The sequence below is a fragment of the Lissotriton vulgaris genome, unplaced genomic scaffold, assembly GCF_964263255.1.
Source record: "Lissotriton vulgaris unplaced genomic scaffold, aLisVul1.2 SCAFFOLD_1445, whole genome shotgun sequence".
Lineage (NCBI taxonomy): Eukaryota > Metazoa > Chordata > Amphibia > Caudata > Salamandridae > Lissotriton > Lissotriton vulgaris.
In genome coordinates this window covers 226627-514984 of record NW_028241043.1, presented here as the reverse complement: position 1 = coordinate 514984, position 288358 = coordinate 226627, and the positions used below count along the sequence as shown (strand labels likewise).

General features: G+C 43.8%; 1 protein-coding gene and 1 pseudogene across 1 annotated transcript; one reads left to right on the top strand and one right to left on the bottom strand.

Annotated features, from left to right (window-relative positions):
- Positions 1 to 73337: 73337 nt before the first annotated feature.
- On the bottom strand, positions 73338 to 281540 carry SHANK2 (SH3 and multiple ankyrin repeat domains 2). The gene is made up of 10 exons (XM_086948018.1): positions 281514 to 281540; positions 268576 to 268711; positions 237756 to 237836; positions 237412 to 237420; positions 230984 to 231004; positions 188211 to 188341; positions 172230 to 172341; positions 162384 to 162404; positions 146506 to 148975; positions 73338 to 75797 (listed from the first exon to the last, which is right to left on the bottom strand). Exons 1-10 carry the CDS (start codon positions 281538 to 281540, stop codon positions 75236 to 75238), a joined length of 3570 nt encoding a protein of 1189 aa, XP_086804144.1. The 3' UTR covers positions 73338 to 75235.
- On the top strand, positions 260123 to 260293 carry LOC147672126 (small ribosomal subunit protein uS14 pseudogene; annotated as a pseudogene).
- Positions 281541 to 288358: the final 6818 nt, after the last annotated feature.

Genomic DNA, 288358 nt, shown 5'->3' with positions numbered 1-288358 from the left:
CGTTCGTGTACCCATCTGGGCCCGGTGCCTTACCATTCGGTAGTGTTTTTATCACCTCCGATACTTCCTCCACCGTGATGGGTGCCGCCAAATATTCCCTCTGGTGGTCAGACAGCCACGCAATGGCCACCTCCCTAAAGTACTCGTTGATGTCATCCGTTGAGGCTATTGGCTGTGATGCGTATAGTTTGCTATAGGAAGTGACAAAACTTTGCAATATATCCGTCATTTGTGTTAACATAATATCGTTCTCAGTTTTAATGCCAAGGACTGCGGTGTGTTTCTTTCCCTCACAAATTTTTGCCGCCAGTAGCCCGCCCGGTCTGCCTCCCTCCCCAAAGTTTCTAGCCGTGTGTTTTTTATCCATATACTTTATTTCGTCGTCCACTAGATTCTGATGTTCTGTGTGTAATGTGCGTAATCGCCCCAGAACCGCAACATCCTGAGTGGTTTCGTATTCCCTTTCCAAATCCCTCATTTGTGTGTCGCATCTTTTAATCTGCTGTCTGATGTCCCGAAGTATGCCTATAGTGGTGCTCATGCATACTCCCCGAACCGTTGCCTGAAAGGCTTCCCACAGTAGGCATGGGTCATCGACCGCCGGTTCGTTCAGCAGGAAGTAGTCTTTGATCGCAGCATGGATAGTGTCAGCGTATAGTATGTCAGTTAAAGCCCGTGAGTTAAATCTCCATTGAAAAGGAGGTGGGGCGTGATCTGGGATGGATAACTTCAGTAAAATCGGATTGTGGTCCGATAGTGTTCTAGGGAGGACCTGAATGTCAATAGACCAGTGAATTATATCTTCCGTGCCCAGCCAATAGTCTATACGGGACCAACTATTGTGGCATGCAGAGATGTGTGTGGCCCCTGTGTCCGTGGGAAATTTGTGTCTCCATATATCCGTGAGCCCCACGTCCGCTAATATTTGTTGGAGTTTTGTTCTGGCATTTTTGTGTGGTTCGATGGATTGAGCGGAGCGGTCTACCCCATCAGCAAGGGTCACATTACAATCCCCCCCGCAAAAAATCCTAGTATGTGTGAATTGTCGTAAGTGTCCCCACAATTCCTGGAAGAAGTCTGGAGAGTCTAAATTAGGGCCGTATACATTAAGCAAAGTCAGTGTCTTACCCTGAAGTGTTCCCGATACAATAACGTATCTGCCCCCTGGCTCCTGAATTACCCGTAAAACTTTGAAATTTAACCCTTTCCGTAACAGCAACATTACCCCTCTAGAGTAGGATGAATACGTTGCGATATGGACCGACTCGGCCCATTTAAGGCCTATGGATTGATGCGTGTTTGGAGCTATGTGTGTTTCCTGTAAAAAGGCGATGTCTATGTAGTGCCTGTTCAGGTATGCGAACACGCGCCTAATTTTCTTGGGCTGCGTTAAGCCTCGCACATTCCACGTTAGTAGGTTTATGTGCGTGTTAGACGGTTGTGTCGACCTCTGAGTCATCGGTAAGGTGGCGGCGTTTGCATATGTTGCGCATCATAACAACTCTGAGGTGTGTCCAAGGTGAATCACTTGTATGAAAATGTGTACCAGTTCTACGGTACGTAATTGATAGACAAAACCCGACTGTAAAGGCCTCAAAACATCAATAATCATCACTTCCCGCCCTCCCCCTCCCACTCCAGCAGCCCAAACATGCCGAAGCCATTCTCCCCCCCCCAAATGCCCACGACAACAACTCGGGGTTGAACATTAAAACCAATCCTACAGAACTTTTGTGGGGAACTCCCTATCGGAGGTCCGCTGGGGACACAACTCACCACCCAACCAAATGGATGTGGACGGCATTCATGACGTTAGTGAAAATGGTCGTGTAATTACTCTATACCCCTGACCTATCCCAGCCTCTATATCTGCAATAACTCAAGTGACCACTAGGTGATGCCACGCTGTCTCTTACTTCCAGGCCGCACAAGATCGGTGGTGAGTTTGATAATCCGCATCGTGCTTATGTCTGTGGTACTCGTGGGCCTATTACGTGCCATTTCAATTAATAACCCACACATTCCTCCATTCAGTAGATTGACCCATGCCCCCAGCTTCTACGCCGAAACAAATAACAGTGTTATGCATAGGCAGCAAAGCTCAAGAGCGATTATTTTGGGCGGAGAGTGTACATCGTTCACTGGCGTACCCGCCTCTGACTGCGCTCAGAGCCACCTCCCATCCCACATGACTGCACCCTGAAGAGCACGCCATGCAGCTCAGTAACTTACCAAATATGGCAGCTATAATGGGGTCTGTTCCTGGCAATGGAGCATATATATCCAAACATTTTTATTTTTTTAAAATTGTTTTAAGCAGACTCTTGGAGTATTACCACAGTACCCAGAAAGAGCAAGCAGTTCAATGCGCCAAGCACAGTGTCCACCATTCGGCGCCTAAACCACACGTCAGCTCCCAGCCAAACCAGATACCCAGTCCTACTCCCGTTATGTTCCAACCCCCGCATTAGTCAATTCGTAATCAATGCCCAACGTGCCAAGAGACTTTTGAACCAAAGTTAGTGCAAATCAAGCTGTCTGTCTCTGGCCCTTAAAGTGGCCGGGCTTGGCCCATGCTGTTGTCGGGGAACTGAAGAGACCACGTGGCGGCAGAGTTTTATATACTCACATACAGTCTTGTTCAAATGTAGTCCCCTCCAGCAAAATCCGAGTCTATCTGCTGACCATTTCGTGCCTCTGCTTTTTTCTGTGCGATGACCTGCTTCACAATTCCTCCTCCTTTGCCTTTATCACCTCCAACACCTTCTCCATGGCCGTGCATTTGGTAGTGGTAGTATGGGATTCGTCCTCAACCGCCGAGATTCTTGTTTCCGCGGTGTCCAGCCTCTCCCCGTGTTTCTCCAGTTTGGCCGCCATACCATCCATCCTACACGTTAGATTGTCCAATTTACCGTTGATATCCTGTAGGTTCGACTGAATGGCCAAGAGGATCTTCTCCATGTTGCTGCTGGCAGCCGGTTCGTTTGGTGTTCCGCTCATTGCAGGAGACCCTGTGTCTGCAGTTTTCGGCGTCTTTTTGGCCTCAAAAGATATCTTTTGCTGTTGTTTCTCCGGCCTTACCATGGTAGTTGGAGGCGGTGTGGTCAGAGCCCTGATCCGTGGGGTGAATCTCGTTCTTCTGTTGACTGTCGCCGTTTTGGTGCCCTTTATTGCGCTCCTGCTGGATTTTGGGGGTGCACCTCACCTGGGGGACTCCAAACTTGAGCCAGCACTTCCCCCCGTCACCAGAAGTCCCCACAGTACGTAAGAGGTAAGGCCAGTGCTCTGAGTGTGGTGTCTGCAGCCTCCTCAACGCGGGCAACCAGCGCTGCTCTCCGGAGGTTCGTGTATTTGGCTGGGCCCCCACCATGAAATCAAGCCTCTGTATGGTCGTGGGTCATCTGCAGCATTAAATAAATCCCTTCGTAGTGCCAGCATCTATCACCATCTCAGGTGCACGCAATTCGCGGACGGAGAGTGACTGGGTTAAGAACGCGTGTCATACGCGTCTGACTGCCTCCGAAGCCTTCCCTCCGAGCGCCGCCATGTTGCCTACGGCAGTCTGAAGCGGGTCTCAGCTACTTGTACCCTCCGGCACACGCTCCGCTCAGCACTCCAGGATGACCGCACACATGTCGCTGGGCTGACATACCTTGAAGCCTCGTCCGCTACCTCCTGTTCTGCCGTGGTGGTTAGAACGCCGCTATCTATGCGGGCGAGCAGTGGAGAACGACGGCCGCCATCTTGTCCGCTCACGAGTCCCGGAGCTGATATCTTCGATTTATCACCGAAATCGCCTGTATCGGGCCTCAGACCTCAGCGCCCTGCATGCACGCCGCCTTCATATACCCAGTGGTCCGTTTTTATGTGGCGTTTGTGGGCATTAGAACGGCCTCAGGGCACCGCGATTGCAGCCGTCCGGCGGAGCTGTGGTCTTACCCAGCCATTCCGCTGTGCGCCCCCTAGCGCCTCCCATATTTATTATATGTTTTTAGTTGTAAATGCCGGAGGTAGATTCACGAACATTTTGCACCAGGTTAGCATCACAAAGTTTATGCTAAAGGGCACAAAATGATTTTTGCCTAATTTACTTTCTAGTGCAAAACTATTTTGCACTGGAAAGTATTCTCAAAATAACGTAAAGAAGTACGAAGTACTGCTTTCCGCTACTTAGCGCCAAGAGAAATTTACATGGGTGTTCCCATGCCACCTCCAATACCTTTTGATGCAAAACCTATCTGCAAACAATAGTAGACTCTGTGTTGGTCTTGATGCTGCTGCTCTGCTGTGGGGGTGTCTGCTACTTCAAAACTGACCTTTCCTACTGCTCAGGTCTTCAGTGTCTGGCATTACAGATGAACTCTGGGGTCCAGATCCAGAAAGACTTTGAACACATGTATATCCTTTTCAACTCAGAAGCTTATTTTATGCTAGAAAAGTACCCTTTTTCCAGTGCAGATAGGGTTTTGCATCAAGAGGCGACATTTGACTGTAACTTGGATGGACGAGTGCAAGTACCCGTGCTATTTGACACAAAGCTGGAACTACATAGATTTTCAGACCGGGTTTAGCCTCCTTGAAGCAGGCACTTAGTAGGAGAAATGTGTTCATTTTTCCAAATGTTTCTCACATGTTGTGTGCTGTACAGTGCATTCCCAACGCGTGGATTGTTTTTAAAATGTGTGCTAGAAGGATATGCTAGAACACACACACACAAATACAGACACAGACACACACACACACACACAGACACACACACACACACACACACACATATATATATTATATTACCTACTGACAGTCGCCAGTAGGTAGTTATAGTTTTGACCTATTATCCATAGGAAAACCGCAACAATCTATTTGAAATAACTTTGGCGTCGGTTGATGAATCTTCTTGACATTTTCCAAACTTTTGGCCAGCTCAGTTACGCTCCTTCCCTGAAAGTTTGGGGGTGACTGGTGAAGCGGGGGCCAAGAAGAAAGGGGGTCCCAAAATGTGTTTTCCCCATGCAATTTCCCATAGAACCTTTAGACACGGCTACAGCTTGAACGGCTGAACGGAATTACACCAAATTTGGCAGAGCGGTAGTCCTCAGTTCCGACTTGTGCCTTTTGCTTATATGGTGTCAATCTGTTCCGTAGTTTCTGAGAAAATTACGGTTAAAGTAATTTATATATCTATGGGCGCGGTGGATCCACGGATTGTGCTGTTATATAGCATTTAAGGACCCTAGTGTAATTTTCCCGATACATGCCCTTATATAGGTATAAATCACCTTATCCTTATATAGGCATAGAAATCATAACCATATTTAGAGATAGCCCATGCAGTCCAAATACAGGCATAGATACTTCCACTGTTCCGAAAAAGCACAGCGATTTCTCGGAAAACTAGGTTTCAGCAGTTAGGGACTTCCCCTTGCTTGAATATTGATTTGTCCAAGAACTCATAGAGTTTTCAAAGAACTGTGACTCTTTGATGACGTTATAATGTCCACCTTTACATCAAACTCGGCACCTTCAAGGTATAAATATGCCCATACTTGGCCTAGCAAACACACAGTTTGGAGCAGTTCGACTATCTACTTGCCTGACGCATCTCGCTACAGCAAGTGCCGAAGGAAGCCGACCCTCCAGCTAACGCACTGAGAGAGACGCTGTCTTTTCTCTTGCCGAGAAATCTTGCTCCAGTATTTCCGAGCTCCCCTCGCAGGGTGTTGGGAAATCGAGTCCGGAGACAAAGACATACCAGACCTCCTTCATTCTAAACCAAGGTATGGAGCTTATTAGATCCTAAGAGAAATCTTGGATAGATTCTTGGCAAAAGAATACTAAACTTATGCTGCACCACACTTACTCCTTCCCTCGTACTAGACTTAGGTTAGGTACATTGGGGTAGGCGTATTTTAGAAGCACCAGTTGAGTCCTTGTTTTCTTTATTTATTTATGTATGTACTTTATGGCTGAGAAACCATACCATGCTTTTACAGTATTATTTTATAATACTCTTCTTGCTGTATGCATTATACTCTACAGCCAGTATTACGATTGTAGCAGTTAATTTCTTCTGCATGAGAAAGAAGACTGTTCAATAAATACTTTTATTGAAAACGCCCATCTCTCTATTTCTCTGCACCTCTGTAGAACGAAGCATGCACGAATGACTAGGTGAAAATATCTATCTATTGTTTTCACAACTCTGAAGATACGTTTTATCTTGGGGAAAAAAAGTTGTCATGTTTATGCGGTTGTCAGAAACGAAACCCTTCTTGTTTATTCGAGAACGTTTCTAGTGACCTCTGAGCTAGCTGGCACTCAGTATTAAGTCTAATATATTCAATAGAGACCTAGTTGACCTAAGTCCTACGTCACATCTATAGGATATATTATTCCAATGCGCAGAGCCTATTGGGAATATAGGAACTAGACTACAGTGTGAGAATTGGCATCGTAGCATAAACGCACCGTCCCAGTCACACGCTGAATTCTAATTGGCTGTCAAGCGGTTGTAAACATTCAAAACCAGGAACTGTTGGCAGCCATTTTGTGCCTCGGTAGAAGTGAGGCTGAGGAAGTCTGAATTCTAATTGGCTGTCAAACGGTTGTAAACATTCAAAACCAGGAACTGTTGGCAGCCATTTTGTGCCTCGGTAGAAGTGAGGCTGGGGAAGTCAGTGAAATATGTGTGCAAAACGTGAACAGGGGCAGGGTAAACACACCCTGACCCCCTAGACCTGCTCAGGGGGTCTCATAAAGACCCATAGGATAAAAAAAGTAAGAACTTTTTTTTTTACAAAAAAAGTCACGGGATGCGCATAGGATCTGCCCATTTCGACGCTGAAAAAAATGAAGCATGTATTTTTGAGATATATATCAAGCTTTTGAGTTTAGATGTTGGATGGCTCAACAAAGAACCCTTGTGTTTTTTGAGAGATTTTAGTACTTACAAGTAAGTACCGATGCAGAGTCTAACGATCATGAGGAAGACTCTGTTCCCTTCATCTGTAACATGTACACCATCTCTCCTATAGATGCCATCCATATTGAAACGCCGATTGTTGTGGTATATGGACCCCATTCTATAGTCTCGGAGAAAAGCAGAAACATATTTATTCACATGTTTCCTAGCTTTCTCAATTTGTGGACAAAATTGATTGGACTAGTTCCATTTGTGCTTTTGGCATATGTTAGAATGGACAAAGGGAGTTTGGGGGAAAATGTAAATCAATTCTCCAAAGATGTCCAACATAAGCATTTGCAGACCTACCCCAGTTAAAGTGCCTAGGTCATTGCCACCACAGTGCACAATTATGAGGTCAGGGTGTTGGAGATGCAAAAAGGATTTATGCAATGGCATCAATTGGTATCACTTTAATCCTCTCTGTCCAATCCATTTAATGTCTACATTTGGTAAACCTAGGTCTTTGTGAATTCCTTTGTGTTCTGCATTCATTTGGCTCAAGAAAATATAGTTGTGTCCCACAATTCACTCTCTAAGCATCTTGAAAGGAGGTCTCGATGCACTCAGATGGTCTCTGGTAATGAAATGGCAGTTTGGAAACTAAGATATTTCTAAAATGGTAGATTAGATGCAGTGTTGAAAAACAGAAAAGAAATGATTGGTTGTTTGACAACATTCTACACAGAAAACTAGGGAGCATGTTTCTGTTTTTTTAAAAGCATGATTCTTATTGGTTATTAGAATATGATTGAAAATAACATGACGTAGGATAAGGTTGTATATTGAGAAGTCGAGCAAACTTGCTGTTTTATTTAGTAACATTGTGTGATGAACGTTTGCATTCTTCAGGAGCCAGCATTACTTTTTTGCATGGGTAGATGCTAATTCTTATGTGGAAATGCAATCTGCTTCGGATTTTGAAAGTGACAACAGATTTCACTGCTTTATCTTTTAAAATGCGAACTAAGTGTGCTTTGGGAGGGTGGGAGTCGTGAGAGTCCTGCCCTGTCAAAGCAAACAGCAGTATACCGGGGGTAGGCACCCCGGGACACTGCAGGAGCTGGTTGTGGTAGTTCCCAGGGCCCTCGAGGGTACCAGGCGGAGGGCCACTCAGTCTGCCTTCCGTAATACACAGATTCCCAGGGGTGGTGATTCCCGGGTTTTGAGGGGGGTTCTTGAGGCCCACAAATTTGTAATTTTGTAGGGGGGGTTGGACGCGAAAGTGGTGCAAGGGGGTTGTAAATCTGCTACACAGTGTTTTGTTTTACTTTGCTTTCCTTTTTGGTCTTGTACAGGATCCAGGGTAAATATACCGGTTTTTGTACAGCCAGTAACTTTAACCCTACCCCCAAACGCATTCTGCCTGTTACCATACTAACAGTTCATGGAAAAACTTCCGTGAGCACAGAGGTTAGTAGTTCACCACACTATAGGTATAGATTCTGGTAAAGATCTGGTAAAGAGATGGCCTCAGAATTATACTTCAAATTATAAAAATCATTTCTATTGGGGAATGCTACCCCCACAAAAAAAAGACGTATATATTTTTTAAAATTAACTTTTATTAAAACAATAAATAACTGGAAATATAACTAAAAGATCATACAATAAATAACTAGAACCATAACTTTAACAAAACAATATAATAAACTACATGTGATGTGGACTCCAATAGAAGTATGGTAGTTAATCTGGAAAACAAAAAAGAAAATTTGTTTTTAAAAATAGATTGATGTGACTAAATGAGGTCAAACATTACAAGTCAAAATAACACTTGACGATATTTACTATTTTTTATTGTGTGCAGTGTGCCTGATACATTTCACTTATCTTATAGGCTTGCATTCAAGCAATGTCTGTATAGAAGTGCCTACTGCGTCAGATTTATATTTGAGATCAACAGGTCTTTAAAATGATTCAGAGATGAGACAGAATTAGGTGAGAAATCAAGTCCTTATGCAGGACAATATTTTTTAGGGCTTATTTATAAGACTCTTGCGCCACTTTTGTGTTGCTTTTCTCATGTTGAAAGTAACTTAAAAGTGGAGCAAGGGGTTTGTAAATAAGCTCTTTTATTTCTAATACATTTAATCGGAGGTGTTGTATATCTAGGTCGTTCTGCTAACTTTGTGTAAACACTGTGACCAACAGAGTTCACTACTTCAACTGAGCGTTGGTTCTAGATACACTAAAAAGAGATAGCTGGTAACCAGGTTTAGTCATGGTGCACTACCGCAATTCAAGGACAAGTAATACTGAACAATGTACATACAGTGCTCTAAAAGGAAAAAAAGGGGGGTGGCTACCAGACAGCCCCAGAATGCCCATCTAGTGGTTATATAAAATATAAAAGATGTTTTTCTCCCTTAGCACTTATCAAAGTAAAAAAAATATTTGTTAATAGTAATACACTTGAAGTAAACAGTTATAGCAAAATAAACACAGCAAGTAAGAGATATCAATATAAATCCTAAATCCCAAAACAGGTTTCACTTCACAAATCTGTTTTCTATGTTGTCCGGGATGCAAATTCTTCCACTCAAGTTTTTGTCCAAAACGATTATTTCTTTTATTTCCATCAGATAACAGAAAATCCAAAATTAAAGTCTGTTATATCCACAAAACTACTGTTATATCAATTAAAGCAACCGTTATATCCATTAAAGCAGACAACACGTGTTTCGTCAAGCACTAATCCGTGCTAAATGACTTCATCAGGGCTGCAACCCAAAGAAAGCAACATATACATCATTATGACATGCACCAAGTCTTATTAAAGTCATTAAAAACACAGTAATTAAGAAGTTAAGTTGATAGATACAGAACAACACCAGATTGTAATTAGAGAAGTACCGAAAGATACAGCAAGTCACCAGGGTAAGAGGTCCACCACAGTGCACACCTCCACCAAAAGAAAAAGTTATATTAAGTAAAATTATGTTGCACCTTCTAAATTGCGATTTCTGAAGTTCACGATTTTGACTTCCTCCAGTTCATTAAACTAATAAACACTGTAAGACACATATAATCCAATAGTCTTTACCAGAATAATGCTAAAGCAACGGTTATCAATCATAAAAAAGGTAAACGTCAGAGTTGACAGCAGCGTCCATAACTTTAAAAGAGAAAGAGAAACGATGTGAGAGAGTGAGAGAGAGAGAAAGATAGAGAAAACAACATTAAAACTGTGAGAGAGAGAAAGTTATAGATGGTGCAGATTTACAAACCCAGCCTCCACCACCCATGGACCTTTCTCCCCATTGTTGCCACCTCCTTTGCTATGCCTTATCAATCAAATCACTTCACTTGATCATGGGTGTACCCGCTCTCAAAATGCTTCCACTGGCTATTGTACATGCAGACTTTGGTCCACCAAAATGAATGTTTTCAAATTATTTTCCACAAGTCTTAAAAAAGGTGAATGCAAGAAAAGTTACCTGCCGCATATGCAAGACTGCTTTCAAGAGGAGACCCCAATAAAAAGTACTGGTGTGGAACTGCAAGTATGCCGAAGCACTTGCAGACTAAGAATCCGGTCAACTTTGCAAGGGAAGAGTTAAGGAGATTGAGAGAGGATCCTCCTCCTTATTGAGAAGGCCCAAGTAGCACTGGAGCAACACCGTCAACCTTTACTGCGCAGCCTAATATTCGTCACCAATTGGAACCCTTTAAGAGAAAAAGTAAGAAGTTAAATTTAGTAGATTTGCGGGTCATGCTCTAGGGGATGGGGTCCCCAGGGCCCAAAAAAAGTAAAAGGAAGGGGGGCCACACAATGTAATATAATTTAAAAAATAAAATATCTAAAAATAATAGTAAAAAAAAATAGTAAATCAGAATCAAAAAATAAATATAAGATTAAATATATTTAAAAATTGTCATTTACAAAACCTGTAAAATTAATTGAAAAAACCCATAAGTTTCCGACATGTTATAGTTAGGAATTAGCATTTAAAAAACGTTTGAAATTCACTGAAAAAACCATAGGTTTTAGACAAGTTATAGTGAGGAATTAGCATTTAAAAAACCTCAGAAATTCACAGAAAAAAACAACAGGTTTCAGGGGTGTTATTTTTAGTTGGACATTTCACTCGTACAAAACCATTGAAATTCCCCCGTTATAGTTAGTTGTACTAACTATAACTCACGCACCTGCAATCCACTGCTGGTGATGTCACATATTACATCATTCATGACAAGGTCAGTGACATCACTGATGACATCTCAAATGACATCACTGATGACATCATCGGGTGAATGTGGTTTGCTTCGATATTTAAATAAGTATTATAAATATATAGCAATCTGCCTTGAAGTCTGAGTTGATGTATGAGTGTCTGAATGGAGGATTTAGTAATAGAGTGAATGACTATCTAAGTGACTAATTTAAAGTGCAATGGATGTGGCCCATTGCCCGCTGCAACAGGCATTGCAGGCCCCTGTTACGCTAAGTGCTGCGTGAATAGGGGCATTATTTACAAGGTAGCGTTAAGCCATGTTAAGTGGCTTAAAGCTGCCTTGTAAATAAGGCGAAAGACTTACTGCCACAAGAACGTTGGTAAAAGTGAAGTTCTGGTGCAGTTAACTTTATGTAAATATGCCCCAGAGTTTATGAATGAAGTTGCACCCTCACCAGCCGTCTTGTCACCAAAGTTATATCCTTCTTGTAGTCTTTCTTCTGCTCGTCTTTACCATCCACATTGGGGTGAGCCTATGCTTAATAGTAGGCCATATTATTTGTATTCATTATAGCTACATTTCATATTGTGTGCAGGAATACTAGGAATTTGATTTTAAAATAGACATTTTAAATGTATAGGTTGTGTTCTAGTGTTCTTCAGTGTATTACTCGTTAATGAAAGACCGACTGGGGTTCCATCAATTGTCCCTTTAACAACTCACACGATTAAAAATTACCTGGTACACATTGTGTTGCAATACTGCTCAGTGGGTTGTGGAATGGTTGTAGTGCAACTGATTTTCTGATACAGATTGGCACAATGATTATGTTCTTAGTGCCGGAAAACTGACCTCTTTGTCCATAAAAAGCATCTAGAAAGTATCATTTGATGTCCGCCTCTTCTAGATCTTTGAGTAGCTTTGGATGATATACTCAGGAGGCCAACGGGCAGATTTACTAGCATTTATCACCGGGTTTGCCTCACACAAGTGAGTCAAACTAGAGAAAAATGTTTTGCACTGGAAAGTTGCCTGAAAATAACACGGAGCAGCACTTTGCATACCTTGCTTCAGAGCGCTTTTCCAAGGTTGGTACAAAGGCATTCCCTGTGGTTTTTAATACAAAACCCTATCATAAATAAAAGTAGACATGGTTTGCATAAAAAATGACCCACCTTTCAGCAGGCATAAAAAGAAGCAAAAAGGCATTTATTTCTTGACTGAGACACCTGTGCACAATGGTGCAAATGTGAGTGTGTGGTACTAGCTAGCCTTATTGTGCCCGAGCACTATGGAGGAAGCAGTACAGTGCAATATCTTAGTAGATATGGTACTGTCTCCCTCTTGCGCTGTGTTAGGTGACATTTTTTTAAAGCTGAGCCCAAGTATTACAGTTAGTATCGAAATCCAAGGCCATTTTGGTTATCTCCTTCAGCTCTATTAAAAACTTGATATATGCTGTATATGTATATGCTGTAAGTTGTGAGGTGCTTGACCTATAAAAGGTTCTTCCCCATTTTAATTTCTGTTGTTTTTGTATCTGTTCGTTGAAAATGGCACAAATTCCTAGTTTTATAGGTTCTTACTAAAGGGTACCAGTTTCATAGTATCTTCTTGTGAGCATTCACAGCCGGCATGACTCAGGGGGGTTGTGCGGGGGTCACGAAGATTCCCGAGAGGTATTTAATATTTTAATTGCAATTAAAACAACATACCTTACCGGGTCCGGCGCTGACTCAGCTCCTGGCCGGGTCTTGCATTTTCCTGCTGCTCTCCTGCTGAACAGGAAACAGCCACAGGCAGCATCCCTCTCCTTCCTGCAGCGTTGTGATTGGTAGGGGCTGGGCGCCGATGGGGAGGCCATTTTCTCTATGTAGGTTGCTCATGACTGGTTTGGCCGGCCCCAAAAACCTGATCAAACAGTCAGGGCTCACAGCATTGGGCATGCCACTCCTCCCCAACCCACCCACACGCCCACCCCAACCAGGAATTGTAGTATTCTCAGGTCATGTTAATATGTTCCCTTTCATCCTGTACCTAACTGCTCAGCCAGTGTGAGTGTTCCGTGTAGAATGTTAGTGTGAGTTGAATGCTTGGGAGCCTGGTGCTGCTCCTGGTGGGGCATTGTTACTACTATACTTATGGACTCAATAAACTACTAGAAACTCTACTCGGATACATCTACTTTCTCACCTGTACACGTGGGGCAAGCCCACTACAGGCATGCCCTTCTGCTTTCTCACAGTGCGAGAAGGAGACACATAAAATGGTATTTAAAATTCTATTTTATGTTTCTGCTTCTCGCACTGTGAGAAAGCAGTGGGGCGACGCTCCTCTGCACTAATGGAGGAGCCGCCCCTGCTTGTGAGGAGTTTCACTCACACAGGGGTGTAGTAACATTTGTTGTTAATGCATATGATACTTATCTTTTTGAAATAGTTTTCTCATTAGTGGAGTGTGATCATTTGGATGCCAAAGATGGGCATTTTCATACATATAAATATACTGCAAAACCAGTTAAATAGTTAATTCCCTGGGGGCGTGGCCAAGCAACATGGCCGACAGGACGTGAGCTCCACCAGGTCCGTCCCGAAGACCGACTGAATCCTGCCTTATCCTTTTGCCCGGGCGGTCCCGACGCCTGGAACCTGTGTCGGAACTCCCCCTGACCCACCTGGGACCGATGTGCTGCAGACGCGGTCCTGAACCCCTTTGTATCCGGGGTTTTGCACATTGCCGGAGGTGGCGGAGGCGCACTGCGCCACGCAACGCCGTGGATCGGGCCTATACGGCGTGAGGTACGCCTGATGCTGGCGGGCAGGACGGGCCCCTGAAGGGATTCGGCGTTCCCCTGATCTCCTGGAAGCGGCACTATCCGGGACAGACACGGCGGCTTTCCGCCTCGGCGTTTGGAGGTGAGAGGAGGGGCGGAGCGGAGGTGCCGTTCATCTTGGCCGGGCCCCGGAGGCGGAGCCCCGCCCGAGTCGAGGCAGCTGCCGGTGATCGCCTGGGGGGCCGCCTGGAACGAGCGCTTTGAGGCGAGGGCCGTGAGAACTCTCTGTGTGTCGCCCCGCCTGCATTAATCCTTGCCCTCGCCTGGGGGACGGCAGCCGATAGGAGAAGCGCGCCGGCCCCCCTTTGCCCCCCCCCAGATTTTAAAACTGTGTTTGCCTCCTGCTATCACCACCCTGCTGCCCTGGGGGGGGCATGGGAACGGGCGCCCACGTGGACACGATGGTCCTGCGCCCCCTCCCCCACAAGTCCGCCACTTTTGCTGCGCCTGAGAAGAGGCAGTGAAGCAGCGCAACGGGGTGTGCCTGTCTATTGGCCACTACAGACCCCTGTTGAGGGGCGGGCGACCTAGGAGACTGTTGAGAGCTGTCTGCTGGATAGTAGCTGGCGGTGTGTGTCCTCGGGCTGCGAGAGGGGACTCTTAGCCCGCGCTGCCGACTGCCCGGACTCCTGCTCCCGTGAGGGGTGCCAAGCTGTGGTCTCCACTGTGCTAAGGGGTTCGGGGGGAGCTGCACCTACCTTGTCTCTACCCTGTGCTGCCTACTGGTTTGGCTGATCTACGTCAGGGGCTGCTTGAACTGCGTTGCCAGTGACTTTGTGTGCGATTCAGTGCTGCCTATTATCCTTGTCCTGAACCTGATTGGGAAGCTCCCCCAGGACCGGTGAGATCCGGGTGTGGTGCCTTTGGAGTGAGTTGCTGGGGCGCTGCAGGCGCCAATATGACGGGTCGCACGGGCCGATCTGGGAAGACCACCCGACCCAACACAATAGTGCAATACACTACCCCGCGTCTCCAGCCGCAGCGAATCACGCGGCAAACTGGAACGGGCGATGGTGGAGAGGGGGCTGCGGAGCCATCCAGAGCTGAACTCCTTAAGGCTATCCAGGGGTCTCACTCTGCCCTGGAGCGCCAAATAGAGACGGTTTCAGTGGATGTCAATCTCTTGCGAACAGACCTCCGCAAAGTGGCGGATAAAGTTTTGAAGGCAGAGGGCAATATCACTCAACTGCAGGGGGAAGTGGCATCTTTGAAGAAATCGCTTGCCCAAATCACCTCTACTACCCGTGCATTGGAACGACATGCTGAGGATGCAGAAGGGAGGGCTCGCCGAAGTAATATCAGGGTCCTGGGGGTTCCGGAGCGGCTTGAGGCGTGGAACCCTGAACGATTCCTGGAAACGTGGATTCGTGAACGGCTGTGCCCGACTGGATTGTCCAGTGTCTTAATAGTGGAGCGGGCGCACAGAGCCCTTGTGCCCCCTCCGCGACCGGGTGAGGCTCCTAGAGCTCTCATCGCGAAAATCCTGAACTACAAAGACCGGGATTGTATCCTTAAAGCCGCAAGGGAATCAGAGTCCCTCATGATCGAGAACAGCCGAATCTCAATTTATCCTGATTATACCCAACAAGTACAGGAGCAGAGGAAGTCATATCTGGGGGTCAAGCAGAAACTACGCGATATGCAGCTGCAGTACATGCTGTTGTATCCCGCCAAACTGAAGGTTTTGGCCCAGGGCCGTGCACACTTCTTCAAGACGCCAGCGGAGGTGTGGGAGTGGCTTGAGATCAGGGGGGATGATTTGCCCCCAGGGGAACGAGGTGGCCCGTGTGAGACTTGGGGGACCAGACCGCAGAGGAATTGCCGCGGTCGACGAGGACGAAGATCTGGATCCCGGGTCCCCCCTGAGTCTAGACCCACGGTGGGACCTGATGGAGCTATCCACATGGAATCCTCGCCGGAGAGAGCGGGCCCGGGGTCGCCTGGAGCTCGTGACCCCAGTGAGATATTGGTGCCGGACACCTTGCAGAAGACGCCCCCGAGTGCGGACTCGGCGGCTCCGGTGATCCCGGAAACGGCTCTGACTGACACGAGGTTGGAATAATCCTTTCCCTTTCCTTTGCTCTGGTTCATTTTGTTCCTTTGCTTGGCCCCCAGTGTGACCGCTTGTACGGATGTCCTCGGCCTGGGTGGCCGCCTGTTGATGATGCACTGGGCTGCCTTGTCCCCATCTTGCTGTTGGGGCTCCCCTGGATATTGGACCGTGTTCTGGGACTGGCGCTCTGGTGACCTGGGGGCTGGGGAGGGGGGCTGGGGAACTGGCCGGAGTTCAGAATGATGCTATGTCTATCTTGCTGATAATATTGCGGGGACTTGCCCGGGTGTTTCTTTCGTGGGTTACTTGGGTCTTTCGGGGAGCTGGGAGGGAAGGTGGGTGGGTTTGGTTTGGTGTGTGTTGTTGTGGGGTATATGGTTGGCATGGGGTGGCTGTGTACGTCCTGGCACTGGCGGGGGAAGGGCGGGGTGGCGTTTTTGGTTGTTGCTATCCTATTGCTCGTGGGTGGGGGGCGGGAATGGGGTCTTGCGGAAGTTTTGAGTGTTGGGGATGTTGGGGGGTGGGTTGGGATTCACGGCAACGGTCCCATTGGCATCTTGTACACAATGATTCAGAATGGTGGGGGGCTCCTACTCTGGGTTGAGCCTTCAGATTCATATATGGTGGGGGCCGGGAGGTCCTGGTTTGTGATCTTCCTACGATATGGCCCGTGTGGGCACACTACTATGACAGGAGTTTCAAGTTTTTAACGTGGAATGTACGTGGCCTGGGCACCTGCACTAAACGACACAGGGTCTTCACCTTCCTCAAACGTCATGGGGTCTCGGTCGCCTGCTTACAGGAGACCCATCTGGATGATGTTGGTGCACAGCGGCTGTCCAGAAAATGGAGAGGCCAGATTTTTCACTCCTCCTTCTCTACATACGCTAGGGGGGTTCTTATCTGGGTGGCCCCGGGGACACCCTGCACTGTACAGTATATTGATGCGGATATAGAAGGCAGGTACATATTGGCGAGGCTTCGGCTTGATGATAGGGAACTCCTGCTTCTTAACACATATGCCCCGAATACTGATGACCCGTCCTTTTTCTCTCGAGTGCAAGATCTACTGGCTCCTAGCTTAGACACGCCCCTCCTCTGGTGTGGGGATTTTAATTGTATATTGGACCATGAGCTGGACCGCCATCCACCTAGGGCGGGCACTAAGGCCCGTATGACGGCGAGTCTGCGGGAGGTGATGCATAACCTTGGGGTGAGGGACGTGTGGTGCACTTGCCACCCCACCCAGAAGCTGTACACTTGCTACACTCCAACCCACGGTACGCACAGTAGGCTGGACCGCGTACTTGCGGCTAACTTTGACACTTCCGTTACCTTGTCCGTCACTCACCAGGCTCGGTACTTATCGGATCATGCCCCGGTGACGTGTGTGGCGCAGTGGCCTGATCGAGCCGCGCGCCCGCGGTTGTGGAGATTGCCGGCTGACCTGCTGCAGGATCAGGTGGCCAGGGAGCATGTGGCGGACTCACTGACAGGTTATCTGGAGCTCAACTGGGAGGGAGGGGACTTGCCTTACTCCACTAAGTGGGAAGCGTTAAAAGCAGTGGTGCGGGGCGTGTGTATGGGCCTCTCTTAAGGGGTCCGGAAACAGTTGTTGTCTGATCTGCGAGATGCGGAGCTGGTGCTCCAACGAGCCCAGGCTCGTGCGGATCCGTGTACACTGGATCTTCGGACTGAGAGTACGGCCTTGGTGTCGATCCACGACATACTCACACGGCTTGATAAATTTACGCTGGGTCAATATAGGCAACGCCTTCACCGTGAGGGGGACAAGTCCGGCGGTTTACTGGCCTGGATACTGAAGCGGGAATTTGCACCCGATAGGATAGTAGCTCTACGGAACCCTGCTGGGACAATGGTCCACTCTGAAATTGATGTTCTTGAGGTTCTTCGGGGCCATCTGCAAGCTGTCTATGAAGCTGACCCATTACTTTCAGAGGACGGCAGCCAGTCGTATCTCGATGAGGTCCAACTCCAGACCCTACCGGAAGCCGCGATGAAGGAACTGGACGCCCAACTGACGCTGGGTGAGATCACGGCGGCGATGGCTGCCCTCCCCCGCGCTAAGGCCCCTGGCGGGGATGGCTATTTGGTCGAGTTCTACCCCGCATTCGGAGATATTCTGGCCCCCCTCCTTTTGCAGGTTTATAATGAAGCCCTGCATGTCGGTACTCTGCCGCCTACAATGAATCAAGGTGAGGTGTGCATGATCCTGAAGCCAGGAGGTGATAACACTGACCCTGCGGCGTATCGTCCTATCACGCTGCTAAATACTGATGCGAAAATCCTCACTAAATTATTGTCCATGCGCCTCGCCCCGCTCATGACTCGGCTAATCCACCCCGACCAATGTGGCTTTATACCGGGTCGTAACACAGCGATGAATTTACGTCGCCTGAATCATATATTATATGAGGTGAAGGGGAGGGAGGGCCCTCACGTATTGGTCTCGGTCGACTTGGCCAAGGCCTTTGACACGGTACATTGGGGCTATCTGTTGCAGCTGCTACAGAAAATGGGGTTTGGACCTCGCTTTCGAGACTGGATCCGCGTGCTCTACAGGGAGTCCCGTGCCCGGGTGCGCCTGGGATCAGCCCGGTCGGCGGAGTGGTCGCTTGGGAGAGGCACCCGACAGGGCTGCCCTCTCTCCCCTCTCCTATTTGCTCTTGCAATTGAGCCCCTTGCCGTTTCGGCCCGCACTGAACTACAGTCTTGGGGCATAAAAGTGGGGGACACTACCAACATGGTTTCCCTTTATGCGGATGATGCACTTTTCTATCTGACGTCCCCAGCTGAGGCCCTCCCTGCTTTGTTACAAGTCCTTGACAAATTTGGTGCTGCCTCTGGGTTGCGTATAAATGTCGCTAAATCTCTAGTTTTTCCACTGACTGACACTGTCCCAGACCCCGACATGGAGCTTCAACGGTTGGGCCTCCGTTATGAGAGAACGGCGTTCCGCTATTTAGGAATCCAGGTGGCCGCATCCACAGAAACTTTGCTCACCTATAATATCGACAGCATACTCACGGCCCTCCGCAAATCTATTGACTTTTGGAACACACTTCCTTTCTCCCTTATGGGGCGTCTGGCCGTAGCCAAAATGGTGATGCTCCCTAGGGTCCTCTATGTTCTGCAGAACTCTTTGTGTCCGCTACCTCCACGAGTGTTCCGCACATTGAACTCTCTCCTCACCTCCCTGCTCTGGGCGGGTGGGCGCAGTAGAGTTGCTCTGCACACGGTAACAAGGTGTTGGGAGGAGGGTGGCCTCGAGGCCCCGAGGTTTGATCTCTACTACTACGCGGCGCAGCTTCTTCCGGCAGCCAGATGGTTTGCTGATGATGATAACTGGGAAGTGGCATTACTAGCCGGTACGGCAACTGATAGGGCCCTACAGGAAGCCTTGATGCAAGGTCGCGGAGCGAATGACGGTTTACCTTACGTGGTGCGTCACACTGCTAATATCTGGCAGCGCTTTGTCGAAAAGGTGCTGTGTCGTGCGCCGTTCCATAGGGAGCTCCCTATCTGGATACTGGCCCCAGTTGTCCGATTGGAGGAAAGCATGTCTTTTCGGGAGTGGCGATCCGGTGGATGCGAGACCCTAGCGGACCTATACCCGAACGACACCTTTGTGTCCTTTGAATGTGCCAGGGAGTCATTTGAGCTGAGTGAGGGACAGTACCTCCATTATGGTAGTCTCCAAGATATGGCCAAGATCACATGGCCCCAGTTCCCGGAGGCGCCTCCGCTCACCAATACCCTAGACATCATCATGTCCTGTGGAAGGGGTAGACGTCCGATCTCCCTCCTCTACTCAGCTATGCGCCGGAATTCAACCCCCCCGTCTGCTCCGGCCTGGGTGGCCTGGGAAATGGACCTGGGAATGGAATTGGAGCCTGCCCAAAGAAAGCGGATCGGGCTGTTGACCCACAAGGTCTCCTGGAACGCACGCTTCAAACTTATTCACTTTAATTTCGTCCACCGCACCTACATGACACCGATCTCCCTTCACCGCATATCGGCGGATAGGCGCCACAACTGCCCTAGGTGTGGGGTGCGACTGGCGGGCTTCCTGCACTTGGCATGGGAGTGTCCACTTGTCTGGGACTTTTGGCGTAAGGTGGTTAGGTATATAGCCCAGGCCACGCAACTCAGGCTTTCACTGGACCCACTCCAATGTCTGCTTGCACTGGTGCCCAAACCAAAAAATAGTAGATTACCCTATAAGTTCCTGCAACTCCTACTGGTCTTGGCCAGGAGACGAGTGGCTATCACTTGGATGGGTCAAAGGGCGCCGGACATTTCCATATGGTTGAGGGACGCGAGGGAATGGGCGCTAGCTGAAGAGACCCACATGCAGCGCACCCGTAGGGATGGGAGGTTGCAGGACGATCTACTGGCTTCGAGAATGCTGTGCATGGAGGGCCTGGCGGAGGATGACACGGATGCCGCTAGCGCTGAGTTGTTTTCTTCTGATGCTTCGGGGTCTGAATCTGGAGGGGAGAGTGGAGAGGGGGAGGGCCGTGGGACTGTGTAGGTGCCCTCGGTTGCCACGTTACAATACCCTGACTAAGTATGAATGTATATAGCTGAGATTCTCATGAGTCTAAGTAGCCGTGATATTGACTAGGCCTTCGATGGCCCTCACACAAATATCCTGCTCTATTGGATCAGTACGGGGGATGCCATTTTTGGGGGTGAATTGTTGTTGTTTGACTGTTGTGTGTTATATTGTTCTGCTGTGCTAAAAAATGGCGAAGGCATTGCTACATCGCTTATCCTTATTTATTTATTTTATTTATTTATGGGATTTTTAATGCGCAACTAATACCCTAGGGTGTCTAGGCGCAATGAGATGCTCTAGGATACACACAATTCAGGACAGGAACTTATTGATTAAATAGCCAAGTTTTCAGAGCCTTACGGAAGGCAATGAGTGTTGGTGCTGTTTTAATATACAAGGGGAGTGTGTTCCACAGTATGGGGGTCGCTACCAGGAAGCGTCTATCTCCCCATGTGGCCGTTCTTGTTCGGGGAACATGCAATAGGTGGCTTGCTGCTGATCTTAGATTCTTTCCAGGTATGTACACCTGAAAAGCTTCCTTTAAGAACTTTGGTCCAGTCTGATGAATGGCCTTGTAGGCGATGCAGAGAGCCTTGAATTTAATTCTGCTCTCCACTCTTAGCCAATGTAGATGGCGTATGGCTGCTGAAGTAGAGTGTCGCCAAGGAATATTAAGCAGAATCCGTGCTGCCACATTTTGCACGGACTGCAGTTTGTTCAGGATGTATTTGTGAGTGCCAAGGAAGAGGGCGTTTCCATAGTCCAGCTTCGAAAACACTAAGGTGGTGATCAGTGTTTTCCCTGCCGAAGCGGGTAGGTATGGCATGAGTTTTTTTATTTTCTTCAGCACGAAGAATGCAGCAGAGACCACCTTGTTGACATGATAACCAAAAGATAGCCTGTTATCAAAGATCACTCCCAAATTCCTAACCTTGACAGCTGGAATCGGGGGGGAGCCCATCTGACTGGGCCACCAAGTTGGGGACCATTCGGGGGAGATCTTACCGAAAGTCATAACTTCGGTTTTCTCTGCATTAAGTTTCAGGCAGTTACTGTGCATCCATGATTGTACATCCAGTAAACCCTCCTGAAACTTAGCTGCTACCACTGGACCGTTCTTATGCACCGCCAGCACAAGCTGGGTGTCATCCGCGTAGGTAGTTAATCGCATCCCATGTGATTTAATCCTTGGGGCGCGGATGCAGACTCCTCCCTTGTTGGGCATGCCCTGATCCTGCGCCGCCCAGCCTCCGGGATGTGGGCCACACATGGCTGTGTAGTGTCCTTGAAACTGCATATTCTTGTTGCTTGTACGTTAATAGTACTGATGTCGCTGTGCTTTGTGCCCCGCTTTTTCTGAGACTTCGCTACAATAAAAACATGTTTTAAAAAAAAATAGTTAATTCCCTTTAATGACCTAGAAGTACACTTAGGACAGCAGGAATACCTGGCATAGTTTGGTAAAGAACTAACACCTGTAGGGGGACTTTTACTGTACACTTGCGTGATGCAACCTGTCGCGAGGCAATGCTAGTCCTTAAATTGGATTTACAAAGCCACACAAGGGGATATTTGTAGCACCTTGCATCACTTTGTTAAGAAATGTAATGCAACACAATGGCTTGGGCTATGTTGTGTTACATTTCATTATGGTAGGCATTACAGGGGTGGAGCATGGGCATTCCTGGGCAGGCACCTATGGAAATTGATGCAATCCCTGGGATCGTACCAAAACCTGACAGAGGCATAATGAAGGGGAATCCCTTTATTTCTCTTCGCTACCACTGTTTCTAAACGTGATGGATCCTTCATCATGTATCGAAATAAGAAATTGCCTATTAGTATAGTTAATGTGCAGGAAGGTATTCCTACCCTCAAAAAAACAATCCTGCCTGTAATGCAGACAACCTTGTAGAAGGTCGCAATGGTGTTTGGGTTAGCGCTTAGCAGAACACAGTGCACAAGCGCTAGAAGGGAGCAGATGTCCATATCTTAGCAGATGTGGCATATCTCTGCTCCCTTACTTTTACGTGGGGCAACGCGAAATGGCCTCGCTGCATTTGGTTGCGTGACATATATTAGTAAAGCTGCCTCCGAGTGCAAAATGTGAGAATTGATCACGTAGTGTATTTTTATATGTGACTTTGACAGTATGTCCTACAAACGAATGTGGCCAGAGCATCTCCTCCTGGATCATCACGACATTTGCACAACCTTTGCGTGTTGCAGAACAAACAGTGCACAGACTACTAATGCTGTCATTTGTAAAGCGGCCACAAGAAAGAAGTGAAATTCCATTCTGGATTGCTTGCAAGACCAATCATCTGTCTATCTTCATACAACACCACAGGATAGCCATACGATTATTACCATGGGTCTTCCCCTTCGAATTGTATGACCATGTAAAGCACTGTAACACTATGGAAACAGGGATTGCTGTATTTACACTACTACGTATGGCCCCCCACCCCTTATTTGTGTTACTAGAGTTGTGGAAACAAGTACAGAATGAGCATGAGGCTGCATCTGCCCTGGAGTTGCGAATGAAAATATTGGCCAATTTTGAGGCAGTCTCATCGATACTCCTGAGTAATGTTTGTTGAGAAGCCACAGTTCTGTCAGTGTGGATGGTAGCAGTTTCTATTCAAGATTGAGAAAGGGAACGTCTCAAAATAATTTCAGAAGTTTTTGTCTCTGTGGGCCATGATACGTTAGGTTTGTGGGCTCTTGAATTGAGTTTCATAGCAAAAAATTAGATTAAGGGTTGTGGAAGTAAAAAGCTGCTGCAGAGGCTGAAATGAAACAGAGCAAAATCAAAAAACAAGGACTGGATCACTCCTGACGCAGGAGTTCAGCATGGGTGGAAATAATTTGAGGAACGTTTTTTGGACTTACCCCTTTTGCAGGGTCATCCCTGAACTTTTTGCCTTCCTTCTGTATTTTGTCTGACCTATTGTTGGTGGTTTTATGACTCTGGGCACTTTACCACTGCTGATCAGTGCTAAAGTGCATATGCTCTCTATTGTATATTGTTGTAATGGATTAGGGACTCCAAGATTGGCTATTTGATTTATTTGTCAGACCCTAAAACAGTGCACCATGTGTGCCCAGGGCCTGTAAAACAAATACTGCTGGTGGACTAGCAGCACTGGCTGTGCACCCACAGAGTCAGCATATAAAATATGGCTCTGGCCTGCCAGTGCAGAACCTGGGTGCAGTCTGAGACTGCCATGTCGATTTGGCAAGTGCACATACTTGCCAGGCAATAAAACTTCCCTTTTCTACATATTAGTCACGCCGTAGGCAGGCCCAAGGCATCCCCATGGGCAGGGTTGATTGTATGTAAAAGGTAGGACATGCCCTGATGTGTGTGGCAAGTCTTGATAGTGAATTTCAGCCAATTTCGTTTTTCACTTCTGCAAAGCTACTTGTTACCATAGGCCAGAATGGGCAGTTTGATTATAACATCTAATAATCCTAACTGACCCAGTGAACGAGGTAGACATTCCAGTTTAATATGCCTGAACTAAGAATGTAAAAACACATCTTTTAGCAAGGGTGATTTTTACATTCTGTGTTTGAAAATTCCACTTTTAGAAAGCAGGTATTTTCTTGCCTAACCATCCAGTTGTCTTTGCTAAGTTTGCGTATTCCATGTCTGGTTTGTGAGTGACAGAGGGCTGGCTAGGGCCTTGGCTCCAGCAGTCTGATTGGTCTTGGCTGGCTGAATAGGATCTGCAATGAATAGGGAGTAGGGGGCAGAGATTTTCTTTCACTGACCAGAGCCCTCATAGAATAGAGAGTAGGGTGAGGAGATTTCCTCTCAGCTACCTGAGCCAGGTCTGCTCTCAAACAATGGTGTCTCCACCTCCTGCCAGGTAGCAGCACCCAAGAGGACAGAACTGGTTTTGACTAGGTACAGACACTCTCTGCCTTTAGAGGACAAAGGATTTTGCAGTATAAATATTGGGGCCCAGACCCCAGAACTTTAGATCACTTCTGGAAATCAAGACAAATCTTTGCCAAGGAGAAGAACTGGAGAAGCTGAAGGAAGATTACTGCCCCTGTGCTATTTGCTGTTGGAGTTAGCCTGCAGGGGTTACTTTATTGCCAAGGAAAGGAGAAAAGGACTTTGTGGTGTTTACTTTATCATCTTGAGGTAGATCTCCTAGGGCTTGTGACTGAGCTTGCCTCCTGTTCTGAAGTCTCAGGGACACAAAGACTTCACCACCAGCTACCCCTTAATTCCCTTGCTGGGAATTCTACCTGTAGAGAGGTGCCTGCTGTTGTTGGGGCCCTCTGAGATTCCTGCGCGTCGCTGGGAGCTGGAAGCAATTGCAACGAAGAGAAGGGTGTCGCCGCCACAACAGTTGCCGTCGCAACGCCAAAGATGCGTGCCGCCGCAGCTGTTTGCCGTTGCATCGCAGACGAAGCGTGCCGCTTCACTGGTGAAGCGTACCGGCTCCGCAAAGGGCCCCGTCGCATCACAAGAGAAGCGTGTCACAGACCCTGTCGCAGCTCCAAAGTTAATTGATTTTGCCGCACGGCCGTCGGGCGTGCACGCATCACATTTACATTGTCGCATCGCATCCAAGATGCCATTTTGTCGAATAGCACCAGATCATTGCATCACATTTAAGCATGGGCGGAAAATCCGTTTCGCTCGCGGATTTTGCGGACTTTCGGTAAATTCGCAATCCGCGAGATCCGCGAATCTCCCGCAAAATCCGCAAATCCGCGAGCAGCGGATTTTATGGCTTGCTCGCACTGTTCGCGTGAGTTCGCGCTTGCCAGTACAACTTCGCACCCCGCGAGTAAGTGCTAAATTGCAGAAATACGATCTTAGCAAAACTGAAACTACTTACCAGGTTCAAAAGTTCAGGCTCATCATTAGTAGCCATTTCCCGTAGTGCTTCCTGAGGGGCCCCTCCAGAGTTCAGTTGCCAGTTGCAACTATTATGTGACCCTGCTCTGAACCTCAGAATAGTTACACATATGCCACAAAGGTCCTGAATTACAGCTAAGGGAGACAAGCAGGAGCCAGGCTGGAAGTTAAAATCCATTAATCAGCCCCTAATTCATTATTGTCAGTTGGGGCAGGGCAGGTGTTGTAACTAATTTTGCAACAATGAAAGCACTTAGCAAGTGCAAAAGATCACTAATCAGGAAGCACTAAGGAAGCAGGTGCCAGCTAAAAAAATATTCTGTGACACATTAATCAGCCCCAAATTAATTCAGGTCACTTGAGGCAGGGAAGGTGTTCTTTGCTTTGCCGAAAATAATGTACACTGGACAACCAGAGGGTGTGGTGATGAAACAGAGGGTGGCATGGGTGGGCCAGAGGGTGGCATGAGTAGTCAGAGAGTGGCAGTGGTGACAGAGAGTGGCAGTGATGAAGAAGAGTGTCCCAAACAGGCTGGACACGTAGAAACAACAAGTTCGCAAAACTTGCGACCCGACAGGTAAGTTCGCAAATTGCGAAATTGTAAAAACCCTCGCGAACTGGCAGAAACACGCGCGAACACAAAAAAAAACGCAAATTCGCGGGAATTCGCGGATTTTGCGGATTGCGAGTTCGCAAATCCGCAAAATTCGCGAACGCGAGATTCGCAAAATTCGCCCATGCTTAATCACATTGCATCGAGGAGCCATCTTGTCGCATCGCACCAGAACGCAGTAAGAAACAGACGCATCACCTCCTCTCCGGTAAGGAACAGATGCATCACCTCCCCTGCCCTATAGTAAGAAATCGACACATCACCTCCCCCGAAGTAAGGAACCGACGCAATACCTTCCCTGTGACCCTTTTGTTTGTATTGCGTGACGCATCCAAGGTACTATGAGAGTAAAGTGTTGCATTTACCATCTACATTGAACTAAGCTATTTCTACTATTTTAAAGTCTGATTTTGAGGATTTTAGTAGTTTGGGCCTAGATGTAGGTAATAGCAAATTACCGAATGGTAAATACCAAATCTTACCGATTCGGTATTTACTATTCGGTAATTGCTATGTAGGTAAAAAATTCGGTAAAAATACCGAATCGGTAAGATTCGGTATTTACCGATTCGGTAACTGCTGAATCGGTATTTGCTATTGAATCCTATGGGCCTTGCAGCCCATAGGATTCAATAGCAAATACCGATTCGGTATTTACCGAATCTGTAAAAATACCGAATTGCAAAGGGGGACAGGGTGTCACTTTGACACCCTGTTGTACCCCTGTAACTGGCTTGTGCGCCATGTGGCACACAGACATGCCCTTAGGACATGTCTGTGTGCCACATGGCACAGGTGTACATGCACAGATGCGCATGTACACAAGAATTCGGAATTTATCATGCAATTGTATTACATGGTAAATAACGAATTCTAAAGGCCCTGTAGCACTGTTAGAAGTGCTACCTACATAGGAAAATACAGAAAAAATGGATTCTGTAATTTTACAAAATCAGTAATTTTATCGATTTGGTTAAATTACCGAATCTGTATGTTTTCAGTGCCCCTACATACCAATGTCAAAATACCGGTCGGAAACGGCGGAAAATCTGTATTTTCGGCGGATTCCGAACAGTATTTTGACACCTACATGTGGCACTTGGTCTTGAATTAAGTCTAGTAAAGATTACTTATTTTTCTAAACTGGTGTGGTGTCCAATTGTAGTGTTTTCACTGTATTTCTGTATGCGTTCACAAACGCTTAACACACTGCCTCTGAGATAAACCTGTCTGCTCGTGCCAAGCTACCAAGGTGGTGAGCAGGTGATATTCAGGAGTGTATCCCCCTTTCCCTGACTAGAAGCAAAGATCCCTATTTGGACAAAGATATATACCATTGCCAACTAGAGACCCCCATTTCTAACAACGTTGATAAAGTTAAAAAGCTGCATGCCCTAGCAAAGAGCATACTCTGCAAACTACTGATACTTCTGCAGAACGGGACTTGGGCGATAGCACTCCTGGACAGTGCTTCGGAAGTGACGGTAGTTTACCAGGCTCTCGGGGAGCAACTGGTTTTCTGATTACGGTGAGCACTCCGATTAAGTTGCAAAACTGGTTTTCTCATCCGGGTTGACACATTGACTATGTCCTGAGTGCCAGGGTGCCTGGAAAACCAACACTTGTATCTCCAGAAACATCCAGAACACGTAACAGGAACACTGCTGTGTAACGAACAGTGCATGCTGTGTGGGTAATCACTGCTATTGATCCAGCTGAAGCATATGAGTGAGTGAGTGCGGGTGCTTGTAGGTGATTCTCGCTCCTCCCAGCTTCTGCCATGTGGAGCATGAGCCATCAGAGAAGAAGTTGCGAGCAGAATAGTCTAGTAACCAGGTAAGCTGGATCTGTCCTCGGGAGAGCAAAGGTAGTAGGTAACTATAAAGTATTGGTTTTAAGCAGTGAGGAGGGTCACAGGAAGAGTGTTGAGGAAGTTAAGGAGAAGCAATATTGGAGCTTAATATGGTTGACTCCTGAGCAGCAGAGTTCTATGCATGATAAGTATGTTGTTACATCCCTCACATCTTCAAGCACAGCCCTCCCTCTGGGCACAGATAAACCATCCCCAGTACCTGTGCCAGAATAAGCCTTTACCTGTACCCCTTTCTGCTACAAGTCATCTCAAGTACTGGACTGCTTTGCCCTAGGACTATCACTCTCTTGTCATATCTAACATTGCACTACTACTGACCCCGACCAACACCGAGGTTGGAACGTAATGAGGGTGTCTGTACCTTCTGCACTTTTACATTGTTCTCCTGGCTGCTACAGAACCGAAATTGACCAAAGGAACCCACTCTTTGAAATGGGTTGAACAATTCACGCATGGCACGCCTCCCTGCCAAATAGTAACGCAACGCCGTGATTTGCGCGGCCTTGCGTTACCCTAGATTGTTATGTTATGTTAAAAGGGTTTTGTAAAGCGCTCGATTGGTTTTATGGCGCCATCTAGGAAGCCGAGCCGGGAGGTTCATTCGTTGGCCTGGATGAACTGCTTAGTTTTTAGAGACCTTCTGAAACTCTGTAGGTCAGTATTGAACCTGATTTCCAAGGGGATAGAGTTCCACAATTTTGGGGCTAGAGTGGCAAACCTGCATCCCCCTTGACGCTTTAGTTTAAAAGTTAGAACAGACAGGAGTTCAAAATGGGTGGATCGCAGGTTGCGTGAGGGAGTGGAACGCAACAGGAGACAGTCTGTTAATTTAGGGCTCTGGCAATGTAAGGATTTGAACACCAGGCCGCTGACTCTGAAGGCGAAGCGCTGGGGAATAGGAAGCCAGTGCAGCTTCCATAAGAAAGGGGAAACGTGTTGCCACCTGGGTTGTTTGTATATCAGTCTGGCTGCTTGATTTTGTACCCTCTGAAGCTTTTTAGAGAGGTAGAGTGGTATGGCGAGGTAGATAGCATTAGCAAAGTCAAGGCATGATAAGACCATAGCTATCACCACCTGTGTTAAAGCTGCTTGAAAATGCCACGCAGGGCCAAGCGTCTCTTGATAAATCTCATTTAGGTGTTGCATCACGCAAAGATGCCCCTAAATGGCTTCACCCATTGTTCAACCAGCATTCAATTAAATCTTGCACTTAAGCACTAACACTGTGCTAGACCAGAGTGCTAAAATATTTATAAGCCGTGGCAAGTTATACCATGGGACCATGGTAGTCTGCTTTGTGAGAAGATGAGACCCATTTCGAGATGAGTTCAAAGTATAGACCCGTTTCGAGACATTCTGGGACGACATAACGAAGCCACTGGATAGAAAGCTCTATTTCCAACTGAGACTCGGTAGCATACCTGTGAGAGCTTTCACATCCAGATGGTCTAATGGTGGGAGCATCTCTTGTCCATCTTGCCCAGATCCCAAAGAAACAGGTAGTCATCTACTCTTTGTGTGCCCGGCTTACTCTGCCCCGCGCAGAGTCTGGCTGCAACCTATGGCCAAACTGTTGGGTACTTGGAGTGGAATTGTGGCTGCCAGAATCATCTGTACAAACCCAAGCCCTGTAATATATATAGCTGTGGCGAAATTTTTAGGATGGGCCTGGATTATTAGAAACAAAAATGTAAAGGGATAGGCCCTTGATAATGCACTTTCTACTTGAGTACATGATGTATTTTAATATGATGATTTTTAATTAATACTGCAATGAATTTTGAATTCTAAAAACTTCTTTTAAATTCTCGTATAAATTCTAATTCTATTTTTATATAATACATTTTTATCTGTAATACTTTTATGACTATGTCGAATAAAGCGTATTTGACTTGACTTGAGAAGAAGACCACAGATCGCTCCCTCCACGGTCTTTGATGAGTTATATAGTTATATAAAATTTCGGTCTCTCTTTACTATTTCTACATTTTAAATTGATCAACTCTTGTATTAAAAAGTGTATCTTAATATGTTATTTTAACGTGATATTACATATGTATGCTAATAAAAGATTGCGTGATACATACACACTACTCAAACACCACATACAAAGAATCCTGGAATTCCTGATTGAGCTCAGGGTTATAAAGACCACCCCGCTTTTCACTCCTATTAAATGACCTCTAGAGCTTTCAGCAGCATGGAGGTGGTTCCCTGAAAACCCTACCACTAATAATGCCTTCATGATGACTTGCCACGCAGATTTTCTACTGAAAGCTGTAAAGTATCATCTTTTAATACTGACAACATACAGACAGTATAATACCGAGCTGCACAAGGAACAGAAACTTCAGCTGAAACTTATTCAGACAGTGTTTGTTTTGATGCATCAATCTTCATAGCTACTTGAGGGTGGTACTGACTAAGTCTACGCCAACTCCACCACCCTGATCGACAATCTCGCCAACCTCGGACTCAAACAGCACGTAACGACCCCCACCGCCGGACACTCGCTGGACCCCATCTTCTCCGCAAGCCCCCACGTCTCCTTCAACCACACCACCGACCCCCACTGGACCGACCACAGATGCGTCCACTTCACCTTCAAGAAACCCACCACACACCACTGCACCCAACAGTTGCCACGCCGCTGCTGGGGAAAGGTCACCAAGGACCAACTGACAACCAGCCTTGCCCTGAGACCACCCGCTGACCCCATCAACCCCGACACCGCCGCAACCAACCTCAAACAGTGGATCAATGACTGCGCCAACACCCTCGACCCTCTCAAGATCTCCACAACCAACCACACCAACAAGAAAGCCGCCTGGTTCACCGAAGACCTCCGGACATCCAAGCGCACCTGCTGGAAGCTGGAGAAGAAATGGCTCCACGACCGTATACCAGACAGCCACACAGCCCACAAGAACGCAACCTGCAGACACCACCAACTCATCAGGACCACCGAGAGGACTTCCTTCAAGGACCGCCTAGACAACAACGCACACAACAACAAAGAACTCTTCAGCATCGTGAAAGAACTCTCCAACCCCAGCTCCAAAACCAACGACATTCCACCATCACAGGACCTGTGTGACTCCCTGGCAACCTTCTTTCACCGCAAGATCACCGACATCCACGACAGCTTCAACTCCGACACCCCCGCACCCACCACCGAGACCACCACCCCCGCAACCTCCACCCGCACCAGCCGCCTGACCGCCTGGTCCACCGTCAGTGACGAAGACACCATCAAAACCTTGAACTCCATCCACTCCGGATCCCCATCCGACCCCTGCCCTCACCACGTTTTCAACAAAGCCAGCACAACCATCGCCCCCCACCTCCCGAAAGCAATCAACATCTCCTTCGAGACAGCAACCTTCCCGGAAAGCTGGAAGCATGCCGAGATCGACGCCCTAGGGTATACAACTGTTACAACGCAACTTTTACAACGACCTACCATTACAACGCAACTTTTACAACGCAAACTATTACAACGCATTGCGCTGGGGGCGCTCTAGGATAGGGAATAGGTTAATTTACTATCCAATAACCTTCCCTACTATCCACGGGGACTGGAGTTGGAATAGTAAAATTAAACTATTCACTATCCAGCGCCTAAAAGCATTATCCGTTGTAATGGTATGCGTGGTAAAAACCGCGTTGTAAAGGTAGGCGTTGTAAAAGTATGCGTTGTAACGTCATACATCCACGCCCTAGTGAAGAAACTCAAGGCGGACCCCAAGAACCTCAAAAACTTCCGGCCCATCTCCCTGCTACCGTTCCCGGCTAAAGTGACAGAAAAGATTGACAACAAACAGCTAACCCGCTACCTCGAAGACAACAACATCCTGGACCCTTCCCAATCCGGTTTTCACAGCAACCACAGCACCGAAACCGCCCTCATCACCGCCACCGACGACATCAGGATCCTGATGGACAAGGGAGAAACAGCCGCCATCATCCTCCTGGACCTATCAGCAGCCTTCGACACGGTCTGCCACCGCACCTTATCAGCACGCCTCCATGACGCCAGAATCCAAGAGAAGGCCCTGGCCTGGACCACATCCTTCCTCTCCGGCAGAACCTAGAGCATCCGCCTCCCACCCTTCCACTCAAAAACCACCAAGATCATCTGCGGCGTCCCTCAGGGATCCTCCCTCAGCCCGACGCTGTTCAATATCTACATGGCACCGCTCGCCCACGTTGCACGACAACATAGCCTCAACATCATCTCCTACGCAGACGACACCCAGCTGATCATCTACCTCACCGAAGACGCCCACACCGCCAAAGCCAATCTCCACAGAGGAATGTAGGCCATCGGCGACTGGATGAAGAACAGCAGACTGAAGCTGAATTCAGACAAGACGGAGGTCCTCATCCTCGGACCCACCCCATCAGCCTGGGATGACTCCTGGTGGCCCACATCGCTAGGTACCGCCCCAGAAGCCACCGACCACGCACGCAACCTGGGGGTCATCCTCGACTCCGCCCTCTCCATGACCAAGCAAGTCAACGCCGTCTCCGCGTCCTGCTTCAACACCCTCGGAATGCTCCACAGGATCTTTAAATGGATCCCCCCGACAAGAGAAAAACCATCACCCAGACCCTTGTCACCAGCAGACTCGACTACGGGAACGCCCTCTACTCTGGAACAACAATTAAGCTCCTGAGACGACTACAACGAATCCAGAACGCCTCGGCATGACTGATCCTTGACGTCCCCTAAGGCTGCCATATCATACCCCATCTGGGAGGCCCACACTGGCTCCCATCAACAAGAGGATCACCTCCAGACACCTCATCCAGGCACACAAAGCGCTACACAACACCGGACCTACATACCTCAAAGACCGACTCAGCTTCCATACCCCCACCCGCAGCCTCCGCTCTGCCAGCCTCGCCCTCGCCTCAGTTCCTCGTATCCGGAAAACCACCCCCGGCGGCAGTTCCTTCTCCTACCTCGCCGTTAAGACCTGGAACACTCTCCCTACCAGCCTATGACAGACCCAGGACCTGCTGACCTTCAGAATACTTCTCAAGACATGGCTCTTCGATCAGTAGCAGCCCCCCACCCCCACGACTTGAGACCCTCACGGGTATGTAGCGCGCTTTAGAAATACAGTGATTGATTGATTGATAGATAGGTGCATTTTGCCAAAAATGTGAAATCTGCATTTTATTTTTTAAAGCAACACATAGGTTTTGAAAAGAAGAATCCATCTTTTTTTCTTAAATCAGGATTAGAAGTGTTGTGGCAATTCCCCTTATGGACATATTTCAGCTGGCCACATGGGATGATATGTACATCAGATAAACTGATTTGAATGGTAGGGAAAAAATGGAAATTGGTCGCAAATATTGATTATTATGGTAATTTCTCATTCCAAGATTAAAATTGCTAATGATGATGTCATACCGCACCAGGATGTTGCTACCCGGGATATTACTCACCTGCCTTCCGGAATGTCCTCATAGTATCATGTACACCATTGTATCTATGCCTCTATACTCGCTATGGTTTAGGAAGCTTGCCTTCATTCTCATAATGCACACATTTCCTCCCTAAACTATCTACTCCACCTCCTCCAGCGGATCTTTTACTCTCCTCTTTAGGTGCTCACATCTTTCCTTCTTTCATAAGCTTTAAAGTATTTACTAGTGGTGCTTTTTCCCCCCTAAAACCTTAAAACCTGAATCCAGCTAGTCACAGCTGCATTTCCCATATCCCCCCTTCAAGCTCCTTCCTTATCTAGGTATCTCCCCCCGCAGTATATTTTAACCCTGTTTATCTGCCGTCCAGGGGTGAGATCTTATGATCTCTGATTCGTGCTCACCTATAGCTTCTCCTCCCTGATCAGCTCTGCATTACCACATATTCATGATCTCCCAGTATTACTGAGCACTTGACTCACATCATCTGTGGTTCCTATCTCCAAATAATCTGGTACATGTGTTTTTTTTAGCATTATCCTCTTTTCCCTACTCTTATTATCTTCTACTTGATCAGGCTACTTTACTAAAGGTGTGCTAACATCTGTCTCTATCTCTCTCTTTTTTCCTAGCCTTTTACAAAAAGCTGTCTTTCTCTCTAGGATTCAGAGATCTTTCTGCAGATACTGACGACGTGAAAAACCCTACTCTTCTATCTTCTCTCTTGCTGTAGGTATCGGTGGCTCTGTTTAGGAATAGTTTCAATATTAACTCTGAAAACACCACCTCTTTATCTTGGAGTGTGTTGTGGATTTGACCCGCTAGAAATGGCATACTTCCATGTAATTTTGTATACTGCCTTTATAATAACACATACTAATCAAACTTTAGGTTAGAGACCCATTGAACCTAAAAATAAAGGTCTCTCTACATGCTGTGATAATGATATGATAGTGCTAACTCAGCATATCTATACTAACAATAGGCCTGATTCACAAAGATAAATAAACATGTGCAGATTTACTAATGCGTAGATCTACTGCTACACCTAGGTGTAACTGTTTGCTTTTGCCGTTCACCAATTCTGGGTGGAGATTTACATCCAGGTGTAGACTTAAATACCTCCACCACCTCTAGTGAAGGGGTGGAGCCTTTTACAATATAATTAATGAGTGCAAATGCACTACACTTTTCACTTGTTGCTGGGACTCTCCATCCCTGGAGTGGAGATCTCTGTCTGAGAAAGTATAGGGAAATTAAATAAAAATACATTAAATATATCATACTCTATAATATAAATGTAAAATCATTTAAAATAATTAATTTTAACTGGGAACTAATAAAATAAAAATGTACACCACATTAAGACAGCAAAACTAATTTTAAAAAAATCATAAAATAATTTAAACTATTAATTTAATTGATAAATAATAATTCTAAAACAATAAAATAGAAATGTAATTCCACCACACTAACATTGTAATCTTTATTCAATTTGTAGCAAACCTGGTGACACGTTTTGTATTTAATTTACTTAAATACTTTTATCATTTTTAAACAGGCCTACAAGTAACTTTAAAAATAAAATATTTTTGCAGATTAAAATAAATTAAAACAATTGTCACTAACTATATACATTTATCACTAAAATATCTTAAGTATTGAATTGATTTAGCATTAATTTCTATGGGTACTATTTAAATTCCCTGCATTCACTGATTTCTATGGGGGTGTGTTGCTCTACTAGTGCTGGCCATGTTTGGTACCTGACTTACTCCAAGGCCTTCCTGAGTATATTGAAGCTTGTTTTGACAATTTTAGGGCTGCAGTAATTTTAGAAGTATATTCTGGGTATTGCAATATTCATTCTCTTTTATGGGCATGTGCTTTTCTATTAGCATGCACCGTCCATACCCTTCAAAAGTACAACAAACCCCACAGATTTGGAGTAATTTACCACATTCCCACTACTAAAATAGTATACTTACATGTGGTGAGATCTCTTCCACTATCGTGGATATCTCTGCGCAGAAAAGATAGGAGAGGTGGTTTTCTCTGGCTAGTGATTTGTGAATTGCCTTATGTGGTAGTAGAGTAGTATACTGTAGTATTACTTTATGTATCACAAAATGTAGTTTGTCATCTGAGCCCTTAATAAATTGTGCCCGATCATAAAAATTTGTCTCTAGTGTCTTTTACATGGAGTACCATAATGAACTTTCTAAGAAACTCCCGCCCATATTTATCAAGGTTTTGCGTTGTTCTTGCGCTACACAAGTGGGCACAACGGCGACACAAACCTAAGTGAGACACCTTGCATGGCCCTGCATGGCATGATAAATCTAGTATAACGCATTGCAGCGGAAATCGCTTCCTTGCACTATTCTGTGGCAGGGAGGCGTACCATGGGTGGAACGTGGGCGTTCCATGCAACCAACAATGGATTTTAGTACATTCCCAGATTTACCTTTACTGGTAGACCTGGGTATGCGTTAAAATGCTATACCTCTCCAGACGAGGTGTAACAAGGAGAAATCTCTTTATTTCTCCATTTTTTTCCTCTTTCGACGTGTGCTGCAAACGGTGGAAGGAGGAAAATGCCTCTCATGATTGTTGTGCATTATTCTGATTCTTACTTTGATTTATTGCCAGAGCTTGTTTGGCTGGGCAGAGAAAGATCTTCTGCCAGTTCAAGGCATTTATGCACAGGTACGGTCAAGAGAGTGGCCATTCTAGAGCGTCTTGTTCTAGTGTGGTAGTCGGTGGGGTGGTTTGGTTGAAGGAAGAGGTCCAGTAGGGTGGATGAATTGATGGCTGATAAGCTAATTGCTTTGATACATGAAAGACACATTGTTATAAGGATTGAGATTCCCATAACAGCCTTCAGAGAGGAAGTGTGTTGTATGTAAGTGGTATGATAATTGATCCTGTGTACCTCAACTCCATCCAAGTGTTCTACCCATGTATTCTACTCCACAGTGCCTTCGACATCACAGTTCGTGCCCATGCATGTTGAGGTTGTTCTTATGATTTCCTTAGATAGTAACCCGATATCTATGTTATCAGCATTGTTAATAGTCTGTGTTATCAAATTCTTGCAGTGGAAGCGACTGCTACATGTGTTGTCCATGTAAATTCTGTTGAATCATAGAATGACTCTACAAAGCAGTTCCATAATAATGGTTGCTAAACATTTTACCAAAGAATATTAGCTTACCATCCCAGTGTCAGCGGGCTATCATCCCAGTGACATCGGCTATCATCCCAGGGACAGCGGGTTAGTGTAGATGTTAAATGCTGTTATGGATGCAATGATTACGTGACATACTTGAAAGTCAGTTATTTATTTATGATGAACAGCAGGGTGGACATTAATATATATAGACAGGATGCTGGGTTTAAAGACTCTTCTGGATAATTGCTATATTCCATTTCTTTCAGGTACCTATTGCTCATGGCATTGGATTGATGAATCTTGACAACCTTCCACAGGTGTTAAATTGGCTATAACTCCTTAAGATTATATACATTCATAACACTGACTATCTAGGACCAACAGTGAAAATCATTATTAGACACAAATAAAGGGTGAATGTGACCCCATTAGCTGTGTGTAAAGGATTATCTACTCAAGATATGGTGTGCAGCTCTACCGTCAAACATTTCAGTTGTTGCACTCTATGGGGGTATATTTACAAGGCCCCTGTACCACAAGTGCGTCACTTTTTTTAACACTGTGGTAGCTCCCAATCCTGAGCCACCCTGCATGGCTTTTCATGGCCTTGTAGATATGGCCCCCTTTCACACATTCCTCTGCGTGAAAGGGGCATTCCATGGGTGTTCCCACACAAAACCAATGGATTCTGCTGCATTCCCACATTTATAAGGTTACGTAAACCTGGACATGTGTCAGATTCTAATGCCTCCCCAGGGAGAGAGTAGAAAAATTACAGGAGTGTGACCCATATACCAAATCGGGATTGGGTAAGGAAGGTGCAACAAAAGAACAATGTCCCAACAGGTAATAGTATTAAGTCAGACTATTATGCATGCATACAGCATTACTGGCACGGAAATAAGGAGAACACTCTTTGAATTGATTTGAGATTGTCAATCATCTTATATTGTAAAATACAAGTTCATGGTTGGGTATATGAAATGAAATGAAATGAAATGAAAATGTGACTTGTAGAGCGCTGCAGCTGCCCTGAGGCGTCCAGGCGCTGAAACAGAGAAAGCCCTCATGAGGTTACTTTATTAGGCGTTAAACAGTAGGGTTTTTAGCTGTTTGCGAAAAGTAGTCAGGTTGGGGTTGTTCCTCAGCTGCAGAGGGAGGGAGTTCCAGAGTTTGGAAACATTATACGAAAAGGAGCGTCCTCCTGCTCTGGCTCTGCGGATTCTGGGGATCTCGGCCAGGAATGCTGTTGAGGAGCGGAGGGATTTGTTGGGCCTGTAGGGAGAAATCAGGGAGCGGTTGATGTCTGGGCCCGTTTCCCAGAATGTCTGGTGGGCGATGCAGAGCGATTTAAATTTTACTCTGTCCCTGACAGGTAACCAGTGCAGGGTCTTTAGGCCGGTTTTTACTGAGGTCCTCTGGGGGATACCCAGCAGCGCTCTGGCAGCACAGTTTAAGGCAGCACTGCATATAACAAATTTGTGACAACCATAATGTACTTGGTGCTCAAAAATGTGTTCAGTGGGTGGCTCAAGTATTGTGACAAAGTGATATCACAGATTACAGAATTCTTTCAATTGGTATTGAGCCACATTGAGAAGTACGACTGTTAATACGCTGTTAAGTCAACGGCGTTTCGATCCACATTAGTTCGGATCATCATCAGGACTAGGTTGTCTGAGTAGGGGCCTGCTGAAATGGTGAATTAAGTCATATGGGTAGTGCAGTATGGGTTGGTCACCAAACCTCCGGATTCATTCCTGCCCCGGCACACCGATCCTGTAAGGACCCGTGCCTGGCCATCGGCTGATCGTAGACGGCCTCCCAGCACATCCTTTCCCTGCCCCCGTGCAGGCTTCACGTGTATTCCCAGATGACCCTTGCTCTGAGCATACGACTTAATTCACCATTTCAGCACCTGTGATGTATTCAAATAGTATATGACTACGGGGCATAGTTACAAGCCTTAACCCCACCAGAGCATTACTTTTCTTGATGCTCGGGTGTATAGTGGCATTCCCCATGTTTACAAGGTGGCACAAAGCTATTTAACAAGGCTTCACGCCACCTAGTAAATATGCCCCTTTCAGCTGCAGTCCTCCGCGCTAAAGGGCCGTGTAATGGGTGTTGCAGTGGGTTTTCCATCGCAACACCCACTGATTTTTGATGCTGCGCTAGATTTACAAGGCTTAGGCTGGTCCAAAAACTAAGGCTATTGAATATCTGGTCTTAGAATGGCGACTTGAGGAGAAATGATTAGTTTCTCCCCTTTTTTGCTATTTCTATGTGTGCTGCATTCTTGCAACATCGCAGCAGGGTGTCTGCACTGGCACTAGGCATCTTTAGCACCAGTGCTAGGGGATACATAGAGGTGCACCATATTCTTGTGATTACGGCGCATCCCTGCAATTTAAAAATGTCAGAGTGTGTCACTGTGTAATTTGGCGCAGCTCAGCGCTCCAACATCTTTTTACACTACCTTCTGATAGCATGACCATGACCTTGAAATTTCGGACTTCCTCATAAAATCAAATGAGATATTAAATACCATGGGGCATATTATCAAGGGGGTTTATCTCCGCTTTTTTGGCTTTAAAAGCCAAGAAAGAGGAGATAAAATTCTCTCCCTATTACCTAGCTGTCGCTAACACCAGTTAGCGACAGCTAGTAGCAGATAGCGACCATCTTGTGCCCCGCTTTGCATGTCAGTGAAATTTATCACTAATGACATGCAAAGTGGGCGTGCCAAGATGTTAGCAACTGGAAACAGTCGCTAACATCGCTATCTCCTATTACCAACTTTTGGAGATATTCGCGCAAAGCGCGAATATCTCCAAAAGCTAACACCTGCCCCTGAGCAGTTCTTAGCCATGTTATCCAATGGTAGGTGGATAACATGGCTAAGAGCATTAGCTCGGTAATGCATGAATATCGCTGACTTTTCAGCGATATTCATGCATTTCGGCCGATTTTTATCGCTTAGGAGATAAACCTTGATAATAGCAAGGTTCCTAAGCGATAAAAATCGCCGCAGCTCGGCGATAAAAATATTGCCGCTAAGCCAACATAGCGATAAGTATCGCTACTTGTTGGCAATATGCCCCCATATTCTCGGTATCCGTTACCTGCTTTAAGAACTAGTCGACAATTATTTTACACAGTTTGAATCCCTTCCAGAAAAACTAATAAAATTAAGGACACACTGACATTTATGTATGATTTTATACTCATCTTCACAGACATCCTAAACATAAGTTTCATATTCTTTGCATAGTGGCATTAGGATCCCTGTTGTAGGAAACTGGGCTTTTGTTTAAGTTGTCTCCCCACTTTGTGCCCACTTTTTAGCTACTAGATGCTGTTTTTTTACATTAACATTGCACTTTGGCTTGCAACCAGGCTCAGTGTCAGTCCTCTTTCCCAAATATAAAGTGATGTCTAATAGTAATACAATTAGCATGGACTTTAGTACGCCTGTAAGCCCCTAGTAAATGGTACTGCTGGTACCTAGGTCATGGGTACTATAGAGGGTCCCTGAGGACATATTTTATGCCACCCTAAGGAACCCACACACAAATTACACATAGACTGCAATTGCAGGCTGCGTAACATGATGCAAACTATGTTTGAAAACATGACATGGCACACTACGGTGTGCCATGCCATAGACACTACATTGACTATATGTAAGTCACCCCTATAGCAGGCCTTAAAGAACAAAAGCAGGATGCAATATAGCACATGTGAGGACATATCTGCAGAAGCAGATAGGCCTCTTTAATGTATCGTCCCAATGGTAGATATTACATGGGATGCAAGAAAGCCATTTTAAGGTATGGTTTGGGCACCGGTCAAAACGAGTTCCCCAGCTACATAATGGCTTCAGTGAAACCTATGGTGTTTGATATCAAACACCTCGTATTAACTCCTTCGCTGCGGCGGCTATTCCGCCGCAGCGCTAAGGGGGAGGCGGGGCCGCGTGACGGTCCTGTGCTCGTGACGGAACCGCTCAGTCACGGCCCGCGGGTGAACTGTGCTTGTGACGGAACGGTTCCGTCACGGCCCGCCCGCTCTTCAGTACGTCAGCGCAGGTGCGGCGAGCGGGCCATGACGGAACCGTTCCGTCACCAGCACAGCCCACCCGAGGCTCGTGATGGAACGGTTCCGTCACGAGCATGGGAGGGGTTAATAAACTCACACTGATTGTAGTGTTGAATTTAATAACCCCTTCCCCGCTGCCGTCGGCCGTTGGCCATCGCGTGCACTACCTCTCTGGTGCTGCGAACGTCCAACGGCCGACGCGGCCCCGCCCACTTATTATTACCGCCGCACTGCTGCGAAATAACGGCCGCGGCTAAGGTGTTAATACCTGCAACCAGAGGGTACCCTCTTAAACCTCCAAGTTATCTAGTGTGCTGGCTGGGTCCTGTCGATCCTGCCACCACAGATGAGCTTCTGACCCCCTAGGAGGTGAGAGCCCCACTCTCAGAGGTCAGAAACAATGCCTGCTTTGACAGGAGGTGTTTACACCTCCTTCAAATAGGATGGCTATTAAATTAGCATGTTAAGGTATGGAGTTTCAAGGAGCACCATGCCTTTGATATGCAAGCCTGGATTCTCCCAGAAGTGGAGGAGGCCCCCCTGCCTGAGGCCCTTTTGGCGCCAGGACAGAGGGGAAAGTTAGAAAGTCTGGAGGTGAGTTACACACACAGGCTAGTAACGCCTGTATGGTGGACTACCTTTAGTGAACACAAAAGAATGAAATCCACCATCTTGTCTGTGGTGAAATAAGGAATTCTGGGACAGGGTGATGCCCACTCCCCTTAGGAAGTGCTCATCTAGGGGGGTAGTGACCCCGGGGTAAGTAGCCAATTGGCAACTATCCTTCACTCCCCTTAATACCCATAAATTGAGTACCTAGGTGACCCCTTTACACCAGGAACTTAGTTTAGCTGTACCCAAAAGAAGAGAACAAAGAGGAGTCGTGAAGACGAGAACTGATGACTTGCTGTGGACTTTTTTGGTACCAAACCCTGCCTGCTGGCATCAGTCTTGACAATCGTGAGAAACCGAATCGTCCTACAGCTGAGCATCAGACAAGAACCCCGGTAAACTATCAGCCCTTCACAAATTCACAGCAATTTCCATTGGAGTAAAGCAGCTACTCTCCTGCAGTCCACATGCACCAAAACAGCAGAGTGACACAGAAGTCACCCAGATAGAGGCCACTGCTCTTAAGGAGGTCAGATCCCTTCCCCCACCAAGTGAGAAGACGCTAGGACCAACCTGAGCTGCACAGCACTAACACCTGGGGCACCAGACCTCTTGCAGAAAACAAAGACTGAGTCCAATTTGGACTCCAACGACACCGAGTAGCCATTGAGGGACATCAGCACCACAGAGACCCACTTCCAGAGTAGTCTAGATGTCCTGATTTTTACACCCTCAACCGGTGAGATTTACAACCACAAGGAACTGTGATGCACCAGCTCAGCCGACCTAACCACTCGGCATCTGAGCGCCCTGGCCCAGGGATTTTAAGAATCAACTCTGCTTTCTTGCTCTCAGATCCCTTGTGAACCAAACCCCCTATTGGGGTCTTCCGAACCTTTGCCCAAGTCCCCCTCTGCAGCCTGTTTTGAGGTGGCCCTCCCTCTTGCCTTTGGTGTAGCACGGAAAGCTACCAACCTGACCTACACCCCTGACCCTGGACGCTCCAGGACAGATAAAGACTTACTGCTGATGGTGCTTTGGACCTTGGCCCCCTACAACCTGAAGTCCTAAGGGGGCCCTCCAGGAAACCTATTACAAGTACTTGTATACCGTATATGTCTTTTTCTCCAATAGGAACAGCATTAAGTGTGAACACACATTTAAGTGGCCATTTTACTGGTAAACAGACAAAATATCGAATGGACATAATATCGAGTACAAAATATAGGCTGGACAGAATATCGAATGGACAGAATATAGACATCAAAAATATTGTTTTGAAGGTAAGTAATGTAATATCGAAATTTAAAATATAGATAGTCAAAATATCGCAGTACATAAAATAGGTTGATAAAAATATCGAAAAGATAATATCGAATTTTTTATAGTGTATTTTATGTGTTAAAAGTGTTTATTTATGTTATAATGTAATTTAATTAATGAATTTAATGTTATTTACATTTTGCGTAATTTAATTCTGTAGCGGGTTGTGGGTTTCTAGGGGAATAGGATGGGAAGTAATTTAATTATAATTAATTAAATATGTAAATTTATTTATTGGTATTTGTTTATAATTAATTGTTAATTAATTTGTATTTTTTAATTAATTACATTTTAATTGCCAATTAATTGTATTTAATTGATTAATTGATACTTATGTTAAATTAATTAATTTTATTTTTGTAGTGGGTTGTGGGTTTATAGGGGAGTAGGGTGGGAAGTAATTTAATTATAAATAATTACATATGTTAATTTTTTGGGGTATTTATTAGATTTTAATTGTTAAGTAAGTTATTAATTACAAATTAATTAATTGTTAATTTTAATTAAATAGTATTACTAGATAACTAATTGTAATGGATAAATTAAATTAGTATTTGGAAATAATTAAATTTTATATTATATTAAATGGGTAATTACTTTTAATATTTTTTTATAGATATTAATATATAAATATTTTTAAATAATATATGAAGTATCTACTTTCCCTACTGTTGCACTCTTTGGAGTGGGAATAGTAATTTTTACCCCTACGCTATCCAATGCTTTCCCTAATGTTGCACTCTTTGGAGTGGGAATAGTAATTTTTACCCCTACGCTATCCAACGTTTTCCCTACTGTTGCACTCTCTGGAGTGGGAATTATAATTTTTACCCCTACGCTATCCAACGCTTTCCCTACTGTTGCACTCTCTGGAGTGGGAATAGTAATTTTTACCCCTACGCTATCCATCCCTTTCCCTACTGTTGCACTCTCTGGAGTAGGAATAGTAATTTTTACCTCTACGCTATCCAACGCTTTCCCTACTGTTGCACTCTTTGGAGTGGGAATAGTAATTTTTACCCCTACGCTATCCAACGCTTTCCCTACTGTCTCACTCTCTGGAGTGGGAATAGTAATTTTTACCCCTACGCTATCCAACGCTTTCCCTACTGTTGCACTCGCTGGAGTGGGACTAGTAATTTTTACCCCTACGCTATCCAACGCTTTCCCTACTGTTGCACTCTCTGGAGTGGGAATAGTAATTGTTACCCCTGCGCTATCCAACGCTTTCCCTACTGTTGCACTCTCTGGAGTGGGAATAGTAATTTTTACCCCTACGCTATCCAACCCTTTCCCTACTGTTGCACTGAGTGGGAATAGTAATTTTTACCCCTACGCTATCCAACGCTTTCCCTACTGAGGCACTCTCTGGAGTGGGAATAGTAATTTTTACCTCTACGCTATCCAACGCCTTATCTACTGTTGCGCTCTCTGGAGTGGGAATAGTAATTTTACACTTCCGCTATCCTACGGTAATAATATTGGATATTTTTTAATTATATTATGTTACTATATATATATGTTTTAACAAATATGATTGTAAAATTTTTTTTTATAACTTTAATTACTTATTTAATTATTATAAGTTAATTTAATTATTTTTAAGTATATTTTAGTAAATAATTTGTAATATTAATTTAATTTAACATTGTTTTTTACTAAAGTCGATATTTTTACAAACTAAATTTTAGTAAACTATATTTTTTACTCAATATTTTTGTACTTACCTGTTTGTAGATACAAAGTCGATATTCTGTCTGTCGATATTTTGTCGCCGATATTTTAGGTAGTCGATATTATGTCCCTCGATATTATGTCAGTGATCCCATTTTACTTAGATGTGAAAGTCAATATTTTAAAAAGTACTTACTTGTTGACGAAGTACTTGGTATCAAAATGTATTTAAAAATAAGAGTTATTTTTCTAAATTTGTCTTGGATTTTTTCTTGAGTGTGTGTCTCATTTGTTGCCTCAGTGAGTAAAACAAATGCTTAGCACTATCCTGTGATAAGCCTTTTGGCTTATCACAGATAAGTGCTAAATATCTGTTTTACTCACTGAGGCAATGCATGCCCACACTTTCACAAAACAGACCATCTATAGGCATATTACCAAGGGCTAGTATTGCCGCTTTCTCTGCGAATGGTGCCAAGAAAGCGGCGATACAGCTAGAGCCCTATTACCAAGGGCACTTTAAAGCCTGGGCCGAGCCCACTTTGCATGTCGGCGATAAACATCGCTAATGACATGCAAAGTGGGCGTTCCCACGTCCAACCACATGTAAAATAAGGTTGGAGGTGGGAACACCCTATTACCAAGGCAGGCGTTGGGAGACAAAAACCAGCGATAAACTCATTTATCACAGGTCTCCCAACGCCTGCTCCGACCAGGCGTTAGGCATTGTTAACATGGGGGTGTGAATCACCCCCCATATTATCAAGGCCCACATTAGCGCATGAAAACAACGTTTGTTTTCATGCGCTAATGTGCCATATCGCCGACTATCGTCGGATTTCTAATCGCCTGCCTAATGTGCATTGATAATTGCGCGCTAATTAGGCGATGAAATCCGGCGATAGCCGGCGATACGGAGATGTGCGTATTGCAACGCACACCTCGGTAATATGCCCCCTAGTGTTTTCATTTTTGCCTCTGTAAACTAATAAGGGCTGCCTGGACTTTCTGTACAATATTTCTCGTTTTGGTATATATACAGAGAACCAGTTTCCTACATTGGTAGTTGAGCGGTAGGATAAATGACTTTGCAACCGCTGATAGCATTTGGTCAATAAATAACTCCACAAAGTAAATCTACAATTGACATTGGTTAGAAAATATTTTTTAGTTCTTTCGATTTTTTCTAAATTGTTAATTCCTACTGTCAGGGCCTTGGTTAAGATCCCCAGTCCATCTGCATTTGAATTAAAAACGTTTCCTAGATAGTTAGACCTTTAACAAAAGTCTGTTAGAATTATTTAGAATTTTCTAAAAAGGTCCCAACTGATTTATTAGCATGTTTGAGACAGAGGGTACTAACCAGGAACTGATTCTAGGTCCCTACAAGAAACATAAGTTAATCCAACTTAAGGGCCTCTGTAAAGTATGGGACTTTGCCCTGCTGCCTAAACCCACTAAGGGACATCTCACAGAGTTGCTTGCCGAACACGATAGAGCCCTGCCCAGGGGAGAAACTGATAGTACAGGGAATGAGCATGTCAGTGAGGAGGAATATGGTAACTCCTCAGATTCACCTACTGACAGTACCCCTACTGGGAGAACTACTGATAGTACCCCAGAAGAAATAGAAGCAAGAAGACCCTGGTCTTAAAAAAACTAGCTAAAAGAATAGCCCTCGAGTCCAAACTCTTGGCCACAGAAAAGAAAAGGGCTGAGATGGGCCAAAGAACCATCTCTGGTGGCAATAAAATCATAAATAGGGAGAAGGATGAATCTTTTGACCCTGAAATCCTCAAAGGGATTGTCCCAAAATATGTAGAAGGTGATGATATCATCAAATGGTTTACAGTCTTTGCGATGGCTTGTAAGATGAGGAAACTCAGCCAAACATATTTGGCCTTTCTACTCTGTGAGCTGTTCTGAGAAAGTGCAGTGATAGATTCCCGATACTAAATGAAGCAGATGCTGAGTCGTATGACCACATGAAGGGAACCTTGATTGATGGCTTTGGACTCACCACTGAAGAGTGCAGGATTTAGTACAGGGACTCACAAAACCTTGAGTTAGACCTGAGTAGATTTTGTTGACTTCTCTGTAAAAACACTAGGTGGCTGGTGAAAAGAAAACAAGGTGCAGGACTACGAAGGGCTCGATAATTTGATAATGAAAGAGCACATATAAGCATACTGTACATCAGACTAATCACATTAGCATCTAGTAGATACTTCACTTTCTAGTCCCAGAAAGCTGACTAATAAAGCTAATGAATGGGTTAGGATTAGGATTCCCAAATACCATCAGGGGGAGATCACAAGAAAGGGGGATTAGGCCCATAGAAGGGAAAAGAGGGAGGTGGTAAGTCCTGCAAAGAAATTTCTTCTGTGACACAGGCTGCTAAGAAAGAGGATAGTGCATTCCACCCCAACTCTAGTGTAGTCAAAGTAGTGGGGACCCTAAGCTTAAAAAAGTCATAGGTTGTAGGCTCTGCTTTGATTGTCAGCAGGTTGGGCACTACAGAGGGGACGTAGTTTGTCTCAAGGAAAAGGTGTTCCCTGGGGTTGCCAGTGTAGCCTTTGAAGATTAATGCTCAGTTGTGGACATGCTTTTTTTCTGGGAAGTAGGGCCAGAAGGTGATTTGATGATTACAGAGGAAAGCAGGCACTTCCATTCCATTGAGGTAAATGGAATCCCAATAACTTCCCTGATGGATAGTTGTGCTAGTCACACCATTGTGCATGGCAGGTTAGTATCCCCAAGCCAGTATTTACCAGGAGAGACCAGAAGAGTAAGGGTTGTCCCAGGGGAAGGTACTAATAGGCCTGTGGCTTATGGTATACATGGAGATAGCTGGGTCTCTAAGTTGGCAGAGGGTGGTAGTCAGTCCAGATCTACCCCTTGATTGGCTCCTTGGAAATGGCCTCCAAGACATTAGTTTGTGCCCAAAAGAGGTACTGGTCCAGTGCCAGTCCTCACCCAAGGATTCTGGAGATGCTGAACCTACAGCTAGTACAATTACGTCCCTGAGGAAGGGCAAGAGGAAGAAAGGTAGGAAAGGTGGGCAATGTTTAGAAGAAGTTCCAGTTCACCAAGGAGACTGTGATCCAGTAAGCAAGGACTCCAAAGTGTGTGCTAGTTAAGCCTTACCTGCCCCACAAAAAGTCCTGACCAATTAAGCAATTGTTCCGTAGGAGGTTGTGGCCCCTCAGCTAACAAAAGAGAGAGTGGAAGGAGGGTGTTAGTTAGACGATGTAGCAACCCCCCACTTTCAACTAACAGTAGGACCACCCCCAGAACCCATAAAAACCTATTTGTCAGCCCATCCACCTGTCAGTGGAGAGCTAAAGTTGTGACTCAGTATGCTGACCGTTGTGAGTAGCCTCTGCTGGGTGTTAGTATTTCTGGCTGCCCTATTCTTGGCGTGGTGGTCCGACCCCATGTCAAATACCAACTGACCCTAATGGTCGTGGTGGGTTACTCAAGTTGTGGATAACCTCTTTGGGTAAGCTGGGTTTTGCCCTAGCAAAGATATGGTATATATGGTTGGCAGAGGTAGGTACCTCTAACTCCAAGGAAAGTAGAAAAGATGAAACAGATTGAGTTCTATTTAAAATGGATCATTTTACTGTTGGGATAGGTCAAATTCCCAGAGGCAGTGACTCGGACAGGAGGAAGTGAGGCAGAGTGGACCATGCACCAATTACGCCTTTTTCCTTACTCTCTTCCTCAGTGACAGCCACAACCTGGGCGAGTCTTCCCAGTCTGTGTCTCCTGGGCCGTTGACTGGGGGGTTGTGTAAGAAACTGGGTTTGTGTTGCAGTTGTCCCCCTACTTTTTGCCCCCTTTTAGCTACTAGATGCTAGTTTTCGACTCACAGTGCACAATGGCCTGTCAACCAAACATGAGTGCCAGCTCCATCATATCTTATGCCCACCTAAGGGTCCCAGACAAAAATTACACCTAGACTGTTATTGCAAGTTGCATGACATGGCACAAACCATGTATGAAAATATCAAATTGCACACTCCGGTGTGCCATGCAAAAAGACAGTGCATGGGCTATATGTAAGTCACCACTACAGGAGGGCTTGCAGCTCTAAGACAGAGTGCATATAGCATAAGTGAGGACATATCTGCAGGAACATATATGTCCCTGTGATGTCTAGTACCCTTGCTGGATATTCCAAATGAGCAGGAGAGCTATCTTAAGGTATGTACTGGACACTGGTCAAAATGAATTTCCCAGTTACATAATGGCTACACTGAAACCTATGGTGTTTGGTTTCAAATACTACGTATTCATAAGCCCACACTAATTCCAGTGTTGATTTATATTGATAAATCCAACACTGGAACACCTGCACCCAAAGGATACCTTAGAGGTGTCCACTGAAACCTACTAGTCCTCCTAGTGTGCTGGCTGACTGGCCCTGTCCAATCTTCCACCAAAGATGAGTTTCTGACCCCCTAGGAGGTGAGAACCCCACTCTCAGAGGTCAGAAACAATGCCTTCTCTGGCAGGAGGTGTGTACACCTCCTACAAAAAGGATGGCTAGCAATTTAGCATGTCAAGGCAGGGAGCGTTGAAGAGCACATGGCCTTTGAAATGCAAGCCTGGCTTCACCCAGACCAGGAGGATGCCACCCCCTGCCCTGAGGCCCACTTGGCACAAGGACAGAGGGGGAAATTAGATAGTCAGGCGGCGTATTACACTCACGAGCTAGTCACACCCATAGGGTGGGCTGCCTGAAGGGAACACAAAAGAATGAATTCCATCATCTGTGTGTGGAGAAATTAGAAACTCTGGGACAGGGTAATGCCCACTCTCCACATGAAGTGGTCATCTAGGGAGAACAATAAAAATAAGGGACATATAGCCCATTGCCTACTACCCTTCACTCCCATTTATGCCCCTAAATTGAGTATTTAGATGGCCCCTGACACCAGGAACTTAGATTCATTGGACTTAGAAGCAGAGGACAAAAAAAGAGTTACGAGAACGTAAGACTTGCTGTGGACTTTTTTGGTGCCAAGCCCTGACTGCACTACTCTCGAAAATCGTGAGAAACAGACTCGTCCTGCAGCTGAGCATCTATCAAGAACCACAGTAGACTGTCAGCCCTTTGCAAATTGCCAGCAATCTTCTTTGGAGTAGAGGTGCTACTCCCCTACAGCCTGCAGGCACCAAAACAGCAGAGTACAGATACTCTTCTGATGCACCATGGTCACACAGATGCTGCAGCAGCCCAGGAGAAGGTCACCATGCTCCAAAAGGTCAGATCTGTTCCCCCCACAAGTGAGAAGATGTCAGGTGCAACCATAGACCTCAGCACTGAATACCCGGGGTACCGGACCATTTGCAGCAATCAAAACCTGTTCGAGTCCAATTCAGACTCCAACCACACTGAGACCGACAACAGGAGGGACATACAACGCACTGGACTAGCTGACCTAATCACTGTCCACCCGAGCACCCTGACTTGGGCTCCAGAGAACCGACTGTGCTTTCTTGCTCCTTTTGCACCTTGAGTACTGAGCTCCCCATTAAGAGTTCCCAGACTTGTTCCCAAATTCCCCTCGGCAGCTGGTTTCAAAATGGCCCCCCTCTTCTTTGGTGTGGTGCACAAAGCTACCAATCTGACCAGCACCTCTGCACCCGGACGCTCCAGAGACTAACTGCTGGTGGTGCTTTGGACCTTAGACCCCGGCCACCTAAAGTCCTGAACAGGACCCCGGGAAACCTACAATAGGTACCCCTATACCCTACATGTCTTTTTCTCCCGTAGGAAAAATAAGTTAACATCGCTTTTAAAATCTTCCTGGAATCTATTTCTTTCAACCCATGTTTGGGATCAGTGTGGAGGTGTGCCATATGTGTAATATGTGTCTTTAACCACTCCAATACCGTTATGGTTGAAGAACTGGAGGCGGAGGTTGATAGGTTGTGTGACCGCAGTGGAGTGTCTTTTGAATTTTTGTGGGGAGGCGACTTCAATATTAAGAAGTGCCCCCTTGTTGGCATGAGGGTGTGCGGGTATGGAGGGGAAGATGGTGAAGATCAGGACCACTTCTCACACTCGCCTATGGAGATTCCTTAAACACACTCATGCTTAAATTGGATTTACGTATTATGTCAACTGGTGTAGACAGTGAGGGTAACCCGATACCTACCTTTATAGGTAGGAACCACGCGACAGTTGTTGATTACCTCATTGTCTCCTCCAGTATTTTGGCTTTGTGTACCACCCCTGTAATTGTAGACTTATCCGTCAGTGATCATAATTGCCTAACCATGTATCTCTCTTTGTGGGGGGTTAAGCCTAAGGTGTCACATTGTATAGTGACAGACGTAGTCCCACACAGACCAAATGGCCCGAGAATTAAATGGGGCAGGCATAATGAGGAACGCCTATTAAACACCATAGTGTCTGCCTGTTTAGCTGAGGTAGAATGTTGTCTTGAACCCGATCAAGGAAGTGCTGATATACTAGCCAGTTTTGACACCATCAATAAAAACATTGCTAAAATTCTAACCGGTACAAAACCTAGAGGCACTAGGACCACCAGTGGATGGTTCAATAAGGAATGCACCAAATCCCTACGTAAATTGAAAGCAGCTCTTAACCACAAACCGAGGGATAGGGAAGCCGTAAGGGCCCTGAGGAGGGAATATATAGCACATCTGAAGGCGAGAAAACAGGAATTGAGGGAAGAAGCATGGAACAATCTGACTTTGGCCGTTGACCTTAAGGATACTAAGTTATTTTGGTCAACGGTCAATAGCCCTTTCCTACAAAAGGATGAAGCTCCGGTATTGTCCGCTCAGGTGAGCGAAGAACAGTGGGTTGCCCATTTCTCTAGCATTTTTAACCCTGATGGTTTAGAGGCGGGGGCTGATAAGGAGTCTGTGGACACCCCCCTACCCCTTAACATTACAGTGACCGAGGTGGATACTGCTATCCAGTGTAGCAAGGGGGGGAAGGCACCTGGTCCCGATGGGGTACCCGTCGATCTTTATAAAGCAGAGGTAGCCCTTTGGAGCCCTCTGTTAACCAAGGTTTTTAATGCAGCAGCAATGACTACGGCTCCACAGGTCTGGGGGGAGTCTATTATTATCCCTATTTATAAAAAAGGTGCGAGAGAAGAGGCAAAAAACTATCGCCCGATCTCACTACTTACCGCCTCCCTAAAAATTATGAGCAGGGTTCTATTGAGTCGCCTGGAGGACTGGGCCGAAGAAAAAGGTGTCCTTGCGGACTCCCAGTTCGGATTCCGTAAGGGGTTAGGCACGATAGAACAGTGTATAAATTTGGACCTTATTATAGGCAAATATACTCGTGCCAAGCAAGGCTCGCTGTTTCTTTGCTTTGCCGACCTTTCCAGTGCCTTTGACCTGGTAAACCATGGTCTGTTGTGGTCAACTTTACTGGATATGGGAGCCCCACGGGAAATCATTTACTTCCTGGCCGAATTGTATAGGTACCTATCGGCAAAGATACGCTATGGGCAATTAGGTGAGTGTTCCCCGAATATCCCGGTAGGCTGCGGTATTAGGCAGGGATGTGTCCTTGCCCCCCTCCTTTTCTCCCTTTTTATTAACGCCATTGAGTCTGAATTACGTGCAGTCAATGCCGACGCACCAACCGCAGATGGTATGCCCATTCCAATACTGCTTTACGCGGATGACGCGGTCCTACTTTCGAGAACCCCCCTTGGGCTGCAGAAACTCATGGACATATTTGTGGATTTTATCAAAGGGAGGAAATTAAAAATTAATAATTCAAAAACTTTTATTTTGGCCTGCGGCAAGAAAGTTAAAAATCTAAGACCTTTTACAGTTATGGATCATACAATACAAGTGGTTGAAAAATTTTGCTACTTAGGTATCACTTTTAATAGCGGAGGGATGTGGGTCTCTGAAATGATCAATGTCAGAGCTAAAATGGGCAAGTGTTCTTTTGGTATATTCAAGTTCGCATCAAAGTTAGGCTCCAGGCGGATACCCGATATGTTGTACCTATATCGCCATAAATGTGTTGCCCTGGCCCTTTACGGTTCAGGTGTTTGGGGCCATTGTAATCATAATGTGCTCCAGGTGGAGGAAAATAAATTTCTTAAAAAGCTTTTGTGTCTACCATCCTCTGCATCAACAAATCTGATCCATCGGGAGGTTGGTCTGGATCATCTTTCCGACCTAATCAGTCTAAGACCTCTTCTAGTGTGGAGATCTACCTGGATCAAGGAGCAGACGGGGTTCACAAAAAAGATCATTTTAGACTGTCTCCACTTGGACAAATGTTCCCGTATCCCCTGGCTCAATTATATCATTCATGCATTTAAAGATGTTTTTAACTTAAGTGTGCGTGAAAACCCATCCTGTGTTATAGACATTCCCAAGAAAGAGCTTAAATATGTATTTTTAAGGGCCAGTGCTGTGAAGCGTAAGGCTGCTACTTTCCAGTATTCTACACATGTTTTTTATGATAGATATAATATGGTAGGTCCGGGATTCGCAAGATACCTTAAATTGGTTACCATTTGTTCTCATCAATATGTATTGACAAGATTGCGGATGGGGACCGTTCATTTGCTTGTTGCGTATCCATATATTAAGATTCACACTACTGCCCCCTGTCCATGTGATGGGATCACAAAGCAAAGCTCGGAGCACTTTTTATTGTTATGCCCCTTTTATCTTCATCTGCGTAAAACCTATTTGAAACCACTTTTTAAAAAATATAATGTATCCACTATTGAATCTGCCATGAGGCTTTTATTTGGTCTTGATTCGCATGATATCTGCTTTTTTACTGCTGTATATATATTTTAAAATCGGTACACCTGAGAAATAATATGTCCTTTGACCCATGAATATGTTCTAAGTAAGCTGTATTTTTGTGTATTTTATGCTGTATGTATGTACTTTTATGATTATTATCAACTAATGATCGAATAAAGTTTTTGAATTTGAATTTGTGTAATATGTGTAAAGAAACATTTAAGTGAACATTTTACCTATCTGTAAAAGTCTATATTTTAAAAAGTACTTTCTTTTGAATGAAATTCTAGGTATAAAAATGTACAGAGAAATAGGAGTTGTTTTTCTAAATTAGTCTCAGATTTATTCATGAGTGTGTTGCATATTTATTGCCTCTGTGAGTACAATAGATGTTTAGCACTACCCTCGGCTAAACTGCTCGTCCACACTACAACAAAAGAGCATTTGGGGGCAGATTTACATTTCCTGGCGCATCCCTGCAAATCATCAGGGATGCGCCAGGAAAGATGCTTGACGCAAGTTTACCCCTGTGCCACCACAGATGCACTGCGGCGCATCATGGCTCAAGGATAAACAGATGCGTGTCGCATCTGCCGGCGTAAGGTTGGCGCAGTGCTGGAGTTGTGTCGCAGGTGCGACGTAACTCCAGTACTGTTCAACCTGGCCTATCCTCTACATGGTGCGTAACGCCTTACGCCTCCTTCAAGCAGGCGCAAGGTTTTGTAGCAGCAGCGTCGGAAAAGTGACTAAGTGAAATCTTGTAGATTTCATTCAGGCATTTTTGCTAGTCGTCCTGCGACGGAACACCCCACCCACCTGCGCCGGAATGCCCACATGAAACCTGACGCAGGATTCATGTGGCGCAGGGCTTTACAACGTGACGCATCTCCCTAGATCCATCACGTTGTAAATAGGGCATAATGTGGTGCATGGTTCACAGAAGTGACGCAGAGGCGGCGCAAATGTGGCACACGGGGTTGCCTTTGAAAACCAATAAGGGCTGCCTGGACTCTGCACAGTGTACCTCATTCCTTTCTACACATTTGCAAGACGGACTCGACCTAAAAGACCCTTTTTCCACTGAGGAATCTAAAAAACTTCTCTATCACCCCCAGGTCAGACCTAAAAGAAGATCTGACAGTTCACTTGGAGAACTAAGCAGTAATTCTGTGCCGCACATTAAGGTGACACACAAATATGCCATAGCTACTTGAACACTGAAATACACATGTCCCAATAACATCTGATGTCTCACTGTGGCGTGGAACAAGAACCTGTTATGTCATGCTGACAAAACAATTAAACTTTATCTCTTAGCCTCAATTAAACTGAAGAGAAACGAAAGAGAAGGCAAGCCATATCAGTAAATGTGGTTTGCTTTCACCAGCGCAGTGCAGAAAGCCACCATGCTGTGCTGCATGATAGGGAAAGGGCACAAATATGCTGTAGTCAACATTATACGGCACGTTCTTGTATTTTCCCTGCACTGGCACACAAAGTGCTGCCTACTGCCAATGCAGGCACCCTTGCACCATGGTGCAAGGATGCCTAAGTTGTAAGCAGCATTGTTTTTGTGTAGGAAGGGACACCTTCCTGCATAAAGACAATCCTATGAGACATTTTCCTCTCGAGGTGTTTGCTGCAGAATGCAATACTTGTAGAATGAGGAAACAACGAGGAGAAATAAAGATACTTCTCCTAATTACGCCTCACCTGGGAGGCGCAGCTTTTTGACATTCGCAGGTCTACTAGTAATGGTAAATCTCGGAAAGCACCAAAATCCATGGGTGTATGCATGGGAACACCCTATCTCCACCCATGGAACGCCACCCTGGGGCATAGCGACCGAACGCAGCGATTTGCACTGCGTTGCGTTACTGCAAATTTATGAAGATACTCAGGGCCACAGAAGGTAGCCTTGCACGACTTGATAAATCTTACTTAGTAGCTGCGTCACCATTACACATGCATTGCGTAGAGCAAGGGCAGTGCTACTGCTTGATAAATAGGCCCCTAGATCTAAAATCACACTTTGCATGCTCCCCAGCCCACCACATAAATACTCTCTAAAAAAGAGTTTCGATGCACATTCTGCTCAATGACTGCATTTCTGAGTAATTAGCCAGCACAGAAATAGAACTACTCTTTTTGGCAGCTTTATTACAGGAATGGAAAAGGAAACCATATCATTTCACCCAGCAGCTTATTGGACAATTCTGGCCCACAAAACCAGAATGTAGCACATTGCCAACTCACAACTAGTCTGCATCTCTAACTTTACCTTCTAATCATGACTGTCATACTAGGAGCAGACCCCTTCTAAGCTCTACATGGCACTGCTGTATGGTAAGATGGGTCCTGAACTTATTAAGGATCAAATACACAAAACACTCCCACACGTGCCCTAAAGCCTGGTCCATCTTCCTTTTCTGTACGAGCCGAATGTCAAAGGATGCTGCGCCGAGACGCCTACGGGCAATTGTACGCGCTGTATAAATCTCAAAAATAAATAAATAAATAAATAAATAAATAAATACTGGACATCGACTTTCACAGGAACAGAAGAACTGTCTTCAGTCCACACTGTCACTATAAGTCACCAAGTAGACTTAGGTCTCTTACAATAACAGTGAAGACAAGGGCAGTGGATAAGAGAGAGCCAACCTAAGCTGCAGATGGCTCTTCACTACTGGAATCTCTTCTAGCAGTTTTCAAGTATTGAATAATTCTGCAAAGATTACAAACAACGGGGCATATTACCAAGCAATAGCGATAATTATCGCTATTGCTTGGTCGGCTATAAAAATGTATCGCCGAGCTTCGACGATTTTTACCGCAGAAAAACCTTGCGATTAGCAAGGTTTATCTCTGAAACGATAAAAATCGGCCGAAATGCATGAATATCGCTGTAAAGTCAGCGATATTCATGCATTACCGAGCGAATGATCTTAGCCATGTTATCCACCTCCCATTGGATAACATGGCTGAGAACTGCTCAGGGCAGGTGTTAGCTTTTGGAGATATTCATGCTTAGCGCAAATATCTCCAAAAGTTGGTAATAGGAGATAGCGATGTTAGCGACTGTTTCCAGTCGCTAACATCCTGGCACGCCCACTTTGCATGTCATTAGTGATACATTTCTCTGACATCCAAAGCGGTGCCCAAGATGGTCGCTATCTCCTACTAGCTGTCGCTAACTGGTGTTAGCGACAGCTAGGTAATAGGGAGATAATATTATCTCCGCTTTCTTGGCTTTTAAAGCCAAAAAAGCGGAGATAAATCCCTTGATAATATGCCCCAACATTACTACATTCTGAAACCCTGTCTACTGCTACTGATCTTTTGTTAAAGTTACTTGTAACACAAACTTCTAGTGTTATTTACCTGCGATCTTAATTGAGAAAGCTACTCTCTCAAGCAATTTTATTTCTATAGAAAGCTTCTCTCATGTTAGCATTAACGTTCTTGCCTTCTTATGTTGATTCACACTGGTATAGGTTTGTTTCTGCTCTATTTCTTGATTAATAAACTGCACCAATTGAAAAATGTCAATTAAGCTAAGCTGATATATATATATATATATATATATATATATATATATATGTCAGATGTGTGATGCACCTGTGCCGTAAAGGCGGCACATTGCTGGAGTTCTGTCCAGTCAATCCTTACGCCTGTTTCAAGCAGGCGCAGGGTTTTGACGCAGCATGGGCTCAAAAGTGACTGAGTGAAATCTTGTAGATTTCACTCAGCCACTTTTAGACGGCGTTCCTGTGCCGGAACGCCCCCCCCCCCCCCCTGCTCAGGAACGCCTACTTCTGGTGCAGGGCTGTACAACGTGATATATCTCCGGTAAAAGAGGCGCAAGGCGCTCGTAAATCTGCCCTTCAATATTTCTAAGAAGCTGCGAAATGAGGTAACACTTCTGACCTGATGGATATTTCATAACAGAACACAGACTCAAGGAAGAAAAACAATTAGACCGTTACACGCCATTCCTCGGTACTACAGCGGCCATGAAGGATTTTCTTAACCCTTTGTAACTTTTGCAAGATGACGCCAGGTAGTAGGTAACAACGCTTTGTCCACAGTGGGTACTTATACATCCTGTATAATCTCACAAGAATACTTATCTGAGGGTTCCTGACTCCGGATCAATAACACATCTCTGTTACACATGTTAGAGAGATCCCCACCACTGCTATTATCTAATGTTTGCAAATCCTCTTACAGGAAGCAATAGAGAAAATCCACTAATAACGTTTTACTCTATACTAAATACAACATAGCCCCTTCACAAATATGAAATACACTGAAATATTTAAGTTAAGTACCCATGACCTATACAAGCCACTACCCTAAATTTATTTTTAAGCTCCAAGCTCATGGTTAGCTACATACTCTAATAAGTGCTACACAAAACAGAAGTGAGTGTAGTATATAGTTCACAAGTCTAAATCAACTTCTCCAGAGTTGTTCTCTATCATTCACTAGTGTACAACCTCTCAAACAACTGATCCACCGTGCACCTCTCGAAGACTTAATCCCAAATTTGAAGGTACACAGTCGTTTCTCTAAGTCCTGTGATCTGTAAATTAAAGGTAGAGAACAGAATGTCTAACACAATGCTTAGCTTGTAAATTACCACCCACTTAGAGACTGTACAAGTTGCCCAATCTTACCAGATACTAAAATATGATCCTTTCACCTATCAAAATAAGATTGTAGAAAGTTAATATCCTTTCAGTGTTGCATTCGTCATTGTTTCTCATGAGACCATCAAGAATTCCAACTGAAACTAATTTGCATATTAGTTGTGTGTAGGTATAAAGCGTAATAAAATAAACCAGAAGGGCCACAGTCCATACCCCCCCCATATGTCCTTACTTGCTGGTCGTCCTCCTATATGGCATTACTCGCACGACCAGCCACGATGCACTCCCCTTGAGGCATTCCTAAATTTGAGGCCGCATATCCCTTGCAGAATTTGCGCCTGGGGGTCCAACAGCCCTCACTTTGCGCCCCTTAGCGCTGCGGCGGCTATTCCGCCGCAGCGCTAAGGGGGTGGGGTGGCCGCGCGGCGGTTCCGTGCTTGTGACGGAACCGCTCCGTCACGGCTCGCGGGTGAGCTGTGCTTGTGACGGAAAAACTAACCCGCCCGCCCATTATTTCTTCAGCGCGGGTGCGGAATTCATGTCGCGCAGGCGCGGCGAGCGGGCCGTGACGGAACCGTTCCGTCACAAGCACAGCTCACCCGAGGCTTGTGACGGAACTGTTCCGAAAAAGCATGCAAGGGATTAATACCCCAACTCAGTCACCTACAACTGGGAGTGCAGCAGCCTCATCTCAGACAACTACTCAGGGGCCAGCCTGGTCCACACCATATGCCGTCAAAGAAGACGATGAGCAAGCAGACGGGTAAAGACGCAGATTTTTTTTCATTCCTTCAGACAAACGCCTGACGCTGCGAGATAACATAGGAGCCACTGCAATGGCGATCACAAAAGCGGATTTGGCGGCCATGTTTACAAAATTTAAAAAAAGGACGTTCGCAATGATTCTACTCTACTCCTCCCACTTTACTCTTCTCCACTTTCCTCCTTCTGACCTTTGCCCTTACCTGTCCTGGCCCTTTAGTCCCCCCGTTCTATCCGTAAATTATTCCCTCGTCATTTGAGATCTAGCTATTTTGTCCGATGCCCGATGGAGCTGCCTGGTTTAGCTATAGAGGAGACAGGCCGGGGATTCACTCCCTGGACGTCACCTACCCAGTTGTTTTTTTGACAGACTTCCTTTCATCTCTCGTCGTCTCCCCTCGCTTCCTCCCTCTTTCTTTCTCTCCTTCTCTCCTGTGTCAAAATAGTGAGACTGACCTATTTTGTCTGATGTCCAATGGAGCTACCTGGTTTAACTATAGGGGAGATGGGCTGTGGATAACCTCATTTGGTCGTCACCTACCCAGTTGGTCTTTAGACAGACTTCCTTTTGTCTTTACTGTTTGTCTCTTCCCCTATCTTCACTTTCTCACCTCCCTTACTCCCCACTACTTCCCCTCTGCACTTCGATTATCTCGTCTTCTATGCTCTTGCAATTGTTTGTCTAGCAACTGATGTAATTTGGAACTGATGTAATCTTGTAATTGTAATTTTTGTGGAACCTCATGTAAAGCGCTCTGATACCTCCGGGTCTAGCCAGCGCTATATAAAACTCTTGAATAAATAAATAAAACCTCCTCACTATAATCAGATTGCTCAAACATGAAATAAAGTACCCAGAACCTAACTCACATCTCAACCACCATAATTCTTATTTGAACATTGGTATGTTGAGGCTCCATTCAAAACAATGGAGTGCTGTGGGATTCAATTAGTCAGTAGAAGCCCTGAGCAACAACATTCTAATGTTTTCCGTTCATAGCTGTTGCTATGAACAAAGGCCTAAAGGAGCAGGATTACAACACCCCTCAGGCTTTGTGAGGCCTTTGTTCTACTAATAAGAACATTCTACCCTCTGGGGGTTGAATGTTCTAATAGCCTTATATTCCTCCTTAGTAGAAAGGCCTGCTCCATTATTAAAGCCATCGCCTTTGGCTCAGGACTTTAACGTTGGAGTGGGCCTTTAATGGTGTGTGTGGGGTATTATGTGGGGGTGTTTAAGTCCTTCCTGGACTCTAAAGACCAATCAGTTTGGCTCGACTCCTTTTCTTCTGAGGTTAGGACAGTTAACCAAAGATACTACAGGGTTACTCATTAAGCTCTACCCTCTTTAACATCATGTCCCCCTCTGGCCTCTGTGGTTGAGCTGTTTGGGTAGAAAAAACATTTCATATGTGGATGACGCCAGTTGCTCTTTGCCTTTGATGGTTCACATGCCTCAATTACAACATCTGTCACTGACTGCATGCAATCTGTTTTTGATTTGATTCAGGGTAGTCAACTCACATGTAACTATGAGAGGACAGAAATTATCCTATTTGTATCACATGTCTAACTGGTAGGAAAATCTCTGGCCTAGAGCATTGCCAGCCCTGCCCCCTCCATCTTCAGTGGCTAAAAACTTAGTGTTGAGCTGGACATTATCCTCCACATGCGACTGCAGATACCGGTGGTGGTGGGCCAATGTTTAGTTATGCTCTTCACTCTGTCAAAATCTCCCCTCCTCTTTCCTCTGGAACCTAGTAGAGTCATTATTCAAGTACTGATCACCTCGTGCCTTGGATACGCTACCACCCTCTATTTAAGATATGCGGAGGCTCTGGTGAATCGCCTGCAGGTGTTCCAAAATGTGGCAGCTAGGCTTCTCTTGCATTTATCAGGGATTTCGTCCATCTCGTCTGCCCTGAAAGCCATCCATTATCTGCCCGTCAGGAAGAGCATCCTATTAATGGCCCTGGTTTATAGGACAGTGTTTCTATACAGCACTGACTATCTGGCAAAGAGATTTGTCCAGTATCTCCCGACCAGAGCACTGTATTCTGCCTCTGCCTCGCTTCTGTCGACTTCTCGCTTTAAGCGTGTTTGAAGGGATAGTAAAGCCTTCTCTTCTCAGGTGGCTAAAGCATGGACTAGCTCCCAAATTAATAGCATTTGATATCTCTTGAGACTATATTCCGCAGAAAACTAAAAACTTAGCTTTTCTCTGTGGCACAGTAGGGCCTGGGTTTTTTTGAGCATACACCTTGTGGCTTTACCCATTAGCATCAGGACACTCCTTGGAGTATCCATGCGATGTATAAATCTCTTCATTCATTCATTCACATGTCTAAAGAGATACACAGCACTGGCTACACTAACAATAGTGAGTGTTATCCTACACTGTATTTACCCCCCACAAAGGTAACTTGTTACTCTCTACTGAAGAAGGACGATATCGTGAAACACGTCTAAAGATACACAATGCATATGGGTGAATTGTGTGCCAGGCAGTATGTACCCGCCATCTTGTTTGATTGGCTTCTTACTTAGTTGTTGGACTGACGAGATGTGTGCTGCACCTGCACTCTGGGAGTGGAACATAAATCTGAGAAGACGGTGTGTATGATTGCCAGCACTCCCAGATTTAACTTGTTACTCTCTACTGAAGAAGAAAAAATATCCTGAAACACATATCTAGAGATACACAGCACTGACGGCAGCAATAATGGTGATTTCTAGAGGCTTTCAGCTCAAGCAAGTGTTATCATACGCTGCATATGCCCCAATGCAAATAATGTGCTAGTATGCAAGGCAGTGTGATCCCTCTTCCTTCTGTGATTGAGTTGTTGTTGGCTTGTCAAGCTCTGAGATGAACCATGCGCTCTGGGAGTGGTAAAGAAACCTGAGTTGACTGTGTTTAGCATGGCCAACATCCCCAAATGACTCACATAGTATGATGATTCATAGGACCTATATATAGTACTGTCTACAGCAGGGGTACTCATAGTATGGCCCGCGGGCCGGTGGCGGCCCGGCAAGCCTTCCTTGGCGGCCCGCCGGACCTTGCAGACATGTACCAGTTTAAAAAAAAAAAATCATGAGTTTTAGTAAACACCGCCGGTTGATGCAGCCTGACTCGGAGAGGCTCTGCTCTGGGGGGGCCGGGATATTCCAGCCATAGAGTGGAGCTGCAGGGGCCTCAGAAGAGGCGAAACAGAACAAAGCCTCATTAACGATTTAATGGTCTTTTAAAGACCTGTGAAGTGCTCTGGCTGTGTGCGCGCCAGGCAAGCTAACTCATCCCGGGCTGCCACAGAGGAGGAGGGGGGGGGATAATTACAGTGATCAGGACAAACCCCGTGACTGATTGAACTGAGCCGAGCATGGACTTGGAGATCACTCTGCGCAGCCTCGAGTAGCATTTGTTTTATCGACACTGAAGGGATGAAAGTCTGAATCAGCCCAGCCTTATTTGGAATCTCTGCCCTCCGGATTACACCTGATCTCTGCTGCAGTGGTCCAGCCAGCTCTCGTGCACCCTCTACATTAGGGAGTCACTAATAATGAGCTGCAGAATTTGGGAAGGCTGGGAAGGTGGTTCGATGTGTGCAGCAAATAGCTCTTGCTTTTCGTGATATTTCTAATAGAATTAATACACCTTGCCTAGACAGAGATAGGGAGACAGAGATGGAGAGAGAGGGCGAGGGAGGGAGAGACAGAGGGAGGGAGAGTCAGGGGAGGTTGAGGAAGTGAGAGAGTCAGGGGAGGGCGAGGGAGGGAGTGAGAGAGGGAGGGGGAGAGTCAGGGGAGGGTGAGACAGAGGGAGGGAGAGACAGGGGAGGTTGAGGAAGGGAGAGTGAGGGCGAGAGAGGGAGAGTCAGGGAAGGGAGACAGAGGGAGAGCCAGGGGGGGTGAGGGAGGTAGAGAGAGGGAGAGTCAGGGGAGGGAGAGAGAGGGAGAGTCAGGGGAGAGGGAGGGAGGGAGGGAGAGCCAGGGCAGGGTGAGGGAGAGTGAGAGTCAGGGGAGGGCGAGGGAGGGAGAGACAGAGGGAGGGAGTGTGAGGGGAGGGAGAGTGAGGGGAGGGAGGTAGAGAGAGGGAGAGTCAGGGGAGGGAGAGAGAGGGAGAGTCAGGGGAGAGGGAGGGAGGGAGGGAGGGAGGGAGAGCCAGGGCAGGGTGAGGGAGAGTGAGAGTCAGGGGAGGGCGAGGGAGGGAGAGACAGAGGGAGAGTGAGGGGAGGGCGAGGGAGGGAGAGACAGAGGGAGGGAGTGTGAGGGGAGGGAGGGAGAGTGAGGGGAGGGAGGTAGAGAGAGGGAGAGTCAGGGGGAGGGAGGGAGGGAGGGAGAGAGTGAGAGTCAGGGGAGGGCGAGGGAGGGAGAGACAGAGGGAGGGAGAGTGAGGGGAGGGCGAGGGAGGGAGAGACAGAGGGAGGGAGTGTGAGGGGAGGGAAGGAGTGTGAGGGGAGGGAGGAAGAGAGTCAGGGGAGGGAGAGGGAGGGAGAGAGAGAGAGTCAGGTGAGGGCGAGGGAGAGAGAGAGAGAGAGGGAGAGAGGGTGAGTCAGGGGAAGGCGAGGGAGGGAAAGAGAGTCGGGGAGGGAGAGAGAGGGAGAGACAGAGAGAGGGAGGGAGACCGAGAGGGAGGGAGGGAGACAGAGAGGGAGGAAGGGAGACAGAGAGAGTGAGGGAGACAGAGAGAGTGAGGGAGACAGAGAAAAGGAGGGAGACAGAGAGAGGGAGGGAGACAGAGAAAAGGAGGGAGACAGAGAGAGGGAGGGAGACAGAGAGGGAGGGAGGGAGACAGAGAGGGAGGGAGGGAGACAGAGAGAGTGAGGGAGACAGAGAGAGTGAGGGAGACAGAGAGGGAGGGAGGGAGACAGAGAGAGTGAGGGAGACAGAGAGAGTGAGGGAGACAGAGAGAGTGAGGGAGACAGAGGGAGTGAGGGAGACAGAGTGAGGGAGACAGAGAGAGTGAGGGAGACAGAGGGAGTGAGGGAGACGAGAGAGGGAGGGACGGAGAGAGAGAGAGAGAGGGAGGTAGAGAAATAGAGAGAGGGAGGGAGGAAGAGAAAGAGAGAGAGGGAGGGAGACAGAGAGAGAGAGATATGTGTGTATGCTCGGTCTGGTGGCTCAGTGGACAAAGATATCCGCTGCCAGGGCCTGTGTTCAACCTCATGGTCACAGTTTTTTTTTTGTCTCTAGCCCCGCCCGCTCTCTCACTGACCACGCCCCCACCGGTGCGGCCCTCGGCCACAAACTACACTGTAAATTTGGCCCCTTAGAGAAAGTTTGTGAGTACCCATGGTCTACAGGGTAGACTTGTTAGTTATATGAGAACTTGTTGGTTGGCTGAAGGGATGTTAGTGAGCAAAACGTTAGATACTTGGTGGATCCCCTACCTGGCAGTTCAGGAGTGGTGTAATTTCAAATCAAATCCTTAAACCTCAGAAATGTACCAGTTATGGGCTGCTACACAGACGATAACTTTAGTCTCTGCCATGAAAACCATAACTCTCTCCCCAAATAAACTGTCCGTAAGCTGCCAATAGTTATACCAACATACAATTGTACCTAACAGAACAGTATTATAAAATAATAACATTTCTAAACCAATAAAATATACTGTATTTATAGTTATGTATTCGATAATGTCAATGTTAATAACGGCCCTAACAATGCTAGGATGCCTGGCTTCACCTGGGGGGTGCCCAGGAGTGGACACCTCACAGGAACAGGCCAGGAAGGGTTCCACAGCGGTATTCGTACAGCGCTTAGAGACCCCTGGGTGATAGGCGCTATACAAATCCAAATTACATTTAATAATAATAATAATAATAATAAAACATTTATTAAGCGCATGGCTGCACAACTGTGTATCCCCGCGCTGATTGCTGAAAAATCTCAACCGAGAAATGAAGTCAGAGGGAAATGAGTGGCAGAATTATTGAGGGAAGAAGTGGGTTTTCAAGTTGGCTCTGAAAAGGGTTTCAGAGGGTTCCATTCTTAAATGAATCGGAAGAGCGTTCCAATGTTTCACTCCTAGGTAACGAAAGGAGCGACCACCGATTTTTGCTCTGTGGACGCGGGGGAGTTTGAAAAGAGACATTCCTGAGGACCTGAGGTGACGGGTAGGGCGGTGAATGGTCATGAGGCTTCTTAAGTAGGTGGGGCCCTTGTTGTGGGCTATCCTATGGGCATAGCAGAGGCTCTTGAATTTTATTCTCTCCCTAACGGGGAGCCAGTGCAGTTTGGACAGTGCTGTCTTGGCAGAAGTTCTTTTAGGAAGGCCTAATACCAATCGGGCTGCTGCATTTTGTACACATTGCAGCTGGTGAAGCTGCTGGTTTTGGGATCACCTTCGGGTGTAAATCCCTGATAAACCACCCAGCCCGCCCACCCTCCGTCCAACTACAACAACCGGAACATGGAAACAGGCGACAGATGACTGCAAATTAGAAATTGGAACGATCCTTACTGCGTTTCTCCTGTCTGGTCACTGTCTGGTCACTGAGCAGCTCGGCGTGCGGCGAGTTTCCTGTGATCGGTGGACCACCCGAGTGAAGTGCTGAGGAGCGGCTCTGGGACTAGGCGCCGGACCACAGATGCATCGGTGAAGCTGGTTGCGGTGTGCCGGTAAGCGGGATCGGCGGAAAGAGATCAGTGCTTTTGGGGCCGCGTCGGAGGACATGGAGCGGGGCTCATGACTGGAGCGGCTGTGCGGGAGTAATCAGGGGAGCGACGCGAGGAAGAGTGATTGCGCCAACCAGAGCGGCGGGAGGAACCCTGGCCATGCTACCGGGAATCCGGCCCCGGTGGTGAGGAGCATGGACACAAAGGAAGGACAAGCGACGGCGAGCGGAGAGAAGAGTGAGTCACGATAGAGGCTCTGGATCTCCCAGTCGGCATTTCCAGCAGAAGGGAGGGCAGGACAGAAAAGGTCTCCCCATCTCACTTATTTACACATGGCTACCGGGGAATCCCTCACATAACAGAAGCTGGGAGACAGATACGGCATGCCTGACCCTAAGATGGCGGCTAGTGCAGACAAATAAGGACGTGGAAAGTGAGAAAGGACTCCCTGCTAACATAAAACAAACAACGTCAGCCATCTTAGAAGGGTGGTTTTTACACCAAGCATAGAGCTGAACAAATGTCAGCTGGAGAATTAATTAATTGATTAATTAATTAATTAATTAATAAGCACTCTGAAAGTACTACGAGAGCTAAATGTGGAATAATTAGGAAAAAGAGAAGCCTTTCCCAGCACTCAACAATAAAATAACATCAGCAGGGAGGCTACCTGGAATAAAACTGAAAAAGAAACACCATAACAAATGCAGAACGGAGCAAAAATGAGCGAAAGATACCCAGAAACTACTGGCTTGAGTGCCCAGAGTATAAAATACCCCAATAACTTAACTAAAAATGCAGCTAAGAAGTTTAAACACGACTACCTGAGAAAAAACCCGGACATAATATTCGCAGACCTATACTTTAATGCAACTACTGGTACGAAAATGAATGACCTCATATTCTATACATCCAAAACAGCTAAATGGCGCAATGCCTTCGCTAGGATGCTTACCATAAAAACTACGAAAAATATTCCTCACGGATTAAAAATGTCAACCGCACCATCACAAAGATGCAGAGCCGAACTTAACATCACGATATATAAATCCGGAACAGTGCTGATACAAGCAGCAAACCGTGATCTAGAGAGATTTGCCAAGACTTTCCCATCGTTAAAAGACGCATTGGACGACCCGAGTAATCAAACTCTCCTAACCCCACCAGTAGACACCCCAGACAACCATGAGGCCACAATCAGAGGCGCAATTAGAACCAGGAGCCATCATACGCCGGCATCAACTCTAGCGACTACCCGGGTAGAGTTAACTGGTCCAGTAAGACCTCTACCAGAGAACACGACTAGAAGAACTGAGAGGCCTACCTCTCAAACAAACAATGAACATAATCAGCACCTTAGAAAAGAATCGCCCCTATTCCCGAACCATGAGACCTCTCAAACAGATCATTCACTGGCAGTGGGGGTAGCGCCACCTAACAACCAGGAGTGGGATGAGACTGAGGATGGTGAGACAATGAGGATAGCGCCACCCAACAACCAGGAATTGGTTGAGACAGAAGACATCAGCCTTCCCACATCCCAAACCCTCGTCAGAACCATACCAACTTCGTACACACCCACACCAACAAACAAACTCACAACAACACAGGACCTATCTAACTCCAGCAACCTCCTCACACCTCACGCTAATACAACACCAGCGGCGCACAGACCCTCAACCTCTAACACGATCCTACCAATTCAGAACATATCCAGCATCAGCGACGCACCGAATGGAGACGGAATAGACAATCAAAAAGAGAAGATAAAGAAAATGGCAGCGCAACGAAGATTCGTGCCAAAAATGAGAAGAATTGAGCGGATGTACAGATCGGCCGCCCCAAAGAAACCCCACCAGAACCAGAAGGACTTTATTAAGCTTCAGAAACTTGTGAGCAAGCTAACACAAGCCACTATGAATACCGTACAGGCGATAGAAAAAATCGAAGAGAGGACGGAGAACATTCACGCCAAAGTCACGGATATCCAAAATCTCGTACAGTCCTCACACAGAAAGAGCATCGAGGCGAACATGCGTTTAATACAGAGAGACAACCGACCAGACAGGACGAAATCACTATCTAAAGAGGAAACGTTGGCCTTAATCCGAACATATGACCTATCGGACCACAAGGAGGAAGAGAGAATCCAAACAGTCCCGCTAGACGTTAACAGAACAGTGAAGAAAAACGAGAGAACTTCCAACCCCCACAATTTACAGCACATACAGCTAACATCAAACGAAGCGGAAAATGTGATCGCCAGTAAAAAAGAAAAACACCTATCCTGTCTATTACTCAACTGCCGGTCAGCTACCAAACATGCATCGGACATAGCGGACCTCATCCTCAACAAGGACATCGACCTGGCAATCCTTACAGAAACTTGGCTTACGGAATCCTCATCCCCAACCATGGATCTATTGATACCACCGCAATTCAACGTTCTCAGACTGGATAGACACGGAAAGCTAGGGGGAGGGATAGCATGCATTCATCGATCTGACATAGAGGTTAAACAAATTCAGGCCGACCCGCTGGAATCATGTGAGTATCTTGGTCTTAACATAAGATCATCCAACACTCAATGGTGCAACCTGCATACTTTCTATCACCCACCAGGAGATAACACAAAATTTATAGCAGAGTTAATGGAGATCATAACAGCCAACTCGAATGACGCTGCCAATAACATATTCCTAGGCGACTTCAACCTGCATTGGGAGAACTGCAATGACAAACTGGTCAACATGCTTAAAGGTTTCCTCACTGAACTAAACCTCAATCAAGCGTGCACACTGCCCACACATTCGAAAGGAGGGACGTTAGACTGGATAATCTCAAGAAACAAAGCTGCAACAATCCACTCCATAACTCCATGTGACTGGTCGGATCATCACGCCATAACTTTCATGATACCCGCAACGAGAAAAGGTAGAACCAGGCAACCTATCAAGACCAAAAAATGGACTCGAGACACAAAAGAAACAAATATGGAACTACTGGTCAAGAGCTGTGAAAGAGACTTAAAGCCACCCAACGATATGGAAACAGTTAACGAACTGACGGAACACTACATAACAACTGTCGAAAATATCGTTACTAACACCATGCCACTAAAATTGAAACGAATCTCAGAAAAGACTAAAAACCCATGGTTTAACGAAAGACTAAATGAAGATAGACGCAAATTGAGAATGGCCGAAAGAAAATGGAGGCAACACCCATCAACTCCTGAACTGGAAGCCCTCAGAAAAACAAGGAAACAATATAATAAAAAGATCATCAACTCAAAAAAGGAATTTATAAGAGAAGAACTGGATAATGCCAAAAACAGGCCACGAAAACTATTTGAAATCCTAAAGGAGCAATCAAACAAACAAGCCAAAACAGTGCAAGAACATTCAAAAACATCTCTAAGCTGTGATGATTTCTCCACATTTTTCATGGAAAAGGCCAAAGCACTCGAAATAGAGCTTAAAGACTCGGCATTAAACCTTCCCAACGAACCTAGGGCTACTAACGATGCCAACTCTACAACAGATTGCACTAAGGCAAAAAACAAGGCAAGCTGGGAAACATTTGAACTATACGACCAACACATGATTGCCAAGGCGCTCTCAGGAATCAAACCTAACAACCACCACCAAGACCCTCTACCGGCAAAATGCGTAAAAGAAATCAATCACATCTTGATTCCAATATGGACCGAAATAGTAAATGCGTCACTGTCACAAGGGATCCTTCCAGACTGCCTAAAAACAGGTCAAGTCGTTCCCATAATCAAAAAACCCACAGCAGATACATCAGATCCAAATAACTTTCGCCCAGTGACCAACATCCCTTTACTGGCCAAGTTGACTGAGAAATGTGTGCAGAACCAATTGTGCCAACACATCAACAAATTCTCCCTGTTAGATGAATGCCAATCAGGATTCAGAGCAGGGCACAGCACTGAAACAGCGATTCTCCACATTACTGATGACGCATTACAGGCCCTTGACCAAAATCAAGCATGCTTACTGATCCTCCTGGACTTGTCATCGGCATTTGATACGGTAAATCATGAAGCATTACTGGCCAGGCTACGGGACAGGATGGGAATATCAGGAACAGTGCTGAAATGGTTCGAGTCCTTTTTACAGAATAGAACACAGCGCTTCCTGGTTAACCAATCAATCTCCCCTCCGTGCCCTACCACAATTGGAGTCCCTCAAGGATCGACATTATCCCCAGATCTGTTTAACCTATACGTCGAGCCACTCACAGAAATTCTACAAAAATCTCAAATATCCTATCACATGTATGCAGACGACACGCAAATATACGTAAAGATCGGATCCATAAAAGAATTGGAATTAATAAATGAGACACTAAAAATGACACTTCAATGGTTAATGGCAAACCACCTGAAGCTGAATGCACATAAAACAGAGTTCCTATTAATCTCTCCACCAAAGAGGAATACAGAAATAATGGAATGGATGAAAGTCGTGACTGCGCTTAACTGTACCCCTACCCTTGTCAACTCAGCCAAATCACTAGGAATCATCTTAGACGAGAATCTAGACATGAAAGCCCACATTAACTCAATGGCGAAAAGTGCCCGATTTCACTTGAACTACCTAAGAAAATTGAAACCTTTCATCACAGAGTCAGACCTCAAATTGGCAATCCAATCCTTAGTTGTCTCAAGGATTGAATATGGATGCACCACCTTGGCTGGATTACCAAAAATGTCCACAGGACCACTAAAAGCCTGCCTTAACGCTGCAGCAAGACTTATCACCGGAACTAGGAAATATGACCATATATCCCCACACCTAAAAGCATTAAACTGGCTACCTTATGAAGCAAGAATACAAATGAAGTTAGCATGTATCACACATAAAGCATTACACGACAACACCCCAAGATATCTAGCAAAGAAAATTCAGTTGTCCGGTGGCAACCGAACATCTAGGAGTGCTGGGGAGCTGCTACTACGACCAGCATTCTTCCGAAAGAAAAAAACTTATGACAGAGCGTTCTCAGGAGCGGCCCCCAGATTATGGAACTCACTCCCTCCAAACATCAGGAAGATCCAGAATCTGGTAACATTCAAACGGGAAGTGAAGAGCCTGCTGATGAATAGATACATTACTTAATGAAGATCACGGATCATGGATTTGCTATAATACTGCCTTAGTACAGATCATGTACGCCATCAAAATAGAAGGCTCAGACAATACTATAATGGAATATGTATCCTAGGATACGGGAACAACCCAATAGCCAACAGGAATGGAGATTTAATTGAACAGAAGAACAATATCTTTCATGAACCTATACCGTGCTACCTCATACATGAACCTATACCGTGCTACCTCATATTTGTTATATATACATGTCCTGTATTTTATTTAATCATAGCATACTTACTTTTGCTATCGTCACTTGTGTTATGAATTTATATGTCATCTACCTCACTGCGATTGCTTGCTAACGATGTATACATATGTAACCTTGTTTCCTTTTTCCTACCTCATGTTAAGCGCTCTGATACCCACGGGTCTTGTTCGCGCTATACAAAACTTTATAATAAATAAATAAATAAATAATAAATAAGGAGGGCATTCCCATAGTCCAGGTGAGGTGTAATAAGAGCATGCACGATGGTTTTCCTGGCTTTGATAGGTATCAGGTCAATGATTTTTCTGAGAGTTCTTAATGTGCCGATGCATTTACCAATGATCCTGTTAACTTGGGATTTTCCTGATAGATCCGAGTCGATCATGATCCCAAGGTTCTTGACTTTCTCGACAGGTCGAGGGCATTCGCCAAGAGATGTGGGCCACCACGCTTGAGACCATAGGGAGGTTTTGTTCCCTATCACTAGCACCTCTGTTTTGTCTCCATTAAGCCGGAGGCAATTACTGTCCATCCACACGGCAACAGCAGCCATGCACTCCGAGAAGTTAGAGGCATACTTCTCCGTATCAGGAGTAAGCTTAAACATAAGCTGAGTGTCATCGGCGTAGCTAACAATGCCAACCCCAAAGTTCTCTATGATCTGAGCCAGGGGTTCCATATAGATGTTGAACAATGTAGGGCTCAAGCTTGAGCCCTGTGGAACCCCATAGCTCACGGCCCGGGAGGATGATTTAAAGGGTGGGCAATGAAGCTGGAAAGTTCTATTGGTGAGGAAGGATTTGATCCACGCCAATGCACAGTCTTTTACTCCGATATCTGAAAGACGGGACAGCAGCGTGGCATGTAGCACAGTATCGAAAGCAGCGCTTAAGTCAAGCATGACCAACGCTGCTGTTTCACCCTCGTCCACCATCTTGCGAATATATTCCGTGGAATACAAGACAGCTGTCTCCGTGGAGTAATTTGGTCTGAAACCGGATTGAGTGGGGTGAAGAATGTTTTCTTCCTCTAAAAACGCCATTAGTTGGATGTTAACTATTTTTTCAATTATTTTGGCGCATTGAGGCAGTAGAGATATAGGTCTGAGATTTTGGAATTGGGTGATCGGAACGTTAGGTTTTTTTTTCAGGGGAAGGACCTGGGCGTTTTTCCAAGCCTCCGGGACATGGCATTCTTTGAAAGAGAGGGTAATGAGTTGGCTTATTTGATCCATGAGGATATTGTCCATGATGTCTTTGCATTTATCTAACGGGCACACATCATTAGGGGAGCCAGAATGGATGCTGTTAATTATGCTGGACAGTTTTTCTTTGTCGGGAGTGTGAAAATGGGTAAGAGTGGTTTTATGAAGAAGGGGTATTGTCTTACCAGATGTGGGGGGAGTGGAGAATGTGGCATGAATTTTCTCTACTTTATTGACAAAGAAATCTGCAATTTTTTCGCATAACTCATTAGAATACGTGTCCTGCGTGTTCAGGCTAATATGTGCTGTCAGTAGTAATTTCATAGATGTCATTGTAATACCATCTGTCCTATAAGTGTGTAGTCATAAGTAATCCATTTTGATGGGTAAGTAATGTTTTGTTTCGAGTATCAACGTGGGAGTATTTGAAGAAATTCTGACCTTATGATAGGAAAAAAGAGCTTGATGAGATTATGTTTTATTCTTTACTATGAATTGTCAATACAAATACCTAATCAAACATGTCTAAGGTAGCATGAAATATTTTCTCCAGTTTGAATGGTTTTTCGTGTGAATATTTAGAGTGTTGTATGTAAAACTGAAATTCTTATATTTAGCGTGATGTGGAAAAATGAAAAAGTATGAAAGAAATACATAAATACAATACCAATTTAACGTGCATCATCTATGGCACAACATCCTCTTCTATGAGTGTTCATACTGATCACCTATCATTTAGATATTATAAATAATTTGATTCTGAACAATTGACAGAATTATTGTTCTTGATTAACAATACATTTGACATAGCTTTTTATACCATGGTATTTGGTAACAGTTGGTAGGTCTGAGGGGTTGTTTGGCTGGAAACACTTTTCTTTGATGCTAGAGATTCTTTTTATATCTTGGATATGAACGTAATACATCCTCTCTGCCTTAAGCACTTTTATAATTTAGAAACAATCACCATTAACTACAACCTGTTGACAGGCATAGTTTGGGAGTTTTTTGCATTGAGTATTATTGCACTTTATGATCTTCTCACTCATTTTCTTAGTATAAGAAAATAAAGGCATATATAGTAAATATATTATTGTTACATAAAAACACTGTTTTCTTTTCGATTTATAGCAATTCTCATAACACATTCATCTTGTTCTTCCACAAAATGTAAATTTGTACCTAACAAGAGTTTTGTAAAACAGTGTAATGTCCATCACCCTTCATTAAATATTTTGAGCAATAACAGAGTGTAAAACAATTTTGCTGCAAAGGAATTGTTAGAAATGATTTGTTATTCACCTTCAGTCAGAAGAACACAAACCTGATTTATTAAGAGAAATCTTTTTACATTGGCACTGTAAAAATGTGATAGTGATTTTAACATTCAGACATTGACTTGCACTCAGTGGTCAATCGCAATTTAATAATATGTATGTAGGGCAGGTTCACAACCATGTTTCCAAGTGGCTGTTTAATTAAAATCTACAAACTTTTGTCAGGAAATGTGTACATAATATCACCATGGCCTGTTTTGATACACATTACTAAAAATTGTACAATTGGCAACTTTGAAAGAGAAAACCCAAGCTGTCATTTTTCACTATTTGCAATCAGAATCACAACCTTAGTGCAATATTATAATTTATTTCTTACAGTAATTTTGGTTGCCATACAAGAATTTTTAAGAAAGGTGGAAAGTGCAAGTTACAGGAGCTTGATTTTAAAGACTTCCAAATAAGAGGATTTAAAGCACAAAAATTACAGCAACACAGAGAACGGAAATACAAGTTGTCACACAAACTATAGCAAGAAATATGTTCATATTGGCTAAAAAAGAAAACCTTTCCATGGAAAATTTGTCTAATTTGCATTTTTATGTGGCGTTTATGTAAAACCATTGCCAGATCAACTGGGTGCTGTGTTTCTTCATCAAAGAACATAGAGAACCACAATAAACTGAAATGCCACAAGTAACTTTGTGATATGTAAATCTTTTATAGTGACAATCACAACTTGCCATTGTATAATGAAACAAATTAAATAAAAATGTGCATATCTATCTGGGACAGGTATCTCTGCAAATCTGCACAATTTACATTTTGTGCGATTTGGGTATTATGTATGCAAATTTTATGTGGTATTGAGCATGGTATTGCCACTTGTTAACATTACAGAATGTAATATACGCTGATCAAAAACCCTGGTCTACTGAATACATTTTTATTTGATGATTGCTTGACATCAGTCTTGGCTCTCTTGTTATCATTACACAATAGACCAATATGAAAGCATAATTTAAAATAAAAAACATCTGTTTTCGTAACAATTGCTTCCTGAATCATAATCAGTGAAAACCGCTGGAGTTTGATCTTGGCAAATTCATTTTATAGTTAGTAGGTGACCATTCTGATTCAAGGCCCTATTATCCCAGTGTTGTAAAACAGAATGTAAAAATATACTATTTCAATAGCTCTTTAATATGTTCTATCTCACGCTTACACCACACACCCGTTAGCACTGATAATGTGTCCTTAAAAGACACATGTTCAATAGGAAATCATCAGTTTTGCTATACAGTGTTATGGCAAACTTTAAAGAAATTAAAAACGTAACCATGAGGTTGTTATTAAAAAGCAGCTTAAAATTCAAGAATATAATCTCCTGACGTCACTTCTTCCATGACTCCTTGTATAGAGCATATACATTACTATCTATACCAACCAGAAAAAAAAAGGAAAAATCAATTGGTGTTTCATTTACTTAAATCTATGAATATCACCAAATGGAAGACAATAATGGCAGAATATGCATTTTCCTTTTTAAAATTCCAATGACCTCAAGATTCCCACTTCAAAAAGCATATAGACTCTGAATGAAAATATTCTTTACAATAATACCCAAGTGATTATGAAAAAACAGAATACTCTCTCAATTAAAATGTGTAATACTGGATTTTCATTTATTACAATGATCATTGGAACTTTCAAATACAAATATAAAGACCTGCAAAGAATAACAACATACTTTAGATCAAATGACTTGTTTTCCATATGGGGAATGAGAATCACTTCCTTCTTTCTTTTTTTAATAACAGCTGCATTACTTGAATCCACATTTGAAGAAATAGTCACTCTTCTTTGAAGAAGTTCTAGCAAAGATAGAAAATATAGGACAGCTCTGCTGGTTCCGATGCATCCAACTGAGGTTGATTTAAAAAGGTTGTACTTTGTTTTATAATTATTCCACAGAAATAGTATTATTAAATCACAAAAGTTTTTTTTCTTTAACTTTCTGGAACTGAAGTGGCACAAAGGCTGCCTAGTAGACCAGCCACTTAGTTTAAACTTTTTTTTAAAATATTGTGCTTATAAACTATCTGTACAACTATTTAAACTTGCAGTAAAGAAAGATATTGAAATTGCTAATTTAATATATTCATCCCAGACCTAATCAGACACTCCACTGTTAGCAAACGGGAATGATTTTATACTACAATTATGTGAGACGAAAATAAACCATTTTTATCTGTCCAATAGCTGTTTTAGTGCTCTTTCTATATTCATCCTATGACCAACTCTGGTTACTCCAAGGTCTATTAGATCTTCTTTTTGAAGGTTTGGTAAATGAGTGCCTTCTATTTCATTATCCATGAAGGTCTCTTTATGTTCCCCTAGATTTAGGCTTTCCAACCAATCAGCCACATCTAACTTAGTCCACAGGTGGACAGGCTTTGTGGCAAAAGGCTTGTTTGAGATGGGTTGTTGGAGGATGGAAGGGGAGGGAGATCTGCTGCGGCCTGCGTTCAAAGTAAAAACATCAACAGCAGGCTGTGGACTAGGCAGACCAAACACATCAACCAGGTTAATTGAGGCAGCAGGAGCTGAGAGTGGAGCGGGTTTAATTTCTTTCAGTATCTCAGATGGCGAGCACACTGGACTGGGAGCTCGCCTCATTCCTGACGTCCTGTTCTCAAGGTCAGGAGGCCGATTCTGCATTGTAATTGGCTGACTAGCTCCTGGTCGGATAGTGAAGGTGACGCTTGTATTCCGTGTCCCTGAGACGGTACTCAAGGCATCAGTGCCCCTGTAATACAGAACAGATAAACAGTTAAAAAAAAACATTAACTGATGTACAAATAAACATGAAACTACAAATTCATGTTAAATATTCTGAAATTAATAGCAAACCATAAAACATCAATAATAATTACCCATCAACCAAGGCCCTATATTTGGGCAAAGATTTAGTGTTAAATGCATCTTTGTAATTTTGACAAAATAAAGGCAAACATCATTTTTATATATTTTTAAAATATTATTAGCATGGTGAGTTGCGTCTGATTAACTAGATGTGTATGCCTTCTATTCACAGGCGATAGTTCTGCAATGTTGGTAACAAGGTCCTCAGATCCTCCTAAGTTAGGTCCCCAACAACAACGCAATGTGAAAGATATTTCATAGTCATGCAAGTCTGAAATTAGACTCCACACCTAGCAACCAAAGGCTCCATCTTAAGGGAAATAGTTGAGATAGAGCTTTCGGGTGGAGAGTCCTCTTTTAAGGACCATACATTTAAAAAATCCAGAAGCAACGAGGGGAAGTGAAATATAAAAAACACACAAAATATACTAGATTAAGCATTTTAAATTTGGCTCCCAGCCTTTTAATACACATGTGTTGTCATCTAGTCCCTCAGAATTTTTGGACCATGACACCCCCCCCAAAAAAAACATACAAATTTGGACTTGCCTTCTTCTAAAAAGAAATGCATTTCAAGAAGCGATAAGAAGAGGCCAAATACAGAAATGATATTCCTAAAATGTTTTGACATGTCTGATTCTGACGTAATCATTTTAAAAATTCACTCTGTTGCCTACATTTATCAAATATGTACTTTAATTATAACTATCTGATATTCAAAATGCTTAGAATTTTGCAAGATTATATAGGATATGTAATTTTTTATATATTATACGGACAAGACAAACACCCCCATAATCAACTACACCAACTGCATAACCATGGTAACAAACTGAATGTGAATTAGCTGCCTGAAGCACAACTCCAACAAGTTGTAGGTGCTGTTTCTTCTGCAACAAGACCTACTCATGTGACTGTACCTAGTGGCTGTAAAGGTCAACCCAACACCCATACCCAGAGACCGCACAAGAAAAATAGGGATCGTCCCAGACGACAAGCTCAACATAATGGCTTAAATCAATGCATTGTGCGCCACCTGCTTCCACATCTTATGCATGATGCAAAAGTTGAACCATCATGCAAGAATTTATCACCAGCAGGCTGGATTACGGGCTCTCTACATTGGAATCTTCGAATAACTCCTACACAGAATTCAGTCCATCCAGAAAACTGCCGCAAGACTTATACTCGACCTCCTACGCTGCACCAACGTCATACCACACCTCAGAAAGCCTCACTGGCTCCCCATTCAGAAGTGTAGACAATTCAAACTGCTCACGCCCACCAGAAACCTATGCTATGTCTCACTCTTTCTTGCACACACTCCCCACATCTGCAAAACCAAAACTGGAGGTCGCTCATTATGCTACATCAAACCCAAGACATGGAATAACCTCCCTCAACACTTCAGAGCCTTCTCTTCACTTCTTGAGTTCTGCAAGAAGCTAAAGATCTAGAGCTCAGTATAACCACCTTGGGCCCACAATCCTACACATCTACACAGGCTTCTAGATACCCTGTTGGGTGATTACTGCACTATATAAATCACTGTAACATATATGGAATTAGATAATGTGGTGTTAGAATAAGACATGCTTTTGGCTCCAAAATAATTCTTCTTATTGGCTTTGCTGGATAGAACAATGAGGACTAAACACAAATGTTTTACTATTAGAAAAAAAACTAACTTTGGGAACACCAAATCCCTCTTTCATCAGCAGCATTAAAATTGGAGCTAGGTTAGCACCGTTTGTGCCTTACATACTAGCTCCTTCAAATTAGCACAGAAAATGTTGCCAATTTAAAATAGTAACGTATAAGTGGTTTGGTGCATTAAACATTTCTGCTGTAGCAACACTGACCAACCGTGCTCTAGCCCTAGCTTTTAAGCTAATATTTGTGAGTACAACCCTTCTTGTGACGTTCTAGTCATTGCACTTCTTTCTTGTTTCCTGTGTAAGGTTTTAGTAGATGATTACTACTACATGGATATGACACATTTAGCCCTGGTTTCTAGACTGTTGTATGCAGAAATAAGGAAGAATATTCTAAGACAATACCTCAAATGGAAAAATACAAGGTTCACAGTTTATATACAGATTCTTTTTGCAGTCATAAAAGTCTCTTCTCTCTTTTACACCCAATTTCCAAACACAATTCACAAATTGGTTATGGGTATTTGGGCGACTCTCATAACTCTCCGGATAGCCAATACCTTTATAAAAGTGTGCAGCCTGTCCGAAGCTGATATATTTTCGAAGAGCCAAACCACATTCTACGTTTTACAGCTGCAATGGCCAACAAGCACAGTCAATTCCTAGCAAGGTAATTGATGGTTGCCAAGTGTCATGTTTTGCTATACTAGAATAAAAAATGACATTCATGTGGTTGTTACTACTGAGCAAGCCTGTGTTGGTGCACCAAAAACTCTTCTTCAGGGTAAGTTCCAAGTATGCCAAAAAGTCCTCTTTGCATGAAGTTGAGAGAATGTCCAGTAAAATAGGTTGGTCAGGGTATTGTAACTCAAGGGCTGAGAAGGTCTAGTGCATTTCGAGTTGAACCCTGAAGTTCTAGTAATAAAGGGTGTTATTACAGGCCTGATTTCCCCGACAATTCCTCATTTTGCGCCGGATTTTCACCCCGAGTTTTCTTCTAATTTCAGAAATCAAAACCTTTGGGTGAAAGCTAAAAAAAAAATACTCGAGGCACCAATGGGGCGAGTATCTACTGTCATTAACCCTATCCAATTTAAAAGGCGACTAGGAATAAGAGCCTTGTGAGATGGTATTAGGTGACAGAGTAGTAAAACAACAGAAGCTAAGAAAGATTTTCTAATGGCAACAAGATAGAAAAGTGCTCACTGCTGACATCTGTAATCTGGAGGTCATGAGTTCAGATCCTGCATCACTGCTGACATCTGTAATCTTGAGGTCATTAGTTCAATATTGTCATGACCTCACTGCTGATAATTGTAATATGGAGGTCATAAGTTCAGACCCTGTCATAACCTCACTGCTGACATCTGTAATCTGGAGGTCATGAGTTCAAATCCTGCATGACCTCACTGCTGACATCTATAGTTTGGAGCTCATGAGTTCATATCTTGCATGACCTCACTGCTGACATCTGTAATCTAGAGGTCATGAGTTCAAATCCTGTCATCGCCTCACGGCTGAAAATTGTAATATGGAGGTCATGAGTTCAGATCCTGTCATGACTTCACTGCTAACATCAGTAATCTGTAGGTCATGAGTTCAGATCCTGTCTTGAGCCCACTGCTGAATCTTTAATCTGAAGGTCATGAGTACAGATCCTGTCATGACCTCACTGCTGAATATGTAATCTGGAGGGCATGAGTTCAGACCCTATCATAACCTCACTGCTGAAATATGTGATCTGGAGGTCATGAGTTCAGATCCTGTATGACCTCACTGCTGACATCTGTAATCTGTAGGTCACGAGTTCAAATCCTGTCACTTCAGAGCCAATCTTTCATCCACGTAATTGATACATTTGCTACCTGTTGATTACATACAGGTTGACATCAACAGAGGCTCTAGCAGCGCTTAAAAAGGGAACAGCTTAGCTTGCGCGAGTGACAAATAACAGCAGCAACTTTCCCCTCCTGAGGCGGAAGCCGGGAGGTCTCTCTCCTTTACTTTGTGATATTTGCATTCAACTGCATTTTTATTCGTGTATTTTAATCGCTTGACTTAATAAGCATTTGGAGACTTCCTTTAGCGCTTCCTTGCGCTCTGTGTCCCTTTCCCCCCTCCCTCTGCCTCGGGACCGCTCTCGGCCGAGTATCGACGCCGAGGGCTGGTTCCTGGTTCTTTGGCGGCCATATTGGGTGAGGATCAGACGGGTGACATGCTGTAGCAGCGCTTACATAAGACGGCTATGGCTCGGCGCAGCGGACGCGTACAGCGGGCGCGCCGGACCGCGCTGGAGTCGTGCCAGAGTCCTGCCCGTCTGCGCCCGTCCGCGCTCGGTCGGGGTCAGGGGCCAGGCCTTCTGGTCGACGACAGGTATTTTCTTCTAAGGACTTGCGAGATATGGATATGGGCAGGCAGATTCTGGATCCTGTTATTGTGACCAGATTAAATGATTTAAATATTCTCCGACCTTGCAGGGGTCTTTCCGGAATTGCCCCTCTTTCCTTGAAAGTAACCTGCTTAAACACTAGGTCCCTTCAAAAGCACCATCTTGAGGTATTTACTCTTCTACAGGATGATGCTATTTATATTTTAACTCTCACGGAGACATGGTTGGGTGAAAATTCCCAGCCAGACATTATAGCTGCCCTTCCCAGTAACTATGACGCGGTACGGCACAACCGCGCGGAAAATGCCCGGGGGGGTAGCAATTCTGTATAAGAAAAACCTAAAAGCTGTCAAAATAATTGCTGAAACTATAGAACTAGCTGATATACTTGGAGTGAAGATCATGCTGAATAATTCATGCTTAGTAATCCTCACCGTGTACCGTCCCCCTGACTCCACGTCAGTTTTTAATGATCTGTTTGCTCCGATCATGTCTGATTTATGCACTAGATACCAAAAAATTGTGGTGACAGGAGATTTTAACATGCATTGGGATAAAGTTCAAAAAGACCTGCCAACTAGACATCTGGAGAATACTATGTCCTCATTGGGGATCAGACAGCTTGTGGATGCCCCTACTAACGTCAAGGGGCACATCCTAGATCTCATCTGGACATCAGACCTAAGGGTAAACCTTATGGACATCTTACCTTGTATTTGGTCGGACCACTACCTGGTGAATTGTGAGATCCCGATTGAAAGCTATTTGTCCCAAAAAACCCCTAAATTGAAAAAAGTCCGGCAGTGGACAAAAGTGGATTCACAAGCCTTGACCTGTAGCCTTCCTGACCGCGTCCAAACATTAGTCTTAAAAGGAGATTTAGATCAGGACTAAAAGGATTTAATGCAGAATCTGAGTCAGGCAATCAACCAGATAGCTCCTGTGAAACTACAAAAAGTAAAAGGAATAGTAAAAGGCGCCCCATGGTTCACCCCGCTTTTGAGGGACCACAAAAAGAAACTCCGGTGTTTAGAAAGGATCTGGAGGAGAACTAAAGACGGGACAGATAGGGAACAATACAGAACCTCACTTAAGACATATAAGAAATTGATTATGGCAACAAAAGCAGATTTTTACGAAACTCGCATAAGTCAAGCGGATAATATTCAGAAGGAAACATTTAAAATCTTAACTGAGCTGAGCAAAAAACCAGAAACGTCGGAAACAACAATAACTGCCGATAGTTTTCAAAGCTGCTGTCTCGAGAAGGTGGAAACTATCCTTTCTGAGATCAAGATTAGTGCCCTGAAGAGCCCCTGCCCGTCACAGGAAGCTCAGTTTTCCCCCGAAGTATATATTTCTAAGTTTCCTGAATTAGACTCTCTAAGCCTTGAGCAGATTATGAACAACATTAAGTCAGGCTCCCCAGTGGACCTGTGTCCCCCTAGAGTCTTTCGTTTGGCGCGCCCTATCCTGGAAAACCACATTATCTCCCTTCTTAACAGCTCAATGGAGACCGGTCAATTACCATCAAGTCTCAAGGAGGCACGTGTGAGGCCTCTGTTAAAAAAGCCTGGATGAGACCCGGCCATTTTAAAAAACTATAGGCCGATTGCCCTTTCTGTCCAAGATTTTAGAGCAACATGTGCTGAGGTCCCTTTCCTCGTTCCTGGAATCACACCATCTTCTCCAGGAGCGTCAGGCGGGATTTCGTGCACATCACAGCACCGAGTTGGTGATGCTCTCGGTGCTGGATGAGCTGAGAGGTATGGCTGACAGTAAGAAACCGAGCGCCCTGATACTTTTAGACCTATCGGCGGCGTTCGATACTGTCAGCCACTCCCTGCTATTGGACAGATTGGCTGCGTTTGGGATAAGGGGTCAAGTCCATCAGTGGCTCCAATCTTTTTTGACCGGTAGGACCCAGAGGATCCAACTGGGGGATGCCATCTCTAAAGTGGGTATTCTGGAGTGCGGAGTCCCTCAGGGTTCGGCACTATCCCCACTGCTTTTCAACCTGTACCTCCAGCCGTTGATTGACTCTCTAGCTAACATGGGTTGTTGTGTATTTAACTACGCTGACGACACCCAGCTGTTGCTGAGTATTGATAATACGATCTTGGCACAAACTAGTGCCCAGAACATCCTCAGACATACGGTTGGCTGGATGACGGCCAATCTGTTGAAAATAAATCCGGAAAAAACTGAGGTATTGGTGGTCTCCACCCTAGCCTCGCCTTGGAGTGATCTCTACTGGCCCTAGGAACTAGGGCCCTCACCGACACCGAGTGACAAAGTAAAAAGTCTCGGAATCAAGATTGACAATGAGTTGTCTATGGCCAGTCAGATCTCCTCAGTAGTAGGGATGTGTACTGGCTTGATCAGACAGCTACGAAAGCTGGCCCCTCTCCTTTCCTTTTCCGCACTCCTTATGGTAGTCTCTGCCACCATTGTTTCGAGGCTAGATTATGGGAACGCCCTTTATCTAGGCCTACCTAAAATCTTGATTAATAGATTGCAGGTGGTCCTGAATGACGCGGCGCGCTTGATCTTCAAGTTACCTAGAAGATCCTATGCCTCTGCTCTACTACTCAAGTTACACTGGCTCCCCATTGAACAGAGGGTGGAGTTTAAGAGCCTGTGCACAGCCCACAAGGCCATCTATTGGCAAGCTCCTGCGTATATTAAAGAGCGCTTGGAGTTATATATCCCCAAGCGAGTCTTGCGGTCCGCCGAATCCCAGCTTTTGGTCTGCCCCCGTTATAAGTTAAAAACCAAAGGCGGCAGGTCTTTCTCGGTTTTGGTTCCGCAGATCTGGAACAATCTACCAGAATCACTTCGGAAAGAAGCGAATCTCCTGCATTTTAGGAAGTTGTTAAAAACCTTTTTATTTAGGGAGGCACTTGATCCAGCTAAATAAATTTTATTACAGATCCCTGGCTCTCTTCCTTCCTAATGCATTGTTGTTTGCTGTTTTTAAGCGCCTAGAGACCTTTTGGTGAGTTGGCGCTATAAAAGACTAAGTTAACAATAACAATAACACTGAGCGGTAATTTTAAGGCACGTTTTCAACCACTAGATACATATAATTTATGTGGAGCTAGTTTCCATGCAGTTGGGCTCTCCGCGCTGAGCTCTGCCACTGTGCACTGTCATTCCAGCTGTTTGGTGTTTCTTGCTCCTCGAGTATAAATCATTGTTTACTGTAACAAGTATTTCTTCCCTAATAACTGTGCTTTCCCCCTCATCACTGCTGGTTTTTTTCTCCATATAAATTTGATTTCTCGCCACTGTAACCAGTTTCTTCCACAATAACTTTTGCCTTCTCACCTCATAACCGCTGTTCTTTTTCCTCCATTTAACTCCGCTTTCCCTGTTCTGTAACCACCATTGTTTCCCATAACTTTAAATTGTTCCTCAAAAATTTGCAGTTTTTTCTCGCATTACCATGCCCCATTTCCTAACTAATCTTGATCTCACCACAACCACTTGCCCATATTTCCCAGCTTTCATATTCCTCACCCAGCGCCCCTCGCACTCCCAGGACCTACTTATTGGAGGCTGCACTCCAAAGGTAAGCCCTTCAGTGCCTGTCTGCCCCTGTGTCATGCCCAGCACCAAAAACCCTGGACTCTCATCCGCTGCAGCTACACTGTCTCGTACCTCCGAGCCCTGGATCGTGGGCACAAACACAAATGTTGCCACACATCCCCATGGGACACTAAATGGCTGTTAGCCCGCCAGCACTCCCACTTCACCTGCAACTACGAGACAACCACCAACACCTGGGACACAAAGTCAAAGGCATCCCCACACCCCAGAGACTTCCACAGCACTACTCCAGTACATCTTACCGAATGAACGATCACTTGGCAAAGATGCGACTGAGATCTGGGACATGATCTCATCTCTTACCCCGAATGTCGTCTTCATCACGAAGACCTGGCTGAACACCGCCTCTGCACCAGACATTGCCAACGCCACCCCAGAAGGCAACAAGACAGCCCACTGGAACTGGACCAACAAGCATGAAGGTGAAATTGCATTAATCTACAAAGGACGCCATCCACTGCACCACCTCCTCCGATGAGCCCGCCCCAATAATGGACCACCTCAACTTCCAACTCCACACAGACAGAAAAAGCACCATCAAAGGCACCCTCGCCTACAGACCGACAGGCCCTAGCACAAGCTTCTGTAATGCCATCACAGAAGTCATCGCCCTCATCGCCATCGACTCCGAACACTACTAAGAGACCTCAACTCCACGACCTCGTGGAAAGCATGAGAAACATAGGCCTAATACAATTGGTCACCAACCTAACCCACATTGCAGGATATCTTCTTGGCCCCATTTCCACATCCTCAACAGGAGCCAACACAACCATGCCTTTCAGCTCACTTGGACTGACCACTACAATGTCCACTTCACCAGATATCCCAACATTCCACACAGAAACAGAAAGAACAGACCAGTGGAACAAAGCTCTCAACTCCCACTGCCCTGGTATTGCAGCTTACCCATAACAGGCAGCAATTAACCCCTCCCAGTGGATCACAGACTGTGCTAACACAATCCCCCTCCCCCCCCCACCAACCCAGCTAAATCCAAAGTAAGGTCAACATTAGCCAGCTTGTTCTCCAGTGTGCTCAAATCCACCAGAAGCAACGGCCGGAAACTAGAAAAGAAGTGGTGCACCAGCAAGGAAATAACAGACTGCACTAACTTCAAAACAGCCCTCAAACAGTACTACCACCGCCTACTGGAATGATAGATGTGAGCCCTAGCAGACTGCATTGACCCCAACACAGACCGCAGCAAGAAACTGTTTTCCATCATGAGGGAGTTTTCCAACCCCTCAGCTGCTGTAGACAACATTACCTCCTCTTAGAAACTATGAGACTCCCGGGCAGACTTCTTCCATGAAAAGTTTACTGACATCTATCAAAATGTAAAATCCCATTCTGCCGCTCCCGACAGCATCAGACTACTTACACCCACTAGTAAAGAAGTGAGCCCCTGCTCAGCCAGTAGGAGGACCTCACAACTCATACCACCATCTCCATCATGAACTCAATACAATTGGGTGCACTTGGCGGATCCTTGCCTCCACCATGCCTTCAACCTAAGAAGCAAGTACATCGGCGATGAACTCTAGAAAGTCCTGAACATTTCCTTCACCATGGCCTCCATCCCTGGAATCTGGATACATACCAAACTAAGGCTCCTCCTGAAAAAACTTTCAGCCGACCCAACAGAACCGAAAAATTACCTGCCTATCTCTCTGCTTCCCTTTCCAGCAAACTTACGTGAAAATGGCTATCAATCAACAGCTCACCACACACCTGGAACAGTACAACCGCATGGACAACTCTAAGTCCACCTTCAGAGCAAACCACAACACCGCCCTAATTGCAGCCACAGATGACATCAGGACCCTCAAGGACATAGGTGAGACAGCAGCGCTCATTCTCCTTGACTGCTCAGTCACTTTCGACACAGTCTCCCATCACATTGTTATATTTCATATCGGTACCCTGATATAAGCCCAGAGAAAATCGTACACTTTCCCTACATCATCTCCTGGTCTTTTCATATGAATGAGCCTTATAAGGACCTTACTCCAAATAAGGACAGACTGCCTTATATGGACATAACGCCTTATAAGGGCTATAGCCTATTATGGACTAAACCTTTCACCTAGTTCCATGCCGAGGGTGTGTTTTCTTCCCAACCAATATTGCTAAGATGTCATCCTTAGCGCATATGAATAATTTATGATTACACTCTCCAGGAGGTCCACTTCACCTCTCCCATTGACACACAAGGTTTAATCCCCAACGTCAACCTCATACTGAACAATGGGGAACATACGCACATAGACTGTATAAATACGGCCCATCTTGCTATCAGTAGTCAGGAGGGAACCGAAACTACAAGGCCGACACACTGACCAGAGACGCTGCGACTCCGGCATGCCAGCGCTCCAGCTGATAGTGGTCTGGCAATCCCTTGCGAGGTGTCCAACTCAAGTCCAGAACGAAGTCCACAATTTCACTATTCAGTTTTGGGGGTTCGACTAAATCCTAGTTGGATTCTTCGCTCTAAGACTTAGGCTCTTAGACATATGCTCTTAAGCTTAGGCTCTTTAGCAGCTACTTACATGCTAGGTACTCTTAGGTACATCTAGACAGACATCTTAGGAGAACGCACTTTATTTTATAAATGCATTTTATATTTATGTATCTGTTCATGACTATTGCAAGATAGTAAAACAATACTATTTCTTTCTTTTCACTGTACTACTGGTTCTATATCTTTGCTACTGTGTTACAGAAGTAGCAACACACTCATTTTACATGAGAAGAACAACGGTACAATAAATTCTTATTATAAACACGCTTGACTGTTTCTTTTATGTGTCTCTCTGAGAGCAAGACAAAGAAGCACGAGTGACTGAGTGAAAATAGTATATTGTTTCCACAGGTGTGGAGATCTTATGTTCTGAGGTTGCCAAAACGAATCTATCTGAAACAGGAGATTCTAGTGGCACTGCGAGCTAGCTAATACGAAAACATAGGCTGACATTTTCGGTGGGGGTGTACAGAGTTAGTATACCACCAAACCCACAGTATGTGTAATCCATAAACAACGTAGGTCCTGCATGAAAGGGTACTATCGGAACTACACTACATGGCGCCCGACGTGTCAAACATGGTTTACCCAACGTGGTATATACATGGCGCACTTAGCCAACAGTAGAATCTGAGTAGCTAAGTCGTGCTTATTCTCAGAGACCCTACTTACAAAACCCAGAGACGTTTGGAGTAGGTGGGAAACATCTCCACCACAGCTGAGTAGGCAAGATATCCTATGTATTGGCTGTTGGTTAATCAAGCTTGAAGTAAATATTCCCAAAATTGTGCATAACACCTTGGCATAAAACCTTTCATAAACTTCCTTGGAAAGTTATCCTGCGTTCTAAACACAATGGTTGTACAAGAGGTAGAATTATACCATCTAACCAATGGACTTAATCAGTCTGGTGAGGAAGATACAAATGCAATACATATTACACACAAAGTAAGACAAACTATAGTTAAATTTGTCAAACATGGGCTATCACCCAGAGGAGGTGTGGTCATATTCATAATAGAGACACACAAAGATTTCAAAACAGAGGTATTCTACTCATGGGTTACATACCCAGAAGCAGATGCAGTAACAAAACGCTTTCATTATTACATGCATGACGAAGTGCCAGTGTCCTACACTTTGTTTGAGGAGATTGAGATTCTGCTTACTTTCCAGGAACATATTTTCTGGTTTAATGGCGCCCTACCCCACACAAGAACAATAGCAAGGTTTGGTCCTTTAGAAAGACCAGGAGCAAAATGGCTGATATTAGCAACCTATGCACCACATCCAGACATTGACATAATGCTACGTGATGAACGACTTGTTTAAATCAAAGAATTGATAAAACTCCAGAGAAACATGACACACTTTGTCATAAGGACACTCGTGATCCAACCTACAGTAATTACACCAGTAATGGGCAAAGTGCCCACAAAACGTGAACAAATTCCTTTCTGGGTAGTTCAGAAAATAACTCAGCTAGAAGCAGTATTCCCAAATACAACACCATTTGAAAAACACAGAATGTTAACTATCTATTTGGCCATGGGATTACCTCACACTTACAGGATTGCACCACTTGGGGTACAGTCTATGCAGCCATATATACCAGAACTCATGGCATTCCTTCATTAGCAGTAATCCCAAATGTATTAAGACAAATACAAAATGACTATGGAGCAGAACCTGCCCTAAACTTAGGGATGAAGTTATTAAATAACTACGACCAGGTATCAGCCATATTACTAGCTAAAATTAAAGGGGAAGCAGCATCAGTGGCAATCCGCCAATGACTAAAGGAGGTCCGCCCGTAACTCAGGAGGCTGAACTACCCAAAATAATTGAAACTGCATATGCAGAATTAGGCAGGGATAGTTTGGGGGAAGAGCCTTAAAACCTCAACTACAGGGCAGTCCTAAAAAGGACATTTCTAAGCAGACACCTACTTCTTCTAAAAAGAAGTGGGATAATATTAAAGAAAAGTCTAAAGACAAGAGATCTCAATCAATCAATCAATCAATCAATCAAAGCATTTATAAAGCGCACTACTCACCCAGAGGGTCTCAAGGCGCTAGGGGAGGGGGGTCTGCTTCTTCTCGAACAGCCAGGTCTTGAGTTGCTTCCTGAAGGCAAGGTGGTCCTAGGTCAGGCGGAGGTGGGTCGGGAGGGAGTTCCATGTCTTGGCGGCGAGGTAGGAGAAGGACTGTCCCCCTGTGGTGGCTCTTCGGATGCGGGGGACGGCGGCGAGGGCGTGGCCGGTTGATCGAAGCTGGCGTTTGGGAGCGTAGAAGTTGAGGCGGCTGTTGAGGTATCCTGGGCCTTGGTTGTGTAGGGCTTTGTGTGCGTGGGTGAGGAGTCGGAAGGTGATTCTCTTGTTGACCGGGAGCCAGTGCAGGTCTCTCAGGTGTCCGGAGATGTGGCTGCGATGGGGGATGTCCAGGATGAGTTGTGCTGAGGCGTTCTGGATCCGCTGGAGTCTCTTCTGGAGTTTGGCGGTGGTTCCGGCGTAGAGGGAGTTGCCGTAGTCCAGACGGCTGGTGACGAGGGCCTGGGTGACCGTCTTCCTGGTGTCGGTGGGGATCCACCAGAAGATCTTACGTAGCATGCGCAGGATGTTGAAGCACGACGAGGAGACGGTGCTGACTTGTCTGGTCATTGAGAGGGAGGAGTCCAGGATGAGGAGTCCAGGATGAAGCCCAGGTTGCGTGCGTGGTATGTTGGTTTGGGTAGGTCTCCTCCACAGGAGCCCACTGAAAGGAGGTATAACCTTAGGAATAGGGACAACATTAGGAAACCTGACAGGTATTAGGATACTGATACACGTTCCTCCCGTTCCTTTCAGGGCTCGAAGAAAAGTTCAGAAATGGAAGAACGGTCAGAAAATAGAGAGGAGCGCACACAGTCCAGAGACAAACAGAGCGCTCAAGACTTTACTCCTAAAAAGGAAGATTAGCAAAATCTCAAACCTCAATTTGAGAAAGTCAGGAGGGAACCGAGACTTCAAGGCCGACACACTGACCAGAGACGCTGCAGCTCCGGCATGCCATCGCTCCAGCTGACAGTAGTCTGACGATCCCTTGCGGGGTGTCCAGCTCAAGTTCAGGACGAAGTCCCATACTCTCTCTATTCAGGTATGGGGGTTTGACTAAATCATAGTGGGATTCTTGGCTCTTACACTTAGGCTCCTAGGCTTAGGCTCTTTCGCACCTACTCACATGCTAAGTACACTAGGTACATCAAGACAGGCATCTTAGGAGTATGCACTTTATTTTATTAATGCATTTTGTATTCATGTATGTGTTCATGACTATTGCAAAATGGTAGAACAATACTATTTCTTTCTATTCACTATACTGCTGGTTCTTTATCTTTGCTACTGTGTTACAGTTGTAGCTATGCACTTATTTTTCATGAGTAGAACAACGGTACAATACATTCTTATTGTAAACATTCTTTTTTTTTTTTTTTTAAATTTTTAAAACCTTTATTTTCAAATCAGTGCACACAGCTATTTAGCCTTACATCCCGGAGGCTAGGCAGAAGATCATTAACCAGAAGTCCAGTGTGCAAGGAGCAAGGTACCAGAACGTATCAAGGTTATAATTTTCTGTTTTTTCTATAAAAATGTAACAAAGACAGAGAAGAAAGCACCAGAACTAGTGCCGAGAAATAAGGCAATGACAACAGTTGTGCAACAAGGCCCGATCTTGGAGTCGGCTAGGCTCAATAGCCACATGTACAGACAATAAACAGTACTAATATATAAAACCATGGGGGGAAGGGAAACACAGAATAGCTATGCACCATAACGCGTGTTGGAGTTATAGGTTATGGGGTCAAACGTTCCTCCAGTGGGGCGGTATCAGGTGGCATGCAAATGTCACCCCTATACTCGTTCCAAGCCCCCTATTGTAAACATTCTTGGCTATTCTTGGCTCATCTTCTCCAACTTCTCGACTATTACTGTCCTCTCACCCCTCCCCCTCACTTGGTCCGACCACTATCTTATCCCCTTCTCCCTGGCTCTTGGCCGGAAAACTGTCCACCTGGCCCCCAGGAGGGAGTTGAGGAGAAAGTGGCACAAGGTCACATGTACCACCTTGGACCCGGTATTCCACTTCCAGACGGAGCACCTCTCCTCGGATATTGATGGAACCGTCTCTAGGCCTAATGCTGCCCTTGTCAATGCTATTGACTCCATTGCTCCCCAGAAAGTTATAGCCTCCACAAGATCTCGTCCCTCCGCCCCGTGGTTCTCTACCCCCCTCCGTGAGGAGAAAAGCAGATGCAAAGCACTCGAACGTAAGTGGAGACTCAATTACGATCCTGAAGCTAAACTTACCTATAGATCTACACTGAAAAAATTCCTCAAACAAAAAAAGATTGCTATGAAAAACCATTTTTCTTCTCAAATCACCTACGCCAAAAACTCATCTAAAACCCTCTTCACCATCGTCAAAGATTTCATTAATCCTCCTGCTAGAGCCACTCAGAACACTGCGAGTCAGGCTCTTTGCGAGGGACTCTCAGATTACTTCCTCGATAAAATAAATAAACTCTGTGTCTCCTTCCCTAAAGGGCTCATCCCCCTGCCTCTCCCCTCTAGCCCCCCTGCTTCTCCGTCTTTTCTTTCCTTCAATAAACTCAACCGGGACGAGGCTATTAGGTTACTCACCCAGTGCAAATCCGGCGCCCCCACTGACCCTGTCCCGGCGAAACTCATGGGAGAACTGGCGCCGTCGCTAGCCTGCTCCTTCCTCTCCATCTGGAACGCCTCCCTTCACCATGGCTTCTTCCCTACCACTTGGAAGGAGGCCTTGGTGATTCCAATTCTAAAAAAGGCGGATGCCGACCCCACTGTTTTCGCCAACTACCGCCCCATCTCCCTTCTCCCCAAACCCGCAAAAGTATTGGAAAAAGCCGTTCAGTTGCAACTCACGAAATATCTGGAAAACCACTCCCTACTGCACGATTCACAATCCGGATTCAGAGCGGGATTCAGCACTGAGACGGCATTACTGGAAGTATCGGAAACCATTCGGGAATGCGTGGACAGGGGCGAGGAGGCCATGCTGGTCCTCCTCGACCTGTCAGCAGCTTTCGATACGGTCTCCCACCCCATCCTCCTCGACCGACTCAAACAGATAGGCATTGGCGGCACTGCCTTCAGCTGGATCGAGTCCTTCCTTGTGGGAAGAAGTCAGAGGGTACTGCTGCGGCCTTTCAAATCGGATGAAAAACCCTTGTCCTGCGGTGTGCCACAGGGCTCTGCCCTCAGCCCCCTGTTCTTTAACGTCTACCTTGCCCCTCTGGCCGACGTTGTGGAGTCCTACGGAGTCAGGGTGGTCTCCTATGCTGACGATACTCAGCTGGTGTTTTCCTTCAGAGACCACTCGGACTCCGCATTCACCAACTTCCGCCAATGCCTCAACAATATCAGTGTCTGGATGACTGATAACCACCTCCGACTAAATGCAGACAAGACGGAGGTGCTGTTCTTCAATCAGAAAGACCCCATCCCCTCCTCTTGGTGGTGGCCCGCGGCACTTGATCCTGCTCCCTCTCCTGTTCACTCTGCACGTAACCTGGGTTTCCAGTTTGACGACTCCCTCTCATGCAAAACTCAGGTCAATAAAGTGACCTCTGCCTGCTTCCTGAAGTTGCGCATGATCAGAAAAATACTCCCCTATCTCCCTCTGGATTCCCGCCGCACAGTTACCCATGCCCTCATCACGTCCCACCTGGATTATGCTAACAGCCTCTATGCTGGTGCCCCCCAGTATCTGTTAGACCGACTTCAGATTGTCCAGAATGCGGCGGCCAGATTGATTGGTAACTTTCCCTACCGTCAATCAGTTTCCGCGTACCGTAAGGAGCTTCACTGGCTTCCAGTGGCCAGCCGTATCCAGTTTAAGATCCTTACCCTTACTTTCCGAGCCATCAACGACCTCGGTCCCAACTACCTGAAAAAACGCGTCTCTATATCTCGTTCCATCAGATCCTTGAGATCCAATGACCTCCGCCTCCTGATCTCTCCCCGTTTTAGACTATCTAGAATGGGTGGCAGAGGGTTCAGTGTCATTGCGGCAAAATGGTGGAACGCTCTGCCAATTGATCTGAGATTCTGTCCTTCCGAATCCATCTTCCGAGCCAAACTCAAAACTTGGCTCTTCTCTGGACTCTGATTTCTCCCTGCTGCTCCCCATGCTCTTTGCTCCTTATTCCCCCTTAGAGACTCAGGATCTAGCGCCGGGACACCCCTTCGGGGGTAGCTGTGCGCTCTATAAACTACATAAAATAAATAAATAAATAAATATTTCTTCTTTGTGTCTCTCTGAGAGCAAAACAAGCAAGCACGAGTGACTTTGTGAAAATAGTATATTGTTTTCATGCGTCTGAGGTTCTTATGTTCTGAGGTTGCCAAAATTAATCTCTCTAATAACAGAAGATTCTAGTGGCACTGCGAGCTAGCTAATAATACCATAAAAAGGGGGTGTTAAAGGTCAAAAATATAATCACGGCAATAACTCTGCTTCAGGTGCAAACAAGTAGAGAGGAATTTGTATGTCGTCATAATGCACTTGTACTATTTGAAAGCAAGCAAATTGCCTACCCCAAACTATTTGTCCACATGTTTTTATCAAGTAAAAGCAGGTGAAAATCATGTTGGTGGACACTGTGAAATTCTAATTTGCACACCCTAGAACAGGCTGTCACCAGAAAAGCCACTGAGGATAAGAGAAGGAGGAGCAGTCGCTAGGCATAACCAGTGACCTACAGCAGGCAGGTAATTTGGAAAAGGACCGCCATCATCATAGTACAGCATGCGGACCCGCAGTGGTGTTAGTGGTCGGACTGCCACTCTCATAATAACCCCCTGAGTTTCTGAAAGGCAGAGAGAGAGAATTAAGACAGATAGAACCAAGTGTGTGTTTATCTGTTTAAATGTGTGTGTTTGTGTGTTCCTGTGTTCCTGCACAAGTGTTAATGTGAATAATGTGCGTGTTTTTGTCTATTTGATTGTCATCTTAGGTATATGAAGACAGTTCCTGCAAGAGACAGAGTCCGTCATTCAAGAAGCATATTGACTACATTCTTCTGGGTGCATTCAGTTCTTGTAGTTGGGCCTATGATGGGGGCGATGTGTAACTTTCAATGCACTGTAGCCACTACCATGGTACAGTTTCTCAGTCAACACAAACCTGATATGGCAATTTATGCTTTCTAGCACGGTTGTGAGTTGGCATGACAATATGGAAATTGGCATATAGTTTTGTGAAGCCACATGCCACTGCAGAAACTACAATGCAAGTGTTCTGGATACAGCTTAGGAGCGATGATAGTGATGTATGCTGAGCTAGGTCAGCGTGAACATGGCAAGGCAATGAATTCTTAACTGGAGTAATATGATATGATCATGACACAATCTAGGGCAGTGTTGAACATGGCAGAGCATGGGGCGTAAAGTGGAAACCATGTGGGCAATGTGGAAAAAGCATTTTGAAGGGTTCAAATTAACATGCTAGGATATTAAAGACAACACTGGCATGCTGAAGAACCCAGCACCATGGACTTCATAGAGGCAGCACTCTGGCATATACATTTTAATATGTCACTGCCTGCCACACTGATTTTCATGAGTTATTAAATGAAAGAGGAACAATGATGTAAATAATAATCCACTGACAAAATGCTTGAAACTGGTGTCATCTTTACCAGCATAACATTCGAGGTAGGGATTTCATTCCAATGACTTAGTGTCACTTTGCATCAGGCAATGAGTCGGTGACGTGACACAAGATTTGTTCAGTTTTGTACCAAGTGCTTCTATCAAGTGCTTGGTTGGGAAAGCTTGAAGATACATAAAGGAATGTTGTCCTTCAATATAAAAAAAGTTATTATACTTTGCACTGTGGTAAAGGGAAGAGTGCCCCATATATTGAAAGGGAACAGTACCTCAAGCAGCACTATCTGTAAAATAATGGACCTTTTCTTGAAATTCTCAGATAAAGATCTTAGTCCTACTGATTGCAACCCCGTTAAAAATTACAGCTCGCTTCAATATCCTGATTATATTCTATTAGGGGTAATTAAGCCCATGAATATATGGGTGGTATATTCAATGCAAACTTTCTGAGGGAGGGTACTACCACAAGGGAAAACAATAAGGATGGAGATATATTAACAGACATAATAATATTTGTACACTTCATCTGAAGATCAAGAAGGTGGATTTAGGGGAACATCTTAGTTTAGGAGAAATGGACAATTTGGGCACCCTAATAAATAAAATAGTTAAGCGACAGGACGGCACAAGGATAGGAGCAAGTCTGAACGTTGTAGGAGGAAATCTAATTAAATTCTCGAATAATTTAGAGTAACCCTAAAATTGTATAACAGCTACAGAAACTAGTATATGAAGGCCAAGTAGTCTATCCAATTGTACAACATAAGTTTAAAATAATCAGCTATTTGTATATATTAACTATCTGAAATCACGTTTAGAATTTTTCTTTTGGTTAAACAATCACTACATTTTATTTTATTTCGAATGTTGTTTGCATGACCTCCATATACATTTCCTCAAATATTCTATTTCAAGAGTTGCAACAGCAAAATGCAATCAAATTAATCTGAGCGGGTAAGGATCACACAAATAGAGGGCTCTCATGCAAATGCATGCTAAGAGATGAATATAAAAAATAAATGGTGAAAGCGATGCTTTAAAATAGTCACTTACTTATACGCATGACATTCCTCTGTTAACTGCAAATATGACAGCAAACAAAAACAAGACAATGTAATGGAACACAAACAGTACAAGAAACACAATTAACAAGCAACAATAGCTGAAAGTTAGATGGCATGGAATGAAATTGACAGTTAACAATGAAACAAATAAAATACAACAAAGTACACAAGACACATTTCTAACAAACTTGATTGAGAGGTGCATTGTTTTAGTAGGAGTGCTTCCTTGATCTACAATCCATATGTGCAATTACTTTTTTTAATGAAGCATTAATGTTCAACTGCAGGTATCACAAGAATATTTTGTTGTATCACCCACATACTAGTATATTCAGGGAAAGAATAAATAGAATTAAGAATTAAATCATGTATTTGTCGGCTGTGAACAAATTATTTTGGAAATATGTGGTCCAAGGCACTCATTCAACATAGTAACTTGTGCCCACTTGTCAATTAGGTCACAATTTTAATTGACGCATTTACGCAAGCTAATTACTAAAAAATGTATCTGAAGTATAGGAATAGCTAGCTCCATTACTTATGACTGCCATGATATAAATTCAAAGCTAACATACTTGGGGGCATATCAGCAAGGGCTGGCGATAATTATCACTCAGCGCTCTTAGCGCGAGAATAATTATCGCCGGCTAACGCTGGATTGTATCGCTGAGATAGTGCGCTATCAGCAACGCTGATCTCAGAAGCGATACAATTCCAAGCGCAAGCATCCAATTGTGCGATTATCGCTGGAAATCCAGCGATAATCGCATAACGTTTGGAGATAGCTTGATGATAGGGCAGGGCATACTTAGCCATTATATCCACCATCCATTGGATATAATGGCTAAGTCAGGCTGAAAGCAGCCTTAAGGAAAGAAGCAATAAGCGAGGTTAGCGCTACTTTTCTTACCGCTATGGTGTTTAGCGTGCAGCTTGTTAATTAGGGAAATGTCGGTTAGTGACATCTCTCACGTTATTTAGGGGTGGAACGCCCACTTTGCATCTCATTAGAGATGCGAAGGGAGGCGTAGGAAAAAAGAGTGCTACAGTGATTATGCAAGTGAGCACCCTCTTGTTAATAGCGCAATAGCTTTCTCTCCGCTTTTTTGGCTTTTAAAGCCAAAAAAGCGGAGATAATGCCCTAGTTAATTTGCCCTTTGGTACCAAAATCATCAAGTCAATAGGCTTGTGGTCAGAGTTGCACAATTTTTCACAGATGAAAGGTTGCGTAGTCCATTTCCTTGAAAAGGTCGAAAGTGTATTACACAATTTTCAGTTTCATGATGTTTTTAGACTACTGTGTAATCAATCACTGGCTACAAGGGCGTAAGCGAATTGACTTCAAAGCTCTATCAGGCACATGCATCAAAGCATTTTGTGATCGCAAACGGTGCGAATTGCAAAAATCAGCCGTTTGCGATCTCAAAATTAGCTTTTGCGATGCATCAAGGGTCAAGTCCCTCGCAATTTGATAATTCGCAATTAATTGCGAGTTCGCAAATTGCGATTGCATTTAAGGAATTGCATTTTGCGATTCTTCAAATGCAATGCATTAAAGTTAAAAAATCTGGTTTTTCACACACAGAATACAGAAAAATTAGTTTCAAATGGGGAGCCGAGCATTGCGGGCAATGCCATGCCAGTCAGGCAGCTCATTCAAATTTGAGGTGATAAAATTTAAGGGACAGCTCTGAGTTTTTGGGACATGAGGAAGAGAAGCTTGAAACCTAAGAGAACTAGAGGCTCCCTCGCCGACAATTATATTACATCAACAGATGTGGGAAGCAGTCGAGTAATGTTCTTCCCGGATTACACGGCAACTGTACAGAGACGAAGAAGTAACTACATTGCGTTGAAGCGTCAGCTAAGGGAGCTGGAGTTGCCTTACTCCCTGCTGTTCCTGTCCCGGCTACGAGTGGTCACGAAGGAGGAGATTCGTTTTTTTGACTCCCCAAAGGAAATGTGGGACTGGTTGGAGGAGTCGGGGCAGTGGACAGGAACAAGACCTCCAGGCTCAGATGCTGTTGGGCGGCCGGAGAGGAGAACCAGGCGGGGTAGATGGCGGGGGACACACAAACTGCGAGGCCGGGCCCAGTTGCGCCCAGCCCAGAGAAAATCAGGATGTAACGCCAGGAAGCTCTTGAGGAGGTGGCAACCCTTGGGACAGTGCATAGCATTGATCATATGGAGACCAACATGCGCAGTGCCCCGGGGACCAGTGGCTCGTCATCTCCATCCACATTGATCTCGTAGGACTCGAATCTGCCTGTGGTGACTCCTCAGACTGCTGACCAAATTATGTGATATCACGCTGCTGTGTTGAGTCTGACCATGGTTAACAAACACACATAAAGTGAGACCTGCTTTGTCTTTTCATATGCCTGCACACATGCTGTTCAATTGTGCTGTACACTGGAGATGCCCTCGGAACTTAATGGGGCAAATGCGCGACGCCAGGGGACAGCTTGCTACGTGGGAGCAGGACACATGGCGCAGATGCTACACTCGCAGGCTCCCTATCACTGTGGCTCGCACCGACCTGCGCGTCAGTCTAGAACACGACACATTGCGCACCTCCCGCAAGTACAGGAGACATGAGAGGAGGAATAGTGCAGACAAGTCACCGTAACCACACGCACCCCACCGGGCAATATACTGGAATAGCTCATCACTACCAGTATTTTTCGAGGTGTGGACGAATGCCCCTCTGGGGCTACGCCCCATTAGTTACATTGTTTGCAGTTGTTATCTTGTTTGCATTGCAGCACACACCGATAAGCTTCCCACGGACCATGGCCCCGACCCCACGGTGCGGTCCCTTTGTCCCGCGCCAGGTGACTACCTGGATTCACGATGACATGCACTAACATCGTGACCTGGAACATACGTGGTATGCACACACCGTCAAAGCATTATTCCATCTTTTCCTACCTGCACCGACACTCTGTGGGTGTTGCCCTCCTGCAGGAAACCCACATGACCCAGACGGAGCTTGACAGGCTTCGCAGGCGTTGGAGAGGGCAAATATATTGTATGTCTTCTCGGCGCATGCGTGGGGTACACTGATCTGGGTGCAGGCGGGCACTCCCTTTATTTGAAGTAGTGTGGCTCACTGGTTAGAGGCGGCAGACCCGAGAGCAGAGGACGGCCCGGGACCAGGGTTCGATTCCCGACGCGGCAGGTTTCTGGACCAGGGTCAGCGGACTCGATAATTCTCTCGCCTCGGTGCCCACTCTGATCAGCGATCACACTCGGCAACTCTGGGCATTAGATTGCCTCATCTTCACTAACGGCCCCACCAGACCGCCGGGGATGCCTGGTCTCACCCTGGAGATACCCATTAAGGGACCATCTCTCAGGGAAGCCAGGAAGGGTTTCGCAGCGGTCGAAGCGCGGAGATACTTCTCCGGGAGTCGATCCTAGCGCTATATAAACTTGCAATTAATTAATTAAACTTGCAATTAATTAATTAATTAATTAATTTGTGAAGAAGTGAAGGTGGACTGAGAGGGCAGGTATATTGAATGGTCAGTAGATGTTATTGGGATCGTTGTATGCCCCTAACGTGGACCAGCCATCCTTTCTAGCGCACCCCTATGCTGGGCTCCCTTGGTTGCTAGGCGGGGATTTTAATGTGGTACTGGATGTCCAGGTGGACAGATATTCTGCCCCCTCCGTGCCACAGCGGCAGTGTCCAACGCGCAGGCGCTTAGGGATTGGCTTTCACACTGGGCGCTACAGGACTTGTGGCGCATACTCCACCCAACTGACAGAATTTATTCCTATTACTCAATAGTCCATGATTTGCATGTCCGGTTAGACAGGATAGTTGGTTCCCAGTCTTTGCTTCTGCTTATTTCACAATTGGAATACCTGGGGAGGATGCACTCCGATCATAACCCCCTGTGGTTTCAGATCAGCTGGGAGGCAGATCGTTTGCCTATGCCCACGTGGCGACTCCAGCCAAGCGCGCTGGAGAACTCAGAGTTTTGCTCGTCTCTGGGCACGGCTGTTCTCACATACTTTGATATCAACAAAGGGACGGCAAGCAATGCACTGGTAGAGTGGGGCGTCCACAAAGAGGCTGTCAGGTGGCACTGCTTGGGGGCCACGTGGAATGTAGGCAGGACGCTCTCAGCCTCCCTGGCACGCCTAGGAGCTGAGCTGCTACAATATGAGCGGGAAGGAGAGGGGGATGGAAGGCATTCACACCGGCTGGGGGATCTCCGCGCCCAACATGCGGAGCGTTTGGAGTGGCTGGGATGTCACAATTACGCGGCGCACACGGCCAGAACACACGCCAGAGCAGACAGAGCCTGCCTACTGGCAAGGTTGATAAGGCAGGAGGGGCGCTGTACCCCGATTGGAGCACTACGCACAGCGGGTGGAACGCTGGTGTTTACGCAACGCGAAATCCACTGTGCTCTAACAGATCACTATAAGCAGCTATACAGGGCCAAGGGAATTTTACCCAGACATCTCCTAGAGAGGTTCTTGGATTCTATCCAACTGCCCACAGCCTCCGAGGAGCAGTAGGAGGTGCTTAACGCGCCTTTCTCCTTAGAGGAAATTGGGGAGGTGATCCAGTCAATGGCATCTGGGAAAACGCCGGGGCTGGACGGCCTGCCCGATGAGTACTATAAAGCTTACCGTGAATCCCTGGCGCCATTACTTCATGGGTTATACATGCAGCGGTGGAGAAAGGATCATTGCCCCCTTCCATGCTGGAGGCGTTCCTGGTCTCCATTCCAAAGCCCGACAGAGACCCTACGGCTTTAAGATCATATAGACCCCTGGCAATGCTTAATGTGGATTCTAAAATCCTCACAAAAGTGCTGGAGTAACAGTTGCTGCCGGTGGTCTCCCACTTAGTCCGTGCCGACCAGAATGGGTTTGTCCCTGTGAGGTCTACGTCGTTGAATCTCAGGAGGTATTTCAGGGTGGCAACCGAGACCACGCATGAGTGTCCCAGGGAGGAATGTCTTATCCTGGACCTGGAGAAGGTGTTTGACTGCCTAGAATGGGGTGACCTGTCGGCGGTGCTGTTGCACTATGGGTTGGACATGGGGTTCCTCCATATGGTCAACCTTCTATATAAAAATCTCACAGTCTGAGTGCGACTAGGCCCCTACATCTCTGAAGCGGTACTGGTGGGCTGGGGCACCCGACAGGGGTGCCCCCTGTCCCCGTTGCTGTTCGCGCTGGCAATTGAGCCCCTAGCCGTAGGTATACGGGGGACTCTCGGTGATGGTATACCGTTGGGGGACACGGTTCATCAGGTGTCGCTCTACGTTGATGACCTGCTTGTGTTTGTATGGGACATGGGGCACATACCCGGACAGCTGGCCCAGCTGCTGCACACCTTTGCCACCATCTCGGGCTCCGAGGGAATGCGCGTAAATCCTGTCTTTATGCTTTTAGTGTGGGCAACGCGGACTCGGGATACTGTCTCGATGGTACATGAGTCCAGTGGAAATAGGATACCTTCAGATACCTGGGGATACAGATCTACCGCCACCCAACTGACCTGTGTGATGGGAACCTGGGGAGGGCATTCATGGTGCTGAAATCACAGGTACGCTTCTGGAACACACTCCCACTGGCGGCCACGGGTAGGGTGGCGCTCGCCAAAATAGTCATGCTTTCCTGCCTCCTGTACTACTTTGTTAATTTTCCACTATTTATTTCGGCACCCTTTTTTAACATGCTCAATAGGATTTTGCTGGACTTTATCTGGGGCACTGCTAGGCATAGGCTGGTGCTGGCGAAGTTCTACCTGCTGACGGACCGGGGAGGTCTGGCTGCTCCTTGTTTCGAAGACTACTACCTTGCCGCTCAGTTGCAATGGGTTGCTCGCTGGCTGGCAGATAGGGGCAGGGACGATACAGCCACAACACTGCCGACATACTCGCTAGAACAAATAACCAGACTTTTCCATCCTATTGCTGCAGTTACGAGCTCAGCGCCGCTCCTCTTGGCAGTGGCATACAAGTGCTATCGGAGGGTTCTATATCTCACACGTAAAACTGTCCCTTATGCGCCGGCAATACCTCTGGAGGGCTCGCCTAGTGGTGGAGGGGTACTTACAGCTTCTATGCTCGCGGAATGGGGGAGGCAGATATTCGTACACTCAGAGATTTATACCGGGATGGGGAGCTAATACCATACGAGACCCTGTAGACAGAGAAAGGGCTCCCGCCCGTGGGGGGTTTTAGTGCACCGCTCACTGATAGCGAGACTGACCGCAAGGTGGAGGGACATGACCACGGAGCCTCGCCAGCATTTAACCGTGCAATACCTGCAAGTCATGGGGAGAGGCAGGCACCTGGTTCGTTGGTTTGGGGCATCGTTGAGGGAGCACGCGGCTGTTAGCTTAGACCCACTTTGATGCAAATGGGTACTAGAACTGGAGCGGCCACTGGTGGATAAGGAGTGGGAAAGGGTACTTAAAAGTCCTGTGCGCATCCCCAGAAACATGCGATTCCGCCAAATCCAGCTTTTCATTGTTCACAGGGCTTACCTCACGCCTGAGCTGATTAACCGGTATTTTCACCGTAACTATGCGCTGTTCCCTAGGTGCAACGAGATGGGAGCAGGGTCCCTGCATATGCTGTGGAGCTGCCCTGAGTTGGGCACTTATTGGCGCACAATTAGTGCGTTGCTGCAAGGTTGCACAGGTCGCGTCATACCCTTTGACTAGCCCGAGTACATATTGCATCACTTCACGAGGTCCCCTAAGGATAAGGTGATGTCCTGGTTCTTGGATCCGGGGATAGTGGCAGCAAAACGCCTCCTTACAAGGAGATGGATGGCACACCACCCGCCACATGCATGGGCATGGAGTTCCTCATTTTAGGCATGGGCTAGGGCGGAGGGGACTGCCATCCGAAGAGAGGAAACATTGGGGCTATGGTAGGAACCTATAGCGGCCCACTGGGAGCAGATGCTCAGTGTGCTACAACAGTCGGACAGGGAGAGGCACACGAGCCGCACAGATGGTGCGGAAGATGATCACACGGGTGGACGCACGTCACAGGTCGCTCTATTGACGGGATAGTCTGGTAACACTTTACTCCTGCTTTACCCTGACACGAATGCAACCACACCAGCGCGGCCATAGATGAGAAGCGCACTAGTGACCCCGGGAGGGGGGGGGGGGAAGAAGGTGGGGATAGAGGGAAAGGGGAGAGGGAGTTAAAATGTGCATATGGTTTATGCTGCTACTGTTATTGTTCTTTATTTCATAAATATGTCATCTGTTTGCTTGATCAAGTTGAACGGTCAGCACTGGACCACATAGGCTACTGGGAGGTTAGCACGCTGGTGTTCAATGGTAGCCTCAGAGACTGCTACAGGACTGGCGGAGCGTAGTAAAGTTAGCTCCTGGGTGAGCACCTTTTGTTTCATTCATAGTAGAGCTCGAATGCATGTAGAGAATTGTGGAAATGTGCTAATGCATTGATAAATAACCTGTGCATGATTGTGAGCTCAAATATGAGATGCCTTTTATGTCAAAATGAAATCTTAAAACGATAAAAACAGATTTGACAAAAAAAAATGTATATTACATCAACAGACCCAGTGTCTATTATATAGTGTCCTTCCTGACAAGGTGTCAACAGGAAGTCTGAAACTGGACACAGTAGGAACTAAGGGGCATATTATCAAGGGGGTTTATCTCCGCTTTTTTGGCTTTAAAAGCCAAGAAAGCGGAGATAAAATTATCTCCCTATTACCTAGCTGTCGCTAACACCAGTTAGCGACAGCTAGTAGGAGATAGCGACCATCTTGTGCCCCGCTTTGCATGTCAGTGATATTTATCACTAATGACATGCAAAGTGGGTGTGCCAAGATGTTAGCGACTGGAAACAGTCGCTAACATCGCTATCTTCTATTACCAACTTTTGGAGATATTTGCGCTAAGCGCGAATATCTCCAAAAGCTAACAACTGCCCCCGAGCAGTTCTTAGCTATGTTATCCAATGGGAGGTGGATAACATGGCTAAGAGCATTAGCTCGGTAATGCATGAATATCGCTGACTTTTCAGCGATATTCATGCTTTGCGGCCGATTTTTATCGCAATTGCGATAAACCTTGGTAATACCAAGGTTTATCTGCGATAAAAATCGCCGCAGGTAGGCGATAAATTTTTGTCTCTAACCAAGCACTAGCGATAATTATCGCTATTGCTTGATAATATGCCCCTAAATTATTTAGATGACCTGAATGCCTAACTGAGTTACAGAGCAGCTAACAATCCAAACTGCCAATAAACAACGTGAAAACATCCATCTCCCAAATTGAGATGAAATTCGGAATCAAAGAGAAAGCAAGTAAACCAAATGTCGAAGGAAGCTCTGTGACATTAGGAATACAATCTGCATTAAGTCGCCCCAATATACGGACCAGAGCCTAGTCAGTAAGAAATCAAGAGACCATGGCCGACTTAGAACAAATCGAATCCCTCTCAACATCAATAAGTACTCGGTCTGCATAAGAAAGTATTCAGTTCACACCAAAAGCAAAATATAACACACATGACTATACACTCTCTTCCTTTATTCCTTTACAGCTGCCTAAGGAAGCCACTCACAACCTCACAACTGAGCCCCCTCAGTCAGTAGGGGTCCCGCTACGACAACGAGGCAGGATGCTGGAATCATTATAGGCTGCAACAAACAGTGAGACAGATGCTGGAATCAATGTACACCCCCCAAAGTATAGGAAGTCGCTCAACCTCCTTGTGAATATAGCAGATGCATGGAGCCAGGCACGTTTGTTTCAGACTCTAGATACCACACCAAAACCTCTTGAGTACCAATCGAATAAATTCGATATAAATATTGCTTTACTGGTATCGCTAGCACAATTCTCTGCAAGCCTTTGACTCTCGATTTGCGAATATGCACCTGACAGTAGAGGTGTTATTGAGGGAGGCCACGGATGTATCAACAGAACAAACTTTACCAGTGTTGCACTTGTAGCCTAATTATTGATAAAAATACAAGAATTTCTAACAATTCTATCCATATTGGCGGAAGAAATAAAAAGTATGAAGGCCAAATTCCCATTAAAAAAGGCTAATCATTTTTCCATACTTACAACGGACTCACCAGCTAACAAATCATTGCAAAAAAACAATTAAAAAAACAAACAGAAAAATATCCGAAAACAAAAAGAGAGAGAAATAGGAATAGGCAAAGAAATGAAAGTGTCAACTGCAAAATTCCTTCCTATTTTCAAGCAAACAAGAAGAATTGACACAATTGCAGATCAGTATAATAGCAGTCGAATCTCAAAAGCTCGCCTTATAAGCTCCAACAAGGAACCATGGGGGAAATTACCAACAACTAGCGATAATTATCGCTATGTTGGCTTAGCGGGAATATTCCTAACGCTTCACCTGTTTTTATCGATGAGATACCTTGCTATTAGCAAGGTTTATCTCAGAAGCGATAAAAAACAGGCGAAATGCTTGAATATCGCTGTCAAGACAGCGATATTCAGCGTTACCGTGACAATGCTCTTAGCCATGTTATCCACCTCCCATTGGATAACATGGCTAAGAACTGGTCAGGGCAGGCGTTGGCTTTTTGGAGATATTCGCGCTTAGCGCGAATATTTCCAAAACTAAGCCATTGTTGGTAATAGGAGATAGCGATATTAGCGACTGTTTCCAGTCGCTAACATCTAGGCACGCCCACTTTGCATGCCATTAGCAATAATTATCGCTGACATGCAATGTGGGCCCTAAGATGATCGCTATCGCCTACTAGCTGTCGTTAACTGGTGTTAGCGACAGCTTGGTAATAGGGTGATAAAATTATCACCACTTTAGCGGGAAAAAGTCCAGCTAAAGCGGCGTTAATGGCCCTTAGTAATATGCCCCCACGTTCCTCCCAGGATCTAAATGGAATTGACCTCTGCTCAACTAACCCAACCACACCTCAGCACTCTCACAAAAAAGATACAACTAGACCTAATCCAGTCATTCACACTTTATACAAGGCTCAGAGTACCAAAAGAGGAGATGACATTTCACAGACATCACAACAGGAAAAGGATGCTAAGCAAATAATTGCACACCGTAGTTTAATTCAGCTTGCGGTAGATAGCGAACTAACCTGAAATATTTCGCAATATAGATCAGCCTTCAGAAGAAACAGTGCCAAAAAAGGATAACTCTGCAAACAAGTCACCAGGTTACCCCAGTTCAAAGCATGAATAAAATGGATACACCACTACAACAATGCAGCTTTACTGGAAACCAACCTCTAACAGGCACCTATTGTGCAGGTACGCTCATGCACCCACAGGGGCCCCAAAGGAAAGACACGAAAACGGTATTTCAACCCTTAATATTTTAAATAGAACCAACATTAGCCATCCACATGTATAGAGACAATAGAATACAAGTGTGGCAATCCGTACATAGCCACTTTAGTAACTTGCGTATCATCCACAATCGCCGATCTGATTACCACAAAACACAACCTCTTTTCTCATTGAGGAATAACCGTATCAGAGGTGCCGGAGGAAAAATTCCAGCCGTATAATTAAATTATTATTATTAAAGATTGATCGAATAGATTCACTAATAAAGGGCAACACCCGAATAGAGAAGGCAAAGGCCGTCTCGCTATTGAGGAAAGCAAAAGGGGTAGGTGTCAACAGCTATTTCCCCAAAGCAATATCATTAAATCGTACACAAGAAAGTGCTAGGCTAATGCCCAGTAGTTTATATCACGACAAAACAGACTGGAATGGGTTTACCCTTACCATCAACCAAAATAAAATGGACTGACATGAGCAAAAGTGCAATAGTCTGTACAACTGCAACGGTTTCAATAGTTATGGGACCAGTAATTCACCAATACAGCAACAGACCCGGGAACAAAAATCTGTAAATTATAGAATGCCCCATGGGAAACAAGTGGGCAATGGCCCATTGCATATAACCTTGCTTTCATGGAACATTGCAGGCACAAACATGTAACTCTTAGATCCAGAATTTGCAAAGTATCCAACGAGTTTTGACATCATATGCCTGCAAGAGACGTGGAAAGAGGAGGAACTGCCATAGGGAGGGTATGCAGACATCTTCACCCCGCACAAAAAGCAAAGAAGAATGGTCATCTTAAAGGGGGTCTAACTACATATGCAGCACTAAATAAGAACTTTTACTATTCCAGTCTTTCAAATAATGTTCCATTATACAAGTAATAAAAATAAACCGCTTGAATTATGATTACTCCTCAGGCTCCATCATAATTTTAAGTATATATATTCATCAGAGCACGACTCAAAAATGAAGGAATATAATAATATTACAAAACAATCCAGTGCCTTTGGAAATGTTGCACCAAGGCATCCTATATATAGTTACAGCCAACTTCAACTCAAACATGGGTAACCACCAGGGAAGAAGTTGAAATCTAAAATGAAGAGACATGTACGGAGGAAATCTCGAATCAAACCTCAAACGTTGGTTAAATTAATAAATCAGATCATGCATTATTAGAAACAATGGAGGCTTTGGGACTCAGGCACTGACCGGCCGTACCTTAGGAGATATTCTGTGACTGCAACAAGAAAAACCAACAAGACATACTCGGTCCTGGATTACACATTTATATAAAATCTTGTTTTACAAAATTAGTGACAGGTGTGAAAGCGACCATTTGCCACAGACCATCAGCATCACGTATCATAATGCAAAGTGGCAAATGTATAAATCTATTGGATCCCAACACCCAGGCACAAACTGGAAAAAAATTAGACGGAATAGATTGTCACCATCTCACTATGAGACCTGGACACAATCTGGTTCAATGCTTACCTGGGACACAAAGGAGCTGATCCTGGCCTGTAGTCAAACACAAGCAGAACTCAAAGCTGCCTTGACAACATCAAATATTAAAATAGTCAACCCTTAATAACCTAAGTGCGAAATTTTGCATTCAAATTCTCTCAGACAACACCAAAGGGCCCTGGATAAAGAAATTAAATCTATTAAATTTCAGTCGGACCAACAGGCTCAAGAACTGCTAAGAGAACTACAGAAGTCCTCTTAAAAGGCAGTTTGGGAAGCAAAAAGAGGAAAAGCTGACCAGGATTGGGTAAATATCCCAGTCCAAGCCTTTAAAAATAATTCAAAATCTTTATGGTCATTAATAAATCATCTAGATAGCCACAGTATGCGGGCAGCTGGAAATAATGTAAAAGAAGAGGTTTGGAAGGATCAGATAGCCACTTTACACGGCATACAAGATGCCAAGTCTTTAAACACAACAAATATTTTGTGTGAAACATTGTTGTCCTTTACAGAAAGTGCAATCACAAAAAGAATTAGGAAAACGCAGGAGGAATGGGGCGCAGGCCCAAACAGGCTTCCTGTCTTATATATAAAAAAGACCAGGAGTTTTGGAGTAGTCGCTTTCTAATTTTGTTCACCTTCTGCTAAACTGCAGAAACCATTCCTGACACTTGACATGATACCATTTTATAGCCAATATGCAAAGAGGGCCCTTATTCTTCTCCAGACAGTACCAAATGATATCTTTATTGGATACAGATTCTAAAATACGCGCAGGATTCATATTGACTGAACTCGAAGAATGGGCCGAAATGAACATTTTAATTCCATACAACCAGACAGAGTTCAGACCGAAATCCAGTACTTTAGATAACTTGGTAGCTCTTAAAATGATTGTGGACAAATGTGTGTGCAAGAAACAACCTTTATAAACATGTTTTGTGGATCTCTCAATAACTTTCGACCACGTTAACCGTAATCTGTTATGGATAAATATGTGTCATTGGGATATCCCCAGAAATTTACTGCACGCATTTCAGCTTTTGTACACCAATAATTGGGCCCAGGTGAAACTCGGTTAAAATACTAACTTGACAGACAAAATTGCAATTAAGAGAGGTCTGAAGCAAGGTTGCGTCTTGATGCCAGTGCTTTTCAAATTGTTTCTGTCGGATCTTAGCACTTACTTGGTGTTAGATCAGGGGGTCTCTAGTTGGCAGAGGTAGGTACCACTTTCCAAATATGGACGCTTTGCTTCTAGTCAGGGTAAGGGGGTACACTCTTTAGATAACCCCTGCTCACCCCCTTGGTAGCTTGGCACAAGCAGTCAGGCTTATCAAAGGCAATGTGCAAAGTATTTGTACCAACACTCATAGTAACACAGTGAAAACATCACAAATGGACTCCACAACACTTTTAAAAATAGAAGTATTTAATATAAACTAAACAAGACCAAAATGACAAAAATCCAACATACACAGTTCAAGAATATGGTTTCACAAGAGTTCTTAAGGTTGCGTTAAAATAATCCACAGTTGCGTCACGTTTTAGCCAACAGTACCTTTAGATGCGACAAAAGTTCCTAGTGAAAGCTGCAGCGTTGAAAAACAAGCGATGCGTCACTCCTGAGACCCTGGGGAGGCGATGCGACAACCCCGCTGGACGCAGTGGGTGTGTTGCAATGACACCGGTCTGTATGGGGAGGGATGCGATACCTTGTATAGATTCCATTGCGCATGTTTCGTAGGAAGCATCTCACAAAAGTTACGATGCGACGATCTACGGGACGGCGCCGATCTCAGGTGCGGCGGCGATGTGTGGCGCAGCACCGATCTTCTCCTCTCGCGCCCCTCAATGCGATGACTCTGCGACGACTCTCGCAGCGACGTGATGCGGTCCGCAAGTAAGCGGTGCGACAATCTCACCTAGTGGCGACAGGATCTGCGACGATCCTCGCAGCGATAGTACTTTTCCCGCATGTGGAAGGCAGGCACAGCCCTAATCAGGCCCAGGTGCTACCCCCTCTCACCACTCTAGATGCAGATGGAGCTATTCAGCCCAGGGATGGCCCACTCAGCGTCTGGGAGCCACCCAACCCCTGTCACTCACAAACCAGACAGTCAATTCACAAACAGGCCAAGGCACACAAAAAGGTCAGACAAGAGAACAGCCACGTTCTAAAAGTGCTGTACTCAAACACAGGATTTAAAAACCACCTTTCCTAAAATATGTGTTATTAAGTTCTGAGTTCAGGGATACCAGACTTTTATGTCCTATCTTGCTCCTATAGGAAGATATGCAGGTAGCCATTGTAGCCAGTATTCTCCATGATAACCTATGGGTAAGATAGCCTTACAATAGTGAAAAACAAAAGTGGCTGTAATTCACTACCAGAGCATGTCACCTGCACCAGTACATGCTCTACCTTTCACAAACACTGCACCCTGCCCAAGTGGGTACCTTGGGCCTTCCATAGGGGTGACCAATGTGTACAGAAAGGGAAGGGTTAGGCCTGGTCAATAGGGACACTAGCCAGGTTGACATGGCAGTTCACAGACTGCACATAGGCACTGCGGTGGCAGGCCTTCAGACACCATTTTAGGGCTACTGATTTTTGGGTGGCACAATCAGTGCTGCAGGCCCACTAGTAGGATTTGTATCACCAGCCCTGGCACACTCAGTGCACTTTACTAGGAACTTCTTGGTGATACAAATATGCCAATCATGGATAACCAATCACAATAACAATTCACTCAGGTAGCACTTGCACTTCGATACTGATCAGCAGTGGCAAAGTGCCCAAGGCATTTACACCAGCAAAAACGAAATACAGCACTGCATCAAAAATACATAAGGTAGAGGTAAAAAGACAGGGCATACGCCCTACTGAAGAAACCCAAGGCAGACCCGATCGACCTCAAGAACTTCCGGCCCATCTCCCTGCTTCCGTTCCCGGCGAATGTCATCGAAAAGATCGTCAACACCCAACTCACCCGATACCTGGAAGACAACAGCATCCTCGATCCCTCACAGTCAGGTTTCCGCAAGAACCACAGTATCGAGACCGCCCTCATCGCTGCCACAGACGACATCAGAATCCTACTCGACAACGGCTAGACAGCAGCCCTCATACTCCAGGACCTCTCTGCCGCCTTCGACACTGTCTGCCATCACACGCTACGCACACGCCTCCACGACGCAGGGATCCGCGACAAGGCCCTGGACTGGATCACCTCCTTCCTCTTCGACAGATCCCAAAAAGTCTGCCTCCATCCGTTCCACTCAGGAGTCACCAAGACAATCTACGGCGTCCCGAAAGGATCATCCCTCAGCCCGACACTTTTCAACATCTACATGGCACCATTCGCTCGCATCGCCATACTTCACGACCTCAACATAATCTTCTACGCCGACGACACCCAGCTGATCCTCTCCCTCACCAAGGGCCGCCTCACCGCCAAAGCCAACCTCCACTGTGGTATGAAGGCCGTCGCCGACTGGATGGAAGAGAGCCATCTCACACTGAACACGGACAAAACGGAGATCCTCATCCTCGGGTCCAACCCCTCAGCATAAGACGACTCCTGGTGGCCCACATCTCTGGGCACCGCCTCCACGCCAACGAACCACGCACGCAACCTGGGAGTCATCTTCAACTCGAAGCTCAACATGTCCAACCAAATCAATGCAGTCTCCTCAAACTGCTTCTACACCCTCTGCATGTTCCACTAGATCTACAGGGGGATCCCTACAGACACACGAAAAACCGTCACCCACGCCCTCATTAGCAGCAGACTCGACTACGGCAACGCCCTCTACTCCGGAGCCCCGCCCAAGCTCATCAGCAGACTTCAAAGAATCCAGAACGCGTCTGCGCGCCTGATCCTCGACGTCCCCTGCCGAGACCACACCACCCCCCACCTGAAAGACCTGCACTGGCTCCCCGTCGACAGAAGAATCACCTTCAAACTCCTGACCCACGCACACAAAGAACTCCACAATACCGGCCCAGAATACCTCAACAACCGACTATCATTCTACGTACCAAACAGGAAACTCCGCTCCGCTGACCTCTCACTGGCCGCCGTCCCACGAATCCGCAGAGCCACTTCCGGGGGCAGGTCCTTCTCCCACTGCGCAGCCAAGACATGGAACTGCCACCCCCTCCTCCTACGTCAGACAGAAGACCCACAGACCTTCAGGAGACTACTCAAGACCTGGGTCTTCGACCACTAGCTGCAGCCTCTCCCCCCCCAGCGCCTTGAGACCCTCGCGGGTGTGTAGCGCGATTTATACATTCTCTGATTGATTGATTGATTGATTGATTGATTGATACAACGCCAAAGATGCCAGGTCTAACACATGGACATAGCCAATTACCATCCACCAAGACTGGCAACTAGGCAAGTGGCCTTCTAATATTATGCTGGGGCATCTAAATAAGGAGGGCAGCTGGTTGCTGCTAAGCGTTTTGCTACAAGACCGAGTCACATTATTTGAATCAGAGCACACTAAAACCAAGAATCGCTTCCCTAATCTCAGCATTTCAAAGATTACAGCGAAAATTCGCCATTACTAGCTGCAACACAAGCCAAGTTCATTCCATTACTTTGTTATGGCACTGTAGCATTCCCGGGAAAGTTTGGGGCTTTTCTCAATTCAGCACAAAATAAGGTTTTTAGATTTTTATTCCAGCTACCGCTGAGCGCATCACTATTTCAGTTTCAACTGGAATTTGGGCTAATATATCAAAAACTAGCACAAACAGGCTCACTGATCAAATATATGTAATTAATTAGAAAATACACTGAGTGCTATGATATGGAAAGAAATCCAAAATAACACACATCAAATTCCGATCAACTGGACTCGAGCTTTTGACACAGCATTGAAAAATCTGAAAGCCAAAGAGTTATGGGATATTTGATAAGGCACTTCCATGCCACTCCTTATAACAAGCATTTACAATACAATGGTCTCGGCTTTGTTAAAGTTAGAGCTATTGGCATTGCAAATGGAAAAAACCTAACGTACAATTGCCATCTCAAAAGCTTTCCAAAGAAAAAAAGAGCAACTGCCTATACAATAAACGCATGTAGGCAAGAGAAATAAACCAATGGCTAGCAGTCACTCTAAGAGGAATGTCTATTGAAGCTCTAGAAGCACCTGATTCTTAGGAAAATCACTGAGAATGTATATCAGCTTTATTGACTTTACTTGCACGTCACAGGGACAACCTGACAATCTGACATGAACCCTGGCCTCTTGGGCTGACGTTTAATAACCCAGATCCAGAGTAAACGGAACAAGACATCAGAATATCGTATTATCAAATTACAGAAACGGACCAGTGACTAGATACTACAGCTCCCTCTGCACGAGCCCACGATTGCGGCAAGGGGTGAATGTCTAAATGGGGATTTTATGGATTGGATCAAAGTAGTATAAGAGAATCCGAAAAAACATCGCCATAATAAAACCAAACTCCAGAGAAGGCAATGCAAACTGAATTGTCTCATCACTTAACTACGGTTGGTGGCAATGTCAATAACTAATACATTTAAAAAGTGTACTATGTAGAGCATCTGTGTTGACCCCTAACTACAAAGGACTTCTTTGGTGTGATATTCGCTCAAAGTTTATTGTGGCTGTTCTCGGCTCCTACTACGATTGCAGAATAACTAAACATATAAATGAGTTACATTTGCATTACTTGGATGTGCTATTCAACTTATGCACTTATCCTGAAAGTCTGGCCTTAATCCAGTCATCTTGGGTCTGCGATTGATACTCTAGAGTTATAACTTTAGAGCATCACAGCAGACACCTTAACAGCACTTTGTGACTGCAGTCTCTACGTGCCGTAATTGACAAATGCAGCGATGGTTGGTTGCCACACTCCAGTCTCAGGAATGCGACCGAATACTTTCTTCACTCGTTTGACAGCGATCCAACCACGAGAGCAAGACTCACATAAATGGGAAGTACTCTTGCAGGAAATGGAAACCTCGCCTTCTGCGAGACTTCAGCATAGCATGCTCAGACCTAGGCCTCCATCATGAGATCTGCATCACCTCCCTTCATCGTGACAACGCTACCATGTGGCTATCAATGAGAACCTGTATTATTGACGTCCTCGAGCTCCCCAGACAGACCCAAATCACACTGTACCTCAAGATGCTACACTGCAAATGTTACTTAAAGCTTGCTTGCGCTGGACCTTAGGGTAAATAAAGTCGGACCCAGGTCAGCTAGGAATGACTCTGTGCTCCATTATCTATACACATCTCCTACAGACACTCGTCCCAATGGCTATCGTACTCCCATAGCACTCTGGGCACATATGGAGGACAGACTTAGTAATTTCTACTTGGCCTGAAAAGTCGCAATCAGCACAGCAGGCCTGTATTTACGTTCTTGAGAAGTGTTCTTTTGACTACAAAACAGAGTACCCTGACTCATGTGTGTGTCACACTGCTGAGGCATCACCTGACATCAGCAGATTGTCTGACTAACGTACTGCACTGAATACTAAGGCACAGCAGCCATTCTGGCGGTGACACGACTTTGATTTGGTGCCGGGGCACGAAGGTTATATACAGGGTAGGTTTCATGGTGTGCTCCAGCATACCACCTCATCGTCACCTACAAACCATTGTGTTTTCAGACCAGGGGTGTCATCGTTCTTCTGCTCGGTCTAAAATATCTTCGAAAACATTTGTTATATGGTGTTGCAACAAAGACAGGACACCAGTGCTACACATGCGTTATTTGACCATAACAACGGTAGGTGGACATGGCAAAAGTTATTGAAAAGTACACTGTAATTTGATGATATAATAGCAACCATGCCGGGGGCTTTCTCGTATAGAACTGGCTCACACCGAGGGTGGGATACCCCTGTGATGCATTACTGTACGTGTACTCTGTGGATTCAGTAACAGGTCTATTATGGATATATCTTAAGTATGAGCATGAACATTTTTGCTTTATTAGCCCACAGTAAAACAGGATTATATCGTCCATAGCATAAGACACAAGCACCCGTTTTTTTTTTTTTTTAATCCCTTTCGGCAAAAGTGGTGTCAGGTGGGCGGACACTTTCACCTAGCTCCACGGGAGGACTTACATGCTGCGCGGTCAGTATACAAACAAGGCAGCCCTCATTTACAAGAGAAAGCAAAGCAAAGGTGGCCACTCCCTAAGAACAGGCACGTCTCCTAAAGATCAGGGACGTGCCCCATAAGGAGCGACGTTCCCGCCCGGCCACAAAAAGGATTAAAACAAGTCAAGCGAGGAAAGCTTGAAATGGTTGCCTGCAGCGAGTCTGTAGTAAGACACACCTTGCATTATGCTACTACAATACTGGCAAGATCTGAGATGAAAAGGGTAAATACACAAGCATTACCCCTTCCTCCAGCGCTTCCTCCGCCTCCATTGCTGCTCGTCCTGGTTCCTCCGCAGGCGCCGATGCTCGTCCCCAACTCCCCGCGTTTCCGAAGTGGAAAGGAAAACAAAACTTAAGAAGCTCACCCGTGACGCGCGTGACCCAGGAAGAGAGCAGTCATCGCCGCGGAGGCGCTGGCGCCGTGAGCGTGCGCGCGACCAAATCCGCGCGTGACCAAGTCTTGTCTCTCCTCTCCCATTCAGAATGCTGGGAGCGTGCCCAGCTCTTGTCGGCAAAGTCTCCTTTGCCGACTGAAATGTTTACAATAGTTCTCTGCCGAGAAGGCGCTTCGTGCGTCTCTAGGCCGAGACCTAAAAAGTTATCAACAAACAAATGAGGAGGTTGTCATGGCTCGAAGACAAAGCGGAGTTCAGAAAAAGACGGCCTGGACTACAAAGGATACTTACAGGGGGCAATGTTCAAAAACCCATGGGTGGATGCCCAGGAACACCCATGCTTCACTCATGAAAAGCCTTCCCAGGGCAGAGTAACACAAGGCTGTGACTTGCATTGCCTTCAATTACCACAGATTTGCCCAGAAACACAGGGCCAAAGTAGGTGGCCTAGCACTGCTAGGTAAATCTGACTTTAGTATTACCTTACCATTGCTACACCGTTCATGAGGCAAGGGCAACACAATACTATGATAGATCTGGCCCTAAGTTCAAAGGTAAAATTTCAGACCAGGGCGTACCTGGTTTCTGTATCCTCTGCAGTCCGCCTAAACTTGCACCCAAGTACAGGTGAAGCTCAACCAGATGGCTGTGGTTGGTGCTCAAAATTTTTTGGCACTATTTTGACCAATCAAACTTCGGTTTTCCTTATTTGATTTTTGTCATTTGGGTGCAAATCTTTTTATTAAATGTTACTTAATTGTATGGGAGTTTTTTTGTTAATTTCGGTTTTCCTTATTTGATTTTTGTCATTTGGGTGCAAATCTTTTTATTAAATTTTACTTAATTGTATGGGAGTTTTTTTGTTTACTGTATTACTATTTTAGTACTGCATAAATACTTTACTCATTGCTTCCACATTTAACTGTCTCCTCTGTGCCATACCTACCAATGTTTGAGCTTGTCTTAATCTACTGACTCCACTACTTTACCCAGACAAAGGCTGTTGCTATTAACTGAGGTGGGTACTCAACTCTGCCAACTAATACCGCAATTTCTTACAGTACAGCAAAAACAGCCAAGGCACCATACCACTCAAATTCTGTAATTTTCCCCATTATGCTAGCCTCCCGTATATGCAGTCATGAGCTTGATTACAACCACATGCTCAACTAATGGACCTGCGTGGCAAAGGTGCCATATTGTGACACTCCTGCACCACACCTGTCATCACTAAGCTCATGAACATTATGTTATAAGGTTATAAGGATATTTATTGCGCGCACAATTACTCAAGAGTATCCTGGCGCGAAACATAACCACAGAGAAATCGAGAGCTGAACAGCCGAACAAGCAATTTTAATAGGCTATTTTAAAAAGATGGGTCTTAAGGAGCTTCTTAAAGCAACCAAGGTCTCTGGTGTCCCTGAGAGTGAAAGGGAGGGAGTTCCAGAGGGCAGCGGCTTTGAACGAAAAGGATTGACCGCCCAGTCTGGTTCGGCGGAAGCGGGGCACTACCATCCTTCGTTGGGAAGCCGACCTTAGGTGGCGGCTTGGGACATGAAAAGTCACTCTTTTCCTGAGGTAGGCAGGACCAGTATCATGAAGGGCACGATGCGTGAGTACCAGGGCCTTGAATTGGACTCTTTGGGCCACCGGCAGCCAGTGAAGAGTAGCCAATTGATGTCTTATGCTGTTTCGTCTAGAGATACCCAGCAGGAGTCTTGCGGCAGCATTCTGGATAAGCTGAAGTTTATTAACCAGAAAGGAAGGGGAACCCAGATACAAAGCGTTGGCATAGTCCAGGCGGGACAATATAAGGGCCCTAGCGACCGTTTCTTTAACTGGCTGGGGTAAGAGAGGAAAGAATCTACTCAGAGATCTGAGGGTCCCGAAGCAGGCACCCGTCAATCGCTTGATCTGCTCTGCAAACCTCAGATCTGCGTTAAACCACATGCCCAAGTTCTTAGCTGGGCCACCTTCAGAAAGGGGACGGGGAAAATCAGGTGGCCAAATTAATTCAGTGAATTGGCTTGGAAATTGACCGTATAGTAAAATCTCTGATTTTCCCTCATTGCATTTGAGTTTTGCATGAGCTAACCAGGTGAAAACGGCTGCCAGGCATTTTTGTGCGACATCAGTTTCTAATGTCGAGTTGCCCCATGTAAACAGGAGCTGGGTGTCATCGGCGTAGGCCATAATTTTTGCACCCAGCTCCTCGGCCAGGTAGATCAGCGGGGTCATGTAGATGTTAAAAAGAAGTGGGCTCAAAGTATCCTCTTCTCCAATTACAGTCAAGACACTTCAGGGTTCAGGTAAGTTTATCCAATAGCACATTAAATTGCATCTGCATAGGCGAGAGGCCTAGGCCAACTGGTACTCATTGGAATCCAAGTGCACATTTTGATTTAACATTCCACACTGAGATTCCTATTGGGATGCAACACATTACCCTTGTTGAACAATAAGAGCTCAAACACATAACTAAGAAAGTAACCCAGAAACCTATGCACAGCATGACAATTTGTTTAAGTACAGAAAATGACCAGAGAATTATTTTGGGTGATGTAAATTTGATATGATACAAGGTAAATCTAGCACACCGAAATATGAAGTATTTGCATGCAATTGGTCTCGCGTTTGTGAAAGTTGGAGCTATTGACGTTGTTAATGACAACGTGTTTAACTTGTTTTGTGTTTGCAAGCATTTACCAATCCTGTGCTAGCAAGAGCTGTGGTGAGAAAAAGAGAATGCTGGAAAAACAGTACTGCCTGTGAGGGTCAGGCAAAAACGTTTTATATTTTATATTACCTTCTCGGACAACAAATAACCGCGTGATCGGTAGACTGCCCCACACATTGCTGCTACTATGCATGCGACCGTGTGCAACGCGCAGCCTTATGCCTTCCCCACCCTCCTGGACTACATTCAGCCTGTGTGCGCTTCAGTTGCTGATTTCAGCAGGTGTACATTCTCTCTAATTCACTCTTTCTGCCCCTTTGACAATGTAGAAAAAAAGCAGCAGTGACAATGTTGCACCTACGATACTGCGTCTTCTTGTGGGAAGAGAGACAAGCAGACGTTGAACCAAAATAGCTAATTGCTTTTACCAACATGTACTAAGAGTCAGAGAAAGATTGGAAAGCGGTAGAAATCTTGAAAACACTGTAGCAAAAATTTAAATAAAAGCTATACATCGACTGAAGTAATAGGAAGCAATTGCGTGCCCTATAAACGTTTCTCGTAGATAAAGCTTTTATTTTAAAAGATGAAATGCTGAAGGGTCCTATTGTCACATCAGATTACATAGTGTTTACTGGCAAAAAATTTGGGTCGCCCCCCAGCCTCCTATGCGTGCTCTCTGCTTCCCAGGCGGTAGAGAGCTCTAGCGGAAAACAAAAAAGAAAATAGTGCCACAAACTAACGTACATAAAAAAAAGGAAGAACACATGTAACAGGGGCAGTTTGCTATAAGGGTCTGCAACAACAAAAGGTGGGACGAATTGACTATATTCACCAATCAGCAGCAGCGATTTACATAGGGCATTAACAGGAACCAATAGAAAACATGGGAGGTGCTACAAACCCATGTTCTCAATACAGCAGCTCGCAGAGACAGCGCATGCAGCGCATGTGCTGTCTAGGCGAGGACTAAAAAACTATACATGAACAGAGAACCAGGAAATATTTTCAGTGGCAAAATATCCAGTATATGGGGTGACCACAGTAAACAACTAATACATTTAATAATTCGTACATGTAATAGCATGTCTTAAAACATGAAATATCAAAATATCCTATCAGTGAAATCCATACCAACCGTAGCCAAAGAACTGTATTTATCCCTTTTTTCAGAACTTTTGGGCCATATGCACAGTGGCAATATCACCACTCTACTCATGCTCAACACATTACCATCATCTAACTCATCCACCTACTTGCCACCTCAAACTATCTTCAAGGGATTAGAGAATTTCGATTTACCAGCTTTGATAAATCTCCCTTTTTATACACAGACCAAATCACCTTCTTTCAGATCCTGTAACATACTTCCAGCATCCACCAACAGTGTGGTATATTAGTAACTGGGCCTACCCACGCACCAATTTGTTATTCATTTTCCACACCACCACATCCATTAATAAAAGCTGTCCTACATGGTGGTGTAGGGAATTATAACTCACTTCACAAGAGCACTAGTATTCACTTCTTCGTCTCTGCACCCTACTGCAATACCAGTTGGTCTTCCACCTGGTGTATGTCAGCATATTTAAACTAAACCCTATGAAGATGCTGTCATGTTACAGAAAGGTGGAGAATCAAGATATACCGCCTGACGCGTATGTACATGTATGAGTTTTTTTTAGAAGGATTCACAACTAAATAGACCCTGGTTACACAGGACAAGTGAGCTATTCACTCCCTCTATTGATTTTTTGCATGGACGATTGGATTCTAAAACAGATTCACACCTTCCAGAAAACTGCTTTCTTTTCTTAAATTCTACCACTTCACAACCAATCTTTTCCATTATATCCAACACACACATCTATTTTAAATAACACACAATTACTCTACCCCTCATCCTTTTAAGAGCAGCTTTTCACCAGAAACCCTAGGAGTGGTGCCATAACTCCTATGCAATTCCTTCATGTTTTGATGACTAGCTCTACGATTAACTACTGCCAAATGCAAACCTTCTTTCTAGACCCAATAACATGCTCTACGGGTAACACATAAATGTATGTATGCACCTAATGCCGAGGCTTACCAAATCGATTTCACTTCTCCCGATGTCAGCTGTACTCAATTATAGAGATACCAAAGGGGATGATGGACGGAGCGTTTGAGCAAATCAAACACTCACCCCCAGTCAACTGATCTGGGTTTAATCCATCCCCATTCTTTAGCTCACTCCACCACCCCAGTTCAGACATGGCCATATACAAATCAGTCTGACCTTGTGCCTCATGGGAACAGTCCAGCCCGATCTGCCAAGCCATGTCTTCCCTGGACCGGAAACAAGCATCCTGGGACCGGTTTTGGATTCACAATCCTCATCAGCAAGGCTATCTTGAATCCAGTGGTTGAGTGAGCCGGAGACCCACGTCTGGGAATACCCTGCCAACTTAGAGCGAACAAAGCGATACCAGAGGCTTTCTAAAATTGTTAAACCCTTAAACAAAGTTTCAGCATGTTGCTTCTTTGTGTTGCCAAAAACTAGGATATCATCATGAAAATACAAAACATTAATGTCCTGCAACAGCCTATGCAAAATCCTCTGGAAAGCATCAGCCCAAATGGCATCAATTAATAACAGTGCACTCTCCCGTGTCACAAAGGAAGTATAATGTTTGTAATCAGGATGTAAAGCAATTTGGTGATGGGCACTGGAACGGTCTAGAGTTGTCCATCTTGTCTCCACAGCCCCTTCCTCTCCCTGGCTATCACGTTAAGAAAATCTCCTCCAACCAAATGGCTCTATTGTTTCAGCCCCAGGCCTCTTTACACCTACTCAGGGAGCAGCTTGGCTTATGCTGTCAAATGCTGGCCAATCAGAAAAGGTTGCTACAGGGCTGTTTAGTTAACTTCATGATGTTAAGTTCTAAACCTACTTTCTTGTAATAGTTATAATAAATCTGACCTTGGCTAGTTCTTGGGTTTATTTAATGCTCCACCAATAAGTCAGGTTCTCCAGTAGATCTAATTTCTTCTCCCTTCTTGGAGCAAGGTTTTATGTGAATGTATCAATCTCTCTCTGTTTTCCAGGCGTGTACCCTAGCAGTGGAACCACTCCATGATGGGTCCTCTCCTAAAAAAACCTCAGTCTTCAACCCCTCTAGGACTGAAAATTATCGACTTCAATAACTGTTGCCTCTATTCTCCAAGATAACAGAGAAAAGTGTGAACAGGCAGCGCTCCAGCTATTTGGAGGACAACGCGGGATTCATTCTGGCTTCCACTCCTTTAACAGCACCGAATCAGCCTTGTAATTATCCTTCGATACAGCGCCCATCGGATCATGGACGAGTGTGGCACTGCGGCCAACCTTTTGCTGGATCTCAGTGGCCGCCTTCAACACTGTATCTCCTGATCAATCATCCTGATCAAGACTCTCCGTACTGTAGCATTTGTGGAAATGAGGTCCATAAAATGAGTACCATTGAATTGGGTAACAATAGACATCTGTTATTCAGCTACAAGATATCCATACACATGTTATGGTATAAGGCTCTTCTCAAGGTCCTCGCTATCTTCAGTTGATGATGAAACATTATGTACCTTCTGGGAACCAATGATCGGCTGAAGCAAAATGGGCTGTTGTTCCAATATAATTCAAAAGAGCCTTCTTGCACACGCAATCTGGAACTCCCTTCCTGCAGCAATTAGGCAGGCCCAATCTGAAACACTTTTCAGGAAAAAACTCAAAACCTGCCTTTTTAGTTCTGGTTGAGATATATCCTTGGGCTGGGCAACTTTATTCTCCGGAGTCAGTATCCGAGCACTGGGATACTTCGTAAGAACAAGCTATGTGCTCTATAAACCAAATAATTATTATTATTAATCATTATTTTGATACTTTGAATCATGTTACTAACTAGTTCCCATCAAGAGTTAGACTTTATTAAGTTAAATAAAGCCTTCCCTTGTTAGCCTATGGGGCAAGCAAAACTACGCAGGGGAAAAACGACTTGGTTGTCGCCACCAGGGCATATAAAAATATATTTTATAATGCCCCTGCAGTACCTAGAGCAGACCTTAGGGGTGAATTATTTGTAGTAGTTTTGGACTTTGGAAGTGCTTTTAATTCTAAAGTCGAACTTGGATACAAGGTCATCTTAAACCAGCCTGCAAGGCCTGCCTGGCTTTAAAATGACACCAGATATAACATCAGTTCACAGTTAAATGCAATAAGTCCACTGGTGTCTCTTTAACCCTACATGTCATACTGTATACTAAAGACTAATGTGTAGGCTGTCTTGCCCAATTAGAATTACACCAATTACCATATACCTTTTAAGGACAAAGCACTGGCCCTGGCCCTAGATAGCAGTGCCCAGGGCACTTTTAGAGTCAGTATTCACCAGTATGAGTCAGCAGTGGGGTGTGATCATGGCAAAACAGGATGACTTTCCTACACCTCTCATGTGCACTTGCCTCTAGTGCCGCTACATATTCTGCAGTTCCTCACGTGATGTGGTCTTGCATTGGTTATGTATGCTTGCTACATATGGTTTATGTATCATGAGCCATAAATAATTTTTCTTCTCACACTAGGTGAATTCTGATGCCGCCACTATGTTCTGTTTTCAGGAGGTGGCTACCATGCTGCCTCAGGCAGGGCCCTCACACCTACTAAGCAGACCTGTCAAAATTGACAGAGTCTTATCACAGTCGGGCTCAAGGCTTCTCCCAAACCAGCTCGCTCATCCCAGTATCATGCCCTCTTCTACAATAACAGCCAAGACACTGGGTGTGAAGGCAAGTAAAGTTTATTCCACAGCACATAAAATTGCAGTTTTATATGAGAGAAGACAAATGACCCTCATTGGAATCTCAGTAAAGTTCCACACAAAGATTACAATTGAGATGCAACACACGTGCATGTGAAGAAGTCCTCTGAGATATCAGATATGCCTCAATAGCAACTCCACAGTAAAATCCCAATGTTGTCTTCAATCGTACATTTCTTCTGGATATCAAGAATACCAGAAGCAGCTTCTAAAGACGCAGACCTACGCCCACCTTCAAACAACCAAATGCTTCGATGAATAGCAGCTGGTATCATTCTAAAATCCGAGGACAAGACCACCAATATGACATTCATAGAAGATCTGATCACCTCACTAGGCTATGGCCACCCTGCACTCTGATTCACAGGATACACATCTGAGTTGGTTGACAGCTGGGCTTTGTCTGGGTTGGGTGACAGCTGAGCTGAGCTTTGTACATTCCCTCTTGACAGTCACACAAATGGTGAAGGGCTGTGACATTGGTATCCTGATGGCCCATCCTCAGGCTGATGGGCCTTCCTGAGGTAGAGTGGGAGGCAGGAACTGGCACTTACACCTGAATAGGGCTGTGCCTGTCCCCACACAAGGAGCTGCATATCCCTCTGTAGTGAGTCTGCAGCAAGGGCAGAAAAGGTCCTTACCTTGTGATCTTCAAAGGCCTATTTAAAGATTCCCCCCCCCACTTCAGAGGCACCACTGTGTATATGTACTGGACCCCTTGCACAACCAAATCAGAACTTTGCTGGAGCCAAGGACATTCTGCCTGGATAAAGAGGTACTGTGCTGTAGGGGGCACCTCTATTTTCCTAATTGCATTGCTGTGTTTGCATGCTGCCTGCTGATTGGTGTGCTGTAGGACGGACTGCCACCATGCCACCTGCTCTGCTGTGATGGTCAGTTGCTGCTTGCCTGGGCGTGTGAAGGACTGGACCTGTACTCTACATCCTTAAACCCAGGTTTCTCCAAGGGCTTGCTGGCTTGCCTACTGTTATCTGTAGCCCCAGGGTCATAAAAGACTACATTCAATTCTGCTGGTGCTGCTGTACTCTGCCATCTGTCAGTTCTACCCTTGCCTAAGGTGCCCCCCCTGTCCTGGGCCTCAGAGTGGGTGCTGCAGCTGCTTCTAGAGAAATCAACAAAGCGTCACCACTGTGCCGATCTGAACTGCTGCATTGCCCTCCAATGCCAACACAATACTGATTCGGGGACATCCCTGCGGAGCTCAATGGTGATGCATCGATCTGACTGCAAGGTGCAATGACGATGCAGCACCGACCCGTGGTCCCGATTGCCCAGCTCAATGATGGTGTAGAGCAGATCTGAAGACACAGATGTGATGCTCGACTACAATGCATCGACTGCGTGAATCAGAACAAACACATCGAATCTTCAACGCCAACACTTGCTCCATCCAAGGTATTTTTTCAGCCGGCCCTTTGTGGGTCCTGTAGCAGGCCTACCCTCCAGAATTATGGATTTACCCCAGTCTAGAGCGACCTCAACTAACCTTTTAGCGCTAATAACTTCTAAGCACTGTTTTGGGATTTAATCTTTATAAATTCATACGTCAAGTTCTACTTGTTGATTTTTATTGTTTTGGTCTTGTTTTACTCAGAGAAATATTCTCTATTTTTCTAAAGTGGTGTGGAATTTTTGTGGTGGTTTGACTGTGTTACTGTAAGTTAAGTGTTGCACAAATACTTTACACATTGGCCCTTAAGTTAAGCCTGACTGATCTGTACCAAGCTACCAGAGGGTGAGCACAGGCTAATTTAGGTTGAGTATCTGACTTTCCCTGATTAGGAATGGGGCTCCTGCTTAGATAGGGTACATACTCTGCCAACCAGAAACCATAATTTCTAACACTCAAGCAGGAAACAAAGATAACACAAGCAATGGAAATGTAAGGGCATTAGATGAATGATCGGTGCTACTGTTGTTTGAATGGCTAACTGTCGGAGTGGACCTTTCTTACTGAAAGATGCTCTCAACAGAGAGAGGAGTGGCTCTGTCTAGTGCTCTCTGTGGGACTGCCATGCAGTCGCATCCTCTAAAGTAAGGCATGGGCTGTATGGGACGAAAAGAGGGAGACTGCACCAAGATGAAGGACAAGAATCATCCACACCCAAGGCTTGGCCAGTCAGGCCTATATCTTGTTGAGTCACTAGAGTGCAGACTCTATGAGGCTCTCTCAATGCCGAAGAGCCCACTTTTGCAAGGTGCTAAGGTCAGACAGGTCTTTTGGACCTGCCCCACCTGATTTCTTTGGGTGGATAGCAGAGTCAGAATGGGAACCCGAAGCAGTCTTGCCACATTTTGTCAGACCAGCCCCTGCAAGGTGTGCAGTGAACAAGCTCAGCAAGCGAGTCCAACCACTACAAAGGGGCCGGGGAGCGGGGGATGGGTTCAGACCAAAAGACATTCTTAGGGAGAACACAAAAAATTAAATGTCATGCATGAAACTTAAATTTAAATGTATCAAAATTGCACACCTTCATTGTTATGCACAGCCAAGAAGCTGAGAACACGATGAAAGACCAATCCGAGGGAGGTTTGCATTCTTAGGTTCTGCTGCAACAAATGATTGCAGTTCATGCTGGACTGTTCCCATTGGGAGCAGGATCAAGACTCAGTTACATATGGCTGAGTTTAAACTGAATTTGCATGGTGAGCAAAATAACACTGCATTTAGGCACAAATCTCTGTACTGGGGAGATGTTTGACATTGCTCAGCATCCTGTCCATCAAAGGTTCTTTTTGCATTTGTCACCACAAGTGGGATGGGTATACCCAGATGTGGTGCCCGTGCTCTCCATGCCACTGGAGTCAAGCTAGCTTGGATGATAAGGGGTAATACCCTGAATACTGGCTGGGTTTAAACTGGAATCGCATGTAGAGTCAAAATAATTATGGATTTAGGTCCAGATCTCCGTACTGTGGTGCATATTTGACAGTGTTCATTAACCTGTCCAACAGTTGTACTTTTAGCATTCTCTGGTTAGCATTCTCCACCCTAATAAGCAGCATGGCAGGGCAAGTTTTAGCACTGTTGGTCCCTATTGCAAAAATTATTTGGGCACCCTCCGAATGACCTCCTCCTCTACAGATTCCTTCACTATCACTCTCCAACAGGTCCCCTCATCTCCATAAATAGACAACGAATCAAATGTGTGTAAATTAGTGTATAGAAATGTTACATAAGACAGAGGGGACTACAAGGTGTAGGAATCAAATGTCATCCATACTAATGGGCATCTTTTAAGAGTGCTTGGTGTGGAAAAGGACAAACTCAGGATACGCAACATAACAATAGTTAGGGTTTACTTTACTAATAAAAATTAATAATATATTTCAACCCAAGGAACCCCTTTTTTTAGCAACTTAAGGATAATAAAAGACTGGTAAAGAATATAACTTTCAAACCTGTATCATGCAGTTTGCATGCAGCTCTTTTATGTTAGTTCATAGCTCACTGTGCTATATTAGGATTGTAACTTATGAACTGAAAGTAACAAAAGGATCTCTATGACAAAAGAAATAACCCACTGAACTACCCACATAAAATACTGTTGTGTGATCTGCATGGTACAAGTTCTTTGCGAAAGGCAGTTTTTTCCCTCTGTGCTACTTTAGATGAGCCGCACCCGCCATTAGACAATCACCAGAGTTATCTCGACATTTTTGTTGATGCCTGAAAAGTGCTGGATATAAAAGGAACTTTGCAGTGGTTGCTTTTAAACCCACAACAACTTGCAAAAAATAGTGCCTTCCAGCTCAGCCATAAAACGTCCCCCAGTAACAAAATCAGAACCCAGGAACAAAAAACAGCTCCCCACACTTCCAGCCTCCCGAGGAAACTCCTGATGCCCAGTCCGGCCATGGTAGATAGCAAGTTAGTGATGTGCAGTTAGTCCTTACTAAGGACTACCATACCCGTGAGTGGTGTAAAGAGCATTAGATGAATACGAGTGCACTAACAATTACATATCCCTAGAGTTTGACTAAGAGACAATATTCTTTACTTAGGAATTTTCTAGCAGGTGTTTTGGGCATTGCAAACCATTTAGATTTTAGTAGGACTGGTGAGAGCCTGCATTTGGGCCTGCATTTGGACTTCACATTTTGTCACCTTGTACTTGACATCTCATTGTTTATTGTGCCACTATCCCAGATTATGTGTTGGACACTTCTGGCATTAATCCAGCCCTGTGGAAGGAGCGGATTGCTACTCTGTATGAATGCTGAGGTTCCTCGTGGATATATTGACCCTGCTGGAACAGCGGTTGTAAAAAATATTTTGTTGGAGTTTGGTATGGTATGGTATTGTATGGTACCATGTCAGATATTTATATGCAATTCTTTAGTAAGTAATATGCATTCAGAAAGGTGTCCTGTACCCACAACCAGGATGGATGACCTATGTACAATTCTACTGTTTAAGTGATTTAAGGACAGGAAGTTGATAAGGATGTGGCCCCTACTACACAGGTCGCAAATGAAGAGGAGTGCATAGACGTGTCAAATCTACTGGCACTGTTAATGCTTGTTGTATTATGTGGTAGGGGTATTGATAGGTATAACTCCATCAATCAATCAATCAAGGTGTACTTATATAGACCTGCTTCTCACACAAGATGGTATCGAGGCGCTATGCTGCGGTGTAAGTCGAAGAGCCAAGTCTTGTCTCCCTTCCTGAAGTGGATCAGTGATGGTGAAGTACAGAGGTGGTGGGGAAAGGCAGTCCAGTACTTGGTGGGAAGGAGGGAGGAGGAGCATCTGTGCGAATGCGAGATGAGCGGAGCGGAGGTTCCTGGGAGGTGGGTAGAAGTTCAGGCGGTGGATCGTTGTTTGGCTCATAAGATCTTGTCGCTTTAGGCACCCGTGGGGTTGGCGGGCCTGTTAGAGTTCTACGTGCCACGGCGTCCTTTGAGATCTGCCGCCTCAGCTCTGGTTTGCACTCCGTGTGTCCTGAAAGCCAGAGCGGGTGGCCGCTCCTTCCGCAGTCTGGCTGCGCAACTTTGGAACTTGCTTCCGGTTTCCATCAGAGGGATCCAGAACCATCTTGCGGAAGTCCATAAAGACCTGGCTTTTTCAGTCTTAAACCCCGATGCTCTAGGGTTCGTGTCTTGGAGTCTGCTGTCTGCGCTGGGATGCCCCGTCACTGGGGCAGCCGTGCGCATTACAAATCCGATAAATAAATAGGCGGGTCCTTGGTCACGAGGGGCTTTGTCGGAGTGGGTCAGGAGCTTGTCTTGACATCTTTTCTGTATGCGGAGCCAGTGGAGGTCTTTCAGGTGCTGGGTGTCCTCTTTGTCAGGTTGAGGATGAGTCTGGCTGCTGCTTTCTGGTTCGTCTGGAGCCTTCTCATGCGTTCGGTGATGGTGTCTGCAAAGATTGCTTTACCGTTGTTGAGTACCCTGGTGATGTGTGCCTGCGTCACAGATTTCCTGGTGTCGATGGAGAGCCATTTGAAGGCGTTGCTGAGCATGCGGAGGGTGTGTCCTGCATCCAGCAGAGTAGGCTAAAGGTAGTAGTGGATGAGCCACAGAAAGCCTGTGCGAGGCTTGAGACAAAAGCCCAACCCTAGCTTAGCTTGAGCTCCTCTGAGAACCTCAAACCCAAAACAAGCTGTGCTTTCACGGGAGGATGGAGCAAGCTACATAGGGAACCATGATTGAACACAGGCCTCTGCTCTGCATCTTGTCAACCCTGGTAAATCACCCTGTGTTGGAAACAAAAAAGGTGTAAAGTGGTCTGTTCCTGTCTGTTTGTAGTTGAGACTCTTAGGTCCTTGGGCAAGGCATGTAGTATGTAAAACTGTCTAGTAAAATGTGGATCCTACCTGTCACCCATTCGCTAATCTCATCCCCAAGGGCAGATCATTAACCTTTATTGAGACAAAAAGGTTCCCATCTAGTGGCAGAACTGAGCAGTGAGAAGCTGGGATATATGTGGGATCCATCCTGGCTGCCTCGCTTGACTAAATTGTTTGATCCTAGGCAAATACTTTATGTTACTGAGCCTCCTTTCTGTTCATCTCTTGTATTTGATTTACTAGCCTATAACGTTGCATTCTCTCGAATAATAACATAGGCCACCGATACCAATACAAGTTAAATGTATTAACTGTTCAATTAATTAAAATCATTACAGTAAGAAAGAATAAAACTGGTGAGTAAAACAATGATCACATTAAAACTATAAAGACTGCTGGTTAAATAGATTTTTGTTCAAGATATATATCCCCGCTCCGCTGCACCCACTCGGACCGTCAGCCCCGGGTCTTTATCATAAGTCCTTGCACCAAGTTTCTTAGACAGCTTCGTAGGCCTTGGTGGTTTTCTCCTACAGAGAGCCATTGATGTGGTGCGATTTCTTTAGGGCGGATGGATAGAATCATGGCTCTTTTGAGGGGAGGCTGCCTTGATCCACTTATTGTACCACGCTGGGGGCACTGGTTTGTTTGTGATCGTTTGCTGTCTTTAAAGCCATTGTAATCAGATGAATGAATTTCCCAAGACTCGCCAAGGTCATCGAGGTTATTCTAGAAAAGCACAAGGCTGACGCTTCGCGGCATGTCTTGATTCCCTTGACGATGCAGGCTGGGCAGAGAAGACGACGGCGTTCATTCGTAAGGGAGGGGCAGCAGCATAAAAGGTGAAGCCAGGATTCTCTTGTGTAGAGGCACAGTCTGCAGCTTGTATTTTCCCCATTACGAGCCCATGTGGGGTTAAATTCAGTGATTCCTAGAGTACACAGTCTCATAGAGAGGATTTTAGTTCTGGCATGTTGTGTCAGGGCCTCATTCAGGTAGGGTTGTGCCTTGCCTACCATGTAGGAACTATTCAGTGGGTCTAGGTGGGGGCTATAGCATAGGGATTTAAGGTCCAGTTCAAATGAGATTTTCAGAACTTGTCTGTTTATGGCTTTTTTCCATGCATTTAGTGGGATTTCTGGCGTGGTATGCTCTTTTCCTCGATCTTTAGAATCTTGACCAATCTTGACCAACACGTGACAATACATGTGACAATGGACTAGTCTCATAGCACAGTAACGGCACTGCCGTCAGGCAGGAATGTTTCTCAGCGCATGCATTAAATCACTCTCTTTTAATAAATACTTATTAATGCAAAGATATAATCTGATGTACTACGGAGAAACGCTTCCTCGTGTAAAGGAATACTATTTAAAAAAAATGTTGAGCGCGCCTCATCATATCCTTACATGATGTTCGTTGCATAATTTACAAGCCAACTATTTTGAGGGCTCGCGCATGGGCTTTTAGATCTAGCGCAGAACCAAGGCTCGGCTCTTCCTATCAATTTGTTGGCTCGCATACCTCTAAAGGGTTTTTAACAGCAGGTATGGGCGCCCTCCTTTCTGTCTGCCATGTGTGCGTGTCGTGCGCGTGGCCCTGAGGGAGGGAGGGGGCCCCTTTAGTCGGAACACTGCAGCACATTCTGCTGAAACATGTGCTAAGTGGGCATTCCACAACATCTGACATCTGTTGGGCAGGATTAGACGTCCTTTGCTGCAGCAGTCACCATGGCAACCGCATCCACGCTCTTCCCACCGGCGAGCACTGCAGCGCCGAACGAGTTAACGAACTCGGAGGAGTATGATGTCATTGCCACTCCGTGCGGTGCTTTCTTCTCTCAAGCACTCCGCTCCAGTCTTTGCTAATAAGGCAAACAATATTCCCTCCATCCTCCAGGTTGCACTGATCATTACGTTGCTAAGCAACCACCCGGCTCACAATAACAGGCTGAGTACACAGTAATCTGCTAACCTTACAAAAATCTCTCGACATTCTTCTTGCTTTTGCGCTCGAGCTTCCCGGTTCGCACAGAAACATGCCGGCTTCAGTGTCTCACAACACAGGTCACAATGGAGACGGAGATGGAATGAAATCCGCGTTTAATTACTTCTCAGGGCATATTTTGATGCCCTTGATTTAATCAATGTGTTTGGACTTTAAGTAAAAATTGTTTTCAAAGCTATTAGCTTTGGGTGAGCCATGGGCAAACTATGGTTCGTGGGGGCCTTTGGGGCGCAAGCTTCTTTCTCTTGAGTCAACTGATCCTAATGTCTGGCGCTCTTATACCTTCGGGTCGAGCTCGCGCTACATAAGTTGTAGTACCGTTAATACTCAAATGATGGGAAAATATATCTATCATACATTTATTTAAAGAGTAAAAAAATTATTTCATGCAAGCATTGGTTTTCTAAATTAAAACTTTGTTCCATACATGACAAACCGTCAGTACACTGTATTTTATTGAATCGTGTTAAATATTGAGGTCACCCTTGCATCAGAACCTTTTGTTTTTTATATCCTAATATTTTCATTTTTTATAATTATGTATTACACAGTTAAAATGTTATGGTCATGTAAGCCAATGTAACGGTTTGTCATGCATGGAACATAGTTTTAACTTAGGATTCAATGCTTGCATGAGATAATTTTCATACTCTTTTAATAGATATATGATATATTTTCCCACCATTTGAGTCTTTGTGGCACTACAACTACAGACCTGTGAGGCCTTAGTATGTTTGGAATATGAGTGCATGAGTACTTTAAGAAAGGAGTGTATGATTAAAATACCGAAGGGAATGCTAATCCTTTTTAGGTCGAGCCTAGCAGCTGCGTGCATGCGCTACACACTCTGCAAGACATGCTGTATTTGGGTATGCACTAGTAGCCCAGTTCACTCTCCGCCCATATTTGTCATTGGGTTTGTGTCATTGTCTTTGTTAAATGGTGGATTCTTATTCGTAAGTGGGCTTGTTAGTCTTGCCATGGTACGCCTTGTCTCCATTTGTTCCTGCCCATAACGACTGGATCTTTTACTTGGCTCGTAACACGGCCTGCTTTATCTAGGGGGTGAGCACTAAATTTGTTATTGGCACTGATGGGGTATTGTTGGTATTTGCATAATAAGCGCGGTCTCCACTTTTGAGATACCACGCTCTGTTTAATTGTTGTCTTATTACTTTCATAGTAAGTGCAGTGCCTGCTACTGGGACACAGCGGTCTGTTTATTTTTTATTTTAACTTTAAAACTGAGCACGGAAGCCGCTCCAAGGGCACTGCGCTCGGTTTCTTTATTTTTTTTAAACTTCAAAACTGAGCGCGGCGCCCGCTTCTAGCACACCGTGCTCAGAGTTTCAGTAAAAAAAACAAAAAAAATTGAAACCGAGCACGGTGTCCTTGAAGCAGCGTTGCGTCCTGTTTTAAACTTACACAACCATTAGCAATGCAATAGGTCTTGCTTTTACACACGTTTAAGCAATTGTTGTTGTAAATGACAATGCCTTTTATTTACGTTTTAAAAAAAGAACAAAAATAATAGGCATTGCCATTTACAATGCCAATAGCTTAAACTCGTGTAAATGCATTGCAAATGCTTGTTTAGCCACCGTGTCTAAAGCCAGATGGCGAGACTAGGACACGCCTGTTGTGAGTCACATGGTGCAAGCTTGTCGTGAGTCACATGGTGCAAGCCTGTTGTGAGTCACATGGTGCTAGCATGTCGTGAGTCATATAATGCAAACTTGTCGTGAGTCACTTGTTGCTAGCCTATCTTGAGGCAACTATCACAAGCCTGTTTGGAGCAAGTTATTCTAACAATGTGTCCTTGTGTAATGTTACTAGTGCTCTTGTAAAGCTAAAGCACAACAATACCTTCGAGCCGAGTACGCGATGTATAGAAGAAAAGGGCCTATAAAAATGGATCGATATCGGTGACAAAATGGTGCGTTTTGTGAAGACAATCCCAATGTTTTAACCTCATCCGTGCGGTGCAGATTTACCCCCGGTGCTGGGCCCTAATGTAGATGGGTGTGGTCATGACGGAACGGTTCCGTCATGAGCATCGAAAGGGTTTAGAGGAAAGTGAGAGCGCAGAAAAAAATATTTGACTCCTACCCGAAATGAAGAATTTAAACCAAGGATCCGAGTTCATAAGCCTGTTGTGCAAGATGTTACGGTTAATAGTATAAGATGGTGCTGAGAGGTCCAGGCGCTATTGGGCTCCCAGAATCCAGATGACCGTCATTCTGCGTAAATCGACAAGGGCTGCAGTGGCTACGCATTCAGTGCTATGACCCAGACAAAGTCCTGCTTGCTGACAATCCCACAGAGTAGCATCCAACAAAGTCTCGCCGCTGAAAAAAACTATTTTCATAAGTTTCTTCGGGAGAGTCAGGTCCAAGTCTGGCTTCCTCAGCCATGGCTGCACAATGGCCTCTTTCCAGCATGGAGATATTGACTGTAGAAAAGCAGAGTTTGAAATTCTGCCTGACTGCAGAGATTTTAAAAGGGGCCAGTTGTTGAAAATCTTTGGATGGGCAGACATCTTATGAAGAACCTATGAGGGAAACTGTTGAATTACAGCCAGCAACTCATGTTCAGATGAGAGGGCGAAGTGATCCCAAGCACAGTAGTATCACTATTTTGCAGATAAGCGCTAGCATTTACAGAAAACCGGGGGCAGGGGGCGGGGGTGATAACATCGAGACAAGATATTCGATGAAGAGGGGTTTTATTAATTTCAACTCTTCATTTATTTATTCTGTTAGAAAAAAAACACAAGGGATGCTCAAATACCGGGCTTGACAGCTTTATCATTCAGCTGCGAATGATTTTCCATTACCTGAAGGAACCAGTGACAGAAGCTGCTGCTTTGGCAAAATCACAAAGAGAGAGAATCACGCCCAAAATGCAATTTTAACTGTGATATTTGAAAACCTATCTACAGCAGAGAATTAACCTTTTATGTAAATAGCGTATCTAATAACAGACAAAGGTCAGACCTAATTTTTCTGGCTTGTACTAAGCTAATGAACTGTAATGTAATTACATGACGCAGGGTCAAAATCTCCATATGCACACTGATGTGATTAGCTTTTCCAGACAGTGCAGTGGCTGCATCATCAATGTGTTGTGTAGAGCAGGTTATTCATATCAAGCTCCAAGGTGAGTCCACCAGGAGTCCTCTGTACAGAGAACACTCCAAAACTTAAGAGCATCTTCGGGGTTGGATTGGGATTAAAAATCAGCCCGGGCACGCATAAAAAAAAATCGGCCCACATTTGCATAATGCCTTCTTCCCTCAAGTCACTGCTTCAGCGTAATTTTACATAAAAAGGGGGGAGGGGGAATATGCATGCATCAGTTTACACTAGTGAAACACCCCTGAAAACAAGTGAGGCCACTTCTGCACAGGGCCCCTGCCCCGCTCAGTATGCCTACATTAATGGGAGGCCCAGCGAGAGAAAAGGGGTGACACCTCTACCTGTTGCTGCTATACGGGAGGTAATGACCGCCCATCTTCCTCCAGAAAGGCCACTTGGACACCCACTGGGACGCTGGCGGCATCGAACAATAGAGACACCGCCCAAATCAGCCCCCAAGCTGCTCAAAAGCAGCCCTCAGGTGGAACTCAGACCCCGGCCCCTCGGGCATTGCCCGAATTCCCCCGTTACCAGTCCGACGCTGAGCATCTCTCAAAAGCGGTACAAAAGGGGGTGGTGATGGACGGAGCATCTGAATCAATCAAACACTCACACCCAGTCAAAAGATCTGGGTTTAATCCATCACCGTTCTTTAGCCCACTCGGCCACCCCTGTTCAGACATTGCATACTTGCATTTACTAAGACAAATTGACATCTAAGACACGGAGCCCCATACCAATGCCTACAGATGTCTGCTCACTGCAACTGATGTACACAGGCGCAAAGCACTTTACACATGCATTTTCTTAGAGGAATTGACATCTAAGACACATATATATATATAATATAGATACCTACAGACATATTTCTACTAACTAGAAGTAATGTGCACAGGCACAAAGCACCTAACACATGCAATTGCTTAGAAGTACTGACCTATAAGGCATGCAGCCACATTTAGATACCTACAGACTGCTATTTACTGATCTAAACACATACACACACACACACACACACACCCGCACACACACACACACACACACACACACAGGGTTCCTCACACATACACAGACACTAATCACCTTACACAAGCATACATTTATTTGCTTAGAGGAATTAACATCTAAGACACATAGCCCCTTATAGATACATACAGAGATATTTCTACTAACTAGAAGTAATGTGCACAGGCACAAAGCACCTTACACATGCACACAGGCATTTGCTTAGAAGAACTGACCTATAAGTCACAGAGCCACATATAGATACCTACAGACTGATATTTACTGATGTACACACACTCACACAAAACGCCTCGCTCATGCACAGATACAAATCAACTTTCACATACATACATACATTTACTTAGAGGAACTGACATCTAAGTCACAGAGCTACATATAGATGCCCACAGACAGATTTCTGCTCACTAAAACAGATGTACAGACACAAATCACAATACATATACATTTATTTAGAACTCACCTATAAGACAAGTGCCACCATTTAGATACCTACAGACAGATTTCTATTAACTAGAAGTAATGTACACAGACACAAAGCACAATATGCATACATTTATATGTAACTAATACAAGGCACAAAGCCACATATAGATACCAACGGGCAGATTTCTATTCACTAGAAGTAATGCAAACACGCACAAAGCACAATAAATTTGCATTTATTTAGAAATTACCTATTACTTACTAGAACTGATGTTCAGAGATGCAAAACGCTTTTGACGGATCCATTCATTTAGAACTGACCTATAAGAGATAGAGCCCCATGTACATACCTACCGACAGATTTCTACTCACTAGCACCGATGTATTTAGGCACAGAGCACTCTACACATGCATTTATTTAGCACTGACATATAAGACACAGCGTCCCATATAGATATCTGCAGATGTCTACTCAATAGAACGTATGTACAGACACAAAACGCACTTTCACACTGGAAATTATTTAGAACTGACCTATACGACACAGAGCTACACATAGCTACCTACAAACAGAGTTCTACTCACGAGTAGCGATGTGCACAGACACAAAGCACTTTAGACATGCATTGATCTAGAACTGACATGTAAGACATAGTGCCTCATATAGAGACCTACAGACTGTTACTCACCAGCACTGATGTACACAGACACAAAGCACTTTACAAATGCATCTGCTCACAAGAATATTCCTTACAGACGTCCAGCTACATATAATAATAATATGCATCTACTCACTACATCAGTACATACACAGAGTACATATAATATCTGTTGTTGTACTCTCATATCAGAGTTAAAGCACCTGTGGTCTACAGAAACTCCATTGCTAAATACTGTTTCTGTACTGGTACCTTCTGGATAAATGGATAGGTACTAGAGACAGTGCGGACCATAGCAGTAATGTATATAAACATCTTTTTTACCTTATATCTGCTTAGTAATAAGTGACTTATACAGAGTGCTCCACAATATGTACCAAAGTAAACACAAGAAGATGATGGACAGAGCGCTGAAACCTTTTATACACTCAGCCCCAGTCACAGATCTGGGATTAATCCATCATCGTTCTTAAGCTCAGTACACCACCCCAGTTCAGACCCAGCCATATGCAAATCAGTCTTGACCCTGTACTTCATGGGAAAAGTCCATCCTGAACTACCAAGCCAGGTCTTCCCTAGACCGGAAACAAGCATCCTGGGACCGGTTACACCCCTTATCAGCCAGGCTAGCTTGAATCCAGTGGCAAAGGGCCCGATTCACAGAACTAACTTAAGACATAATCCTAAACTTACTACCATTTCGTATTCACAGACGGCACTTACTCATTTTGGTATTCACAGAAGACACTTACTCATTTCGGTATTCACAGAAGACACTTACTCATTTCGGTATTCACAGAAGTTAGGAATCCTAACTTTCGGACTCCTAAATGCCTTCTGTGAATACCGAAAGTCTTAAAATTAGGATTTTTCTCAATTTAGTAGTAGTAAAGTTAGGACTCCTAACTTTAGGACTCCTAAATGCCTTCTGTGAATACCGAAAGCCTTAAAATTAGATAGAGCTACATTTACACTACAGGTAAATGCAGTTACATTCATATCACTTTGCCATTTCAGAAAATAATACAAAAAGTTTTAGCGTTACTGAGAAATACCCAGTTCATCTCCCTCTCTTTGCTACCCTGGTGAAGTAAGGATACGTCGGCAGGGAAGCAACTGGGCACCAAAAGGGAAGGTTAGGGCTCTAAATGCTGTCCTGGGATGGATATTAGTTTCATGTAATCAGCTCTGCTTATAAGTGTGGGATCAGAAGTGGGCAAGCAAGAAAACTGTTGACCTGTGCTGCACGTCTCTCATGCACAACATTATAACCAGGGTGCGCATGAGTGACATGGCCCAGGAGACTCCCATGGCTCCTTGACTCCCAGTTCCTTGGAGACTGCTGTCCCTGGCTCACCCCAATCTACTCCCTTTAGGCATATTTCTTCACACTGAAACTGCATACAACACGCGATCGTCAAATTCACCCAGTGGGTGGCTGCCTCTGCTATCCTATGTCCTGATGTATCAAAGCTCAGCTAGGAGGAATTCCAGCAGTGGTGGCATCTACCTTTCTCTTCCCTAGAGCAGAATAAATTGTAGAACTGATGGTGGAACTGATCTCAGCGCCAGGATACCCGCTGGGTGACAGCTGCGCTTAATAAGCATTAAAATACATACATACATACATCTAACGGGAGCAGGGTGGTGGGGTGTGCGCGAGCAAGTACAATGAAAAAAATATGAATCAAACACTAATCGAGACGCACCAGATCTCTTCCTTCCTCTTCTTTTTTCCTCTGCAGCCCGCCCATCAGGAAACTTCCTTGACTAATCCTGGCGCTTCTCTTATACCATGAGAGCAGCACCCTGATTGGAGAGAGCAGCCTCACTCAGCATTCCACGGCGCTCTGGAGGCCTGCACTTGCTTTAACCCGGCTGTCTCAAGACTGCCAGCCAAAGAGACATGCACACTTTAAACAGTCCATTCAACAGCTCGCCCACCTCCCTGCTGCTGTCACTCACCAGCGGCCCCACCCCGTCCTGATGCTATTTTCAGAATGGGAGATGAAAAATAAAATGGTAATGAATTACCCTTTTATTTTCCATCTTGGGGCTTTGGGGGTGATTTAAGTGGGGTGACGCTCCTCCGCTCCAATGAAAGAGTTGCCCCTGTAGCTCAGAGCGGCTATCTCTGCAATGAACTGCAGAGTGCCTGGAGAGAGCCCACATGCTCTGGACCTAGTCAGGAGCTCTCAGCCCCCCCATGTACAGTGCCGGAGGGGGCCCGCTGGAGCTTGGGGAGCCCCCCTCATTGCAGGGGCTGCGGAGCCTATTGTTAAGCCACTGCTGCCCCATCACATATTGTAACACTTTATATGATTATTGCAAGTAACGTGGTACAGACCTGTTTACCACCACCCTCTCTTCTTAAATACTGCCCCCCAGCACACCGGTAGAGGGACAGTCTTATCACAGTCTGCAAATTCCCTGGCTACGAATTTAAACCAAACCAGAGGTAAGGCACATATTCAACATCCTGTACTGCGTACAGTCTGATGTGTCTGACACCCTCACGCTGATAGGATGGTGGTTTACAGATAACTGCCAAAGGCGAGTGAGTCAATAATAGTTAGTCTGGATAAATCCATCTTAAGATCACAATTCATCAAGAACATAAGATATAATGTCAAACATAAACAGGTGCTATAAATGGTGCCTTGCCTTATACAATCACAAAACAGTCTGACACTTTGAAAAAGCCGATGCCACACCTAAAAACAATTATTTATGAGGCCCTGCATTTCCTTACGTCCATCTACCTAACTGGAAAATTGAACATCTTGGGTGTAAAAAAAAGGGGTTCAAGAATGCGGTATCCCTGCTCCTAGAGCCTCCATCCTTCAAACGAGAGTGAAACATGAACCAATCTTTCTTGCAAAGTGCTACAACAATCTGAAACTCCCTGCCTCCAGATCTGCATGTGGCCTCTATGCTACCTTTAAAACAGACCTAAAGGCTATTCCCTTTGAAAGACACTGGGTATAGATGAATGTTCTCCCACACACTTTCAAATGTCATTTTCCTCTTTTCCTGTGCTATATCTCAAACATGTTTTGTACTGATTGTTGGCAACTGTGTTCTTGTAAAGTGTTCTCGTGTCCCTGGGCCATGTCTGCACTACCTAAAATCATAAAAATTTAAATATATGAAAATACATGGTATTTTAAATGGAGCCCCTCACCTCAGTGTCTGGATCTCCACCCTCAGGAACGCAAATAATACATTACCACTGTTTTGGTAGTTACCTTTACCCGCTATCCAGTGAAATGTCAATCCAGACGCGTTCTAAACGGACCCCACTGTGCTTTATACAATGAGACAAAGCTGAGCGATGGAACATCAGTAGACATCCTCTCCAGCCTTTCCAAAATCCCCTTTCAATGTTTGAGTCTATTATTTTACTATTTCAATTCCTGAGCTGATCTGCTGTCCTCACTGTAGCTGTGGTCTAGAAGCAGCATAGCAGTGGACAGGCAGTGCACCTGACAATGGTGCATATCAAACATGCCGAAAACTATCTTTACACGCAAAGAAATTGAAGTCAGAGCATGGAATGGCTTGCTGGAGTGCTCAAGAACTATTCCCAGTAACCAATAACACTGGACTAAACACTAAGCATGCTACCTGGAGTAAAGCACTACAACGCCCGGGCAGCTGTGTTAGGCGCTGTATAAATTAAATTACAATTTGTTTCCCTAATCTATCTCTTAATTTCAGAGCGTCGCGTAAACTGTGTAAACTGAAAAACAAAAAATAAGAGTGCAGGATCAGTAAATCAACAAATGTAGGTCTACAATTGAGAAGTACTAAAGAAAGGAAAAGAAAACGCAGAAATATTCATTTTGTCCTTTAAAAAAAAGAGCAAAATGGAAATAATTCATACCAGTTTACTATGATATCTGGTCTCAAGGGCAGATTATCCACAGTCTAGATACCCATCTCAAATAAAGAAGTATATATATATCTGGGCTAGATATGAGAATACTGTGAGCCCTAGCCATCGCTTTCTGGGTTTCCATGATGAGACAGAGTTATACATGGAGGATGTAGACTGTTTAGCACCTCTCTGGATCCCCTCCAAGCACTTTAAACATCTCTTACAGCCTAATCACCCCACAGCTCTTTGAAAAAAAAATCTATCCTCGTTAGTTTGAGTTCTTTACAAAGTTAAAACTTCTTAACATATAGATTGCGTAAAATGGGCATGATAGGTCATCCAAACAGGCAAAGCCATAAGAGTAGAGGAGCACATTTTTTCCTTTCCTTGACGTAAGGTAGCATCATATGTTATATGATGTTGAAGCGTGCAGGAATTTCAGAGTAATCCTAATTAATCTATTTACTCTACACTAAATCATTGGGAGTTGTGCTAGACAAGAACCTAGACATGCAAGACCTCATCAGAACATCGACCAAAAGAGCGAACTTCAAACTTTGCATCCTTAGAAAACTCAAACCCTACCTTCCCCAAGACGACTTGAAATCGGTGGTTCAAGCACTTGTCATTGTTAGACTTGAATACGGAAGTGCTACTCTATGTGGACTGCCGAAACTCAGTTTAATACCCATCAGAGCATCTCTAAATGCTGCTACTAGACTCATCACGGATTCTCAGAAGACCAACCACATTTCGCCAGAACGGAATTCGCTCAATTGGCTTCCCTTTGAGGCAAGAATCAAACTAAAGATCTCTTGCATGACCCACAGAGCACTACACTTCAACACACCACTCTACCTGACAAACAAGTTGGAACTATCTGGTGGCTCCAGTTCCACAAGGAGCACCGGCACACTGCTGCTCAAGCCAAGGAAATTTAATAAGCTTAAAACCTACAAGCGTTCACTCTCTGGTGACGCCCCGAGAATCTGGAACTCCCTTCCAGTGGAAACAAGACTGATTCCCTCTATACTTGCCTTCAAAAGGGAAGTGAAAGCTCTCCTAATGAAAAATGCCTTGTACTAGATGCTTTGCTCCTCCTGCCTCTAGCTTACTGTACACATATCACTTGTTGGGACCATTTGTCGCCGGTCATATTATCTGGTTTGTCTTGTTGTATATTAACCTACTTTTCGTTCTCACCCAACCTGCTTGCTATGTCTGCCTTAATTTTATCCTGCTCCTTTTGTATTTTGTCACCCCTGTTTCCTTGATTTCTCTCCACTAGCTGTTTTCCAATGTCTGCCTCAATCTTATGTAAAGCGCTCTGACACCCAATTGGGTCATGTTCGCGCCATACAAAACTCAAAATACACAAATAAATAAATAAATTGTATGAATTTGTACACTAAATTATTAAAATATGGAACTGAATTGGGCCTCTGTTGATTAAGACTAATTACAAATGCACTTTGAATGTAGTTACGCACCATCGTCTGAGAGGGGTGAGGTGTTAACATTAACAGGTACTAGGATTAAGGGTTTCCCAATTCAAACCCTTTTTTGGACATTCTGGCAGTTTAGTATTCAATACTCGTTCAATGAAATGTAATTAGTATTTTCACACTGCTCCACTGATGCTATCACTCACATAAACTAAGAGATGATTTTGGGCGCTTAGGGAATTATGGCTTGGTGACGGGGGAGGACATATTAGACAATGAATGGCAACGGATCATGGGCTATCCTAAGCTGGTGTCCAGAAACATGGGGGTCAGCTAATACAATATTATATTCTGTACCATTCATATCTGATGCCCAGTAGGCCACATAGAATGTTTCAGACTATATCAGAATGGCGTACCTGTTGTACAGGTGAGAATGTAGATTTTTCCATATGTTTTGATCATTTGCAGTGTTATCCCCCAAGTTGGAAATTAGGTAAATCGGATAAACAAGGTAACAGGGCCAGAAATTAAGGGGGGGTCCAGAGCTTTACTGCTAAGAGCGATGCCAAGGAAAAAAAACACATAAAGAGGCAGCCACGTTTGATAAGTCCTCATACCTGCCTCTGATACTGGTGGAATGAAAAACTGCAATGCTGTGGAAAAGCAGCAAATCCATGGCAGTAAATAGGTGGAGAGGTGAGCTCCGAAGTTGGGCTGAAGCAATATCAACGATTCTCCCAGATCTAGGTAAGAGGGGTGGACCTGCCTTGCAAATTATAGAGTGGGACACATTCCTGCCACATCCAAGGATGATGTTACGCCAACAGGAAAGAGCTAGGCATCGGAGACTTGGAAAAAACATTTGTATCGTAGACCTGGTAAAGTCCTAGGTATCGTAGACCTGGTAAAGACCCAGGTATCGTAGACCTGGAGAAGACCTAAGAACCGTAGACCTGGAAAAGACATAGTTATCGGCGACCTGGTAAAGTCCTAGGTGTTGTAGACCTAGGGAAGACCTAAGCATCGTAGACCTGGAAAATACATAGGTATCGGAGACCTGGTAAAGTCCTAGGTATCGTAGACCTGGTAAACACCTAGGTATCGTAGACCTGGTGTAGACCTAGGTATTGTAGACCGGGTAAAGACCAAGGTATTGTGGACCTAGGGAAGAACTCAGTATCGTAGACCTGGTAAAGTCCTAGGTATGGTAGACCTAGGGAAGACCTAAGTATCGTAGACCTAGAAAGACATAGGTATCATAGACCTGTAAAAGACCTAGGTATCGTAGACCTGGTAAATAGCTAGTATTGTAACTTGGTTAAGACCTAGGTATCAATGGCCTGAAATCCGGCTTGATCTTGTGATGCACTCTTACCTAATTTTCACATACTACTTGTTTCATATGAATGCCTATCTTATGGTTCCTGGGGGATATGTTACATGTACGTGTTGCTTGTAAAAAAACAAATCCAATTTTTTTTAAAGTTTAAAAGGAGGCTGTTTAGAAATGTGTCTTTACAAAAGAAATATTTATTCACAAGATTTTCATTTTTTTATTAAAAAATTGATTCTTCAAAACCGTTTACAGACTAAACTTTGAAATATGCACTGAGGCTTTGTGAGTAGAGATGCCCCAATGGAAGACATCTTTGCAAAGATGTCTTGCAGCCATTTCTTCAAATTTGTACTTTCTTGCTAAGTAGAAACTCACACGTATATTTGTAGAAAACCTTGTTAAATATATTTTTTTTTAAAGTAAAATTCTGTGGGCATTTGTATATTATACTGTTAAACAAGACCTGAATTTGTACCTTCACCATCAAGTTATATACCATTGGCAGAAAGGCGTGAGGTGTAGCTATTTCCTAGTAATGTTCAGGGCGATTCATACCCTTTTTGGACACTGTTCATTTTTTGTGTGTTTACAGTTCGATCAATTAATTGCAATTTTAATTTTCATACAACCCAATAACATTTTGTGTTAACTGTGTGACATTTTTTCTTTCTAAAATAATTTTGTAACAAATAATTCAAACAAATTTGAAATAGAAAACAATTCCAGTAAAAGATTAAACATTAATTTCAGACACATGTAATTCGGGGAGATGTAAAAGTTTTTTAAAGACGAATTGCCATAACTGACCCATATGAAAATGAAAGTCAGATAGCCCTGCAGGCTCATACGCACCTACAACTTTTATTTATCAAAATCTCGAAGAGCACGAGCCAGAAAAACTATGATTTGCCTGATGTCCATTAACTATATGCATTGTTCACTTTACTGCTTTCTCAAATGAGACATTCCCAGCTCCACCTTTCATTCCTGATTACAAGTGCCCTGGATTTGCGATTACGAGTGCGTGTGATGCTTAAAGCACGGAAATTGCATACATAGTAAATTGGCTATTTTTCCTACAGTACATATTACCAGATTAGCTCTTCAAAAATTACCCTAATAAAAATGTAGGGGATGGAATAATTGCGGCAAAAAGTTTAAATCAGACACCTGCACATTTACACAAATAGAAATGTGTGCAGGGATCGCACATTAAAGGGCTACTCGTAGTAAAAGGCCTAAGTATCAAAAGTTTACACAGTTGGGACGGTGACATATGAACAATTCAGAACACACATAAATGCAACGTTTTCTCCACTCATTTTACACAATCGGACCAATGTTACCATACCTTTATTTCATGTATTAAAATTGGTGAACATATATAGATCATGAACAACCAAACTTATAAAAATAGTCCTCGTCATGTGAAATTGAATTGAATTCACACATTTCTGGTTTTCTACATGCTTTTCCCCTTTTTTTCTTTTACATGACTTACGCTGCCTTATGCTGGTTTTCGAAAGGTCCACATATCACAGAAGCCTCAAAATGCCTCAAAAACTAAATAAAGCTAACATCACAGAAAACATTAAGCTAGAATATCAAGGTGGTCACAACTTTGTGCCAATTCTCCTTGCATTGTATGTGTCGATTCCTGCATGAGACAGCCGCTATCAGAATAGTCGATACATTTATTTCGCAGCCTCGTCGCCAGTGAGGCACTTTCATCTCACCATCTCATCAATGAGGAATATAGTATTAATGAACTCTTATGTACTCCTTATATGAATTCCACTATGTAGAGAGCACTAATGGGGGCAGATGGCAGGCTGGGAGTAGATGAAAAATGTATAACCAGCCATTGCTCAAAAGCGGCTGAAATTAGCGAGTATCTTTAACAGAGGTAATGGTATTTTACAGGCACCATTTATTACTCTGGCAGGCTCAACGAAACCATTCCACTGGATAAAGCAGTTAGAAATGAGCTTACTGTCCAAATGTTTTGTCTAATATTAGGAAGTGCCGAGAGGGCGCTTTTATTGAGCTTGTGAGGAGTAACAAACTGGTTTTCAGTTGCATCATTGCAGAGGCCCTCGCATTGGTCTAAATGCCACCCCTCCTCCCTTTTGCAGCTGTATAACGCCATCCCTACTCCCCTTTGCAGTTGTAGGCAGAGGGGGTTAGGAGTGGCGTGCCTTTACACTGAATTGTTTACGCCATACCTTCTCCCCTTTGCAGTAATAGGAAGAGTGGAGAAGGTGTAGCGTGCCTTTTCACTGATATTTAAAAGCCATACTTACTCCCCTTTGCAGTTATAGTAAGAGTGGAGTAGGTGTGGCGTGCCTTTGCACTGATTTTTAACGCCATACCTACTCCCCTTTACACTTATAGGAAGAGTGGAGTAGGTGTGGCGTGCCTTTGCACTGATTTTTAACGCCATACCTACTCCCCTTTACACTTATAGGAAGAGTGGAGTAGGTGTGGCGTGCCTTTGCACTGATTTTTAATGCCATACCTACTCCCCTTTGCTGTTATAGGAAGAGTGGAGTGGGTGTGGTGTGCCTTTGCACTGATTTTTAACGTCATACCTACTCCCCTTTGCGGTTATAGGAAGAGTGGAGTAGGTGTGGCTTGCCTTTGCACTGATTTTTAACGCCATACCTACTCCCCTTTGCAGTTATAGGAAGAGTGGAGTAGGTGTGGCATGCATTTGCACTGATTTTTAACGCCATACCTACTCCCCTTTGCAGTTATAGGAAGAGTGGAGTGGGTGTGGCGTGCCTTTGCACTGATTTTTAACGCCATACCTACTCCCCTTTACACTTATAGGAAGAGTGGAGTAGGTGTGGCGTGCCTTTGCACTGATTTTTAATGCCATACCTACTCCCCTTTGCTGTTATAGGAAGAGTGGAGTGGGTGTGGTGTGCCTTTGCACTGATTTTTAACGTCATACCTACTCCCCTTTGCAGTTATAGGAAGAGTGGAGTGGGTGTGGCGTGCCTTTGCACTGATTTTTAACGCCATACCTACTCCCCTTTGCAGTTATAGGAAGAGTGGAGTAGGTGTGGCGTGCCTTTTCACTGATTTTTAACGCCATACCTACTCCCCTTTACAGTTATAGGAAGAGTGGAGTAGGTGTGGCATGCATTTGCACTGATTTTTAACGTCATACTTACTCCCCTCTGCAGTTATAGAAAGAGTGGAGTAGGTGTGGCATGCATTTGCACTGATTTTTAACGTCATACTTACTCCCCTCTGCAGTTATAGAAAGAGTGGAGTAGGTGTGGCGTGCCTTTGCACTGATTTTTAACGTCATACCTACTCCCCTTTGCGGTTATAGAAAGAGTGGAGTAGGTGTGGCATGCATTTGCACTGATTTTTAACGTCATACTTACTCCCCTCTGCAGTTATAGAAAGAGTGGAGTGGGTGTGGTGTGCCTTTGCACTGATTTTTAACGTCATACCTACTCCCCTTTGCGGTTATAGGAAGAGTGGAGTAGGTGTGGCTTGCCTTTGCACTGATTTTTAACACCATACCTACTCCCCTTTGCAGTTATAGGAAGAGTGGAGTAGGTGTGGCGTGCCTTTACACTGATTTTTAATGCCATACCTACTCCCCTTTGCAGGCGTAGGAAGAGTGGAGTAGGTGTGGCGTGCCTTTGCACTGATTTTTAACACCATACCTACTCCCCTTTGCAGTTATAGGAAGAGTGGAGTAGGTGTGGCGTGCCTTTACACTGATTTTTAATGCCATACCTACTCCCCTTTGCTGTTATAGGAAGAGTGGAGTTGGTATGGCTTGCCTTTGCACTGATTTTTAACGCCATACCTACTCCCCTTTGCAGTTATAGGAAGAGTGGAGTAGGTGTGGCGTGCCTTTGCACTGATTTTTAACACAATACCTACTCCCCTTTGCAGTTATAGGAAGAGTGGAGTAGGTGTGGCGTGCCTTTACACTGATTTTTAACGGCATACCTACTCCCCTTTGCAGTTATAGAAAGAGTGGAGTGGGTGTGGTGTGCCTTTGCACTGATTTTTAACGTCATACCTACTCCCCTTTGCAGTTATAGGAAGAGTGGAGTAGGAGTGGTGTGCCTTCGCACTGATTTTTAACGCATACCTGCTCCCCTTTGCTGTTATAGGAAGAGTGGAGTAGGTGTGGCGTGCCTTTGAACATATTTTTAACGCCATACCTACTCCCCTTTGCAGTTATAGGAAGAGTGGAGTAGGTGTGGCTTGCCCGTGCACTTATTTTTGTTATGCCATCCTTACTCCCTTTGAGCTGTAGGCAAGATGAGACTGATACTGGCAATATTCCAGTGGCTGTAGGGAAGGCTTTCCCAGCAGGATGGGCCTCCTCCATGACTCCACATTTTGCTTGGCTAATAATGTGTGGTGCCGGTATGAACATTTTTGCCAGGGCTTTTTTTGTTTCGATTACGGCCCCAGCTGCAGGGACAATTTGGAGAGCTCTGATGGTGGCTCCATAGCCTGCTTTCTCTTCCTGCCTGGGCGCAGAATCGACCCAGCTTGTACGATACGTGTGATTTGCCCAAATTGACATATTTCTCAACATTAGTACCTCAGTTACCCATGTCCTGCTTTAAGGTGTCACTCATGATTGCTCCCACTCAATTGAAAAGAGGCAGACTCCAGTCATCACAGCGCTTGGTTATGTGTCTGGGCGCATCTGCTAGTGGACGATCAGATGTGGCTGGATGAAACACCATACTCCTGCATCCGCCTTCAGCAGCTCTACCATTCCTCGATCACAGCATGGTTACAGTTGTTTAATGCATTGCCTTTAGAATGGTCTATTACAATGTTCTATTTAATTAACATTCAGTCTCTCACTCAATCCACGCATTGCCACGTAGTGGCCTTTAAAATGTTGCGACTATTGTCTTCTTGCTACTTTTGACCAAGGTGCACTAATTCTCACTTCAAAATTGAGAATTAAAATACAAGAAATTATTCAATTTCTCATAGAAATTAGCAAAACATTTCAAATGCTTTGATGTGATCTTAATTACCTGGTGTTGAAATTGGTAGACTTCATTCCCGGAGGTGATTCCAACATCTCACCAGGCTTTGTGGACTTTTCTCTGTTCATTTGTTGCAGGATAGAGTTCAATTCGCTAATGACGTTTGCTTTAGGGCTTGAGAGTGCTGGGCTTTTGACCTCAGGCACATCCCCCCATAATTTTGAGGTTCTTGGCTGTAAAATTTTAGGGGTACTGGGCTGTGCAAGAATTGGAGGCGGGGGTGGGGCAGGAGGTGGAATCACAAAACTATCAACATTTTCCTCAGCCAGGGCGTCCTTGTAAAGTGCATTGCTTTTGCTAACCACAGGCTTCATTTTTGGCTTGGGAGGTACTGGAGGTTTGTCCACCAGAAATGCTTGTCCATCTGCATAGACTGTACAGGTATCCAGGGCCTCACCACCTTCTGAAGACAAGGTAGAAATGCTGGACACTGTTGAGATAGTGCTTGTTGTCTCTAAATGATGCTCGCTACTGCTCCGACTGTCCACCTCCTCGATCCCAGAGTCAGTAACACTATCAAAATGTTCAGGTGGCGGAAGGAAAGAGGCAGGCAAACAGTTTGAAAGGCTCATATGTTTTCTACTTTCTAAAGAGTTTGTAGCTAGGCTGTGGTTAAATGAAGCAGAGGCAAGGGCCCCATTTTTCCTCTGCTTCAGCAATTCTGCCAGAGTAGTAGGCCCTGAACCAGAGGCGTCTTCAACAATGTCAAAGCTGTTGGCAAATTCCAAGGGCGGGGGCAATGGCTCTGTAAAAAGGAAATCTTCATCCACGTCGACCGACAAAAATGGGGGTGGAGGGATACGAAATGGTAAAATTACTGGCTCATCGACTGAATTAATTGGCACAATCGTTTTCCCATGAGTTGCTGGTGGTACAGGAGCATTGGCTGTTGGCAAGGAATCTTCCAGTACATCATTTCTTTCTTGAAATTTAGATGCAGGGAGTTCTGAGGCCATACTTTTCTCTTTGTCCTCATTTTCGTTTGCGGAGTTGTCATCCAGCTTTGCCGAATCCACCGTATGAACCATGAGCAGACCAGCTGTCTTCTGCTGTGAGGTATCGACAATGTTTATGAGCATGTTCTTCTTTTCTTCTGGACGCTTGTCTTCCTTGTTGACATCTGGCTCATGCTTATTCTCTGTTGGCTGCCTTCGTAGCTGGCCCCGTTGGTTTGGCCTGCTGGTGGCTGTAGTAACTGGAAATGTTGCTTCTAGATTCGATCTCATTTTTGTATCGATGAAAAGGGGTTTATTAAGATCGGGTACCACTGCATCCTCTTTGCTTGGAATCTCCTCTGTTTGTTCACTAATGGCTCTGTCCCTTGCTGCAAGTGCAAGTGCTAAGGGAGAATTTGGATCAAGAACTTTGCCAGTTACTGGGTGAAGATAGTTGCCTGAATTGTTGGCGTTGGTGTTCTTTGGTGCTATACCGTTGTTATCTGTACCTTTTGTAATTTTGGGCGAATTTAATATCCTTGTGCTAGCAAGGTCAAGGGCATTATTAGATGAATTACCATTGGGATTGTTTTGAGTCACCCTACTAACAATTAAAGAAGTTGGTGCCATGAAATTCCTGAAGCTTTCATCCTTACTGAACATTCCTTCATCAATAGACTTTGAGTGTCTTAGACGCGGACTTGGAGTGGGGCTAATGTCCTCATCTCCCAAGTCTGTGGAAAGAAAAGCTGGCGAGTTCCGCCTGGCCTCCAGTCTTTTTTCTCTGTCTCGGACTGCTCCAGCGATGGCAGCTGCAAAAGGACTACTGGTGGTCAAGTTGTCATCCGGCTTTAGTTGTCCTGGTTGATCTGTGGTTTGGAGGTCAATTTCCATACTGCTTCCCTGACTGCTTTTCCCACTGCTGCTTGTGGAGGGTTCTTTTACTATGATAGTTGGGATTGGAATGGAACAGGTCTTCTCCGGACTGTCCTCGACGTTCGATTGCTTTACAAGCATTCCCTTTCGCCTGGCTGGTTTGGCAGGAACATAGACAGCCTTATTGGCCATCTTTCCAACTTCTGAGTAAGGGTTTTCCGGCATATGGCTCCTCTGTTTTCTGAAGTTTGGCTGGGGAGAAGAATTCCTGCTGTACAAATCTTCGCAGTCCAAGGAATAGCGATCGGATTCATGTCTGTAAAACATTCCTTTGTCTCTTATTAGTGTACCCATGTGGTCAGATCGGACAACAGAAGAGGAAGCTTTGGTGGCCGAGTTCTGATTGAAGGCAGGTTTGATTGTCCCGTATCCTCGCGGTGTAGGCGACTTAGGGGAATTGTAGGGTGATGGGGAAGGGCAAGGCGAAGGCGAAGGGGAGAGCGATGGCGATGGGACTGGAGGGGGCGGAGAAGGAGGCATCGTTGCTGGTGGAGGTGGAATATCTTCAGAGGTATCAGGCATGGATAAGCTTCTAGTAAATTTCAACATGGGAGGAGCTAAGAATTGCCTTTCTTCCTCAGTTATTCCTGTAAAAAACAGGGACATTTGATCAGGTTGTGCATAATTTGTGCATTGGTACAAATATATAAAGTTACAAATTACATAAAGTCAATCTCCCAAGAGCACAAACTATTCAAATACCTTTCGAGTAAAATGTTGTACATTGGAAAGCTAAGGTTAACAAAATATCAAATGCCTAAATTCCACCGATTAGGAAGTTAACACATTCCACTGCCATCGTAGGACACCTTTTAATACCAGCTCTCCATTACGTGCTGATTTAAAGAATTTTACATTCTTTAGGACATTTTCATTTTACTGCTTTTTGAGAGCACAAATTATTTCATGGGTGATACACAACTAACACCTAAGACCACAAACTGCAAGCCAGTTGTACAAGTTCTAGCGTGCTTTTTGTGCTGAGGATCATGAGTGGAGGCTGTCTTTGTAGGGTAAGAAACATTTTTCCCTAAAGGTTCGTGAAAGGGATCTGGAGGGGTTTGAATATAGTGTTTTACCTCTTCTAACTAATGAAAGTTAAATGCCATTCATCTAATTGACAGAGCTTAAGATAGCCTCTAAATTGTGGTCCTTTCAACTTAATGATGGACTGTCGTTTGCAAGAACTGTCATTCCACGTCCTAGAACATTGTTCAGCCCAACGAGCCCACACATCCAATGGAATCTCCTCGCTTCATGGGGATGCTACCACATGCTGGGCCGCAGACTTCAGCGCTGTCTGTACTGTGTGCTAGGGGGCAGGGACATGCCAAAAGGGATAAATTAAATATGATGAGTCCAAATGGAAAACAGTTACAGTGTCAGTGTGTACCCTGACTCTAACCCACGGCTCCGCAACTTGTGGACCAGGGCGTAACCAAGAGTTTAGGAACCATATCAGTTTTTCAGGATAAACTCAATGTAACCAATCTCTATTTAGACTAATCTGTAAGTGTATTTATCTTTGTGGATATCCTGATAATCTCATTTGGATGTGGCCCTTCTGGATCTACGTAGGACCGCCTTGACTGGAAGCAATGTTGGACCTTGTGTTCTGCACGCAGTCAAGTCATCATTGCATGCTACTGGTACTGGGTCACCAGGAGTGGGACCCTGACGTACAATGCCTATCTTCATAACTAAAACTGTTTCAAAGATGAGAACAGTTACATTGACAGTGTGATGTATTCTGCACCTATTATGGAAATGTTGCTTTTGGAGGAACAGGTTAAAACACTGAAGTATACACTATTAATGGTAGAGTAAGTGATCCGAAACTGTTAGTGATCCTACACTTAAAGCACATTATTGCGGTTGTGCTCCAGACAGCGTCAGTCTATCTCGGAACCAGCATTTTTCACAATGCTACACAGAGTTGGCTATCGGTCAGCCCTTCCTCATGATTGAATGGCTTTCTTGTCAGTCTTGTAGTGCTGTTTAGTAACTTGCGTTCCTAGTCTGGGTATGCCCTGCCCGAGAAGCATAGCTTGTTTACTCTTCCTTTTAGTTGGGTGTACCCTTCTATTACAAATGTCATGAAACTTTTCATTTTTACTTTCAGTTGTTGGTTAGCACTCCCTGGGAGTATATATCTTTTTCTTTTTAGATCGACCCTAGCAGAGTGGATGCGCTGCCCTGCAAGGCATGCTGTATCTCCTCTATGGGCATTGCTCACGCTTCTTGCTTCCCATTGGTACCCGTGTGTGTTTATCTAAATTCCCTTCCTCTATAGGCCATTTTCACATATGTCCCTCCTTTTGGTGGGTGGTTTCTGCCCCTGGCGACTGGCCCTGTTGCATGTATAATTGCTCATCTGTTCTATTCGGTTACACTTTTGCACTTCTTTTTCTGTTTCGTTGTGAAGGGTGGTGCACACGCCCAGCACATGCTCCCTTGCTGCTTCATCTCCTCCCCCACCCTTTCCTCTCGCTCCACCCCCCAGCAGTCCATGCTGCCGTTGGGGACAGCAGGTGAACGGTAGGCACGGGGTGCAGCGCTTCACATTTGTTTAGGTGCTCCCAGGTAGTGTTTGTAAACAAACTTTGTTGAATGTTGTGCCCCTTTTAACTACACGCCATTTTCATTGTTACCATTGCGGGTTTCATTTTTCGAATTTGGAGGGTTTCGATTTTAACTAATTGACTGCTTTTATTTTCACGATTGCGGGTTCTTATTATTTTAAGTTTTAGGCAGTGTGCCTTTTTTTAACTAGATGCCCATTTACTATAGCTCTCTCGCTCTTCCCTCCCCCGCACGAAGGCTCTGCAACGTCACCATCTCACCGCCCCACTTTTCAGACACTAGATTTCTACGCAGCAGCTATGAAACACAAACCTGAATAAGGAGCGGTCGTATATTGCTACACACTAGTAGCAAAACGGTAAGAGTACAACCGTGTACAAAGAGTACACAGCCAGCCGCTCTGGACGTTACGCCACATTTCAAAAGTAGGGTTTAGAAATTTGGCGACACCGCACAGCAGACAAGTTCAGATCCCTAATGGAGCTATGAACTCTTTTACCTTTCATAGCCCAAATCGCGCTTTTTTACTCCCCGCATCACTGACATCATGAGAGTCAATCCTTACGTTCTAGCAGATACACTGGGCTCGAGAGTCTCTCAGCTCGGGCTGCTCTTGGCTCAGTCTTTCTGCGGCTTCCAAAGAGAAGTCGTAGGGGACAGGCTGGCAGTAAACTGTCCTATCCAGCTGTTCCCTGGGTCTGTGCTGGCAGAGGTGCAGCAGATCATAGCCCAACACCCGCTCAGTGGTAGAAAACATCTCTGAGTACTGTAGGGTACTGCAAGGTACTCACACCCACCATGACCAGGTGATGGGTGCTGGCTACACTGGAGGCAGAAAAGTAGCATGCAGCGGGTCGCCGCGGACTGGCTTTGCCTCTCTTGCGTTGTGGCTTCCACAGCGCCCTGCAACAACTCTTGCAATCTCTCTGGCAGCAGGACGCGGTCGATGTTATTAGGAGCTGAAGTAGAGAGATCCCTGATCCCTGTTTTAGATGCCGTTAGCAAAGGTTGGGGCCATACAACGCATTGCAGTAGTGACAGCCATGACACCTAGCACTGCTTAGGAAAGAATGCCTGTGTGGCAACTGAATGAAGGTCAGGCAGTATTCCTTCACTTTTACTTATACCACATAAAACTATCAGCCTGATCTTAAAATGGCTGCTAATCGGGCCTAACCTCTGCCCTCATCCTCTTGTTCCGTCAGCCCTAATGTCACCCCTCCTTCCCAAACCTGCCTTAAGACTACCTTTTTCAATAGTGGCCTCGTTAACGCTAGATCCTTAGCATGTCACGCACAAGACATCCACGACCTTATCGTATCAGCTGATCTTGATGCATTATTCATTACCGAATCTTGGCTGCATGATGCCTCCAACCCTGATCTTGCAATCGCCCTTCCTCCTGATTTCACCATCATCAGGCAGGACAGACCCATTGGTCGGGGAGGCGGGCTGGCCATTATTATAAAGAATACATTCAAGTGTCATACATTCGATCTGGCCGCCTTTAAGGATTGCGAGTCCCTCGGATTTGTTATCCAAATTAGTTCTTCCTCTGCTTTCTCCGGAGGACTTGTTTACCGCCCCCCCGGTAACGCCACTTCATTCTTGGATTCCCTGGACGAAACCTTGGCAGCCCTCCTCACCCACTACCCCTCCTTCACCCTCCTAGGGGATTTCAATCTTCATTTGGAATCCTGCACCGAGTCACACTCCCTTAATTTCCACCACTCCCTCGAGATTTTTGGTCTCTCCCAATTAGTCTCCCTTCCCACTCATCGTGCCGGGCACACCCTGGACGGCATTTGTACAAACTTGGCCTTCTTAGAAGTCTCTCCCCCCCTACCACAAATATGGACAGATCACTGTCTCATTCCTTTCTCTATCCAATCCAAAACTCTGCCTCATCCCCCCACTAAAAATTCCCATACCCCCTTTCCAGTGAATTGGAAAAAGGTAGCTGAGTGCATCAAACTCAACCCCCTACCGACTGTCCCTCCCCTCCTATAACGGGTGATGTAACAGTAGACTCCACAAATTTTCATCAGTGGATTGACAGAATGGTCTCTGCTAACTCTACACCTTCCACTCAAAAACTAGCTCGTGGTAAGAAGAAGCCTAGCGCCCCCTGGTATACTCCAGCCCTCACTGACTGCCATCTCAAGTGTAGGCGTATGGAGAGAAAATGGAGAAAGACCTATGACCCTACTGCCAGAATCCTATACATCCTTCAGAGAAAACAATACCTTTCCGTTATAAAAAGGGCAAAAACTGTTTTTTTTACTCATGAAATAGACTCAGCCAACCAGAAACAGCAAACGATCTTCAACATCGTAAAATCCTTCACTCATCCTAAGGCTTTGGCACGTGAAATTCCCCCCTCACAAATTCTCTGCGACCAAATCGCCGACTTCTTCGAGGAGAAAATTCAGAATATCCATAAGGACTCCCCCCCCCCCACCCACTCCAACTTTAGAATCCGACTCAACCACGCCCCTACTCAGTCAATTCACACCAGTCTCCCTACAGCAAACGCAAAAAGCCATTTTGGCGTGTAAATCAGGTGCCCCCACGGACTCTTGCCCTCCAGTCATCCTTCATCACCTCGTCGAAGCTGTCAATCCTCTAATTAATGCCATTGTGAATCAATCTCTCCACTCCGGTACTGTTCCCTCTGACTGGAAGAAGGCCATAGTCAAGCCCCTTATGAAAAAGCAAAATAAATCCCCCACCGACTTGACTAATATGCACCCAATTTCCCTCCTCCCAGTACTAGGCAAAATCACCGAGGAATTAGTCCATGAGGAACTAAAACACTTTGTGGAAAATCTACAGATCTTGCACCCACAGCAATCCGGATTCCGCCCCGGCCATTCTACAGAAACCGCTCTGATTGAGTTATCTGACACCATCAAGTTCTTGCAAGATGAGGGCAAACAGGCTGTCCTCATCTTGCTCGACCTAACCGCGGCCTTCGACACCATCTCTCATGTTATTCTTATCAGCAGGATGCTTGGGATTGGTGTCTCGGGCTCCGCGCTTGCTTGGATAATTTCATTTCTGTCCAACCGCTCTCAAACGGTTTCCTTAGGCCCTTACCTCTCTGGTGAACGCCCCATTATCTCAGGTGTGCCTCAGGGCTCCATCTTGAGCCCTCTCTTTTTTAATGTATACATGGCCCCCCTCCTTACGTTGATTGAGTCACATGGGATTCTAGTGACATCCTATGCTGACGACACTCAACTTGTCGTCACCATTGACAAAAGAATCCCTGACGCTACCATCAGACTCCAAAATTGCCTATCAGAAGTCTTTTCCTGGCTCAACCTGAATCATCTGAAATGTAACAGTGCCAAAACCGAAATAATACCTCTCGGTAAAGGCACACTCTTTTCCCCTAAAGAGTGGTGGCCCCATAATTCTGAAGCACCACCAAGTGCGGTTGTGTCAGCCCGCAATTTGGGAGTTCAATTCGATGCTTCCCTCAGCTTCGATGAACATGTGCGTATCACTGCAGGACGCTGTTTCAGCTTAATCAGGCAACTAAAGAAATTCTTTAATTTCTTGCCTATCTCAGCCAGGAAATCAGTCGCGGTTGCGCTCATCCTTTCCCGGCTGGATTATTGTAACGGTCTCCTTGCAGGCATTAAGAAGTCCTCACTAAAAAAACTGCAGACCGTTCAACATGCAGCTGCCAGACTCGTCCTGAAACTCCCTCGTAGGTCTTCGGCCACTGCAGCCCTCAACGCACTCCATTGGCTGCCCCTCCACAAGAGAATCTTGTTTAAGCTTTTAGTCACTGTCTTTAAAGCTAACAAGTGCACGGGCCCAGCTTACCTGATCAAGCGCTTTCAGCATTATACTCCAACTCGCTGCTTGAGGTCATCAGGCGCTAATTTCATCTCTGAACCCCGAATCAAATTAAAATCAAAAGGTGGAAAGACCTTTTCATTCCTTGCTGCCAGGGCATGGAATCGCCTCCCCCCTAATCTTAGGCATGCCCCCTCAGAAAGCCTTTTCAGGAAAGCCCTGAAGACGTGGATTTACTCTCAATCTGACTCCTCAGTTCTCGCAGCTATCTGATCCATGCTATCCAAGTAGATCTGCTGTAGGTGCAGCGCCAAGATGCTCCTTCCGGAGCGATAGAAGCGCTTTACAAAAAAACCACAAATATCAAATATCAAAAATATCTGTTATCCAATAACACAGACCACAGGGTTAATACTCATACTACAGAACTCAGCATGCAGGGTGAAGCGCGGGGTTTCCAATGCTGAGGTAGCTAACGGAGCGTTTCATCCTTCTCAGGTTGATGGACTGAGCTCCGCCGATCCTTTAGCTAGTGCGAAGAGGAAGGGTCCCTACTACTATTAGTAGCAACTAAAAAGTTAATTTGTTCACATTACTACAGGAACATTTTCAAGTGAGTCACAGAGGTAGTAAAAAATAGGAAATCTATCTGTGCTGTAAGCGTACGTTTATCTTCAGCGCCTCTGTGACTCCCACATTTTTCATAGCTTTACAATATAAATGGACAATTCACCATCCATTAGCGCAAAATCCTGTCCTGTCTTTGGTCTGTGATTGGCCACACCATGATTATATGAACTGAATAGCTAAACACTTATAAGGTCCCAAAGGCGAAACCTATAGGCTATACCAATGCTCTTTCTTTTTCCTTTTAGGACAGTCACACACTTTCACTTACTGCCCCGTCTCTCACTCCACTCTCCGTTCCCACCCTCTAGTTGCTCCTGTGAATGGTCAAAAGGCCTTCCCTTCCCACCCTCCTGGTGCTCCTCTGAAGTGCCTGGAAAAGGATGGTGGTCTTGGTGATGGATGTTATTCCACTGCTGTTTCATGTACCTCTACTCACTCTTCCTTTCTTTATTTTACTCTTGGCTTTCACCTCTGCCTCTCTTAAGCACCATGCTGGTATCTGCTATTGGCTTTGCCAAAGCCGGGAGACTTTAAAGAAAACACCAGAAGAAGACATTGTTCTCTATACCTGTAAGGTGACCACTAGGATACCTGCAATGCACAACACATTGCATCACGCAACACAGCGGCCATCTTGAAAATCCGAAAACACTGTTCATGAATGTAAAAGGAGCCTCTATAGACCTCACAGTAATAAACTTTTAGGTACAGCCCGCTAAACATTTAACCTATCCTTAGGTGTCCTCAGCGGTCTGATACATTATCCTGTGGTGTGTGTGCCATAGTAAGAAAGTCGTGCAGGGGTGACCAGTCTGACATAAACATGTAATGCATCTGATTAAACTCAGTTTTTAAAGGCGTTCAGCTGTGGCATTTGCAGACAAGTCAACATGATCTACAATACCAGAGGCCGGTGATACACAGCCCCCACTGCAAGGCTGCATGGCTGGCTCTATGCATCATGGCCATCTCTTGGGGAGGCTGACATTCTGATGAGGAGACATTGTTAGCATCATTTCGTGAGGACATAAGTGTGGCGTCGGTCACTAGTGCATGGCATGTCCATGTTTATGACGATGTCAGGGAAGTTTAACTCAGAGAAACGATGAGAAGAGTGGGTAGAGAGTGGCTAGAGTGCAGAGGGAGCTGGGGATGGCTGGAATCAGACTGGTGGAAAGTGATGGGGAGGGTTGGGAAGAGCGAGAGGGCAGGAGATTGCCTATCTCCTGCCCTCTCGCTGGGCTGGGCTGGAAAAAAGGGTAACTGGGAGACTTAAGCTGGACAGCAGGTCACACAGGGGGCGGGCCAAAGAAGAGACAAAGAAGAGACAGACATACATAACTGCCAACTCACACAGTGCCACCGTGTGACACACAATATCGGTTCCCATCACACAGTCTCCCTGTGAGGAGCCGATATCACACAGTGGTAGGGACAACGAGCTGAAAACCACTGTAAATTGTCACTTTCCAGATCGTTTTCCGAGGCTTTGATCTGCTGATGTCCACTAAGTGGTGCTAAAACGCCCCAGGACATCGCCACCAGCCTTAGCAAGCTTTTCTTTGGGGAGGAGGGGTTAGGGGCAGGGTGGGGTTTAAAAGTGCTTCATAGCTGCTTCTCGGCATGAGGCCCGCCCCCTTCAAGGCACGCCCCTTTTCACACCTGTAGTTGTACTTCAAGTTGTGAGGTATGCAGATAGGGTGACCAGACGCCCCGAATTTCCCCTTTCAGTCCCAGTTTTCAGAGGAATGTGCTGGTGTCTCGGCACTTTTGTTCATTTTAAATACACGTCCCTGTTTCTGAGAGAAAGGTCCTGTCATCCTGCAAACCATAACATGCTCTCCTTCCACAGGCACCTATGAAGTCTTAATTGTAGTAATTCATCTGTTTCTGCTAGGAGGCAGTTCACCGTATGCTCCCAGTAGAGAGACAGAGTGGGGAGGAGGTCAAGTGTTAATGTCAAGGGCTTCTGTTATGTACACATATGGTGACCAGGTGTTCCGCATTTGCTGGGGCAGCCCCGCTTTTTCACCAGCTGTACAGAAGATTTTGGTTCATGTCCTAGTTTTTAGAGGGGGTCAACTGAAAACAGTGTGGGGCATATTACCAAGGGCTAGTATCGCCGCTTTCTCGGCGAATTGTGCCGAGAAAGCGGCGATACAGCTAGAGCCCTATTACCCAGGGCGCTTTAAAGCCTGGGCCGAGCCCACTTTGCATGTCGGCGATAAACATCGCTAATGACATGCTAAGTGGGCGTTCCCACGTCCAACCACATGTAAAATGTGGTTGGAGGGGGGAACACCCTATTACCAAGGCAGGCGTTGGGAGACAAAAACCTGCGGTAAACTCATTTATCACAGGTCTCCCAACGCCTGCTTTGACCAGGCGTTAGGCATTGATAACATGGGGGTGTGGATCATAAAGCTGAATCCATCCCCCCATATTATCAAGGCCCACATTAGCGCATGAAAACAACGTTTGTTTTCATGCGCTAATGTGCCATATTGCCGACTATCGCCGGATTTCTAATCGCCTGCCTGATGCGCATTGATAATTGCGCGCTAATTAGGTGATGAAATTTGCCGATAGCCGGCGATACGGAGATGTGCGTTGTGCGTTTTGCAACGCACACCTCGGTAATATGCCCCTGAGAGTTCTAAAGCTGTGCTAGTTAGCAGCTGTTGTAAGGTAGCAATTTAATGAACAGGTAGGTAGCTGGTTTTAGAAATTACATTTTATTTATTTTCTTAGTCCCTCTTATGTGTTCCTACGCTAATGAGAGCTGTCGTTCTGTGCTGCCCCATTGATGTAAAATTGTGTTCCTTCTTCCATTTTTGAAAACTGTCCCAGTTTTTGGTTCTCGACATATGGTCACCTTATGTATACGTAGTCTTTTAAATGTGTGTTTATATATATCTATATATAATCTATATCTATCTCTCTCTCTCTCTCTCTCTCTCTCTATATATTTATATATATATATATATATATATATATATATATATATATATATATATATATATATAGATATATATATATCGTAAACAACAGCTCTGGTATGAGGAAAATGCCACGCTAGCTCACGGTCGTTCCGGGTTGGGGCCACCGGTAGCCCAAAATATTTCCAACAACGTCTTCGTTATCCAACAAACGTACCCGGACACAACAGGATTGCTCTTGCAAAAAAGTGGTTTGAATGGCAGGAAACAACGCGTTTCACCTATCGGCTTGCTCACGTTTACACTTGAACAAGACCTGTAGTGTCTGGGTACGTTTGTTGGATAACGAAGACGTTGTAGGAAATATATATATATATGTGTGTGTGTGTATCGCAATGCGAGGAGAAACCAAAGAAAAGTCTCCACAAGTCCACTGATCAAGTTTTGAAGGGTATTTAATTTGGTGGCAGAGAAAGACGTGTTTTGACCACGTCCGTGGTCTTGGTCATATATAAATATGTAGGCACACATTTATAAAGCTATGTAAAAGTACGGGACTGGCCAGATATAAGAGTGAGACTAATGGTATTAGTCTTTCTTTTATGTTTTTGCTTCTGAAAATCTGGTCACCCTAGACGGAGAGGGTCTATAAGTGTTATAGTAGAGATGGAACACAGCAGCAGGAGGCTAGGAAAGTGTCAGTGCTGAGGTAAGAAAGGTATCAGAGCAGCAGCGAAGTGGAGCGTTAGAGGACAGTGATGGGGAAGTGGGGTGAGGGAGGAACGAGAGCGGCTACAAAGCAAGCTGCAAGGCACAGGCAGCTGTGTAGAAACTGAAACAGTGATGGGAAGTGAGGTGCCCCTCTTTTGCATCTGTAACAGGCAGCGAAGGGAAGTTCTCCAGCATCTGCCAATATGCATGAAAAGTTTCTGCTGCAGCATTAAGCAGTAACAAATAATTCAGATAAGAGAAGCACACGAACAACAGGATGCTTCATCTGCAAACGAGTCCCAGCGCCCCACAGATCAAAACAAAGCAGTGACACGTACCACAGAGGCTACAACAATCTGAGACACAATCACCCAACTGGATACCAATAGCAGGGACGAATGGGCTATGGAAGAAAGTAAGGCAAGACAGGAAACTACACTTCTTTCGGCATCAGAAATCACAGCAAAATAATACTAGAACAGCAGGAGTAAATTTCTATTGATATGAAGAATACGTTGAAAACAAATAATCTGATAGGAATACACCACGACAAAAAGCTAAAATAACAGACACCATCACAAGACTTCAACACAATAAAACACATAGAGGTAGTGCTCTTACATCACACACAAGCACAGTGACATCCATGCCTGGAAGAGAGGGTGAAACCCCACAGCACACATATTCCGCCAGTGTGCCTTATCCCGGCAGAAGTGGGTACTTTGGTGTTAATGGAGACACAGACCAGAGCACACACGCTTTACAAGAAGTGTAAGGTGGTAAGAGAACACCACCAGAAGAAAGATGTTTCCTGCTCATCATCGTCCGCTTGCCGTCACTGATCAACACACTACAGTACCATATACACATTCCACAAGGTGTGTTAACATTCTGCAGCAGCAACCTCATATCAGACAAGGACAGAAAGAACACATGAGGCACACAGGAAACAAAACTGGCCACTGCTGCTCCCTCTTGTAATTGACATGAAGCAAAGTGATTGAGTGGCCTCCAGCCAATGGTGTTGTGTTGGGCTCATAGCAGGACTGTTCTCCAGGGACTGACCCTGAGGCAGAGCAGGACTTCCCTATAGGCAAACTGTCTGATTCCCTAAAAAGACAAGCGACTGACAGACCAGCAGGACTTGGGGAGGTTCCGTCAGAGTCAGTAACATGGCAGTCTTCGCTGCTCCTGGTCGCCAGCATCAGCCCTCACAGTATTTTCTGGGAGTTCTCTATGAGCTAGTCGAGGAAGAAATGCATTCTACCTTGAGGAGTATTAATTCATTCTCCTAATTGCTCCTCACCTGGGAGGGCATATTATTTTGGCGCATTCCCCGTAGTACCATCAATGTTAAATCGGAGAATGCATCAAAATCCATGGGAGGTGCGTGTGGACACCAATGCAACGCCCATGTAACGCCTTTCCCAGGGCAGACAAATGAAAACAATGATTTGCGCAGTGTTGTGTTACTCCTGATTTACCATGCCACTCAGGGTCACTCAAGGTGGCCTTGCGTGGCTCAATAAATCGCATTTTAGGAGTTGCGTCATGCATACACCACGTTGCAAGGTGAAAACGCGATGAAAAACCTTGATAAATATCCCCCTTGATATATGCAGGGGAAGACTGAAGACCTGTAATCACTCCTAATGTGTTATTGAGCTAAACACCAGTAACAGGGGTAACCTTTGATGGTAATATCAGCAGAGGGTAACTGGGATACTGTGCCCACTGCCTTGGACCAAAGATAAAGGTAATACCTCTAACCCTAATGTCAGCAGGAGTTAACCAATTTTAGCAAAGACCTTTACTTGTAATTTTCTCAGGGTATTAATCAGAGGTCCATAGCTACCCAGTCGCTGCGGGCACTAATCGCGGGTGGTGCAGCGGGGGATCACGCGGAGAGGGAGGGGGTATTAATTTAATAATAAATAAAAAAACGTACCTGTCCATCGGCCCGGTCTAGCATTTTCTTGGCTCCTGCTCTCCTGCCTCTGGCAGGAAAAGGTAGCAGGCAACCTTTCTCCCCTCCACTAAGCCAATTACAACACTGCAAAGGCAGCGTTGCGATTGGTGTGGACGCCGCCTAACCAGGGGCATAGGGGGAGGCCTTGTTGTCCATGCAGGCTGCATTGCAGCTTGCATGAAGAAAGGGCAGAGTGAGCATGACTGGTTTGGGCGGCCCCAGAAGGCCGACCAAACAGTCATTGCGCCCCTAGGAGTGGGCACACCACTTTTCACCTACTCGCAAAGCAGCCTGCCAACCCGCCACCGGCAACTAAACATAAAATGATAATACCTGGAAGTTATTACCATTTTATATTTATGCTACTCGCACTGAGAGAAAGCAGTGGGGCATCGCTCCTCTGCCCTAGTGCAAGTACTGCCCCTGTAACTACCCGTAGATGGCGACAAACAACCACTAAGCAGAGGTGCATATGTGGTAGCTTTAAGTCGTTAGTACTTTCTGATATTGGTCAACTGTTGCACCAATTAGTATTTTATTCTTACGAATGGATATGCAATTGCCCTTGTTGAGAATTAATGAATGTAAATTTATCTAGTGAATAATAGTTGTGGAGATACTTAGAGAAGCCTGATAAAGTTGGTTGGTCAGCCATCGGCACGATGCCCAATGTCTGGCACAACGTGTTTAAGAATTCCAGTGCTTGGCTTCATTTGCGTCCATCTTGGGGCAACCAGTCAATGTGCACAGATCATTAACAGTCACATGTCCAGCTTTGGCACCATGTCTTTAAATAACCTAGTAATCCATCAGCTGTCCTATTAGAGTTTGGGTCAGAGGTGTACTGCCGTTGAAGATCACAATGGTGTTTTGGGGGAGTGGATGGTAGAAGGCTGTTGCATTTGTTGCAATGTTTCAAGTACTTTTCTGCAATGGACAAGAGAGGAGGCATTTTCAGGTGCAAGTGGTGGTTAGCACAAAGTGTTGGGGCTTCGTAATAGATTCCTTCATGGCTCATTACATCTATAGTTATAACAATTTTTTTAATCACTTTTTTGTACACATGCATGCACAACTGTTGAATACATTCACAAGGTATAACATTCCTTATAAAGTAACACAGTTCTATATATATATCTGTAGGCGGACACATAATGGCAGAATAACGCCAAACAAACTTGCTGGCAGGAAGATATTTAGCAGTCTGGAGCAGTCACAAAACAGTCCCATCAAACCCTTCAAAGACAACTACATTGTGCTCCGCGGTCGGAAGCAGAATACCAAGCATGCGAGGGTGAGAGCAAACACAATCAAACTGTAATTATATTTCCTAAAATATGCTAAGCTACTAACCTGACAGAGTGATTCTGCTGTCTGACAGAAGGAAATCATTTGTTAATCAGGGAGAGCACAATTTCTGCAACAAGGCTGCCTTGCTACACAGCAGCAAAGTCATGTTTTTAACAGTAAGTCACTCAAAACCAACTGGTTGACAAAACCCTTCACTGCTTTGTTATTTTGTTGAATGGCAATGCATGCCTAAATATCACCACTCTCAGCTAAAGTGGTGTATTTTATTCAAATACAGCCCACTTGTTGTAGTGTGATTTTATATTTGAGAATTTATGGGGCAGATGTACTAATAGATCACACAAATACAACACAACTGCTTAGTAAATCTGCCCTTCTGTGCTTGTCTAAATAGTGGGTAACCTTACATTGTTTACAAAAGATGAACAAACTTGTACATTTTCTCTTTTGATTTGATTTTTACAGTTTACGCCCAAAATTGTGGACTTGCCACAGCCCCTTTGCAGCAGTGAAGGGATCACAGTACACCAGAGAGAACAAGCTTGCATTTCACAACGAATAAGCTTTTAACATTTACAGCTAGAAAATGGCTACTTTTAGGTCCCTGCTGAAATGAAATCTGGCAGGAGCACAGCATGTTTTACTTAGTTGATATCATTTCATTTTTCCCAAAAGAAGCCAGATTTAAGCAGATGGTGTATTCACTTCTTGCCTTGGTACTTTATACCAGTGAAGTGAGTGCCTCTGTCTGTAGGCTGTCCTATAGGGTGGAGTTTAACACATTGAAAAGCTGAAATGGACCAAGGTACATGTAGGCAGAGCAATGTAGAAAAAATACTAAGGTGAGCAAAAATACTTTTAGAGGACAGGGATGCCGAGGTTGTGTAAGCTTTCTAGCCTTTTCCAACTGCCGGAAAAGGTTATTTGCAGCTACATAGGTCTAAAAAACATGTCTGTCTGTTGTAGGCTGTTTCATGCCCTTTACAATGGAAACATCAACTTCCAAGAACATTGCGTGAGGGAAACTTACAAGGGAGTAAAATTAGCAGCACAGAGCTTAATTTAAGATAGGGAAATTTTGAACCTCACTGCAAGTCAGGCTTTGAGCAGAGAAAGTTCTAAAAACGGTTAGAAAGGAAATGAATACTCATACATTCAGCAAATCCTCTTATAAGATTGTGATAAGATCTTTGTGATAAGGTTTATGTGCTGTCTAAATACTTATGCAAATTTAAATTACACCCAGCTAATAATCTCTGGCATTTAGCTTTACACAAAAGCGTTTTCTATTTTAATATTGAGAAGTACCTCTAAAAGCATGCAAGAGATAAGTAAGGGGAGCTAACTATTTACATTTCTTACTTCCTAAAATAAAAGACTTAATTATAATTCCTGGCTAAGAACTGTTTTTTATTTCCGTAGCTGTGGTGTACTATTTCAATTGTATTTAAGATAGCTTGGCAACCTTTATTACAAGCATAAACTTGAAAACCATTAAAATGTAAAAGAATCACAATGTTACTTACAGCGCTTAGAAGAAGCAGAAGTGCTGTTTGTAGCTCTACATTAGGGCTCTCCAAAGTCGGTCTTGGAGCGCCGGATGCATGCCAGATTTTTAGCATATCTTAAAATCTGGCATGGATCTGGCTCGCCAGAACCGACTTTGGAAAACCCTGCTGTACATAAAGTAGCTAACATTATCACTATGATAAAGAAACGTATGTTCAATTTATAGAACCCCATAGGTAACTTTCACTTACACCATTAAGTTATATGCGTGTAAGTTGTAAAAAGGCCCCGTTCCAAAATGAGGTTACACTTGGTGTATTTAAACATGATCTATGGTTATAAGCGCTTTATATTCTATAGAGGAACCTGTGCTGTCTCAAAACCAAATGGAACAATTGAATTTCAATTCTCATTGTTGGTCCTATAAAATGTCTCAGCCTACAACAGACAGAACCAATTGACAGAGATCACCCACTAAGGAATGATATAGACCTGGAGTTATTTTGGGGGTTGAGAGAAAAGAAAGCATCCGTGGATCACCCACGTTGGCATAGTTGGACCAACTTTGTGCCTACATGTACCAACAGATTGAACGGGGAGTACATGTACAAGGTGCTGTTCATGTACAACACCATACATCTGTGTATATATTTGGGCCCACTGAGTGGAAAATAAATGTTTGCTGTCAAATACCAATAGAAAATGACATTGAAAGAAAACATCTGGTCAAGTTTATGCTAAGACTAGGGAACATCTGGTGTCATTTTTTGATCATGTCGGTTGGTTTAAACAGGGCAATACATGTGTGAATTCGTGAGAATACATTTCTTGGACTAAATGTGTCTTGGCAGAAGTGAAGGTATCCAGATGCTAGCTGCCATCACTATAGCAAAGTGGTTTGTTGCGAGGGTAATGGTTATAGGGCTTGGAAGTTGGGAAGAGAAGGGGTAGTAGTCCTGTATTCTCAGAAAGAAGCCTTGTCACCCTGAAACCTGCCACTGGTCTATTTCAGCCCTTCTCCTTGTGTCCATCTTGGTACAGTAAAATACACCAGCCCAACATGTATGTTCCCAGCATGGTCCCAAGTTTGCTAGTGTGTTCAGTTAACAAAACTCAAATGCACTGTTTCTAAATCCATTTAAAAAGTTGGGAAAGTGACATCGCTTATATGTAAATAAAATATACCTGAATTGGCTATGATTTTCAAAGAGCAAATCAAAGTGTTCTATGCTTATTTTGTCACAGGCAAGAAAGTTCTGGTTTATTGTAATTGCATTGAACTAACAATAGGAGATACCAATTACAGCAATTGACAGTCAATTTTCTTTTACCTAGGGACAACACCTGTTGCTCCCTCAGTTGTGCCATTACTAGAACCCACGTGAAAGATGGCTTCATACTCTCCTAGTTGCTCTGGTGGTTTAGACGTGTTTTAAGAAAAAGCATCCAAAACGGTCTGTCCAAGCATTCGCAGTCCCCTGCAGTAGTAAGTTTCATGCAACCCTTGAAATTGTTATCTTGGAAATTAGCAGGTTTGAGCTCCAAGTTAGCCGACCCTGAATGGCTTGAGTTCATGGACAATTACTATGTTTTAATGTTTCAGGACACATAGTGGACCGAACCCGCCCATAGGAAAGGCTTTACTACTAATTTCAGTAGTGCCCGCCCCTTTGCTGCTGGGTGAGCCCCTGGCATGTTGATTTTTTGGGTTAAGATATCAATGATTTGTAATATGAAATCTCTACACATCTACTCCTCAGATATTCTGTCTCGAGCTTATTTGGACCTTGTGGACTATGGGCAAATCTTTACTAAGTCTACAATCGTACTCTTCCAAGTAATATGGAGTCTATTGCCTTTTTCGATTCACTGGCGTAACGAAACTTGAGGGGGCACCCCTGCAAGGTTTGTAGAGGGGCCCCCTCCGTACTCAACATGAGCCCTCCGGTCACAGTACTGTGCTGAGGGGGCCCGGAGAGCTTGGGGGCTGCAGGGGCCTATGTTACGCCACTGCTTCGACTCTCATTGGTCTGATCACAAATCAAAGCAGTTTATTTTGATTGGTGGAGATTTTAATGTCACGTTTGAGCCGCTTGAAAGTATGCTTTGATAACGGATGAAGAAGACATAGGAAGCGGCATTCCATCGTTAGACTGCCCATTTACAACGGCTACTGTAGGGTCCATACAACTTGCTCAACTGACACTGTCTCCACACGAATCGCGGCTGCAATGGCTCGTAAAATTCTGATCTAGCTGGACTACATACTTTTTTTTACAAGAGGGAAGTACAAACGTAAGAAAGAATATTTTCTTTTGAAAACAGGTCTATGGGATAGGGTGCTCGACTTTATAGTGATTATCGGTATGGAAAGTAACTATTGTGCATTACAGCGTATCATAACTTCTACCCTTATTTCAGACTATACTGGGAAAAGTGGTCCAAATCATACAGAGCCTCTAAATAATACAACCATAGGTCAAACATGTGGCTGAAGGTGAGAGCCAATCAGGAAGTTCAAATCAAGATTTACGATTCCTTCTATTCGGTTCTTGAATCTCATGCTGACCTCATGCAGCAGGAAATCCCGATTACTGAGATCCATCAACGCTAATTCGACAAATTGGGGGACCTTTTCTAAAAGCAGATCACTCAGAGGTATTGCATTTACCAAAAGTTAATTTTTAATCCAGGTTACGTGTTTCGCATGCAAAGCAAGCTTGGCCACACACTGTATTGTGGGTAGAGACTTGCAATACATAGAGAGAGTAGAAATCAGAGGAGGCCATAGGGGTACATGAGCCACTTGATTTCAAAAACAGCAACCAATTTGTAACATGCAAAATGTGCCTAAACTGTATTACAATTCATACAGGTTTATCCTTCTTACAGTTATACACTGCATTCAAACGGAATCAATTTTGTACCAATCGAAATTTACTTGAGCTGTATTGTAATTCATACAGATATTCCCTCATTGTTGTAATACAAATCACATGTTAACCAACAAAGCACTATTCGTAAAGGATGGTTTTACAGTGTGTTCGGATGCAGAAGAGGAAAGGAAACAAATATTTTGAAAAGATGGTATTGGCATTGTGCCGGAATCTATCAACTACTTCCGTATAAGTAGCTGTGATTACATTACAACCGAGAAATAAATGAACTGTATTAAAAATCCATACAGGCATGTCTCCAAAGGTTGTGTGTGTCCCCATGAAAAAAAATATATATGCAGTGTATATATATTCTTCACACAATGTGTTTCTGCCAATTTTATCCATGTTGGAGGTGAATAACTCCATAGGCCTGAAAAAAGTTCCAAGATGCCCTATCATCAGTAAAGGGTCTTAAAGAAGGAACTACTTTATATTTTCGGCACAGTGTCTGTAAATTAAGTATCTTACTGCTCAATGCGGATCTCAGTGCTTTTGGTATAGTGCCCTCATGTCTATTACCAACTATAGTTCCTTTGTGTTTTAATATAGTACATTTATTTCTCGGTTGTAATGTAATCACAGCCAGTGATACGGAAGTAGTTGATAGATTCCGGCACGCTGCCAATACCATCTTTTCAAAATATTTGTTTCCTTTCCTCTTCTGTATCCGAACACACTGTAAAACCATAATTTACAAGTAGTACTCTGTTGGTTAACATGTGATTTATATAACAACAATGAGGGAATATCTGTTTGAATTACAAAACAGCTCAATTTTTGATTGGTACAAAATTTACTCCGTTTGTATACAGTGTATTACCGTAATAAGGATAAACCTGTATGAATTGTAGTACAGTTTAAGAAAATTTTGCATGTTACAAAATGGATGCCATTTTTGAAAGTGGCCCATGTACTCCTTTGATTTCTACTTTCCCTATGTATTGCAAGTCTCTACCCACAATACATGTGTGACCAAGCTTGCTTTGCTAGCAAAACGCGTAACATGGATTAAAAGACAACTTTTGGTAAATGCAACACCTCTGAGTGATCTCTTTATTGGACTGAATAATATATATATATATATATATATATATATATATATATATATATATATATATATCGATTCAGATCTACTATCGATCAATGATACACAGGTAGTCGAATCTTTCAACACTTTCTCCAGGGGAGTTAGCCCTACGTGGATCTTTCCTTTAAAGGGCCTGTGGGGTTTCAAGGCCATGTATTTTGTTTTTGATATAGTCATTTCTAGGTCCTTATGATCACAATAGACTTTAAACTTGTCCAAAAGAGTTTTCAACCTAATAGCAGTTTTATCTGGAAGTAGGATGTCAGTTGCGGAACATTGGGCAGGTGTAAACAAGGCATTTAGTTTGTGCTAGACATAAATGCAGTCCAAGAGAGTGACCCAAATATATATATATATTTGGGTCACTCTCTTGGACTGCATTTATGTCTAGCACAAACTAAATGCCTTGTTTACACCTGCCCAATGTTCCGCAACTGACATCCTACTTCCAGATAAAACTGCTATTAGGTTGAAAACTCTTTTGGACAAGTTTAAAGTCTATTGTGATCATAAGGACCTAGAAATGACTATATCAAAAACAAAATACATGGCCTTGAAACCCCACAGGCCCTTTAAAGGAAAGATCCACGTAGGGCTAACTCCCCTGGAGAAAGTGTTGAAAGATTCGACTACCTGTGTATCATTGATCGATAGTAGATCATCTTGGGCACCTTAAACAGAGAAGAGTGCATATATTCTAAAACCCAGGGCAGGTGCACCCTGAATGTTCCAATGCACAAACGTTTCTAGATCTGTTTTTCCAGCTCTAGAAGGTATATAAAGTCAAAGCACAGTCTTGGGATTATGCAGATATATCAATATTGGCTGTAGCAGGAAATGTCTTGGTCAGATCTATTTTTAATCCTCCATGTAGCACACATTCAATCCCTTTGTTTTTTGACATTGGATTATGCTGAATTGTGCACTTGACCATCTTGAGACCCCTTTGATACTCTGTCCGAATATGGCTAACTGAAGAACGCCAATATGTCTCACACATTTCCCTGGCTTCACCATGTAAAATCTTGGCTAGGTATTCTAGGACTCGAAAACTGGTGGACGGATCACACATCCTTACCAGCTATCCCCAAAGCCACTCTAAAAATATCCCGTGAGACTGTTTAGTGGACCAGATACAGTACAAGCCAGTGAGGGCATCTTACAGCTAAATACTTTAAATTTAAACCTTTAACCTCGCTACAGGTTTTTGTAGACAAAATGTATCCACTTCTATCAAGATTGAGGTATCGGTTTGGAATCCTCCACCTTAAAAGTTTTACTACCGATTGGTCCACTTCCTTATCTCCCAGCACGCTTTGTTCGCTCTGTAATTGACAGAAAGCAGAGAACATTTACTATTTTTCTGTCTGGTCCGTCTTGCACATAGATGAATTCCCTTTATTTGCTTTTATTTGGACCTGGCCTTGATTTGCCCACTTTAGGAATGTTCCAAATTGACACTGCTTGTCGCATTGTGGTCTCCTTAAGCAGGTATTTACATTGTGTGTGGGTTACTGGGAAACTGCTAGGCCTGCCGCTTTCAGTTTCCCAGAATTTCTGTACGGTTAAATGCTAGCTATCATATCCCCAAACTAAGCCCCCAAACTAAGAATGCTGAGCATGATACAGAATGAAAAACGTGTATCATTCTTATTTGTTCCTTTTAAATATTAAGGGTAAACATGTTTTATGCACTATTTTACGATTTGTATTTATTAAACAATACACTTTTTATTGTACTTTGTTTTTGCTTGTATGGTTTTATGCGAAATTGTCCGAGAAATAAATTTGTGGATAATGACTGTCTAATTAGTATTAACTGTGAAAGACACTTCATCTATCAAATGTCTCAGGTAATACAATATTGTGTCTTTTAATGTTATTGTTTAGATTAGAGTGCACATGACAGCACTTCAGCTGCCCTATGATTTTGGTGAAATTATATCACAATAGCAGTCACAAACCATGTTTTAGGGAACAAGGAAAAGCAGTGATGAAACCACAAGCACAATTCCTGTAACCAAGGTAGTCATCCCGCTTTGCAGCGGATAATCTACCGCTGACTCTAGCCCAAATCCAGAAAGGCCAGGGCAGGTGGGAGAGAAAACGGACACTGTCAGTCTGCGCGAGGCTAGGAGTTACTAAGCCCCATCTTCTAGTAAGTGGAAGAGCAGAGAAGTCCTGCTACAGGGCAGAGCTAGGATATTTTAGTTTATTGATCTGATCCAAAGCATAATAGATTGATGGGGTACAGGCGGTAAACGGAGGCACCCAGATACACCTCCCTACCCAATCAACTGACAGGTGAATGCAGTTGTACATTACCAGCCCACTCAGGTTTATATAAATACAGTACAATGAGCATAAGCACAGTACAGCATAAGGAACCCTCAGAAAAAAACTACCTGAGCTAAGCGAGACTTGCTCAGACTTTTCCTCTCATGAGTTGACCTAATATTACTCATCTATGGATGTCGTCCACCCTAGATGGTAAAGGTGATGATTACTCCTGGATTGACAAAGTTTCTTATCCAGCTCCTTCAGGCAGAGCAGACACTTCCTTGTCCTAGATTGTATTCCATTTTTTTTGTTAAATACACTATTTTGGACACAGAAAATCAAAACCTGCCTGATGTATCTCATCAACAATACCACTGAACAAAGGAACTTTACCTTTGCACTAATCACTCAAATATGACATAGTGGAAAATATTTCTATTCCACATATTGCCTACAGACCTATAAAAAGGCCCCGTTGCAATTTCACAGTCTAAATAATTATCAGTCATATGGGTGATCTCACACCTATTCAAGAAATATATTAGACTGGAAACAGGACATTTGTTTTTAGCATGGCTGAAGCACCTTTAGGCAGCGTAATGATTAAAATGTGCAATGTCAGTCTTGGTTCTCACTACCTAAGTGCCAGGGAAAGTCATAAGACTCACTTATTGTGGCTGGATCCCATTTGCCATATGTATGACGTTTGTGACATTTATGGCATTCATTATAATGATCACACACTTTATGAAGACATGAAACTACTTGAAAAAGGATGTGTATACTTTGTGTGAAGCAGCATTTAGAAGAGAACTGGGCTGGTAGGAAGCCTTCCAAATTCTGGACATGCGAATGTGTATAGACATATGCATGCCAGTGACGTTAGAACTTCAAGCTTTACCACTCAAATAGTATAGAACCCAGGTTCACTGATACTGGTGACACTATATATACTGGAATTATTTTACGTTCAGTAGTACAACTGGTATCTAATTCAGAGCAGAATTTATTCTAAAACACTTGATGCACGAACCAGTTCAGGAGACATGTAGGGAAGCGGGAGGCTCGCCGAGATTTGAAGAGTTAAGATCTCAAATTACCACAAAAAAATTATAGTTCACTTTTGAAAAGAGGCCTTAAAAAATATGCCTTGGTTCAAAATTCTATAAAGTTAAATACAGGTGCTATGGAAATGAGAATTTGAAATTTCGAGCAACATCATTACGTCTCGATTCAGAGCTAAGGAATTTATCGTGTAAGTGGGGAAATCCGCAAGAATGAAGATAGTGACACATAGGAGGCAGAATCGAGGGAGTTCCTGCCAGGAGAACTCGGGAAATTAGAGAGAATTAAATGACTCGTCATTATCTAGGCGAAAGACTGTCTACAGTGTGCTTTTGAAGTTTTACTTTAAAAGTACATTTTGTATAGAATTTTTGTAGAAAGAGCACCTGACCCGGATCACTGTAAGTAAACATTACTGAAGTATTAAACAAATACAATATTTAATAAAGGTTCATGGACAGGGATACGTTTTCTATATTCAATTTACGGATCCAAATATTATTTGGTATTTGATCCTTTAGAGAGTACTGTAGACAGTTTCTGCATATTTTGAGATCTATAGTGATCATATTAACAAGTTTGAAATGTAAAACTACTGTAAGGGTATTGATGAGAGACTATTTTGAATAGGCTATATGCATAGAAAAAAACTGTCATAAAGGTTAAAATATTGATAATGATTGGATACCACCAAAGGTATGTAGGTAATTTAAAGCCATACTGTCCTTCATAAAAAGGCACTGAAATGCGGCAAAAGTCTTGGTGGAGTGCGTCACATTTATCAGTAAACAATAATCGCCTGGGATTTGCATAGTTCTTCATGTTTTTTTGTGGATAGCAATTATTTCTTGTGAAAGTGTATTAGTCCAAGTTGCACCTGCATTTGCCTTTAGGTATTTTGCAAGCAATGCGACACGTTCACAGACACCACTGATCAGTTGCTGACACGTTGGCTCATAACATAAGCGAAGCACACATGCAAAACTCACAGACCACATTGCGTCTTACCTATGGATTTCTGCCTTCTCATAGTGCCTCGAGGAATGCCCAGAAAAGGACCTTGGGGACTACCCGGGACTGTGGGTGGCATTACTGGAATACCCTGTCTATCATACATTGACTACAAAAAAAGAAAACAAAATAGGCAGACAGGATTAAAATGACAAGAGATCAATCAATAAAAGAACAGCATCAATACAATCAAATTAATTTTGAGCGATTGTCAGCTCGTTACTCCAACTAAGCGAATACACAAAGACCACGTATTCCTATCTATTCCATGTACTTACTTGTTCATCTCTGCACTGTGACCAAAGCTCTCAATAGATGTTGTTACTCTATGTTTTTTAAGCTTGATAGAGGAAATGTTTTATTTTTCTTCTGTGACATTGAGAAGTGATCACAGAGCACATAATAGATAATCACCTGACGTTTCCCTGTAGGGGACATATAAGTGGAATCCTAGCGATCATTATTATAATCGGATCTATGACAGAATATCGACCACAAAAATATCGACCTACAAGAATATCGAGTCAACAATATCGAGGGCAAAAATATCGACATCCTATCTACAACATGGTAAGTACAAAAATATCGAAAAAATAATATCGTTGTAAAAAATATCGATGTTAAAAATATCGATTTTTTTTTATATATATAAATGTAAAAGTAAGTATATAACACTAATAAATAAAATAAACATATTTAAAAGTATCTAATAATGTTTAAAATTAATAAATAAAAATATATACAGTAAAGATATAATATATATGTACTAAACAATAAGTATTAATAATTAATTTACTAAAAATACCCCTTTACCCAAAAACTGAAAACTGACCCAGAACCCTAAAAATACCCCTTTACCCAAGAACTGAAAACTGACCCTGAACCCTAAAAATACCCCTTTACCCATGAACTGAAAACTGACCCTGAACCCTAAAAATACCCCTTTCCCCATGAACTGAAAACTGACCCTGAACCCTAAAAATACCCCTTTACCCATGAACTGAAAACTGACCCTGAACCCTAAAAATACCCCTTTACCCATGAACTGAAAACTGACCCTGAACCCTAAAAATACCCCTTTACCCAAAAACTGAAAACTGACCCTGAACCCTAAAAATACCCCTTTACCCATGAACTGAAAACTGACCCTGAACCCTAAAAATACCCCTTTCCCCATGAACTGAAAACTGACCCTGAACCCTAAAAATACCCCTTTACCCAAGAACTGAAAACTGACCCTGAACCCTAAAAATACCCCTTTACCCAAGAACTGAAAACTGACCCTGAACCCTAAAAATACCCCTTTACCCAAAAACTGAAAACTGACCCTGAACCCTAAAAATACCCCTTTACCCATGAACTGAAAACTGACCCTGAACACTAAAAATACCCCTTTACCCATGAACTGAAAACTGACCCTGAACACTAAAAATACCCCTTTACCCATGAACTGAAAACTGACCCTGAACCCTAAAAATACCCCTTTACCCAAAAACTGAAAACTGACCCTGAACCCTAAAAACACCCCTTTACCCAAAAACTGAAAACTGCCCCTAAACACTCAAAATACCCCTTTACCCAAAAACCCAAAAATGACCCTGAACCCTAAAAATACTCCTTAACCCAAAGTTAAATAATATTATTTAATTAGCAATTAATAATTAATTAACAATAACAATAAAGTAAATATATTAGCACATAAGCTGTAATTAATATAATTTAATAATTATTATCATTTTTCCCCAATTAATTAATTAACAGTAACTAAAAATTATATATAAATAAATTACTCTAATAATGTAATTAACTAACTAATATTATTTAATTACCAATTAATTACTAATTTAAAATATGTACCAAATTATATAAATTAATTAACTAATTAATATTAATTATTTGCCAATTAATTAGTTATAAATATTTAAAAACATATATTAATTAATTAATTATTATTAAATTACTCCCCACCCTATTCCCCTATAAACCCACATCCCGCTACAGAAAATATATATCAATTAATCAATTAATTATTTCCCAATTAATCAATATTAATTAGCAAATAATTATAATTAATTAATTAATCCTACTAATTATTAATCAACTTACCATAATTAAATTACTTCCCACCCTATTCCCCTATAAACCCACAACCCGCTCCGGTACTAAACATCAAATTTACTTATAAATTTCTATATTATTATAGAAAATGTATACACATATAATAGTAATTATTTTAAATACTTAAATTAAACATATAACACATACATAATAAAAAACTATAAAATAATACAAATATCGATATTAGTGTCATCGAAATTATTAACATCGATATATATGCTATCGATATTACTGACTTCGATATTACTTACATCGATATTAAGTATTTCGATATTACTTACCTTGGGTCGATATTCTGTCCTACGATATTCTTGCCTTCGATATTATGCTCCTTCGATATTACAGACTCGATATTATGGTAAGTCGATATTTACAACTCGATATTTTGACTGTCTACCATTATAATCTTCTTAGCTCGCATTACAGATGATAGGTATATAGATGGTATATAGATGAACTCAAAGACTGATGCATTTACTACAATACCTATCAGAAAATGCATTCTTTTATCAACAGAAATATAGCAGTGAAAGTATGCATGGACTCCACACAAACTGAGAAACACAAGATGCAGTGAATATGTTTAATTGCATAAAACTTGAATCCTGACGGCTTACACCTATTTTATCCCTATTGTTTCTTTGCATATTTTAACTTCCAATTTAAAAAAACACCTTGATTGTTCTCCTCCTCTATCACAATGATATATATTTTAATATGGTTAACTAAAGAAAAGGGCAGTGTGCCTTCAAACCTTTAACAGGGTTAACAGAGGAAAAGGGCAGTACGTCTTCATTCCTCCTACGCTATATATCATGACATTTATCAATTTGTCTTCATTTTATAAAACTCTTACTGTACTGCAGATCTATCCCATGTACTTAATGACTTGCATATAGTTACTCTTTTTGTTTGTACGACTCTCAAATGCCACAAGATTACTCATTTCTTGGAGCCAAACATCTATTTCCACTTCAAATTCGAATTTCGATTTTCGCAAGTTTACTCTTTTATTTTACCATGATTAGTGATCTGTGGTTTTACATCCTGTACTAACATGCACTTTCAGCAGTAGTAGGTGGTACACAATTGCATTGATAAAAAAAAGCCCAATAGGGAAAAGCCCTTCTAAATACACAACCATTTTTGTGCTGTGGACACTGATCTCTCAAGCATCTTTATTTTTAATATAATATAATAGAAAGTCTTGGAATTATGCCACCTGAGATTTGTAGTCCTCGTCAAATGTAAACCACTGGCACTGCAACATCCACTCCTACCAACCAATAGTACAGCAACATTCTCGCCGACCTACACAAATCTGTACCTAATCTCTATTAAGTCATCAGATAGGTTTCTGTACATTTTCCTGTAGGATCCATGTCCTATATCCACATATGCCTCAAAAAAGTATTGAGAGTTCAAAAATTTATAGCCTAAATCCTATTACAAGGCGTACCCACACGTACACTAGTGGAGCAGGTAAAGAAGACACACTGGCATAGGTATATGTACCAAGACAAAGGATCTGCCTCACATGCTATAACTACAAAGGCCAAGTGGGTTGAAGCAGGAGTGAATGTTGAATGAGGGATCCATAACTCAGCCTAAAATAATCACTCAAAACATGACAGTCACAGAGGGAGTCGTAAACTGTAGTAATGTCTTTAAACAATGGTAGGCTAGATAATCTCCCCCTGAGAAGCAGTAAATAGTCTTTTTGTGGATGCCTGTGTTTTTACTGACATGTCTGACATGTTTCAGTCGAATTGCCGTTTACTGGAAAAGAAGTGGTTGACATGGGTACCTTCATATGGCTATCCCTGAAAGGTGTTGAACGCAGGCAGGGGAATGTAGATATAATATGAGACTTCCCTTTAAAGCTAACCTCAGTAAGTCTGACGAAGAGGTCACACTTCCCTTTAGCTCTTATTAATTACTACCTTGGAACAGAACACTGGCTCAGGACTTCTTCAGGATGTGGTGATTTAATATTTTAACACATATAAGAGTCTGAAGAAGAATCTCATTGCCTGAAAAGAAGGTAAAATACTCCACTGAACACCATTGATATCCCAATACAGGAGGGAGCCATGTTATCTTAGCTACAGTTATTCCATTGGCTAATGCGAAGTCACGGGCTGAAGCCTCATCAGGTGTGAGTCAACTCAATATGGGATGTTCAAGGATGTGAACTATTGGTTCTAGCCGTGAATGACCATGCACTGAATCAACATAAATTCTAAGTACCCAAGGCTGTATGTATGTTTATCAATAACAACCTCTAACGTGGCACAATGTCATGTCAATCAGGAGCAGGCTAGGATTTATTTTGTGGTGCAGCCTCATAAAATCATTCATAAAATGCACAGATAATCTGAGAAGCCACACTTGCAGATCCATAATAAGACCAAATCAAAATGTAAGCACAGATTATCCCAATTATAGCGCACGACGATTATTCTAGAAGCCGTAATCTCCTTTTCCCTCCATAAAACACTGTGTGGACACTACCATCTTGTGAACATCTCCTCCAAACAACTATTTTGTGAAACACAGCAATTAAACTAACTAAAAGGCACTGTGAGTATGTTTAGCAAAAGACACAAGAACCCTGGTTTCTGAGCTGTCCATCGTGAAAGGAGATGGCCTACGTCCTTTTGATACAGAGACGGGCATTGATCTAGGTACAGCTGAATTCACATTCTTTCACGGTTCGATTCAAACTGCACATTTTCACATCCACAAGGACTATCATAAACCAGCAGAAGGACATGTTGTTGATAGATCACTGTGGGACTGGCTTTTGCTTCTTGTAGCTGATTGCTGCTTTTTTGAATTGGGGGGGCTAGTGTGAGAGGGGTGAGATGCAGCTTGATATCACATACTTTTAGCAGGGGCTCTGCAGTCACCGCGGGTTCTCTGCATTCATGTGGGATCCCAGCAATGAGAAAATGCAATGCGGAAATTCCACCACGAGTTTAGAAATCCTGCAACGACCACGGATCCTCCACCACAAGTGCGGAGGCTCCTTGCGAATCAGGTCCTCAGTATATAAATAAGATTAGATCAATATATTAAAAAATCAAAATCATTTTATAGGATGCTGCAAAGCATCGGTAACTTGTGTGAGGGGTGCAGTACAGCCTCAATGTAACTAGATTGGTTTGTCACTCACTTGGCTGGCACAGAATAGCAGTACAGTCCAGTTCCCATTCAGCTGCGGCCCACTGGGATGTCCCATGCAGGCTACCAGGAGCAAATCATTTGCCGTCATCAGCTCATCTCATGTAGTAGCACAAATGATCTACACAGAGTCTGGAATGTCACTTGTAGATGAGATGCCTGGTAGCTGAGTAACATCTTCATTGCTCAATTAGGGTCAGGCTGCTCTTTTATAGAAGGGGAAAGACTACCTTCAGGAATGGTTTGAGAATCCACAGCCCTCTAATTAAAAGAGAATCTTTCTAGTGAGAGCACTTCCTCTACTTGAAAAAAGGCTAGATTTGTCCTTTGTTCAATTATTAGGTCCTACCTCACTTCATGACAGCAAAGGCCTGACTATTTTCGATATGGTTGCTCCCTGTCTCGTAATGACACAGCTCTTCTAATGAAAATGATAGCACGGGGATCCTAGGCCATGCCCTCAGAACTTCGGAAGCATGGCTACAATCACCCTCAGTGCCACTTTCAGTACTTTAGTGGCCCAACTTTCGGAAGTCACAGCTGTGAGTACATTACTGGATGAGCATGTACTCTACACTACCTCCAACCTACTTTAGCAGGGTTGATATTAGCTGTCTTGTTCCACTAAGAAGCACTCCCAATCCCACCCCTCCCAATGTTCTAATGAAGTTGACCAAATCTTCCCGTTCTAGTTCAACACGCATGGGTGTCCATAGACCCTTTAACTTATATTTCCAAATTTGTGTTCTGCTTGTCAGTGATTGTTTGTCCTGCTAATTTGCCTTATTAGTTTTCCATGCGCCTCAGTGGTTGTCGCCTTACCTGTCCATCCAGGAGGGAACCAGTGACTCAGGAAGGTCAGAGTAATTGGGCGAGGCAGGCAGATGTTCAAAAGCACAGTCAATGTACCAGAGCAGATTTTCCTGTACATGAATCACTAATAAACAGTCTTCATGCACACTCTGTTGTTTCTCAGAGACTGAAAGGGCCAGTACCTGGACACGTAGTTTTGCTCCAGAAAGTAGGGCTGGCTCAACATTTTCTAGGCTTCAAAACATTTTTTAATGGGTTTGTAGCATTATAGTGGCTATATTTATTAATTTGAGTCATAGAAATAATTAAACATTAAAAAGTAGTAAAGCTTTGTAAGAATGTGACTTATTATATGGCGTAGTTGTGCAACGTAACTGCGTAATAATGTCATTATTCAGTTTCAGGTGCATTCACCTTAGTTTGCAAAACCTAAGCTCAGTCCTGGGTTGCTGGGGAGTGACTAAACATTAAGAAGTACCAAGTACAACAAATAAGAAGAAAACCACCCTTTTCTCCCTTTATGTTAACGATATTGCAGCCTATATGGAGAATTGTGATAATGACTCGCCTCGATTGGGGGGGGAACGAGTAGCGTCCCTCCTCTTCGCGGACGACACAATCCTCATTTCACATACACCACGGGGCCTCCAGACCTTATTAGACAGGTTCCGGCAATATTGCATCTCAAAAGGGTTAGAAATTAACATAAAAAAACAAAATATATGGCACTAAACCCGCACAAAAGTTTTAAAAGAAATTTAATGCTAAACGGCCAAAAACTAGATTACGAACATAGCTTTACCTATTTGGGGGTTCTACTAGATTCGTCAATGGGATGGAGTCCACAGCTAGAAAAATCAAAACTGGTGTTTAAACAAAATTGTCTTCCAATATTACAAAGACACAATAAAAGTGTGAACAAGGCAGTTACCCCAGCAATAGAGATTTTTAGGTTTTAGGTACAAGGTTCAATCAGCCGCCCTGTATGGGGCAGAATTATGGGGTCCAGTATGTAGGAAGACCTTCGAAATACAGGAGAATAAGTTTATCAGGGGACTATTAAAAGTACCTAACAATACTCCACTGATAGCTTTATTCCTAGATTTAAATATTAAACATACTGACCATCATGTAACGCTGAGACCACTATTACTATGGGTTAGACTATGGATAACCCCCGAACTGATTGACTACAAAAATGGCCTGAATGAAGTCCTGGATCTAGACAGTGGCAGTAAAATCTTTTGGTTTAAACACGTAAAAGCTTGGCTAACCAAGATAGGACTAACCCATTTTTGGAATGAGCCGGAGTCTTTAACTACGGCTTCTAAGAAAATTGTCAAACTGTAATTTTGGTCCTATGTGAGCCATGAGTCTGTGTACACAAGAACTCATGGCCCCCTAACCGAAACATTTTTAATGGCCAAAAATGAGGCTTCTTTTGAACCATTTCTCGATGAGATCCAGCCACCTTTGGCCAAAACACTGTACTTAAAATACAGATATGGAACTCTGAGGACAAAGGCCACTGAGAAAAGTTGGGGGAAGACAAACAGCGATTACTGCACCTTGTGTACAAATAACCAAAGGGGGGACGTTTTACATATACTGTTTTTTTTGTCCCAGTTATGGTAATGCAAGGAAAAATGGATAGTCCCTCTGTGTCACAACATTGGTTCTACCTCCCATAAGGAAGCCGGCAGAATCTTAAGTACGGATACCAGCCAAGTAATTGTGTTCGGAATCAGTAAATTCTTATTGGCTGTAAATTTTATTAGACAGAAAGTGTCTCTTTCTTTTTAAAATGCTTATCTTATGGACTTGCTTAAACCACGAGTCATGTCCAGTTAAGTTGTGCGAATTTAAACTTTCTCTTGCCTTGGCCGTTATAAACTCAATTTAATGAATTTTTTATCTGAATTTTAAACTTTTATACATATTTATTCAATTTCTGTGATAAATTCCAACCATAAATAGTGTGTCTTAATATGATGAAATGTAGTATTGATATCAGGGTGTCCTATTATGATGAAATGTAGTATTGATTATTGATTCCTGATGTGATATTTTGTATTTTATTGTATATCTTTTATGTTGCAAAGCAACAAAATAAAGATTGATTGAATTGAATTGAATTGAAGAAGAAAACACAGCAAAATAAAAATCTGACATCAATGTATAAAAATACATTACATTTTTATCTTTCAACAGACACCTAAACAACAAGAATGTAGTGATCTGGAGATATGAATTTTAAAAAAGAAGCAATAAATCCCTACTTTTTCACTCAGCACAAGAAATCCTTGTAATTGGCTGTGATAGAGGCTTAGGATTCCAACAACTGCCAAGTTGAAAATAACTATATTGGAACTCTTGGGGGTGCCACCTCCGAAAGAGGTCGAGTCACGCAGACCAAACATATCCAGGGGGGCAGTTACCTGTCACTGTTAGTTGTCTCCCGTCCAGTACCAAATCCTTAGGAAGCACCACTATTGAAGTCAACGAAGTGGTCCTGATGCAAGCCGAACATGATGCTAAATATGCAAGGGATACTTGGACGGTGCAATAGGCCCTTCTGTAGCCACCTCATTGGTACTCAAGCTTGGGTGGTTGTCTTTCCCTCAGGGGTCAATATCTGACACAAACAGTTTAACCTTTAGTTGGCAATAACTTTCTTCCAGGGTGATCAAACTGCACTTTGATGGCCTTCACTGGTCCTGCGAACTCGGGGCTACCTAGTGAGATTCATGGCTGCTTCTTGACATCCAGCAGGGCTCAGGATTCTGGGCACTGGTTTCTCAGGAGGGCATGTTTCTCAGCTTTATGGCTCTTTGGCTGTAACTCTGGAAGTTACCCCTTATGTCTGGTACTTGTAGGCAACTCTTCCACAAGCGTGGATCTGCATGCACAGGCCTCTCTTTGCCGGGCCTCATTAGCAGCAGGTGCAGTCCAGAAAAAACTCCAACGCATCCAGAACGCATCAGCGAGACTCATATTAGACCTCCCTCGCCAGGATCACATCACCGAACACCTAAGAGACCTCCACTGGCTTCCCGTCAACAAAAGAATTACATTCCGCCTTCTCACCCACGCACACAAGGCCCTCTACAATCTAGGACCCGAATGCCTCAACACTCGCCTGTCCTTCTACAAACCCACCCGCCAACTAAGATCGTCCAATCAAGCCCTTGCCGCGGTCCCGCGCATCCGTAAATCCACCATGGGCGGCAGATCCTTCTCCTTCCTTGCCGCCAAGACCTGGAACTCACTCCCCACTCACCTCCGTCTTACCCAAAACCACAGCTCCTTCAGAAAAGATCTTAAAACTTGGCTGTTCGACAAATAATGAACCCCTTCCCCAAGCGCCTTGAGACCCTCTGGGTGAGCAGTGCGCTATACAAATGCTTGAACTTGAACTTGGTGCAGTCTATCTTTGCAGGGTCCAGGGAGCAGTAGGGCAGTCATTCTTCGGTCCTCTTTCTTAGACATTAGTGATCTGAGATGTGTGTGCCTCCTTTATGCCCACTACATGCCTAGGGAGCGGTGGCATCCAAATAGCCCATGGTCTGCTATGTTTTTTCTACCTGATGACTACTTCCAGGGTAGTGTGGCATCTATCTATCCCATTGCGCACTATTCTGCCTACTCCCAACATGGTGAGACCTTTCTCTCTATGTGGAGCTTTCTAGGTCTGGCTACCTGGGGACTTTACCCCCTTGTAAAACCAGTTTGACACAGGTATTCCCTCTATGCCTGGAATGCCAACCTGTCTGCCTAAGCAGCTTCTTCCTAGCGTGGCTACCATTTGCCTTTCAAAGGCAGATTGCCAATAAAACATATACGTCTAAGGGTCAGAGTACGGAGCCTGGCTGGCTGGTCCCAGTGTAATTTCAGAGTTGAAAAACCAACAGTAAATGTTTGGGGTGATCAGGCAAAAGTAGGCATTTCCTTTCGAGCCTAAATATATTTGTAAACCTTTTGTACAAAATGCAATTATGAAATAACGTGCTATACAAAGGAATAGATAGTATACAATTCTATAAAATTCCCCATTCAAAGGACATATATTCGTTTGATCAGGCTCTATAATCTAGGCTTCACAGCCTGTATGTAAACACACATGTCTTACTCTTTTCTTAAATATAGCCTTTACAAGCTAATCCTCATATAGTCTTTTCATCACACCACGCTAAAAAAGTGGTAATTTGGATGTTCTGTTCTCCTTTAACAGCGGTATTCATAAGTTATTCCTAGGTATTTTATAGTAGTATTAAACTTCGGCCATTAAAAGAAAATAAAACTGTGTGTTCTTCCTGTTTTAATCCACTCAGACAGAGGCTGGCTAAGGCTAGCCCAGACCATGCTTTGGGTTTGTTATCAAAGGGAGTGCATTTAAACACCATCTATTATCAGGATTCTGCACACGGGACAATATTTAAATATGGCTCCCTTCCCAGCAGCAGACATGGGGCACCTCTGCACTCTGGCAACAGCTGTCAGCCTCTGGGTGAGCATCTTTAGCTCTCTTCAGTCCAGGCCACTAAGACCACGAACACATGCTCTCCACTTATTTCATAAATTCCTTCTTCACTGTACACCTTCTATTGAATTCTCCAGGAGCATCTAAGGGAATGACACTGTATACAAGGAACTTAAATAAAAACGGATATTTGAGCAACTAACTGTGTACCAGTACAGGGAAGATATTCACTGTCTACATAGAGCCTCTAGTGAGTAACAATTACCCCCAGGGTTTCTAATACACTCCTGAAGTATGTTTAAATGAGTGTTGGGAAATTCTCCCAAACTTTCAAACTACTGTTGGGAAGCTTTCTATGAGTAATCACTACTGAAAGCATTTACATATGTGTAATTATGCATGGTCTACATTTACCCATGTGCGTTTGGTTATTGTAACTTTCAAAGTTATACAAAGCGCTACATTCCTTCTTTTAGCTACATCAGAGCACTAGCCACAGGGGCAAATATACACAATATAAGAGGTGGAATTGAAGCTCAGGCAAGTCAGCTGTGCTTGAAACAGTTCAGTTGTCATACATTTCCTGAAAAGCTTGCAGTTGGGTTAGAATCTCAGGATGAAGCTGAGGCTATTCCAGTCTAGATCCTTGAATGCGCAATGATCCTCTTCCCAGTTATATTCCCTTGCTGCTCCGAGGAGCGCCTATTGATGGAAAAGCTGAGTTGGCATGCATTGAGTACCAGCTTCAGCAGAAATATAGGGCCTCTGCCCCAGGATGCTTTGTGGACCCTTAAAAGCTTTACATTTCATCTTGGTACCAAGAAGAAACCAGTGTGGCAGGATTAAGAAGGTTGAGGGCAAGTTTGGCAGCCTGCTTCTGAAACGTCCCCCCCATTGGTACACAATTTTCACCACAGAACAAAATTATTTTTACTTTAAGTAGGCTGGAAAATGAATTAAGACTTTTATTTGCAGGTTTAACTTGGCTTTAGGCTATTTATTTTTACAGGGTCCAGTAGCTCAGCAGATAAACAGTAGCTGTTTTCCTTGAAGCATAGTTAATGTAGAACCATTTTCATCATGTTAAATAAGTTGTCCTGCATAAATTGTTGCAAAAGTCCTTATTTCCATACAGTAATTTGTTATCTTAGAAACATATTCTGGTACAATATATCTTACTCTTGCGGACAGAGCTAAATCAGCATTTTTAAAATCTTTTTCCAGCTATTAAAAAAAGATAGTTAATTTCCTACTCTGCATACTTCAATTCATTCCTTGGCAAGAATATTTCAGAAGTCTTAGTTACGGGGCATCATCACTTGTCCGTCACTTAATGTCCACCTTCAGTGATGGTGTTACGCTTTGAAAGGTAAGAATAGTACCTTGAGTCGATATGGGCTTTCCTGCTTGTAGCATTCCTTACCACTGTTTCTAACTGAAATGAACTACTTTATAATGTACTATGCCCTTCACTGCAAGTTGTGGGCAAATCAGATTGGAATTTCTACATCCCATCAGGTAATTACTCATTCTGTGGGAACATAATTCCCTTCAGATCATGTATTTTGACACTTGGAATGAGGGATAATCATGAGAACAAGTTTTTCCACTCGGATTTCTGGGGTTTTACCCTCATTCCGGACACTTTCCCCATTCCAACAGCTTTTCCCTGGCAAAATGTGAAGTGGGAAAGTATTCGATGTTTGGGTTTCCCTGCACAGTTTGTAATCCTAATTCAGCAGAACCTCTTGTTCCCTCCTAACTTGGTATTACAATTCTACTAATAATGAACTCAATATCTCTACTTATTAAAAGCCCACACCTTTGTTCAGATTCACATGTACAGGCACAAAAATATAAGTCTCGATTTTTTCATATTTAGTTGGCAAGATTTATTTAATTTTCAGACTAAGAACATCAGACTGGTGAAGGAACTCTTCCCTTTCACAGAAGACATTAGTGCTCCCTATTAATTGTTAAATATTACTTCGACACCATTACGTCTGCTTATCCTATTAATTGAACTGTCATTACTTTGAATCCGTCACTTTGCACCACCTATTAGGAATTCGACGGTAAGCAAATTAACATTTTATAAGTTAGGTTAATAGTAGCAGATAAAAAGTTTACCAATACACTTGTAAAACATTTTAAAACCTTATTTTTAAAAAGTATCAACAAAGAACTTGAACAACAGAGTTAATTTAATTTAAAATCAGGTAATGGAAGGACTTGCTCTCATTAATGCAAAATAAATTGCCAAATCATAATTGAAAGTAAACTAGCAAAATAAATCAATAAGAACATTAATTAATTTAGGGTTGAGTTTCAGCGTCCTTAGTATTCAATATTTGATTAAATAATAAAATTACATTTAAAACACATAATTAACTACAATATAAAAACTTTTAAAATTAATTTACAGAATTATGACAAAAATAAGTAATACTAAATTATAATCTCAGTGAAAAACTGGAAAAACATATAAACAAAATTATTACAAGGGTTTAAAGTAACCACTTGGAGAGACATTCCTATTTTTATATATTTCAAAAGAAGTAAAACAAATGCCACTATGAAATATTTGCAAAGACAGCAGTAGGCATTACCTAAAATTTTGGGACTCGAGTTATAGTAATGATTATTGCTATAATTAGGTACAGTGACAGCTTAAGGTTACAACAAACTAAGTTTCACACCTAGGGTAAAGATTAAGTAAAGTGAGAAACAAGTGAAGTAATAGTACGAATCCGATTACTGAGTGAATGGAATGAATTAAATCTATACTATTAAGCACAGAAAGTTAAATTAATGAAGGAGAAGGAATGCATTATATGTAATGTGATTTAAACTGATGATGTATTATAGGTATTTCGATGGAGAGATTTACTAAAATACTGTTGTTATTGCTGTCTAGATGGCTCAGTGAGTAAACACTCACTGTTAACATCTGATGTGGTCCACAAGTCTAAATCCAGACAAGGCCTACATAGCATTTTATCTTTCAGATGTTGGCAACTTGAGTACGGTTACAGTGGGTAAAAAAAATACTCATTATTTACAGCACTTCAGTGCATCACGAGAGGTATATATATTTTCCTTTATGTCATCTACCGTACCCTATAAAAAATGGCATTCATTTTTTATACTTACCTTGCATTGTAGTTACACAGTGATATAGTAATTGAAATATAATTCAGAGGAGGTATATAATGTAGCACTGCATGAAAAAGTAGTTAATATCTATGAGTGTCACTGTACCTTGAAGCTATGATTAGGATTTTAGAAATCTGGTTACCAAAAACGTGGTCACCAGTGACCTCGGTTGTGGTGCTAAGTCTGTAGAAACAAGGCAGATAAATCAAATACCTCAGAGAGAAAAGATTAACTCCTAGAAACATTAGAGGTTATAATGGGAAATAAGAAATATATTAGGGAAAATAATTGGCATTTATGAGGGTGTCATATCAGAGGCAAACAAATTAGAAATAGGCGCTCTGAAATAGTGTGATTGGCTACAGTAGAGTGTCTGTCACCAGTGGGTAGTCTGAGAGAAATACCACTCTCTGACGTGTTAGGGTCTCTCTGTGAATGGCACGTGCCCTCAGCACAGCTCAGGGTGCAAAGGTGAATTTATGGATTGTCCTTGAAGGGCACAACACTGAAGCCTATTGCCACACGTAAACATAAGGTGCACTTCAAATCGGATGCTTTGGATTTCAAAACTTTTAAGCTCAAAAAGCAATGCTCTCAAACTAAAGAGCTTTTAAGAAATACACACATATATTACAGGTGAGCAGATATGCTCACAGGAGTGAGTAGCAGGCTTTCCAGGGCGGTGATGCCTTAAAAAGTATGTGAACACCTGTAACCTTGCGAGAAGGTGGTATCCACAGCCCTGTGCAAAGCATCTTTCCACCCGCACACAGGCACACATTTACTCCTTTTAATGGGAGCAGCAGAGGTTATCCGGCAGGAAATAAACCCCCATCCACCTCAAAAAAGTAATTGTCATGGGCCTACGAGAAGGGGCCTCTTCCGATACATTTTTTTCAAATGCACTCGCACCAGCATAAACCAAATGCACACCTCTTTCAGTTACACAATTAAATAAGCACTCTCATAGAAAGAACTAGAATTCATAAAATAATTTTACAGATACTCCTGTATTCTAGAAATACACCCGAAGACTTTGTAAATTAAAAAAAAAGCCAGAAATGTATTCTAAAGCATAAAGTAGTAAACTTCTGCCCGGTCGGGCATGTTTATATTCTGCCCTACACTGGTCTACTAGAGTGTCAATTCAAAAATGAGCAACATGTCCAGAAAAAAATATCATACATTTCTAGGAAAAATGCAATGCTATAGGATATTCAGCCGGGGCAATACTATTTCAACTCCTGCAGGGATGTCACTGATTTATTCTGGCTATTCCAATTAAACAGATCATTCCGGCAGCAAAACTTCTGAAAGTCCCAAGAAAGCGTCTGGATTACTCAAGATCTGAGGCAAGATGGCAATCAAGGGTCTGCAACAAGCTTCCAGGGTCAAGGAAGCAGATTTAGGCAGACTCAGGCTGACGAGAGTCAGAATCCATGGTGGTGAGGATGGAAGCAGGGTCAGGCAGACCATGGAGTTGGATAGGGGAAAGGTGAAAAAGGTGGTACCTGTACTCACCGTTAATGCCGCAATCCTAGGCACCTCTGTTCTGCACTTATTGAGACGGGAACTGTCCCTGGCCAGAATGGTGCGGGCTCAGAGATACCCTTGAGACCTTTGTGTATTTTAAATTTTCTAACAAAATCACGGACCACACCCCTAACTAATTTAAGACCTACATTAAAGTAAATACACTTAAAGGGAAAGGATAGAGTGACTCGCATCTTCTAGCTGAAATGTGCTTCTGCACAGCAGATCATTAAACTAGTATCGACTATGGAGGGGTGACCTGTGGAATCTGGTGATAAGGTGAATTAGTTGTGCATAGAATAAATAAATATATTGAAATAAACCCCCGGTTGAGTCTACATTTGGTAGTGAGGATGAGATCCATTGACCACACGTCAGAGATATATCAAAAACTATTTCTTCACAGAAGCCGAGGTTGTCCAGCGGCCTCCTGTGGGGGAGAAGCTGATGATAACAAGAACATGGGTTGTGTTGGTCCACCACATGAACAGAGGGAATGCTGGGGGTGGTGACCCAAACAGCCTTTCCAGGAGCAGTTGTAAACATTGAACATGCATGAACATGTTAGCCTTAACCTTCAGTGGTCGACCATGCCTGTGTTGACAAAGCCTGCGCTCCTCCGCCACACTGTGCCAAACGGCCCAAGATGGCCGCCTGCCTGTGCGACGGCCCACCTCCAGCCACATACTCACGTTCATGTCTGTCGTGGAGGGGAAGCATCTGCTGGTGGGACGCTGCTTGATGGTGGCCACTCTGGAGTCCACAGTTACATTCTCCAAAGGCTTTAAGGGCTTGGAGCCTGGAGCATTGTCATCTGCTTTATCTGTAAGACAATTGAAACAGCACTTCAGTACTCATGGTTTGCTGCTCTAGCCGTCCAAAGCAACTGCGCTAGCGGAGAATGGTCAATGGAACAAAATGCAAAAGAAATATTTTGGGCGGTGTGTTGTGCCAGGCAAGGCTTGAGCAGGGCTTCCAAGGGCATGCAAGCAGAGCACTTGCTGATGCTTTTGCATACCATGCATGCTTTCAAGATTTATACTCTCATGCAGTTTCTGTTTACTTAGTTTGATTCGAAAAACAATCCTCCTCTTCCAACCCTCAACATGTAAAGCGAGCATATCTATGTAGAAACGGAGAGAAAATCTTTTAGAAACGGTGTGCCAGTCCAGGACTCGTTCACATCTTGATTACAAAAAATAGCTTTTTCGTTAGATGTGGTACATTGCACACAGACGCTCCATGTCATATCCTATAAGTATCAGCGATCACCAATATGTATGTTACTATGACTCAAAGATATAGTCCACTGTTGGGGCTGTACCCGTTATTAAAGGCCCTGAACCAGAGTTATTGACCGAGTTATAGACCGAGTTATAGACCCGAGCCGCAGAATATGGCCTATAACGAGGGAAAGGGCCTTTAACAACCAGTGTAGCCCGAAGTAGAATGGCTATAGGCTATTAGAGCATTGGAATGTTGGGAGCTCAATTGAAAACAATGGAGTGCTCTGGGCTTCTAATGACCGGTAGAAGGCTGGAGAATAAACATTCTAATGTTGAACAAAGGTCTCACGGAGCCCGAGGGGATTTCAACCCCCTTGTGCTCTGTGAGGCCTTGATTTTATAAATTGGAACATTCTGTCCTTAAGGGGCGGAATGTTCTAATAGCCTTGGAACTCTCTGTAGCGGGCTCTACCGGCCATTAAAGGCCCACTCCCTTGTAAAAGGTTTTACGCTGGAGTGGGCATTTAATGGGAGGTAGAGCCCACTACGGAGGGTTCTAAGGATATAATAGAACCCTTTCACTTCTATAATAGAACCCTTTCACTGGTGGCAGGGCAGGGTACAAATAGCACAATCAATATTCATTCACTATCACTGTAATTACACTCCTGATGCAGGGGACAGCAGCCTATGAAAAGTGTTAAATATTTTTTATTTGTCTACTTATCATTAAGGTATTAAGGGACCCATGCTCGCTGACTGATGAACACATTTCTGCAGCAAACAAGCCATTTATAATGCATAAAAGCAAGCGTGACTTATGAATTTTCATGTAATACCATCTAACATTTCTCTGCACTGGAAATGGCTAAAGGTAAGTAGCCTGCTGAAGGTTGGGAGAATGGAATAGTGGAGTCAATTCCAGTGTTTCGGGCAACCCCTTACGAAAGTGGACGGCCCGCTTCCATTTTGTAAATGCCTGAAGCTACCCAGGGGTAGGGAATCACAGAGCCGTACGCAGTTGTGTGCAGTGTTTTCCCGTAGGTGTGCAAAAAGCATCATCTACAAGCGCCAAAAACGGATACTGTTTGATGAATATTAAAGCTCAGAGTTCGGGCTCGCTTATGCAGGAAACTGTCAGAGATTTTCTACAGACATAATGTAAGACGTAGGAGCAGGAAGTCTTGAATTAAGATTTACTTTCCTGCGCAAATCTCGATTTGCTCTGGTAAGTAGCGATGAAGTAGTGGCAAGATACACTCTAGGAGGGATGCTTATCCAAATGTAGTAAGTCAATCTTCTTTCAATTTGTGGAATCATCAAATATTAAGAAGAATGTTCTATGCAATGTTCATGTTCACATAAAATCAGTAGTTAATGCCACTACCATTAAAATGTGTAACCTGTAACACCCATACCAGCCGTCTTATACCAGTAACAAGCACCACTTTCTATACTAACACCTGTGTAATGTTACGTACCAAGACCTACATTGTCATCCAACCCAAATGAACAACCATCTCATTTAACATACCAAGTACATAAATAGTAAGTTGGTTCAGAAATTACCTATCAACACATATCAAACTTGTCGAAGACACGAAAGTCAGTGGCAAAGGCTACCTACAACACTTTCATAATAGGTTGCAAGTCTGTCCACACATGTAAATATTCACAAAGGAAATAAATTACATTTGGCAACAAAATGATCAGCAGACAGAATTCTTAGGGCCCGATGTAGGAGCCCTAATACCGGTCGGAAACGGCCGAATTTGGCCGTTTCCCACCGATATTACGTTTTACAGATGTAGGGCATGCATTTACAGAATCGGTATTTTACCGATTCTGTATTTACCGATTCGGTAAAATTACCGATTCGGTAAATACAGACTCGGTAAAATACAGATTCTGTAAATGCAGATGTAGCTGGCACATGTCAGAGTGCCACAGGGCTTTAAGATTCGGTATTTTACCACTCAATCCAATAGGGTGGTAAAATACCGAATCCAGGTGTGCGTGCACATCTGTGCATGCACACCTGTGCAATGTGACACACAGACATGCCCTTAGGGCATGTCTGTGTGCCACATGGCACACAAGTCCGGAATTGGGGTGCTAGAGGGTGTCAAAGTGACACCCCCTGCACCCTTGCAGAAATCGGTAATTACCGAATCGGTAAATACCGATTCGGTAATGACCATTGATTCCTATGGGCTTCAATGGGCTTTACCGATTCGGTATTTACAGAATCGGTAAATACCGAATCTTAACGATTCGGTATTTACCGAATCTGAAATACCTACATCCCCCCCCCCTCCATTTTACCACTTCCTAAATACCGAATCGGTATGATTCGGTATTTAAGAAGTGGTAAATTGGAGTTTACCTACATCGGAGTTATACGTGAATACCACTTCTGAAATTTCTATCTGTAAACCCTGCAGAAATTATTTGATAAGTATTCGATAGACAACATGCAACCAGCAAGAAATGTGTGATGTCCCATTTGATTTATAAGTTTCATTGCAGCCATGAGACTTTTACTGTGCAAAAAAAGCTATGCCACCAGCAATGCCTGGTAGGGTTAAGCAAGAAATGTATAGTGTATCGTTGATATTGACCTCTTTCAATTCCCTTTGATCTACAGAATGGATGAAACTGTACCTACAAGCTTTATGCAATGAAGAAAATGTTTGCTTTCAACCAGGTGAAGATACACATAAGTAGGCCGAAGTTGAAACAATAGTTCAATAAGCTACTGCAACGTTCCAATAAAATTGCTCAAATACTGAAACACATAAATCTGAGCCCACCTACAAACAGTGCAAAAACTATCCTTTCCCTGTGTGACTTTGAAGTAAAAGCCAGAAAAAAACTGAACAAGGGATGGTTCCGGCATCAAAACATTTTCAACAAAAGCAAATGCTAGCGGTAGGAAAAACTAAAACATCAGCTTGATGGATCTAGCCTACCTCTTCCCTCATTTGTATCTGATAAAGTTGCGTCTTCTTCCCATATTTCATTGGTTCTTGCACCAGCTTTTAAAACAAAAAAATAACTCTCTGCTCTGCTATTACGCTACCCCCTAGGCTCCTGTCACCCGCCAGGGCTGACTTCCTTCTCTCCCCCTACTAAGCACTCTTCCTTTACTCCGCTACCTCTCCTGGCTGTGTAATTTTAAAAATAATTTTGGGAGAGCCCTGCCATTGTTGCTGGCCACTCGTTTTTTACCAGATGCTTTTGTTTACTGCTCTATAATAGGGGCCTGCCATCTTGAAAGAAAAGAAAATGGCGGTTTCATCGTGTGTACAGCGCATGCGCATTCGGTGATGCATGCATGTGTATACGTCATCTCACTCTGCCGCCCTAGCATCATGCATCATAACAAATATGTGGGTATGTGTGTGGATCCATGCAAGTGCATTTATCATAACAATTGCTTTCTTTTTCTTTCGCTGATGCTATTTAGCACCGTTCAACACGCATTTTTTCTTTTCGTCAATGTGGAACAGCATCAGCAAACAGCATTGTTAAAGCCAATAGGTCAACGTTGCGTTTAAAAGGCGAGATCTATTAGCTTTGTCAATGCTTGTTCTTCTTGAGTCTTACATGAATATTACTGCATTCCATAGATTTCCTATTAGAATGTGAACAATAGGAAAAGTATATGCTAGACAACTGAAAGGATATATAGTTCTTAATAGAAACTTTTTTTTACATTTTTCAGGTTAACATTAATCTCTTTGCCTTTTACAGTAAGAGACTGGACACAAAGAGCTGCATTGATCTCCCAAGGAGATGGAACAAGTCCCACAAAATAACTCTCCCACGTAAACAATAGAAGCTATGAATGGTAGTTAGTTCGACAACCCATTGTAGTCCCGGTATTTTTTCTAGCCTCTATCATATTTGCAGGGGAACCCCCTGGCTACATAAATCATCTCCTCTAGTTTAAACACCAATCCATCCCCTTTGTACACACCTCTAGCGAAGGGGCCACAGAGGACTTGCAATAGGGCGCAATGTTGAGTTCAGCCAGCAAAGTGCCCAGGCTGACCAAAGTCCTGCCACACAACATGGAAAAATCCTTTTCTGGGTTCTCGCACCTATGATATGCCAGGGTATCTGTCACACAGTTAGAGAGGGGTTATGTAGGCCTGATGGGGGTATTTAAATTCGATAAAGCAGACTTTGGCTGAGTTAGCTAGGGTGCGATGAGCCATGTAGACGTCACACCAGTCTGCTTCATCGAGAGGCCCTATCCAACCCTCCCACCATTCTACCAGCCAACGTAGTGAGGTTGGTGAGTGTATCACAAGGGATCTATAAATCTGGGATATCCTACCCTTACCCAAGTGGCCTGTGATGATTTTGTTTTCCAGGGTCTGTATTTTGGGAGATGCTGAAGCTCATCACTGTGAGCATGTAGTGCGTGCCTGAGATGTAGATAACAACATAATTTGGAGAATGACATCTGAAATTCCATCTGGAGTTCTTGGAAGGATTTCCTATGGTGACCACCCCAAACGAAACCAAGACGTGACAACCCAATAAAGTCCCACCCTTTGAATTCCCCCCAAGGAGGAGACCTGAGACAATCATCTACTCACCCAGAGTGGGATTTCCCTAGTAAGTTTGCAATCCCATCCCTACCACCGAGGGTCACCCTCCCATGCTTCCTGGGGGACCTCCGGGACACCAGGGGGAATTGAGCCTCCAGATGAGACGTGAAGATCCCTGTCCAGACCCAGCAGGGCCAACTTACCTCTGTAGGCTGGATCATCCCTTCCCCCATGCAGCCAGTCATAAATGGGTAGTAGATGCGCCACCCATTGAGGGGTACCCTTAGTGGTATGTCCGCCATGGCGTTCTCTCCGTTGTACATTGCTCGATTGCACTACCCAAAAACAAACTTGTGTGCCCCTCAAGCCCAAACAAATCTGCGACCCATGGCCAGGAATGAATCAAACTATGTTTATAGAATGTGAATGGGGAAGTATTGGAATGCATAGAGGAATCTGAGCAAAATCCTCATTTTGCACAACGCTATCCTACCCATGGGGTGGAGCGGGACATGAAACAATAGGGAGAGGTCCACATAAGTTCTGCGCATCACAGGGGCGATATTCAGGCTCAATACCAAATCCTGTTCCCATGATATATGTACTCCGAAGTAGTGGCAGCAAACTCGCCACACCAGAATTATGGATTGCCGTGCTACATTCCAATGGTCCTCTTTTATTGGTACTTATAGAGATTTACACCCCAGTTTACCTAAAGCCCTGTGAGCTTCGCAAAACCATTAAGGAGTTGTTAGTATTCTAGGATCCGTTGCAGCTGGTTTGGACAAACATAAGAGGACATCAACCACATATAAAGCTATTCAATCTTCCATTGCTAGCATCCAGTCGAATCCCCACACCTGAGCGTCACACGGAATCCACACCATCAGGGGCTCGATGGCAAGGTCATACAAAAGAGGGGACAATGGGCACCCCTGCTGAGGGCCTCTCCACACAGGAGAGGGTGTACAATAGGACACCATTGACCCATACCCAGGCTTGAATGCCCGCGAAGAGTACTCTGATGTATGCCCGAAAACGAGGTCTGAGACTCATACCACCAAGCAATTCATCAATATAAGTTTAATCAATCACATTGAAAGGTTTTTCAAAATCTAGTAGCAGGAGAGCCATAGGGCCTTCAAGTGTACTGAAACAGGAGTGTGGTATATGTACTTGACGTATGCAGTGTCTGGTACAACATCAGGGAATTCGTAAGGGGTGGACCATGACATGGAGGATCTTCAGCAGTCAATTAGCTAGAATCTTACATTCAGTTTTAGCACGCTGTTAATGAAGGATATGGGCTGAAAATCGGCATTAGTGGTTGGAGTGTGATCCAGTTTAGGGAAATAATGGTCTGGTCAATCTCAGGTTAGAACTGGCCTTGCATTATTGCCTTGGTGTATAATTTGAGGAGAAGTAGGACAAAATGGGAGCCAAGCTTGCGATAAAACTCCACAGGAAAGCGGCTTGGTCCCAGAATTTTCCCTGGGTTGAGATCTACTAATGCATCCAGAATTTCTTCTGCAGTGATATCTCGGTCCACAGCAGTTTTATCCTGAGAAGATAGATGGCGTAGAGGGAACTCATCCACCAAAGGATTGCTGTGACGGCATTGGTGTATGGTTTATGAGCGTGTAGCACCTTATACTCCTGTGCAAAAACCTCTTAAATCCCCTATGAGTCTAACACCCATGCCCCGGAGCTCCCTGTAAAACGGGGTGTCATCCTGTTTTCTGCTTGGTGCATGGCAAGCTAATATAACAGCTTACTCAACGTATCACCCCATTCATATACCCGGCGCGTAGATGCCATCCAACATTTGCGTGCTTCATCCAGACACAGCTGGTGTAGTGATGTCCTGTTGAGTTCCACCAAGTGTCGCTCCAAGGCTGTAATCGCTCTTGGGTCTCTGTGGTCTACACACGTTATTGTGGTATCAAGCTTGACCATTTGGTGATGCTTTTTGCGATCTCCTCCCTGGATGAAGGAGTGAGCTACACCCTTTATATATGCCTTGCCCGCCTCCCATAAGGTCTTGGCAGAGTCAACAGAGCGCCAGTTAGCCTTGTGGAAGGTTTGAAATTCGGCCGACAGGCAGTCAGTGTACTTCTCATCCCGCGGAACCATATGTTAAGACGCCAGACAACGGGGGCACGACTGGGGCACAGACCTAATTGAAGCAGTAAACCCCTGCATGTTCTGCTATCCCCCTAAGCAGGATCAGAAATCAAGTCTTCTATGCAGGCGAAGGAGCCGTGAGCAGCCAAAGCATGAGTGATTCTTGATTCTCTAGGGGTACCCCACCCACCACGAATCACTTTGTCCAGTCCCTCGAACCCCGGCTATGTCTGGTAATAAGGCCATTAGGCTCATTCCAGTCATTTGGGTCAATAATATCGTTAAAGACAGCTGTGGCCAGCGGCTGCAGGTAAGAACAGTGGGGCGGTGAGTATGGCTGGGGGCAAGTTTCGAGAGAGGACCACAAGGACACATTTCAGAAAAAATTAAATCAACCCCGCCCGCCGGCCCCAACGCTATTACCTGCAGCGGCTGGTTGAAGATATCCCTCTAATACCGTTATTGCCTGAGAGGAGGTCCCCAAGAGTCTTCAGCGAGGTTGGATGCATGGTGAGGACAGATGGATGCAGAAGCAAATAATATTGTACTGGATACGTTCCAGTGAGCTCTCCAGCACGATGCACCTGCCCTGAGTGTTGTGTGTGACATTGGTCACTGCCGCCGGTAGGCAGTTGTGAAGAAGAAACACAACCCCCCTGGATTCCCTGGTGAATCTGGGATGAAAACTTAAAGGATAACTTTACTGTAATCTTTTAAGGATTTCCTATTTGAAAGTAGCATGCCCTACAAAGACAGTATAAGACATCAAGGCTAAAAGTAAGGAATCCTAAAGCCACCTGACATTTAGCCAAGTATCCTACAGGAAATTAGAGAACAAATATTTAATAGTTTCCTATAAGATTTTCTTTTTGCTTAGATAATTTCCCCCCTCCCCCACATTTGGAGTAAGTTTGAAAACAGCTGTGTGGTTGGACTGCTTTCCTTCTTAATATCCTGTAGATTAGAACTGTATACCTGAGCCCACTTGATATCTGCCTACACCAGCCATCACATGTGTCACCCCCCCTAAAAAAATCTTTATAGGTTCTGGGTCCTTAGATTTAGGGCATAAAGGCTGTGTGTCAGCACTGCATGCATCTTTTGATACATAGTGGTTTTCAAAGAATCAGCAAAAGGCTAGAGCTGGAGGAGCGTGCCGCACGCTGCACGTCGGCGTGACCACGCCCACCATATGAACCAATTAAATTCACCTGAATGTCATCCTTAGACTAGCAAGGAGCTCGTTACATCATGACATGAGAGGCGTGTGCGTGCAGTTACCCTCTTTCTGAATAAACTCCAGAACAAATCAATTATTAATTGATGAGGCATCGGCTCATGAATATGTTATTCGTCATTCATATTTAATATTTGATTCAAATAGAAGGCAGACACTTGGTTTTCATGACTTTGCTGCAGTGGAAGAGGGACGACAATGGTTTGTTCTCTCAAGTCAGACATGAGCAATGGTGCAAAATCAGAGAACTATTTAAAAATTAATTGAGAAGGGAAATAGTCTTCTGGTAAGAGCAGAGATCTGGATCAAGGGCCGGATGAGCAAACACGTGAATCATGAATGCAAGGTCTGTTATAATTCACAAAAGGTTAATGGAATAAGTCACAGAGTCTATGACTACGAAACTTTGCCAAAGTAGGAGTCACTTGTGCACGTCATAAGCGAAAATGAGATCAGTAGACATCGGCATTCTGAGGGGAGTGACGGGGACATGGTCATGAAAATGCAATTCTAGCAGAGTAAACTCTCACACGTGCCTGCTGAAGCAATATAAGAAAGGGAAAACATTTCTGGGTAAAATGTTTCAAGGTATTAATAGGTAAATACAAATATGGTAGAGTGTCAGTACTTTATAGACTAGTGACACATGGCATTAGGGGAAACAGAAATACGAAATAAAGGTTACACACAATGTAAATTTTTTTAAAATGTTCTAGGTGGAAATGTACATCTCCATAGCACGTGCTTGTAAGTTTTGTGAAGCTTTTGGGGATACAAACTACACATTTCTAAATGTTCTTCCTCCATGTCAGGAGTTGTGTCTTATTTTGTGAATCAGACCCAAAGCATGTCTGGCTCTGTCTCACTACTGAATGGGGTCTTGAGGAAACACCATTGTTTCTTCTTCCACCCTCCTCTCTTCATAGGCATGAGTGTGTTTCATGGGATGCGGCGCACTGTCAGTCCGACTCACAGCAACTACTGACAACAAGAGGCATACAGACGGGCAATTACTGACCTATCATAGTTTCAGGCCAAGACATTGAGGCGCTCAGATAATCCTGCACCAACTCGCACACACCGGGGAGCGTCACCAAAGAACACCTATTATTTAATGAGCTGCACTGAACGCACTTCACTAACAAGCTGCACGACCATCACTCCCCAGAAAAGATGTATTGAAGGATAGAATCACTGCACAGACTCCCGCCACACTCACCCAGAATGGTGCTGGTCTCGGCTCAGCAGCACTGTGCAAGCTCAAGGTTATTCTCACACCCTGGTGTGGGGGGACCTGGGACTTAGTAGCCCCACTTGCTTCTGCTAAGGCTGGTGAAACAGAGATATTAACAATATGAAGGGGAGTGTAATAGTGACAGCTATCACTAATTGCGTTGAAGGGCTACGTGGGAACTGCTAGCATCATCTGCAGCGACGGAATGTGTGGGGGACTGCTAACAATTTGATTCAGTGGGGTATGTGTGAGCTGCTAGCATCGTTTACAGCTGCGGTATGTGCAGGGGTTGTTGCCATTTACAGCGTCGGGGTATACAGGGTCGTCTGGCACCATTTGAAAATTAGGCTACTAGCACCGTCTGCAACGGTGCTTTGTTTAGCAGGTATTTGTTGCAACAGTGGGCAGTGTAGTGGCTACTGGCACCATCTGAAGAGGTTACTAATGGGCTGCTGGTGCCGTGCACAGCGGGGATATTTTCAGATGGAGATATCGCTTGTAATGGTGTACAATATACAGGGCTGTTCGAAATAAATGCAGCTAGAGAGATGTAGTGGCCCGCTTGTATGATTAGCAGCAAGGGTGGTAGCACGATTTCCAGGGGTGTTGTATTTGCTTGCTAGCATCACTTGGCCTCTTAGTTTGACGAGTTGCTGTCTTGCGATGCTGTCTAACTGCGGGGATGGACAGGCTGACGGGTCTCTGATCGGCTGAGCTTGCTGTCTGAACGCACTGGAGAGACGCCCGAGAGCCGGGAACAAAGGACTGACCCACTCAATAGCACCCCCTGCCAGGAACCCTGTCCGAGGCTCACAACAATGCACTCCCTGGAGACCCCTCTATTAAAGATAAACCTCCCTCCATCTCCGGCCCTAACACCGCTTTGTCACAGGTCCCTCTGCAACCCATCCTAGTCTCAAGCTGCACCCGATAATCACGGCGCGCACCCGCTGCATCAAACTCTCCCTCTACACTTTGCAAAACGATCCCCGGTGGTGTTACTCACCCGCACGCCCGGTATAGGCTCGGGATGCTGCGCTGGGGGCGGGCGGGGGGAGACGCCCCGGGCAGCTGACTCCCTTGGAGGGCAACACGCCATATCTAGGCATAGGGATGCAGGGGTTTTGAGGTAGAGAGGTTGTAAGTGATGTAGATGATCTGGAAGAGGATTTAGGACTGTTTGCAGGGCAGTTACTGTAGAGCCGCCAGCGTGCAGGTGTGGTGGTTGGACGTCTTCAGCCCCATGTTGACACGTTGCTGCTGCGTGAATGACGCTTTTCAGAGGGTTGAGGGGGGTCTCTAGTTGCTGCCTGGGAGAGGAGGACTAGGCTTTGAAGTCTCCTTTTGAAGTCTTCTGGGAGATAGGGGTTCACCCCTTTCAAGAGAGTGCGAAACAGGCTGTTTTCATAATGTGTTCTTGAGTGACAGGTTCACGTCACGCATGCGCCCGGCAGATTTGGCCTGTTCCATCAGTTCGGGTCTGAAGCCTGTTAGGGTTTATTTGGGGAGCCATGACTGTATAAGACAAGGTAGCGGAGTACAGTAACGTGATCCAAGGGTTAACAAGCATTATCAAAGCCATCAGGCTCACTGGTACACACTAACATGCACCAACTCGCACACTAGAATTGCTTTGCCAATGCTTGTGTCTAGCTACCAGCTGAGCCTCCGATCAAGGGCTGCGTCTGAAAGGAACCGGCCAGCCGCAGGCATTTTGGAAATAAAGTGACACTTCGCTGGGAATGTGAACGCTCAGTGGCATTACAAATAATGTCACTTTTCACGGCGGTAAAACTGTTAATATTACATTGGACGATGGCGATTTCCTAAAGCGATAGGGAGTTTTTTCGTTGCTTCGCTGTGTTATTATTAATGAAAAGTACGGCATTTGGTTAGACAACAAAAAACGCCAAGAGGCAAGTAATCACCAAGCACCACTGTATTATGAACAAGCAACAACAAGCAAACTCACCGCCACAGCCCGGCTTTAACAGGAAGCCAGGCAACCTTTGTTGGGACGGGGGCGGGGCCAGACAAAAACAGGAAGCAGGCGCTCCTGTGCCCGCCGGAGGATTTCCATGTTAGCTAGCGGGGCTCCCGTGCTCGTGGAGAGACCCGCGGCCCCCGCCTGTTAACCTGAATGACACGCTGGCTGCCGAGGGACACAAGAAGAACCTGCTGAGTGGGGTGTGAGGGGGATGTGTGCGCGTGCGTGTGTGTGCGACGGCGGGGGTGTCTCTGTATGCGTGTGTGTATGTGCGCTCGTGTGTGTGTCTCTGGTGAGGTAAGGGGGGGAGCGTGTGTGTATGCAGTGTGTGTGTGTGTGTATGCGACGGCAGGGGTGGGTTCTCTGTATGTATGGGTGCGTGCATGGGCGCTTGTGTGTCTGTGTATGCGCATGCGTGTGTGGTGCCGTGCGCGCCCTCGAGGAGGAATCTGAGACAGCGATGCTCGTGCTTGAGCTCTGTCTCACATTCCTCCTAACACGCCAACAAAAGATGTCTCGCAGACAGCAGGCTTCGCCTGCTTTTTACGTCTGCGAGACCTAACTAGGATACCAGGGCAGAAGATATCTCTTTAAAAAAAAAATCCTATCCACACAAAAACCTTTATTGGTATATTTCATGACAAAAATGATGACCCAATTATGAGAAATGATGTACTTTTTTTTTTATAACCTTTCAGACATATATTTTGGGGAAGTCTACTGTTAATACTCTCTAATTATAATGTGCATATTGTAATTCTATAGGTCATAGTTTTTTTCTCAAATTATGATAGCAAGATTTAAAAGCGCAATTGTATCTCTTGCAAAGCACTCTAGCCTATTGATAAGTATCTCAATGGTACTTCTTGAAAACAATTCATGCACTTTTTTCTAAGTCCCAACAATCTGCTTGGTGCCTTATAAGTTTAATATTAATAAAATTTACGGATCATATTTGGATATTCAGAACCCAATTACTATTGATGACAAATCATGGACTGCTGTCCTATTACAGGTTGAAAAAAACCTTAAAAAATGGTTTGAAACTATGTTTTAGATTTTTGGGAGGACGTCTCTGGTAAGCAATGTATTGGGGTGGGGATGGTTTTTCACAAGTAATCAAAAGTGAGTACTGATAAATTGATTCAGGTATGACATTTTAATGATGCGTTATGGAACCAGGCAAAGAAACCCACTCTTGCCTTCAAGGTTCAGACTTGCACTGGGACTATCACCTACGGCAAGACTGAGCAACATGGACATAGCTGGTATAAAATAATTTGGTGTAGAGTTTGAATAAATTAAATATGAGGAAAAAACTAGGCCATCGCCCTTGGGCGGATTGGCCGATGCGAGGAGTTAAAAGTTAAAGAGGACTAGACTCAGCTTTTATCATGGTGTGCAATAATGCATCCTTTGCAAACGAGCCTCTCAGGCTAATGACAGAGTAATTCAGGTATTTGAAAACTGCGCTTCCTAAAGAATATAAAGCAATGACTAAACATTATACAGATACAAACATGTCTCCGATAATCTTAGCTTAGTTTAGTATTATGTCACTTACGAAGTATCTGCTTTTACCAGCACAAATAAGGATATTAGAATCGGTAGACAGTCAAAATATCGAGTTGTAAATATCGACTTACCATAATATCGAGTCTGTAATATCGAAGGAGCATAATATCGAAGGCAAGAATATCGTAGGACAGAATATCGACCCAAGGTAAGTAATATCGAAATACTTAATATCGATGTAAGTAATATCGAAGTTAGTAATATCGATAGCATATATATCGATGTTAATAATTTCGATGACACTAATATCGATATTTGTATTATTTTATAGTTTTTTATTATGTATGTGTTATATGTTTAATTTAAGTATTTAAAATAATTACTATTATATGTGTATACATTTTCTATAATAATATAGAAATTTATAAGTAAATTTGATGTTTAGTACCGGAGCGGGTTGTGGGTTTATAGGGGAATAGGGTGGGAAGTAATTTAATTATGGTAAGTTGATTAATAATTAGTAGGATTAATTAATTAATTATAATTATTTGCTAATTAATATTGATTAATTGGGAAATAATTAATTGATTAATTGATATATATTTTCTGTAGCGGGATGTGGGTTTATAGGGGAATAGGGTGGGGAGTAATTTAATAATAATTAATTAATTAATATATGTTTTTAAATATTTATAACTAATTAATTGGCAAATAATTAATATTAATTAGTTAATTAATTTATATAATTTGGTACATATTTTAAATTAGTAATTAATTGGTAATTAAATAATATTAGTTAGTTAATTACATTATTAGAGTAATTTATTTATATATAATTTTTAGTTACTGTTAATTAATTAATTGGGGAAAAATGATAATAATTATTAAATTATATTAATTACAGCTTATGTGCTAATATATTTACTTTATTGTTATTGTTAATTAATTATTAATTGCTAATTAAATAATATTATTTAACTTTGGGTTAAGGAGTATTTTTAGGGTTCAGGGTCATTTTTGGGTTTTTGGGTAAAGGGGTATTTTGAGTGTTTAGGGGCAGTTTTCAGTTTTTGGGTAAAGGGGTGTTTTTAGGGTTCAGGGTCAGTTTTCAGTTTTTGGGTAAAGGGGTATTTTTAGGGTTCAGGGTCAGTTTTCAGTTCATGGGTAAAGGGGTATTTTTAGTGTTCAGGGTCAGTTTTCAGTTCATGGGTAAAGGGGTATTTTTAGTGTTCAGGGTCAGTTTTCAGTTCATGGGTAAAGGGGTATTTTTAGGGTTCAGGGTCAGTTTTCAGTTTTTGGGTAAAGGGGTATTTTTAGGGTTCAGGGTCAGTTTTCAGTTCTTGGGTAAAGGGGTATTTTTAGGGTTCAGGGTCAGTTTTCAGTTCTTGGGTAAAGGGGTATTTTTAGGGTTCAGGGTCAGTTTTCAGTTCATGGGGAAAGGGGTATTTTTAGGGTTCAGGGTCAGTTTTCAGTTCATGGGTAAAGGGGTATTTTTAGGGTTCAGGGTCAGTTTTCAGTTCATGGGTAAAGGGGTATTTTTAGGGTTCAGGGTCAGTTTTCAGTTCATGGGTAAAGGGGTATTTTTAGGGTTCAGGGTCAGTTTTCAGTTCATGGGTAAAGGGGTATTTTTAGGGTTCAGGGTCAGTTTTCAGTTCATGGGGAAAGGGGTATTTTTAGGGTTCAGGGTCAGTTTTCAGTTCATGGGTAAAGGGGTATTTTTAGGGTTCAGGGTCAGTTTTCAGTTTTTGGGTAAAGGGGTATTTTTAGGGTTCAGGGTCAGTTTTCAGTTCTTGGGTAAAGGGGTATTTTTAGGGTTCAGGGTCAGTTTTCAGTTCTTGGGTAAAGGGGTATTTTTAGGGTTCTGGGTCAGTTTTCAGTTTTTGGGTAAAGGGGTATTTTTAGTAAATTAATTATTAATACTTATTGTTTAGTACATATATATTATATCTTTACTGTATATATTTTTATTTATTAATTTTAAACATTATTAGATACTTTTAAATATGTTTATTTTATTTATTAGTGTTATATACTTACTTTTACATTTATATATATAAAAAAAAAATCGATATTTTTAACATCGATATTTTTTACAACGATATTATTTTTTCGATATTTTTGTACTTACCATGTTGTAGATAGGATGTCGATATTTTTGCCCTCGATATTGTTGACTCGATATTCTTGTAGGTCGATATTTTTGTGGTCGATATTCTGTCATAGATCCATTAGAATCATATTGAAAATATATTTTATATAGAGATATTTTAATATAAGGTGGCAGTAATACCCCTTTCTATAAAATAGTTAATCATTAATGTTCATCCTGTCGCATTTAATCTTTCAAACGAGAAGTGATATCACAGTTAGAAGTCATTTTGGCAGGTAATTCAATGGGCGTGCAGGATAAAGGCACCTCCACCCCCCATTTGTGGGTTTAATGTAGAATAAATTCAATGGGTGAACATTTACGATTACCATGTAGATTTAACTTAGCAGGCTAAAAAGAATGAAGTAGGTAATAAATTGCAACATTAGTAAAAATGTGTCTGATTCTAAGCAGGTCTTTCAAATATATATATATTGTGATTGTTCACAATCTCTGAACTCAGGAGGTGTTGTTTCCCAGATGTGCCTCTATATAAAAAGGTTATTTTCTTCCTCCCATAAGCTGTTCTTGGTTAACTACACCAATAGGACATTATCCCACGGACTGTGCCACGTGTCAGGGTGGTGATGTTGTTTTCTTCATTTGTTCATCCAAGTAGAGACCTGCTTTCAGTCAGCCATTTGTCTCTCGCGAGAGGAGAGGTATCCTGTGTCCATTACCAACAGCTGAGAGCCCCCTAATATTTTTGCTTTTGTCATCTCAAGCACACACATCAGTGTGTGTCGAAGGTGAAATTTGAGACCAAGACAAGTTCAGTTTTCTCCTCACCCGCCTTCCCTTTACATGTCTTCTCTTCTCCCTGCCCCTTCCTTGTGGTTTATGGCTTAATGCAGCAATTTAACAAACACGTATTGTCTTATGAAGTTAAAGGGCTCAAACCCAAGCATGGCTCCCCTGGTGGGTACTGGAGGGTTGTAATGGAGAATCTGCCGTGAATTTAGCGTAAATTTCCATCATCACTCCTACCAGCATACTCATTCTATTAAGGGTAAAGCACACACCCAACTAGCAGAAATACAACTTGCCCCTTTCACTGTTCAGAGACTTTAGCCACAAATAATGGTTGCTCAGCACTTGAGGTAAAGTGGCCAGTCTACCACCAAGTCTGGCAAAATTATTTTTGTGCAAGATAATTTCTCAAAAAGATGAGTTTAGAGATTTTAACATATTGGCAAATGTACATTTAAAGAAACAACTGACATGGACATCACAGGTGTATTCTACCACATCTTGTACGCTTCAGCATCAGATGCACTCACTGCCTAACAGTAATATGATAGCAACCAGACTATGGCTTACGGCCTTCCAATGTGTTTTAAATGCTTAGGTAATGCCCTTGACAACACACATCAGCATCTTAGCAGCAGGTACATGGTTTTAAGCTAGTGTTACTATTATTTACCATTACCATTACAGATATTCTTTATTTCGAATGTTACCCATAAAAGAGCAAACACAAATATATATAAACAGATTAAAATGGTTAAAAATGTTAAAAAGAGATAAAACAGTTCATATGAAAAGTTACTTTTAGATTGGAAAGATGGTGAGAGAGTCAGTCACAACCCAGTCCTTGGTTTTGTATTTTGAGGTAATTCCTCCCTGGCCCACCACATGGAATTTAAAAAACGTAAGACCGCATCAACTATATGGGAATCATTATTATATTTTAAAAGTCCAAATGTTTCCATGCAATGGGTTGTGCCTAGTTTTTTACATAACTGTACCAACCATCTTAATCTTATTGAGTGATAACCCGGGCAAAAAAAGAGCACATGGAGTTCAGACTCAACGAACATGTTGTAGGCGGGGCACCCACTTGGATTTCCACCCACCATTTGCACGTAAGAGCACGCAAGAGGAGACAGCAGTGCCGCTACTGCACATAGAGTTTCCTGCCTAATGCTGGGCGGATTTAGTCAAGGCATACTATAATTTACTAATGAGACCCGCCAATGTCTGCATTTAGGACCAAACAACTGACATTTAACAAATCAAGCAAAAGCTAAAGAGCACTTACTGCCAACTACCTAAACATTCTGTGGTACTCCCGCAACATTTTTTCCAGACATTACTCTTCCTACTGAACTTTATATACAAATACACTTATTTTCCACTGTTTTTGTACACTGCGCCATCAATAAGTCTTTGAATTTATTGCATACCCTGTATAATATATAATCAATTATCATATCAATTTAATACATAAGTTAGCATGGGCTACCCATGTGTTGGAGGGCGTTTTATCCTGGGTGCAGTAGTTCATAATCAGTGTTTGAGTACCATTTGAAATATAAGATATTTCTCTGCAGTAATATTTATAAATAGGATTTTTGTTTTTTGTACCTTATTTTTTGGTATTTTACTAATTAGCGAATTATTGGAACCAAATGCGTTTACTGTTTCAGTGACCCAGGTTGCCCAGTTGTTTCACAATTACAAAATAGGTCCAGCATGTTTAAAAAACTAGATATGTGGCACCCAAACAACTATCACTACGGGGGTACTTTTCAACCCCCACGTGGTAGTGGAATTTTCAACATCTGACATGGCACTGCATATTCCCTGGTCGGGTTGGCTGCTGACAAAAAGGATACAGCAAATTTGGTGAGGTAACTCTGTTGGCATTGGTAAACAATTCCACCAGCACCACCTTGAGGGAGAGGAGAAATATGCCTTAATGGTGCATGGAAAATACACCTTCCAAATGCAGTTTTTAATATTTTTTGTATCTAGTGATTTCATTTGTAAACTGTTAGTGGCATTTATCTTCTTTTTTATTTCAGTATTTGTATGGAGTATAAGGGCCGGATCTAGTGGCATGCTAGAAAGTGACTCTTGTCAAGAACAAGTGTGAGGGATTTCCTGAGAGTTACTCAGGAGCCTAATGCACTGCGCTATATGCTCAAATTGTAAAATTGTAATTATGTATGATTAATATACGATTAGTTGGTTACACACTTACCTTTTACACTCATTAGAGTGAATAGCGCAGTGCATTAGGCTCCTGAGTAACTCTCAGGAAATCCCTCACACTTATCAGAATAAAAGGTTTAGCAGGAACTTTCACCTTTTGCACGCATGAAAAAATGTTTATTGACAAAGAATCACATTTGTTTTAAAGAATAGATAATCCATTTCACTGAGTGCACCCGCTGCTGCATAATCCTCTTGTCAAGAACAGACAGAGAGCCTTTCTACTCCTTGCTGCATGCCTGCTTCCTACGGAAAGTGGTGGAAACATTTTCGGAGCCTTTTTCAGGTCTGCCACCATTCAATGTGGAGTGGACATACCATATTTTTCAACAATGGCATGATCTTTGCAACCTTTCTAGGTAAACCCTACTGGTTTGATGTGAGATAGTGAAGAATGGAGAGAGCTGTGAGTTCCCAGCACTTTATTTGTTAGAAACTGGAGCACTTAGGGTCAATGGAGAAATTTGTGCAACAAACGTCTCTCAGCACCAATCACTCTAACTACCAAATACCATCTCCATTGTATCTCACCCTACATTCCACTTTTCAACAGTAAACACTTCACACTGTCCATAGACACAGCATTCCATAAAAACATACACACCACAGCAGCCTTGCGCGTAAATGTCGTGATACGCAGCTGATATCCGTCAGAAAACTGAGAGCACTTCAGGGCATGTTATATAGAGGGATCAGACATATAACCTCAAATGAGTACATTATTACTACCCACATTTGTTCCAGGCGGTGATGGAGGAAGGGAAGTTGGAATTAGAGCTCGGTATGGAACAGAAGGTATGGATTATGGAGGTGACAACAGAAATAGCTAGAGTCAACAGGACTGGCGTATGAAAGCATAGTCACAAGCGTTGCGTCATCAGGGTGGTGAGATGACAGGTACAGTCAGCAGCAGACAGTCAAGTTATTCAACTGCAATAACTTCCTCCATATGAGCAAGAGTCACTCACAAAAACAGTTCTCAAAATGGCTGCATAGACAGAATGTGGTGGAATATTATATGCCGGCTAGGTTGAGGATTCACTCCACCATAAATCAGTCACCAAATCTCAATTCATGTCTTAACTATACTGCACTGCCTAACCTTTGAGATTGACCAAGTAGCTATTAATTGAGTCAAGCTTATGCCAAGTACCTTGTGGCTAGTTCGGTCTGTAAATAGCGTAATGAGGTTCCTGTAAAGGCTTGGGAAGTGAGTATCAAACCTCTAATCTGAGAGGTGGCTGCCACACAGCACCTTAAATTTACTGCAAAGAGGAGTTAGCACGGGGCGCTCACCTACTAAACTCTCTGTCATTTGGCCAAGTATCTGACTTCCTAGAAATGTTTGTTGTCAAGGCACTTGGCGGATGACCTTTGGAATGCATTGAAATGTGAAGTACATAATAGCTTCTTAACAGCATGGCATGACATTTAAACCTCCACACACTTCAGCATTCCAGGCATATCACACAAGTTGCAGCTCAACTTCCTCTTGGTCTGAACCGTAAAAACACTTGCTTTGCCTGCAATATATCTCTAGCTAGAATGCCAGGAAAAAGGTTTCCCTTCTCAGCCTTTCCTTCTCTTCTCAGTCCTTCTACCTGCTTTTGCTTGGTCTCCAATCCCTTCCATACAGACATGAAACCGTACAAAGCTTGTGTCACCACAGAAAAATTTCATCAGAACACGTTTTTCTTGGTAGACTGATCAAACTTAGGTATCTCAGGCAGCTGGCGTCTTTTATTTCTGTTCACTGTTAGGGAAACTTTTCTTAACCCCTTCGGCGCTTATGACGGAACCGTTCCGGCACGCGCCTCGGGTGAGCTGTGCTAGTGACGGAACGGTTCCGTCACGTCCCGCTCGACACGCCTACGCGGCGCGTTCTATTGAGCAGGCGCGTACGTGACGGAACCGTTCCGTCACAAGCACAGCTCACCCGAGGCGCATGACGGAGCGGTTCCGTCACAAGCGCAGGTGAGCCGTGCGACCCCCCCCCCCCCCCCCACCCCCTAGCACTGCGGCGGAATTGCCGCCGCAGTGAAGGGGTTAACCTTAGTTGCACACATTAGGTTGTTAGTTCATAGATAACGTATAGGCCTGGGGGCGGGGCAAAATGGTTGCTCCTGGTTGTATATCAGAATATCCTAGTCTGAAATACTTTCTGACAAAATACTGCCTGCCTGCCAAATATAATGTAGAAAATATTACTTAATTAGGAGTAGAGTTTATATTATTATCTGTAAGGAGGAGATATTTTTGTAAAAAATACTTAGGGTACTGTATTTGTAAGTTCAGTATTCTCGGACTTGTCAACTCACACTGAGGGGCCGATAACACACGGTGTGCACACAATTAAGTGAACACCCCTACAGGGAGCAGGCTTCCAGCTAAATTGTTAGTGGATCGGAGCAGGCAATTGCTAGTGGTGTTTTGTTTATCTACAACGTCCTAGTATTTCCACCCCTCACCCAACTGTCTGTGTAATCCCCCAGACTGTGTTAATGTATGGTGCTAGTGAAATGGTCAGATTGTGCACTGAAGGCTGAGAACCATGTTTTCACTCCTAGACATTTTGTTAGAAGCCATTCTAATAGTGTGCAGTAATATAGCCTTATCGCCTGCTGCACAGGGCTATACGGGTTGTTAAAGTCCCTAAACTTGAGTTATAGGCCTGAGACACAAGCGAGGGCCTATAACAAGACTGAGGGCCTTTAACAACAGGTATAGCCTGATGCAGAAGGGCTATTAGAACACTCCACCCACTGAGGGTAGGATGTTCTAAATTAAAAAGGGAGAAACAGAGACAAACGTTTGAATGTAGGAGCTCCGGGCTTCTACTAGCATTATCTTCAGTGGAGCTCTCAACATTCCAGTGTTCTAATATGACTGAATCAACTGAGCTGTGCAAGAATGCAACAGGCAGGTGGTTGTAATGTGTAACCCTGCAGATGTAGAGCTCTCAGTGTGGACTATAAACAGCAGAAACTGTTTACCTGGTAATTACCGGATAAACCATTCCTTATCATGTTTTTGCAACAAACCTACATTTTTAAAGAAAAATGTGAGAGAAATTAAGACTGGCACAGGTCCATGGGGGAATCGCCTAATTAGTGGTTCACAACACTATTTTCATTTAATACTTAACATGTGGGTTTATTTGCACCTTTTATTTTTGTCAATGCTGCTTAGGTGTAGCCAGAGTTTAGCTAGTGCACAGAGCTAGTCTGTTTACCCAGTCAGAACTAGACTGTCAAACAATTTGTTAGATGTGCCTATCGACAGCATACTCTAGCAAGTTACATTAGCCACACCAAGAGGCAGATTTATCACAACTGCAACACGGGAAAGTGTCGCAAAGCGACAAACCGTCCTGAAAAAGTATTTACTTTCCAGGACAAAACTCTAATTGTGTTGGAAAGTTGCCCTAAAATATGACAGTGTTTGTGCTACTTTGCACAACTTTGCATCATGGATGTTTTTCATTGATCACATTCCAATACACCACCCATGGTTTTCGATGCAAAGTCAGATCTAGACTGTTAGACCTGTCTGTGCATCAAAAAATAATGCCCCCTTGAGGCAGACACAGAGGGACTAATGTATTAGTCGGCATAGTGTTCCCTTCCCGCCACATAGTGGTCCGCCCACCAGATTTAATGCTATTTTGTGTAATCACGGTGGAGACTTCTCTATCCCAGCTGTAATTACATCTCTTGAATGGCTCTGCAGAGTAGACCTTTAATTTCTCCCACCTGATTTAGATGGGCGGACTTAAAGGTCAGATTTACTGCCCATCACCGCCAGGAAAACTCCTGTGGTAAGTGGCAGTGAAAAACTGCTTAATACTCTCCTCGCCATGGGAGCACTCCCATGGTGAGGGTAACATTTTATTTTTTACTTTCAAAAAGAAAATCCCACTTCAGGATTTAAAAAAAAGACAAAAAACAGTTTGGTGCACGGTCATGTTGACAGAACCCTGCATCAAACTACAAAAAGCATTGACAGGAAACACAGAGACAGCAGATCCGGCCAACATATAAATAATGACCGCCATCATGGCATTCATTTCCAAATTAGGCGGGCAGCATCTCTGTCGGGCCGATAGAGTCATTTACTCCGGTGCCATGGCAGAGAAAATATATAGAGAAAATATTATTCTCTTATACATTGCACACTACAATTGTTTAAATCCATAGGATTGGTATCAAAAATGCATGGAGACGTGAAATATAATATAATTCAAAGAAAATTATAAATTCATGCTTTTCTTTTCTGCTCCTCTAATGAAATTGTCTTTTTAGAGATGTATTTTAATGACTGCACTTGCACTTTTTCATAAAATTCGATCATTTTTTGTAACATAGTGACCCAGTATGAACATGTTGTAAGATGGCCGCCATAGTGGCATTGACGCTAGCAGTCCACTTTCACTGTTTAACTGGGTGTCCATGTAACCACACGAAATATAATGGTCGATTTTCCTAGCACACGCCAACACTGATGAAGCCGTGAGGCGAAACGCGTCTGTTTGAGGGCTAGGGGGTCTGTAATTAAACACTTTGGAATCGGAGACCTGCGTGCTTTCCTTTTTAACATCGGAATGGATGATAATGTGTTTGAAATATATATATATATATATATTACCTACTGGCCGTCGCCAGTAGGTAGTTATAGTTAGGATTATTTTCAATACAAAATCTCAACATTCTATTGTGAATAACTTTGGCGCCGGTTGAGGAATCTGCCTGAAAATGTCCTCAAATTTGCCTCGTGGCACCCCGGATTTGTCAAGCGGGGGCCGAGATAAAAGGGGGGTCCCAAAAAGTGTTTTCCCCATGTTAATTTCCATAGGGCGGTCAACCTCACTTTTAGCCTGAACGGCTGAATGGATTTCCACCAAACTTGGCAAAATTGTAGGGACTGGTAGCCCGATGTGTCTTTGCTATGTCTCAAGATATGTGCTCCAGTGGATTTTGAGTAATTTAGGTTAAAAAAAATATATATAACTATAAGCGCTCCACGGTACGCGCACCGGGGCGCTAACCAGCGCGCTACGCGAGTTCGCACGCGGAAAGCTGATTGGCTCTCAGGTGTCTGTCAACATTCCAAACAGTCCGGAGCGGCTGCCATCTTGTGTCTCGGTAGGATCGAGACACAAGAGGTGGCAAAAACAAAGGGGGAAATGACCATACGGGGGCAGAGTAGACCCCTCTTGACCCCCTAGGTTTGATGTGGGGGCTAATTGTTGGTATTATTTAACTGTCTAAATGCCCCTCTAATGTAATCCTTGGTGTCCAATTCGTCTATCATGGAAAGACTACCTAAAGTGAGAAACACCAATCAGAGAGAAAATCTGACCACAAAGGAAAAGAATGCAGTCAAGAAAGTGGCAGAAAATGGAGAAATTATGATAAAGTCCGCCGACAAAGGGGGAAATATCGTTATTATGGACACCAAGGATTACATTAGAGAGGCATTAAGATAGTTAAATGATACCAACAACTACTGTAGATTGAAAAATAATCCAATTGATAAAATGACGAAATAATTGAAAGAAAAGCTGCAAGGCTGGTATGAAGAACAGCTAATCAGTGAGAAGGAACGAAAATTTATGTCCATAGACTTTCCAGTGATACCATGTATCTACTTCCTCCCAAAGATTCATAAGACCTTGCTTGATCCTCCGGAGAGGCCCTTAGTCTCCTCTTGCAGTTCATTATATGAAAATGTATCTAAATATGTGGACACATTCCTGGCCCCAATTGCCCAAAATATGAGTTTATATTTGAAGGACACAGGAGACTTCCTGAGGATACTTACAGGAATAAAAGGATTTTTGTTTGATATGACTTTCGGTTTTTCAATTAGAATTTCCGCACTGGTTTTCTGGTCGATTCTCTTTTTAGAATTGTTAAGTGTCCGTTCATTATAACCTCTGGATACGAACCTCTCCATGCTTTCCTGAAGTTTTTTCTTCGTCATCTGTTTCCTTTGAACAATTCCTTTTCATTCTTGTGAATTCCCCATAGGGGATGCTGTTTACCAGTGGCCTTGGGTGGAAGCTAGTTCGGTGGAGAACACTGTTCGTTGCGGTCTTCTTTCTGAAAATTGTTGAATGGATCTAACCATTTTCTATAAAGATCTTTGTATCCAGAAAGTCAATTTGTTTTTTGTTTGTAGTACAGGTAAATTGCAGACCGACTACATTCTAATTTAATTTCGAGAAGTAGTTACGAAATTCACGATCTGTTCCATTCCAGATAAGGTATTGTATTGAAAAAGCTTTATTCGAGTTATACACTCATAAAAGCACACACATATAAATTCATACATTTTTTTTTTAAACTTCAAACATTCTGTTACAATAAATTTATAATTGAAAATACATAATACATAAGCATTAAAATTATTGCCAATTAGGATAAAATAAGCTTTTTCATAATATGCGAAAACTAGATGCATGTTGAGGTATAGAGACCTCCGCGTTACGGACCATTCCCAAAGTTTATACAATAAAAACTCATACCATACATATTAGCCGCATTTTGTAGTTAAAATTCATATATATCTCCCAGTAGATGTTTGCAAGGATAAGTCAAACAATGGAAAATGTAAAATTCAAAACACATTAGAGGATAGAGCCCTCCTCCTTATGGACCATGCCCACCCCAGATATTTTGCTGTTCCAACTACGATGGACATTTCAGTGGATGAACAAATAATTCTCAACCCCTCAACACCGCTTAGGACACCAAGGTTCCTACAGACTGGAGCCAACCAAGATTTTCTTGGATTTACATAAGCCTCGCATAAAAAAAGAAAACGTGCGATGCTTTCATTGGGGGCCCCACATGACGGGCAGCACAAACTACTACTAGTTCTCCAACTGGACGTCAAACACCTCAGGGGGAGAGAGCCTGCCCTTAACTGGAAAAATAATTTCCTGTCTAATGGGACAGTTATACTGTCCCAATACTTTTCTAGGGATGGTCTTTGTTTAATTTCCATAAATCTACCCCCCATGGATTCCGAGGTTACGTTCCTCCAAAGTTTCTGATCAATGTGGTCCCAATATATTTCTTTGATACTGGATTTACTAGGGAATACTTCCCCGAGGGGGTTTTCCCATAGTTTGGAGAGCCCAAGCTCGGCAAGGACGTCCCTTAGCATTTTTAGCCATTTAATTTTACGAAAAGCATCTGATTTGGCTAATGCTAAGAACCCCTCAGCGTAGTGTCTTATTTCCACGGTTGTCCATAGCCGTCTCCAATAGAGGATAGGCCTCAGTCGGGCACGGTCACTAAGCGATCTTCTGCCTAGATCAAGGCCAAGCGGTATTAATGGGGTACTTTGGGGAAGACTAGTTATCCCTCTCACAAACCTGTTCTCAGATCTTTGAAGGGTGGTAAGACTCTCAAAGCCCCAGACTTCAGCCCCATAAAGGGTTGCGCCCAAGGCTTTTGCGTCATAAACCATAAGAACAGGTTTTATAGGCCTGGTTTTGGATTTTACTTGCTCGACCCTGAGGACTCCTGAAATCTGCTGGTGTTTCAACACCGCCTTCTCTATGTGTCTTGACCAACCAAGTTTACTTGATATCTCCACCCCGAGGTATGTAAAAACATTTACTAACTCTAATTTGATATTGTTCAAGAATACCTTGGGTTGAGATTGGCGCTTTTGCCCAAAGGCCATCAACTTGGTTTTATTTACATTAACCTCGAGACCCCGTTCTTTGCAAAATGCGTCAAATATGTTCAGGGCTCGCTGGAGACCCGACGGGGTCTTGGACACAATCAAGGTGTCGTCGGCGAACATCAGAATTGGAACTCTGATGCCCGCTAACGAAGGTGCGTCAACCATTGCGTCCAATATCCTATCTACAATGCCATTAATGAACAGGGAGAACAGCAGGGGTGCCATTGCACATCCCTGCCGTACCCCCCGCTCAACTGGAAAGTTGGTAGTGGATTCCCCATTCCTCCCCCACTGAACCTTGGCATAGTTGGCATAGTTGCTTTCGTGAAGACGCATTATCAGCGTGAGCAAATCAAGTGGGACCCCTATTTTGGACAGAACCTCCCACAGCGTGCACCTGGGCACCAGGTCAAAGGCAGCCCTTAGATCTACAAATGCTACATAGAGGCTGCCTTTACCCAGGAGTACAGTCCCCCACCGTAGCATGGTGAAGCGAAAAATTTGATCGACCGTACTGGTTGCGCGTCTGAATCCTGCCTGGAAGGGGGATAAGGCATTGTTGTCATCTACCCAGGCCATAAGTTTGTCAACCAGCATCTTCCCCACTACTTTTTGCATAGTAGCCAGCAAACTTATTGGTCTATAGTTTGCCGGGAGTGACCGGTCGCCTTTCTTAAAAATCGGTATTATTATTGCCCCCTTCCATATATTGGGGATTTTTGCCCCTTTGGCCAAGCCGTTTCCCAACAAGGTCGCATATTTTGCCCACTGGACCTTGTCGTGTTTGAAAATGTCTGAAGGGATTCCATCTAGCCCAGGGGCTTTTCCCCCCTGCAGAGTTGAAATTACGAGTTCCGCGTCCTTAGTTAGGAATAGATCACCCTTGCAAAAAACCATAGGGATTGATTCTATGGCCACTATATCCCTACACTCAGCATACTGGGGTTTAAAATACTCGACCCAGATAAGGAACAGGTTGTCGATTTAACAAACCCATAAAATGACCCGCTCCATCTCCATTTGGTTTTCAGTGTTCCACACAATGGTCCACTCCCACCATCCCATAGTGATAGTGGCGTAATTCGGGGAAAATGAAATTCCCATTGCTGTTCCGCATTCTTGTTTAAACAGCTCTTTGTTAAAAGGGAAGATATTGTTAGTCAGGCAGATGTTTTATCATAGCCAAGAGCATTGTAGTATGGTTCAATTCGGTTATATTGCGTTGCGTTGCTTTAGGAAATATTGGCATGCTGTTATTCCAATATTATGTCTGATTGACGTGTACAGCGACACAACATCAATAGTGACCAACAGGTATCCTGGGTTCCATGCTATTCCTGTAAGAATCCTCAGGAAGTCTCCTTCAACGTTGTCCTTCAAATATGAACTCATATTTTGGGCAATTGGGGCCAGGAATTTGTCCACATATTAGGGTAAATTTTCATATAACGAACTGCAAGAGGAGACTATGGGATTCCCCGGAGGATCAATCAAGGTCTTATGAATCTTTGGGTGGAAGTAGATACATGTTATCACTGGAAAGTCTATGGACATAAATTTTCGTTCCTCCTCACTGATTAGCTGTTCTTCATACCAGCCTTGCAGCTTTTCTTTCAATTCTTTCGTCATTTTTTCAATTGGATTATTTTTCAATCTACAGTAGTTGTTGGTATCATTTAACTGTCTAAATGCCTCTCTAATGTAATCCTTGGTGTCCAATTCGTCTATCATGGAAAGACTACCTACAGTGAGAAACACCAATCAGAGAGAAAATCTGACCACAAAGGAAAAGAATGCAGTCAAGAAAGTGGCAGAAAATGGAGAAATTACGATAAAGCCCGCCGACAAAGGGGGAAATATCGTTATTATGGACACCAAGGATTACATTAGAGAGGCATTAAGATAGTTAAATGATACCAACAACTACTGTAGATTGAAAAATAATCCAATTGATAAAATGACGAAATAATTGAAAGAAAAACTGCAAGGCTGGTATGAAGAACAGCTAATCAGTGAGAAGGAACGAAAATTTATGTCCATAGACTTTCCAGTGATACCATGTATCTACTTCCTCCCAAAGATTCATAAGACCTTGATTGATCCTTTGGGGGGGCCCATAGTCCCCTCTTGCAGTTCATTATATGAAAATGTATGTAAATATGTGGACACATTCCTGGTCCCAATTGCCCAAAATATGAGTTTATATTTGAAGGACACAGGAGACTTCCTGAGGATACTTACAGGAATAGCATGGAACTCAGGATACCCGTTGGTCACTATTGATGTTGTGTCGCTGTACACGTCAATCAGACATAATATTTGAATAACAGCATGCCAATATTTTCTAAAGCAACGCAATATTCTATTCTATTCTATTCTAGGTTTGGTGAAGCGCAACAGCTACCCCAGCAATGGGGCGTCCCGGCGCTGAGAGACAAACACACACCTTACAGGACGGGGGGGGGGATTTAGAGAAGTGCACTAGGGGGCAGGGAAGAGGAAGGTCTTGATTGCCTTGCGAAAGACAGAGAGACATTCTATGGAGCATATGCTGAGAGGAAGATCGTTCCATATTTTGGGACCGAGAACCCTAAAGGATCGGCCTCCAGTACGACAGAGCTTTGTTCTGGGTACTTTCAGAAGAAGTTGGCTAGAGGAGCGTAGTTCACGGCCAGGGACATAGGGGCGGGCCAGGTTTCGCAGCAAAGGGGGGTTTCCCTGTTTGACAATTTTAAAGATCGTAATGAGAGCTTTAAATTTAACTCTGTGTTCCACAGGCAGCCAGTGGAGTTTGCGGATGGTGGCTCTGGCTGAGCATCTGCGCGGGAGACCGACCAGCGTTCTAGCCGCCGCATTCTGGATTCGTTGGAACCTAGCCGCTTCTGCTTTGTTTGCTCCCAGGAGAAGGACGTTCGCATAGTCCAGGCGTGACAAGATGGTTGCCTGGACAATCAGCTGGCGAACCTTTGAATCAAAGAATCCGAGTATAGGCCTGAGGTTTCTTAGGAGACCTATACAGGTGGCTGCCACCTTTTTCGTGTGTGTCTGGAAGCTGAGGTTAGCATCCATCCAAACTCCCAAGTTTTTTACACAGTTTTTAGGGAGTGGGGTGGTACCAAGGGATGACGGCCACCAGTGCTCGTTCCATAGGCTGGTGTTTCTGCCAAGGAGGAGCACCTCAGTTTTTCCGGCGTTAAGTTGGAGGTAGTTATCCGTCATCCATTGTGCCACTGCTGCCATGCCCTCTCTGAACTTGGATGCTGCGATGGACGGGCTTTCAGTGAGGGTGACGACCAACTGGGTGTCGTCTGCGTACGATACCAGCGTGAGCCCCCACTCTTTGGCCACAACCGCAAGCGGCTGGACATATAGGTTGAAGAGGGAGGGGCTCAACGCTGAGCCCTGGGGGACTCCTTGTGCGATCGGATGGGATTTTGAGAGAAATGGGGGGGCTGATACCCTGAAGGATCTGTCCTTAAGAAAGGAGTGGAACCAGGCTAGCGCAAGGCCAGACACACCGGCCATCTCCAGACGTTTCAGAAGAATGTCATGAGATACCGTGTCAAAGGCTGCGCTGAGATCTAAAAGAATCAGCGCAGCACTTTGACCGGAGTCTAAAATCGTCCGGAGATGTTCGGTGGTGGCCAGTAGAGCAGATTCGGTGCTGTGGCCCGCTCTGAAGCCATTTTGAGATGGGTCCAGGATTCCAATAAGGTCCACATTTTTAGAGAGAATGCCATTGACGTGAGCTTCTGCTATTTTAGATATCCAGGGGAGGAGGGATATTGGCCGGAAGTTTTCCGGCTTCGAAGGGTCCAGGGTGGGTTTTTTGATTATTGGTGATACCCAAGCTTGCTTCCAAGCTATGGGTACAGAAGCAGAGGTGAAGGAAAGATTGAGAATATCCATCATGGGGGTAGGAAGAAGTCAATCGAATCCAAAAAGTGAGAGGGGCTCATAGGGTCCGCCGGGGAGCCAGATTTCACTTTCTTGCAAAGTTTAATCAGGTCAGTGGCCGTGATGGCAGGGATTCGGGTAAGTGGGGTGATGGTGGAGGTTGGGTCCTTGAGTTCCCCAGAATGAGGAGAGTTCTGCAGAAAAGTTGCGTAGATGTTTTGAACTTTCTCAACAAAGTATGTGGCCAGCTGTTCGCATTGTTCATTGGAAGTAATTTTGGGAGAGGGTGACCTGGGGTTTTGTAGTTCTTTGACAAGTTTGAAGATCAATTTTGAGGGGTTCGGGTTGGAACTGATTTTGTCAGCATAGAAAGCTGCGCGGGTGGTGCTGATGGCTTTGTGATAGGTTTTAAGCTTGGATAAATAGTTAGCCTTATCCTGACTGTCATAGTTTTTCCTCCATTGACGCTCGGCTCTTTTACAGCCCTTACGCATGGCTTTAAGGGTATCATCGTACCAGGGATTAGAAGGTGTGATTCGTCCTTTAGTTAGCTTGGCTGGGATGAGAGTATCAAGCCCACCTGTGATCCAGGTAGTGAAAGAGGTATAGGTCGTATCTATATCCTGATTGGCTTCACAGTGAAATCCTCCTAGGGTTTCATGACGAGTAGGGGTGGAGAGTTTGTGCCAAGGTCTTTTTAAGCGACGGTTGGATTCAGTTTTGTACTGTCGTCCTGGGGCTGGGACCGTTAGCTTGATGAGGTAGTGGTCCGTCCATCCCATAGGGGTGGGGACCTCTGTGACTGCCTCTTGGATATTGGTGAAGACCGGGTCTAGGGTATGGCCAGCTGTATGGGTGGGAACATGAATGAGAGAATTAAGCTGCAAAGCCGAGAGATCGGTGAGGAGATTAGCAATAGTGTGGTCGTTAGTTAGATCAAAATGCAGGTTGAGGTCGCCCAGAATCGTGAAGTTGGCAGATTTGGTAATGAGCGCCGTAGACGTCTCGAGAAGGGCGTCAATGAACCTGGAAGCAGGGCCTGGTGGGCGGTAGACGTATAGACCCGACATAGTGAACTGAGGGCTAGTGCTAATTTTAAATTGGGCGCATTCACAGTCAGGGAGAGTTTCTTTAATAAAAGAGCAGGTGAAGTGCTTTTTATAAATTACTGCGATGCCACCGCCTCGAGTTTCGCGGTTTATGGTAGCCAGGTGAAACTCATCTGGGAGCGTAAGGTTAGGGATGGTAGAAATGCCGTCTCGTAGCCATGTTTCGCAGAGGAAGAGGATGTCCGGATTTTCATCCAGTAAGAGCGAGTTTACCTCTAGGTGGTGTTTAGAGAGGGATCTGACATTGAGCTGCAGTATCGTCAGAGGCGGGGTTGTGGTTCTGTCGCGGTATCCCCGAACGCGAGTTGGAGTGTCGGTAGAAAAATGGCAGCGGTTGCAATGGAGTTGCGAGTGGCCAAGGGAACCTGTAGCATCAGAACATCTTTGACTAAGATTCATGGCAGGGAGTTCCTCACGGTCATACCGTATGGGCATGTGGGACCTGGTTGGACCAGGGGGACTGGCGACTGGCGATGTCGTGGCGATGACGGGGGCAGACGGGCTTGCCTTAGGCGCGCCTTCGGCGCGCAAACGGCGCTCCTGCTGCGCTTCCGGTGACAGCACATGATGTAGGGGGTAGGGGGGTGTGGCCTTCAGGGGGGCGTGGCCTCCGTCCTCCCCGAGATTGGCGTTTTTGTTCAAGATTTGTTTGCCTACGAGTCAGCTCTAGATTCGCTGCTCGCTATGCTTAGATGCAGGTGAGTGCCCTGGTGCTTAGCTAGCGCGTGGTGAAATTGTTAAAAACACAAGTTATTCAAGTGACACAGGTGAAATATTAGCAGTTCTAAAAGGCTCCCGGCTTCCGCCTCAGGAGTGCGCGATAGTTAGACTTAGGTGCTGGAATTCAGCGCTTTAAGTACAGCGACAGGGGGGGCGTGGCCTTCAGGGGGGCGTGGCCTCCGTCCTCGCCGAGATTGGCGTTTTTGTTCAAGATTTGTTTGCCTACGAGTCAGCGTTAGATCCGCTGCTCGCTATGCTTAGATGCAGGTGAGTGCCCTGGCGCTTAGCTAGCGCGTGGTGAAATTGTTAAAAACACAAGTTATTCAAGTGACACAGGTGCAATATTAGCAGTTCTAAAAGGCTCCCGGCTTCCGCCTCAGGAGTGCGCGATAGTCAGACTTAGGCGCTCGAATTCAGCACTTTAAGTACAGCGACAGGGGGGGCGTGGCCTTCAAGGGGCGTGGCCTCCGTCCTCGCCGAGATTGGCATTTTTGTTCAAGATTTGTTTGCCTACGAGTCAGCGCTAGATCCGCTGCTCGCTATGCTTAGATGCAGGTGAGTGCCCTGGCGCTTAGCTAGCGCGTGGTGAAATTGTTAAAAACACTGGTTATTCAAGTGACACAGGTGAAATATTAGCAGTTCGAAAAGGCTCCCGGCTTCCGCCTCAGGAGTGCGCGATATAACCGAATTGAACCATACTACAATGCTCTTGGCTATGATAAACCTCTGCCTGACTAACAATATCTTCCTTTTTAACAAAGAGCTGTTTAAACAAGAATGCGGAACAGCAATGGGAATTTCATTTTTCCAGAATTACGCCAATATCACTATGGGATGGTGGTAGCGGACCATTGCGTGGAACACTGAAAACCAAAGGGAGATGGAGCGGGTCATTTTATGGGTTCGTTACATCGACGACCTGTTCCTTATCTGGAATGGAACAGATCGTGAATTTCGTAACTACTTCTCGAAATTAAATCAGAATGAAGTCGGTCTGCAAGTTACCTGTACTACAAACAAAAAACAAATTGACTTTCTGGACACAAAGATCTTTATAGAAAATGGTAAGATCGAATCAACAATCTTCAGAAAGAAGACCGCAACGAACAGTGTTCTCCACGGAACTAGCTTCCACCCCAGGCCACTAGTAAACAGCATCCCCTATGGGGAATTCACAAGAATGAAAAGGAATTGCTCAAAGGAAACAGATGCCGAAGAAAAAATTCAGGAAAACATGGAGAGGTTCAAATCAAGAGGTTATAATGAACGGACACTTAACAAATGTAAAAAGAGAATCGACCAGAAAACCAGAGCGGAAATTCAAATTGAAAAACCTAAAGTCATATCAAACAAAGATCCACCTCGGTTCATACCCACGTACAGCAAGGAGAATGGAAGCATCGTGAACAAAATGAAGAAATACTGGCACCTGATCTCAGGGGATCCTGATATTGGGGAACTAGTAGGGAACAAACCAACTGTGACGTATCGAAAAAATTTCTTCCTTAGAGATATGTTAGTAAAAAGCCACTTTCAAGTGAAACAAAAACAGATTGCCTTACTAATCAAAGAAAAGGATTCAAACCATGCAGATCGTGTAAAGCCTGCAAAATAGGCAAAAGTGTGATAAACATTCAAGAACAAGATGGAAAATCAATGATAATTGAAGAAAATATAACATGCACATCGAAGTTTGTCATGTACATGATAGAGTGCAAATGTGGTCTGAAATATATCGGAAGCACAACGTGCATGTTGAAAAAACAAATCCTCGAACATATACGAGCAGTGAAAAATGCCAACATGGCATATGCAACAGCCAAACACATGAGTACATGTCAAAAGGGAGATTGGAGAGCGATGTGTTTCTATGGAATAAAGATGATGCCACAAGGAGATCGAGGTCGAAATCATGTCCGAAAGCTGCGTCAAATTGAATCACGTCTGATCATAAAATTCAAGACAAAATACCCTGGCGGCATTTATAATGACAAAGAAGTTTATGTTCATTTGGAATAAATTTTCTATCCTTTAGGACAGTCCTCAAGAATTCTTTTGAAATCTAATGTTGCTATAAAATATACATCGAGAAAGAGGATACTACACCCGGAACGATGATATATTGACAATAGCCTCATACATGTATGAAAAGTCGCTGGGTACTAAACCAGAAGTTAACAAAATACATGAGTAACATGAGGATGAATGTATATAATAATGACAAAAGGCGCAACTGTCTTCCTGTAAAAAGTGTAAAGTTGTTTGAAACTGTGATAAACTACATATCCCACAATGCCACTTAGAAGCAGATGTAGGTAAATAAGTGGAAAGTAAAGAAGGACTTACTAACCGTGAAAAAAGCCTGTTGGGGCTGAAATGCGTTGGTGGGGGAGAGCTTATCAATAAAATAAGCTAAAACCATTTTGGAGTGCCGCATCCTTTGTTAAAAATTGATTTTGGACCTGGAACTGGTCCCTATGCAGAGCACCGGCTGTTGAGCGCCCCTGTAGCAAAGGATAACTTTGGAGGCAATATATATATATATATATATATATATTCACTGAAAAAAAACATAGGTTAGACACCAGTTATAGTTAGCTGGAAATTTTACTGACATAAAACCATTGAAATGGGACCATGTCATGAGTGATGTAATATGTGACGTCATCAGCAGTGCATTGCAGGCGCGCAAGTTATAGTGAGTCCAACTAACTATAACATGGGAATTTCAATGGTTTTATGTCAGTAAAATTTCCAACTAACTATAACTGGTGTCAAACCTATGTTTTTTTCAGTGAATTTAATAGGTTTTTTAAATGCTAATTCCTAACTATAACTGGTGTGAAACCTATGGTTTTTTCTGTGAATTTCATAGGTTTTGTAAATGCTAATTCCTAACTATATACAGGGCCTCAAACCTATGTTTTTTTCAGTGAATTTCAAAGCTTTTTATTAGAAAATTTCTATTGCTATGAAATATAATATTTTTTATAATGAATCCTATATTGTATATTTATGTAATACTATTTTTTTATGTTTATTCTTCATTTTTTTTATTTTTATTTTTATTTTTTTTGCCCTGGAGCGCTCCCGGTGCACGTACCGGTGAGCGCACCGGTACGCGCAGTCTTGCGGCGCCCCCCGGTGCGCGTACCAGTGAGCATCCTGTTTGCGCTATTGCCGCAAACGAAAACACCATTGTGACGTATCGCGTTGCCGCGTCTGCGTGATAAACACGGCGTAAGCGCACCCGGCGCATACGATCGCGCTACGTAAGCGCCGCGGGGCCCACCCCGGGGCGCATAGTGTAAGCGCGTCGGGTCATGTGACCTGAAAATAACACTTTTCATTGGTTCAGAACAGAACAGAACAGTTTTTTTTTCCTCATTCTCACTTTGTACTTTGACTGAGGAAGACCTGTTTGCAGACCTATTTGTAGTGATAAATGGCTACAGTAGCAGCAGCAGCAGGAGCATCTCAACCACCACCACCACAAGGACCACCACAACACCACAGTGGTGGAGAAGAATAAGAGGAGGAGGAGGAGGAGGAGAGGCGGTTCCTGCCTGAAGATAATACCCCCTATAAACCAAGGGAGCACATTGTCTGGGAGTTTTTTAAAATCCCAAGGTGCCTGAAGAAAGGTAATGCTCCCAAAGTTACATGTCTGATCTGTGGCACTGTACTTTCCAGGGGGAACCCTGCCAAAAAGTATTCTTTTGGCAACAATACTATGACTCGCCACATGCAACGCCGGCAACCAAACAACTATGCTGCGGCAGAGGTCAGAGAACTGACCAGAAACCCTCCCCAATCTTCTCCCACCCCCTCCCAAATTAAACAACCCACTCCATCGGGTCCAGAGACAAGGGAGATAGTCCCAAATATCCAACCCCAGTTTGGAGATTTTAAAATAATTTGTAAATTTTGCGGGACTACAATTTGCTATGGAGAGCAAAGTATTAAACTGATTAACCGTGCTGGAGACAACCACAAGTGCAAAAACAAACCTTAATTTTTTCCTGATTTTTTTTGCTCCAGTTGCGCCGTTTACAATTCCCTGTTTTTTGTTTGTCCCCATAAAAATTACAAAAAAAATATAAAATTGTTCATAAAAGCCAAAAAAAGTAAAAAATGTTCCAAAAAACAATAAAAAAATATAAAACAAAAACAATAAAAAAAAACAGTTCTTTTTAGAACTACCTCCAATTTATAAAAAAATGCTACATTTTTTAAAAACTCTGTCATTCTTTTTTCCCCATGGTACGCTCCCCGCGCAAATCGAAAAAAAAAAGATTCTTTTTTGCCCCGCGGGGCCCCTTTATGGCCCCCACATCAAACCTAGGGGGTCAGGGGGGGTCTACCCTGCCCCCTTTTGGTCATTTCCCCCTCTTGTGTCTCGATCCTACCGAGACACAAGATGGCGGCCGCTCCGGACTGTTTGGAATGTTGACAGACACCCGAGAGCCAATCAGCTTTCCGCTTGCGAACTCGCGTAGCGCGCTGGAGCGCGCGCTTATAGATATATATATTTTTTTTAACCTAAATTACTCAAAATCCACTGGAGCACATATCTTGAGACATAGCAAAGGCACATCGGGCTACCAGTCCCTACAATTTTGCCAAGTTTTGTGGAAATCCATTCAGCCGTTCGGGCTAAAAGTGAGTCCAACCGCCCTACGGAAATTAACATGGGGAAAACACGTTTTGGGACCCCCCTTTTATCTTGGACCCCGCTAGATGAATCCCCCCCAAAACTTTCAGGGAAGGAGCGGAGCGCAGCGAGGCAAATTTAAGGAAAATTACAGGCAGATCCCTAAATCGGCGCCAAAGTTATTCCCAATAGAATGTTGCGGATTTGCTATGGAAAACAATCCTAACTATAATTATGTACTGGCGACCGCCAGTAGGTAATATATATATATATATATATATATATATATATATATATATATATATATATATATATATATATATATATATATATATATATATATATATATATATATATATATATATATATATATATATATATATATATATATATATATATATATAACATTTCTTCACAAACATTTGTATATGTATATGTACAGTTATAATTTTCAATATTTTAACCCAAACTTTTTTTCACAGGGGAAAAGGAAGGGGCCCACCTATCACTTTTGGGCACTTCATGGGCCACCTACCCTTTTCTTCGTCACCACTATGATTGCACCACCAGAAGCATAGATAAGACTTCAATTTAATTTTCCTCACTATTTTATCACTATTTTAAGCCTTGTTTTTGGACAGGAACTGGTACTTCTTTGAAAGTCTGCCACGTGGCGTCAGCATTGGATTCTTTTTCGTACAGTTAACGCAGCCTGGTTTTGTATAACTCACTTACAGGTCACCACTGAGCCACTAGAGCTGAAGCATGCGATCGCTATGCACATTACCGTTACCATTACGCTCATACGCCGTAAACGGTCTCTGAACATACAGTAGAACAAAATTCTGTATAACCACTGCAGGGTATCATTAGCCCCCTTTTACCATACCGGGCCATAATGCTGACTAGTATGAGATACGATGCCTTTGCTTTGCAGTATTTACACAGATGCACCATTTAGGCAACAAGGAAATATATGTACTTCATGTTAAATTGTATTTGCATACAGGCATCTCCCCACCAATATCATTACATGAATGCGCTTAATTTTTATGCTGTAACCTTATTGTGCATTATATGAATCAGCACACGTGTGCAACAATGTATTGAATTTTCACTGTTTATATGTACATATGTTACCTTTTGTACTACGACATGTACGAATGCATTTTGTTTTATAATATGCCCTTTCAAAGATGGCCGCTGACTACAGACGTGGTAGTCTGCTCTTCATTACCAGTACTGTTACTATGTAAACCACAGCGCTGCTTGGGTTCCTCGTGTGAACAAGGACGTCCGCTACCGAAACGAGTAACTTTGTTTAAATTCCTTTGAGCAAAGACTTCTGAGAGCGCGCATTATTGGATTACTGTTTGGATTTACTTGCTGCTCTGTGCACCACCGGCGATTGTCGCGCCACCAGCAACCTCCTCTTTGTGGCCTCTACTGCAGTACTGAGACCTTAGGCAGGGTGGTAACCATTATGCTATTTGGTGAACACCTTGTTGGCGCTCCTTGTGTTGCCTGGTCTCTCCCAGCCAGTGGCAACTCTGGATATCAGACCACAACATGCATATAGCCCCTTCTGCAGCTTGGGCACCTCGAGTCCACACTAAAAGCAGTCATGGGCATACCTTATAAAGTAGCTGCCATGTGGGCCAATTTCATGTGAGCCACCTTACCCAACTGTGGCAAAGAATGCTTAACTTTTTTTGCCAGGTGCAGTCGTTAACACACGACGCTGCATATGTGACTGTCAACATGGGTGCACTAGACAGCAAAACCCACAACAGGGCCCTGAGGTCAGACGTGGATGCAGAGTTTATCAGTGTTACATCTATCCGCAGTATTCAAAGCCAGAACCATGATGTCTTTCAAAGAAAGCATTTCTGCCTTTAATGCTACACTCTTTCAACTGTCTCATCAGTTCAGGAACGTGCAATACCCAGACTGCGCCTGCAGAAACGGAAGATGAGTGACTGTCTGATCACCCTCACAATAAACAGGCACCAGAGGCTTAGCAATCACTTTCATCCTGAGTCAAACAGAGTTGGCTTGGGGGCATTTCCAAGAATCTCTACATTATTTCCTGTTTTTTGAGTGGCTGTGAGGCAGGGGAGTGGTTGCCACTTGCAAAAAACTGTAGGTCGTGCAGAAGAGCATCTGAGCACAATTTGCAGTAGAACTATTTGCGATGAATTACCAGTCCTTGGGAATGAGGTGGGATATCCAATGAGATTGTGTACTGTCTCGATAAGAGGCTATCTTCAGAGAATGGGGTCCTTCCATGATGGTGTCTGGTCTAGAGGAGGATACCATGGAGGGGAGCCTAGTATGGGGGTGTGAACAACCTCAGCCTTGAGGAAGTAGCTATTCATGGTGGCTAAGCAGGCCTAGGGGGTCTTTGCTGGAGGTGAGGTGACCGGGTACTAACTATGCAAGCACCCTGGCTCTAGCAAGCTTTATGGAAAAAGGCAACAGACATTTCGGGACAAGTGGGCTGAAGGCTCTATACTGCACCCTATCATCATAGTTTAACTTGTAGCAGGAAAGGCACTACGTATGTATATAGACTGCCACACAACATTCTCCCTTTTTTTAATGCATCTCTCGCCCCATATCCCTTCTTCCCTGTCTGTACAACTTATTGGAGGCACATGTGGCCAGATGCCTATCTAATTTTGTGGAACAAACAGAATACCTGGAGCCAAATCAAGCAGGCTTTCTGCCAGCCCATTCAACAGAGGCGGTAGTTCTGGCCGTCCTGGATACTCTAAGAGCTAAATGAGACAGGGGAATTCCTCAGGCCTTGTTGCTTTTGGATTTGTCTGCAGCGTTGGACACGGTTGACCATAACACTCTGTTGAACCGTGTCGAACAAGCAGGCATCCAAGGTCCTGCCTACAACTGGGTTAAATCATTTTTAACTGGCAGAACGCAAGCAGTGCGACTGGGCACTTTTACTGCCCCCACAGTGACCACAGGGCTCGTCTCTGTCGCCACTATTGTTTGACCTCTACCTGAGGCCTCTGCTCTATACTTTAAAGAATTGGAAGGTCACCATTTTTAACTATGCAGATGACCTCCAGTTGATTTTCCCCCTAGATGACCCTAATGCTGCTGTGGAATTTCAAACCACCAAGCTTCACATTAAACACTGGATGCACAGCAACCAACTGAAACTCAACCCGGGTAAGACGGAATTGGTGCTGTATGGGAAGACAAAGGACTGCACACTTTTGGCCTGGTGAACTGGGTCCTCCCCCTGCTCCGTCCTTGTCTGTAAAAAGCTTAGGGGTAGTAATTAATGCGGATCTCTCACTGAGAGGACAGGTGGGTGCAGTGATCTCCACCAGTCTCTATCAGCTACGCAAAATCAGGAAAATTGCTCATTTGCTGACCCACTCAGCTCTGATCCAAGTGATGATAGCGCTGGTTCTATCACGCCTATATTTTGCAAACTCCCTCTATATCGGCCTGCCTCAGTACCTATTAAAACGTCTGCAAATGGTTCAGAAGCAGGCGGCCAGACTAATACACAGACAGCCAAAATGGCACTCTGCCAGGTCCTTGTTGATCAAGCTCCACTGGCTTCCCGTGGAGCAACGTGCGGCAGTTAAGACTGGGTGTCTGGCCTTTACAGCACTGCAAGGCAACCGTCCAAAATTCATCACGGCCATGATCAAAAAACATGTCTCCCGGCGCAACCTGCGCTCATCCCATTTCCATCTGTCCCAACTATAAAACTCAAACGGGTTGGCGGCTGCAGATTTTCTTATCTGGCACCTACCTTCTGGAATTTCCCTTCCGGTAACAATGAGAAGCAGCGACAAACTTCTTGGCTTTCGAAAGGCACTTAAAACTTGGCTGTTTGGGCTAGCCTACTAATCAGGTCTGATGCAACAACTTAAGCAGGAGTACCGCCATGAAACCTTGGGGTGACCGTGCGCTTTATAAGTAAGTGATAACATAGACTGTTATTACTAGAGGAAGTGGTCCATGTGCGTGAAATGTTTGTATTTCAGGCCATAGAGTTGAGTTGACATGTTTTGTGGTGTATAATACACATTCAAACAACTGCAACTTTAGTACGGTAGTAGATTTGCAGGTGTACAGAGAACAAGAACATAGAGACATTGTTACGGTTTAACCCTTTGTTCTGGGGTCAGGCAATTACATATGCTAACAGGCTGTTATAAAAGATCAAAAGTAATTTCACACAAAGGTATACTTTTTATGTGTGTACAATACTTTCATATGATTTAATTAGAAAAGCTTTATGATTTATTAAACATAGAGCTTTTCTAATTAAATCGTATGATTTATAATGCCACTCTAAAGACCACAAATCCAATAAAAAACATTCACTCCATGCCTCCTTTTCACTGCAGGGGTAGAGATGTAATGCAATTCTGCGCTATTTCACGGTAGGAGCATCATAGCCCTCAGCCTGTTAGAGCTGGAATTAGTGCCCTCTGACGAGGAAATTAAGAGCCAGTTTCCTACCAGTGAAATATATCGGACTAAATGAACATTGGACATGGGAGAAAAAATGGTTACTGATTCTCCAGTAAAGGTATATGCTATACTGGACCAGTATAAAAAATCAAACACTTCAAGACTGTATTCTTTTTATTACACTAACAAAGAATAGAGTGCAACGATGGCCGAAAGTTTTTTCATTGACTGTTCCGGGGGACACGCCTGCAGATCGCTGGGCGTGGAGAATCGCAGAAGACTGGTACAAATTCCGCACTTGAAATAAGCAATCGATAAACCGATAAGTCTTGCTTTTGGCTAGACAACTTGATTGATTATCACTGGGTAGATTGATATGTTTTTGCCTCAGCTTTCTTAGGAAGAAAAACAAACAATGAAGAAATATCTTGAGTTTGGACCCAGCCTAAGTGGTAAGTTTATGCCGAGACGTGGGTCCTTTGCTCACTGTGTCACAGGAGCCAAGTTACCTGGCTGATCAGTCAATGACAAGGACGAAACAGGTCCGAGGTTGATTGCATTGCCGTTCAGGGAGGACATGGCTTGGCAGTCCGGGTTGGATTGTTCTTATGAGGAGCAGAGTCAAGACTGATTTATTTGCATATGGTTGGGTCCAACTGAGTTTCATAGGTGGGCAAAAGAATGATGGGTTGGAATGCTATCCCAAGGGAAGCCAGTGGTTTGTTTTATTGCAAGTATTTCTCCCATCACCTTTTGTGTGTTTATTATTTTCAGGAAAAAAACTCCAGCTTTAGAGGTCTGATTCACAAAAACAGCAAACATGGTTCCCACGTAGAAAAGTTCAGTGTCTTCAGTGGAACTCCAACACTTGCATCTCAGCTGTAGGCACAGAGACCCTGGTCTGCCTGACGGGGAAGTCTGAATCTGACAAGCAGCCCTGCACCGGGGGTGAAAAGGCGTTGACCTCCACTGACCGTGTGGACTTACTGATCCATAAATATCTTACATTGGTGTTAAAGAGAGGACACTGACATAATAGTGCTATTCATCATTCTGTGAATACAAGTAAGCTCAGAAGCTGGCAGGGTCTTCTGTAGGAGCATTATTGACACACTTCACTGAATACCCTATAGGTGATCTTGGTGAAGCACAGACGTGAAACATACAATGGGTAAGCAACTGATTTCAAGGGCTATCGACTCCCAAAACTAAGTACACAATAGTTACCCTTCAGCTGTTGATTCACAGAGCACAAGGTACACGTACACTCAGACTACTTCAATAACATTCTATACGCAGTCAGTATGAGCAGAGACTTCACTGCAGTGAATGAATTAAGGGATTTAAAACTGAACAATACAGCCTCAATTCAGGAGAAACCATAATAAACACACCCAAAAAGTAGGAAAAAACACATGTAGTATTATAGCAAATACTGCATGGGACATATTCGAGTACAATAGACAAAATATTTCATGAAACATGTCTTGGTGCAGCTATGATTCCAAAGAGGGGAGCAGATCACAAAGTAGTCCTTACCCACCGGTGGATCACATTATTATGAGTCTCTTTCACACTACTTCTAACATGTACATACTAAGAACATACGAACCTTGATTTATGTCTACACATAAAATGGTCGTAAAAGTTGAACGAATGCACTGAAAAAACACACAGTTACATAGCGAAGTAAGCGATTGGTATGCGCTGTAGTATCCTTCCAACACTTGACAAACCACCAGTTACATTAAAAAATGTGCCTACTAGCAACAATAAGTAACACCAACACCCAAAGCCCTCCTCTTTTCAGTAACAAAAACACTACAGAGTATTACCAGTGTCCACCACATAACAACATGAAAAAGATCACACAAAACATATCAACGTTCTCCCCTTACCCTTCTTCTTCCGTACTGAAGCTTGGAAAAAGAAATGGAATGAGCTGTCAATCAAGTTCAGAGGTAAGCTGATAGAATATATGTCTCAGGGGCACTTGCTTCTGTGGCTTGATACAGCTGACTAATTACAGTAGGGCTTATTGTATCCCACATGTCATTGTTCTCACCAACTTCCACTGTGGATCGCTGCCTGCCAACAGACCACTGCACTTGTTACTTATTTGGAGTACAGCTAGCCAACTATTTTTCCAATTTCAGTTTATTTGTGGTATCTTTCACTTAAACTATGAGCCCACAAGTAATATAACATAATGAAGTATGTAGTAGTATATGAGATTTTAGTTCACAATTGAAATCCAAATGTTCATTTTAAATGCTGTGCACCGTGCACCATGACATCATATATGGTCCAGTACCCAAATATTGATTTTCTTATATCCACAATCGGTATATGGTCTAACTTATAGATATGTCGGTAAGTAAAGATTTAGTAACTGAATGGTGTACGTATCTTATGAAGGTAATAGTTAAAAATATTAAATTTATATTTACTACACAGACAAATTCTTAAACTTCCATTAAAATTTAATGCTATATGATATCCTACAGTTGATGTAGTGAATGCTTTTGTAGATCTATGGTTGTCACCAAGATAATTTGTCATAAAATTCTCTAACAAGAATCGCATGCCTAGAATATCATCTCATGTATGACTAAGGTTGCGCTTTCGGTAACAGACTATATCCTGGTGAGATCCGACTATTCAATTCATTCAAGGGAAATGCTGCAAATAGACATTTTTCACAACTTTTTTTAAAGTAATATAGAGGTAAATTCACAATCCATATTGTACACAAACATCTGCCTTGAGTGTGAGATATGGCAAGATCAGTACACATTTCACAGATAAAACAAAGACTGAATACACAGGCTAAAAATGTAATCAAAGAGGTCATAGGATTTGATCATCAGTATTGACGAGGTGGCAGAAGTGTACAAAATATACTCTTTAATGGCTGCATGTTACTCTTAGTTCTCCATGGTGATTACAAGCCTTGAAGGAATGGATACTTTTTTGATACTCCCAGAGTCTTTCATATATGCCACAAAAATAATAATTTATCGTAAATATATCTGGTAATGGTATCTGCATGCGCGTCACTGCGTAAAACATGCACTGCATCTAAGCATTAGGAAGCGCTGGTTGTACATGTGGAGGTTTATAGTGATAAAAAGAGTTTTTGAGAAGTTTTCCCTCTAGATATCTTTAGAGCACATAAGAACCGAATGTTGAAAAATGTAAGGTCACTTACTTTACATAACAAAATATGAAATAAATCATTCACAATTGAGTTAGGACTTGAAGACAGGTTCAAAGAAAAGACAATCAAGAAGAGATTACATTTCCCAAAAATAAGATGGAGCCAGGAGGGAAGTCTCTCGAAATTATCTCTAAATAGAGCGAAAATCTAAAATCTACCCAATGCAGTGATGCACTGTTATTTTGCTGATGGCCCTGTATTACACCACGTGTACCCCTGTGAGCTGTGACAAATTTCAATATGCACTGATAATTTCTGCAGAGGTATTATTAACTCAAACAAGACATCTATGTTTCTGGCTCAGAATACGGGGTTGATGTACAGGTTCTGCAAATCAGCAAAACCGCTAACTGAATCTGCAATCAGAATTTTCTCCACCGTAGAGATTGTACAATGCTGAAAATTCTAATCATGTCTTATGCTCCAGAGTTAAGACTTCCACTCCAAATCAGAAGATTTTGCTTCATCGCTCAGTTATACATCTGACTCCATGTTGGTAAAAGTGGCTTATAGAACTCACTGCCTACTCAGGAAGAGGTAGTGAGGCGTGGAGGAAAATACAGGCACCTAGCAACAGTTTTGATTAACAAAAAGGCACTATCATGTAACAGTGATTCAGACTTCAAGGCCCCTTTCCTTAAACTAATATGTTCTGATAAAAATAGTCAGCCTTTCAATCTGAATCAATACATATTACAGGTGACTTTGTATCAACACAATAATATGTTTGTCAGCGTGGTGGGCATGTAAAGGTAGAATTTTGATCTTTCTAGATTAAACTTTACTGTGTACCCCGTCCATTTCTTTCCATTTGCATGTATACATACACATAATCACTTACACTACTTATTAATACACATATAGCTGCCTTTTCCCTAATTGATTTCGAAACACGTAGGGCAACAAAGCACAGGAAGGAGGTGTTTTGAAGCTGCAGCCTTCACCATGGAGGCACTTTGCTGGCAGAGTGCGCCATCCCACAAGAGGGTAGAATGTTTGGTGAATATTAGCGGCCATGCCTTGGTCGCGGGATGGCCCGCTGCACGTGTGCGGCCCTGGAGTGTCTTCCGGCACGTTTTGCAGGACTGTCAGTGTGCCCGAAGGTGATGGAATAAAGCAGCGTTCCCAACCATGCCCCTTTCCATCCACTTGGATTTAATTTTGGTGGCAAGGCTCACGGCGACACCCACTGGGGTATTATTTACGGGCTGCATTTACCAGCAATCACTGGGACCATCAAGACACGCCCACTTGGGCACGCTAGTCAAATAAAAGCAGTTTAAATTTACCAGTTGCTGTTTCCTCATCACTAGCTGGGCCCGTGAACAAGGAAGTTATTCTGAAACGCATAGGGCAACAAAGCACAGGAAGGAGGTGTTTTGAAGCTGCAGCCTTCACCATGGAGGCACTTTGCTGGCAGAGTGCGCCATCCCACAAGAGGGTAGAATGTTTGGTGAATATATATATATATATATATATACACATATACATATATATATATATATATATATATATATATATATATATATATATATAAATCTATATCCACACGAGTTCTCACAAAGCAGCGCCGTCAGAAAACAGGAGACCCAGTATTTTCCGTGAGTAAATTAATTTATTCTGCAACACACGGACAGCATAACGTTTCGGCCTCCCAGAGGCCTTGGTCACATGTATATATATATATATATATATATATATATATTAAATGTCATGGGACTTTAACACAATAATAACTTCCTCAACACTTTCAAGCACTATACTAGTGATATTTACTGTACCTTTCTATAATTTGCAATGCATGAATTTTTAAGTATATGACAACTGTACCATTGATTCAACCATTTAGTTTATTTGGACGCTATTAGTATACACAAATAAAATAGCTAACATTTGAAACATATTTCTTATGTTCTGCTATTGATTTGCACAAATACGTAATTGTTTAGCACACTAGCCAACAGAGGACTGACTGTCTGGCATTAAGATAGTGCACTGCTAGGTGTGTTTGACCGTGTGTTGTGTGTAGGTATATATATATATATATATATATATATATATATATATATATATATATATATATATATATATATATATATATATATATATATATATATATATATATATATATATATATATATATATATATATATATATATATATATATATATATATATATATATATATATATATATATATATATATCATCATACTCCTTAAGGCAACCACCTGCTTAGAACAGCAAAAGAAACCCACATAGTAGCAGGATATGAGGATAGGGGCAGCCAGAGCTTGCCACCCTGAACGCTTATCAGTTAATAGCATCACCATCTCCTAATTTTATAACTGACACACTTATTGTTTTGTGAGATTACTGGACAGTGGCAGTAGAAGGTGCTGGAATTCCTTTGAAGTGGATTGGACTGAGCTGGTTAGCGATGGGGAGAGCTGGAGAAGACGTGTGCTACTAGGCCACAGTGGAGTTTAATATGCAGATGGGAATGTAAGGATTGGGGTGCCACGTGGAACACTCCTATACTAGGAAATACATTACACCAATGAATGTGAAAGTTCAGAATATATGAACTTTAAAATTGTGGATTAAGATACTATACAAATCTAATTCTAGTTTTATTTTTAAGAACTCATGCTTTACCCACTGCCTTACAATAAGACCAGCCTGGAAAAAAAAGGAAAGTAAGAAAACTTCCTTTCCTGATCTGCCAAAGGGAGCCCCGCCTGCCCACAGCAGGACAACTGGAAGTGCTGTTCCTACCTCTACCTACATTGCTGTCATCTATGACCTGTAGTGAAGACAGGGGAGATCTATGTTTTGACATAGTCTACTAAGGGGCACATGCCAGCTGGGGAATATGGGTTGGAAAAGGTCAAATACCAGAAGATGTGGCCTAATACACAGAATACCACTTAATTGGCGTCCTTCTGGGATGACCCCGGGAAACCCGGAGCTTATTGTGGGTAGCCTCCTGAAACAGGTTCAAGTGGATTTGATCTTCTGAAAACAGCCCAAAAGGAATAGTAGCGAGTTATATTTTGTGCAGCTACGCCTACTGTTTTGACTTGTAGCCTATTGCACCTGTTGGAGTGACAGTCTGCACATCTGAGAGCCAGCCTGTAGCACTCAGATAGCTACTTCTCCCTCAGTTCTACCTTCTTCCATAAATGCTGTCGAGCTGAGACTCCCTAGTACATATTACTAGGCCGTTACTGCAATCTAAAAACATTATAAATACGTGTTTCTTTGGATTGTAGCTTTTTAAAGTAAATAATATTTTTACATAACATTTGAGCTCTTTAGCCATTTTTCACCACGTTTGTTATATGTGTATTATTAAACATTTTTACTACTAATCTGTGTAAATATTAAATTTTTTATTTATTTAGTTCTAATAGTATTTTGTAGGTCTGTTACCCACAGGACCTTATGCATTATCCATGTGGATCCACTTGCTGCCCAAACCAAGCTACCAAAGGTGAGATAAGATTTTATTATTAAAATCAGTGTATATTTGTCGAATCCTCTAGAAAAAGACAGTGTGAGATCTCAGCCACAGCTCATATGACAACCAATAGCAGACACTCCTACGGACACATCTGAACGACTAATGCCTTCTTCAGGTTGTTTCAATTCTACCTGAATGAACCAAAGACTTTGGACTTCATTTAGAGTTTGGGGGAAGGGTTACTCCGTCACAAAAGCGGTGGATGTCCTGTCTGCTTTATAACAAGTGGAATTAAAGACTATTGCACTTGTAATATGGTGTGCTTTCTATCTACCACGTTTTGAATAACCCAGTGCTATACTGAAAATAGCGACTTTTGTCTCTAACGCACAGATATTGCCCGTGCAACAATCTAAGATGTTAAAATACCTTTGTATTACTTCATTGATATTTTCTTTCGCTGGATGGGTGATAGTTTCTTGTTAAAGGTAGGTAAATAGTTGATTTCAAAAAGCGGGTCAATATAATTAGCCTAAGACCTAGTCCAAAGACCAGTATAATAAGTTTGAACAACATATCTGAAATTGCAGGAACAAGGTTGTGAATTTTTGTTACATATCTCGACTCACGTACCCACCAACACCAAAGGTGACTACATTATGTGTACTGTTTTTATAAAATCACCTAGCACACAAGGTCAAGACATTCTACGTGCTTGATAGGTGGTAGAAACAAAAAAGTTAAATAGAGCAAATTGTACGTTGTAATAAGAAAAAACAATCATAACTTTTGTTAACTACTTTTAAAGTCCCTAAGAACCCAAAAGTATAAAACCCTGGGTTGAGGTGTGCTACGGTTTAAACCCAGATGTCTGAGTGTGGTAAGGAGGAGAAACAATGTCTGAATGTCATACAAACAGCCAGGAAAGGAAGCCGTCTCCCTAGTTGGTCAGCATCATAATATATAAAGTACGCTGTAGTAAAGCAGCACTGAAGGTAAATCAAGGAGATACTCCATTAAACAGGAATTCCTGAAAGAGTACCATAGGAACCATCGGAGAAGGGTGTAATTCCCAAACGTCCTCTGGATTTTTAGGGAAAAGGACATATCCTAAGAATGGTGTTGAACATTGCCTGATTAGCGAGCCATAACCACTAAAATCCAGAGGATGGTGCGTTAGCTACCTTGCTCATAACACCACCGCGTTCAGAGCTGCAATAGGTTGGACCAGTAACAAACGCCATGATATTTCCACCCAAGTGTTTCCACGAGGCTCTTCATCAACTAACAAGTAAGGTACTGTAGCAGAAGCGCACACACCTGTTGTTGAAGCTTTACTACCCGCCTACATAAAGGAGGAAGGGGGGATTTATTCCAAGTTACACTTCAAGTGAAAGAAACGCATCCACCCTTGGCAACCTAGCGAAAACTGCTTTTACAGCATGTGCAACCCACTTATCGAGAATTCAAAGCCCCAGCCAATTTACAGAATCCCCTGCATGTTCTCCTCCCCCTGGAGCGTAGCAATTAGCACAATTATGCAGACAGCTTCAACATACAGCACCGCACACTGAACTCAAATGAACTGTGAGAATAAGGTGTGTGTCAACCAGGTTCGCGCTTGCGGCTTCGGCGTGCTTACCTTTGTCCACTATGGAGAGTCCACAGCAATTTTAAAACAAAACAACATAAGATTAAGTCAAACGTCATTGGTTTAAGGGAAAACATAACAATTGTGCTTTGCTATTTCAGTAGCCAGGTGGGATGCGCAGATCATATTCTGGTAGCTCTCTTGGCAGAGAGGAACATGCACAATTTTTTTTTTTAAGGGAGGTCCATGCAAGCCATGCACATGCCGTCGTTGCCTTGCGATGCAGCTGATTACCTGCGCCTCAGATGGGACAGGCTGCAGCCCAATGTTAAATACTAGTTATGTTTGCGTTGTCTATATTAGCTGAGCATGCTGGGTAATAAATGAATTCTTACCAAGCTCTTCAAGTTCTGAGGTCATTGACTTAGACCGTAAGGAAAGTGCTGTTGTTGGAGCCCGCTTCGGAGGTGGAGGGGCTTTGCGTTAAATAGAAGGACATATAAAAGCAGGTCAGTATACATTGTCACAGAGATGACTGCGAACACGCGAAATCATACGATGCAGCCATTTGTTAAATATATAGCTTCTAACGAACATCATTGCGTAGACCATAGGCGCCCAAAACAAAGATGGATGACCTGCTTTGTAAACTGTGCCCCCACCATTGTTACTCACTAGCTAGTTTTGCGCTTTACACCTGTACTTACATGCAAACTTTCTTGAAAGGTACATACTTGCTTTATCTATGCCAGGCCTTTTCTGAAAAATCTTCTAGCTAAGACAGCTCTTTGGTGCTTACTAATTTGCAATTTACACATAGCGGGCGTCAGTAATGACTGATCTGATGTGCAAGAAGGAAGGGCGGCCAGTAAGTTGTGAAAAAAGAGTCAGGGTTTACTGATCAAACAAATGAACTGATGGTTTGAGAAGCTTATAGATTGCTAGATATGCTGCCTAGGTGATCTCATTGTGCGTGTTAATGGACAGCCAGACTTGTGAGGGCGTGTTGGTGGTAGTCCCCCGACCGCCCTATTACGATATGGGCGGTGGTACCGTCACAGGCCTGCTGCAGCGGCCAGGGACCCGGCAAGCCCTGGCACTATTACAGCGGTCAGAAGGCAGTAATATGCTTGGCGGGACCACTGTGGTACCACCAAGTATATAACAAGTTTCTTCTCCCCCACAGTTTCATGGTAATTCCACCACCATGAAAACCGTGGCAGAGAGGAAACAAAGGGAGCCCTCTAGGTCTCCCTGGTACACAACGCTCTGTTGATACACACAGGGGGAGCACACCATGTGCCCCCTGTACACACACACACAACAGTTCCTGCATGGCATGGACTTTTCAACCCGTTCCTTGGAAGAACAGATTTTGGCGTTCCCATTGCGGTGCCCATTTCAGGACTCCACCATGGGAACTTCAAAAACAAAGTCCGCCAGACAGGAGGAAACTCCTAATTTGGGGGGCGGTCAGGCCACGGCTTTGGTGGTACGGTTGTATGGTGGACCTGGTGCAGCACCGCCAAAGTCGTAATCAGGCCCAAAGTGTGGGCCAACTAGTACATTAGAGTTTTAAATAGTCCATTAAATCAAGGGGAATCAACGGGACTATGGCACACAGGTCAAACAGAAATCCAGAGCTGAGCTACCTGAACAGAGAAGATACGACAACCAAAAGGACATTTTCATGGTAAATGGACAGTTAGCAGGATTTTAGACGCTGACAAGAAAAAAAGACACACAACTTTATTGTTAAAGATTGTGGAGGTTTGCTGACATAGTGTGTTGGTGGACTACAGAGAGTAACTTGAAATGTGCTCAACGCAAGATGTGGCGTGCTCAAAGAATAAGTGACACAAAAATATCAATTGATAGCAGATGCACGTTAGCATTTTTTTAATGCATTAAAGTTTTGAGAAGGTAATACAGCATACCTGAAATTATGCATTTCCATAGTTTTACTTACAGGAGACTATAGCATATACCAATAACCCTAGACTTTAAGAAGACATCCATTTCTACAGGAGCCTGCAGAAAAACTAGCAGATTGAAAAGTATTCCTAAATCTTGCCTGCTGAAATCGCCAGAGTTCAACCCTCTACCTCACACTCTTCCAAATATACCCGACCATGGAATCCCACACCATTGAGGTTACAGCATGTGCTCTTACGTGTATGCAGTTGACGCCAATGTTCGTCTACACTTCAAAGAGGAATCTAGGAACATCCTATGTGGCCTGCTTGAAACATATACAGCATTTCAGGCACTACTCTTTGGCTCAATGACCTAAAGACTGCAAATCTACTCCTAAATTGGGTGAACTGTGTCTGCCCTTTGATTGGCTGTACTCTTTGGTTTGCATTCCCAAGCTGGCAAGTAATGTGAGTCTCTTTGTAACAGCAATCTCTCTTTTGCCCCAAAAAAGGTTGCATGAGTTGTGCAAGGTTCTCCTCCTTCTCTTCCTGGTTCTAGGAATGCCTTCTTGGATTACAGCAATATTCCAGAAAGATACTTTGAGGTTCCGACAGTTGCGATACCCGTGGTAGTCTACTATTAGGCTTTCAATGTCACAGACATATAACACAACGGGTCAACGCCCTTAATTCACTGCATACTAAGGATACTTGCAGCTCAAGATATTGGGCTATTTCCAGCAGGAAAGCAATTCAAAACAACTACACACCTATTTTTCTTCTAAGACATCTCATCTGGCCCTATATGTCTATTGCTCTTCCTACATGTTAACTGCTTGTTATTACTGAATCGCAATCTACACATCTGGCCTTCATATTACAAATTTATGCCTCTAGATACATAGCTACCATAGAACGTACATGTATCCCATTAAGCTGTTACGGATGCATGTACAAACACACACAGACACACATACACTTTCCCTGCCTCCTACCATGACCTCTCCTACCTTTAAAAACCTCAAAATACCTCAATACATGGGCTAATTTACTAAAATTGTTACCACTCTTTTTACGTATATACATCTGTTCATACATATCTAAATATGCTAACCTAGCTACATATCTGTGAACAAGGGTATAACCTGTTTTACTATATATATATATATATATATATATATATCTGTTCCAACTCCTACTTCTCGGCAAAAGTGCAGAGTCGATATATATATATATATTACCTACTGGCGGTCGCCAGTAGGTAGTTATAGTTAGGATTTTTTTCAATGTTAATTCTCAAAATTCTATTTGGAATAACTTTGGCGCCGGTTGCCGAATCTGCCTGAAAATTTCCTCAAAATGGCCTTGCGGCGCCCCGGTCATTTCTTGAAAGTTTGGGGGGGATATGTCAAGCGGGGGGCGAGAAAAAAGGGGGGTCCGAAAACGCGTTTTCCCGATGTTAATTTCCATAGGGGGGCCGATTTCACTTTTAGCCCGAACGGTTGAATGGATTTACACCAAACTTGGCAAAATTGTAGGGACTGGTAGCCCGATGTGCCTTTGCTATGTCTCAAGATATGTGCTCCAGTGGATTTTGAGTAATTTAGGTTCAAAAAAATATATATATCTATAGCCGCGCCCCGGTAGGCGCCCCGGGGAGCGCCCCGGGCGCGACACGCGAGGTGCGCACGGAAAGCTGATTGGCTCTCAGGTGTCTGTAAACATTCGAAACAGTCCGGAGCGGCCGCCATCTTGTGTCTCGGTAAAATCAAGACACAAGAGGTGGCTAAAACAAAGGGGGAAATGACCATAAGGCGTCAGGGATAGACTCCCTTTGACCCCCTAGGTTTGATGTGGGGGCAATTAAAGGGTCCAGCGGGGTATTTAAAATATATTTTTGTTTTCGTTTTGCGCGGGGGGAGCGCCGGGTACGCGCACCGGGGAGCGGACCGGGGAGCGTACTATGAGGAAAAAAGATGACAGAGTTTTTAAAAAAGGAAGCCTTTTTTTAGAAATTGGAGGTAGTTCTAAAAAGAACTTTTTTTTTTCTTCTTTTTGTTGTTTTATATTTTTTTGTGTTTTTGAACATTTTGTACTTTTTTTGGCTTTTCAAAACAGTTTTATATTTTTTTTGTATTTTTTTAGGGGGAGAAACAAAAAAAAGGGAATTGAAACTTGCTCAACTGGAGCAAAAAAACAAAAAACCCAAAAAATTACTTCTTTTTGGGGCACTTGTGATTGTCACCTGCAAGGACGGTGAGCTTTACGCTCTTTTCACCATAGGCCATAAGCTTGCCACATGCAGAACAAGTGATTCTAAAATCAGCAAAACGTTGCTGAATACAAGGCATCATCTCTGATGTTTCTGGTCCCGAAGAAGTGGGATCATTTCTTTGGGAGGTGGTCCTTGAAGAATGGGGAATGTTACTGGCCAGTTTCCTGAGCTCTGCACGAGAATAGTTGTTAGGGTGCTTTCTGGTCATATGACGAATCATGGTATAGTTACCAAATGAATATTTTTTGTTTGGGGTGCCCCTTGAGAGTTCTTCATTGCAGATTAGGCAAGTTACCTTGGCCGCATTCACTTTTTTCTTGCCCTCTGGGAGTGAAAAAAACTCCCATACAATGTGTGGTTTGGGCTTGTATGGGGTATTTTCTTCAGGCAGCCATCTTCTCCTCCCCTCCTCCTCTTCCTCTTCCTCCTCCTCCTATTCTTGACCACCAATATAATCTGGAGCTGGTCCTGTTGGTGGTGGTGGTGGTGGTGGTGGTGGGGCAGATGCACCAGCTGCTGCTGCTACTGAAGCCATTATTAAGATCAAAAAGGTACAGAGATGTACAAACAGGTCTTCCTCAGTCAAAGGACAAAGTCAGAATAAGGAAAAAAGGTGGGGTCTTTCATCATTTCGAAAAAAAAACTGTCCTGAACCAATGAGAAGTGCTATTTTCAGGTCACAAGACCTGGGGCTTCATCATTATGAAACCAAAACTGTTATAAACCAATGAAAAGTGTTATTTTCAGGTCACATGACCCGACGAGCTTACGCTACGTGCCCCGGGGCGCGCCCGGGTGCGCGCCCCGGGTCGCGTAGCGTAAGCGCGTCGGATGTTTACGTTGCGCGATCGTATTCGCTCGAGTACTTCCGGGTGCGCTTACGCCGTGCGTATCACGCGGACGCGGCTACGCGATACGTCATGATCATGTTTTCGTTCGCGACATTGGCGCTAACGGGACGCTCCCCGGTTCGCGCACCGGGGCGCTTCAAAAAATTACGCTTTCCGGGGCGTTCACCGGGGCGCGCACCGGGAGCGCTCCCCCCCCCCCCGAAAAAAAAAATATATAAATAAAAAAAAAGGGAAAAATTGTATGGACTGGTAGCCCTATTCTTAAGTGGGTTTAACGAAAATTAACTTTGAAAAAATATATATTGGGCTATATATATGTTAGAGCCCAAATGTAGCCCAATGTAGCCCAATATAGCCCAATGTAGGCCAAAGATGGCCACCAGAGATTGAAAAAAAAAAATAGAGCGCTAACAGTCTTACTTATAAAGTGAGACTTATAGTTAGGAATTAGCATTAAAAAAAACTATGAAATTCACAGAAAAAACCATAGGTTTCACACCAGTTATAGTTAGGAATTAGCATTAAAAAAACCTATTAAATTCACAAAAAAAACCATAGGTTTCACACCAGTTATAGTTAGCTGGAAATTTTACTGACATAAAACCATTGAAATTTCCACGTTATAGTTAGTTGGACTCACTATAACTTGCGCGTGTAATGCACTGCTGATGACGTCACATATTACATCACTCATGACATGGTCAGTGACATCACTCATGACATCACTGATGACATCATCCTTGTGAGAGAGTGACAGACCTCCTATCACTGTAATGTAACCCATGAAACACATATTAAAAAATATAAATTAAAATTTTAAATAAAATGGAGATACCCATACCAGTTACAACAACCAGTTTCAATAATACCACCAACTATATACACATCCACTCATTCACCAACAGTTCTATATAGTCACTCATACATATATACACTCATCATATGTAGTGATACACCTATAAATCCTGTTACACAGTGACAGTCATCCAAAAGTTACTCACACACATACTCACACATGCAAATAAACAATTGAACGACCATATATTTGCATATACAGCTATACACACACTACCACCTTACTTCTAAGGAAACTTACACATACATACTCTCTTAAACAATCACTTATAGAAACACATACTTAATTAAACAGGAACTCTTACAAACTCACATATACTCACTTATAAACATCAATACTCGCATATACTAGATTAAAACATATGTCGTTACTGATAAAGACACTAGTGAGACAGTCATTCACTCACTAACACACACATATACACACTCATCCACCCATACAGTCCTGCACATATGCTGTCTTCAAAACACATACAAACAGTGAGTCAGTCATTGATGCATCTATGTGCTAAGTAATACCCCTACCAAACCATAGACACTCAGAATGATACTAAAAAAAACATCTAATAACCCATATACACACACATGTAGCTACTCACCAACCCATGCAGCCAATTATACACAAAGTGAAACACTGATACATATAATAAAATATTGAAACAAAACTCGCTAATATATGTATTCACTAAGTACACTTAATAAGCCAGTTAACCAATCAATTAAAAAAAAATAATCCTTTTACATATACATATATAAAACATTTATTTTTCAAAAAGACACAAATTCACTGGATGGTGTCATCAGTGATGTCATGAGTGATGTCACTGACCATGTCATGAGTGATGTAATATGTGACGTCATCAGCAGTGCATTACACGCGCAAGTTATAGTGAGTCCAACTAACTAGAACGTGGAAATTTCAATGGTTTTATGTCAGTAAAATTTCCAGCTAACTATAACTGGTGTGAAACTTATGTTTTTTTTAGTGAATATGTATATCTATACTACTATTATAAAGAGAGAACTCAACCCTTTTGGCAAGGTAAACTCGGGAACCACAGCGCCAATCCAAACACCCGATACATCGTTGTAATTGGCAGGGTCTGTAGACGGACATAGGCTATATAAAATAAAAAAATATACGTTATTTAAAATATTTACTTTAAAAAAAAAGTAGTCCCTTGGAAGTAGCGCCGGCCGGCCGCGACGTGCGTGCTGACATCAGGAGCCAGGGAGCTGCTGCTGCTGCTTCCTCCGCCTTCTTCTCTCGCCCTGGCCGGGCCACGCTCCCCCGCCTCCCTCTGGACAGGGCTCCGGCTCCTCACACTTCCATTTCAGGCCTGAGGCTGGTGGTGACAAGTTCCTCAGCCAGAGCCTCCCTCACACGCAGACACTTCCCCACACACCGTGTCTCCAGCGATGGTCCCTGCGTCTGTCTCTGCGCTCACACAGTGCTCCGCTGTCCCACGGAGGCGCTGTGTCTCTGATCACCGGTTGCGTCTTCCTTATGCATCTCTGTCTGGAGTGCACCGAAACGTTAGGAGGAAACCGGGAAACCTTCACCTGTATTGGGCCTCTGTTTGTTGTTATAAATATAATGGGCTGCTCCATGCTCATTTTTTAGAGGCTGCCCTGAAGGGTCGGGGGCTCCAGTAACTGGAGATGCTGTGTTTTGTAATTTACGAGGGGCATGACCCACGAACACACCCAGCCTACTTGGGAGATGCTAAAGGGTGAAATCAACTGCGTGCGTTTGGAAGGAATTAAAAAATGGATTATTTCATTCTTTGAACGTGCTGGTGAAATGGAGTTTTAAACAGACTTAAAAAAAAAAACGAAGCAATGTGCTACGAGGAATACTCACCTGGCTGCCCCGAATGTACTATTCCACACCAACAACAGTGCACCACTTCAAAGGTATGAACTTAAAGGGTCGTTATTTACTAAAATGAGAACTTTGTTTGCATATTAACAACATGAGTGGTGCACTTTGGGAGTTGTAATATTTACATGCAGCCACGTGACTCTACAAACTTTAAAAACACCACAGGAGCACAATGGGGCCTTGAACGTCATGTCTCCCACCTGTGAGCAAGGCCAGGAGGCTGAAACGTTAGGAGGAAACCGGGAGAATGCAGTGGTGCTGTAAAGACTGAATAAAGCAGGAGCGGTGAGCGGAGGATGAGGTAGGTGAAATACAAAAGCTACAGGCGGGCAGGAGCGGTGAGCGTAGGTGAAATACAGGCGGGGAGGAGCGGTGAGCGTAGGTGAAATACAGGCGGGGAGGAGCGGTGAGCATAGGTGAAATACAGGCAGGGAGGAGCGGTGAGCGTAGGTGAAATACAGGCGAGGAGGAGCGGTGAGCGTAGGTGAAATACAGGCGAGGAGGAGCGGTGAGCGTAGGTGAAATACAGGCAGGGAGGAGCGGTGAGCGTAGGTGAAATACAGGCAGGGAGGAGCGGTGAGCGTAGGTGAAATACAGGCGGGGAGGAGCGGTGAGCTTAGGTGAAATACAGGCGGGGAGGAGCGGTGAGCATAGGTGAAATACAGGCGAGGAGGAGCGGTGAGCGTAGGTGAAATACAGGCAGGGAGGAGCGGTGAGCGTAGGTGAAATACAGGCAGGGAGGAGCGGTGAGCGTAGGTGAAATACAGGCGAGGAGGAGCGGTGAGCGTAGGTGAAATACAGGCGGGGAGGAGCGGTGAGCGTAGGTGAAACGGTGAGCATAGGTGAAATTCAGGCGAGAAGGAGCGGTGAGCGTAGGTGAAATACAGGCAGGGAGGAGCGGTGAGCGTAGGTGAAATACAGGCAGGGAGGACCGGTGAGCGTAGGCGAAATACAGGCGAGGAGGAGCGGTGAGCGTAGGTGAAATACAGGCGGGGAGGAGCGGTGAGCGTAGGTGAAATACAGGCAGGTAGGAGCGGTGAGCGTAGGTGAAATACAGGCGGGGTGGAGCAGTGAGCTTAGGTGAAATACAGGCAGGGAGGAGCGGTGAGCATTAAATGAAGCAAAAGAGGTAGCAAACGGTGCATTACAAAAGTGAGTGCATTACAAAAGTGAGAATTGTGAGCCAACAAATACAAGAGGTAGCAAGTGACGTGTGCAGGTTACAAAAGCGTACAAAGGAAACATAGAGGAATAATACTGCAATATATGGAGGAAGGCTCCGGGGGACCCACGGACAACGTTGGGGCGAGCGGGGGCCCTGAAGCCTGTTTGCTCCCGGACAACGTCGGGACGGGCTGCTAGTATATATATATATATATATATATATATATATATATATATATATATATATATATATATATATACAAATATATATATATATATATTTGCTAATCCAAGGAAAGGGTCCTTCCGGGATCGTTCTCCCGTCGTCAGTTGGCGCGTTTTTTCGGCAGACCCAAACGCCGAACTTATTTCAATGTCCAAACAAAATGCCCATAAGCAATACGCGCACTCAAGAGTATGGATGCTGTCTTCTTTATTCCTTAGGAAACGTTACGCGTTTCGGCACCAGTTGTGCCTTGATCACACGTTAACCGAAAAGACATATTGGCACATTAAATAAAGTTCAGTGAAACCAATGTAAACATAGACGAGGTGACAATGCTATGTAGATCACATTAGTAAGTACATGCGTCGGCCATTTTGGAGTGGTAAACAGTACATGGCAAACAGTATATAGCAGATAGTATTGTAAGGTAGTTGACTTCTTTTCACAATTTTAACTTAACCCCTTCACTGCGGCGGCTATTCCGCCGCAGTGCTAAGGGAGCGGGGCGGCCACGCGGCGGCCGCATGCTGGTGACGGAACCGCTCCGTCACCAGCGTCGGTTGCGCTGTGCTTATGACGGAGCGGTTCCGTCATGGCCCACCCCGCTCAATAGAACGCTCAGCGCAGGCGCGGAATTCGCGCCGCGCAGGAGCGCCGAGCGGGCCATGACGGAACCTCTCCGTTATCAGCACAGCACCACCGCAGCTGATGACGGAGCGGTTCCGTCATCAGCAGGGAAAGGGTTAAACAATACATAGCCAAAATTAACAATTTCATTTAGTTGTCAGAAATCGGCTATATGGCAAAGAGATCGTGCCCTACTGCACTACAATAATACCTCGGGTCAAACAAAATATAATGGTTACCCATCAAAGACAATCCATTTTGGCCTGCAGATACTGCAAAAAATAAGTGTTTGACCAGATCAAAATAAATGTGTATGTCATGAGACCCAAAATGTTCTAGTGGGTGCTCCAAATAAATGTGTATGTCATGAGACCGAAAATGTTCTAGTGGGTGCTCCAATGGTAGCCTTGATTAAGGTTGCTAAATTTCATTCGGTCTTTTTTTTTTCCCTACCCTTTTCTTCGAGGATTTAAAAGAAGATCACTGCACTATTTAGAGATAAGATTTTCACTTATTTGCAATTTGGACATTTTTTGGCTCTATGAAGTACTTATTTTGTGAGGTGAATTAGGTTCACTTTTGTCGGTCACTTCTGTTGCATGGTATACCCAGTGGTTTATTATATGACCAGAATTAGGTTATGAACATTACCTTACTTACCAGTATGGTTGTCTTTAGAGAAGCTGTTTAATTGGGCACTAGATCGAATGAAATTTAGCAACCTTAATCAAGGCTACCATTGGAGCACCCACTAGAACATTTTCGGTCTCATGACATACACATTTATTTTGATCTGATCAAACACTTATTTTTTGCAGTATCTGCAGGCCAAACTGGATTGTCTTTGATGGGTAACCATTATATTTTGTTTGACCCAAGGTATTATCGTATTGCAGTAGGGCACGATCTCTTCGCCATATAGCCGATTTCTGACAACTAAATGAAATTGTTAATTTTGGCTATGTATTGTTTAAGTTAAAATTGTGAAAAAAGTCAACTACCTTACAATACTATCTGCTATATACTGTTTGCCTTGTACTGTTTACCACTCCAAAATGGCCGACGCATGTACTTACTAATGTGATCTACATAGCATTGTCACCTCCTCTATGTTTACATTGGTTTCACGGAACTTTATTTAATGTGCCAATATGTCTTTTCGGTTAACGTGTGATCAAGGCACAACTGGTGCCGAAACGCGTAACGTTTCCTAAGAAATAAAGAAGACAGCATCCATACTCTTGAGTGCGCGTATTGCTTATGGGCATTTTGTTTGGATAAATATATATATATATATATATATATATATATATATATATATATATATATATATATATATATATATATATATATATATATATATATTTAGCTCTCCACCTACACACCTAAATATCTCGTGTTTTTGTTGCTAATAGTCGTTTGCCTTTATTTATAAAGATCTCTAAATATATATTATGCACATTGATCTACCTACCTACCTCTTTCCATACAGTCTTACATATCTGCCTAAACACAGACATGCACATGAATGCATATATATCTATCTATATATCTATCTATCTATCTATCTATCTATCTATCTATCTATCTATCTATCTATCTATCTATCTATCTATCTATCTATTATACAATGCTGCTAAGACCATTGTAGTCAACTGCATCATACTACCTCTTGTGCTCATCTCTCTGATTTACCGTCGTATGTTACCGCCCAGTAACCTCAGAGCCTGCCCTTCTGATGCTGTCAAAAATGATTTCCATAGGGCTAGCCGTCCAATGGGTACAACTTCCTATTTGCGAATTCTGTTACCACCTTCTTTGAGGAGTCAGTAACATCTAAATGTTTTGAGACCGCAACTGGAAACCACTTAAACATCTCATTGAGATTTACAACCAATTGTGCAATTCGAAAAGGCCTTTCTGAATCACAAACAGGAGAAGATACATTTGGAAATGTAAATTTCCTGTCGCAAAACCTGTAATTTTGGAAATTAAAGTGTTTACGACTTGTAAATCCTTAAATTCATTGGGCCCTCCATTCTGCACAGTAATGAAAGGCTCAATAAATGCTACTCATGTGAGAATCCAAGAAGATGGCACACTTCCCATCGAGGGACTGATATGATGGCAAGGAGATACCTCCTCGCTGCCAAGACCTGGAACATCCTCCACTGAGCCTACAACAGACCCAAGACCTGCTGACCTTCAGGAGGATACTCAAGACCTGGCTGTTTGACCAATAGCAGCCCCCCCCCCTTCCCAGCACCTTAAGACCCTCGCGGGTATGTAGTGCGCTCTACAAATGACTGATTGATTGATTGATAGAATGGCAGGGGTTTAGAGGACACAGCCATTTTCTGTATATTTTATTGGGAGTAAAAGAAGGAACCCTGAATTTGCATAAGGGTGTTGTTATACGCAGTATAACTGACATTCTAGCGTATGAATGTGTCCATTTGTTCATGATTCCAGGAACCCTCAAAGATGTCAGGGCTTAGGAAGAAGATTAGTCCGGTGGAATTCTTCATGTGTGTGTACCGGTTTCCCAGCGGTAGCTACCTGCTGACAGGAGTTTGGTCCAAGCTCATTGTATCAAAGGATTAAACAGGAAGTTGGGTGTCCAATGGGCTGAAGTTAGAGTAGCGCTTCCAACACCTGACATAAACATGGCATCTAGCTCTATAGTGATATTTCAGCTCTGAAAAATCAGCAAATATTGACTGGTGATACGAAGTCTAACTACTTTAATGATAGCATGGTAGTTCACCAGTGCCTCTGGTGGTAGGTACACTATTGTGTGTAGAGATGAGTCAATTACATACTGCAAGTTGCTTATTATTGTGTAGATTGTGTAGATTGCAATGTACAGAGTTGACAACAGAAATGACACGAGGTCAAGTAGATTGCAGTATATGTTGCACTAATTCCTCTATTTATTTTTGTCAAAATTGGTAAATATTTTTTTTTTAAATGAGTCATGGGGTCTTAACCCCTTCGATGCGGCCGCGATTGCCCTGGTGTGCTATAAACAGCACGAACAGGGGCGGGCCGTGACGAACCCCAGCCGTCATCAGCACACGAGCACTGTAGTGCATGACGGCTGGGGTTCGTCATCAGCATGGAAGGAGTTAATGTCTCAATCTCCTTTCTATTAGTCCATATGTCAACATCATCATCTTAGCACCCTTTACTAATGCGTTGTATGCTATAAATCAACTATCCGTGACTCGTGCAGGTAAGAGCGGTGTGGCCGTATTGGGGGGGGATTCGACAGACGACCATGAAGAAAACTTGAATAAATAATTAATTTTCCCTTTACGTCGTCTGTCGTAATACCCCTCCACCCCCACCTAGCCCTACCACCCCACTGCCATAACCTGCATGGGCCGCGGCTGAATCCATCCCTAGAAGGCAATGTAAGCTCATATACACACATTACCTACTGCTACAGTGCATGTAAATTCTGAAACATTTTCGGTTGGCGATTCTGGCTGGTAATACCATAGGAGGCGATGGCTGCATCAGAAGGCCACCCTTATCCATGTATCCAACTGGACCATTGTCTCTGGCCAGTGGAGGGGGCGTCCGATGCTTCCCTCTGCCAGAACCAATATTCTTCTGCCCTACCCCGTAAGTTCACCCCCTACGTAACAAGGAAGCCACTGCACACATTTACCACCCTCTCAGAGCAGGTGGCAAAGGTATGCAATATAGACCTTGATGAAGGGGATACTGTGCAGAATACTGCATGGTAATTCGGTGTGAACATAGTTATTCCCCATTTTGAACGTTTTATTCATAATTGCTTGGAACTGGTGGAGTATTACCCCACAGTCAAGGCAATTGCGTGTATAGTGTTTGTACCCCACCAGGTCAGTGCAACTCATAACCAGGAGCAGCCTGTTTTCCCGGTGAAGAAACCAGAGACCCAATTTTACTGGCTAGAATTTCTGGTAGGCACTGGCTGCAGTAGCATCAAACATCCTCCCCTGGTCTCCAACAGGCCTTTTCTATGGCAGGGGGGAGTATGCAAGTGGGAAGAGTAGCCTCACTACTTTGTTGTGCATTCCTCACTGTGATACACCGTCTTCCTGGGTGTGTGTTTTAAGCCTACAGAACAGTCTCTTTCTTTGGGTTTGAATCTTCAGGCTCATTCTCTCACTCAATATGAAACTCATGTTTTCAAATACAGTCTCACAACTTGTTTTTAAATGTCCCTTCCAGGAGCTCAGGGCCACTCATTTAGTGTGAGTGCCAATCCATGGTGCAAAGTCTCACTCGTGTTTTAATAACACACGTTGGCACACAGTCCTCTTTAGGCACAATGCCACTCATTGTGGGTGTAACAGCTTGAAGCACAGTCTCACTCACCATGTTTGAGCACCATGTGTTGGTGAAAAGTTTTACTCACTGGATGAGTCTTGGACCTCACTCTCACTCTTGACCATTCTCAAACGTCAGTGACTGCAACAGAATTATGCACCAAGGATTTTATTCCTACCATATCCTATGTCTTGGACTTGCTGATTGGGTGGGAGTCTGATTCATTTGCTGTCAATCACACACCTTAGAGTAGGTTCCCAGTCACTGCGTGTGAGTCACTCTCTGCGGAACAAAGATTCACTCTCTGCGGAACAAAGATTCACTCTTTGCAGAACAAAGATTCACTCTTTGCGGAACAAAGATTCACTCTCTGCGGAACAAAGGTTCACTCTCTGCGGAACAAAGGTTCACTCTCTGCGGAACAAAGGTTCACTCTCTGCGGAACAAAGGTTCACTCTCTGCAGAAGAAAGGTTCACTCTCTGCGGAACAAAGGTTCACTTTCTGCGGAACAAAGGTTCACTCTCTGCAGAACAAAGGTTCACTCTCTGCGGAACAAAGGTTCACTCTCTGCGGAACAAAGGTTCATTCTCTGCGGAACAAAGGTTCACTCTGTGCGGAACAAATATTCACTCTTTGCGGAACAAAGATTCATTCTCTGCAGAACAAAGGTTCACTCTCTGCGGAACAAAGGCTCACTCTGTGCGGAACAAAGATTCACTCTCTGCGGAAAAAAGGTACACTCTTTGCGGAACAAAGGCTCACTCTGTGCGGAACAAAGATTCACCCTCTGCGGAACAAAGGTTCACTCTCTGCGGAACAAAGATTCACTCTCTGCGAAACAAAGATACACTCTTTGCGGAACAAAGATTCACTCTCTGCGAAACAAAGATTCACTCTCTGCGGAACAAAGGTACACTCTTTGCGGTACACAAAGGTTCACTCTCTGCGGAACAAAGGTTCACTCTCTGCGGAACAAATTTTCACTCTCTGCGGAACAAAGGTTCACTCTTGGGCATTCTCAATGGTGTCGCTGACTCTAGACGGTAGTACACCAGGAACATTGATCTGACACCTCTCAGTCCTCTTCCCTAGGGGAAGACTGAGGTGAGAAGTATGCAAGGAAACAGTCAGGAAGTACAGAGGGGACAGAAAAGAATCATATCGTCTTAATGCTGCACCACACGGAGGCCCCAAGCCTACAAATGAACAGCCATGATTAAATCCCAAAAGTAGGCACTACAGTAAACACAAAAGTGTCCCAAAAGCACCTGAATGACAGGTTGGTCAGGTACAGATGCGGACAGACAAGTGGTAGGAGACAGACAGAGGTGCTGGCGCCAGCAGTGTTTCCTCACTGTAGTGCGGCCTGTAGAAGTTGCAAATGAAGAGCGTCTACAGGAAAAGGGAACTTTCTACCTATGTAGTGAACACTTCCACATGCAAAACTGGCATCGTTAATTCATTATAGGTGTTCCGATTATTTCTGATGAATTAATTTAGGGTTCTACATAAACTTGCCAGTTGGGGATGTGAGAAGCCTTGGCAGGAGACACATTTGCTGTAATGCCTTTCTTTAGTAAAAATAACTTTCTGATATTAAGCTCTTTACCTTCGCCCCTGCCTTACCACCCTAGGGGAAGTACAGAGAGAATGTGGACTACTGTCACTACGTGGAGGTTGGCATGCATGGACGGGATGCTGAAAGCTTATAAACAACCCCCCACTTTGAGGCATTCTATCAATAGTTTATATTTGGCATGCTTTGGGTTGGTGGTGCGGGGTATGACCAAAGCACGGTGGGGTTTACCTTCGAACATCATGGTGACTAATTACCAATTAAGTCAAAGATCTAGTAAGGGAGACCACCCTCCAATGTTGTAAATTATATGCATCCTCGGAGCATCTTATACTTCTTGCCTCTGTTAATGTTTTAGTAAAAAAAATCAAGCTGTAATTGGCAAGATAAGGCAGTAAACTGAAAAAGTAACCGTATTCACAATTTGAAAAGAGCAGATCAACCCGTTATTGAAATGGGAAGGAATTTCAATTCTGTAGAAGAACTGACCCTTTTCTAATTCCCCTACACACTCACTAACCTTTCTATGAGAATTCAGTAGAATATAGCACTTACCTGGCCAAAGGGCATAGAAGTGTTTTACATCAGCACCAGATTGCATTATACAAGGTCAATTATTTTTTTTAAAAGCATAGGAAGATTAAGTGATCCACCGAGAACCAGAGGATGTTGAGCCTACGCCGGGACTCGAACTCAGCAGCTCTGGCCGTTAGGCCACAGGCCACAGTCCACCAACTAATACCTATATCCTATCTATGATGCTGGTGGTACTGCTTCAAGCCAGGAACTGAAAAAAAAACCTAAATTTTTCCTCATTCACTTTATAGCCACCAAAATGTGTAAGAATTTGTGTTTGCTCAAAAGCCTTACTAATGTCTATTCTTTTTTACTTTAACAGAGCATATTGTCTGCATATAGTGTCTGCCCAGCTGCTACACAGCTGGAGCAACAGAATTAGGAATGTCCAAAACACCAGGTTATGATGAGTAAAATGTAAGCCTGGCTGTTACTCCCACTTAATCAGTTGTAATTTGGCAATTCATCAAATCAGGCAGTAACACCATGTAAAAGATAAATGTGGATGCACGGGAACAACACACAATCAGAACTTGTGTGACTGTCGTTTACGCCCCTTGTGTTCTATTTTTTTGTTTTGTTTTCTTATTGCAAAAATAGATGCAAGAAAGAATTTCACACAAAAATATTGCGCTCAATATTGGTTGTTCATTTTTTGGAATTTCGCATTCTTTTTGTGGAATTTTGTGGGATTACATGAAACGAATTACGCGAAATTCTCACGCCCCTAGTAATATTTAGAAGAATTATGTTCAGATGATTTGTATTTTATATAACATAACTTCCTGACATTTCGTGACTACAGATACTACGGGGCATATTACCAAGTGGGGCGATCGGCAATTATCGCCGGTTTAGCGGCCGTTTTCGGCCGCTAAGCGGCGATAATTCTATCGTTATATTAGCAAGCTGTCGCTAACTGATGTTAGCAACAGCTATTAGGCGATAGCGAGTGGTTTGGGGCCCGCTTTGTATGTCAGCGATATTTATCGCTAATGACATGCAAAGTTGGCGTACCCAACCTGTTAGCGACTGAAAGCAGTCGCTAAAAACGCTATCGCCTATTAGCAAGGCGGGCGTGGCGATGGAAATATTCCCGCTATCAACAAAAACTAACGCCTGCTCAGACCAGTTCTTAGCCATGTTATCCAATGGGAGGTGGATAACATGGCTAAGAGCATTTCGTTGCTAATGCGTGAATATTGCTGTATTCTCAGCGATATTCATGCTATCGCCGGAAAAATTATCGCTTTGAAGATAAACGTTGCTAATAGCAGGTTATCTCAGCGATAATTTCCGGCGATGCTTAGCGATAAAAAAATCGTTGCTAAGCCTAGTAAGCGATAAATATCACTACTGGTTGGTAATATGCCCCTACGTCTTTTAAGTTTCTTAATAGTAATACACCGATTTTAAACAGTGCTACAATCCACAGTGAACATTCCTAAGCACTGTAGATAGCAGCTGTTACTATTAGTTCATTTATTGATACTGAACCTACTGACGATGTTGTTCCTGTTGGGAAACCAACTTGTGAGACAAATCAAAGAGTTGTCAGCAGTGACTCTAACCTCATGAGCCATCTTGTCTGCCTGGGAAAATATGCTGCAGTCTAAATGTATAAAGACCTTTACACTTACTAAAAATCGTGTTTGCTCCAAGCCCTCTGATTGGCTTAGATGAGTAGATGGCCAAAGACTAAGTGATTGCTGATGTTTCTGGCAGACGGGGCTTCCATTCACAGCTGCAGCACGGATCCTAAAGAGGGGAGACACAAGGCTTCCATTCACAGCTGGAGCACGGCTCCTAAAGAGGGGAGACACAGAGCTTCCATTCACAGCTGCAGCACAGATCCTAAAGAGGGGAGACACAAGGCTTCCATTCACAGCTGCAGCACGGATCCTAAAGAGGGGAGACACAAGGCTTCCATTCACAGCTGGAGCACGGATCCTAAAGAGGGGAGACACAAGGCTTCCATTCACAGCTGGAGCACGGATCCTAAAGAGGGGAGACACAGGGCTTCCATTCACAGCTGGAGCACAGCTCCTAAAGAGGGGAGACACAGGGCTTCCATTCACAGCTGCAGCACAGATCCTAAAGAGGGGAGACACAAGGCTTCCATTCACAGCTGCAGCACGGATCCTAAAGAGGGGAGACACAAGGCTTCCATTCACAGCTGGAGCACGGATCCTAAAGAGGGGAGACACAAGGCTTCCATTCACAGCTGGAGCACGGATCCTAAAGAGGGGAGACACAGGGCTTCCATTCACAGCTGGAGCACAGCTCCTAAAGAGGGGAGACACAGGGCTTCCATTCACAGCTGGAGCACGGATCCTAAAGAGGGGAGACACAGAGCTTCAATTCATAGCTGCTGCACGGATCCTAAAGAGGGGAGACACAAGGCTTCCATTCACAGCTGGAGCACAGCTCCTAAAGAGGGGAGACACAAGGCTTCCATTCACAGCTGCAGCACGGATCCTAAAGAGGGGAGACACGGAGCTTCCATTCACAGCTGCTCCATGGATCCTAAAGAGGGGAGACACAGGGCTTCCATTCACAGCTGCAGCACGGATCCTAAAGAGGAGAGACACAGGGCTTCCATTCACAGCTGCTGCACGGATCCTAAAGAGGGGAGACACAGGGCTTCCATTCACAGCTGCTGCACGGATCCTAAAGAGGGGAGACACAGGGCTTCCATTCACAGCTGCAGCACGGATCCTAAAGAGGGGAGACACAGGGCTTCCATTCACAGCTGCTCCACGGATCCTAAAGAGGGGAGACACAGGGCTTCCATTCACAGCTGCAGCACGGATCCTAAAGAGGGGAGACACAGAGCTTCCATTCACAGCTGCAGCACGGATCCCAAAGAGGGGAGACACAGGGCTTCCATTCACAGCTGCTGCACGGATCCTAAAGAGGGGAGACACAGGGCTTCCATTCACAGCTGCTGCACGGATCCTAAAGAGGGGAGACACAGGGCTTCCATTCACAGCTGCAGCACGGATCCTAAAGAGGAGAGACACAGGGCTTCCATTCACAGCTGCAGCAAGGATCCTAAAGATGGGAGACACGGAGCTTCCATTCACAGCTGCAGCACGGATCCCAAAGAGGGGAGACACAGGGCTTCCATTCACAGCTGGAGCACGGCTCCTAAAGAGGGGAGACACAGGGCTTCCATTCACAGCTGCAGCACGGATCCTAAAGAGGAGAGACACAGGGCTTCCATTCACAGCTGCAGCAAGGATCCTAAAGATGGGAGACACGGAGCTTCCATTCACAGCTGCAGCACGGATCCCAAAGAGGGGAGACACAGGGCTTCCATTCACAGCTGCTGCACGGATCCTAAAGAGGGGAGACACAGGGCTTCCATTCACAGCTGCTGCACGGATCCTAAAGAGGGGAGACACAGGGCTTCCATTCAGAGCTGCAGCACGGATCCTAAAGAGGAGAGACACAGGGCTTCCATTCACAGCTGCAGCAAGGATCCTAAAGAGGGGAGACACGGAGCTTCCATTCACAGCTGCAGCACGGATCCTAAAGAGGAGAGACACAGGGCTTCCATTCACAGCTGCAGCAAGGATCCTAAAGAGGGGAGACACGGAGCTTCCATTCACAGCTGCAGCACGGATCCTAAAGAGGAGAGACACAGGGCTTCCATTCACAGCTGCAGCAAGGATCCTAAAGAGGGGAGACACGGAGCTTCCATTCACAGCTGCAGCACGGATCCCAAAGAGGGGAGACACAGGGCTTCCATTCACAGCTGGAGCACAGCTCCTAAAGAGGGGAGACACAGGGCTTCCATTCACAGCTGGAGCACGGATCCTAAAGAGGGGAGACACAGAGCTTCAATTCATAGCTGCTGCACGGATCCTAAAGAGGGGAGACACAAGGCTTCCATTCACAGCTGCAGCACGGATCCTAAAGAGGGGAGACACAAGGCTTCCATTCACAGCTGCAGCACGGATCCTAAAGAGGGGAGACACAGGGCTTCCATTCACAGCTGGAGCACGGATCCTAAAGAGGGGAGACACAGAGCTTCCATTCACAGCTGCAGCACGGATCCTAAAGAGGGGAGACACAGGGCTTCCATTCACAGCTGGAGCACAGCTCCTAAAGAGGGGAGACACAGAGCTTCCATTCACAGCTGCAGCACGGATCCCAAAAGAGGGGAGAAACAGGCCTTCCATTCAAAGCTGGAACACAGCTCCTAAAGAGGGGAGACACAAGGCTTCCATTCACAGCTGCAGCACGGATCCTAAAGAGGGGAGACACAGGGCTTCCATTCACAGCTGGAGCACGGATCCTAAAGAGGGGAGACACAGAGCTTCCATTCACAGCTGCAGCACGGATCCTAAAGAGGGGAGACACAGGGCTTCCATTCACAGCTGGAGCACAGCTCCTAAAGAGGGGAGACACAGAGCTTCCATTCACAGCTGCAGTAAGGATCCTAAAGAGGGGAGACACGGAGCTTCCATTCACAGCTGCAGCACGGATCCTAAAGAGGAGAGACACAGGGCTTCCATTCACAGCTGCAGCACGGATCCCAAAGAGGGGAGACACAGGGCTTCCATTCACAGCTGCAGCACAGATCCTAAAGAGGAGAGACACAGAGCTTCCATTCACAGCTGCAGCACGGATCCCAAAGAGGGGAGACACAGGGCTTCCATTCACAGCTGCAGCACAGATCCTAAAGAGGAGAGACACAGAGCTTCCATTCACAGCTGCAGCACGGATCCTAAAGAGGAGAGACACAGGGCTTCCATTCACAGCTGCAACACAGATCCTAAAGAGGAGAGACACAGAGCTTCCATTCACAGCTGCAGCACGGATCCCAAAGAGGGGAGACACAGGGCTTCCATTCACAGCTGCAGCACAGATCCTAAAGAGGAGAGACACAGAGCTTCCATTCACAGCTGCAGCACAGATCCTAAAGAGGAGAGACACAGAGCTTCCATTCACAGCTGCAGCACGGATCCCAAAAGAGGGGAGAAACAGGCCTTCCATTCAAAGCTGGAACACTGATCCCAAAAAGGGGACACCCAGGGCTTCCACTCAGAGCTGGAGCACTGATCCCAAAAAGGGGAGATTAAGGGCTTCCATTCACAGCCGCACTACTGATCCCAAAAAGTGAAGTCAATGCCCACTTGTAAATATATGGATCAGCAAACTGGGATAGGTTTTTGGGGCACCAGTTTGATTCTAGGAGGTAGTCAGTGGGAGTTCCTGAAGGAATCTTAGGAAAATCTGACAGCAAATTGGAGTATAGCCTGTCAAGACTTTCAGGGAGGATATTTAGCTGAGGTTGTGCTAATTATGACCAATGGAGTGAAATTGTATTTTTCTGGTGGCAAAGTTGGTGGACGTTTGATGCGGAATGGAGAAGCAGGTCGATGTAAACCGCTATCCCTTGAAGTAATTAGAGTTCTGATAGGTTTCACTTTTCGTTGCTCTCCCCATCTCCATTCACATATGCAAGGTAGCATCATGTGTCTAACTGATGAAGTATACACTTATGCTCTTACGTTATTTTTACTCCTTATGTGATTATTCATTTATATGTGTGAAGATATTTAGTTTCCTTAGCTTAGCTCATGTGCCTCCATTTTGTGTATTCCTCTGTGTCTGCGAGTCACACTCGCTCATTTACCCCTCCCGTAGGAATAGGAAAATCACTAATGCAGCAGTTTTCGTTTCTCAGCTAACTGTGGCCGAAACTAACAAGTTTCTTATCAGTAGTGTTCTCATGCCCCAGAGACGCTGAGGCTCGGCTCCGCGGCCTTGGGCAAAGATAGCTAATGTATCCCTCGCAGGTGCAGATGCCTCTTGTATGATGCCATTGTTCCTCTCTCTGGGGTTCAGTAATTTTCCAGAAGGGGCGTGTTTCATTTCACTGTACCATGTTATAATGTATTGCTGTGATGATATGAGTTAGAACTCTCGGCACACTCTTAGGGGTGAGGTCGGACAGGGCCCTCTCATATGGGAGTTTGTGGCCTAATAAATTTACCTTGTTTATTCTTCTCCACTGTCCGGTTGATTTCTTACTGATTAACTATAGGTGAGTGTGGTAAGTCACTCGGGTGGATTTGAGCCACGCTTATCAGTACAAATGTCTCTTAAGCTGAACTTGAGCAATGCCTTATGCATGTATTTAACCTGTAAATATGCAAAAAAGCAGGTTGTGACACCTTGCTAAACCCCAAAGAGCTGGAACAAATGAAACAGGGTGCAGACAAAAGTGATGTGGAGAATTCAAAAATATTCTGAGCATGTTGAATCTATGTGAGGTGTTCTTAAACCATGTCCTGAGCCAAGGCCAATGTAGGCTCCTTTACACACATTAAAGACCACTCACTATCCACTGACCTTCACCTCTTACAGAGCAGGAAAACTTTGTACTTTATGCCCATAATCATAATAACAATAATATATGTTCACATTTGCTTTCACTATAAGGAGGCTGTTTTCGTGATCTGTGAAAGACAGGATGGGTCATCAGCAGCTCTACCGGAGCCACCTAAGGAAGTTTGGACGGGGTACCCGATCCTGCTGCGCGTGCTTGTACAGGAACGTACTGATTCGCTAGCATGGTTGGATCATGTGCTGCCACTATTTCATGCAGTATGCCAAAGATATTGTCTTTGTGAATTTTGACTAAAATTAGTTGCAAAAAAATGACAGCTGCATGGAAGTTGAAGGAAAGAGCAGCAAAGACAAAGAGGATAATTATGGGTATGCCCAAATTGGACTAATCTCTCACCATATATGTTTAGCAGTTGCCATATCCTTCATAAATGGCAGTCAAGATAAGACTGGAATGTTGAAGAGGCTTTTTGCTCTGTGAACAGCTTGGATAAATAAGGAGGGTGATCTTAGTTGAGGTTTGTTAAACCTGCCATACTTGGCGTTGTATTCCCTCAGACCTTTCATCTTCACTCCCTTACTTGCTACACTAATTTTTGTTGGCTTTAGTTCTATGTGCTAACCAATGCTAAAGAGCGTGCACTCTTTTCCAAAAATGTGGTAAAATTGGCCAACACCTAAATGGAATATTTAATTTATGTGTAAGTCCCTAGTGCATCTGAAACCAGGGCCTGTAAATTAAATGCTATACATAGGTCTGCAGCACTCATTGTGCCACGCACTAACATAGCCTTTTAAAACATCTTACAGACCTGCCCAAACAGCCAACAAAGTGTCCAATGGAAACAGAATGGTCCACATCCCTAAAGACCTGGTGCCAAGTTATTTGGTGGGGACTGATATTGACAAGGCGTTTGTTGCATATGGGGAAGCCCTGTGCATGCATAAGGTCTCACTAGAAGCAGTCGAGCAGATGTACCACATTCCCATGAAGGCAGCCCTTGTCACCAAAGTACTGATTAAAAATTAGGGAAAGCCAGAAATTGCCTAACCAGTGTTTTTAGGATGTTTGTGGAATACTGAAAGGTTAGGTGAGGGGCAGCAATGTGAGTAATATATATGACTGGTATCACCTGATTTCAAGAGAGCAGATGCTCGGTAGTTGCTCTACAGAATTGTGCTAACAACTGATCAATACTATGCTAACTGTATCATAGGAGCTTGCAAATGAGGTGGACGTCTGGGCCAGTACCAGAGTGTTCAAAAAGGTATCTAGGGGACCACCAAAAAGGTGGATAGGATCCCCACCAGATGAAAGAGTAGGGAGATAGAAAAAAATCTAAATAATTCTCTGAAGGCCCCCAAAAGAATTATCAGTGGAAGGATACCTACCTGCTACAGGCGTTGACACGCTAAAGGGAAATCCTGCTCTCCAAAAAGGCAGAATCCCTCCACTGGTGGGCAGGCCCGTCTGTAGGAAGTGTAGTGCTCAGGGAGGAGGTTGTCCCACTTAGTGGTGGTGGTAGTGCAGAGGTTACCCTAGTGTCTCTGGGTGACAGATATATGGTACCCAAGACTCACATGCCAAAGAACATTACAAAGTATAGACATTGGGTCTTCTTTAATGGTGTGAAGTCGGATTTTAAGTTACATTTTTGAGAATGCCACTTTTAGAAAGTTGGCATTTTCTTGACGAAACAAACTGTATCTTTATGTCAGTGGCCTGGTTCATGACTATGAATGCTCTGCTCTTGAGGCATGTTTATTGCTTCCATACAGTGAGACAAAGGGGGCTTAGTTGTGGACAGGATGGGTCATTCTGCCATGATGGCTGGGAAGGGGCTGTACCCAGGCCCACTTACACCTCAAAGTGCTTTACCTACAGCACACACAAAGGAACTGGACACTAGGCCTGTCCTGCCTTATGTCACCCTAAACAGTTTGCAGCAAAACTCACGGTAGGGAAAAGAACTGACCAGAACCAGTTTTGGGGGTAGGTCAGGGTATTTCCCCACACAAAGGCTGGCACCAGGTATAAAAGTAAGACCCTCAGAACCACTCATCAGAACACTGCTGGGCCTGCAGAAGATGCAGTAGAAGAACTACCTTGCTGCTTGTAGGCCTGCCTTGCAGTCTGTAGAAGGAAGATTGGATCTGCTTGACTTAATCTCAGGCATCCTAAAAGTGCCTCCAAAGGTCAGTTAACTGACCTCCTGTTTGACCTACAAGGAGAATAACAGGCCTCCCTGCAACTGCCTAGCAGACTAGCAATAGCTGGACTTGCCTGGACCTGCCTGAGCTCTGCTGCCGGCCTCTGCTGGTCTGAGTTCTGTTTATCAAGCTGGCACATTACATAAAATATAGTAGAACATGCCGAATGCAATAAAGTAATTGCGTTAAAGGGCAATGCTATACAATTATGCAAATCTGCTGCTCAGATAAGAAATATACTCTGTTAATTTGATATAGCGCGTGCTTTATTTTTAAATTGCTATTTCAGAAAATGTGTATTTTACATACATTATGTATGAATGTTAATGGTGAGCTTGTAGATATGTGGATGGTTTACATAAATGGGCAAACCACAAATTATCAAACACAGCACTACAAATCCAATGGGTGATTGTGTGTGGTACGTTCTCATATTATACCTGGGCCCGTAGGAGCAGGAAGTTAACACATGCATTGTAAATGGTGTCACGCAAAGTTTCTGTTAATAGATACTTCAGCAGGCGAAGTCTGCACTCCCTGTACATTGAGTATGCCACACTTTAATGCTGAGATGTTATGTTAGCTTTTTTACTTTCAAATGTATTATCCATGCCATCATGATTTTTTTAAGTACTAGCTTGCTTGGTTACCAGGTGTTTGTCCAGCTGAATAATCTGAGGACCAGGATGCTTGTTTCCGTTCAGGGACGACCTGGCTTGGCAGTTCGGGCTGGACTGTTCCCATGAGGCTCAGGGTCAAGATTGATTTGCATATAGCTGGGTCTGAACTGATGTGGCAAAGTGATCTAAAGAATGATGATGGATTCAACTCAGTTCTGTGACTGGGGTTAGTGTCTGAAAAGTTTCAGCGCTCCGTCCATCACCTCCTTGTGTTTGCTATATTTGCCCTAATTGGCACCGGCTGAGCAGCAAACAAGCATCTTAGGACCGGTTTCTGGGTAACACCCCTGATCAGCCAGGCTGGCATGAATCCAGTGGCAAAGAAAGCAAGGGATCCAAGTCTCCTTGAGTCCCTTGCTCTCTTTGCCACTGGATTCATGCTATCCTGGCTGATGAGGGTTGTTACCCCGAAACCAGTCCTAGGATACTTGTTTCCAGTTCAGGGAAGACCTGGCTTGGCAGTTCAGGCTGAACTGTTCCGATGAGGCACAGGGTCAAGACTGATTTGCATATAGCTGGGTCTGAACTAAGGTGGAAAAGTGAGCTAAAGAACGATGATGGATTCAACCCAGATCTGTGACAGGGGGTGAGTGTCTGAAAAGTTTCAGCGCTCCATCCATTATCCCCTTGCGCTTGCGCCAATCATATTACAGCACGTCTAAGCAAGCAAAGTTTAAAAAGGCGTGAGACATTCTTTCTTGCAATACTTATGAAAAGCACAAAATATGCTCCTGCAGGTTATTGTGCATCCCAGATGCCAACCCTTGATGGGTGATTAGAGACGTGAAAGGTGCAGTGAAGCAGATGGAGGAAGAAGGTGTGAAAATACAGATAAGGGAGCCGCAGCCTCCTTTCAAACGTCAACCTTGGAAAATGGAGCAATTTAATGTAGCAATTTGATGCTACTCTTTAAGGAGCACCACGTCACAATTCAGCATCAGTAATGTAATGTAATGTAAACAGAATTTCTAAACCCCACTGGTATCCTGGCGCTGACTGACAGTGATTCCTCTACATGTACTTATTTACCCACTGGCTGAAAAAAACCTACACTACCTCCTAGGTAAAAGGAACATTTAACATTTTTCCCGAACTGAAGGTATTCTTCTGCATGTCTGATATCGGGTGGGAGAATATTCCAGAGGTGGGAAGCCGCCCAGCTGAGGCATTCCCCTCGAACCTGGAGGTTCTTATTCTGGCGGTACCAACCAGGTGAGCCTTGGTAGAGTGCAGTGATTTAAACTGGATTCTCTGAGCAAGAGGGAGACAGTGCAGATCACTAAGGTTAGAAGATGCAGAGCCGCCTCGGGTCCTCTTTAAGGCCAGCTTGGAGGCAATAGCTGTATTCTTTGTAATTTCAGAATGAGGAAATTGGCAAACCGAGGAGCAGGGCGTTGCAGAAGTCCAACTAGCTTAAAATAATACTTCTGACAAAGGAAACATGGGGAGAATTTTCCGCATGGCTTTTATGAGTGAGTAGCAGGTCCCAACTGTCTTGTTCACATGTCTTTCCAAGCTAAACTTATTGTCAAAGACTACACCCAAATTGCGTACTACAGACGCTAGCATAGGAGGCGTGTCTGCCTGAATGGGCCAGAAGTTGTCTGGGAGCGGACATGGGATTTTCTTTGCGGTGCAGTGTAAGATTTCTGTCTTCCCACCATTAAACTGCAAACAGTTATCCATTAACCATCTAGCAGTCTTCTGCTTGCATTCATGGAAGTTGCTAAGTGAAATCCGCTCTCTGCCTTCTAATGACAAGATGAGCTGCTTGTCATCAGTGTAGTTCACCAGCTTGATGTTATAAGATTTAATAATGAGTATTAGTGGTCTCAGATAAATATTAAAAAGGATCGGGCTAATGGATGAACCCTGAGGAACCGCATTCTTGACCGTTCTAAATTTAGTTTGAAAAGGGGAGGAGGGCCACCGCTTAATGCCTATTCTCCAGATATGACTGTAGCCAGTAAAAGGCCATTCCCTCCATCCCCAGGTCAGCAAGCAGCCTCAGTAATATTTTATGGTCAACCGTATCCAATGCGGCAGACATATCTAAGATGAGCAATACGATCGACTGGCCATTGTCTGCGTGCATTCTGAACTTGTCTAATATGACTACTAGGGCTGTCTCCGTCCCATGGCCAGGTCTAAAACCAAATTGCACATCTTCCAGTCCCCTGTTGGTTTCCAAAAATTGGGATAGGGTTTTACTGACCATGTGTTCAAGAATTTTTACCGGGTATGGGAGGAGAGAATTGGTTGATAATTATTAGGGTATTGTGGGTCGAGGGTGGGTTGTTTCAGCAGTGGTGTCACCATCACCTGTTTTTAGCAGGAAGGAACTATCCCGCTGTTCAAAGATTGGTTACAGATCTGATGGAGCTGAGGGAATAGTTCCCTGCCACACTCTTTCCAGACCCAGATTTAGTACTCATGGCAAGGATTTAAAACTCTTCTCCCGAAGGCAAACTAAACTGGCTAAGAGTAGCTAGTTTAGTCTCATGAGTCCCATTCTCTGTATGATAGGCTACTGGCTGTGTACATGCCTCAGATACAGAGTCACAAGAGTTTTCCTGACTTTATGATAACCCAATGATATTTTTTTTAATTTCCTCCTCAAAGAAAGAGGCTAGGCTTTTAAATAGTTCTTGGTTCCCGAGGGTTTTGTTTTTTGAACAATCAAGATTGGTTAGGTCATCTACAATCTTGAAGGCCCTCCAGATTTTGTTGGAAGCCTCAAGAATTGAGTTGGCATAAAACTCTTCTCTGGCTTTTAAGATTTCACTTTTATATTTGCTCCTAGCAGTCTTCAGAGCACCTTTATTAGCTATATCATAGCTCTTCCTCCATTTCCTTTCTGCCAATTTATAGGTCTTTTAAATCATTTTTTGCTTCTCATTAGTCCAAGGGGCAGAAGGCTTACGTTTACTCTTCAAACTTTTTACCGGAATGGTTGCATTAAGGGCCTTAGTGATCTGGTCAAAGAATTCCTGATAGCTTGTTTCCACTGGTTTGTTTACATCAAACATATTAGTACCAGTAAATATAGGTGCAGCTTTGGCAATACTAGGCAGTTTACTACATTTTCTGCCTTGGCGACGGCGAGGCATGGCAGTCTGGTCTGGGTTTTTCCTAAGGATGGACAGTGTTAAAGTATTGAGGAAATGGTCCATCCAGCAAAGAAGTAAGATGGCCTCTATTTTGGAAGTCTTATCCTCGGCGAAAATAAGATCCAAGATATGACCACTCTGGTGAGTATGATCCAATACCAATTTCTGTAGATTCAAACTCTCACAAGATTGCAGGAGAACATTAAGTGTCAACCCAGTGCTCCCATTGGTCCAAAGATTAAAATCTCCCAAAATAACCATACGTGAATGGGTGAGAGCAAAATTAAATAAAATATTAATACAATTCTGAAAAGAAGGGCTGACCGCACCGCGGGGACGGTAGCATAACATGCTCAAGAGCAGGTGTCCACTGGGGCACGTCAGGGAAAACCTCATGAGCTCCAGGCCCTCAATATTGTCAACAGAAAGTTGTACAAAGTTCAAACTATCTTTGAAAATCATAACCATTCATCCGCAGTTTGTGAAACACCTTATACCCTACTGTACAGGCTATTCCCAATTCCACCTCAGAGTTAGGACGAGTCCAAGTTTCTGTAAGAAATAGAGCATTCAGTTTGAGGGAATCAATCAGTAAGTATATTTCTTGATGGTGTTTTAAGAGAGACCTTACATTAATCAAGCCACATATGAGACCATTCATTTTGTTAATCTCCAGTGGTACTTTCGCCTGCAAGGGAAAGGTGCGGATGTGATCAATACCCTTACCTTCCCTTAGCCTTAGGAGTTGTTCCCTTGTATATATATGGTGTAAAATTCCCCCAGTTTGAGAGGCAAAACCAGCTGCATGGCTGACACTGTGCGCGGCCAGTGCGCGGACGGGCGCAGACGGGCTTGCCTTTAGCGTGTCTGCTTCCCCGCTGCGCTGCGGCCGTGCTTTTCAAGCCCCAGTCCCTGTGCATCTAGAGCGCTGACTGGGAGTTCGTGAACGCTACCGTCGCTCACCGGAAGTACGGAGGACTGAGCCCCAGGGAGAGAAAGCGTTTTCACTGCCGCTTTCAATTCGATAAGCAAATCACAATTTAATTAAGATAGTCGTAGCAAATGCAAAATTGAAAGTAATCTAAAAGTTTAAAAGTTGAACACCATTTAAAACAGTTACACGATTTTAATACAATTTTTAAAAACAGCAGCGCGGCAAATAGTATCTGTCTCTTATCACTGGCGGTATCCTAGCCTTTGACCCTGTGCGGTGCTCCGCTGTCTTTTCAGGGAGGTACGTGCTACACAAATACCACTTAAATAAATATATACATTGCTGATCAGTTTTTTTTAAGTGTCCCTCGATCATTAAGCACTCGATAATGAATATCTTTTTGAATTTGTACTTTCTAGTATTTTTGTTATTTCTAATGCCCCTCCCTGTCTTCGGACGTACAAATTGAGATTATAGATTACATTCCAACAATTTGGGAAAAAACGGATTACAAAATAAAGCAGCAAGGGGCACTGGAGAGCGCAACAGGTGAGAAATAGTGAGAGACAGTATGAAAGACAGAGAGAAAAAGACAGCTGGAGAGATATAGAAAGGAAAGTGAGTGATATAGAAAGAGAGGAGAGAGTGACATAGAATGCGCGAGAGAGAGAGAGAGAGAGAGAGAGAGAGAGAAAAAGAGCGATGTAGGGAGGGAGTACATACATTTATAAAACTCTAGATCCCTTACAATAACCTTTAGCTGGTTTCACATAACTCCGCCTGTTTCCTCTCCCTCATCCCTTTAACTACCTACCCATCTGTTTTCTTTTTCATTGTGGTGCAGTTTTGATCTAAACTTTGATGTCCCTTGTATTTTGTCTTACATGCATCCTGGGTGTCTGGTCCTTGAAGATACAATTACTATAGCTTCTTACCTATCTTTCCACAATATGAGTTCCCTCATTCTCACTCTGGTATTTGCCCTCTTTACTATTTGTCTATGACCGCACTCTGGTTTTTCTCCTCCTCCATTACTCTTTGATGCACCTATGTGTCTCCTCTTAAAATTCTAATTTCTCTGGTCACATCTCTAACTCTTGCTGGCTTTGCTACTCTGTAGGCCTCTACTGTCCGCTCCTGGAAGTACTAGAGAAGCACATGGCCACGGTCTCACTTCTCCATATTCAATGATTCTTCATCTATCGTCTTCTTCTGTCTATGGTGTCTACAAACTCTCACCCTCACCCCCATCCCCTCCAGGTGCATCCCATCCTTCATCTTTAATCTTTCAAACTGATGAAGTTTAAAACAGTTTGCCTTGTAGTTTTATTTACTAGTAACCTTTAAAATGCCTCTGCTTCCTTCTCTTTTGAAATATAAATTATATCCTGAAAGTTGTACTATTTGTAAATTATTTTGAGATATCCTGGAAAAAGTTTTAGGATTATATTGTGATTCGACCATGAAGACACAAATAGTAATAGTCCTTTACAAGTAATATTCTTGTCGCAGTGGATGCAAAAGTATTGTCTGACTACCAATACTATCACATTTAAGATTGCAATTGAGTAAAATCAAGTAGGCCTAGGCTATAGCCGGCATGACCCATCACAAATCATGCTTGCGGCATTAGGTCACGTACCTTTCTTTCTGGCCGTGTCGTCAGGATCGAGATTCCTGGTGACAGTGACCACCTTGATCACCAGGTGGTTCCCGCCATGCCGGATCATGTTCACCACCTGTCTGTGTCCCACTTTCACCACGTTCTCATTGTTCACCTACGAGGAAAAGACGAGAGTGGATCACATGGACAAAGCAATGAGCATCTCTTCCTGTTCTATTAACATTTTACAAATACATGTGGAAATGACAATGATATTGGTTAAAAGCAAATATGTATGTGAACAATTTCATTTGGAAGAGATTAACACTTGGGAACATCACATGTCTCAAGAAGGGGTATCCAACCCTATGCTACCTGCACAAGATCCGTGAATGATGTTTAGGATAGAGTAAATTTGCATTCAATCAATCTAGATTATTTCCATATTAGTAAATATCCTGAAACTCGTTTAGATTGCACCTTGGTGCACCAATCTGGACCCCCGCTACTAAAGCATTTGGCAAAATACTTCCAGATTAAAATAACATCTGAAATACACATTTTTGTAAAGCAGATGTGTATCTTTCTAATAGAATGTGGCCAGATATGAAATCATACAAAGATTAAGTATTAGCAAGATAACCAATCAAGTAGTCCTATGTTCACAGTCCCAGATTGCAGAAGGACATCAGCTATCCCATCTTGTGTTATCACACTGATACACTAGTTAGATTGCTCCCAGCTCTGTATCATCAGCCCTCGTCTCGCCTCCCATAATTTCCCAGCTTATATCAGCTTTTCGAGGCTCAGCCTTCACAAGTTTCCTGCAACGATGAGTAGAGGCCGTACCAGACACCCTGACACTTAAACAGATTTTTCAGGCCACTTTAAGTCCAAATGTGTTCCTCACACATAGGCTCTTACAGTTTCTTTGGATCAATAACATTTAAAAGTTTAATGGGCATATTTATGAGATTGTGACACAGGGAAAAGGAAGGAAAGTGCTGCATTTAAAAGAATTCCTTGCACTCCTGCTCTAGTCCCTGTGCTGGTGCCGTTTAGGCTGCCTACCGCCAATGCAGGCGCACGTGCACCATGGCGCAAGGGTGCCTCGGTTGAATGTAGGATTGTTTTTGTGCTGGGAGAGGCACCTTACTACACAAAAATAATCCTGGGAGGAATATTCCTCTTTCTATGTGTACTGCAGAATGCAGCACACAAAAGTAACAAGGATAAATAAAAATGGCTCTCCTTGTTACGCCTCCCCTAGAAAGGCGAATCTTTTTGGTGCATTCTCATGTCTACCACCTTTGGTAAGTCTGGGAATGCATGAAAGTCCATGGGGGTTGCATGGAAACGCCCATGGAAAGCCTCCCTAGGGCAGAGTAATGCAAGACAGTGATTTGCACTATGTAGCGTTACTCCAGATTGATGGAGCCACTTAGGGCACGCAAAGTGGCCTTGCGTGGCTTCAAAAATCTCATTTGGAGTCTAAATTCCTGCAAAGTCTCAGGATGCTTACATTCAGAAAGAGTTGCTATGTGAGCGCGCACCTTTAACTGCTGCCATCTTAACCGAATAATCACATTCTAGACCCTCTCCTCTTCTATCCTTTCATTCTCCTTCTCAGTCCAACTATCAGACTCACAAATCCACCGCTTATATTAATTCCAGATTTCCCTATACTAATTCACCACTAATCCTGTTTGAGTTCTGGAGTAGCCTGCTACTCGGCAAAAAGCGCTTCAACACCTTATCTTTCACACTACCTCTATATCACCACTCATATTATTAGTCTATGATTAATCTCACATAAATGGTTCATTATTATCCTACGTGTCAATTTCATGATACCATTAGTACCCCTGGTTCATCACTGCCTCTGCATATAATCAGTTATTTTTCAGTTCCCTAGCCCTACCTCACAAAGAACTCCATATCACCTCATGATCACTCTCGTCACATTAACTAATTAAACAAGTGATACACACATCACTACTACTGTACAGCATAACAACATGTCATTTAGAACTTCATGGCCATTAGTTTATTATTAGCAGAAGAACAACCTATCACCATCATTTCCAACATAACCACCCCATATCTGGTTATTAACCGGTCGTCAATGGTTTATCAAATATCATACAAATCAACTTGTCAATACGCCGGGTCCCAGCAGATCATCGCTGGTCTGCAGGTCCTCAGCTCTTCCTGTGTTTTTTACAAACCTTTTGATGATAATACATGACCATGAAGTCATGAGGTGGATACGTTTGAACATATCCCCCTAATGACTTCATGGTCATGTATTATCAGCAAAATGTTGAAAAATCTCTAGAAGACTCGATAAACACAGCTCATTTCCAAGGCTAGATCAACTGTACATTACTATCCTGACATCATTCTAATAATGGCATCATATCATCAGGTCATTGTTTATTTCTTTTCTTGTTATTACCTATTCATGGTGATTTTATATTGCACCAGGCATGCTGCCTCTTTGTCGCCTCGAAGCTCTATTACAAAGCTTTGGTTTGATGCCTTGAGCCTTCATTTCACATTAATCGGATAGGATATTACTATCGCTCAAGGAGGCAGCTTCCAGGGTTTCCATCTCAGCTACTGGACAGAATACTTCAGAGTGTGTGCTGCAGTTGGTCCTTAGTGGGGGAGGGGAGGGATGCTGCAGCCAGGAAGCGATGGGGCAGATGCAGTAAGATTCTGGCTGGTCCACAGACGCTCTCCGGCTCAGAAGAAGGCGAGTCTGAATCGTTTTTTATTTAGCTTATTCCTAAAGAGAGGATAGTGTAGTCATGTTCTGGTCCCTATGCACCTGGCTCCCTATTCGCTGCCACATAGCCTATGAGCTGCTCTTGCTAGCGGTACAGATGTGATCTGCCTTCTGCAGTTATCCCAGCCCTGAAGGAAGGGCGCACAGGACTATGAATAGGAATAAGGATTCCACAGGCAGTGACAATGTGATTATTTCAGTAACATACCTAACAAAACGCACTCTCTAGTAATATTACAGAGAGAATTCACCCATTAATCATTTCAAAATATCATCTCATATATAATGTGTGTATTATCAGTTCAAAGTATTTCACCTCATCAGCTGATGCTCGCAGGACCAAGCTAACATTCTGTGCCTTCCCCTTTCTTGCAGTTTTACGATAGCTTCTGCTCCTGGGTACACAGCTCTTGTATGCAAAGTACCTGGCCCTCACATTTGGGTCTCAATGCAAATGAGGGCCATGCACAGACTGGGTGAAATGTGCCATGGGTGCAAAAATCTATGTCCTTTTTATAGCACACATTGCACAACGTGAACGATTCTAGGCACTTCTCGAGAGGGCAAAATGTCTCAGAATACACTACAATGGGCACACCCATGCACTGATACCTTCCGCCGGGTTAGGGTCCCTGGCAGGTGCAGTAGGCAGCACAGGTTTCTCTCAGAAGCGTGCACAACTCGGTGGAATGTAGAGTCCTCACACCCAACATTTTCAGACCCTTCAAGTCATCACAGAGAGGTTTGAGAACATACCTTTCTGCAGTACCTTGTAATATATGGAGCCCTCGTCCTGAAATGCCTAGGTCCACCTCTATACTATTACATAGTTGTCTAAGCTAATTTTGTTGTGAAAGTATGAAGACAGGGTTAACACCAGACGTGGAACAGGTGTGTTATCAATTTTACCCAAAGTTCATAATGTTGTTGGATGCTGCTCCCCGAGACAGCCCAGAAAGACGTCTGAAGTACCGACCGGAAGTGCGGGGCTCCATTTACCTGAGCTGTGGCCAGGTGGGGTGGAGCGGTTCTCTCCTCTTAACTAGTGAGGAGAATGAAGATCCACTAAACACCCAGGTGATATTTTTTTTTCACCTTTTTATTGAGCAGTCGCGATCATGGTCCTGAAGAAAGCAGCAGGATACCTTTGAGGCTCCACTTTAAGTCTGCAGAAACATATTGACCGTATCTAAAGATTAGTGGTTATAGGTTCAAGCCACTATTATCGCACGCATTTTATTGACTTGGGAGTATTAAGGTGTCTAATAAAGTTTCTTATCCTTTCTACTACCCAATTTTATTTGTTCATATCACAATTTCACTTTTTTCTCACCTTTCACTTGCACTGCTCTACAGTTGTCTCTTCACACCCCAGTATATGATAACACCTACTGGGTTCCACTGTTTAGACATAGGTGTGAGCTCTTGCTGTCTACAGTGGACATTACAAAAAACTTACCTTCCCGATGTGAAGGAACCCAAATGATGAACAGGGCGTCCAGGATCGACAACTGATGGGTATCTTTCTACACATGAAAGATACTCACTTTGAGATAGCATCACAACGTATAGTTGAGACTTGACTCACTATTTTTTGTGGGGTGTCCCTCTTTTCAGATACATAATTTGAGCTAACTAATTAACTAATGATCCACTGCTACTCTTTGTTGGTATATTGGATGCTGGAGGTCACCTCACCGCATAAGTGGGACCCTGTGACTAAGGCCACCCTCTGCTTCACTTCCGGGGTGGTGCTAGCAGCCCTTCAGATTGTCTCGAGACTACTACTTCTATACAGCTCTCATGTACGTTTGAAAAACTGCGTTAACAGGATGTAGAACTGGTAAACATAAACACGACTTTTCGAATAGCTCAGTGTTACCAAGGTTCAAGGATAATCCTTTAAAAATGAATTAGTAAGCCAAGGATAAAAGAGAGTGTTCTAGTTATCAATCGGCATTTAAAGTCCAAAAGTAATAAAAAGTAAAAATGTTGCTTTGTAAAAGGTAGTGTGTATATGTTTTCAACACAAAAAATCATATTTGTTACTAATAAAAAGTACACATTTTGCTTTGTAAAGGTATGTTTGCCAAAATAGCATACAAAAAATACATTAAAAAAATACATCACGAAAAACAACTAAAATCATGAAATGAAATCATAAATAAATAAAAGGTTAACCTTCTATCATAGGCACCACAGTGGACTAGATTTTAGACAGATATGCACATGTGCACAAAAATACCATTACTCAAGTGAAGAGAGGCAATGACTGATGAGAGCTAACCAGTGATTAATTTGTAAAAAACATAAGTGCCAGGGCTCTCGTCAGGAGGCCAATGCAGCTTGCACCACACATACCCCTGCTAAGTAACCAAAGATAGTAACAACACAACTGCTAACCATCCACTTCTACAAGTGTGACAATCCGGACTATTTCAGGCCCCCAAAGCTAAAAAAATGGATCGGACAGTAGTCATTTTGAATGTATATTGAATTCATAATTAACTGTTGTTGTGGTCAACTTTAAATTAGCCAGATACTGTCACAACTGTGGTACTGAACATTAAGTGTTGGTTTAGTAGCACCAGAAACCACCGGTTTAAATTAAGCACTGGTACTCATTGCCCTATACTATAAGCTGTGGTAGGCGGTAGAAAAATGCAAGTGATGCTAGACCAACCTAGTGAATGTAGAGATCTGACCAAAAGTGCCCTAAAAGATAAATGGATGGATAGATAGATAGATAGATAGATAGATAGATAGATAGATAGAAAGATCAATAGATTGATAGATAGATAGACAGACAGACAGACAGCCAGCCAGCCAGCCAGCCAGAGGCAGGCAGGCAGATAGACAGATCAATAGTTAGATAGACAGAGAGACAGACAGATAGACAGAGACAGGCAGGCAGATAGACAGATCAATAAATGAATGGACAGACAGACAGACAGACAGACAGACAGATAGATAGATAGATAGATAGATAGATAGATAGATAGATAGATAGATAGATAGCCAGCCAGACAGACAGACAGACAGAGGCAGGCAGATAGACAGATCAATAGATAGTTAGACAGACAGACAGACAGGCAGGCAGGCAGGCAGACAGGTAGGTAGGTAGGTAGGTAGATAGATAGATAGATAGATAGATAGTTAGATAGATAGATAGATAGATAGATAGATAGATAGATAGATAGATAGATAGATAGATAGATAGATAGATAGATAGATAGATAGATAGATAGATAGATAGATAGATAGATGCATTTATTATCCTTGATTATTTCCTGACATTCGAAGGGAGACATTTTATAAGTAAATATCTGTTAAAGATGGCCGGTTTACCCAGATGAAGCTGAGGCCGATGGTACAAATAAAGCGTTTTTATGACAACGAAATATCTGTGTCTGCCAGTAGAGCACTTTAATTTGTTTCCAAGAATAAATGAGGTGTCAAGCATGACAAGACATCCAGGCCTACTGCTGCCGGAGGCCCACTCCATGTATGAAAGCAGGATAGAACCACAGGCGTCACCCCTCAGGACACACCATGCACAGGGCAGAGAGACAGAAGCACACATCACATGTACAAACTGGCTCTGAGGAAGAGGCGGCCCGTATGGGGATAGAGAGTGGTCCTTTACATGTTGATACATGGGGCCCTCTCGTCCTCAGGGGTACAGCCCCTACCCGCTTTAAATTTAGTGAAGTGCTGAAGGCATACCTCTAGGGCCATATTACACAACCCCCTGCCACTTCAGAGCCAAGCACAGCTGCCAGAGGCAGGCTGCCTTTGATTGTATCTATTCCTTCCACCCTATGGAGCGCTATTTTAGCCAGCTTCAGGATATATAAATATTACATATATACGTTCTAAGGTCAGATGTTCGCTATAGAATTAGAAACCCGCAATTAAAAAAAATGTAATTCTCAATCTCTTTTCTTTTCACGTTCATCTGTTTTTGTGTAAAACTATCATCCTTTTTGTCTTCCTAAAATTCTTTTATCAGTCAGTCATAAGCTTTTATTCGATATGCAGAGATATCTTATAAGCACATTCATAATACAATCAATACAGTATACAAAAAATGTATGCCATAAGAAGTCAGTAAGAAATATAAAAATATTAAAAAGTAATAAAAGGATATAAAGTCCGTTAATAAATTAGCTAAAACAAGGATTAAGCAGCTACTGACAATCTCTTAGATCGAATGAGCCAAAACTGCTTTAAAAATTTAGCTATTCCACAGACTATGGGGGGGGAAAGTGTCCGTACTTAGGATACGCAAGGCTACCAAATGACTGCGTGTGCCCATGTTACGGCAAAGTGGTTTCAGCCAAGAGCTCCTAGGCCTTGCATAGTCCGGGCATTCAAATAAAACGTGCGCAATAGACTCAATCTTACTCGGGCAACATGCACAGTTGGGAGAAGTGCGATCCGCTGTTGACCATTTCGATACCAGGGCACCTAGCGGGAGGGAACCAACTCTAAATTTAAAGTAAAGAGCACGGTCAAAGGGGAGAGTAATCAAGTCCAAGTAAGGTTCAATGGCCACAGTGTCTTTAATTTGTAAAAAGGTGGCAGTGGACCTGCAGTGATTGGAGCTAGAGATTAGACGCTCAGCAGTCCATTTCCAAAAAAGCGCCTTGACAACTTCTTTTGGAGGGGCTGAGCGGGATGACCAACAATCCCCTAGTCCTATATTCTCCAACAGCTTTTTGGTATCCTTTAACCATTTTATCTTGGCCCAACCCCCCTGGCTCATTTATCACTTTCTCATTTTTATTCAACCTTTCTTTCTTCACCCCTGTCCTACGTCTTGTCAGTAGCTCTGTCACACTGGTTCTTCACAACAGTGGATCTCTGGAACCACTCACTCGGCCTGTGTAACGTTGCTTTAAATGTATGGTTATTTCTGTGATGAAGCTTGTCTTATGCAAGGTATGAATTGAAAGTGCTTCAGGTTTAAAGGCAGAACTGGCTGAAGATGTCACAATACACAATTTGGAATGGAATTTAAACAGCCATTGTAATTCATTGCAAAAAAAGCACAAACAATGGTTGCAATAGGTTAGACAACTTTGCAATTTATTAATGCAAAAATGAAATCTGTTTCAGATTTTATTCACTTGTTTTTATCGATGGAGACAAATAAAATCAAGTGTGGGAGAGGGTGGACTTTCACATGTCACTAGTACCTGGTCAACCATTAACACTCTAAGAAACACTCACTTTCCATGCAAACGGTTACCAATTAATCAATCCAAGCTAGTATTCACAGCACAATTTATTTGCGTGAGTGTGTAGGGGTGTAAAACACCTTAACCACTCATGGTGGCTTCAGAGCGCTTTGGACAAATGTATCCGGAGTGACGAATATCTATATAAAGAGACTAGAGCCTGCAATCCCGGTATAAAAGCCTGTCTCCTCTTACGGTATTCGGGTTGTGGCATCCCTGGTCACCTGTTACAACACAATGATGTAGCTGCTGAACTGTAATTAGAGTGAAGATGGAATGTCTTCATAATTCTACACAATGTTGGCTACAGCAATTTTATTTATTCGAGATGATTTGCATCAAACTAATACTAATATCGTTTTTGTAAGTAATCACTAAATACTGTATGGAGTGTTTATTTTTGGCACTCGGACTAGGATTCTACTATTATTTTTCATATTTGCAACAAGGCTTCTTTTTTATGCGCAATATCCTTACAAAGAAAGGCAGGGGTTAGTTAATGACATATATATCAAAACTGCAGAGTAAAAAGCAAGGATCACAAGAAAATACTAGATAACCAGAATTATAAGCCGAGAGTTGTGAGACTGGATGGGGAAACATATTATGAATGTTGGTTCTACCGGCCCCCCTAAAAGCAGAGGTGTCACTTTCAGTCTCTCCCCCTCCATTGCTGACACAACCTGCACTCAGAGCTACGCAAGGATACATCATGCTCTGGTCTTGTAAAATATTGGATTGATGAAGATGCAATTTTAGCTTAGCCCATGTATAAATTTTGCGTTATCACTATGTATTTTGATTTTTCTTTTCATATTTCACACGTTTTTCAAATATTTTTCACTGTATATCCATCGAGTTGAATGTGGATAGTCCTTTCTTTTATCGCACCAAATGTGAACGTTTTAAAAAAGTTTGTGTTCAATCATTACAAAAACAAATTTGAGGTCATGATTATTGAATCAAATGTACCTCATGCATTAGTAAAGATGTGTTTAAATCTCACAACCACCTGATTTTGTTTTCTGTATACAATTATCTAAGGCCCAAAGTGGTTGTAGGTAAGGGCCACACCCCCCAATTCACACAGATAGTTGGCATTTTCTTGTTCTAACCACTTGGTGCCTGGATCCTGTTTCCTGGGTCACATGACTAGGTGTAGCTGACAGTTGGTCTTTGTGTATTGCTCCCAGAGAGTGAGACAGAGGGAATAGGTGCTGGCAGGATGGACCCTGACTTAATAAAATATCCGGCGATAGCGGCGAAATGCATGGATATCGCTGGAAATTCAGCGATATTCAGGCATTATAGCTAATATGGACTTAACCTGAATATCCACCTCCCATTGGATATACAGGCTAAGAAGAGGTCTGAGCAGGCGTTAGGATTTGGCGATATTCGAGGTTATCGTGAATATTTTAATCGCTACGCCTGCGTTGATAATACGTGATAGTGCTGTTAGCGACTGCTTTCAGTCGCCTACAGGTTGGGTACCCTACTTTGCATGTCATTAGCGATAAATATCGCTGACATGCAAAGCGGGTCCCAAACCGCTCGCTGTCACCTAAAAGCTGTCGCTAACTGATGTTAGCGACAGCTTGCGAATAGGGCGATGAAATTATCGCCGCTTTGCAGCCGAAAACAGCCGTAAAAGCGGCGATAATTTCAATCCGCCTGCCTTGGTAATATGCGCCCCAGAGTACTCATGACGGGTTACTCCTGGAATCACAAAGTAAGCCAGGAGTATCAGAAGAGGGTGCAACTCTGTGAATTAGCCATTGTACTGACATGAGCGACCTACAATAAAACCTTTAAGAGAATATTAATTTTACTTCCCTTGGCCTTTTAATCTGCCTCCTGTTCTTTTGCCGAAAGCCACCTTATTAACTGCAGCTAGAGTAAGGCGTGTGCTACCTGAAGAGCGCAATTTCGAATCCTGGTAGGGCCTACCAGACTCTCATCAGTCCCTGGCTGATAAAATGTGGCAGTTTATTACAGCAGGTTCCGCCGGGAGATTCATTATTTTGTAACTTAATCAATAATGGTGTGTAATTACACTTGTGAAGGACCGCGGCTATTTCCCAAAAGCTAAAAAGAGAATTATCTATTTGCAGATCAAATCTACAAAAGTACAGAGACTGGATTAAACAGACTGCTGGATTAGTGGAAAACTGCGCTGAATGCTCATTTGCACCAGATCACACATTGCAATACTGGAACAGTGCGCAGTGTTCCTCCTTTCCATTTTGCGACAAGGACAGCTGCTTTCTGGCAGCAAAGATGAATGTTCGTGTTTAGTTACGGACACCGAATACATAAAGGAGGGATGCGGGCGCTGACAAGGAGCGTCCGTCGGCCAGAAAACCTCCGCGGTCCGCGGGGAGCCAAGGTTGCCAGAGTGAGGGATCACTCAGAAATGAATCAACGCTACAAAACGGTATTTGTCAGCAATGAAGCGTCAGCCACTGGCCGAGATTTACAGCACTGGCAGCACCGCTGTGCTCCCGTAATGCAGGAGTCAATGGCACGTTTATTGCTCCCGCGTTCATTAAATGCAAGTAAAGAGGGAAGACTGAGCGCCGCGGAGAGAGGGTGAATACCTCCTGCCACGCACATCCGAACCCAACTTGCGCTGCAATATAATTTAATTAAATGACCATCTGTATCTGCACGGGTATGCGTCACAGCTCACCTGCACACTCCAACTCAAACTCACATGTGTTTGAAATTGCTTTAAACCGGTGGAACCAATCAACAGCATCAAAAAACGTCAAACCTGACATCACGCGGATTTTATCTACTTTTTTAAGACACGTCTCTCATGCTATGAGACGTCACCAGCCATCCATCCATCCACCCACCCACCCACGCAGGCAGCCACTCTTTCGGTTTTATTCTTGGTGGCATTGCGCTTGAAGCTTATGTTGTAAGTAGTTAATGTTGTGCTTTTGTTTTTATTTATTCTGCGCCTTGTAGCTAGGATCTCCTGGTGCTTATGTCTGCATTGTAAATTGATAAAATAAACTAAAAACACTGAGAGAGCGCAATTTGAATGAAAATTATGTCCGCATCATATTTACAAGCCTGCAGCGTAAAGTTAGCTTATGTAACTTAAGAAGTGAGAATATGTATCTGTATTTACTCTAGAGTGTAGTAGAATTAGAAAGGCCCGTATACATGGTGGGCTGATGTAGAAATGTGTGAAATGCTTAAGAACATTTGAACGTGCTAAACGGAATCTATGTATGCAGTTACTAAACGGAGAAAGAGATGAAATGTAAAATGAAGAAACGTGCAGACCACATGGCACTGTGTAAGAACGAAAGGGTGCCATTGTATCTTTTATGTGACATGGATTCGATATTATTCAATGATTTGCTCATTATATATATGTGTGTGTTAGAAGCCATATCTTATAGAAGAGTTTTGTATAATTATAAAATGGTATTAACATGTTATTCTAAGCTAAAGAAGAGTTCACAAAGTGCAGTCCACTGCATATAATTTAGTGGGCTTGGAGAGATAGGGGAGAGCTTTGATCTGCACGTGCGAGCCAGGAGTCAAAAGTCTCGTTAAATTAAATTGCCAATGCTGGTCGAAGTTTTATGGCCTAGTGAGATAAGGGATGCTTGGAATTTGGGGCCCTGTTTCGAAGTGTCTGTTTCCAGGTGCGAGGGGGGGGTACCAATCACAAATGTAATGAATATTTGTTTGAGGAGATAGGCTCTGGTCTGGAGGAGTCGACCGGAATGTCATGGGGGTACCAGCACGGTGGAGACGGCGCCTGGGAAGCAAGGTCAACTTAACAGACGATTCGAAGAAACGAAACTGTGGAAAAAACCAGAAGCAGGACCACGTGAAATGTGTACGTGGTGGGCGTCTCAAAGGGGCGTTCCACCCATACTGTGATTTTGTATTAGGGATAGCACCCCGGGGAGAAGGCAGAGCAGATGGCCTGAGGACTCTTAGAGAGCGGATGGGTAGGCAGAAAGGGTACTGCTACGCGACATAGGTTTCCATCAGAGTCTAAGAGGGTTTGAACTTCTTCGGAAGTCAAACGGCTGACACCTTTTTAGGTAAAGATTCGCTAAGTAGGGATGTCATCTAGCATAGAGTAGGGACAGTTTAACCTGTTTCATTTTTTTCTGTAAATGACGCTTCAGATCCACTTAGTGTCAATGATATTCAACTTGTTGATTTTTGAATTAGTTTTGATTGTTTTCTTCTGTAGATTGAGATTTCTGAGGGAATTCATGTTCCTTCTTGTACCTGTATACCTGTTGAACCTTATATTGAGGTGCTTGTACTTGCAACTGATTTTGGTTTTATAATAAACCTTTAAACTTTTACCGTTGTAAGTGGTTCTTTAGAGTTGCGTCAGTCTATGGGGTTGATTTAACCTATGTGGGTTTGCCTTTTACTCAATGACAGTCAATAACCGATCCAAAAAAGGGATTCAATGAGATAGGTATCTAGGTGATCAGATAAGAGATCAAAATCTCATTTCCCACAACACCCAACCGACCTAATCCATCCATCCAGCCACCCGTCAGTCAGTCCGTCCGTCCATCCATCCATGAACCTACCCACATCCATCCACCCATCTACCAATCCACCCATCCATCCATCCGTCCGTCCACCCACATATCCGCCAGTCCAGCCATCCACCTGTCAGTGCTACATCCAGCCACCGTCCGTCCTTCCGTCCATCCATCCATGAACCCACCCACCGATATCTATCCATCCGATTGCATTAAGACAGCTCGGTACGTACAGCGCCAGCTATTGTGACTCGCCTGCAGAGTAACTCGTCGGTTTAGATCCTTAGAGGCCGGAATCAGCGTTTCATCCTTACCTGGTCGGTACAATAAGCCCAATCAAACTAGAAAACTGGGTTACAGTAAGAGCGCGTGCGTGTACACGTGGGCCATGCTGTTACTTACGGTGATATACAAATCCAGTGGACCCATTGTGGGCATGCTTCACCCTTAATACACTGTTAATGCCCTGAAAGTGTCTCGAGCGAACATTAGTAGGTATAGTACAATAAAGCCCAGCGAGCTGTCCGATGGACTGTGTTTCTAACAACCGACACCCGCTCATATCGACAACGGTAAAGATAATACCAATGTTTCTAATAATATCGATAGATAAAATAATAGAAAACATAGCTTTAACAATTAATATTAAGATTATTGAACTGGTCGCCGCCGTCTTAGGTGTTTCAGTCAATGGTATTATTAACCTTACAAACGAGGACAGATTGAACCAATAGAAACTGATCTCCGATGACACAACCCATCGGGTAGGTCATTAGTGCGAGGCTCACGGGTTCCTCTGCCTCTTTTCCACCTGCAGGTTGTGGCTGGCGGCAGGCGTGCGTGGCTCTCAGCACTTCATGCGTGGACTTGGAGACGCCTCTGTCAGGCGGGGCCTGTTCTCGGGGCGGTCCGTGGTTATCGACAGCCGTGCATTTGTGGTGGGTGTTCTCTTGTACCACTGGTGTTGCCAGGACCTAGGCCACAGGCCCTGCTAGTCTCCTATTGGATAGTCAGGTGACGTCTTCAGCACAAGTGACTCTCCGAGGGCCGGTGCAATGGTCAGTCAAAAGGCTTCCTAGGAGCAGGCAGCAGATTGGACGCAAGTACAGGAGTCTCACGTGACTGTCAATGTTCAGTCTGCAAACAGGCCTGCTGAGCACAACTGGTGTGTGTGATTTAATTGTATTAATAAGATAGATTACAGTAATATCCAAGAGATAAGAGCATTATGCTGCATTATATGTTTAAGAGCATTATAGGCTATCTTGTCGCCCTGTGCCTGTTTGAAGCATTATTTGGAACAGTTGTCTGTACACTGTGATATTCCAGACATGTCTGCAGTCCTTTCTGCGCCCCCGTCTCTAATATCCTTTGCAGGTGCACAGGTAAGGATTACCAGATAGGCAGAGTAGGCACCGGGCTAAGGGTCCCACTCCTTTTAGGGGCATCACGAGACCTGATCAAAATAACATTGATTTGATATTGAAAGAAAATTACATTCAAACTTTCTTAACTATCGTTTTCAATAGATAGAAAAAAATGAATCAACTCAATAAAACTAAAACTTTACATTATAGACCCTATAGGAAAAATACTGTATAAATGTAATGTACTCATTAACTTAAAGTACATAAACCAGAGACATCAGATTCACTTTGTCTCTCAAAAGCTTGTCTTCTGGCAGCTGTCCATTTGTAAAAAAATCTGGTTCTTTGGGTATTAGGAGATCATTTGGGAGGGGGGGGGGCGAAATTATGACTACCTAAGGCCTCCACATGGTTTAATTTGATTGGGCACCCCGCCTGATGTGCACATTGGGCACACAGGGAGGTGTGCCAACCTAGGTTTTGAACTCATTCACTATTATGGGCATCTTTCTCTGTTTACAAATAGGAAAGAGGGGGCAGATAAAACCACGAGGACTTAGCTAACTCGGGAAAGCTTCGGTCGCACCCCTATGCTCCTCCTCAAGTGAACATAGGTGACTTATGGATTATTTAAAATATTTCTGGCAAGACGTGATACACCACTGTGGCCGCTCAGAAACCACTAGTACAAAGTAGGAACAACTGAGAAGCTGCCAAAATGTCACACACGGATACGTTTCAGCCACCCACAAAAACTGATCACTTGAAGGAAAAAATAGCCCAATTGTTGCTTAGGAAAAAATAGCCCAAGTGGTGCTTTGCCTTAGAATTGAATTAACAAAAGATAAAACAAATAAGCACACCCCCATATGAAGACAATATAAATGGTTTTCTGTGGAATGCCTAAAGAAAAAGAGAGAGATAAGAAAAATAACCAGAAGTATTAAAGTAAAAAATGATGGGATAAGACAAATCTATCTTAATAAACTGAAAAGAGAATATAAAAGGCTAATTACCACGGCTAAAAGAGTGTATAAGGATAAATGCTGGGCAAATCTTCTGGAAGCCATTGAAACTAAGAATTTTCGTGAGTTTTGGAAGCTGGTTAGAACAGGCTCCGACCACATGGTGGGGGCAATGAACTGTGTGGTAGAGGAAGCAGCATGGGAGAAATATTAAAGGAACTATATAGCCCTCGTAGAGAACCTGACAAAGGAAGGCCTCAGCCCTGGCAAGGGCTAATGGAAGAATTAAAGGCAGACTTCACAGAAAACAATGTAAGAAATACAATAGTGAACCTAAAGCTATCCAGAGCAGCAGGCCCAGATAATCTTCCTGCAATAATAATAAAAACTGAGCTAAATTGGTGGGCGAGTTTCTTTTCCCACATGTTTCTTGTGATCCTTGAGTCAGGCAACATACCAAATAATTGGAAAGGGGCAATAATAAGACCCGTGCACAAAAAGGGCAATATGAATGCACCACAAAACTATAGATTAATTAACCTATTGGATATAGGTGAAAAGGTGTTTTCAAAAATAGTGCTGCAAAGACAGAATGACTGGGTGGAACAGTATTCGATTGTACCAGTGGAACAGGGGGGTTTTAAAGAAGGCCACTCTACGATCGATCACTGCTTCGCCCTCTGGGCATTGGCTCATAGGTCAGTTGAACAAAACTGTAAATTGTGCTGCTGTTTTGTAGATTTTAGAGCCTGACAGTTCCTGTCAGTTGACAGGAACTGCCTCTGGCAGACATTACTAAAGAAAAACATCCCAGAGTACTGGCTGGCCATCATAAAAGAACTACATAATGGGAACTGGGCGCAGGTAATCAGAGACACAGAGGTTCACTGATGCCAAAAATAGCAATTGGAAATCGGCTCAGGCAGGGCTGTGTGCTGGCCCCCCTGCTTTTTGCAATCTTTTTGGCGGATTTACCGGCAACTCTAGAAATTGAGAGAAGTGCCAGTCCGAGAATGGACGGTAAGAAAGTGTCCTGTCTCCTGTACGCAGACGACCTGGTGATCATGGATCAGACTGAAATTGGTCTCCAGAGGAAGCTAGATGCTTTTAGAGAGTATTACGAAGGGAAATTTTAACTATAAATATGGACAAAACCAAAATCCTGTGCTTTGGGAAAAAGGCAACTAGTTTTACATGGTTCTTAGGAGACCTGCAATTGGAAACAGTCAAGGAATATCGGTACCTTGGACTGTGGTTTGATAGGTCTCTTAAGTGGGGCACTCACCTAGAACCACAGAATGCAAAAGCATTTGCATCAATCTGCGGGTTGAAAAAATGTAATCATGACTATGGAGACATGTCTCAGAAACCGGTACTAAAAGCATTTAACACGATGATCCCGCCACAAGTCCTGTACGGAGCAGAAATTCTCTTTTTAAGCGGGAAACGTGACTGCGATCTAGAGGAAGGGAAGTGCTTGAAAAAACTGCTTTCCCTACCCCGTACATCAACGATCCAGGCGGTAAGAACCGAGTTAGGCTCAACTGCCTGGACCATACAGTCTCAAATGCTTTTAAACCGTTTCTGGAAACAGTTAGACACAGAATCAGTCCATAAGGTATCTCAATGGTGTAGAAAGGAGATAGAATCCAGCAGCCTAAGATGGGCTAGGCGGGCAAGAAAAAATGTATTATTGACTAGTGATCATCTAAGGGTGCCAATCTGCCAACTATCGTTAAAGGTAGATTTTACCAAGAGGGATATTAGAAACCAAGGACAAGAAGTGTCTAAAAATGCAGATTTAGAATATCTGAATAAGGAAAAATCTGTTCAATTTTTAAGAGAATCATGGCTACAGGGAAACTGTTTTCCTTATTTGGATATCCTACCTAATCCAGGTCTCAGACAGGAGATTTTAAGATTAAGAACGGGCATTAATCCTTGGCTGATTGATGAAGAAGTAAAGGCACAAATGCTATCTAGTGACGGATTATGTAAATGTGCGCTGGGAACTAAAGGTGATATAATGCACATTTTACTAGACTGCCGAACTCTACTAGACCTCCGTAAACAGTACCTATACCCAATATTTTTTAAATATGATACAAGGCTACGGCTACATGCGGCAGCACTATTAATGGAACTACCAAATATAGAGATAGCAATTGCATTGGGCAATTACATAAAGGCAATTAAAAGTCCCCAAGAATGGTTTAGTCAGCCTTAAGAGTTTTATAAATTGCTTTTGAGTTTTATGTCAGGTTTTATGAATTTTATATAAACAGGAATTGATTGGGTTTTAGAGTTGTATTAAGCCGGGTATAAATTGTATATGTGTGCCCTGTTTTTATTGGATAATTGGTATTTATTTATTATTGAGGGTGTTCTAAGCTCCTTGGTGCTCCGAGAATGTACAAATTGCACAGGAGTAATAAGTGTAATAAGCTTTGCTATTTGTTTAAAGACTATGGTCTAAATAAACGATGTCTTTGACTTGACTTGACTTGAAGTCAACTGACACAAAGGGGATGGTTTTGATTAGAAAGAACTGGTCCAAAGTCAGAGTTTCCGCATGCTGGCTCTGTTGGTAGAGAAGGAGCACAGAGAGCATAAATCAAAGGGGGAGGGGGCACTTGCTACTCCTACAAGTACCCGAGTCAGAAGCAAAGGTACTCAAGGAGTTGTAAAGACACAGTTCTACCCCATTAATTAAAAAACACAGGGTTCTATGTTGTGTTTGACACTATACGAGTATTATTTCATGAGGTTTGCCGTGTCTATTGCAATGCACCTCATGCTACTGCATAATTCATTACATGTTGGATTTATATATTAGATTGTATATTAAACTGAAAATACATTTTATACGGAATTGCATTGTCATATGTATTACAAAGTGCAATGCATTGTTGTGTACACTGTACAACACTGTATCATCCGTTGTTGTGCACAATGTGATTGATGCATTGTGCAGTGTAACGGAACATGTCCCATAGTTTGTAATATCATATTTTAAAGTATGCTGTACACTCCTTTATGTATTGCACTGTGCATTCGTTTATGCATTATCTTGTGTTTTTTTTTTACATAGGCGAAGCACTCTATTTATTTCCAGTCCTTCTGAATAATCATAACCAACGCCTATCTCTTTAAACAGTCGTTTTAAGCCTGCTACACGTCGGTGTGCAGAAGGAGCTGAGCCTTGGTCTGGTTCGTCAGGGGGTCGGCTGTGGCGGCCAGCATGCTGCACATTTGTAACTACAGTGGTCAGTGCCTGTGATGAGATGTTTGCTTCTGCAGCACACAAGGCCGTCAATTACTGTCAAACACCACCACACAGGCCTGTGCTCCTCCTGCCTGTGGCTACTTGAGTGAGCAGGGTTTACCCCATCAGCAGACTTCCTCTTTTATTTGCTTTTCGAGTGGAGCAGTAAAAAAAAAGCACATAATCCAATTTGCGAGCCAGCTTCAAATGAATACAATTACAGGCAGCTTCTTCCTGCTGGGGCGCGCGCAGTCCTGGACATCACACAACGTCACGCGCAGCAAAACACCCCCTGTTCCACCCAACAAGGCCATGAAGCGCAAGAGACAACCTAGCAGAGCCCGACGGGAGCAGGGGGCGGGGCCAAGAGCTGTGCGCGCGTGCGTTGAGGGGGGAGGGCTCGGCTTGTGGGGACGCCTGTGTGGGGGCGGCTAGTGCTGCCTGCGTGGGCGCGTGGCTATTAAAAGCAGCCTCTCTTGTCGTTTTACTTTCTCGTTCACGTTTATGTCCAACACGAGAAAAACTGTGACAAACACAACAGGAATAAAAAAAAGATCAACTTTCAATCCACCAAGGGCAGTTCTGCCGGGAGAAAGGATTTGTCACGGCTCTCTCTGACTGATGCAGGGTGTGACCTGCTGCCGAGTGTCATAGGCCTCTATATAAGGTGCCTGTGCGCGAGCCGAGCTCATAGAACCGAGTTACCCTTTAGTGTTCCTGTTTTACTGTCGAATGCTCCAGCAGCTGAACGGTGTGGCATCCGCCTGGAGTGACACGGGTTCTTTTATTGTGCATTGACCACAGAGATGAAGCTATTGTGACAAACTAATAGGTGCACAATGAGTCATGCTTTTCTTGAACGATCACAATGGACTGTATCTTTTGCGTGAGATTCTACATCAGTAACGACAACAAAGGCAATAGTTTGAGCTCGTACAATAAAATCTTTTCTCAGGGTCACCAGCCACATAAACAGATCACTTGCAGATCGGCAGCAGCAGTGCACGCGTCCTTTAAACATAGGAAAGTACTAGCACACGCACGGGGAACCCAAGTGGAACCAAAAAAAGCTTGGGTCTGGTTACTGCCTGGCCTAGACCACTCGAACTGGATAAACAACAAAAATGGCCAGGTTAATACATTCAAAATATTGACACCACACCTAGCCAATAATCCTAAGCGGGCAACGTTTTCATTCTGATCGTTTTTACTTATTTACACATTTTTTCAATTCAAAATGTGTGATAAGAAACACTGTTGTCAAACACAGTAAACACCATCAATCCAGACACACATTACAAACAAGGAAAAATGAAAAACATTCATATAGACACCATATATAAACACAAGGGGAGATGCCTCCAAATATTGCATTTATGGGGCTCCAGTCCTAATATCATATGTACAAACTAGTGGCCAATCAATATTTTCTAAAGGCCTGCCTGTCAGCTACACTGGAAACTGTTTTTTATCAGGGTCTCATTTGCAGGAAAGGATTATTTAAAGTGAATTTCTGCAACACCCATTGTAATTCATGTTCCAGCGTAGAGTCTACGCTGGAACATGAGTCGCACATTTTGAATTGAAAAAATATGTACTGGGAACCCAAAGCAACTCTGGCAATGTTGACAGACCCGCCCTCCTGCCGCA

Coding starts and splice junctions, on each gene's coding strand:
- SHANK2 (XM_086948018.1), bottom strand. CDS start 281,540: ATGGGTCCACTGGATTTGTATATCACC. Junction 148,976..162,383: donor CAGCAGAATCACTCTGTCAG/GTTAGTAGCTTA, acceptor TGTTTTTTACAG/GAATAACTGAGGAAGAAAGG. Junction 75,798..146,505: donor TCTACCAATTTCAACACCAG/GTAATTAAGATC, acceptor TCTGTATTACAG/GGGCACTGATGCCTTGAGTA.